Source organism: Styela clava, chromosome 5 (genome assembly GCF_964204865.1).
Source record: "Styela clava chromosome 5, kaStyClav1.hap1.2, whole genome shotgun sequence".
NCBI lineage: Eukaryota > Metazoa > Chordata > Ascidiacea > Stolidobranchia > Styelidae > Styela > Styela clava.
The window spans coordinates 14237468-14465233 of NC_135254.1; the positions used below are offsets into that span (position 1 = coordinate 14237468).

General features: G+C 34.8%; 23 protein-coding genes across 39 annotated transcripts; 11 read left to right on the top strand and 12 right to left on the bottom strand.

Moving 5' to 3' along the window:
• Positions 1 to 4295: 4295 nt before the first annotated feature.
• On the bottom strand, positions 4296 to 32473 carry LOC120344501 (uncharacterized). 10 transcript variants are annotated; one of them, XM_039413749.2, is made up of 37 exons: positions 32259 to 32473; positions 30380 to 30532; positions 29592 to 29735; positions 28918 to 29064; positions 28683 to 28835; positions 28501 to 28578; positions 27655 to 27804; positions 27425 to 27577; positions 26028 to 26177; positions 25733 to 25771; positions 25083 to 25250; positions 24186 to 24347; positions 22915 to 23073; positions 22042 to 22197; positions 20167 to 20316; positions 19148 to 19291; positions 18262 to 18399; positions 18028 to 18186; positions 17414 to 17560; positions 16755 to 16916; positions 15895 to 16059; positions 14972 to 15136; positions 14476 to 14631; positions 13888 to 14046; positions 13646 to 13807; positions 13061 to 13213; positions 11923 to 12084; positions 11234 to 11422; positions 10549 to 10689; positions 10203 to 10376; positions 9698 to 9846; positions 9004 to 9106; positions 8636 to 8757; positions 8074 to 8275; positions 7068 to 7212; positions 6339 to 6471; positions 4296 to 5645 (listed from the first exon to the last, which is right to left on the bottom strand). In XM_039413749.2, exons 1-37 carry the CDS (start codon positions 32311 to 32313, stop codon positions 5481 to 5483), a joined length of 5412 nt encoding a protein of 1803 aa, XP_039269683.2. In that variant the 5' UTR covers positions 32314 to 32473; the 3' UTR covers positions 4296 to 5480. The 10 variants fall into 10 exon arrangements, with proteins under 10 accessions (XP_039269683.2, XP_077968998.1, XP_077968999.1 ...); XM_078112872.1 differs by having other exon boundaries at positions 25083 to 25265; XM_078112873.1 differs by lacking the exon at positions 28501 to 28578 and having other exon boundaries at positions 25083 to 25265; positions 32259 to 32472.
• Positions 32474 to 38707: 6234 nt separating this feature from the next.
• Positions 38708 to 50719, top strand: LOC120344589 (NACHT, LRR and PYD domains-containing protein 14-like). The gene is made up of 12 exons (XM_039413885.2): positions 38708 to 38974; positions 39290 to 39340; positions 41927 to 42004; positions 43185 to 44576; positions 44954 to 45270; positions 46994 to 47164; positions 47595 to 47765; positions 48828 to 48998; positions 49136 to 49306; positions 49503 to 49673; positions 49745 to 49906; positions 50256 to 50719. The coding sequence occupies exons 1-12, from the start codon at positions 38893 to 38895 to the stop codon at positions 50289 to 50291; spliced, it is 2973 nt and encodes a 990-aa protein (XP_039269819.2). The 5' UTR covers positions 38708 to 38892; the 3' UTR covers positions 50292 to 50719.
• A 2018-nt stretch (positions 50720 to 52737) lies between these two features.
• LOC120345184 (superkiller complex protein 2-like) lies at positions 52738 to 87474 on the bottom strand. The gene is made up of 28 exons (XM_039414613.2): positions 86479 to 87474; positions 85060 to 85285; positions 84497 to 84569; positions 84243 to 84414; positions 83486 to 83551; positions 83357 to 83413; positions 68681 to 68778; positions 68168 to 68304; positions 67367 to 67457; positions 66966 to 67056; positions 64350 to 64551; positions 63797 to 63881; positions 62952 to 63135; positions 62361 to 62524; positions 61818 to 62030; positions 61151 to 61261; positions 60384 to 60495; positions 59960 to 60036; positions 59157 to 59336; positions 58387 to 58487; positions 57276 to 57417; positions 56815 to 56964; positions 56220 to 56332; positions 55636 to 55849; positions 54951 to 55061; positions 54294 to 54515; positions 53476 to 53656; positions 52738 to 53072 (listed from the first exon to the last, which is right to left on the bottom strand). The coding sequence occupies exons 1-28, from the start codon at positions 86480 to 86482 to the stop codon at positions 52912 to 52914; spliced, it is 3738 nt and encodes a 1245-aa protein (XP_039270547.2). The 5' UTR covers positions 86483 to 87474; the 3' UTR covers positions 52738 to 52911.
• LOC144411646 (iris-like) lies at positions 71369 to 75186 on the top strand. The gene is made up of 8 exons (XM_078113063.1): positions 71369 to 71594; positions 72030 to 72155; positions 72503 to 72685; positions 73147 to 73291; positions 73843 to 74005; positions 74142 to 74278; positions 74436 to 74565; positions 74657 to 75186. Exons 1-8 carry the CDS (start codon positions 71395 to 71397, stop codon positions 74803 to 74805), a joined length of 1233 nt encoding a protein of 410 aa, XP_077969189.1. The 5' UTR covers positions 71369 to 71394; the 3' UTR covers positions 74806 to 75186.
• Positions 78113 to 82363, top strand: LOC120345185 (serpin B6-like). The gene is made up of 8 exons (XM_039414614.2): positions 78113 to 78619; positions 79069 to 79188; positions 79769 to 79951; positions 80341 to 80494; positions 80708 to 80864; positions 81117 to 81256; positions 81331 to 81457; positions 81875 to 82363. Exons 1-8 carry the CDS (start codon positions 78363 to 78365, stop codon positions 82027 to 82029), a joined length of 1293 nt encoding a protein of 430 aa, XP_039270548.2. The 5' UTR covers positions 78113 to 78362; the 3' UTR covers positions 82030 to 82363.
• A 145-nt stretch (positions 87475 to 87619) lies between the features above and the next one.
• Positions 87620 to 90377, bottom strand: LOC120345186 (enhancer of rudimentary homolog). Its single transcript, XM_039414617.2, has 2 exons — positions 90172 to 90377; positions 87620 to 88265 (listed from the first exon to the last, which is right to left on the bottom strand). The coding sequence occupies exons 1-2, from the start codon at positions 90260 to 90262 to the stop codon at positions 88048 to 88050; spliced, it is 309 nt and encodes a 102-aa protein (XP_039270551.1). The 5' UTR covers positions 90263 to 90377; the 3' UTR covers positions 87620 to 88047.
• Positions 90378 to 92432: 2055 nt separating this feature from the next.
• LOC120344133 (alpha-1,3-mannosyl-glycoprotein 2-beta-N-acetylglucosaminyltransferase-like) lies at positions 92433 to 99225 on the bottom strand. Of its 5 annotated transcripts, none has more exons than XM_039413220.2 (9): positions 99047 to 99225; positions 98375 to 98450; positions 97715 to 97839; positions 97307 to 97474; positions 96446 to 96550; positions 95592 to 95831; positions 94838 to 94978; positions 94315 to 94427; positions 92433 to 93763 (listed from the first exon to the last, which is right to left on the bottom strand). In XM_039413220.2, exons 1-9 carry the CDS (start codon positions 99209 to 99211, stop codon positions 93493 to 93495), a joined length of 1404 nt encoding a protein of 467 aa, XP_039269154.2. In that variant the 5' UTR covers positions 99212 to 99225; the 3' UTR covers positions 92433 to 93492. The 5 variants fall into 5 exon arrangements, with proteins under 5 accessions (XP_039269154.2, XP_077968657.1, XP_077968656.1 ...); XM_078112531.1 differs by having other exon boundaries at positions 98372 to 98450; XM_078112530.1 differs by having other exon boundaries at positions 98372 to 98513.
• Positions 99226 to 99241: 16 nt separating this feature from the next.
• LOC120344132 (U3 small nucleolar RNA-associated protein 4 homolog) lies at positions 99242 to 102090 on the bottom strand. Its single transcript, XM_039413216.2, has one exon. It carries the CDS (start codon positions 102056 to 102058, stop codon positions 99899 to 99901), a length of 2160 nt encoding a protein of 719 aa, XP_039269150.2. The 5' UTR covers positions 102059 to 102090; the 3' UTR covers positions 99242 to 99898.
• Positions 102091 to 106802: 4712 nt separating this feature from the next.
• Positions 106803 to 107745, top strand: LOC120344958 (mitochondrial import inner membrane translocase subunit Tim9-like). Its single transcript, XM_039414306.2, has one exon. It carries the CDS (start codon positions 106853 to 106855, stop codon positions 107138 to 107140), a length of 288 nt encoding a protein of 95 aa, XP_039270240.1. The 5' UTR covers positions 106803 to 106852; the 3' UTR covers positions 107141 to 107745.
• Positions 107746 to 107875: 130 nt separating this feature from the next.
• On the top strand, positions 107876 to 113423 carry LOC120344957 (nondiscriminating glutamyl-tRNA synthetase EARS2, mitochondrial-like). The gene is made up of 12 exons (XM_039414305.2): positions 107876 to 108019; positions 108477 to 108542; positions 108652 to 108829; positions 109152 to 109259; positions 110143 to 110328; positions 110678 to 110873; positions 111371 to 111547; positions 111915 to 112030; positions 112198 to 112300; positions 112629 to 112750; positions 113024 to 113159; positions 113236 to 113423. Exons 1-12 carry the CDS (start codon positions 107887 to 107889, stop codon positions 113347 to 113349), a joined length of 1635 nt encoding a protein of 544 aa, XP_039270239.2. The 5' UTR covers positions 107876 to 107886; the 3' UTR covers positions 113350 to 113423.
• A 790-nt stretch (positions 113424 to 114213) lies between these two features.
• Positions 114214 to 118516, bottom strand: LOC120344848 (RAB6-interacting golgin-like). Of its 2 annotated transcripts, XM_078112419.1 has the most exons (7): positions 118374 to 118516; positions 117851 to 118202; positions 117698 to 117776; positions 117395 to 117496; positions 116249 to 116389; positions 115277 to 115403; positions 114214 to 114873 (listed from the first exon to the last, which is right to left on the bottom strand). In XM_078112419.1, the coding sequence occupies exons 2-7, from the start codon at positions 118170 to 118172 to the stop codon at positions 114634 to 114636; spliced, it is 1011 nt and encodes a 336-aa protein (XP_077968545.1). In that variant the 5' UTR covers positions 118173 to 118202; positions 118374 to 118516; the 3' UTR covers positions 114214 to 114633. The 2 variants fall into 2 exon arrangements, with proteins under 2 accessions (XP_077968545.1, XP_077968544.1); XM_078112418.1 differs by lacking the exon at positions 118374 to 118516 and having other exon boundaries at positions 117851 to 118344.
• Positions 118517 to 120362: 1846 nt separating this feature from the next.
• On the top strand, positions 120363 to 122132 carry LOC120344284 (uncharacterized). Its single transcript, XM_039413418.2, has 4 exons — positions 120363 to 120696; positions 121096 to 121421; positions 121496 to 121552; positions 121629 to 122132. Exons 1-4 carry the CDS (start codon positions 120504 to 120506, stop codon positions 122058 to 122060), a joined length of 1008 nt encoding a protein of 335 aa, XP_039269352.2. The 5' UTR covers positions 120363 to 120503; the 3' UTR covers positions 122061 to 122132.
• A 2886-nt stretch (positions 122133 to 125018) lies between these two features.
• On the bottom strand, positions 125019 to 142139 carry LOC120344846 (DNA repair protein REV1-like). Of its 2 annotated transcripts, none has more exons than XM_078113040.1 (21): positions 138046 to 142139; positions 137089 to 137303; positions 136676 to 136787; positions 135810 to 135917; positions 135292 to 135380; positions 134879 to 135017; positions 134175 to 134267; positions 133563 to 133694; positions 132790 to 133004; positions 132121 to 132264; positions 131602 to 131738; positions 131073 to 131180; positions 130350 to 130512; positions 129876 to 129943; positions 128918 to 129042; positions 128370 to 128431; positions 127513 to 127685; positions 126536 to 126695; positions 126096 to 126377; positions 125552 to 125723; positions 125019 to 125316 (listed from the first exon to the last, which is right to left on the bottom strand). In XM_078113040.1, exons 1-21 carry the CDS (start codon positions 138399 to 138401, stop codon positions 125088 to 125090), a joined length of 3282 nt encoding a protein of 1093 aa, XP_077969166.1. In that variant the 5' UTR covers positions 138402 to 142139; the 3' UTR covers positions 125019 to 125087. The 2 variants fall into 2 exon arrangements, with proteins under 2 accessions (XP_077969166.1, XP_077969165.1); XM_078113039.1 differs by having other exon boundaries at positions 129876 to 129946.
• Positions 142135 to 142461, bottom strand: LOC120344844 (mitochondrial pyruvate carrier 2-like). The gene has a single exon (XM_039414160.2). It carries the CDS (start codon positions 142459 to 142461, stop codon positions 142135 to 142137), a length of 327 nt encoding a protein of 108 aa, XP_039270094.2.
• Positions 142462 to 142553: 92 nt separating this feature from the next.
• LOC120345046 (sorting nexin-12-like) lies at positions 142554 to 145709 on the bottom strand. The gene has a single exon (XM_039414422.2). The coding sequence runs from the start codon at positions 145588 to 145590 to the stop codon at positions 145093 to 145095; it is 498 nt and encodes a 165-aa protein (XP_039270356.1). The 5' UTR covers positions 145591 to 145709; the 3' UTR covers positions 142554 to 145092.
• Positions 145710 to 147130: 1421 nt separating this feature from the next.
• LOC120344686 (sperm flagellar protein 2-like) lies at positions 147131 to 154134 on the top strand. The gene is made up of 2 exons (XM_039413987.2): positions 147131 to 152305; positions 152851 to 154134. Exons 1-2 carry the CDS (start codon positions 147183 to 147185, stop codon positions 153116 to 153118), a joined length of 5391 nt encoding a protein of 1796 aa, XP_039269921.2. The 5' UTR covers positions 147131 to 147182; the 3' UTR covers positions 153119 to 154134.
• A 292-nt stretch (positions 154135 to 154426) lies between these two features.
• On the bottom strand, positions 154427 to 159415 carry LOC120344690 (protein SET-like). The gene is made up of 8 exons (XM_039413992.2): positions 159125 to 159415; positions 157719 to 157839; positions 157172 to 157358; positions 156620 to 156733; positions 156234 to 156307; positions 156053 to 156153; positions 155389 to 155510; positions 154427 to 154750 (listed from the first exon to the last, which is right to left on the bottom strand). Exons 1-8 carry the CDS (start codon positions 159192 to 159194, stop codon positions 154739 to 154741), a joined length of 801 nt encoding a protein of 266 aa, XP_039269926.1. The 5' UTR covers positions 159195 to 159415; the 3' UTR covers positions 154427 to 154738.
• Positions 159416 to 159606: 191 nt separating this feature from the next.
• LOC120344689 (cytoplasmic dynein 2 intermediate chain 2-like) lies at positions 159607 to 168087 on the top strand. The gene is made up of 11 exons (XM_039413991.2): positions 159607 to 159811; positions 161178 to 161348; positions 162075 to 162208; positions 162839 to 162941; positions 163415 to 163542; positions 164263 to 164383; positions 165012 to 165137; positions 165735 to 165927; positions 166290 to 166375; positions 166731 to 166919; positions 167692 to 168087. The coding sequence occupies exons 1-11, from the start codon at positions 159723 to 159725 to the stop codon at positions 167876 to 167878; spliced, it is 1527 nt and encodes a 508-aa protein (XP_039269925.2). The 5' UTR covers positions 159607 to 159722; the 3' UTR covers positions 167879 to 168087.
• Positions 168088 to 168691: 604 nt separating this feature from the next.
• Positions 168692 to 183993, bottom strand: LOC120344687 (sulfhydryl oxidase 1-like). Its single transcript, XM_039413989.2, has 15 exons — positions 183681 to 183993; positions 183092 to 183186; positions 182798 to 182898; positions 180841 to 180889; positions 180294 to 180405; positions 178886 to 178979; positions 178413 to 178573; positions 175828 to 175965; positions 175301 to 175430; positions 174817 to 174939; positions 174373 to 174511; positions 173403 to 173577; positions 172143 to 172350; positions 170819 to 170944; positions 168692 to 170134 (listed from the first exon to the last, which is right to left on the bottom strand). The coding sequence occupies exons 1-15, from the start codon at positions 183848 to 183850 to the stop codon at positions 169847 to 169849; spliced, it is 2109 nt and encodes a 702-aa protein (XP_039269923.2). The 5' UTR covers positions 183851 to 183993; the 3' UTR covers positions 168692 to 169846.
• Positions 183994 to 184216: 223 nt separating this feature from the next.
• Positions 184217 to 190737, top strand: LOC120344688 (DDB1- and CUL4-associated factor 17-like). The gene is made up of 10 exons (XM_039413990.2): positions 184217 to 184794; positions 185112 to 185296; positions 185652 to 185766; positions 186318 to 186713; positions 187241 to 187438; positions 187772 to 187894; positions 188281 to 188425; positions 188799 to 189068; positions 189457 to 189642; positions 190472 to 190737. The coding sequence occupies exons 1-10, from the start codon at positions 184630 to 184632 to the stop codon at positions 190660 to 190662; spliced, it is 1974 nt and encodes a 657-aa protein (XP_039269924.2). The 5' UTR covers positions 184217 to 184629; the 3' UTR covers positions 190663 to 190737.
• A 298-nt stretch (positions 190738 to 191035) lies between these two features.
• Positions 191036 to 195241, bottom strand: LOC120344399 (ubiquitin-like modifier-activating enzyme 6). The gene has a single exon (XM_039413606.2). It carries the CDS (start codon positions 195189 to 195191, stop codon positions 192036 to 192038), a length of 3156 nt encoding a protein of 1051 aa, XP_039269540.2. The 5' UTR covers positions 195192 to 195241; the 3' UTR covers positions 191036 to 192035.
• Positions 195242 to 202040: 6799 nt separating this feature from the next.
• Positions 202041 to 212912, top strand: LOC144422824 (parafibromin-like). 2 transcript variants are annotated; one of them, XM_078112680.1, is made up of 5 exons: positions 202041 to 202268; positions 205368 to 205543; positions 208854 to 209026; positions 210695 to 210867; positions 211692 to 212912. In XM_078112680.1, the coding sequence occupies exons 1-4, from the start codon at positions 202138 to 202140 to the stop codon at positions 210848 to 210850; spliced, it is 636 nt and encodes a 211-aa protein (XP_077968806.1). In that variant the 5' UTR covers positions 202041 to 202137; the 3' UTR covers positions 210851 to 210867; positions 211692 to 212912. The 2 variants fall into 2 exon arrangements, with proteins under 2 accessions (XP_077968806.1, XP_077968805.1); XM_078112679.1 differs by having other exon boundaries at positions 202042 to 202268; positions 210695 to 210860.
• A 2734-nt stretch (positions 212913 to 215646) lies between these two features.
• On the top strand, positions 215647 to 225606 carry LOC120344252 (parafibromin-like). The gene is made up of 11 exons (XM_039413371.2): positions 215647 to 215847; positions 217958 to 218133; positions 218499 to 218671; positions 219372 to 219546; positions 220649 to 220911; positions 221499 to 221639; positions 222197 to 222388; positions 222844 to 222986; positions 223524 to 223624; positions 224249 to 224390; positions 224794 to 225606. The coding sequence occupies exons 1-11, from the start codon at positions 215717 to 215719 to the stop codon at positions 224828 to 224830; spliced, it is 1674 nt and encodes a 557-aa protein (XP_039269305.1). The 5' UTR covers positions 215647 to 215716; the 3' UTR covers positions 224831 to 225606.
• Positions 225607 to 227766: the final 2160 nt, after the last annotated feature.

The window sequence follows — 227766 nt, forward strand, 5'->3', positions numbered from 1 at the left end:
GCTAATAGGATTTTCCTATTTCCTGTCCAAGTAAATGTTATTATTCAACTCTAACATAAAAAATTATCCATCAGACACCCAAATAAACATATCATATAGAAAATACAACAATTTATGCTTATGTTTACCACCTATGTAAACCAAATATTTTCAAATCATTATAGACTTTATGTGTAGGTTATCCACTATTCCTTCATTGAGAAGATCTTGTCTATCAACATCAGACATTAATTTAATAACGCCCAAAATCTTACATTTTAAAATAGCACGTATATCACATTGCATCTGATATATATTGTCATATTTTACTTTATTCCTATATTCCCATATAGCTGACTTTCCACAATGGGTTATTAACAGTTTAGCATCACTTTGAAAATTATTAGAAATAATTTTCTCCCCATTCCATTCTATGTTACTCCATTCCCAAAAGTCGATTACCCACTCACAATTACAAAATAAGTGCATACATGTTTCCTCATATCTATTACACAATACACATAATCCATTTTCATTGTTAAACCAATGTTTCAACTTAACACCCGTTGGTAACCCATTATGAGAAATTTTCCAGCTCAAGATTTTATACTTGTTAGGTATTTTGCATTTCCAAATATTCATCCAATTAATTGGTATATTCAAATTATATTTTTGTGCTACATGAATGTCATGTCGTGTAGCAATTTCTCTAATTTTCATACTTTTTAGTAAGTTACTTATTTTTTTTGTAGTTAATTCTTCAGAACCAACATATCTATAAATTTCAGGTCTATTTTCCTCTATATTATGGTTATTTGCTAAGATCTCTTTCCAATTCAAAGGTAATCTGTTCCAAACTTGTTGACTTTCAGGGGAAAATTTATTTAAATAATATTGTCTTCTTCGGCTATCCCTAATTTGAGTAATGGAGTATATCCTACTTGCCAATGTATAAGGAGTATTATTTAAAATATCTGCCACCGAAATGACCTTTGCTTGGATCCATTTAGTTGAGAAATGAAAATTTTGATCAGGAATTAAAGGATTATACCACAATATTTCATTTTTAACCTCATTTGCATATAATGGATGACTTCTTTCTAGTTGAATATCTTTGAATGAGTTAATTATAGAAGTATAGAAAGTTGGGATTGCTGTTATTTTTTCAAATCTTACATTTAAATACAAGCATTCTAATTTATCATGAGTCAAGATATGAAATAACTAGCTCCCTGGCTCCATGGCCTATTCTCTTGATTGAGTAATTTAAATATCCATTTGATCTGAATGGCCTTTAATTGACTTCTGAGGTCCATCATATTTAGACCACCAGATGTAAAACTACCAGATACAATTTGTCTACCCACTAACTGGGGTTTATTGTGCCAAATGAATTTCTAAATGATGGATTCTAATTTTTTAATAAATGTTTCAGGCATAATTTCATAGTTAGCAATGTGCCACACTTTGGATAACATTAATGCTTTCAATATTAGACATTTTCCTATCATAGTTAAATTCCTACCCTGCCACAAATTTATTACACTTTGTATAGAATTAGTTATTTTTATCCAGTTTTTATCTCGTGATATGATACTATTTCCTATGAATGTTCCTAAAATTTTTAGTTCCTGTGTGATTTGGATACCTTTATATGTAGATCCTATATTCCAATGTTTAGCTGACCCGCACAACATGATATTACACTTAGAAATGTTTATTTTCAACCCTGTAGCTTTTTCAAAAATTTTCATCAAATCCAATACTGCATCTAATGATCTTAAATTTTCTACTGTTACTATGGTGTCGTCAGCAAATCCCATATATACTTCCCTTGTTCCTGTGCAATTTTTAAAACCTTCAATTCTACTATTACACCTGATATTGCAGGCTAATAGTTCAGCCATTATTAAATATAATAGAGGCGCAAGTGGACAACCTTGTCTTAACTCCACACGCTCCACATAAAATTCCTTTGACATGAAACCATTTGTTATAATTTTTGCCCTTGTGTTATTAAGAAGAGTATAAACCCATTTTATGAAAAAGTTTCCAAATTTTAGTTTTTTTAATAATTTGAATAAGGTATACCGTACCTACTACAACAAAAGAATTTAAACCAAAGGGCATTTAAAGTCGGCAGCGCTGCCGCCTGAGCGAAAACTAAGAAGAAACCACAACAAACAAAAAATCGATTTCGTTCCGCATGAATAAATTGAAGGGATTTACATGTCGGATAAAATTTAAAATTTCGGGATCGAGATTAGAAATGTTTAAAAAGCATGCATCTTTTTGGGTACTCTAGATTCTAGAAGTATGTGTCCAGAAGTATGAGTCAGTCACTTGGCTAGTCACCGTCACCGAACTCGTAATAGAAATAAAAAAATAAGGAAAATTGAAATAAAATTATGGCCTAGCCCCAACCAGGTACACATACATACTTTTTGTAATATTGGCAAGTTTAAGAACTAAAAAATTGAGGCGACTTTGATTTCATCAGTGAAGGAGAGCTGGGAGCCGAGATTGCTTTCTCATTGGATTTACTTTCTCTTTTTTATGCACGTTACTTCTTTAATTGCTCACGCTTATTTTGCCTGATTATTGACGATGCCTTTTGTAGGTTTTGCTAGACCAGTGTTTCCCAACCCGAGTCCGCGGTCTCAAATGAGTCCGCGGAGCGTTTGAATGAGTCCGCAGCGAGCCAGAAATTCACTGCGGACTGCAAAAGTTTTTGCTAAACTTAATTATCAGCCAAGTTACGATTTAAGTTAGAATTGACATAAAACATAAAAGGCAAGTTTATTCACATAACAATATTCGAGACAATAATTACTGGTTAAGGAGTAGGACTGGACATATATATATATATATTCGAGTACTCAACTATCAGAATAGCAATTTACTATTCGAAAATTTGGTAACAGGTGACGCGTCGCCTGATCAAACGATTGGATTTCACAACTCACTTGCGGATTTCCGACGAAAACACGAGTCTGCACACGCTTCGATAGATATCTTAGTGGTGTTTCTCGCGAGTTCGAACAACGAGGAATAAAAAAAAGAATGAAAAGCGGCAATACAAAATACTAAAAATAAAACAGAGAACACCATAAGTTTTGTTTTATGATGGTCCGCAACCGAATGAAAACGCTTCTTTAGACATTGCAAAACGCAAAATTTCGAGTGCTACTCAGTGGTGGGATTCAAATTTATTGTCAGGCGGTTCCATCACAAAAGTCATATTTTTCGGCCGGTTCTGTTACATGTTTTTTTTAGTAAGGCTTACCGGTTCGCTGATTTCATAAAATTCCGTGAGACGGTTCTATAGAACCGGTGCGAATCGGTTGCGCCATAAGTGTTGTACGAACAGCTCAGATTTGTAGAATTCACAAAAATACGAATCAAAACAAAATATAATCGGGCACTACCACGCGTTGCTTTCATTTCATCAACACAACTGCAGATTAAAATCATCACAATTAAATTAATAGTGAAGCAAGGCGATGAATTTTTATTTTTTAATTTACTAATATACTTTAAATATATTTTTAATAAGTGCTAAATCAAGTTGTACTTTCTGGAACTTTATAGCAGATAGTAGGATTTTTCTAACGGCGATAACAAATTCGCAAGATTGCAAAAAATATATATCAAAACTAAATATAATCGGGCAATAGTATTCTCACATTATTATGTTCACAGATTGCCGTGGCATTTTGAAGAAGTAATGCTTTCATCATGTCGCAAGTCGACGCAATCGTGAGTTACCATGAACACAATTAAATTAAAATAGAAAGATATTTTGAATTGTCGTCGTTGTTATGGATTGAATATTGTGCGACGGAAACGGCCATTATACACTAAAAAAGTCGGCTCTTTTAACGAGCACGTAATTGCTTTAACTGCTCCTTCACACAGAGTACGGTTGCAATAAACGCACCTTGAGTCCGCAAAGGTTTTCGCCGGTGAGAAAGTAGTCCGCGACCAAAAAAGGTTGGGAAACGCTATGCTAGACCGTAAATTTTTTGCCTGGTTTGTGACTCTTATACGCTCTTGTTTTTCCTTCCTTCTATCACCTGACTTTTCATGCAGCTCTCATCCGCTCCCATTGCCCCTCCGTAATGCTACCCGAAAATTTCCCCTCCTTAACACCACGATGGCTTTCCCCAGCCGTTGCCTTCCATCCCTCGACTGTGCGCTTTTGGTCTCTAGTCTGAAGACTGCTAATTTTTCATTCTGAATAATCACAATCTCCACGCAGACGCAGATAACAATAAATTGGCGAGACCTAAAAGTACATGAAAAGTCACAAAACGTTTTTGCCTTTATCTGTACTGAATTTATTAAATAATATACGCAATAGCATCCAAAGCATTCTTACGCCAATACATTAGCGCACTTGATGTATCTAGTGCCCAAGGATAGAAACTTCATATCCACCCCGAGGGAGAGTAAAGCCGGTTCAGATTCCTCATGCGGCAAACATAGTGGCCTACATTTGAATAAAAAAAATACATTCACCGAAAATATATTCAATATTTTGAATGCAAAAATGCTCTCCAACGAAACTGCACGATATTAATTGAACATATGTGAAATCAACAAATTCGTGGATACAAGGCAAAAACAAACTCAGCATTAGATCATTTAATAATTAAAGCAAATTCTTCAAATTGTCTGGAGAAAATTTTTCTGTTACAAGCTGGAGCTTGATGAACACTTATTTATTTGCTGACACATGCATTTTTAGATGTTTCCCGTCGACGCTTTTTTTTTGGTTACTGGCACCGCCTTCAAAAATAAATTTTTCTAGAGTGATTAGCTGAGTTTAGGTCCATTTTTTGACAACTTTATGCTCAAAAATATTCATCTCATGTAAATTAATGGACAGTTGTGTGGAGCACATATCGAACTAATTTCATTTAGAGCGCTTTGGAAGCAATTACAAGCCATGTAATAAACAGTATAAAATACCGAGGAGTAAATCCTGGGGAAAACACAAATAAAGTTTTGACTAGTCTTGATAAAAAATACCAAAGTTACGTTGTTCCAGAACATGCTTTCTTTATTAAATTCAAGGCAAACATGCTGCAATGAAAAGGTAGTCTATTTTGACAGCTAGACCTTCTAGGAACACCATTGTAAAGCAAAACGTTCAACTTAAATTTTTAAATTATCCAATTCAAAGTATGATCAGGCAAAAAAATAAGCCTAGATAATAAAATATCAAATACAAAGACATTAAAATGGAAACAATATAGGTTACTGATTCAATAGAATCTTAATTACACAATATACATGTTAAATTGCCCATATACATCGGATAGAATAGTTGAGTCAGGTCTAAACTTGAAAATAACTGGAATCATAAGACCGTGGTTTTGCTATGAATGAAAACGTGACCCGACCAAAGAAGATTCTTTGATAAACAGCAGTCGGGAAGCGTAAATAAAACATAGTTCGACATTGGCCCTTATTTGGTTGAAGATAATCTGCGTTTTTCAAGCGTATTTGTTGAGAGTTCCGACAATCCAATGCATAAGTACAGACGTATCCGCGTATAGTCCAGGGTATGGAATACCGTCTTCATCCTTATTGGCACAGCCCCATCCCCAACTGATTATACCAAGCTGAACAAAGCATTTGTCGCCATCTTTGTTTGTGACCTAAAATTTATAACAAATTGTCATTGAATTTCTCCGAAGATTATATTTTCAATAAATAAACAAGAGAGTAATTCTCAAATATATGGACACGAAAGCCAAAACAAAGTGGTATCAAATCTTTTTCACTTACAGTACCAGTATTCTGACCACTACATTACTGAGATGTTATCACGGAACCACGCAGGTGCGCAATTTTTCATTTTGATGACGTACAATACACAGAAAAACGAATTCCATACAGGGCACAGGAATAAAAGGAATGGCCCTCTAGCGACAACAACAAGCCTTAACCACTGAAATTTTCAAAGAAATAAATCCTGTTGTTAAAGAGTAAAGCGACACCAGCAACATAATAACAAACCATCACAGTGTCAGTAAAATACCAGCCAGATGTTTAGAGAATTGTAGCAGATGTCATATGGAACTGTTACACGATGTCATATAAATCTGTTCCAATGAATTGAAATAAAAATTCTGGGTGAAATAGCGGGCCCATAGGACTGCTTTAGCATTACATAGAATAAATGAAAAAAATGGAAATTATAGTCTTTTAGCGACGTTTTCCACCTTCACACTCTGAAAATCTGAAATCCAATAATCCAGTAATTGCCAAAAGCGATTTTTCACAAAAAAAACAATGATTTCTCAAAACGATCCATATGAACACTTCATGTTCTTTAGATTTGTACATACCTGTCTTACTAATGGTCCACCGCTGTCACCCTGACACGCATCCCTGCTCGTAGAGTTACCAGTGCATAACATTCTGCTTGTAAATCGAGCGGATTTATATTGCTCTTTTATGCGTTTAACACCACTTACACAACTGAAAGTAAATAAATCAAATAGAATTTAAACCAACGTTTCTACAATAGACGATACTCCCGTAGTGTGTGTACCCGGTTAGGGTTAGGGCATAATGTTATTCCGATTTTCAATATTTTAGTTATATTACGAGTTCGGGAATGGAGAGCCCAATCGACAACGTCTTCATGAATATAGCATTATTTATATAATTATATAGTTGAAAATTGTTTATAAATATAATGATCATTTTAAGCATCATTCACAATCTTGGAATTCTTAAACATTCTCATTTTCCTAAATTTTGTGGGAAGTTTTAGTAATTTCTGTACGAACAAGGCTCCGTACACAGCCGTACTCGGAGCGAAAATCGTATAGATATCAATCTTTCTGTATCGGTCTGTTACAACCCGGCTGAAATGGTGGACGTTGGCTTGAACTGTTGAACGGTTCTGCATTGGTTACTCAATTTATGATTTAGACGGGAAAAGTAATACCATAATCTGAATTCTTTTTTTCAATCCAATTTAAACCTTATTATTTGCACAGCTCTGATATGCCCTTTTCTATATTTGTAAAAATAGCTTCTGATATTGAAATATTGAACATAAAACTTACTCGTCAGATTTAAGAAGTTTTAATAAACTCTGCTGCAACGATTCAGGGAAATCGAATATTTGGCTCAGCATAGTATTTGGTGTTGTGTCTCCGAATCCCGTTATTACCACGCCGTCTTCTTCCTCCACAGACTTGATTTTCCTACCTGGGATAAAAAAGTTTAAACATAAAGTAAGATAACTCGTTAGATGTTTTTATGGTTGAAATGGGTTGCTACAATAGTCATGTTTCAGCACATGATTATGTGGTTTAACATCGTGTTAAAGGTACGAAACGCGCCTGCCTTCTGATTACCTTCCGCGGAATCGCAGGTTAGGATCCCTTGATGGTAATTGGGTACGGTATGACTACTAGACTCTCTCTCGGACCATTAGTAAAAAGATTCCGGTTCTGACACTCGACTCCGGGTTGACAAAATGTTGACTCCGTGGCATCCGGTTAAAAGAAATTTTGACTATGCTTCCAGCTCTGAACTCAAAAATTTGATCAATTTTGATACCAAAATTGTTGGCGTATGCATGCCTCCTTTCATTGTCTATTGAAAATGCTTAGTCAGACTAATGCTCTTCAAGTTCCTGTTGATAAGTTTGAGGTAGATTATCGCCATTTAAAATTCAAAATTCCGACTCCGTCTCAGACTCACTTATATCAATAAAATATTTGTGGGCTCAGTTGCCCAGAGTTTGAAGCAGTGAGACTTAACCATGGTCACATCATTTGCGTTAAAATCCCATAGCCACAACTTTACTCAGCAGGGTGTAATAAATTGGGTAGACAATGTCGAAGCAACAGGAAAAGTTCAAGTCCTCCTAAACCATAGTCGCTTCTTACAAAGCGGTGGCTTCTTGTGCATAGCCTCGTTAAATGAAATCATAATCATAATCGTAATCATAAATCATATATTTTCAGTTTTATGTGGAATCCAGTGAAGATTCGTCTTGAAACAAGATTGATACTGCCAGTCTGCCAGGTAAACAAACAAAACGTTACAATTTTTTCTACATACCATATTTAATGCAACGAGTTTGATCGAAGGAATAAGATGGAATTCCATTTTCAATTTTGGAATCTTCTTCTATATCGCAAGCACTTATACAAGGCAATGCAACAGGTCTAACATATTGACTGAATGTTATTTCACCATGTGTTGCGTCTTCGTCCACAACGAAAACATCATCAGCTATCTTCAGCCGTTTTCCTACTTTAATCTGAACAAAAATTTGTATAGCGTTCTTTCTTAAGCAATTTGACACACATTCTAAGTTAGAGGTCTTCGGTTTAAGCCCAAGTCCACTCGACTTGACTTGAACTCAGGTACTTTTTCTAAAAACAGGAAGAATTCGAGCCATATTCTATTCATATTTGCTCATTTTATTGTTATTTATGTAATCTACAATGACTTGGACTCGTAATGGGTCTCGAAACAAAAACGACCCGAATCGGCTTGTCACTCGCAACCAAAATGACTCGACTTGCCATCGAAGTTTAAAATTTGCTGTGACTCGAACCCGGGTGGCTCGTGACTCGATTTGAGACTCGCGACTTAGAGTTATACATTGAATACCTACCAGAGCAATATCGTAGTCAAAACTTTTTCTGTCAAATTTTTCATGCTTTGTTGACATCTCAGGCTCAAAGAATTGCACCCAACTTTTGATTTGAGAATTTTTCTTTGGTATCTCGGTGACACCTAAACAATATATGGAAATATTTTGTTCTAAGAAACGCATAACAAATATCCTACAGCAGAGATATAATTCTTGCAAATGGTGAAAACATTGCTGTCGCGCAATGGTGGAAATATAATGGGAATTGTATTAAATCTGAACAAGTTTGCATACTTCTAGCTATATTCTGAAAAGCTAAAACATATCAAACTGAATAAAATAAGATGCGACTCCAACCGTCCAAAATTCAATGGCATTATGTCTCATACCTAGTCCCAATATGATCTTCTTCGTCTCCGCAACAAGATGCGCGGCTGTGAGAATCCATTTCTGATTAATAATCGACGCACCACCCATCAATGAGTCCAAACTCTGAAGAAATATGGAAATGAAACGGCGTATTTGTACTAAAAGATCATTATAATAAGCTCTGAATAATTCTTTTCCCAACAAGTCACTGCTAGTTAAGGAGCTATAAGGCCCGGAAGGAACAGGCTCACCAGGCCTACGAATTCTAGGAAATCAAAATCAAAAGGGGTATGTTACAATAGACGTTACAACACGTTACAATAGAATAAAACGAGAATATCGGTCAGAGACCGAAGACTTATTGATCGAAAGTTAGGGGATCCCCCAGAACAGCTCTCTTACTTCATAGTGACACCTAGTGTCCCGTCACTAATTAATCAATAACTCGCTACTTATACGACATAATTTGCCCAAAATCAATAGTCTTTTGGTCCGAGATAAGATGAATGCACATGCAAAATCTGTAGCAGATTCAATCTCGCTTTCGTGAGATATCGCGTGCATCTAACAGACAAACAGACATACAGACAGACAAATACCAACATACTTACCGACTAAAATCGATAAGTAATAATGAATATGCTATTTACCATACATTCCTAGTTTTGAAAGTTATTGAACGAACTATTCTAAGAATAGATTCAAATGTCTTACTCTATATAATAAGTTCCTCTCATTTCTAAGTACCACAACTTGCCACGGCCATGCGCCAGCTTTTGAAGACTTTCCTCCAATTACACGCTGCAACGAATTTTTTGTTAATATGTTCCCGATGTCGCCAGCTATACCTGGTGTGTTGAATGCTAAAAAATGATAATTAGTAACCATGAGTTATGAGTAGGCCTACCTTACCTTCCTATTAAGAGCATTTCAATGCCTGAGAATGTACCAGCCAAATTGTAACTAAATATGGTGCTCTCTTATTTCGCTTAGATTTCATCCTGAATTATGAAAAAACAGTAGCAAAATGTGGAATAAAATGTCGAGTCTTGGTCCCAAATTGATTAGTAATTGATAATTCTTTCACAAACAAACGAAAACAACAACAACAACTGTCCAGCAAATCAATCTATAGGTCTGCTTCGTGTCTAATAATATTATATAGTCAAGATTGAAATACTGTGACATTGATCTTGATTTAAGATTCAAAACAACTTACAGAAACATTTTGGAGCTAATCCTGTCCATCTTCCATCAGATCTGCATACTCGGCTTTGAACACCGGTCAGAATATAACCAGGATTACATCCATAATCTACCTTGTACCCATATGTTTTATGGCCACTGAGTATGTAACCATTTTCGGGCAAGTTTAGAGGCTCGCATTCAGCATCTGAAGAAAGTAAAAAACGAGGTTCGTTGCTTGCTCAAATACGATTTTTGAAAACGTACCATTATCTCTTGTAAAAATACATCAACCCGATTGAAAACGAGGAACCCTACCCGCCGTTTTCACGCTAATAATCAGGTAATGTGCTTTAAAATTCAATATTTATTATCCTAACCTGGGTTGAAGCATGATTTTCCACACCATCCATCACATAAACATTTATATCCAATTCCTTCACATTGATTATCAGATTCACATTTAGGAGGACAAGTCATACCATTTTCGACTCTCTTCAAATTTCGTCTGCAACTTCGTGCTAAAATACAATTGAATATTGCTTTGACACCAAATGTATATAAATTCGATTCGATCAGAAACTGCTTGCATCATTGGTTTAAAGATCCCCGGGTTTATCTCAAGCCCCAGTAGCTCTCAGCATATCAGTGGTTGCCTGTACAAATCATTGTACTGAGAGAAGCCGGTCCCATGAAAAATATATTTATTTGTGGGCGCTGTGGTCTAGTGGTAAAAGCTTTAGACTCAACTATGATGGCATTGCTGGTTACAATCTCGGGTACAAATTCCATGCCCGTCACCTCGCCTAGTAATAAATGCCCTTAAAATAAAGCATCGTACATATCAGTATCATCTTTTCCATAGCCTTGTTCGGAGCTAAGCCTTGTTCGAGGCGAAAGACAAACAAATACGTCGTGGAAAATATCACTGGTATTTTCATTTTCGTCTCAAACAACTTACGCCGCTAAAGCATTAAGCACCAGTATTTTGTAGACCGTTGGCAGCGATTAAGAATTACAGGAATATGAGATAAAAATTGGCTATATGATATTTGAATTTCTTACCTGCACAGTATGGAGCTGGACCAGACCATCTGCCTTGTTTCATACATATAATCTTGTTGTCACCCTTCGTTTCATATCCAATATCACATTCAAATGTTATTTCGGTACCAAGTGGATGAGGATATTCGTTCGTTGCAGTCATATCGCTGTTAAATGGACGAAAAACCTTCTGACAAGTAACCGTTGGATCTGTAATTATAGAAATAAATATTTAAATTTTTAAAATGATATAAACATATTAAAAATGTGACTGTTTCCCAATATAAGCTAACGCCGTTTGTTCAATAAAAAATGTTTTTGAAATGCATAAAAATTTTAATATCAGAGGAAGTTGGGGCACGCAAACTGTAACCACCGTGTAGCGAATCTAGGCTCAACCAAACCAATGTGCTTTTGATCTTTGGAAATAGATAATATATTTTCACATGGGCATAAGTTACTGCTTATCTAAACAGAGCATGATTCAGAGAATTATGTACTTAATATTAGGAATGGATATGTAGTTTCAATTGTCACTTAAATGCCTCCTCTGTACAAGGCTGTTTCTTGCGAGGTTATATACTCATCGAGTTTCACTTTTAGGCAGTTAAAATATGTACTGATAATAAAGTGCTACTATGCATAAAACAGATGTGGTCCGTCTACCCTTGGATATCCTATTTACAAAATTCTTTTTGCGTTATTCTCACCGAATGCACAGTCTGGTCTTTTACATTCTGCTACATCTAGATGTGGTCCATCGCATTTTGTCACTTCCATCGCTCCATCGGCACATTTTCTTGTTCGAGTCTTTGTTCCTGTTCCGCATGTAACCGAACATGCGCCGAAAAGTTCCCAATCTGACCACTTGCCTGTTGAAAAATTCAAAATATTATTTACGCAATAATGAATGTAGTTGGGTAGGTTAGGAATTTTATATTTATATCGGGGGCGAGGAAAGCCGATAAGACGACTCAATTAAATGGCAAATCACGGCTCCTCGTCCTGTTATCAGTTCATGTCGGATATGGGGTTAGTTAGCCAGTTGTTTCAGATGCGTGGACATGAAGTCGTAATCGATCAGCGGTTACGCGAACCACCCCTCACGACGGCGAGGAGTCCAGCAATCCCCTCGCACATAATTAGCTCCCACGGGTCTCCAACCTGCGAATTCGTGCCAGATGGAAAGCGCATACCTTACGATTTGCACGATGCGCCAAACGCCGAACCAGACGAACATAGAAACGAAATATTCGAAAACGAAATGAAATTAATTAACCAGTGTTTTGTTGTCATTATTTAGCAACAAAAATTGAAACTGAAATACAAGCATCTGTTATTTTTTTTATTAAGTACATTCAAGATTACAAGTATCAATGTACTCTTGTATGATATATTTTTGTTCCACCTCTAAGACTAAGTGAATGATTTTAAACTTAATCGATGTTTCTCCGACTCGTATTACCCAAAGTAAAATATTTCAGAATATCCAACCAGTTCAAATATTGATAGATAAGTTCAGCCTAGTATATCGCAGCTCTTTCTGGACTAATTCATGATTACTGAAACTGAACTGAAATTACTATAAAAACTAAATCACCAATGAGGTATTTGATTTATAGTGAAACTGACAAATAGCTAGCAAAATGGGCAATAACGAGTTAATGTTTACAACCGTGCCTAAAAATCTGTCCGAGTGAAAAAAAATGTTTATGAGCGGATAAAATTCCACTGTTGTGTCACTTTTAACATCTCACTGACAAGCCAATCTTACAGACAGAATCAAACGAATGCTTGGAGAAATGTTACACAAAAACAAAGAATCAATTTAAAAATGGAGGCACCCACATTCTGGTTTCTCGCATCTTCTATGTTGCGTCCTTCTTCCAACGCATCCACCTTTACCAACTTCACCGCCGATGCAAGTTCTTGTACGACGACTTATACCGGATCCACAGGGTACAGGACAATCCTCCCATTTTTGCCAGTCACTCCATCTACCTGTAATATCCAACGATATATCTCAATCGAATAATTCATTGAACGACGATTGTAATTTCCATGCATCGAACCCACAAAATACGGTAGAGACTGACTTATCATTAGTGCTTGTCTATAGCCTTATTCAAAGCAAACCAACCTACGAAAATGTGTCACATTCGTAAAACTGTACATGAAGATTGTCTTGGACATTTTCTTCGTATGCTGATAGTTAAACTGCAATTCATATAAGTGTGTCGTCATAAAGAGAACACTCTGGTTTGTCGCACACAACAGTTACATACGTCAATGGTAACAACATTGAAATTTTTTTCATAAAATCCCTGCTCACAAACGGTGCCAGTTTGAGAAACGTTTTCGCCACTGACTGACTCAGTTGTCCTACACGAACCTATCGATTAAGTACATATATGACACTCATGCATACAGAACCTTTTGTGTTGCATGGGGTTTCGTTACAAATCCTTGCTTGTTCTGGATCTCCTTGACATTCTCCAGGTTTTGAGCAGGTTCTTGACCTTGCTTGTGTACCAGAACCACAGGACACGGGACATGCGCTCCAGTCAGACCAAGGCATCCAAGTAGCTTGGGGTTCTAAGACATAAGTGGGCTATAAGTTTGAATACATTACAAGGTGAATATAAAGAAAAAATATGTAAGGCCCTATAACTGACCCGTGTCGCACTCCATATCATTGCACATTTGCGATTCTTGGCCTCCTTCCTTGCATCCTTCATCACCAATACTTCCACCTTCACATTTCCTTATTCTCAAAGATAGCCCGATACCACACGAAGCAGAACATATACTCCAATCACTCCAATCTCCCCAACCTATAGAAAATGGTGTAAAAGAAACGCTTAAAGATTTAGGGTTTTTGTTCTGAATTTAACGCGACGATAACACGTCAAACTGAAAGATTCAAACCATTTTTATACAACGCTGGAAAGATCGGAATTTTTCGGTTTGACATTAACTACAAACTCCGCCCTGAGTGGGACTCGTACACAAGATTTTTACCTGCGAGGTACCATCGTTAAGTCTAACGATTTAACCACTAGGCCATTGCAATTGTTTTTTGCGTCACTTGTCAATTGCGGTTGAACCATTATATCTCTGCTTCCAAATTATTATTTTTTTGTTTAATTCTGGTTGCTTGTACAGAGCGTTGTTCTGAACGAAACGCGTGAATAAACGTCTTATATATAAACTGCCAAGTGGAAAGAGAGTGAGTAGAAAATTTAAAAAAAACTATGACTCACTTGCTGCACCGTTACAATCATCTTCTTCACAAATCTCTGAGTCTTTAGCTTTCCCTTCACAATTGTCTCCTCCATCACATACTCGAGTCCGTGATATTGTTCCTATACCACAGGTCACAGAACAAGTAGACCAATTTAACCAGTTGTTCCACGTTCCTAAAACAAGTGCTTTATTTATTTATAGTCATAAAACTTCATGAAAAACGACTAATAACCAAGTAAAGTTGTATTCAGATGTAAGGTTGCAGTCACATCTCATTTCCCATTTCGAAGATGGAAACCTAGCAGCAAATTATTTAAACTATTTTGCCGTTGGGTGATTCGAACCTAATGTCCTCTTTCTCACCCACAGTGTAATAAATTGAGTGGGAAATGCCAAATCAAAATTCCGATTCTTCTAAAAATGATAGCTTTTTACATTATAAGTCTTCATTCAGAGTGAATCTACTTTGACATGTTTTAATTCATCTTTCCTTTTTATTAGTAAAAAGCTTACCCATCGTTAAACATTTATTCGTGTTGCATTCATCCGTCTGTTGATCTTCACCAAAGCATCCTGGGTTGCCAACCTTTCCGCCCAAACATTCTCTACTCCTGGATTTGCTTCCTCCCCCACAAGTAACAGAACATTTACTCCAGGTGGTCCATCTCGACCATTTAGCTATAAAAATGATTAAATATTATTGATATGACATAAAATATTTATTCTATTTTACTCAAATCTAAAAATATGATTCCAAAGACATTACAACATACTATATAGTTAGATATTAAATACATAGAAAAATATTTAATAGACTCGATGTAATGTAATAACAAATAACAAAAGAGCAATGCCAAATACACGGGCATAAAGGCCAAAATAAATGTTGCAAAATTCCATCAAAGTTTTAAATAGATATTACTTAAAAATGTGACATGAAGATGTGTCCAAGAAATATTGAAACCAGCAAAATTTTGAATTGAAATATCGGTTCCGGTAGTACTCGAAAAAAAATTATATAAAATAAAAACAATAGCTTTCTAGCGATTATCAATTACAGAAATGGAAAATTTGTTAGTCGATTAGTTGCCTTGAAATTTTCTTCACAACAACAATAACAACTAGAACAGAACAACAATTTAGCCAATTTATAATTCCACTTAGGGTCCAAAAATGCCCAAAATACCATCACTATGTCTATATTCATCACATTACCATTGCAAGAATTTCTACCATTTAAACTTTGATAACTCAGCACATCCAAGACAATGATATGTATTAAGACCAAATAGGACAAAAGCAGGTAATTAAGTTAAGGAATTAATATCCTACCTTTATCCTCGATTAAAAAGAGGAAAACCTTTAAATAGATACTGCTAAGACAAAGCCACAAATAACATTGTACTTATATATATATGTTTATATATGTGACTTACCATCAACTCTACAAGCAGGTCTGAAGCAATTTTTTATAGCTTCATTATCTCCCCTGCAACCTGTGTCACCAATATTTCCATCGATACAGATTCTTTCTCTTGTTGTCTCTCCTCGACCACATGATACTGAACACGTTGTCCAGGTTGACCATTTGCTCCATAATGCTGCGTTAAATACAAGTTCGAACAATTTATTCCAAAACTTTTCTAACACCTCTAAGATAATTTGAAAGATTTAATTAACACTTGAACCTTTGTTTGAGAATGATTGTACCCAAAAGTTTCAAAAATTTAAGACGCTTTTCACAAAAATGATGTTCTACCTAGAATATGTTCCAAATGACCTAGGTTTTTTTGGGGCTACTCTGTCTTTATGACTTCATCTACAGATCTAACAATAGAATACAAGCTAGAGACAAGCGCTTTCGGCATAACTAAATTGAATTTTCTTTTTGTTTATGCGGTATGACCTATCTGTTATTCTATTGTATACTCAAAACCAATTAGAGGTAAATTCTGCGCAGTTTATTACACTTTGTTTGTATTTTTTTTTGCGTGTATGACACATAGACACATTTATCACTATACACAATTCTGAAACCCGAACAGACGGTTTATCCTTTCTCCATCGTGTTTTAGGCTTTATTTTATCCCGCAAAGTAAGATTGACAATTTAGCACTTTTATATCTCCTATTAAATCGCTACCTTTTGCGAACACAATTCCCAAGAAAGCGACATTTTACGGTAATGTAATTTACCGGGAAAGGACTTCTGCGCGAATGTAGTATAGAATTAATTAATAGTGTAAATGTTTGGTAAATAATCAGTAAGAATAAAGTAAAAGAGTAAAGTAAAGTACCTCGTTTACATGGTGGTCCGTCACATACATCTTTCATTATTAAACTTCCCAGGCAGCCAGGTTGCCATTGCCTCCCATCTATACAAGTTCTGGTACGACTCCTTTCACCATTACCACAGGTCGTACTGCATTCACCCCAATCACCCCACTCTGACCATTTGGCTGAAAGACAGTGGAGAAATATTTATTAGTATGTATCATAGTCAGATATTTTCATGATCATGTAATGAATTGTTCTTGTTGTATGTCTTAGTCCAATGCACGTCTCAAATGGTGCAACAGACGAACACAATGATGAGTTAAAACTTGCGTCAACATGACGTTTAATGCGACTTCTAATCGTATTTTCGATATGACGTTTTTTCGTGCCGTTTTCGAATTAGCCTCAAAACACGAAGCCATCGATATGGAAGTTTCATTATAATTCGACATAAACAGAATCTTTTTATTTCGGCATTGCCTACCCAGTTTAATAAAACCCACTTTTAAGGGATTATTTTAGTTTTAGGCCTAATTAAGAACTCCAAAAAAGAATTCATCCAATTCGGTCTAAAATTTTCGAATTTGAGTCACTGTCTTTCTGCTACAAAAATTAATTTTCTGTATAAAAATTAAACTGTCTAATCTTTGTATCCGTATAATTAATAATAAATACAAACCCTTGATACAATCTACAGTATTGCATTCTGAAGTTTCCTTCTCGTCTCCATCACATTCTCCTTGGGCACATTTTCTACTTCTCGAGATTTCACCGGTGCCACAACTGACTGTACATTTACTCCAGTCACCCCATGGGCCCCAGATACCTATAAAATATAATTCCCGTAAAACGTTTCACTTATTCTCGATTGTATATATTTATATGTGGTATTTTGAACTTTCCGAACTTATCCCTCTAAAAAAATCATTTTCAGTCGTCAAATCTGTCGGTTAGCTCATTGCTATGTAAAGCAACGTTGCCAAATTATCTTGTGGGCGTATACGTAACAGTGTTGGGCATGCCCGAGTCACTGACTCAACTTGAGTCATACTCAAGTTACCATATATTAAAAACTCGAATTGTCATGTCAAGTAAATGACTCGGACTCGTCATCGACCAACCACCAGTAGGCAGAACCCAGTGTTTGACTTGACTTTGGACACGGACTCGAGGCTCGTATGGCCCGTGACTCGACTCGCGACTCGAGCGTTGGGGACTTATACCCATTCGAGTATCATACTTTGCCATATAATCGAATATTTAAAAATATACGATGTTTTCAATCACATTTACCTGCAGAGCACGATTGAGTGTTACATCTTTTGTAACCATAGTTATCGCCTTGACAGTTTTTCGACGGTGTTGGTTCTCTACATCTTCTTAATCTGTAATCAAATCCGCCTCCACATGATTTATGGCATCCGTTCCAATTTGCCCAGTCTTCCCATCCAGCTGTTACATAGACGGTAAGTTGTTACGATGTCTCAAGTATACCGCTAAAGTGGATTTATTGATAAAATGACTTACAACCACACTTTTCCATGTCGCATGTTGTTTCTTGTTCTTCCTCACATGATCCTACTTTACAAAATCGTTTTCTTTTGGATATCCCAGATCCGCATGTTACGCTACAGGGACCCCATGGTTCCCATTCCTTGTAATCGGCTGAACAAAATTAGAAGAAAAAAAAATTCGATTGAGTTCCAAAAACTATGTGGTTTTAATAGTGTCTCGTAATAACGACAGCTAACAAACAATTATCAGCAAAATAATACTTTGCGGGGCAAAGGTTCTTTTTCATTATTCCAGTGTGTAAGCAGGTCGTGAAACTGACACCAAGTACAGTTTATATTCAAGTCACAAATTTATCGCAAAATGACAAACATATTTATTCTTATGCAATAAAAGGTAATGTAAAATCGTTCCTGAGGCCTAGTAATTTACAGCAATATCCTATTTTAAACTACCAATGCACCGACCAAATGCTTTTTTTATTTGAGAGTTAAAATTTTATTGTGGTCCTTTAAGTTTTAAGAATTGCACATTTAATCCGATGACTTTCGGCATTGCCTGCGCAATATATCATTCCCCTGGTGGAAGAGTGGGAATCAAATTTGAACTTGGGTTTTTATCCTGCGACACTATCATAATCAAAACTGGCTGCCACTCCCACCAAGAGAAAGTATTGAAGATTAATTATAAATAGAACAACTTTCCAAAGATATTCTTATTGCTTTAACTATATTATAGCTATCTACCTTTTATGTCCAAATATTATACATCTAAATTCTAATTTCTCAGGCTAGTGAAGGTAATCACTGAAGTAAGACCTCCATGGACGTTAAGACTGTGCTTGTTAAAGGATGTGTGAGCTTTGTTCAATGAATTATAAGTATTTTTATTATATACGTACGTGGACAAGCCTCTATTCTACATGTCTTTGAGGACGTCTGTTCGCATGTTCCAACATTGCAATATCGTTTTCTTATTGAAAATCCAAATCCACACGTTTTGCTACATTCACCCCATTCCTGCCAAGGCCCGTACTTTTCCCCGACTGTGAAAAATAAGAACCTTGACAAACATTTCAAATAATAAAGATGCCATGCTGTTTGCCGGGCAGTGTTGGTGAGACTCGAGTCATTGACTTGAGTCTTGACTTTCTCACAGACTAAGTTGAATGACTAAGGAATGACTAGAGTTATCTAAATGTAATGACTCTAGTCATTGACTTGCTTCACCATTCATCAAACACTAGAAGTGACTCGAGTCAACTGAATGAAATAGCTAAGTCATCGCCTTAATTTACCATTTATCAAAGACTAGAAGTGACTCGAGTCATCCTAATTAACTTAATTAACCATTTATCAAAGACTAGAAGTGACTCGAGTCATCTAAATGAAATAACTCGGGCTCGTCATCAAGTAACCCCTAGTGATACTTAATCAGTGAACGAATCAACCACGGACAATATTTTGTAAGTTCAAAGTTGATTAAAGTTCAATAACCATGATCACGAATTGATTTTGTATTGATAACAACGTAGCTAAAGGGGCGAAAAATAGTCAATATTTATTCTATGACTTCATAACGATTATCCAATTATTTCTTTCTGAATATTGTCATGTCTTCGTTGGAGAGGGTATCGTGCTAACGATACAAAAACAATCTAGAAACTCATACTCGTGGTTTAGAAAATCAACAGATTATCTGTGAATTTCGAGGGAATCATAATATATATTTAGGGACACTAAAGCTGGTTCTCCATATCCCAGTCTGTTTACCTGTTTTGTCAACTCGTAAATACGTGAGATAGTGGAAAATGAAATGAAAAATTTGAATGAATTCGAGTTATGAATTAGGACAGGCTATATCTAATAATAAAGACAAAAAAATTATTAGTCGTATATATATTTTCAATATTTGTCTCACGGTTAGTTTCGCAATCTTCCATTTTACAAGAGCTTGATTCTGTGTCTCTGCACGATCCTATTTTACAAAAACGAACTCTGGATCTAACTCCTGTGTCACATGTCACGCTGCATCCAGACCAAGGCATCCAATCAGCGTATTTGTCTGGGTCTGCAGAAATAAATCAACGGAAATGAGTAGTATAATCAGAATGTCTAATTTCGCCAAAAGTAATTAAGTTATTGTCTAGTTTGAAAACTTGCTTTTTTAAAGACAAGCGTGATTGAATATAAAGTAGGACACCTGATACTCGTAGTATATTCGAATGAAAGTCAAAATGCTGTCCATGCATCGGAAATGAATACCTGGCTAACAATTCCCATAATTGACGAGATAAAGGAAAACTTTATGTTATGAAAACCGGCAAATTACACAAATTTTATATGTATAAAAATCTGTTAAAGTTTCGAATGAAAAAGTAATAGTGATCTTCATTTATAAGTATAGCAAAACTATGAGTTAAATGAAAACAATTATAATTCAATTCTTCATTTATACCCCATATACAGTCGCAAGGTGGGCATGCTTCGATCGATCTCCATTTTAGCGCGCCTAAACACCAAGATAGGTGAGATAATTGTAAATGCTATGAAAAATGTGCAATTATTATTTGCTTGGTACCAGAGCAGCCAATTTATTTTTAAAGTAGTTTACTAAGATCGTGTTTTCAAAACTAAAAATTTTATAAAAATAGTCGAAAATCATTCATATAAATTTATTATCATGAGAAATATGACATATTATTTCAAAAAAATATTAATAAATATAAATTGAAAGCGCACTAAAATTATAAAAAAAACTTTCGGTTTTCAGATTCTAAGTATACGCATTTTTATTTTATTCCAGATAGTCAGACCGTTGCGTCATTTAATACTCGACCGTGTTTGTGTTCAAAACGGGCCTTACCTCGATCATATCTATTTTTGATAAAATAAAATTAGAAGTGAACAATTTTTAATTTATTCAAACTTTTATTTTGAATGAAAGCCTATCAAATTAATAGGCAGAATATTCATAATAAGATCACTTGAACTAAAAAAAAAAAAATTGAACACGAAGTGGAAATATTAATTGTTTAACTAAATAATTTTTGAAGTTGTTATTGGGATTGTTGTTATTAAGGGAAAATAGCTTATTTCCGCGACTACGAATCGATTCTGAAGAGAAGGCTAGTACATCAACTTTTTTTAAATTTTAAATTTTTGAGGGCCAACAGAGCCCGATATTTTACCACACATTTTGCTGTTTTATATTAATGCATGGGAATGCTGTTTTGACGCTCGTGGTATTAGGTATAGGCAAGTCCACCGCTTTCCCGACCTTCCCGACAATGAGCTAGCACCGTAGCGAAAGCGGTGGACGATTTGGAGCATTTTAATGATAGATTTTTGTGTAAATTTAGCATTAGGCTGTATATTGCTGGTCAATCAGCCGTGATTCTTAAACTCTCATGATCTAAGCTGCCTATCTGCAGACTTTAAACACTGTCCACTTACAAAAAAATACCTGGTTTTGCATTTAACGCGTTTCCTACAGTTATTTTATGCGCTCAAAATGCCAACACACGAAAGCTAAATGTACCAAAGTCAAAGAATAAAACAAATTACAGTTAATTCATTTTAAATTAATGTAATTATTGTGAATGGTTTGTAGTGAGGATTACGATTGTGGCCCCAGAGCACCGCTCCGTGGCCCGTTTGGGGGCAAAATTTCCATTCGCTAAATCCTACAAAGAACCTTCGTGTTCAGATATCGAGCTCTAATACTTTGATTATTGAATTTTAAAGAAACTCGAAGAACATTCTGCTTTTTTAAATGCATCAGCATAACACACACCTTCATCCAAACATCGTCGTATATTACAATATGTAAGTTGTTCTTGAACGCTCGATCCTTCCGGATATGACCTTGATCGTTTCATTTCTCCGGCACCGCATGTTGCGCTGCATGCTGACCAAGGACTCCATTCACCTTGTTTCGGAGAAGCCACCGCTATATGAGAATGAAAGCATGACATGCTAAATCAATCAATCAAAAATGTCATGCATATTGGAAGCAACGATCCAATGATGGATTTGATCAGAAACGTGAAGCTATGTAATGAATTTTTAAAAGATGACGGTGTCGCGACAGACTATAATAAAAATAATCCTAAGCTGTTTTTATTGAATTGAAAGCTCATCATTTTATTATCCGTGGAAAACCAGTACAGCGGTCAAATATCCGTTTAAATTGTTTACGAAAATGTCAAACAAATTAAGTTATATATCATTAGAAAATTTCTGGAATTTGTATAATTTTAAATATGGCAGTGAAGGCTTGATGTGCGTTTGTCAATCAACGTTTGAAACTTTTACACTACAATGAAATATATTCTAGATATCTTAGTAAGTCCAAACGCAGGCCAACATTTACAAAAATTCCTACAGATCTTTTGTACAAAGCCCCCACCAAAAAAAGCATCCCCGCCAACGCCAAAATAAAAAAAAAATAAATTATCCAGTTAGGGTTAAGAATGCAGATTGTGCTGGAAATTTAAATTTCCAAGTCATTCCTAACACTAACTCCAACCTCCATTGGATAGTTAACGAGGCGAGGGTGTTTTTTTCTAATCTCACATTCTTGGCAGGGACTTTGCACATAAGATCCCAATATACTTTCTAACATATATGTGGAGGGTGAAGTATTATATTTTGGATATACACGTACGCTTTTCTGTAACAGTGCAACTTGGTTGTCTGCATGTTCTTGTGTTAACTTCGACACAACCGCCTACTTTACAACGTCGTCGTCTTGTTTCTTTGCCTGATCCACATGTGACGTCACACGCTGACCAATCTTCCCATGAATGAAATTGTTTATCGTCAGCTGAGAATAATTTTTTACATAAAATTGAGTTTTTTTGTTTAATCTTAATTTATCAATTGTTATTTTTTTCATTCTAATCAAAAAGCGCGATCAAGGAAGGCCATGTAAAAATATCACAGATTCTGAATATCACACTACTCTTGGGCAATAATAGACGTTTTGCTGTGATTTTGTCACGGTGTATTTACATAGATAGTCTATACCAGGGGTGGGCAAAGTTTTTGAACCAGGGGGAAAAGTTACATTTCATGAATAATATTTACAGTGTTACAAAGCGAAGGTGGAAAACAATAAGCCCCGTGCCAAAACTAAATTTACCCGCAATCTCAACAAATTCCTCGAGCTATTTTAGCTGAAACATCAATTTTTTCACATTTTTTTCAATTTGGTTGATAGTTTGGTTGGCTAATAGGTAAGATCTATTTCAGGATTTAATCGAATGAGGAAAATAGCAGACGGAGTGAAAGTCGCAAGGTCAGCAATGGCGGTATTATTAAAACACACGCTTTCGTAATTAATCCTTGAATATAGGAAAGATCGAGTCGTCGAATTAATTTTGTCTCTCTATCATTACGCAATGTCTCAAAAATGCAAACCTAAGACTAATAAACAACGGTGTTTACATTTTTATAAGTCTGCTTTTTTTCTAATTATATTTTAGAAATTGTTTTTAGATTTGTATGAGCATGTTTTTATTTTTCGATGAAACTTCGAAAAATAGTTAAACCCCCGACCAGCACCAAATTGGATGACTACTCCCGCAGGCTGGCGCCCGAACGGCTGTGCTAAAAAGGTGTCACTCAACAGTCAAATATCAACTATGAGTGTAGCTTACGTTTGTGCCACTTGTAATATAGCCTACAACCTCTTGAATTTAAAAAAGTGTGGTTGTTCGGAGAAAAATCTTTTTTTGTACCTGGAGATACCACGCTACCAACTGTATTTTATGGAATTATCGTATTCTGATGGAAAATACTTACTACCACTATCCTGCGACTTAGATTATTTCTACATTATTTCATTCCTAATTTAGGGTACTTCTAAATTGCACCAGTTTGAATTAATAAATTAAATTACTGGCGCTTGTGACCTGCCATTTATGTAATACTTACGTCCAGCACAAACCCTTTCCCGACAAGACTTCTCTGCCTTTTCAACACAGCCTCCCAATCTACATCGACGTTGTCTGGTTTGTTTTCCTATTCCACAAGTAGCACTGCAAGGAGTCCATTCTTCCCATGACAAAAACTTGCCAGTAATTGGTTTCGGGTCAGCTGTGAATGATAAATAGCAAGTTCATATATTCGTGGTAGACCAGGCTTCGTAGCACAGCCGATAAAAGGATCTATCCCAAAGGGAACTTCTCTGTCATTCAATGTAGATTCGGCATGGAATTAGTATACTAGTTATTAGTGCAAGCGTACGGATCTGTGTAAAAAGAGTTTTGGGTTTTAGACAATTTATCTACGAGCCTTTGTTATTGAGATTTTGAACTAAAATGAAAATCCTTTGATCTTCATGTAGACTACCACAACTTCAGAGTGTTTTGAAAAACCATTTATTGTTAGGTTACTAAATTCTAATTGTGACTAATATAGCGATAGGACGAGGTTGGTACATCTTAAAACTTGCTTTCTCGGAAAAGTTTACTAAGCGCTCTCCGTGATCTACTGCCTACAGGTATCAATAGTATGACGTCTTGTATATATAAATTGTGTATTGAAAACAAATATATGTGTCGGTACGCAGGCACGATTGGTACGTAAAAGTTTTTGAAGTATGATATACTTTGCATTAAGTAATTATTACTAACTTGGTGTTACAGCGATTTTTTTCGTAAGAACTTTTCTCCTCTCATCATTGCAGTTATTTTTGTTTAATATGATACACGGGCGGGTTAGCCAATGCGCATATTCAGAATTTTGTTGCTTGGATGTAGTATCAATTTCAAATAATAATTCTCTTACTGAACAATACATCTTTTTGTTTCAACAACATAGCACACTTACGTTCAGCTAAACAACTTTTGCGGCATGATCTTTCTGCTATTTCGACACAACCTCCGACTTTACATTGTCGTCTTCTAGTTTCTTTCCCAGTTCCGCACGTAACGCTACATTTTGACCAATCTCCCCAATTATGGAATGGATCATCAGGTTTAGTTGTTGGTCCAGAGGCTATTAAATCAACAACTATTTTCTTTCAAACTCCCACAAAATGAATAAAGGCACGAGAACAATGCTCAAATACATAATATATATGGACACGGAGATTCAATGAATATGCAACTTGCGATGAAAATTTTGAAAGCTTCAAAGCAAAACTACAAATCAAGATACCACCGGTGCTGGTAAGATTACAGCTGAGCTGGGAGTGTCGGCTTTATCTAAAAAATACCGAACTGGCTTGAAGTTGTGGCACTGCCACGCGAGAGCGCAATATGCTTAGCGCGTGCAAATTCTGAGAGAAATATCGAGCTTCATGTGACTCAGAATAATTTTGAAATAGTTATATCATTCTAGACTGGAGGCATCAACCATCTTTAAGTACCAAAAACGATTGGTTCATTGGATTTTCGGAAAACAAATGTTACCCCTTTTATTTCTTATGTAGTTACTAGGAACTTTCAAATAAATTCATGCGCAAAGCAATTACTTACCTAATTCGTTCAGAACATGGCTACGACCACTTAGTAGGCCTATAAAGTAAAATTCAAAAAACTACTGGAGTGAAAATGATTTATATAAAAAGTACAAGAGAGCGATGCTCAAATATATGGACACGGAATAGGTATCAATCTACCACAGTAGTATACCGGTACCGTGCCACCACCAAATATCCACTCACGCAGAACCGCAATTATTTTAATCTGATGACGTCGTCGCACACGAAAAACGAACGCCATAGAGGGAAAAAAATTGTTTGAATTAAAAAAACAGTATTAAAAAACGTACCACCACATTTGACCGGATTACAAGATTGACTCTGTGTTTGAACACATCTAAGAGGACGGGTACATTGACGTTCTCGGACCCTCACACCCCAACCACACGTTGTACTGCAAGGACCCCATTTCTTCCATGGTTGATAAACAGGATTCCTTCCTGTAAAATAAAAGGTGACGTTTTATCGTATACTTAGTTAGTTTTTTCTTCTCTCAATTGGCTACATTTGCTGCACATAATCTCTGTCACACCCGATGCCCTTTTCGATGATAAATGTTTGTTTCACTAGAAAGTGACTGTGAACTGATACAAATTTCTATTAATTGTGCTGTGAAATATCATTCGGTGTTTAGTACTTGTGAAAAATAGATGTGACATGTAATATTTTTATTACAAATAGGGATAAAACTACTAAAACAATCGAAGATGTTTGCTTGTTTCTCTAATAGAAAGGCAGTTTTTTCTTCATTTCAGATATAGGGTTTTTTCTGTATTTGTATGAGTACTTTAAATAAATTTTCGTGTTGTATTTTAACCCCTAATATATATTGCATATTTACAGTTGTTGGTGGTAACTTGGAATTTAAATTACACGCTGTCAAAGTTACATCGCAAACTATATTCAAGAAAAACTAATGTTTTGGAAGGTTCAATGTTAATTTTTATGCTATGAAACCAATCTGCAAAAATGTGTTTGGATAATTATTGTCTGCAGTAATATACTGTCGCACTTCGTATAACTCAGAAATATAAACGGAGTTCAACTTAAGTAAAACAAACGTCTTCCCTGACTGAATTTGGAACCGGCTTGACAAAATATAACGCGAACCAATTCTCATGAGTAGGCCTATAGTATGAGTATATATATGACAGTGATTTGAACCTTTTACATCTATGACATTTATTTTAACATCAATGTTGCAAGTGAAGTGTGAATAACCATTTTCGTTACAATGTCTCCTTATTGCACCCATTCCACATATAAAGTACAGAAACAATGCCATTTCACAGAAATATAATCAGTCACACTGAGACGGCAACTTATTAATTAAGATTTCATCTGTGACTGTGCATTTTGAAAGTACATTAATATATGCATTCTTTTTGGAATAACAACCGCGTTCATTAATCGTTATTATGCTTGGGTTACAGACATCTGAAACACGCAAGGTTCCTAACGTGATCAATTAGCATCTCTGTACACAAACCAACTTGTGATTATGTATACGTTCAATTGTTTTGTTCAAAACGAGACTGTTTTGCCACAGGAATGTAGCATATGATCTGGTTTGAACACAGTTTCCAAATAAAGTAACTTAAAACTAAAATGTGGTTTCTGACAAATCTCGGAGCCACTATAAATTACATAATTAAAACTAATTATAAGGTAAAAGAACAGGCTTTACTTTTTCCTGTACACTTAGATGCAAAACAAGTTTTTGTCATGATTTGTTCACATTTTCCAACATTACATCGTCTTATGCGCTTCCTTTCCCCGGGGCCACACGTTGCGCTGCAGGGAGCCCAGGGTTGCCATTGTTTGTATTCCGACAATATCCCTGAGTTAAAATGGAAACAAACGCTTTCGAGAGAGGAAGTATTTTGCATTGAATAAAAGGACATCAGATCAACAAACCAGTTCCAACACATTGCGGCTTTACGCAGCGTTGCGTTTGTGTTTGCTCACACACACCAACTCTACATCTTCTGATACGCTTTCTGGTTCCAAATCCACAAGTCACACTGCAGGGGAGCCATGCTTGCCACTTCCCGGGGACAATTTTAGCTGTGAATGTATTTGAGGAAGGTACCGATCCATCAATAATAACATGTCAATTAAGTATTTGACAAACACATGCCACCATACGTCAGTAGACAGTTGAGACATTCCTGAGACGATTTAAGTTGACAAGAGGGTCGCAGAAAAAGTTATAGCTCTTCGTAACCAAAATTCTCTTATCAGACCACCACCAAACCACCAAAAGCGTCAGAACTGTTAGAAATTTGCTTTGCAGAGGTTTTTGTACAAAACCGTTTTCAGAAGCAAGAAGCAGAAGCAGTTTAAATCATTTACAATGAAGTTGGATAACCACGAGTTTGTACATTTCTAGTATAATGGGTTTCCATTCAATACGAGGTCATTAACGGATTCACGCATACCAGAAATAAAAACATCAGAACTTCACAACTTGAACATGCAATTGACTTAATTCGCATTAAGTCCGAAAGAATAAAAACAAGTGGCGAAAGTAGTAATTATGCCAGGTTAATCAGGTCACATTGAATCAAAACGTTTGTTCAGCAATGTAAAGCCATGTCGCAAGATAATTCTAAAAAGGTTGAATTATCGCGCTTATTAGTGCTATTCCTCAATTCTTTATGTTATTATTTACACGCATCTCTCGAACAGCCAGCCAACTCTTTACTGATATACCGATATCCAGATGCGCTGTTACACGCCATGCTATTCATTAAGCTGTACCTGGGAATAGAGCTGGCGGTGACAAGCTTCCGTCAGTTAATATTTGTTGCAGAACTTGGTTCAGAGGCACCGGTGTTTCTGATTATGCAAAACTCCAAATTTAATCCATTTGCGATTAAATTGGGTTAACACATTTTAAAGGGATCAATGAATCAGACACCCTCGTGCCGGATTCTACTCACTTTGTCCTCTACACGGTTTCGCCCTACATGATCCTATTTCAGTTTCACGACAATTTGAATATTTGCAACGACGAATTCGTTTTCTCGTTCCAGATCCACAAGTAGCACTGCATTTTGACCACCTCTGCCAATTTTTATACTCCACTGCAGATTCTTTGTATAAAATTGCTGGCGTGAGTTTCGTGTATGACTAGTACAAATACTGTATATCCGGAGATATATCAAAGTTACATACCCTCATCCGTTTTACAAGAGAATAAATAACACGTTTTTGTTTGTTTTTGTTGGCATGGTTGATCATCCGGACATTTCCGCACTCTTGTAGCTATTCCTTGCCCACATGTCGTACTACAAGAAGACCATTCAGGCCATAGATGCGTGTCTGAACATGATGGAAAACTTACGGAAGCTGTATTTGTGGTCAATCGAATAAATAAACCAAGAATCGTCATGTCAACAAAAGAGTATTCAGATTATGATGTAACTTCCATTTCGTCTTATCCATAAGGATTAATATATAATGTGTGTAATCGTTTTGGTGAGTCATAAAAGCGTTATTAAAAACTAATACGTTTATACCTGAACATTGACATGCGACTTTAATTATATATTTTCAAAACCAGAAAATTTGACTTATTTCAAACGGAAACTGGACCGGCGCGCCCTAATGTCAACAGACGACAAATTTCAATTTTCGATTTGCACAAGGTGAGCTAGTGTATTCATTTCGTGTACATATGTTATTAGTCATATAAACATATACCTATATTTATCATGATCAACAGTCTGTCTCTGTAACTAAGCTGGCGGATTAATTAAACTAATAAGACAGGGCGGTTTTGATTTGTGAATTCCTCAAATTTCCGAAGGAAGTAAAAATCCTATGAGACGTCATAAACGTAACCTTACCACTAATCCCTTCACACAGCCTCAGCTGACAAACTTGACTTTCATTGTGAACGCATGTTCCGTTACTGCATCGACGTTTGCGTTCCTGTATTCCTTTTCCACAAGTTTTACTGCATCTACTCCAAGGCTCCCAAGAGTCAAATTCTTATACATGGTATATGAAACATATTTTACATAAACCTATTTGAAGGTTTCCGCGTTTAGAAAAGCACGGTCAATTTTCTTCGAAGGTTGCGCAAAGCCCAACATATCCAACACTATAACACTTTTCAACAGCATATATGTGGAAATATAAAATTTACGATACGAAATTTACAAAAATAAGTGAAAATCTTTTATGCAGAATATATATCGCCGGTATGCCGGTTGTCCACTGTTTTACACAAATTATTTTGATGTGAACATCCCATGATTGTTATATTAGTAAAAAAGTGCAGATTTTCTTATTTTATGCCACACGGACAATGCAGTTCATAAAATATATATTTTTTTTCAATCTGACAATGCGTATCTGTGAGCTTCATCTATTTTAAGCATGTCGGAAAGTGGTAATACGTTTTAATGACCTGTTGGAACGATATAATTTAAAGTCAGTCGCGTTACTTGTTTGGACACAAGTTCAATTAAAAAAACCTATTATTTCATTTTGAAATAATGATAGATTATTAGTTGAACACCATATTCTAATCAGCTAAATTAAAAATATATCTTTAACAAATTTTCTGCACAAATGAAGCCGAGTAGCTACCTTCACTAATAAGCGCTAGCTTACATGCAGCATCACTTGCCTGATCCTCCAGCGCCCGGACATATTTTAATTTGGCACCCTCTGGTTTCTTTTTGCGTACATCTTCCGTTTGCACATTCTCTGGTTCGTTCTTGTATTCCATTTCCACATGTTGCACTGCATTCAGTCCATTCTTGCCACGGCTTCATCTCCTCTAAAATTAAAATATGAATAAAATGAAAATAAATTTTCTGTAAAATTACATAATTAATCTGGCAACTATGGACGAGCCAGTAGTTGTTATTCGTCTAAAATCAATAGATATTCCCAGCTAGAGATGAAGTGGAATCTCTATTTTGATGCAGTTTGTATATTTAAAATAATTCCTTTGTTCCAAAATTTGAAGCCTCGGCTTAATCAAGGTTAATACTCCTGGGCGATAAAGATATTTTAAGAATGTACTATATTGGGCGAGAGCTACATAAAATATGTGTTAAAATACGTAAATGATTTCAAATCTGGATTATTGAGGCGGGACCAATGACAAATGACAAAAGCGTGAATCGTAATTAAAACTTTATTGAAATTGTCAAAGCTTGTCCGCAATTAATAAACAAAATGATATTCTTAATCTTGCGGCAACTAAACATGATTTGTCATTGTTTAATTTAATCTTATAATATACAAAACGAACTTCCGCTATTCGTTTCGATTCGTGTGATTCGTTTCGTGCGTGATTCATAGACCACAATTCTAAGGATTCCGAATTCAACATCAGCTTTTTTATTATTAAATATTTAGAATACTTCATGCCAATTGCCAGATAAACTAATTTTAATTGGCACATTCTAAGATAGAAATTGCTGGCGTACAAAAGTATCCATGATGCCAAAACCTCTTATTGGGCACGAAATGGGTCCTTTTTAAAAACTTGTTGTACTTCAGGGTTGTTGTTGTTGTTGAGAGAAAAATCGCTTTTCTATGCAATTACGTGGCCAATCTATTTTGAGTACTTGAAGGGGGAAGAAGAGGTCGGAAGATTTTTTTTTAAGGCTCAATATGTAACTTTAATTCCCACGCCACCAACAACGTCAGGGTAGTCCGCAATGTTTTCGACAAAACCAATGCTCAGTTAAAGCATTATTGACGACGATATGATTGCCTACGGTGGTAAGAATCGTTTTGATTGAAAGTATTGAAATGTGAACAGATTTCTTTGAAGTTGCATGAGATATTATTATAGTTCGGTTAATCATTTGTGTTTATGTGACGTGACTAGATTATCTGTAAAGATAAATTTAAAAAATACCATGAATATGGAATCTGCTATAGAATCAAGGACTAAAAATTATTGAAAAAAGTGTATCAGTGGCCTCTGAATCTGTTAAATCATTGTAGGGGGGGGGGGGGGGGGGGGGGGGGGGGGGGGGGGCTAATAATGTTTACGAATATATATTATAATAATAATAACATGATTCAAGCTATTTTGTGGCAATTTTTTCCAACTATTACTTTATAGTAGAATGACTCAAATTCGTTACATTTTGGCTAAGTTACCTAGACAAAATCGAGGATTGTTGGTATAAAAACTAATCGATAATAATATGTTTACAGGTAAGAAAGGTTGACATGCCCGTACAAAATTGAATTCATTGACTTCTCGGGATTTATTTTTTATTATTCTTATTCTGTATGAAAAAATTGAATCCATCGGTATAAATTGCGATTGTATCCATTCTGTGCACGGAATTTCATTCAAATGTATCGTACATTATTACATTAAAATTGCCGGAAACCTGGTTTTAGCTAATTTTGTATGTTATTTTATATATCATAATAAAAAATCTCTCGCAAATGCGACTTGTTATTGTAAGAATTCGTCCCTGTCATTCTTGACGTGACAAAAAGCTGTCCAGATAATAATAATTAAAACTACTTACGTGATTCCACTCCGAGTATAAAGAAAAGTAATAAAAATCCTTTTATATAATCCATTTCGTTTTATTTGCAATCAACTCATCAAATAATGTGATTTTGAGCAATCCGAAAAGTTTTTACCATTAGATATGTATCCTTCCCATCAATATAAAATATTATCTAACGATAAAATTCTTAAGTGTGACGAAGCGAGTTCATTGAATAGCGAAACATTGTCATGGACGTATTTAGCACATCACACTTTGACAAGATTAAGAACGTATAAAAGCCTGCAGGCAAATCTAATGCGAAGTAATTTGTGAAATTTTTAATTTGAAAAATAAACAATTAAACTGAGCGATAGTTCCCACAATTGCTGTCTACCCACAAAAACGTCATGTATTGTATGTTGAAATTGAAACAACATACATTCACAATTTTTATTCATACAAGAAACACAAGAACATTATTAATAAAATTATAGTTGATATTCCACTAAGGTCTTTTATATCCACTTTGAAACCAATCGTCTGTCTCTAAAAAAGTATACCAATTGGCTTTTCTGGAAGATGCCATTTACAGATGAAGGCTTTGTTTTTCATCAGTTTTCCTATTTAAATTACCAGTGTAAACTGTTTATTTCTTGATTGCTATAGTGAATATTTTAAAGATAATAAAATATAGAAATCCAGAATGCGAACGACTATGCTGAAAAAAGTTCAACTCAATGCGGAAAATAAATGTAGAAAATAGATTGTGTAAGGATAGTTTGTTTCATAAGTTTGGTTAAAAAGGACAAGTTATTTTGATCGTTTGTTTCATGTTTACATCAAACTAAGCATTCCTTTCACTTGAATCGAATATATATAAGATAACACTTTAGGGTTATTTTTCAATAACACATATTGTGCGATATTTAAAATATATTAGAGCTGTGTGGTGGCATTTCCAACGAAACATATGAAAAACGGCAATCCGGTGGTACGGATTGATTTTCATCTGCCAAACCTACGTCACATGAATCGTAAATACAAGTAAATATTTATATTTTGTACACCATTCAATCCCGCAACATTCATTCATCTCGAAAGGATCAATTATTTGGAAATAATATCGTCGTTTATATGCAAAAAATCATTATTTAACATAGCCCATAAACCTCATCTGACACTTTGATATTATGTAAAATGTTTGAATATAAAAGAAACATGGCGGGATCTAAACATGAAACTAGTTATAAAATAATTATTATTACGTGAGTAAGCTGAATAGTGATGATTCATACTTGACTAGCATTGTTGTAGGTATATAAAGTTTTCTCATTTTTCTATGATCGAAGTAGTTAATGTCACAATGATTGAGCACAAATTATAACAAATTTATTGTAAGTGCATGTTAAGACGTTATCTTTGATGATCTCATGCAGGGCTTCCCAAACTAGGGGGCGCGGCCCCACAAGGGGACGCAAAACGAATTTTTGGGGCCGCAAAGAGAACACCAATTTTACACAAAGTACTATATCTATTGCACTTTTTCAGACTCTTGATTTGAAATACAATTATTTAAACAAGTGTACAAAAAAATCTCATGATTCCGAGTGAATACATCATCTTACCGTGACAGTGTCTCCAATTTTTTTCAAAATCGGGGGTTATTTTGGGGAAATGTCTTTTATTTTCATTTTTTAGTAATTACGTGAATTTTAAATATACAAAACACGAAAACCGATTTCCATTTACTTATAATGACACGTTTTTATTTAAAATAACTGCTAAACAGATTAACCATTAAAGAGGAGTAGAAAAGATTTCCTGCTATCGACTGGTTCAAAAATTTGCGCCATTGAGTAAGTTTCATGTTAATTAAGTGGAGGGCTAGGTCGCATTTTCTTATTTTTGGGGAAACACGGTAGAATCAACGCGCTTGCATAACAATGCCTATACCCGGCCTATACTGATCGTAAACCCGATTTGATTGCACAACGATGCCGGCCTCAATCGTTATGCCAGCGGTTTCCGAAGGCGCTTTGCTGAGTGCGCTTCGAAAATTAAGAGATTTGTGTTAAAAATCAACTATTATATGATTGAATATTTTATTTATTCTAAGGGTTTTATTGCTCCTCGTCATTTTATATGATGTAAAATATGAATCAATAATTTCATTTCACCGCTCTATGTTGTTCACTTTCTGTTACGTATGGTCTATTGTTACGTAACAGTAGAGGTAAACACTACTTGCTGCAACATGAGGATTTTTTTAGCTTCCTAAAGAGGAACATGGCATAGATAGGTTAACCTTTCGCCTTTATTCTTTAGGCCTACTACATGTTTATAAACTTTAAAATGCATAAAGTACCCATTGACGTTGATAAAATTGCGTTTTATCCCTGATGATTTGGCGCTTTATGATCTTTTGATCTTTTGGATGATCAGCTGCTTTATGCTAAATTTGATCCTTGAAAGTGAATAACAAAGCCTGATAAGAACCGTGCCGCCGGTGGCCAGACATTGTAATTCATTATCATTGAGGTCTTCAATCGACAAACATTGAGCCAGGTTTGACTTGCTGAATAATTAATCGGAGTAAAAGTAAATTTGTTTTTGTTATCGAGTAGACCTACTAAAATTTGAGAATTGACTGTGTCAATAAAATATTTCGAACTGTTTAGCAATATTAACGTGAATAGGGGCCGCAAAAATTTTCAATATTTCAAAAGGCGCCGCGAGAGGTTAACAAGTAACAAAGCCTGATAAGAACCGTGCCGCCGGTGGCCAGACATCGTAATTCATTATCATTGAGGTCTTCAATCGACAACATTGAGCCACGGTTTGACTTGCTGCAAAACATTCGCAACTCATCACACTGAATAATTAATCGGAGTAAAAGTGAATTTGTTTTTGTTATCGAGTAGACCTACTAAAAGTTGAGAATTGACTGTGTCAATAAAATATTTCGAACTGTTTAGCATTAGTAACGTGAATAGGGGCCGCAAAAAATTTTAATATTTCAAAAGGCGCCGCGAGCTCAAAAGTTTGGGAAGCCCGAACTAATGAAATATGGAACTACCGTATCGGCTGATATATTGGTGCTGTTACAAGTCTACACATGCGATTGCTTTTACGAACGAATTGAAAAGTAAGTGGAGGTAGTAAAGGTATAGATGGGGGAAAGCACAAAACCCCAGGCCAAGTCATTTGCAACATATTCTGGAGAAAACATAACTGTGCAAAGATTACTGAAACTTTTGGGTACAATCGTACACAGGCGGAAGTACAAATATTTTTTATTTACATACAAGTAGGTAAAAAATGTGGGAGTCTGTTTATGGGAATCACCCTGTATTACAGGATGGGCAAAATACAAGATTTTTCGCTCGGAATTCAGAACCTGAAGGTACGTTCCCGGTCCCGCACTTTGCCTTTTGCAGGTTTTATGAATTACACTAGTATACAAAATGATTTAACTTGTGATAATCATCGAATATGTTTTCTGATTCAAAGTTTAATAGGATTACATGCTCAGCGTATTTTATAACTACTAACTATTAGATGATTACTAAGGTTCTTACGAATTATACCACATATTTATTTTTACTTACAAAAGATTCCCGTCCGATAACGACCTAATCGAAAACACAGTCTAACATCGTTTTTAAAAAAAGCCCGTCTTTGTGATAAACAAGGATTGTTTGTCTTGCTGTAGCACTAATAAACGTATACTGGTTTCAGTCTATAGATAAATGGCTGGATCATGTAATTTCATTGAAGTTATACTATTGGTTGACAGTTTTCAAATTTGAATCACAGTTTTTGATGTGATACGATCTATGGTTAATAATACTTTAAAATTGCCAATAAAAAATGCTAAAGACTGAACAGTGAATACTCGGGGAAAGTGGTAAAATATCGAAAAATAATATAGTTGACGTCACTGGGTTTAAAGCATGAATTGATTTGTATTTCTGTGGAATAAATAATAATTAGTTATTTGGTTTAATTTTTTAGTTTTATAACAAAATTGTTTCTTAGATAAAACCATAAATCAATAGAATATATTGCTTCACCATACAGTTATGACGTACCAAAACATGCAATTTGAAAGGTTTTATGAACAATAATTTACAGATTTTATCTTTCATTCACAATAAATAGTGTGGATTTATGTGATGGTGTGCGGTGTTACGAACAGTAATCATTTTATATCTCGGTATTGAAGTTGGTTATTTGAATAATTTTATTATATATATGTAGCCATTTTTAAAAATAACCTCTCTTTAGAATAATTTTAAACAAAATATAGAATAGCGTTAACCTGCTGCAAGTCATTTTTAACGAAATAATAAATCTTCACAAATGACCATTTTCAAACATCGAATAGTTTTTCTGGATATCATATTACAATCAATCACCATTCCAGCTGGCCGTTTCTTGAAATCTACAAATCTTTGCAAATTTAAGATGTTAGTTGGTTCGAAGTTTTGAATCCTCCAAATGAACGTTTATTATAAAATGTCAAATATAGGAGTCATTTAACCACTACAAATCTAAAAAAAAACATTATAACGGCGGTGGAGCATCGGAGTAGTGTGATGTGAACAAGAGATCAGTAGAAAAATGTACTCTTTTCTAAAATGTGACAACAATTGGTCATATAAGTAATGAAATTAATAGATCATTACGGAATCTTCATTAGATTAGAATCATTTAATCAGGATCTTCCCCATCAACAAGGATGGCGTCAAATGTATTGTTGAGATCATCAGCTATTTATATATGCATGAAAATGTAACGGAGAGAATAAATTTAATAAAGAGTAGAACATATTTGCAACCTATGATGAACCTGACAAGTCCTCCTACCTAACAACTAACCCCGAGTCGAGTCAAGCTAGCGTTTGGTAATGTACGTCACAGGTGACGTAACCATCTCTATCGTAAGAGTTACAGATATATATATAAGTTTATAGTTGCATTTCGACATAAGACAGCACAAAACATACCATACATTAGAAACGATTTAATTCAATACCACGAAAATGACAGCCAGATTAATAAACACTCCACAAAGCAGAAAGGTCTTGGGAAGCAGAATGCCTTAAAATATCGAAGACAAGACAAAGAAAATATTTCAGATCTTACAATCCAATCATTTTCATCATAAAAAATATCAGTATACAAGCTGTGCAAGTCTGGGAGACTGCCTAAGAGTATTATAATGAGAGAATGTATAATAGATTTAATTTCCATGATTGCATAAATCCATATATGGATATTTTCAATTATAGTTTTAATACCTTACGGCAAAAATAGCCATTGTTGAACTAAAATAAAATATTGGTTCATCGTCAAATATAACTCAGCACGGGAAAACCCAATCAAAAAATGTAGCAGACGAAGCTTGGTTTATATATATCGCTGACCTCTTCATATTTATATTTAGAAGGTTATCGCGAAAGTGAAAGTGATCACAATATCAACAACGATGAGATTGCTAAGTTTACGCGGACCGCGATCATTGTACATTTTCATGAGTCATTAATTAAACGAGTCGATTCGACTGGGTCAATTTTAAATCGATAAAAGTTGGATAACTATTCAAAATAGCGAAGATATTGAAGTTAATGTTGAATATTCACACACGAGCTGTTTTATCGTAATCTCAAACACAAAGAATGTTCACAAAGCCATACACGGTTTGTTCTTCAATATAAGGATAGGATTTACATCTTTAGGCCCGGCGAACCACGGCCTATCGTCCGTTGTTTACCAGTCCATGTCGGGTATGAGATGTGTTAGCCAGTTATTTGTTTTCGGAAGGATGGACTTGGTGGTGGAGGAAGCCGTAACCGACCAGCGGTTACGTCAACTACCCTGCGGCGGCGAGGAGTCCAGCAACCCTCTTGCACATAACTATCCCCGCATGGGATTAGAACTGCGAACCCACGCAGGGCAATCAGAGATGCGGTGGCGAGCGTTTTCCTAACGCTTAGCACGATGCGCCACACCGCCGAGCGATGCTCAAATGTATGGACACAAAAACCAAAACGGAATGGTACGGGTATGCAATCTGACACAGTAGACTACCGGTACCGCAGTTTTCATGACTTCGCCCGACCACCAGAACTAACGCGAAGGAGGCACCGCCACAATTTTGATGGTGATTTTAATTTTGATGGTGTCATTACATTACACAAAAAACGAATACCATAGAGCCCACAGAAATTTTTGAAATAAGTAAAAGAAGTGAGCGAAAGTGAAAAAAAATCTTTATCCCCTGAAAATTTAAAACAATTGTTCCAGTAGTTAATGAGAAAAGCGATTTTTTTTTCTAATGGTTTTACCTGTTAAACCACATTGGATCTTCAGTTTCTTCCACTTGTTGATATTTTGGTCGGAATACTCAAATTGTCAATATTTGAAACTAAATACATACGAAACGAAGCTAAAATTGCCTTACCTTGAGTGAGTTTTGCCGTGGATTCAGCGATATCAACTCGCGTCACTCGGTAAACAAAGCTTCGTCTCAACCGTTCAAATAAATCAACATATCGCACTATATACCATATGTCCTGCGATAATCGCGTTGGGTGGGTATCAGTTGTGTATTCTCGATATAGTGAGACAGAATGACTTAAGCAACCAAGAACACTCCATAAGCTATGGCGTCTTTGTACGGAGTTTTGGGAAGTCTCGGTGTATTCATCCGAAGTTTTCTTGGACTAGAAGTACCAAATGATGCAGGTATATTTTATTATACAAATTAAAAATGACTACACATTACAGACACTCGAAATTGATGTTATGATAATATTTTTGAAATTCCTATAAAAACATTTCTAGAAATTGTTTTTGAGCATACCGAGAGTGTTTCTTTTGCTTGAATTGTCCCGTATATGAATTAAATTCGACACAACTGGAGTATTTCTGTCGCTACTTTTAAGCGGTCACATCAATAATAGCATTATTTTGTTTATAAAGGCAAACTAGATGTTGTTATTTGAAACAAAATATAAGCTTGAGAGAGTATCAGATTAGCGAAAATTTGTTCAATTTTAGGAGATTTGGCAAGAGCACCGGATGAAGGTCATCTCATTGATAATGCGAATGGTGAGATTATATTTTTATCAGTATTTTGCATTGTTCACGAGTCTCCGACCCTTTAGCGAACTTTGTATCGTAACTATTTTTTTTCTACACGTAATGAAGTAGGTGTGAGGTAAAACTGCAATGAATCTGAAAATGGTTCTAAAAGATTGAGGTATATCAATGCGATATATTTTTTCATTCGTTTCCTGTGAATAATGTGGGCATCTTTGGAATTTATCAAATGATATGGCGGTATCTCTATATATATATATATATATATATATATATATATATATATATTATTTAACCTATCACTTTACACCAACAAAAGATCAATGCTCATTTTATGGACAAAACTGTCACACTTGGCAAGGCCTTAGCACCAAGTTCGCTGATTGGCGGACAAGTGTAACACAATGAAATGTTCACGAATGCGATAAAATACGGTTCCAAAAAATAAAAATGAAGCCAAATTGTTGTTCCAAAACCGGGTCCCGGTTAGAAGTTGAAAAATAAATGAAAGTACCATAATTGCCTGCCATTAATCTATTACCATGAATTGTATTCGAGTTGTAATTTCATAAAGTGAGATTTAATTTCTAGAAAAATTTTCTTCTTATTTTCGATGTTGAGCGATGGCCATGTTTCTGATTTCATATATTAAATTAAATATTCAGTGAATATTTCTATACTTTTCTATTTCAAGTCCAGATTTTATTTCCGGCGGCTGTCGGTGTTAAATTTCATTTCGGGTTTTCTAAAATATTTGATATAGTTTGTAGAACATACACACATTTTTATCGTGGAAATTGTCTAAATTCTTTTATTATTACAACCTCGGCCAAATATAAAACCACTTAGTGTGCTTGCCACAACAACGGTCACTTTAAAAGACCTAATTATGGGCTCGAATTGGTAAGAGGTAAATGAGATTACATTTAATTAATTCAGCTTAATACTTTATGACCATTATTTCATTGTATACTTGGTAAAATTCTGACGAAAGCCGCAATAAACAATCTCGAACGCTATACGTGATTTGTCACATTTGTTGTCTCGTGTCGCAATGCGCCTTTCCTTAGAATCTGACCACAAGAACACAAGAGAATAATGACTAATCGGGGCATGAAATTTACACACCGATAAGTATTTCTGCGACCACAAAACACAATCGTTAACAATAGTCCAGTTGTGCAATACTTGTTACAAAAAAAATAAATGTTATTCCCGAACGAGGTCCATTCTTGAAAATCTCTATTCTGGTATTTCGAGTACGAACACCGAATGTTTGATAACTTTGCATCACACATATTGGTATAATACGTTAACGAAACTGATTATTCGTGCAAAAATATTTTTAGAAATTAATACCACAAATGGTTTTCGCGCCGATAGCATTAACGTTAATTCCAAGCCAAGCAATTTTTTTATTTCCGGCCTACTCATAAAATTTAAATAATCACATATACATATAAATAAATGAATAATGCGAAAAGCAAACAAAAATCAAACATTGAATTAAATAGAACATTCAAATTTGGTCGTAAAATATATCAAATACCGTTTTCAATATCTCGCCATCTGTTGGCATTGGGTTGTCTTCTGTTCCAATATTTGAATAACCTTCTTGAACAGTTGAAACAATATTTATTTGAGTAAAGTATTAGGAGAAAATATAAATATTTTTTAATAGAAATTGTATATTATCAAATCGTAAATAAATATGCAGTACCTCCTAGTCGTACCATACCTAGTAGCAATAATAAAATCCTATAGCAACACAGACAACAGTCGAAGTGCAGCGTTTTTTTTAATATTTTCAACGGAAATGCAGTGATCTCATTTGATCATGGTGATGTCAAAAACATTGATATCAATAATAAAGCTATGTTTTGAATTTAGTTCTAAATTCGGAAATTTCATTTATTCCAACATTACATTATAACTTATTCGGCACAAATTGATATACCATTGATTGTTTACTAAATTGTTGTTCGTTTTGGAGTTTTTGGTGAAGTGAAAATCCGCTTTTCCCGGCAACTAATGGATCAATAAATTGCAAAAACTAGTCCCTAGAAAGTGATTACTTTTATTTTTAATTTTTTTTCCCGAGCCCTACTGGGCATCATATTTTGCCCCAAATCTTGCTGGTTTTCGCATTATATATACGGCAAACCTTCATATGACATCTGAAAAAATAATATTTAACTGGAATATGTTGGTATTGCGGAGGCTTCATTAGACATTTGCATCCAACAACATTTGCTTATTCCTAAAATAAACATTAGAAGGTGAATTCCGTATATTGTTTAGATTGAAATTGAATTATAATAGCCCGAAAATCTATATACACGCGGCCTAGAAATCACCGACTTTTTCCAATAGGGGATATTTAATTTTCATACATTCAATCATTATATATATAATATTTAATTATTTATAGGCCGGAAACTTATGTCGATAGAAATTCATGTTTTTGAGCATTAGAAAATTAAAATTTGCCTATAGAGTAGACAAAACAAAACAACGGTCTATATCTACTCTGGAGGATATTTTAAAACTTTTGTTTCTAGGTTTTTTATTTTGAGTCCTGTGTTTTTATTTTAGTCCTCAATATACATGGTAATGTGGGGAAAATTAACATCACAAACGGCGTTCAAGGATACACTGGAGAGACATATACAGGTAAAAGAAATTCACATACCTTTTTAAAGATATTCAAATTTTGAATATCTTTTGTTGTTTTACTGAATATGTAATAATTGCAATATTGCCATTTTTCACTTGTAGTGAAAACAAGCAAATAAATCTTATTTTTCTGCCAAAAGCATTTAAATTCACGTGTTTTATATTTGACAATTTATAAAAGCTATCCAGAAACTGTTCCTTGCTAGGATTGCCATGAAAAGAACCCTCGGTCGCGAGCGTGGCGTCGCCGACATGTTTTCAAATGGAAACAACAAACAGTTTCCTCACCCTTAATTTACGCCAAACAGACTCCGGGCAGATTAATATTTAGAATACTCCACATGGGGTAAATACACAATATATATGTTTGGTATTATCATGAATCACATCGTATGTCATTACAACGTAAAAATACAAATAAATTTGCTGCCATATTTCGACAATTGTGGTCGATCGTTAGCCCTAAAAGCAGTTGAATTAGACTTGACGACGCCATCTGCAAAATACACAAAACCATGAACATGATTGCGGGGAAATATATTGCTGACTGATCGAATTTCTTAATGTGTCACCATTGAATATGTATTGTGTCTCCTAATATGGTCACCATACCCTGCTTGAACTGATTTACTAGAACTAGATTAACGTTTCAAATGTCAAATTATTGGAAATCAATAATCGCAGGTTATTCGCCGCGAATGACCAATATGTATTATTTGATAAATATTTTCTTACTTGGGCGTAAGTTCATAATAAATCAGTTCGAGAAAATGACGCTCATCCATTTCATGCGTGTAAATTTATAGATATATATGTAAGCCTACATAGGTCACAGATATTAAACGATTGTATTCTCGAGTAATATCAACCTCTATTCTTAATGTTGCACTGATTATATATTTGAATTAGTGTGACAAATCCACTGTTGTACCGGATGATGAGTATTTAGAATGAATATTTTGATGTTCGCCAGTGCAACAAACATGTTGAAAACAAGATGCAATGTAAAATGTTATTTGTGAAATTTATTCTATAAAATGTCCATAAAATGACATGTTTGCAATAACAAACAATGGTACAATTAAATAAAATGATGTACGGTATATAATAGTTGTATCAAAACTTAATTTATGTGCATAAACATAAACTATATTATTATTCCATCGTTTGTATTAAGATGACTCAAGAGCCGACGATGCGACAGTTGCAAAATGGCTGGAAGAAGCCAATGCCAAAACAATGGCGGAAGTACAGAATGACGTGACCGTTCTTTTCCCGTTTTTGGCAGAACCTAAAATTCAGGAAACTCCACAGCTTGTAGAATTTGACTATTATCACGGATGTGGATCACTTATTAAACCCGAGTACACCCCAGATATGAGCTTCGGTACAAAAACTCCTCGACAGATTATTGGTCATCAAGTTTTGCTAGAAAAAATTCATTCTGGTGTAGGATGCGAAAACACGCGACACGTAATGTTGCTAGGATCCGCTGGTGCGGGTAAAACCACTCTCGTGAAGCGTTACGCAAAAATTGTTCTCTCGAACCAAGTAGGAAGATTGAAAGACGTAAAACTTGTCATATACATGGAATTCAAAAATCTATGCTCCGATGAAAGAATCACGCCACGTGAAGTTTTTATGGATCATCTTTTTCCGCACCTGGATGACCATGAAAAAAGGGCTGCGTTTAACTGGATGAAAAAGAATTCAAAATACATACTCTTTGCAATAGATGGATTCGACCAAGCTACATGGAGCCTTGGGGGTTATCATCAACGTATAGGATATGAAAGCCGAGCAGAAATGGCCACAATAATATACAACCTCTTCAATGGGCATTTGTTTCCTAATGCATGGTTACTTACTTCATCTCGAGATCATGCGATACAGGAACTGGAAGGAAGTATTCGACCAAACAAAACTATTCAGTTGGCAGGATTATCCAAACAATCGGTTGAAAATCTCGTCAAGGAATACGGTGGTCCAAAAGGAGACTTAATTTGGCAAACACTCTCGTCAATGAAATCAGGCATACTTTCATTCTGCACCATACCGGTATTCCTTGTTTTTGCAACTTCGGCGATTTATGAACAAGACGAAGCTTCTTTTCGTACAGACACATTCTCTGGAATTATGCTGAAAGTTCTACTCAACCTCATTCATTCCCAACATGCCTATAAGAGCAACACAATAAGCATACTAAGAAAATTACAGCGGATGGCATTCAAAGGCATGCGCGCGGGGAAAGTGTTATTCCGCATCAATGATCTGGAAAAAGTTGCATTGAGATACGAAGACGTCCAGGATCTAGTAGTCACAGTTCCCTCTCAATCCAAGAGCAAAATATCACATAGATTCGTCGAAGGCAGCAATGTCATATTCTTTTGTCACCAGTCTGTGCAAGAAACGCTGGCAGCACTGCACGTGTGTCAAATGGGTCCACAAGCATTTGAAGAATTTGTCCATCATGATATGAACAAACCACGTTGGTCAATTGTTCGTTTACTAGTTTTCGGTTCAATTTTGCATCCAGAAACGTCGGCACTCCGACAAGAAATATGCGCAGGTGGGTTGTAGGGGGAATAAACACTTATGACAAAAGTTGGAGCATGGATTCATTTGGCAAAATCGTTACTCAAAAGCAAAAACACGTGATCAATATTAATGGACTGTTTATTTTTAAGTTTACTCAAGGTTGATTCCTGAGAAAGCAGCCACTAATAACGTGTAACAGCGTATTGTCCCCAAAAAGAAGTTTTCACTTTTCATATCGTACTCAATTTATTTAACCGTTAGTAAGTTTCGTTTCTAAACTTTCAAACTTGGGACCATGACACTCTCATGAATAACCGAAAATCACTCAATCGGATCCTCGTAATAGATTGAGTGTGAGAGACCTAATAATACAAAATTCACTCAATTGTCAAATATTTATATTTTTAGAGAATGAGGGCCTGTGTGCGTATGCAGCGCGCCAGAGACGAGATGTTTTGTTAAAAAATTTACAAAGCACCAAAACCGTTGATTTAAATATGCTGGCGGTTTTGCATGAAGCCGGCGAAGGTGCTAACGAGGCTATTGAAACATGTGTTGGCAACATAAACCTCAATTCTGTTCCACTTACTCTGAGCAATATGCACCTTTTAGCATCCGTTACCCTTCGTCGCTTAGTCATTCAAGAATTAAGTTTTCATGATTGCGGACTCCACACAGAGCTATTGGACAATCTGATGACAGCTTTGCTGGGATCTCAGATAAAGGTGAGAACATATGGCTCTTTGAAATTTGTGCGAATTAAAGATCACAGATAGGACTGGCAAATATTTAGAATCGACGAGAAAGAATACGTTAAACAACGATGCCATTGCGTGTTAATCGTAGTAATGCGGACGCGAAGCCAGTCAGCTTCTTGCTTTCGTTAAATTTGTATTCTTGAAAATTTACAGTTATTTTCTTGAACAAGTTTGCTCAAATCAAAGTCCCGTGACCACACCTATATATAAATGAAGTACTAAAGCTGCAATGTCAACTGAATAGCAACTATATATACATAAGCTATCTTTTATATACAGGGTGATCAGGCTAAGTGTAGACAAATGTTTATTAAGATATCTTCAATATAAATGTAAGAGAGAAAAAAATCATTTTGAAGAAAATAGCAGTATAAAAATAAAAATTTGAATTTATGTTATTTTTCGATATATTTTCGCTTTGCCTTCACTACACACTCCGATCTGATTGGAACTTGACTGCACGAGGCACGTATGGTTTCTTCTGAAATTATGTCCCAACAAGTCATCAATCTATACATTAATTAGAGCAGTTGTTCTCAACCTGTGTTACGCACACCACTAGGGATACACGGGAGCTTTTCAAGTGGTACGAAAGTAGCTTTGAATTATTGCAACAATTAACTTTTGTATTCGCGAAACGGCGTTTATAGCGCTGCCAGTTCTTGTCTTTTAGAGATCGCTCTCGCCCGTTACTGTCCACCTTAAACGAAACGGGCGTGTTGTTGACATTTTGCGCGTTACTTGACAATACATCTTATCATAAAAATTATCCGAAACCTCCTACGGACAAACATTGATCAGTGCTAGCCGCTATCACGAACGCTCCCTTCTTTGCCGATTTATTAATGCAGGCGCATTGTGACCGTTCCGTTTTTGGTGGACAGTAACGGCGAGGGCGATCTCTAAAGACAGGATTGGTAGCGCTATTAACGCTGTTCAGCGAATACAAAAGTTAATTGTTGAAATAATTCAAAGCTGCTTGCGTACCACTAGTGGTGCACGTACCTCTGGTTGAGAACAACTGCTCTAAACAAAGCATAGATTGATGACTTGTTGGGACAAAATTTCAGAAGAAACCATACGTGCCTCGTACAGTCAAGTTCCAAACAGACCGAGGCGAGTAGTGAAGTCAAAGGGCGGATAGATCAAAAAATAACAATGAATTCTATTATTTATCTTTATACTGCTATTTTCTGCAAAATAATTCTTTTTTTTACATTCATATTGTAGAAACCGTGTTTCCCCGAAAATAAGACCTAGCCTGAATTTTAAGAATGATTTTAATATAAGCCCTCCCCTTAAAATGGGACCTAGTCAATAGCGCAATTCTATTTTTGCCCTAGTCGCTAGCAAGAAATCTGTCCTACACGTTTTAAATGATCAATCTAAAACGCGTGAGAGAGGAAAACGTGTTATTTAAGTAAATGGATATCGGTTTTCATATTTTGTATACTTGGAAATTCCGTAATTCTCTACTTTGTAATTTTGATTTTGATAAATTAAAATAAAAGACATCCCCCGAAAATAGGCCCTAGTGTTATTTTTCGGAAGCAAATTGAAATAAGACCCAGTCGTATTTTCGGGTAAACACGGTATTTTAATAAACATTTGTCTACACTTGGTCTGATCACCCTGTATATGAGTTGTATAAAATTGTACATATATATATTCTTTATTTGTATATTTGCAGATCTACAAACTAGACATGGGTGGCAACGAATATTTAACAAAATCTGGTTTTCGTTCGCTGGGTACAATTTTAAAACAATGTTGCGTTGAATATCTCAGTCTGGAAGATTGCAATTTGAACGCAGAAAAAATCCAAGCAATTGTTGAACAAATGAGTGATAAAGGAGAAGCGGTAAGCAGAAAAAATTATCCAAAATATTTCAATAAAAAGTCGGAGGTGTCCTAAAATCAAAATTGTATGTTTTCTTCATTTCTCAAAGCCGTTTTTTCAAATTTCGCTACGTTGCGTTTATACCCCCCGAGATTATTTCGGTCCCTTACAACCTGTTGTTGACACAAGTGGAGGCTTCGGTAAAGTATTGTTTGGAACAGTATGCAACAGAAAATAAAATCTGCGACATTGAAAATGTTGACGTAATTTGTAGTAATATCGGGTTAATTTGAGAGTGAGTCACAGGTGTTTTCCAAAACATTTCCATTTGAAATTTCAAAAAGGTAATTGAATAAATCCTAAATTTGCTTGTGGTATAAAATATTAAATACAATAAATTTTCTTTAACCTAAAACTTATATTTTATCTTTGTAATATGAATTATTCGCAGTTGGTTTCGCTAAACGTTTGTTGGAATCAACACATGGATTTTAAAGGGTACGTTGAACTCGGCAACTTCATTAAAAAGTGCAAAGTGACAAGCATATTTATGCGCCGATGTGATATGGTAGCAAGAGAGCTAGTCGGACTGGCTTTGTCATTAAAGGATTCAGGGTGTGTGGTAGGTATTTCCAATATTATGAAAATATTTTCTAGTTGTAAATAGGCATGAGTCATATATAGCAATAAAAATAATATATTGGAATCAAAACAATAAACACTGTCACACTTTCTTCGTGCGTCATTCGAACTAAGCATGTGGCTCTTGATCAAATATTAAGTCATACATAATAACATTTCCTAACGTGCGAGTTGTTTTGGCAGAATTATTGGGTGGCACTCTTGGTTACAAAGACACTAGTTTTTTTTTATTTTTTATATTGGGATGCTTTGTGTGTCCCGGTTTATTGACATCTGGGTTAGGGTAATTTCGTTTGAAATCCACAATTCTGACACATCCACATAAGTGAGATGTAAAAAAAATATACAATAATTTTTAAATTGAAAGAAAACTCGCTGTGTTTATATGTGTCACAGAGATCATTATATATTTTATTTGCTAAGATACTATCAGATTGGGCATCCGCCGATTTTCATTTGAAATCCACAATTCTGACACATCCACATAAGTGGGATGTAAAAAAATATAAAATAATTTTTAAATTGAAAGTAAAATCTCTGTTTTTATATGTGTCACAGAGAGTCGTCATATATATTATTTGCTAAGATATTATCAGATTGGGCATCCGCCGATAAGACTGTTTATATTTGAGTCTGATTTATGTGGGTAATTTTCATTTTGAACTTCGTTGCTATTTGTTTTTGTATACAATCTTCAGATTTTTATTCAACGTGTATATTAATTACATATTCTTTGTGAACGCCACTCATCCCAATGAAGCGATACATAGTGTGGAATGGCGAGCTTTGGCACGAGTCTATTCTCGTCATTGGTGTGAATTATAATTTATACCAAACTAATTTTATCATTGTTCGCATTTGCCCAAAGTCAGGTAGAGTTCAAACAAGAATTACCCTCACTTCTTTGTGCCTAATAGACTGGTTTAGTTTCGGAGCACACTTCTGGCTACAAAAAAGTGTTACAATTAAAGTATTTATTGGGCCAGGTTAATGATTTAAGTTTTCAGAACACGGAAATCAAAAATTTTCATTTTCTTCTTAGCTCAAAGTACTAGATGTCAGTGAAAACTATACGTTGGATGCGGATTGCTGCAGAACTGTTGGAGAGATTGTAAGCAGACACCATGTTCATGCGTTACTAATGGACGACTGTGGTTTGACTTGGAAAGAAGCACACGGATTGGAAAGGTCACTCACACGCAATCGAGCACAGGTATATGTCCACTGTTGTCGTTAATCTGAATTCAGAAATGACCACACACTGGAGTTAGATAGGTGGCTTCCTTTTTGACAATGCAGCTTTTGTAGTCGGCAAAACTCAGTTTTAAAATATTCTTTTCCAATTAACAGCTCAACATTTTAAAACTGAACGTCAACAAAGCTCTTGATTATCGTGCTTTATCTTCTGTTGGAACAATTCTTACGATCTCCCGCGTTCGAGAATTACATCTCAGACATTGCGAACTCACTCCTGCTGATTTGCAAGGACTCTTACGGTCCATGAATATTGGTGACCAAAAAGTAAGTGCTGCAATAGAATACTCTTTCTAGTCAACTTGTCATAAAGAAGAGGACATTAGTGACGGGGGAACATGTAAAATGCCATTTAGGACTATTGAATCCATCTTGCAATGAAGATTACTATAAAAATGATAGTAATATCTTTAGGAGGATATTCTACACAGTAAAGGTTAATTGAAGTCAATTTTTATTGCAGCTTGTTATACTGGACATTGGATGGAATTGGTCACTTGGTGAGGAAGGATGTCGCATTATTGGCGAAATACTTTCTAAAGCCAGAGTGGAACATCTTGTTATGGATAACTGCGAAATTTCGTCACGTCAGTTATGTGCTTTCCGACAGGCAATTCAGTACAGATACACAGAGGTATTTATTTTCCTCACGTTCAAACTAAAAAATTGTTTTTTATACAGTGCTGATTTTTTATTAAATTGCAGATGAAGACGTTGGATCTTTCATACAATCGATTGCGCCGAGAACATATAGACGAATTTCTATGCTTCCTTGACAAGATTGCGGACAAATTAAAACTAAGCGCATGCAAAGTTGAAGATGGTGATTGGCACACCTTTGCCGATATTTTGTCTTCGACAAATGAGGTTAGTCAGTTGACAATATCAGATTTAAAATTTACTACATTGTAAATATTACCCTCAAACCGATATTCTAGAAAGAAGTAAGTGCTGTTTGGTAACGCCTTGTTAAAATCTAATCAAAAAATTATTTTTATCTCTTTTTTTTTTATCCGCACTCAGCATAGTAATCGGCTTCCTCGATCGACATCTTTGCAATGAAAATGCCCACGGCAACTGACCCCGGATCGCTCCATTTTTATCACTTAAATCTTCTAAACGGTCATAACTTATACGCAAAGGATTGTTGTAAAAGACTGACTCTCCTCCACGCCATGTGGCCATTAAAATAACATTTATATATTATTCTTTTCAGGATCTTGATATTGACTGGAGTCAAGACGGTATGTAACAAAATTGAATATAGCTATGCATTGCTGACAAAATATAACCACGTGTTCCAGGATCTGCGTGGACTAAATAACCGACAAGAAGACACGATCGGCGAAGCTGAATAGCCATAGTCCATTCAGTGCATGCGATCCGTGTGTTTGCACGATCTTCAAATTTGAATACATTTTCTGCTCCACCATCTCAGATTCTGATGCAATATTTTATTGTTTTTTTTTGTTCGTTTTATCATTACTCGATTTTGCAAAATATATCAAAATTTTCTTATAAACGGCGCACCCTGATGGCTTACCAGAAGCAAGTTCCTAGCTTTAACGGTGCTCAAAACTGAGTTACCGTAGCTTTTGAATTCGTAGACGAGCAAAGCTATTTTTCTTCGTGAAGAGGCTACACTGTGTGGTCTTGAAACGTTTGTGAAATTGTGTTGAAACTTGAATTGCAATACATAATAGTGTATGCGGTTCTGCTCCACATGTATGCAGGTTGCTACTTAACAATATCATGTTTACCAGCAAATGTTTTTCTTCAACAAATATGTTACATGTCGGTATGTAGGAGGCGCAGTTTGAAATCACACTTTTACAGTAAACTAATATTGGCGTTATATGGTGATTCAGGAGCCCCGCGGTAAACGGAAAGCGAGTGTATTACAGGTCCGGATGCTAAATGAAGGAATTCAACGCCCTAAATGTACATAGACAATCCTTTTATATATTTTTTAAGCCACCGCAACATGAAATGTAGACAAGTGCTGGAAGTTACATTTTTAAAATTGCAAACTTACCATTCATCACGAATTCCCGAGGTTGCCTGTTCTTCCTTCCAATAAGTATACCTATATTCCCATCATATTCCGCCATAGGCCTACGTTCAAGTTGATCCGGAAATTTTCGCATAGTACTGCTTATTTCATGTACAAATAGCAGCTATTAGTTTCATACTCTATTCCTCTCATCGAAAACTAACCCAACCAGTCTACTTTACACCTGTGTGGAAGAGATAGTTAGCGCCGGGCAAAGAAACAGAAATAGCGGTGATTGCCGGAAACACGAGAACGACCAACCGTTGCCAGTTCACATTACTAACGCCGCGAAATATCCCTTAATCAGTTTAGCTACTGAACGTTGGAAGTCATAAGTATAACACCAACGCGTCTCAGGAAGTTTATCAGTGTGATGTAAAACGATTACGTACCACTAGTACCCCCAGATAGATATTTTGTCAATATCAGAGTTTTAGGTTGCCCAATTGCAGTAGCCTTAAAACACAGTAATAAGAAATGTGTTTGAATAAATTCGCAAAAATCGTAATAGCAACAAATTCAATATTTTTTATGACTATTGAAAATGACTCCATCAATTAAAATGAATTGAATGTGCATTCCATCTCCCTATTATCAAATCACCAACTTCAAGTGACCATAAAATAAGTATATGTAAATATATATACGCTTTGCAAGTGACCAGATACCTGGCAGAATAGAGCGTGCGCACGGTGACGTAACAATGAAAAATTTAGCAGCGCTCAAGCATTGGTCACTCGGACGGTGACGTAACAATGAGATCTTCCCGGGGAGGAGGAAACCCATCTTAATCATGTTGCGAATCACGGCCTTGCGTTCGGTTACCGGTCCATGCCGGGCAAGGGAGTAGCGGATTTAACCCAATGGTTCTAATCTCGTCTCATTGACCCCTCCCTCATCCCATTTGGACACTCTTCACTACCCCTCACTAACATAAAAAAAAATCAGTTTTCGTTTGCTGTTTAATCATTAGCTGGTGATTGCACTCTAGCTTTTAAATATGTATTAGAATACTAATAAATGAGTCAAATACAAAATAGTAGTAAACTTTCTCTCTGGGAAAAAGGTTGGTAACCAGTGGCCGGTATTCGATGCATGGCTTGATTACGTTTCCACAATATAAGAAAACCAAATAACATGGTCGTTATTTCGTCATCGGAAGATTCAAATTTAGTTATGGGGATCTACGATAGTAAAAACGGCCGCTAGTTCCTAATTTCAGCAGCTTGAACATTTTTAAACCAAGTGGTTTTGGGGAGAAGTAGAAATATAGAAATCCGATCTCCTAAACAGGGCTATCGAATAAAGTCGTAATTTCGACGGAGTCAAAATTCATTTCGTGTCAGACCTTATGATTTATAACAGTAATAATCAAAGTAAATATTTACGACAGAAGTTGATCATGCATTCTCAACAGACAAAACAGCAAACTCCGAAGCTTTTGATGTAAATAATGGGGTTTTTCGAAGCTGGTGTTCCTCCGACTTGGCGTCCAGAGCTAGATCAACACACAGCTGTTTTTTTTAAAGACTCCTAACTCCATAGTCCTGTTCTTGAAGACTATAAAAAAAACTCTTTATTAATAATACTCAGATGACTTGTTTTCATATAAAGGCAATCTATATAAATTCCAGCAGAAAAATGATGCTATTTTGGTATTTATTTATTTACTATTATTCTAGATAAAGTAATAAATATACATAGAAAGGAAAAATAGAATTTGACAGAATGATTTCTCTGGATTGCAACAAAAACCACAATACTACATCATATCATGATCATTTCGTAGCTCTGACAACTCCATTTCAAATCATCAGATTCATTGTGTGTACAAACTGGCAGCAAATACAATATCTCGCTTAATCAACTCTGAACATTTTTCCATTTTTTGATATAAACCTGGATCGCCAATAACCCGAGCTGCATTCCTAATATCTCTACACGTTTCATTCAGTCTTTGAATTGTGCGCACAATAACACCTGCAATTAGATAGAATGTTAATGGTAGAGTCCGACACAATATTTATCAATGGAATTGGTAAGTAGAAAACTGGTAGGTTGATATTCACAGTAACGCAACTTCTAGTTCTTCTACTTGATACGCCTCTGCTGCGAAGGATAAAGCAATTTAATATAATACATAAACCAAAGGTATCATCCTTACATAGCTTTTTACATTACTCGAAATCAGTCATGAACAAACTGAATGGACTCCATCTGGTTGGTAGTTAAAAAAATGTTAACAATAAACATAGCAAGTGCTATACATAATACATATATATGAAACTATTTAAACAAAAAACTTGTGATTTTCAATTCATTCCAGATAAACTGTAAAACATGCTCGACTGGTTAGGACAATAGAAATGAAGTAGAGAAATACCTTCTTGTACTTCTGTGAAGTTTGTAATTTCTTGGAATGAAGTTCCTTTTGCCCACTCATAAACGACCAATGTTAAACCAAATTTAAGTTCAGAAACAAAATCTTCTGTAGGTTGACGAATACCACAATGTCGTTGAACTTCTCCAATTTCAGTAGCAATTTGTATTATTTTATTCATCCCCTAGGATACACATTAATTCTATATTGTACAACTCAGTTACAGTTCAACCTACGAACTTCAGAATATAGATAAGATAGGATTTCACATTTATCCTATAAGACGACTAAATTGTAAAGCTAACCATGTCCTCTCGTCCGATTACCAGTCCATGTCGGGTATGGGAATAGTCGACCAGTTTTTATTTCAGATGTGAACCACCCTACAACGACGAGGAGTTCAGCAATCCTCTCGCATATAATTATCCCTCACGAAGATTCGAACCCGCGAAAATACAGTAAAATACAGAAGGTCAAAGTGGGGTTTCTACAGCGATGTCGGCCATGGCTTGCAAAGCGTAACTGTTTGAAATGCCACAGATTGCGTGGAAATCGCTATATAATATATTTGAATAGTCAATAGAATGCAGACAAAGCATAGGATACCCTTTTTTCTACCAAACATAGTCTCCCTTTTCCCAGTTGTTATTAAATCACATGAAAATATAAAAACGAGTAGCTCAATTATGGCCATATTTTTTTGACCATTTAGTAAAAACCGGTTGCATTTCAAACTACATGGATATCAACATCCATCTTTTACATTGCACATCAAATTAGGAGCTATTTTATACAAAACAATTGAATACTACAAAACTTACTTTTTCAAGACAAGGAGGTACAACAATTTCAGATAAGTTCATTTTTTTTTGGAATACAGCACTTGAGAGCAGTGCAACAATTTCTTCTGGTTCCAATGGGGAAAGAACGTTCTCAAATACAAGTTCAGTCAGTACGAGCTCATGACTTGAAATTTCACACGCAACTCGACCTTTTAATTGAACAGCTTCTCTCTCATCAATGTATCGGAGTTCCTTAAGAACCTGAAATAAAAAAACAATAAATTCGAGGTGAAACTGAGGTTTGGATTGAATTTTTGTCTTTATATTCAATATGAAATTTAGGAATAAAATCAACAAAAGTGGAAACTGACGGTACAATTGAGATGAGCTGAGTCAGTGTATAACAAATGAGGCTCTCAGCCTCCTGGGGGGCCATGAAGCAGTTCTCTGGTTGCAACAGGAAAAAGCCTCCACAAGGTAATAGCCTCCTTTCGCAATGCCTCCTTTCGCAATGACAACCCGAATTTTAAAGTAAATTCACTGATTTTTTTGATACTTCGACCATTATGCATTTCTCTTACTTTGAAACATGTTCAAAGCGAATCAAGATATTTTTACTGAAAAGCCGAAAGCGCAGAGGGCTTGTTGATAGTCCATTGAAGGGAGCACAAGAGACCTTAGTAATCACTTATTTACCTGTACTCTGTCCTGATATTCGGGCAATAAATGAAGACTTTCATCTGACAACAGATATTTTAAATTGTCGAGTTCTTTCTTAACTTTCATATATTCTTCTACTTCAGAAAGCTAAAAAAATAAAATGAGAAAAAAAATTACTTTCATGAAAAAGATTTGCGTGGATAGGTAAAAAAGAATATGGGAAATGAGAAATGCCACTAAGACCTATTATTGTAATCCACCTATGTATGTATTGACAACATATTTCTTAGTCCTATAAATCCAACTATGTCTCTCCACTCACTCCACCTTAATCAGGATAATGAAATCTGAAATAAGTGATGCCAAGTAAAAAGATTACAGTTGAAAAAAGATTTTAAAAATCAGAGTACACGTTGCAGCACACAGGTTGTTGATCGGTTAAAGATTAAATGAAAATTCTAAACAGAGTTCATATGTGTGGGGGAAGAATGACGAGTTCAGAAATATGCCAAGCAAGGAATGTATCAAAAAAGATTGAGAACCACAGATTCATACTCAGTGAAGTCCTAATAAAGTAGTTGTATGTCTTAATGCTTGTTCTGCTGAAAAGTGTAAGAAAAAAACTAATCGAAATAAAAAATATAGTACATTTTTCAGGTAACAATACTGACACCAGTAGTTAGTTCTGATAGGATTTAAAATGTATACCAAATAGACTTACAATTGAGTTGAATCTTCCACTATCTACACAACTAAAACCAGTTTGAATCACGTTTTCCAAGTATTCGATTCTGCTCAAATCTTCCACAAGTTCAAGTCTTTTTATATCGAAATCTCTTCTTGGATCGAGTGATGACAATCCGTTAGGATTGTTTTCAATTAATCGTAGAAGTTCTTGAGTGGTAACACTGGTAGATTGGCTTGGTGGATCATCTCTGGAGAATAATATTGAGATTAAAAATAATCAAAAGTAAAATTTTTCAAGAGCAACAAAAGATTAATGTTTCATTTCACATGATGAACGACTCAAAATTTGACCAGCGGCAACTGATACCTAAAATATATAAAGATCTATCTAGATGGAAGAAAGAAATCCTTCGGATTTGGCGTTGCTTGCCCAATTTATTACATCTTGATTAAGGTGGTGGGGCATGGCATGGGATCTGAGCCTGAGACATGCAATGCCAACACAGTTAAGACTAACGCTTTAACTACTAGGTAGTTAGCATAATCTACCTTCAAAGGTATTGCTAACCAATCAATACCCTAAATATTTGTATAATGAAATATTGGGAGTAAAATTACCTAAATCTAGGTATTTGTCTCTTCGTATAATCATCAATTATTCTATCAGCTTTGATATCAAGCTTACATGTTGTTAGATAAGAGATATCTTCGGCATGAATTGTCACAATTTCCTGTAAAATTAAATTAAATTCTTTTTTCAAATAACAAACTATAAAGGAAGGAAGTGTAAATTAATAGCTAATATGCATTAAACTATATTTCATAGAAATGTACACTTTTGGCAATGTTTGTATTTTTCAGAGTTAGTTCAAATGAGAGATCTTAATAATATAATTAGCCTCAAAACAACTTCTCATTCATGAAATGGTCAATAGACTTTGTGACTATCTAGTTGTGCAATGTATTGCTAGTTTACCAAACTACGAAACTTCCAAACAACCTGAGGCCGGTCTTTCCAGAATATATATTTGACCATGCAGATAAATATCAGTGCCAGTGCCTCTAATTAAGATTAAAAAGTCAAGAAATTAAGAAGAACAAATCATGGTAAAATCACCCCCCCCCCCCCAAATGAAATAAAAAACTTTTAAATTTGCAGCTAAAGAAATAATTTTCTAGGCAACACAAAAGTGTCATCCAGCAAACGACATACCTGTCCTACGGAAATTTCCGGTCGAAACAATGATTTTTGTAAAATAGATTGTGGTGATAATTTATGTTCGCCAGTATCTTCTTTTTCAATTTCAGATTTTTCACAAAGTACAAGAACCAAAAACTTTTTGTCTTTACCCGAGGTATCAATCTGTCAAACAATGTAGATGATTCGATTACAGACAAGATTAAGATTTATATCAAAGACAATACCTTGTTGCCATTAAAGGGGTTGAACACCATATAAATGTGGAGGGTGTGGGAAATATTTTCGATCTAATAAAATTCTTTTCATTCACACCCATTGCACGAACAAGGAAATTAAAATTGAAGGAAATGAAAAACTGCTGCTTTGTTAGAAATATTATCCATAAAAAAAAGTTTGCAAATGACAATGTGATTTGAATAAATTTCTACACCACAGAGCAGTAATTAATTGAAAATGAAAAAAGGGTGACCAACCTTCAACGAAACAGCCAAATGTTGCTTATATTTTTCAGTATCTAGTACAAGCACTCTTCCTGGTTGAAGATTTTTCAATCCAGCAGAAGACAAATATAATTCATTTTGTAGACGTTCACGGAGTTCTAGTAATTCTATACAACTGAAATGGATAATATTGTTATTTAGTTATTTACATAATATAAATTCAAAACAAATTTAAAAAACTGAAAAATAAAAATAAATGAAGTTTTATTAAATTATACTCAAAATTCAATGCCTGGCCAGATTACCGTAGCTCATTTTCAAACACATACAGTGGTGGGCTTACTGATATATTCGCAAGGCAGAAAGGAAATACATTTTCTGTTATAACAGAAGTTAAAAATTCTTTTGATTACTACTAAAATCAGCAAAGAAAAAATGATAAAATTTTCTCTTGATTTTGGTACATCTGGTTGCCAAAAAATTTCCAACAAAAACTACAGAATGATCGAATAAACAAGCATATGATTGCTTGTTGTTATGCCGGACAGTGCTAACAACAATATCTTCAAAATGTACAGTAGGGCAGGACCGTGATGTTGGAGAGTCGGAGATCTACATTTACCATGTTTTCACTAGAGTTGGAACTCTGAATTTGTCAGAGTCCGGCGTTGAAATTGCAAACTTTAAATGGTGATAAAATAAGTGAAACATCCTGCTAAAACTAAAAAAACATTAATTTCACCGATTTTTCATTATCAAAATGACCAGCCATTACAATTGAGATAAAATCTTGAAAATAAAAATATACAGTTTTTCACTCTTTAGATTAAACTATGCCAGTTTTCGATGTCAGCAAAGAAAAAATGATATAAATTTTCTTTTGATTTTGGTACATCTGGTTGTCAAAAAATTTCCAACAAAAACTACAGAATGATCGAATAAACAAGCATATGATTGCTTGTTGTTATGCCGGTTTAATATAACTCCCGGAGGATCAGTAGTTGTATTCATATCTTTATTGGCTGCTTTTTCCAAGACACTGTGGAGTGCGGTTCATTTAATTCAGCATACTATCATAAACAGACTATATTATTATAATCCCATATCCATGAAAATTTATAACTAAAAATGTTATGGTATTCACCTGTCATAATATTCACCAAAGTCCGTTTCCTTGATAACATCAGCTATCTCTTGCTTGCTTTTAATGATTGAAATAAGTTCTTTCAGTCTTTTTTCTTGCTCCTGAAAATTGAATGATGAAAGTATATTTATCATTATTTGTCTTGGTTCTCAGCAAAACCTCACATTGTGAATGAACCATCTGGGTTATTAAAAAATACAAGCTCCAACTTTTCTTTATAATTTTTCACATGACATATTTATATGCATTTTGCTCCAAACAAGACTCAGCACAAACCGCCACTGATAGATAAGGAGCTACTAAAGTTTGGAATGAGTTTACAATTCGGCATTGCCTGACCAATTTATTACATCATATGTGAGGCGATCGGTATGATATTTGAACCCGAGCTTTTAACCTGTGAATGCGATACATAGTACATCATAGTTCAGTCTAACTTGTTAACCAACAGGCCAACTCGCCCACAAAGTGGATTTTCATATGACAGTAGGGACCAGATTTAGGTAATAATATAAAATAAAATATTGGAGACATAGGATAGACAATACAGAGTCAGAAAATTGCACTAATATTGTACATCAGTATCAATTTAAAGTGAAAATGACAAAAATCAAAATGATAAGAACTAAATTTCAATGATTCAGTGATTCATATATTAGCACAATCGCTAATCACAATACACAACCAATTAAATGATATCAAATAACTAATGAAATTAAACGATAAAGTATACCTACAGAACTGCATAACTACAGAAAAACAAAAACCACCTTTGAATCTTTTCTGGAATGAAATTCCGCAAAACTTCTTTTCATCATATCTTGCACTCTTAATTCCTCAACTCTGAGTAGGTTGAGAATCATTCCATATGTAAGGCGAAATTGAGATTCAAGCTTAGTCGGACGACCCAACATCATCTTATGAAGATCAGATATCTCAGGTACATCACCCTAATAAATGCAAAAATATAATTTTATATAACATTAAATACAAATATACTCTCCACTAATGCTTACTGTGACAATTGTCTTCAGTAGCCTCATTTCAAAAATCGTGAATACGAAATTATGGATGGCAACTGTTAACTTGGCCTGCCTGATGGGTTTTTCTCTTGTTCACAGGAAAGTAGGCAGCATTACAGCCCTATTACAACAGTGCTTACAACAGTGCTAACAACAATATCTTCAAAATGTACAGTAGGGCAGGACTGTGATGTTGGAGAGTCGGAGATCTACGTTTAACATGTTTTCACTAGAGTTGGAACTCTGAATTCGCCAGAGTCCGGCGTTGAAATTGCAAACTTTAAATGGTGATAAAATAAATGAAACATCCTGCTAAGACTAAAAAAAACTCAATTTTACAGAGTATCTCTAAAAGTCTATTAAAGTAAGCTTGCATAAATCAAAGTTTTCATTATCAAAATGACCAGGAATTACAATTGAGATGAAATCTTTAAAATATACCGTTATTTACTCTTTCGATATAACTTGGCCTGTTTTCTATGCCATGACATCTTTGAACATTATATATATATAAAGCAAGCTTTACCAATATCTGTCTGCCCTATTATTACCTTGCATAATATTATAACAGTTCCTGTTGTGTCTTTGCCGCGTCTACCAGCCCTGCCTGCCATTTGAATGTACTCACCTGAATACATAATGTATTATCGTACATAATCAAATTAACATTATATAAACATGTCCGTAAATTTTATCAAATTTAAAGAATCAATTCAAGTATTTCAAACAGACCATTGGTCACCGTGACAACTAAATCTGCCGATAAAATGAAATTATTAGTTTCTATATTGAAGTATGTAAGTAATTGTATAATTCACATACTATTACCAATTATTTTATGGCCACATCTCTTGGACCTAGGCTCTTAAATATAAAGCTCCATTTTAGATTGCATATACTACATTCATTAGGAAATTAACATTAAGCATAGTGTAGCTTAAGTCTAGTTTTCTACAATCTATTCTAGCAACTTACCAGCATGCAATTCTCTCATACAAGTTCCATCGTGCTTCCTAATACTATCAAAAACAACAGTACGAGCAGGCATATTCACTCCCATTGCAAAAGTTTCAGTTGCAAATAAAAGCTGAATGAAAGGGAAGAAAAATAACCATATATTATTGAAACCTTGAAAGTAAGATCTAAATTTAGAAACAAGCCTTAAAATAAATGATTCGTATTATCTAAAACAGTGGTTCTCAAATGTTTTATTCAATGCCGTCCTTACAAAGACTCTCAAAAATCGAGCCGTGCCCCTGCTCTTCTATAAAATTACCTAGTATTAAATTTAACAGGCTTCCATTAATTATTGTATGTGTCACATTCGATAATAAAAGCCAGCTAACAAGAGCAAAGGAAACATGCATTACAACCAAACAATAAAAAAAAAGCAAGCTCCTTAATTTTCAACTTAGTGAAAGCCTTTAATCGAGAAACCATGAACAAGAATTCAAATTGCTAAGAAATGAATTGGGATCAGAGATGTTCAATACAGATCAACAAATACATTAAAAATTGCATATATTCCATATAGTTTATTCCAGATTTTTGGAAGAATCTTCAATATTTAAAATTTGTCATCTTCAGCATGTGAAATTTGATAATCAGGCGAAAAATAAACTTAGTTTAACTGCTAATACTTCTTCTAATCAGGCTGTATTACAGAAGTATTCCATCATTTATTTAACAAAGACACCTACTCATTTGAAAACGAGAAAACGTAAGCATATGAAACCACTTACTTTAACTAGTCCCCTTGTGAAAAGCATCTCAATAACTTCTTTTAGAATAGGTAAAATTCCACTGTGATGAACTCCTATACCACGCTGTAGTAATCCAGACATATGAGTAACCTGCAAATAAATTTCTAGTTAGGCATTTTTTAAATCGTTCATAATTAAAACAGAAATTTTTTTTAAAAAATATTGCTTGTACAGGGTCTCGTTCGAAGTGAAAGGAATGAATAAGCGCTGTACAAAATATAAAAAATACTACACAATTTGAGACAAAAGTATAACATTATCCAGAAATTTAACGAGTAAAGTGATTCCTAAATATGTCAATTTAATGCCCTCACAACAGAAACTTCGGTGAGGGTAATTATGACAGAGAAATTGCTGATCTGGTGGCTTCAACTCAAAAGAGCTAAACTTGACAACATTGATTCGAAAAAACGGCGAAAAAGTGTATTTTTCCATTATAAACCCCTTGTAGGTTTTTAATGAAATGCTTTGGTGAATATTGCCTAAAAGTATTAAACCAACTTGAACCTATAACTTTGTGATAGTTACAAATACAATCCTATCAAAATTTCCACATTTGTCCTTTCCTCTTGATATTGTCGAACAAACATAATGCTAATACAACCAATTGATTTCAACTACAGATAGAAACTTTTCAATCCCATACCTGAGGTAGCTTCCTGTCGCTACCTTTTAATTTCTGTACACATTTATTAAAAAATATGTGAATTTCACTTTTCTCTGCAGAAGATGTTAAATCAAGCGATGTAAGCATAGATGCATTGTCGTCGCATCTTTTCCGAGAAAAAGTGAATGCAACAACTGGTAATTGTTCTTTCTTCCGTAGACGTTCAACAATCGACAACCATACACCCTTGTCCTAAATAAGATGTAGTATCACGTCACTTAACTATAATTATGAGAAATAGGAGAAAATTTAATTGCAGACTTGATAATCAAATTGGTAAAGTGATGTAATGAAAGAGAATTGATTTTACACCTATTTTTATCAAGACAAAAAGTCTGCAGTGGTTCACAAACTTTATCCAAAACTTTTCTCCCGGATGAGCATTGGATTCGAACTCAAGTTTTAAACCTACAAAGCATTCAGAATTTTATCTAATGCTTTTACCACAAGGCCACTGCAATCACTTTTTCGGATTGCCTAGTACAATAGGAATATTCTTTAAATAAAGAGAATATTTTATACTGATCCAGGGGTTGCTCCTTTTCCACTTTTTGCCCCAAATGATTTCTGATGTTTGCTTGTTCTTTCCTTCTTAGCATCGATTGCTTTTGTATAACCAGTGGTTTGAAAATTTCTATTGTGATCCAGTAAAAGAAACAACTCATTGCTCGTCTTATTGCTGTTTCCTAAAATGAGATGGATAAATATCGTTTAACTATCTCGCAAGAGCTAACAGATAAAATTTTGAAGATATTTATGAAAAGATCTGTAAATATGCGAGCGTGAAATATATTTGATGAAGAATTTATTAGATGACACCTATTTGCACATTTTGCTCTGGACAACGCTCTGTGCAAGTAGGCACTGATACCAATCGATACACTACCAACTACCATTGTGCTAAGTGTTAGGAATACGCTTGCCATCACACTTCTGATTACCCGGTTGTGCAAGAGAATTGCTGGACTCCTCAATGTTACAGGGCGGCTTTCCCCACCATAAAACAGTCTTAGTTTGCCAAATGATTGAGATGTCTTATAAGCTTTCCTCTCCCCGAGATAAACATGAAATTCTCATCCTTTCCATCGTATTTAAGACCAAGAGACTACTTACCAGTATACAAGAAATGTTCCAGGGGTACTGGTCTTTTCAATGTACTGATAACATGGATTTTTTTCTTCTTAGTCCGTCCTACCCAGTTGGCAAATTCCAAAGTGTTTGGCACTGTTGCACTCAGTAGAATTACATTGCAATGTTCAGGCAGCATAATCAGAACTTCTTCCCAAACCACACCCCTCTGTAGCCAATAAACAAAATTTTCACATTCGTGTATTCGAATTACCAGTGCGCATTTGTAGGTTTTCATAAAAACAAAAGTACAATGGGACAATATTCAGAATCAATAACTGAAACTTCCTAAGCTGCCCACAAAAATCTCTCTTCTAAATAGTATTTTGTTATGAATACATTTTTGAGTTAAATATGGGTCATTTTCGGGGCGAAATTATTAAATTGATGAAAATCAGTTCAGAATACCCATAAAGAAGGCATATACCAGTCATTATTTATTAAATGTATAGCTTCAAATTTTAAGGCATTTAAATAATTATTGTTGTTTAGTTACACGTTTTGTTCATATTTTGGTTATTTTTGGAAAGTGTAAGAACAAAATAAAATAATTACCATCGTTCATGTGGCATAAAAAGTTTCGGTACTCAAACAAATAGGTAGTCGAACACCAATCCTGAACGATCTATGTTCAACTACCGAGGTATTACTGTAGCTATTTTTGAAAAGACCAAGGTATTTTTTTATTCTGCATTATCTACCCAATATATTGACCCTGGTGGGAACGTACTGAACCTAAGAACGTTGACCCGCGAAGCCAATATAGTTGAGTCCAAATCTCTAACCACTAGGCCTTCTCACCACATTTTCAAGCTAAGCAAGTCACCAACCTCTGCATCATTAATGTAGTGAACTTCATCAAATATAACCCATTCCAAGTCTCTGATAACTTCAGAACCGTTGTACAACATAGACCTGGCACGGAAATATAAACTTTAATCCACTACAAACTCAGACATAGTACAAATTGGCAGCACAAATGTTCGGAAAGTTGCTGCCTTCACAGGCTACCGCAGGGAGAGAAACACCACACCCATTGAAATTTAAATAAATGCTGAAAATATTGAAAAATAGCAAAAAATCTCTAATGGTAAAAACGCCACTATTCACAATAACCCAAAAACCACAAAAAATGCAAATTCATTCTCTGTTGGACACATTCTCCATGAGAGTTAATGCCAGTATTGTTATGTTTATGCCACTTTTAAGTTTTCCAGCGTGGAATAGCTTTGAAATAGCACTAAGGTCATTAATAAAGCATGTTAACTAAGAACAATTGCTTTTTGAACTTGTTTTGGGCACGAAACCAGATTACTTCATTATTAGTAAATGGTAAAATATTTTTGATAACAATGGCAATAAAACCCTGTCAAGTGAACATACCTCAATATCTCAGTTGTCATAATTAAACAAAATCCTTCTGGATGAAGTTGTACATCACCAGTCAGCAATCCTACATTGTCAAATGTAGTTTTGAAATCTCTGTATTTCTGATTAGAAAGAGCTTTTATTGGAGAGGTATAGACCACTCTAGTCATATGCTTCTTAGCAAGAGCAATAGCGTATTCTGCAACAACAGTTTTTCCTGAAAAAGAATTTCGGAATGTTGAATTTCAAGTTGCTGGATAACATACAATGTACATACCATACATCCTGGCAAAAAAGCCAAGTTTAAAACACAAAAAAAAGGTTGTTGAACTAAGGGGTCGGCTTATACGTGCATAACTCTGATCACACTGAAAATTCCGCTTATATGCGCATAACTCTGTTCGCACTCAAACGAAATGACATTATGCTAACAGCTATAACTCGAACCATGCTAAGAGTTAAGAGCGTACGATTTGTAGGGTTGGCTTATATACTATACATACAATGTATTCTTGGCTATTTTTATAAGAAAATTTGCTCAAAGTAAGGTTACAAACACTCACTGAGAAACACTTATCAGTGATCGAAGCTTTGGGTGACCATGAAAGTGCCAAAGGCTACAGACACTAAGAAGAATCGTCGTGTGGAATTGCTCATTGGTAAATTCAGACAGACGCAAGACTTGGTACAGTTCATGTAAATTTCATCAAGAAAATAGCTATGGGGCAGTTATTATTAATTCTACATACTGAAGCTCTTGGATAAAACTTTCGAGTATATTTTTTTTCCGTTTGGTAGTAACACTGACAATAAACAGGTGAGAGCTAGATGTTGAATGGCAGAAAAATATGATTATTTGATTGCTCTCACAAAAAGATTCTCGAAGTGGTAGCAACACATTTTTGTGGTTGTGCAAGAAATATATACGCTATGCATGATAAGCAAAAAATGTCTTAAATGCCCTTAAGATATAATAAAAAAGAAAGCCATATATGGACAAACATATACGAACTAATGGGATGGCAAGAGGGATGATTCCAGAGCAGGCACATATGAGTAATAAATACCGTATTTGCTCGTTTTGTAGCCCAGGCCCATATTTTTTTAACCAAACTCACCAACCAGGCCCCTATTCAAACCGGCCCTTATTCAAGAACGGGCGCTTGTTATTTTTAAAGTAAAATTGCGACACCCTATCAATATTGAAACGACGCACTTGGGCGTCGCGACGCTCAGTTTGGGAACCATGGTGTTACGTAATCAATGCTATCTGTCATGTAATTGAACGCCTAAGGCGTGAGTGTTATCTACCAGCGCTTAAAATTCAACAGCGTTGTGACATAAGCGCTTCTTATTTCCTATTATTCTCTACCACTGAAAAATCAGCTTTTACATCTGGCGGGTATTCAAGCACCGGCCCTTATTCATTTTTATGTTCTGTTCACACGGGCGGCTATTCAAACGGGCTCTTAATCAAGATCGGGCGGTAAAACGAGCATATACGGTAATTGCCTTTCTATGACTTAAAATTAGAAAAAATGTTGTACAGAACCGGGCGACTCATCTTCAAAAAGGCCCATTGAAAATTGCTGTCAAAAGCCTAAAAAGACCTGATACCATAAAAGTACAATGTATTGTCTAAAAATAGATAGTGAGGCAAAAAAATTTCACGCATTTTGAATTTTTAAAAAATGTTGGAGTTTTTTTAAATTTACCCTATACAAGACTGTTTCCAGACCTACTTTTTGTATTTTTAAATTTTCTGATTATTGATATTATAATAAAAAAATACGTGTTCCAATGAACTAATTTGGTTTATTAAGAAAAATACGCCCATGGGGATTGTATTTTCACGTTTACAAGTTTGGGAAACATTGGTGTATAAAAAAAGGTTAGAAAAGACTTTCTTGTTTGATAACGACATAAACAAGTTATATGACCACGCAATGTTCAAGACAAGGTATGAAAATAGCAAAATTCAAAAACAAATCCTTGCCTAGGGCATAACAACAAAACACGAAAGATAATTAATAAGCAACAGATTACGCCCAACTCGTCTAGTCTCGATGAAAATTAACTATGCACTAGCATAATTCCGACTAGATCAAATATAGCCGTTTCAAAGATATAGTATACAATGATACTTTTATAGGTGGTTTTTTTCTAAACCAAGATACTTCGTTGTATGAACAAGATTGCCAGCGGTGTTGCTTTTTTTATTTATAGACAAGCACTTCTTTCGATATTAAAAATAGAAACAGTGTGTCTGTCTAATAAGCAATTCCTTTCCTAATTTAGATACCGGTAACACAAATTACGGAAAAATTTCTTGTTAAGGTGTGTAGGTGGTAATATTGTGAATATTGAGAAAAATACTCCGAAGTAAGCAATTTTAAATAAAAATTTGGATTACAACTAAACAAATGAATTGTATAATCTGAAAATTGTATTGTGTTTAAATATATAGTTAAATGAACAACAATTTTTTTTATAAAATATATTATGTTCATATTACTCAATAAGATAACACAGCATGTTCACTGAATCGCTAGCATATTAGAATAATCATTTTTGTACTAACCAAACTATATACACATAATCTAAATTTAAATTAGAAAAAAAATAAATTACCAGCAGATGTATGAGCAGCAACAAATACACTTTGATGATTTTCCAAGTAAACAATAGCTTGTTTCTGAAATGTGTCTAATTCAAATGGATACTGAAATACAAAATATAAAGTAAAGTAAACGTTAACCTTATAAGGTACTAAAGTAACTTTTAGTTTTCTACTGTACAAAAATATAAAAAAATGTCCTGAATGCCAGTGCAAAAGAAGGTGTTTTCTAACCAACAATTGTATCATCTTTTTCAAGCTGATATTCGAAAAATCTATAAATATTTCTAGTACAATCAAATGAACAGCCACAATTACATAAACAACAAAGGCTTAAAAAATATGAGTGCAACCAGGAAAAAGGTTAGGGTTAAAAACAACTTAGAGTAATTTAAAAACACTTGATACTAATTACCTTGTGAGCCATGTTTGAAGCAATCTTAGACCATTCTGAGACTGGTTTACTGATATCAACATTGACAGCCCATTCCTCAACTGGAGAAATCCTAATAATGAAGGAGGAACAGCGAAACATAGTTAAGGCAACCATAAAAAATACAAACAACAATCATAATAGAGGGCAGGAAAGGATTCACATATTTATCCCAGGGAGATGAAAGTTGATACGTCAGCTTAACATGGCGAACCATGGCTTCTGTTCCGGTTACTATTCCATGTCGGGTATGGTATTAGATAGTTATCTGCTTTCGGTAGCATGGACTTGATGGTGGAGGAAGCCGTAATCAACCAGTGCTTACGTGAACCACCCTAAGACGGCAAGGAGTCCAGCAATCCTCTCGCACATAACCATCCCCACATGGGATTCGAACCTGGAACCTGCACAGAGGTGCGGTGGCGAGCATCTTCTTAACGCTTAGCACGATGAGCCATACCAAATATGAGCAATATCAGGACATCAGCATAAAAATGATATCACGAAGACAATAGACAGGCAATATCTGTAATTGTCATATTTTTAATGCTCATTTATGCCTTTCACTCCAAATAAGGACAGGAAAAGCAAATATATAATATCCAAAAATATGTAAGGGGGCCACTATTTTTGTAATTGCCTTTCTAATCTAGTACACCCAGGGTGACGGGGTGAGCATGGGATTCTAGCCGAGATTTGAAACCTATGATGCAAACACGGGTCATTCAAACACTTCTTTAATACTTCTAACAGGTAACCAATGATGTCGACACAATTTCTTACATTGCCAAAGTATTTTCTGTAGATTCCTCATGACTAACCAACTTTTTATTTTCATCGTTTGAATCTTTTTTTAATATATCTTCCAGAGAATTACTGCGCACAAGGGTAATTTCATCTTTTTGTTTTTCTTCAATTTTCTAAAGTAAAAATACAAAAGTTACGACCAGCAGTTAAGTAGACCCCTTTATGACAGCAAGAATTTCTGCAATCCCTTTCAAATGATTATTGCCCGCAAGATTTAAACCGGCAAGTGCGATCATAATGCTTAGCATGATGCGCTAAATGCATAGCAGATGACAAGAAAAAAAATCATTGGCTCACTGCATCATCCTCAAAATATACTAATAATAGTAAAAATTTGGGAGCTCCAGAAGTATTTGCACCAAGATGGCGCACAACCTCAACATAGTATGTGTACCAGGTTAGGGTTCAGGTTGTGTGCCATCTTGGTGCACATACTTCGGGAGCGCCAAAATTTGTCATTATGTACTTTATCAAACTTTCAATATTTACTTCGTTATTGGTGTCAACATCATCCAATATCCAGCCATGATTATCTACATCTTGTATCAGATCAGTAATATTCAAAGTTTGTGAATCTGTTGTTGAACCTATTAAAACATAAAACGGATATATTCTATAAATGTTTGAAAACATTTTTCCGTTTTCTAAAAATAAAATCGTGAAATACCAAAAAGATAAGATAATAGTATTAACCAAGTTTTTTTGAACATACGTATATACAGCAGCAATAAATACCGGCATTATTACATCACTAAGACCATTGTTCAAAAATAAAAAATTTGAGAAAAGAACAATTTTTTATTACTTTAACACTTATATGTTAACTCTCTTTTTTAAATGAATATCACTATACTCATAGATTATAATAATTGATGATTAATACAAATAGGCAAATAAGTGTGTGAACGTGATCAATGTAATATTAGTCTGAAACTTGAATCAAGTCTGTAACTAGCCTCAGGTGTTCTTACATAAAATTTCAATGATGATACTGTTACTTTATTTGTATCATTCGTAAACAAGCATTTGAGATGTAGGCTCAAAATATCGTTGATATTATTGGGCCTTTTTCGTTTCGTCATAACTAACCATACTAGTGAAAGTCGTGAGAAGAGCATCATCTTTAAAGTGATGTGTATTATTGTCAAGCGATACCATCAAAAAAGTATATTTTTGACATTTGAAAAGTTGTATATCATGAGTTTGAAGGGATGAATCAGATCACAGCAGGCAAAGACAAATTGGTACAAAAACATCATTCTTAATTGCCATATATGACTCTGTTCACGATGTTGAAAAAAAAAAACGCAACAGTGATTAAAATGTCATTCCTATTGTCACACGCATTGCAACTTCTTAAATAGTTTCGACCAAAGTCATTTATTGCCATAAACTGACCTTGGCTTAAGTGAAACTGAAAGGATATAGTCATATCAAAACCATGACAGTCGTCAGAGCTTAAGAATGATTCGTAATTTTCAATGCAAATTCCTTACCACAATTAAACTATACAAATCAATTAGCATCTTAAGTAATGCAAATAAAAATCATTTAAGTATCTTAATAATATAAAGTGTAAACTAGAAAGGTATATAAATTGAACAACAGTTTATCAAAGACTTGTTTGAGTGACAAAGTTTGTTTTGAGTGTTAAATACATGGCATGGAGATAATGTAAAAAATTTTAGACAGAAAAGTATAAAAATTGTATATAGATGAAAACAAAGTTAGAATAGCTTTATAGTTAGTTCAACTAACTTGCCAAAGAACTGAATATGTGCAATGCTGATATATTTAACAAAACAACTAAAAGATGCAAGTCAATCCAGCAATCTTTGGACAATTTCCAAAATTCAATGTGAAATGCCTTAGTGTCACTGCGTAAATGTTTGAAAATGTACACAGTTCTATTGAAAATGATTTTAAATTTTTAGCTCCATATGTTATACCAAATTATGATAGAAATTTGTCATTATATAACTTTCACTTATAACATCCTTGCAAATGTTAAAAATATATTACGGAAGGAGCAGTCTTAAACTCAACCCCATCATAGCATATTGCATCAGAGCAAGAAAGTATTCATTGACATACAGGCTTATATCCTGCAATTCAAATTCAATAAGGTCACCTATTCAAGATTTACTAATATTAACCTTATATTAAACCAGTATGGCTATCGTAATGTTATTTTCGCAATAGAAAAAGGGCAAAAAATTGAATGAGTTGCAAAGTTCCATCAGTCATACAAAATGTAGAAATTAAAGAAAATAAATTGCAGTTTAAAATTGAACTAGCATAGGAAATTAGTTTGCTGTAGCAAGTAGAGTTGATATAAAAAGTTCATCAATATGAACAAATTGATAGTAATTGGGTAAGTATGCAATCTAAAGCATGCCACAGCAAATTTATTAACTTGGTTTAATAAGACGCAGTATAATGGTCTAATTTGTTTGTATTTCTCAAAATATATAACATAACTCACCAAATTTCAAAACTTTGATTTATTATTTTGCTGATTTAATAGTTTAGGACTTAATATTAAAAATGTTAGGCCCAAATGTCTCTTTGAAAATTTTCTCCCAAATAAAGAAGTATTCAGGCCGTGAGAAAGCAAAGGCCGGAAGTAGTTGAAATATTGAAGCAAGATGGAATTCGGAACCGAGTGGAAAAGCATATCCTGAATATTCAAAAGTTGGCATTTGCCATTTTGATTCTTTCCTGTTTTCGATTTCGAAGAACAGCTTTTTTCTACATGTACATCATCAGCAGCATTTTCTCCATATTTAGTGAACAAACATTTTAGTTTCGTCAAATCAGTATTTTCAAGTTCAAGAGTAGAAATATAAAGCGACTTTATCAGTATTAATCAGATATTCAAGACAAGTGATACAATGATGAAGAGGCAGTTAATAGTAAAAAGCAAGTTTCTTCTTTGAAACTGTATTGTATGTATTAATGCAATGGTTTTCAACCTATTCTTGTGAGTCAACGTTTTTAGGACATACTAAAGCGGAAACACTAAACTATTTGTATTTAGCAAGTTCAATTTTGACAAAAGATTAAGCACTGGAATCTGCATAGTTATGACTATTATATTTATTTTTCATACAAGATATTTATATGACTTCTTTTTTGAACTGGGCTAGAAAGTTATTATTAATCAATAGCATTCTCAAATCTTATATATTTGTTTCAGAACAATGAAGTTACTCGTATTAGTAGTGTGTGCGTTGAGCGCATTAGATGCTTGTTATGCCAAATCTAAATCTAACGTTCGAGCTATTGATGACTTTTCCATGAGTTTACGGGAATTTTCAGGATCAATGTTACATGCAATCGAACAGAAGAGAATAGACGATAAAGCTGATGAAGGAGGCAACATATTCTTCTCAGCAAACAGGTCAATAAAATATGTATATGTTTAAGATACTTCCATGTCAGAAAAAAGGTTATTACAATGTATCCTATTTCGTATAAAAAAATAGCTTTTCACAACTATTTTCATCTTTAAAAACAATCTGCTGAGCACCAGAGGGACTCCAAGAAAACAAACCTACATAATATTGATAAACAATAATTTTTTTTAAATGACGGTAACTGACTTTGGACATAGAATAATGTGTTTTCTTGACGTATAATATAATAAAATGTATAAAATACAGAATTGATATAGACAGGAGTTGTGTATTAGTGTATATACTAGAATTTCATTATCATCTCGGAGACTTCGAGTCTATTTCGTATTATACCAGAGTAATTGATGGTAAATGTATTTCAATTTGTGGCTAATATGTTCTAATTGTTTCTGTGACCCCCCCAACTACTTTCATTTCAGCATTGCTCATACTCTTGGAATGATAATGGCAGGAGCAGGAGGAAATACACACCAGCAAATCATGACAGCTTTGATGATAAGTAGCAAACAAAAATACTCTTCATTCAACATCAACAACTTATTCAAGTAACTACAACTTAATAATATTTCAATTTAATCGTAAGAATAAAATGCATTAATTTTTTTAGGCCATCATAAAGCAATATTTTTATTGAAAGTATATTTTCGCACCAAGATGATCTCTGCAGATTCAATACAATAAGAAATATTCTACATATCGAAATCTGTAACTGGGAACTATGTGAATATTGCTTACCGGTAATTCACATGCAGTTTTTGCAAAAAATTTCACCTCACTCATGGACATAAAACTCTGATGTAATTCAGAGTAAGGCCACTATTCCTTTGCTGCTACAACAGATTTAGATTTTCAACTTCAATTGATACAAATTGACAATTTGATTTATATTCAGAAAAATCTTCAATAAAGTGTTCAATGAAAGCAGAGTTGTAGATATAAAGAGTCTTATGGCAAATGCATTATTTCTGCAACAGTCATACCCTATAAATACCAATTATACCAACACACTTGATATATTTTATGATACTGAATTGCAATGGGTGGAATTTTCTCAGAATGTGGAAACAGCAACTGTGTAAGTATGCTATTTTTAGTCTATATGAAATCAACTAACAAATAATCTGTGTTAGGGTTATGGCCAGAACAGACCCAAAACAACACAAATAATTGGTTTTCATAGAATCCATCTCCATGCATCCGAAACAAATAACCGACTAACTAATCCTATACCCGACATGGATTGGTTAACCGGATGAAAGACCGTGGATAGGCATATGATTAGGCCGTCTCTCACTCTTTTCCTTCCCCCGAGTAAATATGTACATAAATGTAAGGAATCCATGGGCAGGGGGTATATTACCTTGGTTAAGACAGACAGTCCCCAAACTCGTAATTAAACTAAAATAATGATAATCGGAATAAAATTATGGCCTAACCCTAACCTGGTACACATACTACGGGAGTACCAATATTTGTAATTGTATTTTTGCTGTTATTTATTTGTTTTTATTCATGCCATAAAATGTTTTATTTCAGTATTAATGGTTGGGTCAATCACAAAACAGACGGATTCATTACTGATATCATAAAACCAACCGATCTTGACAACATGGTTCGGCTCGTTCTTGTCAATGCTATTTTTTTCAAAGCAGAATGGCAGAATGAAATGAAACCCGTGGGGGTAAGTTTCCATAAGAGGTTAGCCTAACTTACTACATATGATCAAACAGTGTTAAGCAGTGATATGTAGAAGGAAAATATATGTAAGTAACTAATACGCATGATGATTGCATAAATAGTAATGTGTAACATGAAGGTTTTTAGACTAATAATGGCAGACAATAATCCAGATTTACATCCATTTATTTCCTCAGCACTTGTTCCTAAAAAAATTCCGAACAAAATGTGATATAATCATATGCCATTTTCGATTGTCTAAGAAAAACAAATGTCGCATTGGACATATTTTTAAACACAAAACATAATAAATAAAATAATATTAAAATGTGAAATATTTATTTCTGATGGACAAAATCCTACTTTATTCCTCTTTCATTGAAAGGGACAGGGTGTTCCACCCCTAACCCATAACTTACTCATCGCAAATACACCATAAAGAGTATTATACTTCATTCAGGCAGAGTTGCAGTTTCAAACTTCCTAATGTACCTTTATATTGAAAATTTTGTGACAACAAAGTTTACATAGCTGACAATATATTTATTTTCCAAGGACAAAACCTTCAATGGCACGAATGGAGAAGAAATTGTGGAATTCATTGGACTGGGCTCTTATGAAGTATCTTATCGATATGAACGAAATGCAACAAAAATTGCAATTCCATACAAGGATAAATCAGCATATCTTGTAATACTGTTACCAAAGGACGAGACAGGTGACAAATTTTAGAAATGCTGAATGATGACAATTAAAAAAAAGTGTACACGGTTGCCGGAACACTTTTTACGCTTGAACACTTGCATAAAATATGAATTCAAATTGAGTGATCAGTTTACTATCTACCAATTTAGCAATGAAGCAATATTCAGAAAGACAAAAACTCATCAATTTTGCACGCGACCTACCTAATCTGGAGAGTTGGACCAAAACCAAAGCAAATTTCAGCATGCCAAAGTTCGAAATAAAGCAAGAATTAGACCTTAAAGACGTAAGTTGAATCATTTTTGCATCAGAACACATTACAATTTGCAAGCCAATTGATTACTTTGTAATTCGTTAAGGCATGATAAAACAAGTTAAAGATTACTGTCCTGAATGTCTTGCAACCCTAATAACAGAAATCCTACTTGTACAATGCATTTCAGCTTTTCACTTCTCACATGGGGATACATGATCTCTTCTCTAGCAAAGCAGATCTTTCTGGCATATCAGATGTTGAAGATCTCTATGTATCATCATTCACACATAAGGCAAGAGTGAAAGTAGATGAGGAAGGTACATGCTAAAAATTACAAAATATCAGCAGAGCACTGTGTACTTCCCGCTTTGTTTAGAACAATAAATTGAAATTATTTGTAATTTACAGGAACTATTGCAGCAGCAGCTTCAGCCGTTGGTATTTCAGCAAGATCTTCAGGAGGTGCGCAAGTCATAACAATTGATAAGCCTTTCATTTTCGCAATATACCGCGAACGTCAGGCTATCTTCTTCGGAAAATTAAACAGAATTGGATAGGTTCACAAGGAATTAATCTGCACCAACCATGTACCATAAAACTTTTTGAACCAAAGTATACCAGCACGTTCATCTGAAGCTCATCCCAATAGTTCAGTCAAATGATCAGCTGTAGAAATTCGAAGCTACTTCTTTTTTTTTCAGAAGTAACATGCTGCAACTCAATGTCACAATATAATACATTTTGAAACAACAGGACAAACTTGATAATTGAACGCATTGATAATTGACAAAAGTTGACTATATTTTTAACATGTCTAGTTATTATTAGAGTGTATTATTAGAACTGAATGATCTATTTACAGAACAATCTTGATTTTATTTACTGAATAAATTGTACCATTACTCATATGATAAACCATGTCCTGAATGCTTATTTGCTTTACTCAAGAGGAAAATTTAAAAAAAAAACATGTCCTGAATGCTTATTTGTTTTACTCAAGAGGAAAATTTTAAAAAAAAAGACTTCAATATATAGGAATGTTGCATGCCCAGGTACAGAAGATATGAAATTGAATTGCCCAGTGTTTTATGGTTGATCATTTTAAAGTTTTTTACGCACCTTTAGTTGTGACAATTTGAGGTTGTCTAATATACCATAGGTCAGACAGACAGTGTGTTAACGAACACTTATGTCAACTGTAGATAGACATGATGAAGTCTTCAGTTAATTAATGCATGGAACTTAATTTTGTAATTACTTTATTCATTACCGGTTACACTAATATAACATCTTTTTGTTTTTGTGTTTTACTTCACATATCATTTACAATCTATCAAGTAACATTGCATTAAAATATTGAATATTCAATTTAGCATGTACTTCTAAAACCCGTTTGTTTATATGTGATGCATTTACTACTATAGTACTGTTCTCAATCCATTTTTTTGTATGTAATTGATCAAGCAAGAATGCGTATATATCATTAATTTTTTTGTTGATTTAATTTTGATAACAGAATTCCCTTTTTCTGCATTATTTTTACCCGGAGGCTAAATCAGTTACCGTAATAATTTCCCTGATGTGCATGCTATTAAAACATTTTCTGTTTTTCAGATTGACCTTATGCCTAACTCTTTATATTAATAACTAAAAACTATTTGGATTGTATGAAAAATCATAGCACGAAGAAGATGAATAATCAATTTATGTTTCACTTCATATCCTTAACGGTAACAAACTAATAAAATGCACTAACCAGCAAGGGACATTGGGAGACTTTGGTAATAATATAATCTTATATTGCTGATGCAGTAATTATAATCTCAAAAAACGTACTCCCTAAGTATGTGAACCAAGATGGCGGACACTGGAACGTAGTATGTGTACCAGGTTAGGGTTAGGCCATAATTTCAGATACAAATACTACAGGAGTCACTTGGCTAGTCCCCGAACTAAAATTGGAATAAAATTATGGCCTAACCCTAACCTGGTACACATACTATCTTCCGATGTTCGCCATCTTGGTTTACATACTTCGGGAGAACCAAAAAACTGCTAGTAAATATTTAAGTCTGAAGAGAATTACCACGTAACAACTTTTTCACTTTTAGTGCCATGACATAAAGTAGTAATAACAAGCGTAAATCTCTCAGTAGACCTACTTGAAGTAAACTTTCAAACTGAGTAAGACGTAAGAAAAAATCTTAAATCCTATTACGTAAATATATGCATATGACAGACAAATAGTGAATAGTAAAGGTAAGATTCAATTAAACCAGGCCTGCACAACTCAAATTACTACGAGGGCCGCAACTATAAATCTGAAGGCCCGGCAGCCCGCAAACTTTGCTACGTACATATTTCACAAGATGAACTACAAACCAAAATGATATTGTGAAACAGTTAAATTAAATGAAACACTTCCATAACTGCGGAGGTTAAAAATATGAAGAATCCTATTTTCTTGAGTAAAAACAAGGTACAGTATTTTTGCATATGAGATGGCAAATATGTATTTAGTGGTTCATCTACTTTTGAAACCCACCCTTCATTTTCAATATTTCTTTTTTATTAGAATTAGGTATTGCGTGTTGCAGTATAAACTGACTGCAGGAAAATTTCGGAGTAGCGGCGCGCTTGCGTAACAATGCCGCCTTTGATTGTTGGACCCGCGAAGTGGCGTGTTTCCAAATCCCCCGCGGGCCGCACAGAAGTATCTAGCGGGTCGTATGCTGTGCAGGCCTGAATTAAACGAAGTTAGATTATGCATTACGACATTGCTATAAATTTGAGTAATATAAACCTCTAGTACACAAGCAAATTTCAGATGTATGTACACTAGGGCTGGGAATGGTTAACCGGTTAATCGATTAGCCAATTTCAGATGGTTAACGGTTACGATTTATTTTAACCGTTAACTGACATCTCAGGTACAAAGCATCTTTATAATGTACAATTTCTTCAAAAATGATTACGTCATCGCAAATTTATCTCCTGTGCCGTTTAATTCAAAAGAAAATCGTCTATTCAATGCGCGAAGTTGATGTTGTTTTTCCTTATGATATATCTCAAAATAGAATTTGCACATCAAACACTGAAAATTTGTCACATAAATGACATTTAATAACGGAATCGGGATTTACTAAATTATGCCATATGTCTGAAGCACACTGCATATCTCTTGCAGCAGAGCGATAGCGAAACTATCTCGATTAGTGAATATTTAGTTGAGATCACACAAAATGGCTTTGTAACCATTGTGACGTAATAAGCTAAAATCATAAATTATTACGTCAAACGGCACGCTGCGTTTAACTGGTTAATTTTACCCGGTTAACGGTTAAAGTGTTGTCCCTAAAATTCCCAGCCCTGGTACACCCCAGGTACACCATTTTCATTATAATTTTAATAGTAGGATATAACCCCATAAAGCAATCATCTTTCATCAAATTTTAACCACCATATAATGTGATATAGGGACCAGTACGGTCGTCAAAATGACCATATAGTTACAAACTACAACAAAATTACACCCAACACAGTGAATAAAATTCATGGAAATATTTGACCCTACATCCTGCCCTGTCTAGTGAAATAAAGTAACAGTATTGACTAATGAAACTCAATAGAGAAATTGTTCGGAGAATTTTGATTGATTTGATTCATAAAAAATTCAAAAATCGAATAAATCATTAAAATGGGCTTTTATTAACTTTGAGCAAAGTTAGCAATGAATCTGAAAGGATCTGCCATTGATGCAAATCAATAAAACAACATTCTCAACCAAAAAATTATGAAGTGATGCATGCTTATATTTATATACAATTTTGTACAAAATCATTTACAATTCGAAAATTCACACACAAGATTCGATTTTTTGAAAAGTCTGTATCGTATAACTGGCATATTACGGTAGTTTAAAATTATATATAGAAAATTGGTAGTTATAATGTCAATACTGTACACAGTTTATCTATATTACACACTGACACCATGAAAAAAGATATGCAGTTTTAAAAATATAAACAAATTCATTTTTAACAGCAAAGTTCTATATAGATCAGATTTTACAGATTTGAGCAGATTGAAAGGTTAAACAATATTCTGACTGAAAATGTTTGAAAAGCTTTACCTATTGCTGTTGATCAAAACTTTGCTGCTCGTTGTGGCACACTGTCAAGAACAACAGCAACAAGAAGTTGATGATGATGGATTTTACACGTTGATAATACCGCCAAATAAAGACGACTTCCCCACTGAAGATGATATCAGTAAATTTCAACAAAGTCTTCGTCAATTTTCAGGGGCACTGTTCTCCAAGGTGATTAAACAAACAAAAAAATCACAAAATATATTCTTCTCTCCAACAAGGTGAGTGAACTATTTTACAAGATTTACTTTTGCACGCAATACTGTATTTCTCATTGATTACCTGGTTGAAATCCCCAGAGCAGTGGTTCCCAATTCTTTTCAATGCTTTCTCCCTCTGCCTGTTTCAGATAGATCTCTTTTCTCCTCTCTCACTATGTATAAAAACTCTGTTCTTTGCACATCCTGCTCCTAAATCTAAGAAGACTATCATAACAGTTATTAACATAAATTCCTTAGATATAGCGTAAGACGGAAAGCAAATTGTGAATATGTTCCTTAATTTTGAGGGGAAAGTTAGTGTGTAAATCCGCCATTCAATATTCGAAAAATAGAATACAAAGTTTTGGTCTGCCTTCTAATGCTCATACACTCTGGGTACTGGTATGGAAAGTCCTTTAATCAATACAATGAATTATGAAGATGATAATCAAAATTCTTACTATCAACAGTATTTCTCACGGATTAGCAATGGTCAACTCTGGTGCAAAGGGAAATACATCTGAAGAAATAAAACGGGTAATGCGTGTTGGTCGGTCTACACCGAATTCCGAAATAAATGCCTTATTCAGGTAAGATTCAAAAATAAGTAATAGTATTAAAAAATTTACCATTTTATTGGCTCACAATTTACTATGAAATATCCGAGAATTGAAATATTTTTCAACACAGCCAAAACAGAAGCTTCATGATATCACTGAAAAGATTAGAATGCATACGAACACTGATAATTTATTTTCAAACCTTTCGATTTTCATTTGATTGGCTTGTCTGATCGAAATTGAGGCGCTTGTTTATCTAAGTTTATCGCAGGAGCCTGATATTTAAAAATAGTTTTGTGTAAAAGGTGAATTTGAACATGTTGTATGTGTCTATACTACACAGCGCATATAAATAATACATGGATTATATAGGATCTCGAGAACTACATACATTTATGAGCTAATTCCTTTTATCTCTATGTCATAATGCTCTATCTGAGGTCCTTTTTAATGGTGGAGCACAAGCATCAATCACATATCCTTGAGTGATAAAGTGTATCTATGAGACAACTCCGGCACATCAAGTGTTTTTTAGACACTGACCCAAATTTTGTGGAAGACATGTACAATTTATCAACTAGTTGAGCAAAATATATTTTTCTTTATCTAGAAATGTTACTAGTGACAAATTTGGAGACGGGAAAAATGACAAAGTGGTGACAATAATGGCATCGAGAAGCTATTTTCAATCCAGTTACAAGGTTTATAGAAATTACACCGATGTACTCGAAGAAAGTTTTTATTCTGGAATGGACAAAATTGATTTTAGCAAAAGTGGTCCTGCTGCAAAGAAGTAAGTTAAAAAGCCTCATCGTTGTCCTAGTAGTAATAGTATAGTGGTGTTTGAGAATGGTAAACCTATCAACTTCTCTGGTCATTTTGAGACCCACTTAGACAAACACTGCTTTATATTTCTTATATATTGACTGATTGTGGGCAAAATCTTACTCTCTGAAATTCCCATGAAAACTTCAAAAGAGAGTACAGTTACTAATATTTCGATTCTATATGAAACAATTTTTGCTGTAAGCAATTGGTGAATAATCAACATGGTGGCATATTTTCTCAAATGTGGACAGAACAATGAACCATGGAGTCCAGAGAAAATTTGACAACCGCAATCCATACTTTCACTTCTTGTCCAATAACCTTACCTTAATAAATATTCATCTCGTTTTTCAGGGTAAACCAGTGGGTGGAGGATCAGACTGAAGGTTTAATAAAGAACTTAATATCTCCAGACCTATTCACCCCACTGACTAGATTTGTACTTGTGAATGCCCTGTATTTTAAAGCATCCTGGTCGTCTCCTTTTATGCAATACCCAGATAAAAAGGTAAGTTCAAGAAATCACATAAGAGAAGATTAAAACAAAGAAATCAACTCCACAAGTTATTATAGTACAACGAAATAAAGGAGCATGTAGTCTAGATGTTTCATTTCACGCTGAATATGTACACTTGCACTTGTGTCTAATAGCGGCCCAAAAAGTATAAGCACAAGATACTTGCAAATTGACCAATTATTTTTATTTCTTACATATCTCTAGAAGTTCAAAACACCATCCGGTCCAGTTGAAGTACCATATCTTAAAAGCCACAGAGGCAGGTACAAAATGAATGTAGAAGTTGACCACATGTCAGTTGCGATACCATACAAAGACGAAGAAACATACTTTATAATAATGATGCCAAAGTCTGAAGAAGGTAAAAGTTTTCTTAACTCAAGTATCGCATGCTATATGCATCGTAACCAGTCTATATGAATGATATATTAATATTTACATCAAGAAATTCGACTCACAAATAACTCTAGGAATATGCACAGCTTCTGATCACCCATTACCCATGCATAATGTGTGAGAATTCCATTTCCCCTAGTATGAAAGTGTTATCCTATCACAATGAAATGATGGCATATTTTAAAAATGGCAATAACAATTCTGTTACTTTCTACAGCGATGAAAAATATTTCCACTCAAGGAAAATTGGAGAGTTATTTCAGAAGCCTAAAGAAGAAACTGGAGGATTGGAAAGTGAGGCAAATGAATTTGTATATGCCAGAATTCACAGTGGAGAAAAAAATGGATGTAAAAAAGGTATTTATATTTATTTCTACAACTTTTTTGAATATGGATCTATGGGTATAACACTTGCTTTCTTATTTACTTAGATCCTTAAAACAATGGGATGCAGAAGCCTTTTCAGCAGTGAAGATGCAGACTTAAGTGGAATATCAAAGGAATTTGTATATGTTACTGACTTTGTCCATAAAGCCAGAGTGACTGTTAACAAAGATGGTAAATATATATTTGATAGATTATTCAAGAAGATTAATAATAAACCAATGTTTGATTCCAAATGTGTGACATTTTCTACAATCAACTAGGTTCATGTCTCCCAAACTTTTTTGCCCAGGTAACACACTTTAAAACAATAAATCAATTTGTGATAGGTCTCAATTCAGTTTAATCGAAAGTGTTCAACATATGGGATTGCTGGGATGAACACAGACTATCACAGTTTGGAAAACTGTGTAGTCTGTAGTAGGCAAAGTAGTCTGAGCATATTTTTAAATGCCTCAGGGCCAGGTAACAAAACTCTTGAAATTCCAAAACAAAAACTATGAAGATAATAAAGTTGTGATATCAATATCAAGGAATTATTTGTGCAGAAGTTTTTCAGTGTTTATTTGGTACTATTATTATGTTTTTCAGGTACTGAAGCTGCAGCTGCTTCTGGAATTATAGGGGGAGCCAGGTCATTGTATATTGCACAAGATGTTGTCATAAACAAACCATTCATATACGCAATATACGAAAAAGGAAACATATTATTTTTAGGAAGAATGGTGAACCCATCAGTAAAATAGGATCTTGAGCACACTGAACAATATGTATTAGTTTGGGTGTTCATTTTATTGTTTTTCTCATATAATTTGGTAAATTTTGAATCCGTTATTAAATCCTATTAAAATTGTTGATAATACAGATGCTTAGTTTCAGTGTGGAATATATTTTTTCTTTAAAAAATATCCTATTATATTGACATTAGTAATAATTAACGGTACTCATACCGGGGTACCGAGGTATATCAAATTTGCATTACTACCTTCGTTAAAACTTGCATTCATATAAATTCTTTGCAAAGTAGTAAAATACAACATAAGTGAATTAATATACAATTTGTGATGACTAGTGTGAATCGAGTTATAGCCAGATTAGAAATGAATCCATCTTTCAGAATTGTATATTTTGTGCCTAGAAATATCACCAAGCTTCCTCAAACTTTTTTGCTTTTTCTTGAAAGTACTCTAAGCTAACAAGCTAACGAAATCTGGAAGCAGAAACTTATGACACTCACATCAAATACTCAATCTATACGACAATAAATATGAGTGTCAATGCCAAAATCTTCCTTCTGAATGTATTAAGAATTGACAATCCTAAAATCCTGCAAAATGGCAATTCAGTTAATCTTTATAATTTAAAATCCTATGCCATTGAGAAAATTTCTTAGATCTGGATTAAAACAAACATTCTGCTGAAATCTAAGTTTCCTCATACTGCCACAGATTGATGAATCATAATAATATTGTAGCCATTGATTTAGTTTAGAATGAAAAGCGATTAATTAATACAAGTACATGAAACAACAATAAATTTCCACAGTGCAGAAATAAGAGAGCACAATATAATCCAATTCCAATAGCAACAGTGGTAGAAGTTTCTATCCTCAAGGCTTATGAAACAAAGCCTAGTATTCATTGTCCACTTCACAGTTATCACTCACCAAAACATTTCAGGAAATAATGCGAATCTTTATTTTATCAATATCAAGCTATTATGAATTTCTATCAGTGCTAGCAATGGCATTAATCAACTTCCATAGCTGTTATGTATATTGTAGAAAATTTAAGCAGGCTGTATCCTGATAAAAACCTTATTTTCCCAATTCAAGTTGGTTGCATTACTTGCATATACTTTTGACATCTAAATCATTTCTATCATTGTACCACTATTTCCAAAAATCTAATCTGAGCTAGCTTAGAATAATAATTAAAGTTTTGAGTGTATGTCATAAATACTTTGATGGGGCAAATCTGCTATTTTCGTTTTGAGGATCAAGAGTTTGTTAAAATCTGTTGCATTGAGTCAGCCTCATTTTAAACCTAATATATTATAAAAAAAATTGATTACCTCCATGTTTTCCGAAATTTACTCCACTTTCAAATCCTGGTGGACAAGTCAAAAAGTCTAAAATCGAAAAATAGGAAATTTACTTCATCATTCAAATAGCAGCGAGGCATCTAGAAAAAACAATGGTACCTTCTTCGAAGTCTACTTCAGAAGGACCATCTCTCATCATCGTCGACAGGGCTTCTTCCATTCCACCTATAAACATATTCTGAATAAACTCATCGCTATTTCCAATACAACTAGCAAAGCAAAACTGCAAGATATCGATTCCTTCAATCCCATTTTTGTAGCTGACAGGCATTTTTGTTTTAAGTTTGAGGGAAATAAATGAGAAATGGATGAATGATGGATTAGTTAGGCTAATTACAAAATATGAATTTTAATATGAAAAATTCAGAATACATGAACATGATTGAAGTTGGAAAAGCAGGCCAATAGTCACGGCTCACGGGAGCTATTTTGCTATCAGGAAAGTCTCGATCACCTACAAGCCTACTTAACAGTTATCCAAGTGCAGCAATAACAAAAGAAATCTGAGAGATTTCTTTGAATAACCAAAAAAAGTCATTGATTCAAATATCATAAAAGTGTGATTTTTGGTTTCCTAAAAAGATATAATACTCCAGGGTGGGGGTGGCCAACACAATATTGTGTAAACTTGGTTTCGATAAAAGCAAGAGGATGGGGACACAGTCTATGATATTTTAGGATTAAACTTTAGTACTCATTCATTTTTATGTGCACCTTTAATATCAGTCGGTCAATCAAAAAATATTACAACTATTTTAGTCAATCTCAATCAAAAACAAGTTGGCCACACCTGTTCTAGAGAGATGATTGTTACGAGAGAAGAAGGTTTAAAAGTAAAACTCAGAATGAATCATACCTGGCCAAAAAGGATAATTCGTTGAACTACCCCTTGTAGCTTCCGAAGGAGGTCCAGGTGCCCTAAGCATTGACCATGAATTTTTTGATGTCATGTTTGCAGAATTTTCTAATGCATCAATTCTTTCTTCGAAATAACCAAGCAATTCTCCAGAAGTTGGATTTCTTTCAACCTGTCGAAAATCTCATATTATACTCTTGCCAATTCCTGTCTTTGTTGCATCAAATTATAATATTAGTAATAAGCTTTTTTACCTGAAGTGATGTATTGACAGGACATACATTCATACTGTAGAGTGACTCAATATCAACATCTGGATCCCAGATTCTGAAATTGTTGAATTAGAAATGAATATTCATTTGAGCAGCATTGGGCACTTTTTAACCAGACTTCTAACTCTAAGTTTCCAATATGAACTGGCAACACGTTATTGCACCACTGCGACAACCTAATATAAGTTAGTCCAGGGTTTCCCAAACATTTTGGTTCAGCTTATGGCTTTATCTGAAGATCCTGAGAGTACATAACAACCTGTTTAACTTTTCTAAAACTTCCATGACTGGAATGAATACTCACGGATGTTCTATTTAATTCAACCTAAAAGCATTACAGCCTTTATTTTCAAAATTCGACATGTGATTTCCTTAGCAGATTGCCAAATGTGTTACCTTTTCTATGCTACCATATTCGTATTTCATGCATAGGCTATACAGATATGCCACTGGTGAACATAATTTCTACTTGATTGAAGTAATGAATGGAAAGGAGATGATTTACAGTCATGCTACAAATAAACCTTCATATCATTATGTCTCACCTTTGTGTTTTCCTAAAATCATGAATGTCGAGCCTCTCTGGATCTTCAAGAAACCTTGCTTGAACTTCATCCAACAAGGAAGGATAAACAGGTGGAAGACCAGCAGGAAACAAAGTAGATGGATGAAAGATTTCATTGGAATGTTCATCCTTGATAAAAGTGACCTGTCCAGAATTGGGAGTTTCAAGAATTGCAAACTTGTATTCCAAAGAATTTTTGTCCATTTCTAAATATAATAACAATTTTACTCTTATAGTGTGAAATATTATATGAACTATGTTCAAAGGTTATTGTCAATGATGATATCTAAGAAAATAAGTCAGGGGTGATAGCGCATTGTGCTAAACATTTGAAAAACTCTTGCCATTGTAACACTAATCACTTTACGTTGTTACACACGTTTACTTTCAAGAAATGATGAGCATTGAGTTCTTATGCCCCAAGATTCTGGGATATCTTTACTTCTAGGCCAAAGCTGCTGTTTAGGATCCACTATAACAATTGGAATGTTATTTGGTTGAGTCATAACAGTTATTATTATAATTCTGTAATTAGTATCAGCGGTGTTTCACAGTTTTCCAATGAATAAAAGCATTTTAAATAGAGGGCTTAGTTATCCAACATCTTGTTCACATACCATCGCATTTAACCTTCTCCAGATCTTTTTCAATCAATGAAAATGGTTAAAGTAGTAGGATATGATTCTACATCAATCGAAATAGAGAAAACTGTGGGCCGATAACTCAGCTTGTTTCACTTAGTTATGTAAAGGTCTGCTATAGCAGAAGTGGGCAATTGTTTTGGCTCGCGGGCGATCATGGTCACATAAGTCATCAGAGGGTCGAATTCAATGAGGCGACATGGGCGACACAAAAATTCGTCACAGGCCGCAAGTTGCCCAACCTCGGGCTTTGCGATGAAATGACAGTATGAAGGAATCTACTTTCGGACTATCATTTGGGGGCATATGACAGAACAGCGCATATGTTTGTGTATCTTGTGCTTTAAGCACCAACCATTAGGGCCCAACCTAATGACATTAATGTATACTTTCGGACTTTGAGATTTTGCTTTTCAAAGTCCATCATACCAGAAATTAGTAATGCCTAACTACCCAGAATTATCGTATTTTTTTATACTTCGAAAATGGTCAATATTCGTCAGCGTTTCTGAGGTAGAATGAGGCCAAACCTTTTTATCCAACATATACCGATATTTTGCAATTGCAAAAATGCCAATGGGTCCCAGTTATCGTACACCAATATGCCCTTTACTCAATCTTGTTCGTTTATTATTATCTCAAGATCATCTTAATTTACAGATTCACTATTCAGCTAGTACACTTGTTCTAATATGCAGATATTTTTATTACTGCTTATAACTTATATCAAAGAGTAAAATATAATACAATAAACTTACCCATCTCGAATCATGCACTGAAAGCAGCATCCAACTCTTCAACAATTAAAAAGTTGTAACATTTGTCCACATTCATTTCATAGTTAAATCCTTTCACCAAACTAAGTCAACGCTTGATGCGTGTCGACCACATCCCACACCCCGCCCACCAAGAGCCGGCCTCAGCCATTTTGCAAATTGCGGATACAATGCCAATAAAATGGTTACAAAAATCCATCTTTGTTGTGACGGAAAAGCGTAATTATTCCTGAATTCAGTGGTGTATCATTTTCCTTCCCTTCTATCTGCATGTTTAAACGTTAGGTAACCATAATCAAACACACACGCAAAACAAACGCATCGGAGATTCCACGACTCCCATCGATCTTGCTAAATGGCCAATTGGAAGTTTTTTAAAAAAGTGTCTCACTGAGCACACTTTTGAGTCTATACTGCTAATATTTTGACCGAAACAAATTTTAAAAACGTCTTCTCAAGATAGTCACGGGGGTAACGAGCCCATCGGCCAACAATATCAATTTGAAAAGGTTGGCAATCTATGTATAAATTTACTCCCATTGGAAGAACTTACACCAGTGAAACCATATTTCATCTAAAATCGACTCCTCCCTAATCAACTGGTGCGAACATGGTGGGAGCATCGCTCCCTCCAGTCCATATCGAATAAACGTTAATTATTATCATCTATTTATGTTTTTTTCTGGTTGACAAATATTAAATTTCTCTCTCCACAGCAGGCCTATATCTACCAAACAAATCAAGTTATTTCCCAAACTGGTTAATGAAAAGCCCAATTATGGTGAACATTTCAAATATTGATCAGAGCATAGAGCCTGAAAATAGGTTGCTGAACTCTGGTGCAACTCAGATATTTGTAGGCACAATTCTCTCTGGTCAAGCTCAAATGGATTATCTGCACATGCAAATCTTTGACCAAACTTTAGTCCTTATTATCAGTTGCAATGACGTCATATACAACATCGATTTGACAGTATACAGGAGATTTCATAGCTAGTTTTCATGACATCTCATTAAATGGCCACCACATTGAGAATTGCACTACTGCAATTGATATTCTGTGAAACTCCAAATTTCTAACATTTCTCCCAACTGAAACGCATTATACAAATAAAAACGAACAAACATTTCAAATTGCTATTTACATATCAAATAACATTGCTTCCCAAACTAATTCTTCACGATGACAGCTATAAGAAATCAAAGACGATACCAACAATTAAAAACCATTGACACTACTTACACAAAGGAGATGCTTGCCTATCTTGTGTTAAAAGATAAAACAATCACAAAAATTACATTTGAGATTGAAGGACGTTCATTGGTAAGAGAAATCAAATACAGATATTGAAATTCAACTCCGTAAAGTGGTCAATAAAATTGCAAACTACATTCAATAATGTGTTATACCAGTCAATTCAAGCCTGTCAAAACAAAAGTCAATGACGGCAATCTTCAATCAAACTAAAACTAGAAATGGGTATCTATTTCTCAAGCATGATTGAAGATAGATCGTTCCATAATTCATGCCTAGTATCTTCGCTCCAATATTTATGTCTTGCCAGCTTGTTTCCGAAGGAGAATGTAGATTTTTTCTTTGATCCACTCTTTGTTGAATGGTGCGTATGTCTGGGTAGATTTTTGAAATACTAGGCAACAGAGATCAGCAAGTTCATCGATGAAATCAAACAGTTGACTGATGTCGTAAGTAATTGAAGGGCAATTGGGATTGATTCGCTTGAGATGTTCTTCATAGATCTTGCACACACCTAGAAATGTAAAATTATTTCAAAATAAAAATATTTTTGGAAAAACACATGCTAACATATTAGTACTATGTGATTGATATTTTCAATCTGTTTTATGTGAGTGAAATACACGCATACAAAAATGGACAGGTAACTGAAGTGTAGATTTCCAGCGTAATGCTTTCACCTTTGATATTGAGTAATTAATTTTATATTCTCACATTTATCCTGTGTTAACAGTAAACACATATCAGTATATAGTAACAAACCATATTTAAACGAACAAGTTTTTAATTTGAATTTTGGGTTAAATCTAGTTCAATTATAATAATTTTCCCATTATAAGCTGATATGAAAAAGTTATCTATATATTTTACAATTTATTCATCAAGGACATGCTATGAAAAATTAAAATGAATTCACATATTTGACCAGACATTTGGTTCAATAAAACAAACTCTATTTGTCTCTGGGAAGAGATCGTCTGGCATAACTGTAGTATGTAACTGTAGATGTGTCAGATCGCGCCATGCCTGTCTCAATAATACTTTTAAACCATAGCGACGTGCGCCGGCCAGCGTATGACCAAAATTGCAGTATTGTACTAAAAACTCTCAATTGCTATTTTTTTTTTTGGAGGTTATATTATTTTTTCTAAGGAAGGAATCCAATGGTGTAATTTTTTTGGTCTGCGCTTTCTATTCGTTCACTGCACAGTGGCTGTTCGTGCCAAAATGAAAGCCCAGACAGTCTAGTAAAAGAGGGGTTTGCACTCACTGGTATAATTGATGTCTTTTAATGTGGGGGCTATTCTCGACCGTCATACTGGTTTTTTTTTTTTAAATTAAATTCTCTTCTTAAAACATTAGTTTCCTAGATGTTTTGTCCTTTCTTGATGTATCGCTGTGTTTTTTTATTTAAATATCAATGTTCATTATATATGAACATTATAAAGACGAGAAACAATTATTACAATTCTTAAGTACTGGTATTTAGGCATAAAATTGATATGGCGTTCTGGAAATTGTCGAAATGCACCGGAAACTATTTTTGAGATTTCTAATACTGATAGGCCTACTTAATTCAAAGCATGAAACCATCAAGCACCATTTTCAGAAAATATTTGCTGTCTTATATGAATTATAAGCACAGTAGTTCGTATTGTATTCTGATCTGTGACTCCTGGACATCAATTGGACTTTGTATTGGGGCATTTATATAGGATAGGATTTACATATTTATCCCGGGGGGGGGGGGGGGAGGAAAGCCGATAAGATGGCTTATCAATATGGCGAACCACGGCCTCTCGTCCGGTTACCATTCCAAGTCGGGTATGGGATTAGTTTTATTGTTTGTTTTCGGAAGCATGGACTTGGTGGTGGAGGAAGCCGTAACCGACCAGCGGTTACGTGAACCACCCAACGACGGCGAGGAGTCCAGCAATCCTCTCGCACATAACCATCTCTGCATGGGATTCGAACCTGCGAACCCACGCAGAGTAATTAGAGGTGCGGTGGTGAGCGTATTCCTAACGCTTAGCCCGTTGAGCCACACCGCCGCGCAATTTGGGGCATTTATATTGGGGTCTCGTGTAGTTCCATACCTAACGTAGTTATGGCGTAGTCAGATGGCAGTTAGGATTGACATATCGAAAAATTGTTACCGGTATGCTACGCTCACTAGAAGTATGTTAGGTACGGTAGTACCGGTACGAAACTACATGAGACCCTTATACCGGTATTGTTGGTAGTCATGGTTTTTAAGCATATTAGCATTCAATAAACAGACACAATACAATAAAACAATTGATAATAACGACTCGTTACGAATTATTGAAACTGACAATGTATGCAGGTCACATTACGGTACCGTACCACATTCAGACATTATGTACTGATATGATATGTACTGATATTAGGATACTCACCCTCCATGCATTCATTCACCGATTCGTAGTCTGAATATGTCCGCCCCTCAGGCTTTTTCGTTGGCTGAACAAGAAGTATTGTGTGAGACATTTTAAATTTTCTAAAATCTGCTACGAGGAGAACAAAACCGCCTATTCCAGTATTCGCACGCAAGGAATCGACAGCAGCAGAACCCAGTCACCAGTCAGATAAGCAAGCGCCGTTTTGTCAGATTATCATATTTCAGACAAACCTAAACTACCGAATTTCATACAAATGTGTTCCGTGCGCGATGTATTTGCCCCGTAACTATGGATGTTTTCCCGAGCATCGATTTCCCTGTTATTTCCGTAACAATTACCAATCAGCAAAGAGTCAACAATGACGTAACAATTGCAATTTATGCCGCCGCTCAGACATTTCTTTCGACTAGACTAGACATATATATTCAAGCGTAGTTGTAAACATCGCCTCTTTTTAGTATAGTTCCAAAAAATATTTGTGAATCAAAAATAATTATTTAGGATAGAATAGGATTTACATATTTATCCCGGGGGAGAGGAAAGCCGATAAGACGGCTTATCCATATGGCGAACTACGGCCTCTCGTCCGGTTACCATTCCAAGTCGGGTATGGGATTAGTTATATTGTCTTTTTTCAGAAGCATGGACTTGGATAGAATGGATGGACTTGAAAGCATGGATATTTGTTATTATGTCTTCCCAACGACTAACATACCGTCTTTCAGGATCTTTAGTTTTATCAAAAATTGATATCGCAAGGTAGCAGTACATGTAAGCGGCACGTGGTTCAATCCCCGTTGACCCTATGTCTAATGGGATCCTATAGATAGTCCAATGATTTTCGCCATTTTGTGCGTGCAAACTAGATCACATCTTCACAATTTTGTCCCAAGTTGCTGAAAAGAACTGACAGCTAATTGAAAAAAGTCTTCGCCTTTCTCTATTTTGTCTTTATTTGGAAAGGGTCCTGTTTTGAGACAATTGAACACCTCAAAGAAGCATACAAAATTAGGTCTGGATGATCAATGTATAAATGATAATGCTGTTCTGGATTTCCAGCTATATCTTCAAATAAGTCCAAAAATAATAACATATCCCATACCAGTGTTAACATCAATGACGATTTTATTTCATTGGTTGTAAATATTGATGATTGTCACTGTGTTAATACTGGGTTAAGACTGGGTCTTATTTCAATCTTTCTCCGAAAAATAACACTAGGGCTTATTTTCATTTTCAAAAACAAAATTACAAAGTAGAGAACTACGGGATTTTCAAGTATACAAAACATGAAAACCGATATCCATTAAATCATAAATATAGCGTTTTTATTCAAAATAACTGCAAAACATAGATTATTAATCATTTTAAACGTGTAAGCGAGATGTCTTGCTATCGACTAGGTCAAAAAAAAAATTGCGTCATTGACTAGGTCTTATTTTAAGAGTCGGGCTTATATTAAAATCGTTTTTAAAATTCGGACTGGGTCTTATTTTCGGGGAAGTTCAGTAGTTCACGCTTGCAACAATCATGCTTTAAAACCAAGCAGGGGCGGTACGATTCAGCCTCCTACTCTTAATTTGTGATTTACCGCATAAATCTTTGACGAATGTTTTCTTTGGCATGTAAAATTTTGAATAGGATAAAGATAAACTGTTCAACTTTATCAACGGTTCAACCATCTTGAACAATCAAGATTAAACTAACAAACCTTGTACAATATATCACAAGAGCAGCTAGTTGGTCAAGGCAAACGAAGAGCATTTAAACACTGCGGAATTTGAACAAAATCGGCACAATGCTCGAATTACATGCTCACTTATTTGAAAACCCAAAGCGTCCTTGTGGTTCCATTTCCATTCCTGCCAATATTCCTATCGGGCGAACATTTTTATTAACAAATGGCGATTAAAGAGTTTTCAAGGCAGTGTTCCGTGGGAGACATTACAAAATACGCACAATCAAAAAACTTGAAGAGGTACTGTCCTAATCTCACTGCTGCAAAAGACTTAATTATGTAGATTGCACAATATATTTCAAAAGCACATTGGTAAAACTTTGGGTAGTCCTTGATCAAGATATCTTTTAAATTGCTGAATTGAGAATTATCGGCGATTTGTACAAATACAATCAGAATAAGTACTGGTCTCTAAAAATTTGATCAGATATTAACGATGCCTTGTAACAGTTGCAACTTGGCAAAAGGAGATTTGTAGATAGAATGTACATTAATCATTATATAGAAAAATTTAATAAGATTTTGTTTCTAGCGCATTTATTGATCATATTATAGCAGAGTGGCAAATGAAAATGAATATATTATCTGAGGCGACAGAAGCCTATGCCTAACATAAGTATGATCACTTTCAAAATATATCAACCACCAATTCAATGAAAATGATGAAGAAAAAATTACGTTCAATTACCGGTAGGTTTTCCTCAATAAAAACTGTTCTGGAACTGGGAGAGAATAACTGAACCAACAGGCCTGTGTTGAACAGATGATACCCAATTAACAATGTGTGTTGATTTGAAATTCATGTTGCACATTTTACATTTCATAAATCATATAATATCAACATTCAAAAATATGTCTTAAACAGTGCATGTATATGATTATCGATAATACGCAGATAATAAAAATTTCCTCACTTCACACCTTGATAAAATTAACTTCTTCACTCAGTAATACAGAGATGCCATAAAAAGTAGAAGCAAAGATGGATATAATTTTGAATTCTGTCGGAATATTTCATACAAAATCGAGGTCTTCTATACCATTTCTATATACGAAGACAAATGTATTTATATCTTCAAGAGTACTTTCGTTGGCACATTTTAAAACAGTAAAAATAAAGCACACCAAATAAAGCATAAGCCATTTGATACATTTCTACCTTTGGCGTGACCCAAAATGAATATTTTGATTGCACATAACACTATTCAATACGGTTTCACAATCTCTCGAAGACGTTCAAATTCTAAGTAAAGAGTATGTTATATAGACACGATTTGGGGGGGGGTCGGTAGGTGTTTTTAGGTATGACCGAATTGCCCCTAGGGATTGTCACAAAATGACTTGCAACTACGACCTTTGCTCTTGAATATTATTCTCCTAATTGTGCTTAATATAAATAATTCAGGAAATTTTTTATTTCAAAATGGTAGAAAATCGCATGGCAAACAATCAAATCGCAACGCATGACAATGGCTAAAACATTCCCACTCGGATAATTCGGCATTTAAAATTTGAGTATTATTGCAACTGATACTGCATACATGAAACAATGTTGACCAATACCACTCAAACGCTAAAAATCATGACCAGCTTTCAACATAACCAGTCCAATCTACAGGAGGAGCAAGATAAACTCTTCTACCTCTGAAAATAGTGGTTACAATACCCATATATGCTGTCCTTGGCACCCCTTTTTTAAAATCGGACATAAGTCCAAGCTCCTTAGCAAAAGCTTTAAAAGTATGTGACATTGTGTATTCAATTCGAACTTCACGAGAGTCTGGATCTTTATTTTCTTTAAGATCGCTGATTCGAAACAGTGGAAGGTTGTATACTTTATCTTTGAAAGATCTTGAAATATAAAAAAAAAGAAATGCAAGTCTACTAATCATGAATAAAGAGAGGAAAAACTCTAAAATGAGGTAGGAAATTATTGTCAAAACACATGATTTAGAATCGTGTAGAAAAAGAGTTTTTTTTGTGAGCTATTAGTCAAGTATAACATCACACCAGTTGGGAATTATATACAGATTAATATTCAATTCGGAGAAACCGCATATATCTAAATGCACAAAAAAAAACAAAGCCTGACCACTTAGACAACGAATTAGCGTAAGTATATGGCTTCTGCATGTCAGAATATTGTTGCATGTTAGATTTTAATTGATGCCATTTCGGCAGAGGGTAGAACAGTACAGCTTTTAAATTATTTCACAAATATAATATAAAGATTAGTCGGAATGTTATCAGACAAGCAAATATAAAACACATCTCCCTAACCGTTGGTTGGTAATTACTAATAGAGCGGCTTGACAAAACATTACTTACTATCTTATACATTCATAATTAATATAAAATAGAACCTTTGAGCTTGAATAGACTTCAATAAGGTAAAAACATACTTATCATAATTATCTTTAACGAGGTACGAGAGATCTTTTGTCGACCAGTCGACTGGAAATTCATTTAACTTGATATATTTCAAGTGAGTATCAAAGAACTGTCCAGCACTGACCTGTACAAACATAAAGCTCAATTTACTCACAATGGAAATAAAATAAATGAATAATGAATAGGATCTTATTAGTAGAACAATACTGGCTTATAGGTACTTACAAACACAAACTTATAAATAAACAAGGAAGCAATATTAAAATATATGGACACAAAGGCTAAATGACCTCATTGCTGTATGAATGTCCGCGAAATTCCAACAATAACTTAAAAGTATTGAACTGAATGATATATGAAGGTGTGCCCATTAACTATAAAAATCAGCAAAAATTGGGGCAAAACATAAAGACCCAAAGGACCCAAAAAAATACAATAAACAGTAGCGTTTTAGAACTATAATAACAACCTTAAAATAACAACCACACCAATTTAGCAAAAGACCCATGAGTTCAATATGCATTTGATAATTACCCCTTTTCTTCCAAATGTTGAAGTTCTTGATACCTCAGGCCTTATGCACGATCTTCCTTTCCTTTGTTCAGGTTCTCTCATCCAGTCATCCCAAAATGCCTGTGGCCATTTGGAAACCAATTCTTCTTCCCATAGACTTCTCTGAATATATAATATTTTGATTTTAATAAAATATAAAGCCATACTGTCCTTAACAGAGGCCTTTTTAGTGACCTTAATAAATTCAAAATTAGTATCAAAGTATATCACAAGATTCATATTTTTAAAAATACGACTCTTATGAGTCAAATATGACTCAGAAACAGAACCCGCGCAAACTTTCACTGATATCTCACAGTATGTAAAGAGCTAATATTTTTGAAAGGACTGAATTTTTCCGGTTCTGCATTGCCTAGCAAATTTAGTACACCCTGGGTCAGGTGTTGGGCATAGGTGTTGAGCCCAAGACGTGTAACCTGTGATGCCAGAAAATGCTAATGTTTAACCCCAGGACATCTGTATTCCACAGTAAAAAAAATGATTATCATCGGCATCACAGTGAGTGACCATGAAAATCATCTTTGGCAGAGTCAACAATGTACCAACAAGTCTAGCAAAATCTGAAATCATAAACTATTTTTATAAACTTTTTAAAATTCCTTCTATATTATGTGTAGAAAGAGTTGAAGCAAACCTGAATCGGAAAGATGATACAATTACCCTCTCAAGCTAAATGTTTTCATCGATGACATTCATTCTCAATCAAGCCACTTACTTTTAAAAGCCAACCCAATCCAGGGAAAAAATCTGTTCTATATAATAGTTCTGCTCCTTTTTCTGTTGCATCAACTTGTGACGTTTTACCATTATCATTCCATGCAGATGCGCACCATAATGTTTGATCCTTTTTCATAAGTTCATGCATTTCTTTAAAATAAGACAAAAAATCTGGAGCAATTTCGATGTCATCTTCTAATATTATAATTGAATCAGCAGATGGAAAATGGTGAAAAGCCTGTTTAAAATAAAACATTAAAGAAATTTTATACGCCGCTCATTCGTGCCGTCATGCTCAGAACAGAGGCCCTGTACAAGAACCCATTGATATCTGATGATATGTAGGGAGTTACTATCTTTGTAAAGATTGGTCATTTTGACTACCCAATTTTAATTGGGTGAGGTGGTGGACACAGGATTGAAATCTCACTAGCTGGTTGTAGTAAATATGCGTAGATTTGATTTCAAGTTGTCAATAAATGATTGAATGAGAGTTTGATTTTAGAAGTAACATGAGTTTACATCAGATAGAAACTTTAAGTCTTAGGGTCATTGTCACTCATATTTATCCATTTCACTGTTGTTCTACCATGGCTCTGAGTTTCGGACTCAGATTGTCTAACTCAAACGACCAGAAGCATGGCTTGAGACTCGAGATGGTAGTGACTCGAATTGGGACTCGAACTCAAATTTGCAGAGACTTTATTGACTCGGATGATCTATAACTGGACTTGACTCTTGAATTAGAGAGTTGTATCTGACACTATTAACTACCAGGCCATTGTGTCTAGGTGAGTACTTCATAAAATAAGACAATTTCGACTGAGGTGAAGTAAAAGTTTAATAAATCACCTGGTTTATAGCAAATTTGTAATGTGAAGCAATTTTATAATATCCAACCAGATTGCTTTTCACTCCCTGAGGCACAGGTTCAGGATCGTGTTTTACAAATGTTATCTGAATAGAGAAATAAATATTATAATCACACTATACTAATATTGCTTAATATTTAAAAACATGAAAATGCTTTCCTATTTATTAAAGCTCAAAAATCGGACCTCCTGAAGTATGCGCACCAAGATAGCGCACATCCTGAACTCAGGTTGTGTACAAGGTTAGGGTTCAGGTTGTGCGTCATCTTGGTGCGCATACTTCAGGAGTACCCAAAAATCATATCAACACATAAATGACCAAAGGTAAATTCGAAAAAATATTTCAAATATATTCTAAAATGGTTTACATTTAACAGGGAAACCGGAAGAAATCCTTCTGAATATATTCAGTCTCTGTTTATGTATATGTAATCAAGTCCAAGCATCTAGAACAAATAACTGTCTACCTAATCTCATATCTGACATAGACTGTGAACCGAGCAAGAGACTTGGTTGCCCTATGATTGAACAGTCTTATCGACTTTACTTTCTGCCAGGATAATTATGTAAATCCTATATGCACGTAAGAGGTCAGATAAACCGTTGTTTATGTACCGGTATGGATTCCCTATTGTTTACAGTGTCGAAAGTTGAAAGAAGTCCATTTTTGTATGACCACCTGATATCAAATTTTCCATTAATATTTTAGAAGAAAATATTCCAAAAATTAAGAGTTCACTATATCAAAGATAATGTACTTTAAATTGATTTTAATGGGACAGCCCTGGTCTAACATTATTCATATTTATATCTGACTAGATTACTTCATAAATTTTTTTACCTTGTCTCCATACCCATTCAAGACATCTGCTGTTGCTTTATCACCACAATCTTGACTGACAATAATAGGAAAGTTATCGACTTGAGATCCCCGAACAGAAAATAGTTTGTCCAGGCAACGAGAGACTGAAGGACGATTGCATGCAGTAATCATAATTGGAATCATAAACTAGAAAATACATTTTATTAGATTATTTGAGATATGAATCAAAGTGATAGAACGTCCAAAATTACGAATTCCATGCAAGCATTATTGCCACTGAGACTCGATGGGACTAAATATATACAATATATTTCACAATATATTTTCACTTCCTCATGTTGAAGTAAGTTTTACAAATTTGAAAATTGCCTATTTCAAACAACATGAAATACATGAGAATATTTCATTTTGAAGATGTAGTTATACCTCATCATTATCATCTTTGACGTTCTGAATTTTCTCCGCTACATTTTCTTGAATATCAGGGGGTTCCGTTTTCAGAGTGGAAGTTGTTTTGATTAGCGTGGGGTGAGGTGCTAAGATTTCTTGATCTGAAATAAGTTTTGAAATTTGAGTATCATAAATTTTTGTGGTTGTGATGACCAAGGGATTAACTAGGATGTAGGATTTACATATTTATCCATGAAAGGGAGAAAGCAGAAAGCTTAATTATATGGCGAGCCACGGCCTCTCATCTGGTTACCAGCTCATGTCAGGCAAGAGATCAGTTCGCCAGTTCTTTGTTTCAGATGCATGGACTTCATAGTGGAAAAAAGCGGAAAGGAGCCCAGCAACTATATCGCACATAATTTTCCCCCACAGGATTCAAAACTGTGAATCCCCTCAAGGTAATCAGAGGTGCAGTGGCAAGCATATTCCTAACGCTTAGCACTAGCCGATGATGGTTAAAATAGTGGGTTCAAATACCATGCCCATCACCTCACCAGAAAGATTCCAGCTTTCCAAATTATAGCAGCCTTTTACTTAGCATTAGTTACATAACACTAATGGTTTGTAACATAACATCACTTGGCAAGTGAAAATTCATAGGCCTACAAACTGTATGCCTACGTTTCATGTTACCTAGACTAATTTGTTTCGCTTCTAATGCATTCTGTGCCGATACTTCTGATCTCATCTTGTCAAGTAAGATGTTTTTGTGCTGCAAAATACCAACTTTCAATTTTTCCAATAATACTTGATTATCATGGACCAAATTGGTAAGCTGCCAAGAGAAAGAAGTCTGTGAATATAAACTCAATAAGATAAAATTCAACAGAAATGTTTTTCATTTGAATTCGAACACATCCAGAAGTGCTGCATGACTACAATGACATGAGTTGTAATAAAATAGATAGGCAATGCTTAATGGGAAAATTCTGGTCCTTTAAAATAAACTAGGTCTTCACATATCATTGGGCAGTTGTGTAGAGTCTGGTTTAAAGCATAGGGCACCGCAACTCTTGAGGCCGGCCCTGAAGCTAGGTAGAAAGAAATTGAACAGAGATTGATTTTGTGGCAAAAACACCCAATAACACCTGGATCCCCGTTTTTATATAAAAATTTATTGGTCCGAGTTGGAACACAGGGGTTCAACTCGTTGGAATTTAGATGAAAATTGATTTATATCGTTTGCTGCTATAAATATATATTTATTTCTCCTACGATAAAATCATAAGGCTTACAAGTAAGCAAGTGAAAACAAAATCCTGACCATGACAAAACATAATTTTGAATAGTAATACAAAAAATATAAACCTTCATAATCTTTTCTTTTACTTTCAGCTTTTCTTTTACATCGGACAGCCCAGCCCGAGATAAATTTTGTACTCGTCCCACTCCAACAAAGTAAAAGAGCAGCCAGAGTGATATGATTGCAAAACACACAAAAACCAGGTAACTTCGTATTGAAACAATCCTCATGATTTTATTTTAGTATGGTAATTTTCTAGATCTAAAAAAAAATTTCGCAGTTGATGGTGCTGATATGACCAACCATACAGCTCAAAATATTTACCAGTGAAAGAACTCCATTGACATTTCTATTGCATAATGGTATAATACACAACAGTTTAGATATAGAGCATACCAATAATGCCACATCACAAGAGAAAATGATGATTTCAAATATTATCAATCACAAATAGGATTTTTTGAACAGCACCACGGATGAAAATTCAAATTGTTAAGGATAAATCAAATACAGTTTCATTTATGCAATGTCAAAAATAGTATTCTATTCCGTTAATCTATATGATGTTTTTCAAGTTCTCTTAATACTCAAAGCAGATTGAAATTCGTAACAAATATCACAAATTTTAATACCTTCCAATTGAAAGTTTTACGGAAATAGAGAGCGTTTTGGCCAAAATACAATATCGAAAAATTTTATATCTCAAAACAATGGATAAGACTTTGTAAGTTGTGACCAGTCCAATAATAAAAATGTAAGCATAAGACAAATGGTCAATGCTACTATAGGCCTATAAAACGATTTTTTTAACAACACAAATTAAAGTTTCGAGTCTATTATCTATTCCGTTTAATAGATTTATCCAAGATTTCAAGTTGTCCAGGTCAACTGCATGATGACAACGATTCTTGCACAGATTATGTTCCAAATTTTTTTTGATACAGAGTAGGTGGTAAATTATCAAAAATATCATGCCATGGTCTTTCAAGAACAAAAATAGATGAACCACCATCAATGAACGAAGCATGCAACAACTGTTCAAACTTGTCACAGCATTTGACTGGATTTTCCAACATTTTTCTCCTATTTCTGAGTTCAGCTGCATATTCTTTGCTTTGCTCAACGGCATTTTCTGATCTTTCCTTTTCATGAGAAATGATCTTTTTCAAAATACCAGACGAAGTATTCAGGAAGTATAAAGCCTTTTGAGAAGACAAAAGGATAATATCAGGAGCATCCGCGTTGAACGAAATATTTATTATCGGAGATGTATTCCATTTTCCAAGCTTTTTCGGCCTTTTGGTATATTTGCACGGAAACTCAATTAAATTGAGTGAAACAGAATTTGCTTCTCTGGACCATTTTGTGTATGATTTCATGTCAGCATCATATTCTATTACAGCATGATTCTGGTATGCAACTATAAGTTTGGTAGAGGATGGTTTAAAAGAAATGGCAGTAGGTGAGCTATCTTGACTGGGCAACGTGCATCGAATCTCTGGTTTTTCTAAGTCATAGATTTTGATATTATCATTCAAATCTACAGCTGCAAAGAGTTCATTGGTGGCACTAAATAACACAGCGGGTACATTAAGGATACTATCGGTTTCATTTTTGAATACGTGAGCTACGTGAACGTGGCCATCAGGTTCTAGTTTTATGACAAATATTTTACCGTTCGATGCTGAAGTTATCAAATATTCAGAGGCTGGAGTGAATGCAATCGCTAATGCAGATTTAATCCACATAATAGGAATTTTATTTAGAGATATTTCAGAAGGTGTTTCTTTTCCCCATTGTAGCCTGAAAAGCCTAAATGATGATTGAGATGAATATGCAACCCAATGGCCGCATTTTGAGATGGCAGAACATGTGATATCATCAAATTGACTTGCAGGCATTTTTATTTGAAGAACAATGGCTGGATCCTGTTCTAAATCAATTTTTTCTCCAGCTTCACCATTCACCCGACGTGGAGTTGCAATTCTCCATATATCCAAATGTTTTGGATACTGGAACAAAACCAATCTTGGGTTTTCAGCTATATGAACAACGCTTTTATGGGGAAAATCAACCATTCTTTTAATTTTAGTAAAGTCCCCTTTTTTGATATTGCAAAGCAAAATATTAGTATCCACACCTCCCGATACTAAATAATTTCCTACGATTGCGAGTGCACGGACATCATGAGTATGTTTTTGCAAGGTTGCACCTAGAACCCAAGAGTCTACAGTTGTTGCTGAAGACGGATCATCTTCGCCCACCATTGCAGATGAACAATTAATAGCTAAAACTCGTGAATCAACACCAGATGCATAAACAACTTTTTCATCATGAGAAACACAGAGGGACAAAACATCAGCACGATGATTTTGAAATGACTTCAGTAATGTAGTATTTTTGCAATTCCAAAAATTTACTTTACCAGTTGAATCGCCGCTCACAATCGTATTGTTACTTAAAATCTTGACAGCCCATACGATCGTGTTTTTACTTCTAGAACTTTCCAAGTTTATTCTCTGCATAGCATGACCGCTTTTGTAACTCCAGATTCTTATAACACCCACAGATCCAGAGACTAAGACATCATTGTCTGGATGAAAAGCACAGGAGAGAATCCTCCCCTCTTGCTTATCAAATGATTTTTCAAATGACAAACTGTTTTTCTCACAATTGTAGATTTTTAAACTTCCATCTTCACAGCCAGCTGCAATGACTCCTTTTTTATTTCCTACAGCAAGGCACCAAACAGCTCCACCATAACTATCTTCTGTTCGCTTGATAGTTCCTTTTACTAAATCATATTCACTGATTATTCCTTGTAGTTCTGCAGAAAATAGTCTACCATTATACCATGCAATATCTTCTAAATGACGAGTAGAAGATGCTGGAATAACCATATACTTATAAAAACCAGTCTTCGTACATCTGATGAGGTCGATAGCTCCATTTTCTCTCCCAACTGCTAACAATTTTTGTGAAGCAGTACCTTCAGACGATTCATAACTAGCGATGCATTGTATAGTGCATGGAGTGTACTCGAACAACTGGCATCGATGAACAGCAAATTCACCCATTTATATAGACTTAATTCTAACTGAAACATAAGGAATGGGATAAGAATTATAAATTATAAACAAAAATACCTACGGTAATAATAAACTAAGCATATAATTTATGCGTTCATGTATATCCAATCCATCTATATTTCAGTGGGGCACAATTCTCTGATTCTAAGATGTCGCAAAATTTGGTTACCTATTTGTGTCTGAAACGAGAGCGTCTGGCACAACGGCAGATGCGTCAGATCGCACTAAGCTTGTCTCAGTAATAATTTAAATCAATACCAATATGAGTCTGCCGTCAAGTGACCAAAACGCTACAGTAAAATTTTTTTCCTCCTGTAAATTAGATTATGGAATCCTATGGTGACGTTTTTAGACTGCGCTTTTTTTTAGTTTATTGCGCAGTGCCAGATTGCAGTTTTGCAAGTGCAGTTTCAAGTATTTTGAGGCGTCTAGAGCTGCCGCAAAACCATGGCGGGATTTCCAAACCATGGCCGCTATGACCAAACCTACGGCCCTGACTTTTTAGCTGCCACAAACCAATAGCGGGCTGCCGTTGTTACGGCAGCAAATCGAATACCACCAATTTTGCTGCCGTTACCACGGCATGTCGGCTGTAAAAGCAGGGCTGCCCCTTATGGAGATAAATATTGGGTAAGTTGGAACGCTTTTCTTATGAATACAGTTTTGATGTATTTGGGGTTAGGTTTAAGTAAATATAATTCTGCATGATAAACTAAAATATTGTACATGACTTTGTAAATATACCGGTAATCGTGCGATAAAACCATGGCAAGAGACGCCGCGGTACGTTCGTGGCAGGAGCTGTCATGAAGTGCTGAAGTGGTAAGAACTGCGCCTCCCAGCCTCCCGTTTTGAGTCCATATGAAGGCCGACTCCAGGGGTCGGCAACCTTTTGTCGCCCGCGGGCCAAAATTAAGGGTTGCAGCTGCAAGTCATTGGCGCACCGGACATATTTCTATAAAGTTGAAAACCGAACGAATGATACTTTTTATAGTAAAAATCAAGCAGTGATACATCTCTCGAATAGAATATAGATTTTATTTCCTCTTTGCATTGCATCTCAAAAAGTTCCATTTGAATATTTTCAGCGCCATGGAACCCTTTGCGCTTAGCATCAACATTTCTGCGTTTTGTTGCCATTTGTCTAATTACAATTAAATTATAGTTAAACGAGTAATTGTGAATTTTATACTCGTTAGATTATAATATAATTTAGTCTACACGTGTCTCACAATGAATTCTGTTACTCAAAGAATAATCGTCAAAACAGCTGTTTTGTTACTATAATTCAGTGACCAGTCGCGGATTATACTACTCCGTAGGTTGCCGACCCCTGGCCTACACCAGTACACTGTCTCGTAAAGGAGGGAGGGGTTTGCACTCACTGTTATTATTGATGTCTTTTAATGTGGGGGCGTGGGGGCTATTCTTGGAATCAGAGAACTGTATTTGATAGTGTTGAAATTATCACAACAGCATACAGTCAATCAATTATTAATTAAGTAGTATAATATGTAATTTAAAAAAAAACGTATTAATAGATTAATATTATGTGTATAATTCTTCATAATTTTTCTGTCTGGCATTATTTAGTTCCCTTCCAGCTGAATACTGGAATATTTCTTTCAATAAAATCAAAAACTAATCAAAATATTCACGATTCATATATAACTTGCGTGACTGACAAATTTAGATTCTATTTCACACACGGCAATACGCATAGTTCATTTCCAGCAATACTACTTACGGTTTCATTTTACTGTTGAAAATCCCTCTCAATTTTCACTGGAAACATACTGACATACGACAATACAATCTCTTACCATGCTGATTTGCCAAACAGTCGTTGAGTTACACAGTGACATGCAAGCTCATCGATGGAAATAAGACTGGCAAAATTAGGAATACGCTAAATATGAAAATCTTTTCCTTACTCGCCGCGCTGACTTGCTTCATCGCGGGTCCGCTGTGTAGCACAGCTCATTAGGAACAGCGGGTTGCGTTTACAAACAGCAAGGACGCATGGAATGGCGCATTATCAACGAGGTCGCATTAGGCTGACACACTATTAAGTTCATCCATAACAACAATTCATTCATCCATATTACTATTATTGGTAATGGATAGGATTTACACATTTATCCCGGGGAAGAGGAAAGCCGATAATTTATAAAAAATCGTTCCATATAGAATTATTAGATTGAATAGGCTTACGGCTATTGTATAAGATCGGTTTCATTCCATCTTCTGATAAGGAGCTTCACGACTTACCCGTAGCCTTTGCCCGTAGCAAAGCTCTAAACAAGTTTTGTCGCTTGATTGTGACATCGCCCAAACTTGATGAGACGTAGAATTACACTGCTGATATATTTTGCCGAGTACTTTTTTGATTTAAGGAACAGCGCATTGGGAACAATTCTGACAATTCATTCCCCCATTTTAATACACTGTTTTCGTGGTATATATATATGACTTGATTTTTATTTGAGTAATCTGTACCAGGCTCTGAACGAGCAGTCGCTGGTATGCAGACAACTATTGTGCCTCCTGTGAAGAAAAAAAATCTTTCATTTAGCTTAGGACTTATAAAATTGAATACAGCTGTCGGACAAGAATATTATCATCTTCTAATCGCGTGTTCAATAACTTCTCTTCGAACAAGGCTCTATCACAAACAAGGAGGTACTATGTTATAAGAAGAATCCAATTTTTTCAATTTATATATTTCATCGGTGTCAGCCTTGGTGACCTTACCGGTCTTGTATACTGGCCCTCACAAATAATGATAACCAATTATTACTGAATTATTATTTTTTTGTTTCTGTTGCTTCAAATGTTTCAAGTGTTGACATTATTTGGGAAATAAAATCTCTATCCATATGAACATATTTGTCATGTGAGAAGAATAGTATCACACTTTTTATGAAATTCTTTTGAAGAACAAGAAGTTTTTTCTTTTTTGTGGTTTTATTTATTTGATGAACAAAAGGACCGCGCCATTGAGCAAGAATATTACCCCATCTTCCTTTTAATTTATTGTAATTAATTGATTGTAACGGTGTGATAACTATGACAATGACTAAAATAGTGGATACGGCAACATTAACTGAGGACAATATAGTGTGTCATAATATCTTGAAAATCTAGTCCGAGCAACATAGGCAAAGACATACTTACATTTTTGTGAAATGACAGTATTCATATATATATATGATGATCATATCCGTATATACTATTGTTTAATTTAATTATCGCCATAACCAGTGGCGTAACAAGACTCTCGTTCCCCAATATGCCATTACGTGAATATTTAAAAACGTTGCGCATGGGAATTGTCATATCTTGTTACATTACAAATTCTTATTTAATCTTAATTCTTATTTAAGTAAAATGTATAGTAATAGCATTTGTAGCATCCGCTGACAGTTGAATATCAATTCCATATATTCTTCTTCATGCTACCTCATGTCCGTTTCGTGACTCCTTGTTGGTATTTCTTCAGTGCTGGTTCATTGCTATCAAAACAAACGAATACGGATTACAGAGTTCGAGGATACAAAACTTCATATAGGATGTAAAACATACAAAGTTAACAAATATGGAAATCCGATCCTAAGATAACTATTCTGAGTTATTCGAAAGTCTTGTTACACACTGAAACAAATAACTCAATTTTTTTTTGTTAATTCGAAAATCTCTGCGGCAAGTCTGATGATCTTTCACGGCACACTAGTGTATAGAACCGTAAATATATACTACTAGATAGAACCACTGATTATCACGATAACCCGCTTTTGTTTTTAGATGTTAGATGCGCAGCACTTGGAGATATTAGCTAGCTAGCGTCTTGCTGATGTCTGATATCGACCTTGGCGTGCAGCCATGTGGGGGCACTATAGATCAGAGCGCGGCGAATTTCATCTTGTGGAGAAGCATGATGTAGCTTAGCGTTGCAGTGTGCGTAGTAGTAGGATGTTGGTATGGTCCTTGTTTTGTATGTGACGCTATTTTAATTTGCATCCACTTTATTTTAAATACGGTACATAGTTTTTTGTTTTCTCTATTTAAATCCCATTTCCCGCAATATATATATCAATAGTAGAGTAAAAATCCAAATAAATATGAAATTCATACCATTACCATGATGTCAGTAATTTACGGTAATATAAACCATATATGTCCAAAAATGAGTTAATCCACGTATTTAAAATAAAATTATTCGATTCCAAAATAATGATACGAAAATTCCGTTTGGCATTAGAACTTATTTGGCAAAAAAAAAATAATAATTTGCATCTACAAAAACCGCATGCTGCAGACAAGGTACAGATATACATGGTAAATTTATGTAATATAAGTTACCCGTCATATACATGCACCAGGCCAGGGGTATTTTATGTAATTAGGCCTATTGCCCAAATTACCATACGTTACGTTGATTTGGCTGTTTGTGTCGACACACCATCAACTTCATTGTCAATTTTTGTATTTGTAACTCACGTTTTTTACATGAAACGCCTCAGGAGGCTTTTACTGCTGCTCATTGAGTTTCTTTTTACTATTTATAAATATATAATTTGTGTTACTTTTGGTGAACGAGCATGTGCATTGCGTATTATAAACTTTGTTCTCTAGTTTTCCGAGCATATTTGTTTTGTTTGTTACAGCCATTGCCCCACTATACAGCTATACGGCTTATCCGCCTAACCCCTATTTTTATTTTCTTACTCAGATTTATGTATTGGTGCAACTGTAGTGCAGTGCATTAGAGTAAACGAAACAATGGCTGGGGTTCAGGGCATGTCTCAACTGGTTGGACCAGATCAAATGAAACAACTTAAGGAATTTTTAAACACATACAACAAAATAACTGAACAATGTTTTGCGGACTGTGTCAATGATTTTGGCAGTAGGAATGTTTTGTCAAAAGAAAGCACATGTATTTCAAACTGTTTGCAGAAGTATTTGAAAACAACTTCACGTATTGGACAAAGATTTGAGGAACATTTTATAGAGCAAAATGAAGCACTCGCTGCACAAGCAGGGTTTCTAAAGAAGCCTGGCACATGATTATAGCATATATATTGCTGTTTAAATTTCAAATGTGTTAATACATTAATATGAGGTTTTAAATATAGGAAAATGACTAGCGATCGGAATAGGAAATTGTATGTGATTGGATTGAATAAAAATATAATTTTTATGAAATAATTTAAAACATTTTGGGACTAAAGTTTTCTGTTTTATATTGGTATATTTTGAGAGTATATTTCTTGAATTATACATTCATCATCAACACTATTGTTGACACTATTGTGTTCCTCTATTGATATCATGGTTGATTAGTTAAATTGTATTTCAAACAAATCTTTCAAAGTGTCAATGCTATCTGGAGAGAAACTTTTGTGACTTCACTGTGCTCTTCTCAATTGATCAGCTAAGCTGAGTAGCAGTCGTGCTAACAAATGTGGGAATTGCAAATTAAGTATCTATTGTTCTAATTGCTACAATCCATATGAAGTTCCACATCCATGAAATGTATTATGACATTTGTGTTAGATTAGAATGCATAAGGGAGAAAATTTATATACAAAATGTTGCATTCTTGTTGACGTTGATTTTGTGTGTGTCATATTTTGGAGTAACATGTTATATAAATAGGATTTAAACATAGTTACCTACAAAACATTAATTACTTATTTTAGGATTTTGACTTTCTTTCAACCCATTATACTGTGTTAGAAATTATCCAGCTGATTCACAATGCCTTCATCGTTCTGATTGGTTTTCAATTTTTTCAGAATGTTTTATTTGTCATGTTTTACAAATCTTGGCTTCTAAATATCTGTAATCATAGATTTACATGCAAAACTTATCAACGATGTCGTAGATTTTCTATTTCATCTCACCTCTGGAATGTCCGTGTTAGATTTGCACCCTCACCAACAGGTTTCTTTATTTTTAATTGATTTAATATGAACATTACAGTAGATGAATGATGTTTTAGTGATGTTGTGGGTGACTGGAGAGGCAAAAGCTATCGAAAAAATATATGATTATGGTGGCATATTATCTATTAATAAATAACCAACCAAGTCGAGACTTAGCCTGGCGGTGGGCGCCTCGTAGCATGCATTAGGATTATGATTGCCGTTGCAACTTTGAGCCCTGTGCAGGTTTGCAATTTCGATCCCTATGTGGTATAATTATGTGAGAGAGGATTGCTTGACTCCGTAGGGTGGTTCACATGACCGCTGGTCAATTCAATGCATCTGAAACAAAAAATAGTTGCCATTAAGCCATCGGCTTTCCTCTTCTCGAGATTAATATGAAAATCCTATCCCACTCAATATTGTATATATAAATTGTATATCAATATTGTATTATATAAATAATTATTATTCAGGTTTTCTGCATATCGGTGGACTGAGAACTGCTTTACTCAATTACTTATTTGTGAAATCCCAAAAAGGTGAATATTTCTTAGCAATATCTTAATGATTCACCATGTTGTAAATACTAAATAGTAATACTATTTATCACTGAACTAATTGTAAATCATATCTTTAACATTTTTCTAGGTGGTGGTCAGTTTATCATCAGGATTGAAGATACTGATCAATCAAGAATTGTGCCTGGTGTCGTAGAAAATTTATTAAATCAATTAAAATGGGCTGGAATAACACCAGATGAAGGACCAGGAATTGGGGGAGACTTCGGACCTTATGTACAAAGTGAAAGATTGGATATATATGAAAAGTATGTTATGCTAAGCTGAACATTTACTTTAATTGGCGACTACTGTGCTTCAAACAAATTATAATATTTTGATTCATAACAATGCACAATTTCCAGACCGGTTTACCAGTCTTTCAAAAGTTTTGTTGAAAATGATTTGGTTTTCCATCTTCAAATGCATTCATTGCCCATGACATGTTTATGAGGAATTTCATGAATATGAAATTTTCCCTATATCGGTCTTCATCTATAGTCAAGTTATATAGAAAATATCTTAGTAAATAATTACTATGTAACAGTTTTCATAATTGAAATTTTCTAATCTTTTCTTTCCAACATTCAGGTACGCAAATCAACTTTTAGACAATGGAATTGCGTATAAATGTTTTTGCAGTGAAAGAAGATTGGAGATATTGAGAAGGGATCAAATGCAGAGAAAAGAACGTAGTCGGTAGTTGTATATTTATTTTAACATTAAATGTAATGGTATATAGCAGGGGTGGCCAACCTGCTTTTGACTGCGATCGACTATAATCTTCAAAATAGCTGGCGATCGACTGATCGGTAATTAGGTCATAAACAATAAGGAATGAATACTGGATACACAGATAACTGCACACACGCATACAAAAATTTCACCACTGCCATTAAGCTTGGCTCTGCGGCCGCATTCTCAATGAAATTGTCACAAAAATTTGCATTTTTTGTATTCCATTCAATTTGATTATGTAATTGAACCCGGAGTAAATGTTTCATCATATTTTTTAAATTTATTCAAATCATACAATTCTGATCTAGGGCCTGTCTAATTTTTAGTCGTAAGTGTTTCCATTCCCCTCAAAAAAACCTTGAAAAGTACCCATGTATTATGTAAACAGCAAATATTGAATATTCTAAAATCATAAATATTACATGATTGCTCAAACTTGAGTGTGAGTGTCTAATTTCAAGTCCGATTCTTTGCTCACTTGGAATTAGAAAAAAAATGGGCATTCTGATGCCCCTGCTACCGTTGCAAATAAAAATTTATCACACTACTTTTGGATTGAGGCAATAACTTTCGCACAGTGCAGAAATTGTTGTAGGATTGTTTGTCAGTCAAGTACTGACAAACAGTGCATGTACAGTACTGTATTATTCAGGCGTTTTTTTTTAACTGTTTTTTTTTCGGGGGGTATGTTATTATTAAATTTACTCAACATCAGACGCGATCGACTACTCGAGACGTGGCGATCGACGTGTTGGCCACCCCTGGCATATGGGTATAAACACACTTTTATGCTGTTCAACTTTTTAAGGATTTTTTCATGGCATAATATTTTTTGACTTTTCAGATATGACAACAGGTGTAGAAATTTGTCAGAATCCGAGATTGAAGAAAAGCTAGATCTTGGAATGCCTTATGTCTTGCGTCTGAAGCTTCAGAATGATATTAGATCTTTTGAGGATATATTAAATGGTGAGATAAAGCACGATGTTGCCAGTATTGAAGGGGATCCTGTAATATACAAATCAGACAGGTAATTTGTTTACATTTAGTGAAACCTTACTGATATCAGGATGGGATAGGATAGCATTTAGTCCAGCAATCCTCTCACACATAACTATCCTTGCATGGGATTCGAGCAAACCCACGCAGGGTAATCAGAGGGGCAGTAGTGAGCGTATTCCCATCGTTCAGCACGATGCATCGGCAGGCCATATTACTTATTTGATCTGGAGTCCGAGAAAAGTGATTTAATGTGCTAGGCCCCAGAATCTTTCTGGTTTGGCATTGCAAACCCAATAAATTGCACACTGAGTAAGGTGGGCGGCACAGGGTTGTAACCTACGATGGATGCCATTACAAGGTGACCCATTCACATTTAGGTATCCAACATATCATCTGGCAAACATTGTTGATGATCATTTGATGAAAATAACCCATGTATTACGGGGCCAAGAATGGATGATGTCAACTGTGAAACATGTAATGCTATATGAAGCATTCGGTTGGAAACCACCACAATATGCACATCTTCCATTGCTTTTGAATGAAGACGGCAGGAAATTGTCTAAAAGGCAGGTAGGTAGGTGGGTTGATTGATGATATTAGGGATGTGGAGAAAATTTGCAATCGGGTCCTGACTTTTGCCTAAAAATTTTATCTCTTTGACTTAGGGTCAGGAAAAATTTTGATTTCGACACTGGGTTGTAAAAAATTTCGGCTTCACATTCTGACGAAATCAAATTTTGATAACAAAAAATTTTCTTATGCAAGCTGTCTTTCATAGACTTTTTATTACAATTAGTAAAGTTGATATGTTTTGAGTTTGTCTAATATTTCGACATTTTTTACTACTGTTAAAAGTCTGCTATTCTGACTTTGAGAAGTTCAAAATTTCGACTATAACCTGCCAAACTCAGACTCCATAGCTCTGAGCGTTGCAACAAATTATCTGATCAAAAATACTAGAATATTTAATTTGATTTTACTGATAATGTTCATAGGACTTGATCCAGAAATCAATTTTTTACATGTCTTGTACAAATTGAAGGATTAAACATTGTTAAAATTCACAGGGTGATGTGTATGTGGAGCAATATCGTGAGGGTGGATACCATGCCGCATCGATTTTAAATTTTTTAGCTCATTATGGTGCTGGATTCACAGAAAGTTCTGGAATAATATTCGGTGATGAAGTTGCAACTCCAACGAAAGTTTTAGATATAATGGCAAAAGAATTTTCAATGGAAAAGGTTTGACATCATTGTGTAGTCCTTAAAATATCCTGGCTGATTATATCGACTTGGTTTTGATATTGAAGAATTAAATTCTTATCTGGCCTTATTTTCTTATGTAATTAACAACAATTCCAGAAATTGTTTGACAAACGAATAGACGAGATGTTAATTTTGCAATTACTTGAGCTCTGATCATAAATTCTTCCCAAATTGTAGCAAAATAAGGAAATGTCATTTTTTACTCTATAAATTTTAAAACTTCTATGATTTCAATGCAAAAATAGTAATTTAATAATCTGCTGTTATATTCTCTAATTAATTTATTTTTTCAACTTGTATAAAAAATGTAACAAAAAAGATGACAATGATATTATTTTGTTAGGTCGGAGTGAATAATTCAATTGTAAGTTTCTCAAAGCTTGGTGAATACAACTCAACAATTTTAAAGCATTTACTGTCAGATGAAAGAAGCATAAATTGTATGATAGAAGAATTAAGGTAGATGGACTGTTGTTACAGAAAACTTCAAAGTCATGTCTTTGATAATCTTAGTGGGTTAGTGCTTACAGTTCTAATTGCAAACAAATATCTTGGTAGTTTTGTTGTGGATGACCCGTGTTATAATTTGAACTTTATCTTCAACCGCTCTTTTTCTTTGTTTGAAGGAAGTATGTTTTGGAGAAGTATGGAGAAAGCAATATATTGAATAAAATGTCTAATGATGAGCAAAAAAATGAATATATCGATAGAGTTCTCTCAATCAGAAAGGTATTACTTCGCTTATCACTGTCAGGTTCATTTTTATTTTGCAGAATTATTCTGTATGCACTCCATTTATCATACAAGTTGGGATTGTTTCATGTGCCATACTCAGCCATAGCTTAGATCAAGTTTTTGAAAATAGATCCTATCGGTCTAAATAACTATGACTCTTACGATGAAGAATAAATTTCTTTTCGCTGACGCATTATACACATTTATAGTGTTAAATATAATGTGAATGGTCTTCAAACTCATTGAAATTAGTATACTCTGAAGTAGGTTTTCCTTGAAATTCTCAATGACAACAGTCGAAAGCACATATATTTTCATGTAGAATCACATAACAGTTCTCAAGGATTTAATCAGTGAAGAATATAATTATGTTTGGATTCGTCCTTCTATTCCACACGAGGAAATTCAAGAAGATATGATGAAATTTGTTCTAAATATTTGCAGGTGATTTTTATTACATTTTATTGTTTTTGAACGATCTCTTTTCTCATCCATGTATAAACATCTTGATTTTATTGAAATTTGGTCAAAATTCTATGAAAACATTGATAAATTTAAGGTGAGATAAACAGGCTTGTTAATATGGCATTTATCATTTAACTTCTACTGAGCTTTTTTCTTGCTTCACTTAATTATTCATTTTTATAGATATGACACAATGTTTTCATAAAAGCATGTCTATAGCTAAAGTTAATCATTTGCGTTTTCAAATTTCAGTTTTCTAGAAGACATTAATGTTGACGGTTTATCTAAAGAAGTGATCACTCCAAGGATTCGTGATATTCAGGCTAAGGCGAAGTTGAAAATTGCTCCCGCCATGACATTGTTAAGATATTTATTAAGTGGACGGAAAGTAAGTTTATATTTCTATTAGCCATATGACCGAACTTTTCAATCTTCTAATGGAGAACATTTTGCTTTAATTTCAGCAAGGACCTGCAGTTGCAGAAATTATTTGCATTCTTGGAAAAACGGAATCCGTAGCACGATTGAAGAAGATACAACAGTTTCATAATAAATCACCGTCACTGGCAAAAATGTGACAACAACATCTCCTTTTTCTTATCAAAATTCTATTCCATTATGCATTTTTTACTATAAAAAGTACAAACCCAGAGGTTGCATTTTTATATTGAACTTACTAGAAACATAAGGGTGATGTGATAGTTAAATTCAGTTGGATCTTGGCCTACAAATGTACATGGCTATACATGATTTAGTCTTGCTGGTAGTGAAGAAATTTCAATGGTGTGATTGTGAAGTAATATTCATTCAATATGATAGCTGAAATCTGTAGTATAGAAAGTAGTTAGACCCCAGACATCCACTTTGTTGTAGTCATGTGGATGAGGTTAAATTGCAATGTTATAAATGTGAGTGACATAGACATCTCGGTGATATATTTGTACGAGTCCCCTTGTCCGTATATTGACTTTTGTGGATATGGGACAGATCAGCCATTCAAGGTTTCACTGGGTTCGGAAAAAGTAGTGTAGGTAGCAAGTATGTGTGAGCAGCTGTCATAATGGGTGCAAATGGTTATCACAGCTTACCACTAGCTTGTGAAGGACTGATACTAGAACAGGCCCATGAGAGTTGTTTATCTGATATGAAGTTAGAAGTGAGCAGCAGACTGTGTGTGTTTCCATGAGGCATGGTTAACACACTATCAGATACTTTCAAAGCAAACACCGTTCCTGCTCATTCACATTGAAGAAATCACACAAGGACTTCTCTTCCCACATACGTGTTTGTACTTAAATTATTATTTAGAGATCAAATCACAAAACATTATGGCACTACATGGTATAACTGCCTGAGTATGGATTTCTTAATGGACTGAATCTGAGTTTATATATCTATGCATATCCACAAACTAGGCCTAATATGCCACTGAAAAAAGTACATCAAAGTGTAATATATTTATTAAGGCACCATAATATTGCGTATAAATAATTTAACATAGAAAAGTACTATGATTTTTTACTCAGTGCAATTTCAGTATTGCAATGGGCTGATAAAATTTAAAAGCAAAACATAACCACCAACCTAAATAAACAAAAATAAATAAATATGACCACAAAACTTATTTTCCTGATAAATTCACTATATAAACAATAATTGCACAGTGCAATTGACTTATACGACATACAGAAAAAAGAAATATCAATAACAAATGGTTGCTACAAATTTTTAAGTCCCAGGTCCAATTGCAGTATAAATGTATTTGCTCTAATGATACATAATATGATAATTGCTTTGCAGGCACTTGTCCGATCGAACAGATTGCTAGCTATGATTCCCGCTTAAAAGAAGTCCACTGTAATCTATTTTATTTCATCAGCTTCTTTGGGTTTAACTTCAATATTATCATTTGTTTCATTCACACCTGAACTTTGTGTTAAATCTGGTGATGAATTGCTGGGTTCAACTTCAACATCTTTATTATTATCGGCAGTCGATTCTGTTGAAACCTTTGAATCAGTTTGAGAACTTTCAGCTTCTACAGCTATTTCTTCAGACTCGTCCAATTCCAGCTTCTGCATTAATTCTTCCAACTTGTTAGCCTGTTATATGAGCAAAATAGAGATTAATAGTATGAAAAAGGTGGGTAGTTCCAGTTGGCACTGCAGGCTATGCTTACAAATACTCCATCGCACCCTGCAAAGGTTCGAATCTCATGGATATAATTATGCGCAAGAGGATCGCTGGACTCCCAGCCATGGTCAGGTGGTTCACGTAACTTCTGGCTGGTTACGGCTTACTACTCAAGTCCATGCATCTTAAAATAATAAATGATTTTTTATCCCCAAACCTTACATGGACTAGTAACGGGAGAAGCCGTGTTTCGTCTTATGATTGAGCAGTATTATCAGCTTTCTATTCTCCCGGGGTGGTCAAATCATTTCTCCTATCCTTTGGTCAAATCATAATCAATCTATCATATATTGAAGCATAGTTCAGCCTTACCTTCCTTTCCTCATTTAATTGTATTAAATGGAATAGATGTTCTGTCAATTCTTCTTTCATTTGTGTTGCCTTGTGAAGATTCATTTTTGCACTTATGTATTCCGCTTCTGCTTTATCAAAGCGTTTTCTGAAAATATACAGTTATAACTTATATTTAAAAACGCCAATCAGCTGTTTGGTAACACAGGAATCCTTAAAAATTAAACTTGAACATAGTTTGTGACAACCCTTATGTCCATTCATCAAGAAGCAGGAAGTGATTAGGAGGAATTATATGTGCACTGTTTATGATGGACTTGTCATAAAGACAATGATGACTTTATTACTTATCGATCTTGATCGGTAAGTATGTTAATAGGTATTTGTCTGTTAGATACATGCGATATCTCACGCAAGCGAGGTTGAATCTGCTCCAAATTTTGCATGTTCATTCATCATATCACAAACCAGAAGCCTATTGATTTTGGATTATGTCGTATAACAAGAGAGTCATTAATTAATTAGTGATGAAGAGATCTAGATTTTTGAAAAGCGAGAGAACGTGAATGACCTAGATTTTTGAAGCAAGAGTGTGCATGTGCTGAGTGTGTGTGCGATGCGCAAGTTTCCATCAAAAAAGTTTCCACGCTATTGAGTCAGAGCGCAGGGCACACGCCGCTGGATCGATAAGTCAGCGGTCTCTGATCGCTATCTCCTTTACATATTGTTAGAGATTATCAAGTGGCAGCAACTGTGAGGATGAAAATAACCTCGAGATTTTGCCCGCCTTTGTTAGTAGAATATTACCAAATATACTACAGGACATTTGAAGCAATTACAACTTGCATGACATATCAGAAATAGTAGAGTAGAAGCAACAAAAGGATGTCTGGAAACATAGGAAGTGTAAATGAGGTCGAAAGAAACTTTACAGTTCACCCTAAATTAACATACATTATCATGTATAATTAAAAATATAATACCATAACTTACTGTGCATGATTATAATCTACGCAAGCTTCATCAATTCTATCTCTAAGAAGTGAAACATCATAATTCAACATGCCATCAAGCTTTGTAAGTTCGGCTTGTATTTTGACAAGTTTTGTTGATTCTGCAAACGCTCTCTTTTTTCTGTAAAATTAAAATGACTTGATGTATCAAAGTTTTATCAAATAAGGATTAGCAAAAATCTTGCAAATGATAATGTAATCTAATACCAGTCTTAATTCTAAAATCTATTCCATTTCAAGTTGAAAAAAATTTGAACATGTATTAAGCTATGAGAAGAAATGTAATGAAGTTGTTACAAAAACCAGTTTGATATAAGCTGGTTACATATGCTGATGATATCATGCAGTTGCCACTTCTGAAACAACGATCATTTTAGACCAGTGATTCTCAAACTTTTTGGGACGCGCCCCCTTTTGAGAATTTCTCAAGTCTCGCGCCCCACCTCTAAAATAACAGATAGTTGAGGCGAAATGATGTTTCATTCAAAAAACATATTAATAATATGTGGATGGGACATAAATATCCAAAGTAAAGAAATGTAAATAGCCTATTCAAAACAAGGCGGGCAAGATCAAATCTAACAAATAGTTTAATTTTTAATTAGCTCCACGCCACCTCAAAAAACTGTCTACGCCCCCCTTGTGAGGGTGCGCCCCACCGTTTGAGAACCACTGCTTCAGACAATGATATGGATAGAATCATTATCTTTTTTTTTTTTGGTTCTAATTCATTATATATAATAGACAACCAATTGGCAGGTAGAAACCATGGCGCTAGGTGAGACCATTTATAAATACTATATACGTATATACCTAAAGTTAAAATAGCCACTTATTACAGTTTTTTTATGAGGAGGTTTCAGACCTTTGAGGCGGCACTGAGAAGCAGTCGAACATCTATTTCTTAGAAAGTCTTTCATTACATTCAGGACATGGGGTTAAACTGAAGATCTTAAACCAACTACACCAAAATAGTTAGGCTGATGCCTGATGGTGTTAATTAAGGAATTTGTATGGGTTCAAAGATTTGAAGCATTTCAATGAAACATATTTATGTATATTAAGAGCTATGAAGAATAATATATGCATATTATATACAGACATTTACATCAATATATATACGAACCTCTCTGCAATTGCTTTCGTTAGCATTGTCTTCTTCCTTTTATTTTTCTCCTCCATTTGTTTTTGTCTCTGTTGGATGTCTTCAAGTTTGATTTTCTCTTTTCTGGAAGGTATGAATAAAAAAAATTATAATAAAATATAATCCATGGCTAATCAGATAATTGTTGTTACAAACCAAGGATATTGCATTCAGTAAATGTGAGCAAGAAGCAAACTGTAAACCACATCTTGCCCAAATTGATTAAAAACAAAATTTTAGGTTAGGTATGTCAGGTCACATGAAAATAGGCTATAATATGCTTACTCTTTGATGACTTCAGCATCTTCTAAAATTTCAGGCTCTTCGCTTTCAACTGTGTCATTAGCACTTTTATCTGTAGATTCTAAATTAATAGGAACATTTGGTCAGAGAGACAACTAACAGTAATAAAATTCATCAAACCTCAAGAGAAAATACCTATTGGTGGAGTGCATGTCTTCCCATGTAATGGTGTATTATCAGTAGGAGTTGTGACTTTTGATGGTAGGTTTTTCTTGGAGGATTCTTCATTAGCAGCTTGTGATAGCATTGCTTCCGAGGGTACATCACCATGTTCCTTTTGGACTCGAGGAGTAGTTTTAGAGCTTTGCCTTTTTTGAACCTTTTGGCCCAAGATAGATCCTTGTTTCGCTTTGGCACCGCCAGTTAAGGGTTTAGCAACTTTGGCACCAGCTGAGCGATTTCCATCGCTTTTCATTCTTCGTAAATCAGCGTCAGTAAATCCCACCCAGTCACTCATTTTTAGATTTTATGTTCTTTAGAAAACTTCCTGCAAAGTTTATTTTGGATATTTACTGTTAGCGATATTCATTCATATCCTTCCTAATGTGTGTTTCTAACTTGTAAGTAAAAAAGTTGGGGTCTCGTGTAGTTTCGTACCCAACGTACTTCTAGTAGGCGTAGCACAACAATTTTTTGACATGCCAATCCTAACCCTCACCTGACTACGCCATCCAAAAATTACGTCACTATGTAGTCACAATTACGTCATAGAGCTTGCCAAATACTCCTACGATCGCCCGAAATGGCATCGGCGCCGCCGATATTAAGAACTGACTGACGTCAGCGATCTCTCTCCTATCGGGATCGTTGCGACGAGAAAACGAGAGAAATGGCTGTTCGATTTCGGGTTCTCGTCTGCGCGTCTTGGATGACAGTTCGCATAGTTTGAAGGGCTCTATTACGTCACTGTGATGTCGTAGTGACGTAATTTTGGGATGGTGTGGTCAGGTGGGGGTTAGGATTGACACATGAAAAAATTGTTATGCTACTGCCTACTAGAAGTACGTTAGGTACGAAACTACATGAGACCCACATAAGATAACATGAGCAGCTGCAAATTCCTTTCCAGTACTAGGAATTCAGCCCAAGAATCACATTTAAATGCACTTGCTAGTATATATTTAGTTCACATGATTCCGTGATTTCTGAGTCTTTGTGGAATGAAACTACTGTAACCTGATAACTTTTTCAGTTACACGGAGTTGAACCATGGAGGGAATTTCATTATACTAGTTGGTAAAACCAATGAACGAATCAAATTTGATTTTTTTTATATATAAACCTTAATCAGGACTAGACTAGAAACATAGATCTAGATTCTTTTAATTTATGATCATTTTATTAATTTTTCCAGCCCTCTATAACGCATTGTGCAAACATTGGCCTTCATTCACGTATACATGTTGCTTCTTGAGCATTATTTGCCAAACAAAGCACTCAAATAACATTGCTAAACTAGCAAGAACTGTTTTTGAATTATTCAATGTTTTGGGCCAATGGGCATGCACCATCACAGTTGAAACACGAAGAACATTCTGCTCGATCTGGTGTATTAAAGGAAGAAATATTAACATACTTTAGTATTGCTGTATTGCAAGTAGGGCTGGGCGTTTCGAAACAATGTTTCGAAACGTTTCGAAACACTGATATGTCGAAACGGCGGCGTTTCGACCTTCGAAACGGATATTATGACGTCATAGCAAATGCAACCTGTAATTAGTGACCAATTCGAATTTAATATCCGAATTTATTCGAATATCGTGACTCTCAAATATCGTTTTCAGTGTTTATAAGAATATTAAATATCGCGCAAACGTCCAAGCGCCGCCGTCCACGTTTTGATCTGGCCGCTGCTTTGTCATTGAGCAGAAACATTCGTGGAATTATCATTATCGTTTTATCTTTCGAATTAGCATCCAGTGATATCCTTTTGTGGATTTAATTGTGGAAAATAGATGTCATTATACATTAAATTCCATGGGTAATAATGGTATCATATTTCACTGTTTATAACAAACGTGTGTTTCGTTTCGTTTCGAAGGCAAAATTTCGTTTCGATTTCGAAACACCAGTGTTTCGAAAATGCCCAGCCCTAATTGCAAGCGAGCATCTTGCGCTGATTACATATTCAGACCAATGATATTCAAAATATTACTCTTAACTATATATTGGTTTTATTTCGACTCTATAATCAGCACAGACGTTGAAATAATTAATAAAAATAATTAAACAATGATTATGAAATCCAGGCCCCTCACTAATGTAAAAATGTGAGATTTATGAAAAACACCTTGCCATGTGCCGCAGAGTGCGATCACCACGTTGTAAGTACATTGGGTTCGCCAACTCTGATATCGCTATTCAGCAGTGGATTTCATCAATGAACGGCAACTGTGGGCAAAAAAATATTCGATTTGTTTAGTGACTAGCATGATCCAGTCTAGGTAAGAGATAACACGCCGCGGGGAGATAAAAGTTTACACCTCGTGTGCCCAGAGGCTCGAGACGCAAAAGCTCAAATACGTCACAGCGATATGGATTTTTTCTTTCGCGCGTCGTTCTTTATCTTTCTTTATTACGTCAGGAACTAGACAGGAAAAAAGGTCGTCGTCACGTGAACCAGCAAACCAACCAATCAGCATTGGTTATTTTACAACGGCGATAAACGACATTCTGTTGTTTCGACGCCCTTCTTTGAGGTGTCCTCGTGGCGACTGTATTCTGGATTTAGGAATTGTAAATATTTCATTAGAAAAGTTTGAGGCGAGTGTATATCTATATATCTGTTATGTCTAGAACAAAGTTGGTGAAGTTAGGGCCTCAGCGGTCTCAATTAAACTGCCGAAACCGCAGGCAAGCGAAAGTGCAGAATACTAAAAAGCGTAAGAAGCGCATAGTGGTTCCGTGTAAGGGCGCCACATGGGAAAACCTGAATCCCGAAAAGATGATTGTTATACGAGAAGAAGATAAAAAATATTTCGGTAAAGAATGGGTCGAATTTTATTACATTTTTGATATTTGAATATTTTATTAATGTATTATTGTCTGATCTTGCTGTTTTGTTGACTGGTTCAGTACAGCAGTATTTCCAATCTTCCAGCAATACTGCTTATGTAATATTTTGAATTCTAATGCTGGCATATATGACTTCATTCATGAAATAGGACTTCTGTCGTGATATGTTCTCTTATCATTTGCTCTTTCATCCTTAATCCTATTGCATGCTTTTTGCAATGATAATTCCAAGACATAATATACGAACCGTCAGACAGTGGTTTAATCAAATTGTTCTAAATGCAATTGCCATATTTTTTAAAATTATTTACTTTCTCCTATCGTCCTAAATTGTATATTTTGTTCTGTTTCTCTATGCATAACAGGTTTAAGTGGGATTGGTTTTAGACCAACTGGTTATATTGATATTGATTATGAAGTGGCTAAATATCACCAGAAGCTTGTATGCTCTGGAAGTAGAGTCAATGCTGCTATACTTAGTAATAAGGCTGTGGAACTGTGTTTAAAAGCGGGTTTGCCACTGACTTTGTATAATGCAACGTCAGGATGGATACAGTATTTCCTAAAAAGATGTGCTTGTGTTAGAGCACATTTGCAGCAGTTACGGTCAAATGAGGCCTCATTCACTGAAGACGAAGAAACTGTCCAGACACTAGAAACCCCGCTTTGTAAATGCTCCAAACCTAATATTGTAAGTAAAAATGTCTATTTTGTGGGATGTCCAATCGTGTTCCCATATTCTAATAATAATCTCTTCATTTTTAGGTTCCGCAACAGCCTGCATCACTTCTCAATCTTTTTGCAACACCTGCTTCTCCAGAGGTGGGTACCAGATCGAAAACTACCGCATAACATTTTTTTTATTTTTATTATATTTAAAATATAACTCTTGTTCTAGCCTACACGCTGCCGGAATTGTTCCAACGACGATCTGTCATCAGACTCCGGAGTGTCTTCCATGTCTACCTCAACCACTGGTGCAAGTTTTACAGATGCTGCTGCTTCATCAGTTGAATGTGCCAAATTATTCATTCCAGAAAGTGAAGTCAAATTATATCCGGATGATTGTGGATTAGTTCGCACAGACACAGCAGTTTTTCGTAATCCACGGACAAGATTACATAATATTCCACGCACTGACTCTTTTGGGCCAAAAAGGCTTCGTTATGATTATTTTTTACCAGAGTACTGTTTTCCAGAACTGTTGCCCTCCGGGGAAGTGAAAAATTTTGTTGAAAATTTTAATCAATCATCCATTGATCAAAACTATGACGTTGATAATGAATCATATTCTAATTTATTTGATTTGTTACAAAGTGAATTTTCATGACATTTATTGTTTACATTTACTTCGGATTTTATTGTTTCACTGTGATTATATTTACTTTGCCAAGTGCTTTCACATTTGTCTATTTAGTTTGAAGAAAGTGTGGTTGGTTTGTGGGAAAGCAATCACCATTTATGGAAATATTGGATGAGAGTTTGAATAACAAATTTTTTGTTATTAGGTCCGTAATACTTTTACACTAAGTAAATATGTAGAAGTTATGCAACATTCAACATGAATAGAGACGAACAGGGTAGACTTTGACTGCAGGACAAACTTGTTCCATTTGGTGACAATTTGGTATCGTTTAGTCATTTACATGCTCATTTTTTATATCCATGGGTTAGCCGTTACGCTATTGAGAGGGCTGTAAACAAGCCCAAACTAGTAAGTTTATTACAGCGTTAGCAAAAAACTGAAATCTGGTAAAGGCTTTTTTTTTTTTTTTGCCAAATTTAAATCCATAGCCAAATCGGATTTATGAAAATGATAGTTTTGGTTTATCCAAATATATTATTATGTCAATTTAATTGCATGAATCCCAATTTCCAAATAATTTAGGTGTTATGTATACAATACATGATAGATAAATGATCACAAATATCAAATAATCCAGATACATTTACCCATATTAGTTCAAATATCCAATTTGAATTGTGTCCACATTCATGAAATGTAATCCAGTGACCATTGTGCATACATTTTTTTTCAGTAGTTATACCATATATATTATAAATTTAACCGATATTATCATTTAATATGGAAAACAAAAATAATTAAAGAATTAGACAAATAATCATAAAAACGCCCATCATGCTATTAGGCGTTTTCCAGATTCTCGGTCCATGCAAACTTTTTTTTTTTTTTTTCTTGGAAATAACATTTTATTAGAGAGTCTGTGATTGCAGAAACGATAGTTGCAGGTGTTAGGAAAAAATATTAAAACATGTTTGACATGAAATAATACATTATACACCCACAATGTTATATGATATATCATAATTTTCATTACAACCCAACAAACATACACATTTTTTTTTTTTTGACTGAATTATTTCAATGTATATAAATTTCAGATAAGTATGAAAACTATAACTACCATATTCAAAGCATTACTGATTTTCCTAAAAGAATTTCATCTTATAATATTTCCTCTTTTACAAATTCATTCATAATTCTTAAAGATCCTATCATCACACATTTAAACATAGTTCTAAGTATGGACTGATATGTTTCCGATTCTTGAAATATTAAGCCATTTCTAAAATTCCAAATCGCTGCTTTACCACAAGCGATAATTAGATTCAGTGATTTAGTTTCAACATCTTGAGTAAAAATATTATGCTGTGTATAACTTGTTAAATTTAGCCATTTCCAAAAGGATTTTATATAAGAACAGTTGAAAAATAAATGAATACAATTTTCAATGACTCTATTACAAAAGACGCAATTGCCATTTGGTAAAGGCTTAAGTAAAAAAACGATTTGAAGCATGTGATGGAGAAAGTACGCAGGAGCAGTCGAATAAGGTGATGGACATGGATTAGCATTACATACGGCCCGAATTCAAAACCGATTCAGTCGATTAATCAATTGTCTTCTGTTGCCTACCTTTCGTTAATGGAGTGTATCCCAAGTGCTTCGTAGACCATTCCAATCGTCTGCCACCATTTTTCCATTTAAATGGGCACGTGCACCAGCACGTTTTAAATCTTTTTTAGATTTTGCCCACTTTCCTGATTTTCCGTACATTTGTTTGTTTTGCCCTGTATTGTCTATTTGTTTTGTTGTAACGGAAAATCGAAATAAACACTTACTTACTTACTTTCCCAGGCTTAATCACCCCTCATCAGCGGATGGCTTTCCAGATGCACCGCTGACATCACTTCGAAAACTTGTTTCGAAATGATGCTTTATGAGAAAAAAAAAATTGTTCCTCCCCATAAATTTTATACAATATGCCATTCTTTAGGGATAAATTGCTTATTTCGCACAATATTTATAAACACTTAGAAAAAGACTAAAAATTACTACGGTAATTAGAAAATTCTTTAAATTGAATTTACATCGGCGGAAAACCCTTCTGAATTTGAAAGCAGACGCCAACCTAAAATATTCAAATCGATTGAGTTATATAACATTATATAAGATAAGAATGTTCTCGAGTACATATTTATCGCCGCACAAACGTGTATAAGGGTGGATTTCGTGTATTTAAAGGGGAAGGAGAAGGAGAGAACCTCGTCTGTATCAATGTCATCTCATAACTAACTAATACGATAACTATATACACCAACAAATATAAATAAATATTTGTTATAATTCCACTGTTTGTAAAATTTAAACATCGTCCTGGAAGCGTTTTAATTTGTTACCGATTTCTTGTTAGAAGATCGTTATCACTTCCGCCTGATAACATTAACAAAACCTTATTTTTTGCGCATTTTCACCTGCAACTGTATACTTTTGCGGTCATTTGAACCCATATCCGTCGTTGCAAACGAACGAGTGTGCGCAGTAGCCTACGTAGGTGCAAATGCACTGTAACCAGTAGTTTAGTTTTTAACCATGATGGGAAGCATTCTTGACCTACAAATTACAAGGCTCGACTACGTGGCGCATCGCGCTAAACGTTAGGAACACACTTGGCATTGCACATTCGATTATCTTACGCAGGTTCAATCCAGTAGCCTGCACATGAGGATCAGTGGCCCTCATCGCCTGTAGGGTGCTTCCCCTCGTCGGTTACGGCTTTCTCAAAGTTCATGAATCTGGAACTAATACTTGGCCAACCAATCCAATTGACTATGATTAAACCATCCTATACCTTTCCTTTCCAGAATAATTTGAAAGCTCCAACCTGATTGACCAACATCAATTGTATTTACTGTTAAAAGATCATTCAGGTATATTGTTCTGAGCTAAGCTAAAAAAAGAAGTGATGCAGTACACACATACAAACACTATCAGAGATTATTTTCTCATTTATAATAAAAAAATTGCACCAATTTATAAATATAAATAATACATTCAGCACAGTGTCGGCAATCTCAATTCTCCCCCTCTATATGATTTTCTAATTTCATATTGAACTTCATCGCATGCTTTTTTGTATGCTTTCATCCATTCCAGTCTTGGTTCGGCGGCGGCATCATTCGAAAATGTTTTCATAATCACAGTCAGTCTTCTATGAAAACTTTGAAGAGTCAATTGAACTTTCTCCAAGTCTCTGGTATCAGTGGCAGTTCTGACGAGGAAACTGGATCAAAAGGAATTTCATTATATTCATGATACAGAAGGAAAAGCACTGCAATTCGATGGGCTTTTTAGAGAGATAGTGCTGATTAAAAATATATTCATATGGAATTCAAAACTAAGCAAAAAAATCAGGATTCAGGTTTTACTAGGAAAAAAATATTTCAGAGTACTGTTTGACATATTACAATTTACTTTTCACACAATTTTTAATCTGTAAATATCAGTAATTTCCTCACCTTATGAAATCATTAACATCACAATCTAATGGTCCTGTTTCTCCATATGAACGAATCCATTCTGTTAAAACTTGACGAATCTCTTGTATTTCGAAAGCACCACCTAAAACTGGTAAATGATTTTCAGTTTCCTCAGGCAACACTTCGATAGATTGGTGTTCTTTTTTTGTTTCTGAAAAAGACTTGAGTGAGCAAATAGGAAATTTCGACGAAACGCGAATAAAGAAAGATAAATTATATTGCTAAATATAGCTTTGCCATATGATTACTGTTCTGTGTCAGAAATAGTTAGCCAATTTATTGCATTCTAATGCATACATGTATTGCAAAAAGTTGAAACTAACTAGCCGTTATGTTAACCATCACCCAAATAGTTATCAATCTCCCAACATACAGTCATCTGCCATTGATTCCAAGCTGTGTCATCCATGGTATTAATAGTGTGTTTCTAACACATAGCACAATGACCATAACCATCATGCCAGTTACTACCGTAATAAATAAACAGAAAAGAATCAACAAAAAATTGCCAAACAACAAGCACCTGTAATTTCGTCCTCATCAGAGTCAGGAATCTCAATATAATTCTGTTCTTCTTGAATTGTCACGAGTCTCCTTTTCACTTTGGCAGCTGCAGGGGTATTTTTCCCCATTATGTTGTGCATTGGGGAAGTTTTAGGAGACTTTTTCATGAGATTACTCTTATTTGGACTGTATGTAACAGGAAACATATCTGTAATTAATTTGTTGGGACTGGTGTCTGAATTACGTACTTTCTGTGCAGATGGTTTTGAAGTACTTGTCTTTGTAATATTAGTTTTCACTCCTGAATAAAATAAAAAGCTTCTGTTAGGCTCGAGAAAAAATAGAAAAATGTAGTAGTCAATGCCAAATTTGAAACATTTAGGTCCGTGTGACCACCAAAACCTTACACGAAAAGATTCTGTCACGACACTTAAATTCCTATTTGATATAAAATCCTACCTTTTCGCCCCTTCACTATCCTGTGTTTTTGGGGTTGCTTTTTTACACCGCCTAACTTTCCACCCCCACAGAATAAAACATTGGGTGCTGGTGCTCCAGTAACAGGCATTTCAGAGACAACAGGCTCTACTGACGCATTGCTATCATTCGAATTTTCATTCTGAAGTAAAAATGCAATTCTGGCGGTTGACTTTTCAAATAGAGATGTCACCATCAAAAAGTGTGGATGAAAAATGTACTTGATTTATTCAGCCATATTTGCATTCAAGAGAAAAAATAAATGAAAGAACAAAAATTGGCTCGCTGGTTGGCACATATTGCCAAGCACTAAGAATACACTAGCCATCGGAGCTAAGTTTACCCTGCGCAATTAGCAGTTTGGGATTCTTTCAGGAATAATAATGGATTGCTGGTCTCCTCTTGTTGTAAGGTGGTTCAGGTAACTGGTCGGTCATGGCTTCCTCCACTATCAAGTCCATGCATCTGAAACAAGTAACTAGTTACCTATTCCCATACCCGATATGGATTGGCAACTGAATGATAGGCTGTGGTTCGCAATATGATTAGGCTATCTGATCGGCTTTCCTTCCCATGAAAATATGTCGCTCCAAAAGTATGGGTACCGATATGGAGGAAACTTATTTTGTTCATCTATTTTACATCAAGTTGTGTGAAAGGACTGGAACATATGAGCAGAAGGATATGGAGGGAACTTATACTGATATGGAGGGAACTTATTTTGTTCGTCTATTTTGCATCAAGTTGTGTGAAATGGACTGGAACACATACTACAGGAGTACCGAAAATCCTATCCTCACGATCTATATTAGTAAGAATGAACATTTTTGTAATAACCAGATCTCAATAGGGTATTTATCGAACTAAACAACCAAAAAGGGAACAGACATACTTAAACAATACAATGTTCAAGAACAAAGCTATTCCAAGGTTTGTTTGATTTGCATATACTAACTTACAATTAAAAAATTTCTTTCTAAAGCTTGACGCTGTTGCGCAAAATTATTTTCTACTTCCTTCCTGAGGTCGGGGGGTAGAGCTTCAAGGAAACTAGAGTTCAACTTCATTTCCTCATTCGAATCAAGAGCACTAGGTTCTGAAATAGGTGGTTGGTTTTGCTGAAGAAAATCACCTGAATAAAAGATAGTTGACAGTATAAGGACAAATTGTCGAAATTAACCCATATGTGCCCAACATCGCTACAACAGACACATAAAAAATTTTGACACTAAAAAATAGTATAGGTAGTATACATTATATTATGGAAGAAATTGATAGGTCCAGACTCAAGAGTTCTCAACCAGGGGGAAAACCTGTCTACATACAACTAAATTTTACTTTTGAAATTTGCCAAGGGGAGAATGATAAGATTAAAGGTTGATACCCACTGGTTCAGTAATATTACTTTCAATCTTGGCTGAGGTTGACCAAACGAGTGGTATCTCAGACATTATAGTGTAAAAATGGAATTATTGAAAAAAATGGAACTAATAACTGTTATGTTATAATTGCATTCAATTGCTATGCACTACATACAGATAGGTAATTACCTACCTAACTAAAGCCATGCCAGACATGGACTGGTAATCGGATAAGAGAACATGGTTCGCCATATGATTAGGTTGTCATATTGTCTTTATTTTCCCCGGGTTAAATATGTTAATCCTGTCCTATCCTAAAGCATGGTCTTCGATAACAGTATGGAAGGTACATACAAATAGCTCGAAAACCTCTTTGGTTTCGACACTAGACTCCATGCTCCGAGTGAACACCAGAGTAATATAGCAAGAAATTTATTAAATGAAAACAGGGATACCTGATGTCGAAGGCCTATTTTGGTTATCCATATTATCAGACTCGACATTTTTAATATCGGACCTGAAAATAATATAAATAAAAAATTTTGAAACTACGAAAAACACACATAAGCAGATTCCTGTATTATAAAAAAACAACACATAGATAATCAGGGCAAACTATCTACCTTTCAATATGGAAGAAAAATTGTTGTTAAATGTTAATATAGGAAACAATGGGGTGATAGCAAAAAATAATAATCAATAACCTTTGTAATTAACCCAGTAAAAACTTGAGGATCAGGCAGTGGTTTCTTTCACAAGAGCAAAACAAAATTTCGAAGATAAAATTGAATTGTCAAAACATCACTATATATAATTTATCATACATCATTCCCTTTACGATGAAATAAGTTATTTTGAATCGTTGAAAGCTGATATCCATGATGATGACTAATACTCAATGCATTTACTGGATAGAAATTTAGAATGACAATGAAATAACAGAAATGTAGTCAATAAAGTTAGCAAGGCTTGAATTAAAAAAATAAACAAAACATTTACGTACTTCCTCTTAATAAACTTTTTCAAAAATGCAGCTGATGTTGATTCTGAAGTTGATAAATTTGCAGAATCAGCAGATTGTAATTGTGTTATTTGAATACCAATGCCTCGCAGATCGGAAACATTCAGCTGCCATAGAAAATGAGCCATATTGAGTGATTATTGCCTTTCAGAATTTTATGTTGCACAGATCAACTGTAGAAGAATGACTCAATAGAATAGATTCATTGGAAGTTCAAAAGCTTCATGACTCTGTGCAAATGGAGACTCCAACTTCAGGGCTTCTACATGCCAAGTCTTGTCAGGTGCGCCACGTAATGGCTTGAAAAACTACTGCTTTGAAAAGTTTTTAGATGTACCAAATTTGAAATGTTGGCTTTCAAAGAAGAAATAGCAATGCGCATTACTGAATCGAAATATTTATCTGTTAAAAGATTCTGTGAATAAAAACGATGATTTGGGCTTACTTTAATATAAACGCGAGTTATTGGAATGTATCATAAATTCAATTACTTTTTACCAAACCATTCGCGCGCCATGTTAAATTCTATGTTGTGGCATATTGGGCACTCACGCGCCATGTTCAATTTTATGTCGTGGCATATTGGGCATACGTACCATGTGTTGTATACCCCTGGACTGAAAACCAGACGAGAGACTGTGGTTTGTTATATGAATAGGCTGACATATCGTCATTCATCCCTTGGGATAAATATGGATTGCTTACACTATTCCTATTTATCTCAAGGCCTAATCCAAAAATGTAACAAATTGGCTAGATTATATAGATAACATACAAGGAATCGCATATCAAAAAAATTCATAAATGAATAATGATAATTTACTTCAAATCAGAAGAAAGAGCTTCATTGAAAGCAAAATTGACAAAATTATGCCTAATTAAATATACATAAATATGTAAACCTCATAAGCAAACACAAAAGCATTTTTAAATCATTAACCTGCAATGAACTCAGTATTGACCATGCTGCTTCATTGATTGCCGCACAATCTTCTTCATATGGGTCACCTGTTATTTGTTCATGATTATTTCAAAGAGTCGAAATATACTAAACTGAAGTACTGTTAAGTAGAATGACATGAAATGTTTTGGTATTTTTTGTCACCAACTTTGTCCTGATAACAATATACCGGTACATTATCACAATGTGTTGTGTGTTCATGTTTAAATTTATTCAACTCGTGTTTTGTTATTCCTCCTTTAATAGCTATGATTAATTATTTATAGTTAGCTTTTTTTAGTTCACTTGGTCTCATTTTTTTCATCCATCATTTGGTTCTTATTCGCTGCTCAGTTTTATACTTGGTATTCAGCTAAAATTGAGTATATTAAAGTAAATAAGAGTAGTCTGTTTGTGCTGATCTATTGAGTTCCCCTTACCACATAAAACAGCCAAGAAGAAATTCCATGTTACCTCTGACATGCCTCAAGAGTATAGGAGAACTTCTAGACCATGAATCGCAAACACCATGACCACCAAATTTCACAGATTCCTGTGGTGCATCAGAACGTCGTACCATCAGTTTGAGAGTGATTCTACGCCCCCTCATTCCAGCAGATTTCAATCTATTTGTCACCTAAATACAGATTTAATAGAATTCATGAATTTATGTCCTAAGGCAAAAAAAAAGAAAATTGAAAGTGATGGATTCATATTAGGAAAATTAAACACGAAATAACATCCAGGAATAAAATTTTGATAAAAGAGTCACACATGATCTTGTGACCAGTACTTAGTAAATACCAATCATGGGGACCTGTTTTGAAATCATAATTGCTCAGGCTAGAGTTTCGAAGCCTCAGTATATTCAAACTGTGGCTCCAGGTCCGGTTTCATAGTCTTTGAAATTTTTTGGTTGACAACTGCCATGAAATATCAGCGCAATGAAGTTTTGTAAAAACAGGAAACTCTTCCCATAAGTAATGGTGTTAAATTTCTAATGCCTAACTATAGTTACAGATCTCGGATTCATTTTCCATGCCTACCATCCAGCACAAAGTCTAATAAATTGAGTAAACTATTGTATGCTAAATCAACAAAGAAATCTGTTCAAAAACATTGAATTCTCATGTGTATGAAGCTAGCTGTTGGACTGTTGTTAAAGAAGCTAAATTTATTTAGTGAAGAATTATGAACCTCTTGTGATAAATTATGAAGAAATGTTTTCGCTTCTTCATTCCCGGAAAGTCTAATTCCATAATTGACTTCAGCTGATACAGACTTTCTTTCCTTTTCAATTTGAACCTATATATTGAAAAAATAAATTTTCTATATCTTTGTATAAACATGACCAGAATCGAATTCAAGCTGGCCTGAGCTGTGTAGACAGAGTTTAGCATGTTTACACTTGAGCCTGTGTCAAATTTCAAACTCGCCAGAATTGGCATCCAAGGAATTCCCTAGCAGACTTTCAGAGGTGATAACTGAAAAAACATCCCACTAAAACTTAATAATCATTTTTTTTCAACTACGTTTTCTTAACAGTCTAGCAACGAAAGTTTGCATACACCAAAGGTTTTGTTATCAAAATTTTATTTTCTCAGACTTCAAAGTTGGAAAGTATTTGAGTTGAATTACTGAGAAATTTCAGTGAACATATACTACTGTTATATTACAGTTTAGATTGTGGACAATCATTTTTTAGTAGTGACCAAATTATTTATACTTCTTTCTTGTCGATTCCACAACTCATATCATGCAGTTTTTGTCCGGTTTTGCCACCAAATTCTTTTTGAAGATCAATTATTGGATGATTCTGTAAATCACCACATGTTGATAGACCCATGTCCTGAAGTCTTGAAGCTAAAAGGAACGAAGGGGTTAAAACAGGAGTGGGCAAGGTTTTGGGACCAGGGGCCAAAAAATTTTCTCACCTAGACTGGCGGGCCATGTAAGTGTGACTTAAAAAGTGACATTTTATGAACAATATTTACAGTGTTACAAAAGCAAAAGTGGAAAGCAGTAAGCTTCGTGCCAAAACTAAATTTAATTGCAATCTCAACCAATTCTTTGAGCTATTTTTGAGCCTAAACATCAAAATTTGGTTTTAGTTCGATCTTGGCCGCATCAGGCGGGCCAGATTGAAGTACCCAACGGGCCGGATTTGGCTCGCGTAGTTTGCCCATGTCAGGGTTAGAACAAAGAAAGCTGAGCTTTAAAGTTTATTTTGCTTCTATTTTGTTACCTGTAGATCTTCCTACACCAGGTAAATCCTTCACGGGCAAATTTTTCATAAATTCTTTTGCTTCACATTGGGTGACGACAAACTGCCCATCCGGTTTTGCTCGTCGAGTAGCCATCCTAGCTAATGCTATATTTGGTCCCACTCCTGAATTCAAAAGTACATTTAAGAATGACCAACTCAATATTGGATGATTCAACATTTGATAACTTTGTGCACAAATTCTAAGAAAACATCCCTGAATGGTATACCAGTATAAAACTAATATGTTGACTGTGAAATAAATGAGATTATACTATAGATGTCTTGTTTTATCAGTACTTTTCACACACGGCCTAGTAGATTAAGCGCCAAGCGTTTGGAATACACTAACCCAGGCACCTAATTATCCTGTTCAGTTTCGCAGGTCCATACCTGTGTGGGAAAATTATGTGAAAGAGGATTGCTGGATTCCTTAGGGTGGTTAAAGTAACCGCTGGTCAATTACAGCTTCCTTCACTGGACTGGTAACCGGATGAGGTAATGAGGTTCATCATATGATGACACAGTCTTATAGACTTTCCTCTCCCAGATTAAATAGGAAAAATTATACTTTTAGTGGAGAACTTGTTGAAGAAAAAAAAATTGAGTGAAAGTCTGAAAAATAGCTGCTGTAAAATTCTTATATAATACCTGTAGAAGCGTTACATTTTGTTGCTTCTTTCACATCGCTTCTAATGAAAGATGCAACTTTCAATGGTGTCAGTCCAGTTTCTCTGACAATTTTTGTAATATCAACAAGAGCTTCATCACAACTAACAGCTTCTATATGCCGAGTGTACGTGGCAAGTGTGCTATACAGTTGATCTGATGTACGCCGATATGACTCAAAATCATATGGAATCACTCTGAATTTGAGAATTGGTATTTTCAAAAATCAATTTGATATAAGAAGATGACAAATGAAAATAATAATCCCACAATGCATACTGGCACCTAAAATCCTATTTAACTACATTTAAGCTAAAAAAAACATGCTTGCCGTATGCATGATTACAAGCAAACTAAGTAACAGTGGACTAGCAGAAAATAAAAATATACATTTTTAAAATAATGCTCATTTGAAGCTTTTGCTCTGAACAAGGCGTGAAGAGGCTGTGAAGAGGTTGACTAGTATTTACGGAGCCCCACAATAAATTTATAAAAATATAAACAAAAAAACAACACATTGTTACTAAGAGATTGATGACCCTGAGTAAACTAAAATTACTCAATTTAATGACTCTGATGTATTTTCTGCTTTGTATTTAAAAACTGTTAAGTCTAGTGTTTTAACCACTAGGCCAGGGCCATCGAATCCACATATGACCTTTTAACACATGAAAGTTACATTCGAAATATTTGAGATCACAAAACTTGTTTGCAGAATCCCAGAATACCTAAATACTTTATTTTGCAAGGTGTACCTTAATTCTGGACAGAGTTGTTTAGCTTTACCCATGAACATTCCATTTTTCACACCAGCAGTGCGTGCTTCATAACTACAACTCGCAATTTCTGAGGAGGAGTAACCAGGGCCAAATGATGATGGAGGTACTCTGTAAAATGGAGCATTATTGAAATTGACAGTGCTGTGGGGTCGGAGATGTATTTTCGATCTCCCCAGAGACAGGTCAAAATTTTGAATCCCCAAGAGTCGGAATTGCAGACTTTCAACGGTGATAAAATAGTAAAATTACTTACCAAAACTCAAAAAGCATCAATTTTTTGTTTGTAAAGGGGTTCTTAATAACGTTTTAATAAAGGCTTGAATATGGCAAAGTCTTCATAATCAACAATTGATTTTCTCAGAGTTTGGAGCTGGACAAAATAAAAATTGATTACAACCCAAATTCAGAGTCAAAACTTTTCTTAACCAGGATTGAGAGATCCAAGCTGAATTTTTTTTTAATCTGGAGTCTGAGGTCGATTGTAAAATTCCTCCGACTCCACAGCCATAGTAAAAAATAGCATAGATGATTCATTCGTTCCGTTAGTTAGATCAGTTTGAATGAACATTATTAATTTGTAAATCTCACTTTGTTCGATCTGAAGATTCATCACTGCTAAATTGTCCAAATTTCTTTTCATAATATTCCTTTTCATACTCAGAATTCGTATCTGGTCGCTCACTGTAAAAAGAGAAATCAACAACTGTGAAATGAAATACAACTCTCAGTTAGTCTTCGTAATTTGAATTTTTACAAGAAATAATAAAACAAACTGATATTTTAAAACACTAATTTAACAAGCTTGTGTGTAGGATTATCTATTTTTCTGATATTCTGTAAATAACAACATTTCAATTATATTTTTACTCAGTAAGCGTTAGCCTAACTGTTTTGGTACAGCAGGATACCAATCTCTGATTCAAATCACCTGCCTATATATCACCCAGGGTGTAATAAATCGGGTAGGCAATGCCAAACTCAAAAAACCTGGTCAATAGTAAAATAGTAGCTCCTTACATATCTTGGACCTCCGTAAGTATGCGCACCAAGATGGCGCACAACCTGAACTCAGGTTGTGTACCAGATTAGGGTTCAGGTTAGGCGACATCTTGGTGCGCATACTTCAGGAGTACCCATACCTTTATTGTGAAGGGACTTGTTTGGAGAAAAGAGCATGAATAAGCGCCATAAATCTAGTAAGAAGCCAGATAATAATGTCATTATACGCCATATTATATGCCATTGCCCATTATACATACATTTGACATTTGAGATAAATTACATTGAGATACCTAGTGATTCCAGCACCAGTTGAGTGGGTAACTGCAACAGGCAATCCACGTAATTCGGGACGAGAGATGAGACCAACAGACACAAAGAAACAATCCATATCTATATGCATCACTACACGGTTAAAATTTGCACTGTTACCTGTTATCAGAATATACATAATAAAATTCAAATCTTGGATCTGTTGTAGTTTACATCATTTGAAATAGAATTCCAATGAAATTCATAATAAAAATTGTTTTCACATTTCCACATTTCATTCATTTTTCAGGTTCATAGCAAAATATAATAGGCACCAGTTATTAAATTTTGATTAAATCGAAAAATCAAAAATTTGTCACTAAAATTTCTGACATTAAAAAAATTTGACATAAAAGATCTAAATTATGCATTAGCATGAGAAAAGGTCACAAACCAATTGCTCCCTCAATTTTAGCCACTCCCAGCAGTTTTTCATAACCAGACAGTGGCAATTCTTTCAGTGATTCTTTAGTCTGAAGAGACCTGTGAAAATACATGTTTGAATCTGAAATCAAAACAGTATGATATATTATAGTTTGTATCAAAGTTGTTGGACATTCCATTAGGATAATTATTTTAAATGGAAGGATTTTTCAAAATTTGAAATACCTTACATTATACCATAATTTTAAATTTGACTGGCATAAATTATTTAATAAAAGAGTACTGATTCATTTTGGTATGTTTCTGTTTCTCCCTTAGGCATCTAGAAAGGAATCCTAATGACAGCACAAATGCATATACATGATACTACAACAAAAGTTTTACTGAGGAATGACAGCTCAGACAAATTTTGCATGTTGAAAATGGTCCTGAGATCCTGAGAAGTTAATTATTGTCTGCAAGGTAGCTGAGCTAACTATACCTATTATTAGAAATATATAGGTTTCAAAAAATTAAACTGTAACAAACCTCACATATTCAGTAAGCTCCATTTTCCATGTTGACAAAAAATGAAGTCGAGAATGAGAATAAAACTCGGATAAAAAATTGGAATCTGTTGTTGGGCAGATGGTTCGACTGAAATTTAATTTAAAATTATTAACTGCTTTGTCTTTTATGTTATTAAATTATACTAAAGCCAATTGCGCAAATATGTTTTTCAACTGTACAAGAACAATCTATACTTAAATAGTCAAAGTTCTGTGCTAATATAAGTAAAAAAAATTGAAGAAAGTGGCTGTGTTTAAAGAATAAAAGAGGGTTCGAAACAGCCATTTAACGTAATTCTGGTCCCCGATAAATTTTATGCAGGGCTGTGTCGGAGTTTGGCATTTTGCGCTGGAGTCCAATGGGAACTAGAATTGGATTTTCAATCTGCTCGACTCGAGGGTCGGAGATAAATTTTGAATTCTCAAGAGTCGGAATTTCATACTTTCAGTGATGATAAAAGACAAAATTTTCTTTAAAGAAACTTAAAAGGCACCAAGATTACTAAGCATTCTCGACTTTCCATTAAAGGTGGCTTGTATACACTGATGCTTTTGATTTTATCTGACTTGAAGCTGGAGTCTAAATTTATTATGATCAGGAGTCGGGTCAAATTTCACCCTAACCCAGAGTCGGGAGTCAATTTAAATTTTCCTCGAATCCACAGCCCCGGTAATATGAATTGAGTAGGTCAACTTTCATTTTATATAGTGAGTTACAATCGAAAAAGCATAACACCACCATTAGAATAAATCACTCATATAAACCTGAACATTATGTGTATTTTTATTGTTATTCCTCATTGCACAAAAAAGAGAATTGCATTTTAATGTGGCTAAGTAACAAACCCTCCAGACTTTGGTGTTATCGGAGCTTTATTTTCATCATTGGAAGACTCTCCGATCTTTGTTCTCTGCCCAGTGCCATCGATCAAAGTTTCGTTAGATTGTGTTTCGAATACTGTGTTAAAGAGAATCTTTGTCACTTAAGCAAGCTTGAAGCAATTTTAATTTTGGTTATAAAAGAGTACAGTAGAAACTTTGATCACACAAGTAGAATCATTCAATATTATATATGCTACATGAAATACAAAAGACAATTATTACTTTGGCAATTCTTTTAATATGCCGACTCAATGGGTCATATTGCCTGCTAAATTTTACAACAGGAAGCACTTGAAGAGACCAAAATATCCTTTACTTAAGATTGACCTCAATGTAAAATGTGGTGCATATACTTTTGTAACGAAAGAATAATCAACCTGATTCATTTGATGGTATTTTTTCCAAAATGCTGGTAATTCTATTCTGTAATCCATTGTCTAATGGAACAACTAGATATTTTTCAATAGGTAGAAGTTCCTTAGCTGCTAAACAATCTGTGATCCATTGTGGTTTGACAACTTTTTGATTCGGTTTTAATTCTTTCCTTTTTGCATGAGGTAGATTAGATGCAATAACATGTGTAGTTTTATACCTGGAAAATAAAGTCAAATAATGTTCAGTTATTAACATTATCAACTTACCATGATGCACAAAAATGACCTACATTCTAACTGTTGTTTTAATTCTTAGATGAATACAGACGAAAGGTCACAATTATTTTACTTGTTTTATGCAAAATGCAATCAGCAAGACAATAATTAAAACATACCGGTACATAGGGCAAGATTTTTAATTTAGAATCATGAAAATTTGTAAACTTGACCATACCTAAATTTTGATTTCAGTAATAACAGATTTTTTTATATTGATTTACAGGGCTGGAGAGCCAATGACGTTTTGTTGGAGGTCGAGCTTAGTGTACCATAATAGATAGAGCTCCCAAAAATTTGAGTGTGTCCAGCTCCTAACCATCTACCATAATTCCTTTTTCACATTTAAAATTTTCTAATATTTCATACAAATATTAAAATCTATCCCCTTGAGATTAATTTAATGAATTCAATTTCTAATATTAATTCAGAAGATTCAAGGTAAATTTGTACATTTGAGTTTATTTACGATTTACGCTAACGTTTCGTGGTAGTGATAATACCAAAAAACCCTAAATGACTACCCGGGACCCAGTCGTGAAGTTAAAAAAATGAAATGACTATTGTGATTTCAAACCAGCTCCCCAATCACAAAACAAAAAAATTTTGTTTTGAAAAATTTCTCACAATGACTTATACCTTTTTATCATTTATGAATAAAACATCGAAATACTGAAGAGTTACCTCGAATAGTACACATGAAATTTTCCTCCATGTTTTGACATGATTACTTTCAGTTCATCAACACTTGGTGTCGTCCAACCAGTGACATAAATTGAAACACCACGAAAAATTGATGACAATTGACGCCCTGCAATCGCATTCTCATCAAATTGTTGCTCCAGTTTACGATATTTTGCAACCATATAACCACCAATACTATCCCATTCTGATTCTGTAGTGTTGCCTGGCTTAATCCTAAATTCATTACGAGACATGGCTATCAAATCAGCGTTTATTTCAATCAAAGTAACGAATGTATACAACTGAATATAAAATACTGAAAAAAAAAAATATAAGCACAGTGCTTTTTGGCACATCACTAAAAAATCATCATCAAAAAGACCCAAAACCACTAAGGTAGCAAGTATGAACTAGGGCTGGCCTTAGGACACTTCTCCCGCAGATATCCATATTGTATATTGCTCTGCAGTAGTTAAGGTCGGCTCTGGTACCAACATAACATCAATTTGACATTAACATAATCGAATTCACGCTCATAAGATCACACTTTAATCAAATTAAGGAATAGCATCATATACCGGCAGTTGTGTTGTCTCACAACTCAATTATACATAAATTATGAATTTAGAAAGTATGATGCATTGTATGATGCATGCATTATACAGTCACTATAAATCAATTAAATTAAAACATGATTGCAATAAAAATGAAAGATTAGTTGAAACATGACAAAATGTATCATATGACAATTGATCAGCAATGATTGACGGCAAGTCGTAAGGCCCGTAACCCATAATAATTCAGAGCAATGATTATATAAATTAACTTATATGTAAAAAAAGTTGAGAACAGTGGTATTAGCCTAGACATTTTCTGAAAATAAACTATTTTGATAAATTTTACAGTTTCTCCAGTTCCAGTGCTTTGGGCATTGAGAGAATACACAATATCCCTAACAGATTATTCCAACAGAACACTAACAACAATTTCCGGAGAAGACTCAATTGATTTTAAATTTTCCATCTCCGATGTATTTAACAAACCATGAGATTCCTTCATATGTTCACCTAATTCTGATTCATGAGCAATATATACATCACAAAAAGGACAATGAAATGATATTTTGCTATTAGGTGAACATTCATTATTGTTATTTTCATGGGTGAACGTGATCCTCTTTTTATTATTTGTACCTGTTTTATTACCATGCTTGTTTCTCATATGCCTTCGTAAATTAGTTTTTCTATTTACTTTCAAATCACACAGCGGACATTGAAACGGTTTTGCACCAGAGTGTATAAGAAAATGGCGTTCTAAATCTGTCTTCAAATTGAATGTTTTTTCACATACACTGCAACGATAGTGTACTGTTTTTAAGCCGTTTGATGACAAACTAATATCTTTGAAAATAACCAAGGAATCTTTGCCTAACTCCATTGTCTCTTGTTTATGATTAAGAAGATTGTGCTCTCGGAATTCCTTTTTACGTTCAAATGTTATATCACATTCTTTGCATTCGAAGCCTTTGTTTTTCAATTTTTTATTTCTCACTTCATAATGTTTTTGCAGAAATTTTTTATGGCTATACATGCCAAATTCTGTATAATATTCATCTTTCTGCTTTTCAGTATGTTCCAACATATGACAAGCTAATTCAATAGTACTTGTAAACTTTTTTTCGCAGTCAACACATCGTAATATTTTCAATAGACCACTGCTTTTATCTTCTAAATTTTTACCAATAGTTTTATCCATGAAATATGAATTATCGAAAGACTACCAAGTACCAACTGATAAATATATTACACACATAAATATTTCGTCAAAGCTAGCCTAGTAACTGGAAGAAAACAAATTTCGAATAAATAGAATCATTTCAGCAAAAACAGCTTCTTCTCTTCATGCATTTAGTCTAATACAAATCTTAAACATGTCTTTGCTCATATTACATTACATGTATGTTTATTGAAAAACAATAATAGGCTACAGTAATAGAATACAGTAATACACACAGTATATGCATGAGAAAAATGAGACACTCTTCTACAATATTTCGACAGCCTCTGATATATATATATATATATATATATATATATATATATCGATATTATAAAACTTGTGTATCTTTAAAATGTTACAATAGAAATGACAACAAAAAGTTAATGTAGACACAAATAGAAGTATTGTCAGCATATTTGGATTACAAATATTAGAGTTGGTACATACCAGGAAACTTTATTTTCAAATCATATAATATTAAAAAATGATTTTTGATATCGTACTATCTACGGAGCGCACTTAATTCAGACTGGTGGCTAATTTCAAGACAAAAAAGGACAGTTTTTCAAACAATTTTCATACAAAATATTCATTGCGAAATTCCTGTTATTAGAAGATTTACAATACAGAATATTTGAGACTTGAATGAACTCGTCATCTGAATCAAATACAGATTTCAGAAAAAAAAAAGAGTTACAGTATATTGATAGTTGATATTGATGAGATTACTACTAATTCTTGCCCCAAAACAGTAATTAATTCAGTGAAAGATGCATATTTTGCCTCTCAATTAAAATATCACAAGTTTTTCGTGAGCACACCAGTCAGAATCAGGTTTAGCTAGTTAGTATTATTGCAGAAGCATGAATAACCAGTAGCGAAGAAAAAGGAGTTTTAGTAGTTCACAGATTTAGGGCAATATAAGCTTGGAACTTCTCCGACTATAACCCACAATGAGTAAAACAGTGACCACCAGATCAAAAACACTGGAACAGATTTTGCTCTGTATCAACATTTCAAAGGTGATAAACAGAGGGAGACATTTTAATGATTGTCTTCAATGACTGAGGAAATTCCAACTCATTGAGTACAAAAGAACTGTATCTCAGATGAAATGAGGACTCACGATCATTTTTATTTCAAGGTATTCTTGTACTTGTTTGTGAGCTTACTAAATTGAATTATTTTATTATAAAAAACAGTACAGGAATATCCAGAGCGTTGCTTAGAATGCCACTTATGATGATAGCGAAAAAAAATGATTTACATCCCAATTTTAAGGTTAAATTCTCTAACTATATAAAGTTTTTATATTGTCGTTGTCGACTAAAAATAACAAGGTAGTTGTTTTAACCCAGCAATGAATAATATGATAAGAATGCAAAAGACCTAAATAATTTTGCTACAAAATTTTGTATTAAACGAGTTTAATAAAACATTGTAAATAGTACCGGTATATAACATTTGTTGATAAAATAGCAGCTTAAATACAACAAACCTGACAAGAAATCAGGTTGAACTAAGATTTAAAATAATTTTTTCAAAATAAAGTTTTCTAATACCAAGTGTCATTTTTTTTTACAGTGTCTCTTTAGAAGTTTTGCTAGGAATATATAAATAAACATGGATAGAGATAATGTTAATTTCAAATTCCTATGTTGTAAAATATATACTTTTAAATTACTATTATAAAGGGCCCGAATAAAACACCAGTAAATATTCAATAAAAAAGCAAACTTTCAAAATTCCTATTAGCATGTGTACATAGCAGATAACTTTTAAACACACAAAACAAACAACCGGATTGCAGTTGCAGTCATGATAAACAGCAGACTTGACTGCTGCTTTTTAATCCGCCTCAGTATTATATTATACAATCCTCCTAAGAAAAAAATGATTCAAAGATTTGATTAAATGATGCCAAAAACAGAATACGTTCTCAAATATTCCTATTGGAATATGCTTTAACGTTACTGCATAGTCCTGAAGCATGACCTTCATAAATCATAATGCACAAATGTTCGGACAAATACGAATTTGATGTTTTTTTCACAGTTGAAGAAAGTGAATTGAATAGTATTACATGTTTTCTAATTTAATTAGTTTAAATTAATATGAATATTCTATTCAATATGGAACTTTTTCCAAATGATTATACACTGCGAATTTCAGATTTCAATTTGTAGAAATGCACAGAACTAAAGTTATCATAGCTGTATAACAAAACTGGTGGTATTGATAATTATTAACACATAATGCAAAAATATATAGGTGAGTATAAGGTTTTATATTCGTTTTGCTCCGACTAAATTACTCTTCCTTTACTGATTCATCTTGTTCTTTTAAGCTTTGTCTGTATTTTACAACTCTGTAAACTTGTGATGTACCAGTAATTCCGAGCCCGACATTTACAGAAAAAAGAAGCCAGTTCTTAGGAATAATAACCAATGAATATCTCGACCATATGAATCCTGTAGCCATTAATGAAACTGATTGGTTAAGACTTAGTTTATCTGGGGGCCTAAAATAGTCAGATAGTCCAGCGATAACGAGTGCCCATTTAAATCCTGGAGCCCAGAAATGTATTGTTTTTAATCCAGCAGGGTGGTTCCATCGTTCTTTCATTTTTGCAGACATTCTACTTTGCAGTCTGTTGTCCAGTCGAACCAATGCATGGCGTATACTCATATTTTTATCAACGCCTTATATAAAAGTATCATAGATAATAATCTTAATAATAACAATTTAATCAGTCATTAGTTAACGGCATGAAATAGAATTACAAAGATATATATATATATTATATATAATAATACACTATAGATTTGTTAAATGACTGGTGAGAGAAGCCGGGATACCAAATTGCAACATCAATACAAAGGATGCTGATCATAAAAATGGGAATCCAGAGATATCTTGAGTCAATATGGGTATAACCAAATGATAAATGAAATATTTTATTTTAATAGGAACAGTATGATGATATGAGAATAATGGGGCTATTTCAGACTTTCAAACTAAGTCAATTTTATGAATGGAATTTATATTATATCGTCTAGTGAAGCTGTCAAATTTATGTTTTATTAAGTAAATTTTGTTTCAGCGTAATATAGCACCACACTTGCATATGTACCTTAAAATAGGTTGGGATGATAACATGAACAAGATGCGTTTATTCTGTCCATTGAGAAAGCCTATTTGGTTAAGATGGGTCAATCTATCATGACAGAATTCTAATTTCATATGCAGCTGTGGGACTGTATTACACTAAGCTACAAAATTTGATGCAAATATTCTATTTTTCAAATTCTGAATACATTTAAAAAATTTGGAAAATATGAGTATAAAGAATTAAAAAAAAATTGTTATCAATGAAAAATTGGAGCCATTTTGGCAATTTAAAACATGGGTCATAACCATAAAGAAAAAAAATGCAATCAGGTAGGAATAGAGAAACCAAAAAATCACTATGATTAGCCTTCTAAGAAACATACGATACAAGCGAAGCGAAATTTGAACATATTCGGAGCATGCTTTTAGTCATTTAAATATTTACTGAGATTCAGGAAAACTACTTTGCTTATGTTGAAGTTTGGGAAAACGAGTAGAAGCATTTATTATTTGGAATAAAATTCTGCTCTTATTGCTCTGGAGGTCCTGAATGAAGCACATGAAAGCTCCTTTGTATGTCAAGTCAAAAATTAATCTGGGATTACTGAAATCTGTGGGTTCAAATATAAATAGTTTGGCATACGACAACTCAACACAAAATCTTGCTCGGTGAATTTCTTTTTTTAAATTCATGTGAAACGCAAAGTCAGTTTTGGCTCACTTGTTCAAAAGCTCGACACAATTGAAGTCCTAAAACACGGTGCATAAAATGCTCATTTCAAATTATGGTCCATTCAAGCCTCTTACGAAGAAACCGCATAAAATTGAAATATTATACAAATTATTATGTTTATCAAATGCAGACAAGACAAAATATATGACAATAATTGCAATTCTATGGACAGAACCCAAATCCCAAAATTCTGTGATGCCGTTTGAATAGATAACAGATATGTAATTTTTATAACAAATACTGAGTCCAAATAAATTGAGTCAATTTGTAAAACTAATTTCTCTGTTCAAAACTTGTATAATTTTTAACCATAGACCAAAACTTATTATCACAATTCTTTATCAAAATTTACCACATTTCAACATATCAATATTTAAATAATAACAATAAACAATAGCAGAAATTGAAAATGTAATAAGTTGAATGGAAGCACGAGTCTCCCTTTATGAAGTATTAGCACATATTAATATTTGAGAACACCAATGAATATGCATGTGTATGAACTATGAAAAAACAACTGGTATCTTGTTATCAGCTGGGGGAGAGTTTCTTTTTACATATTGAAACTTTTTCTATTTCAAAATGTGGTTAAATGAACTGAAAATATTCTTAGAACAGGGGCTATTAATATAGACATTTTTTTCGAATAATGAAATAGGACAGTGTCTAGGTCAACAATGGCCAAATCCTATATTTTACGCCAAACCAAATTCCAGACAAAACAAATCAGGAGATACATGGTAACAGCTGTTTGTTTTCAATCAAAAATCGAATACAGATTATTGACAACTCCTTTAAATACATTTACAACATTAAAGAATCATTTTAGTAATTTAAAATAAATCATCGGGACCAAAATCATTATACACTGTGTTATTTTATCTCATATTGCACATGAATGACATAATTACAATTTTTTCCATGTTGTGATTTTCTTCGTTAAACATAAAGCTAAAATACTCAATACCTTTGATTGATGAGCAGATTTATATTAAATACCGAAACCTGAAATTCTGTTATTTATTAATGATGAAAAACGATCATCACCGGTAATATATTCCATGTATCCGAATCTTTTAATATTGTTTGAAGGAGGCTTTTGAAGTTTTATACCAAATTGTTCTTAAATTTATTTTAGCTATGGTGAATTCACGAATATTCATGGAATATGAAGTATTTATAGAGATCCGGAATATCACTGCAGTAAAGTAATAGTATATTCAAACAGATAATTAATTGTTCGTTTAATCAGATTCAGAGATTATACACAAAAAATATCGAGATTTGACTATTTTCGCAATCACAGGGGCAATGGGAATCATACACACGATCACAAAGCAAGTTTGATGATAATCGACCTGCCAAGTAGGCTATGAAGTTTGCCTAATAAGATTGTCCGAATCACTGTACGAGTACATCTTCATTCAAGCATTTCGTACCTTCCCTGGCACATAATTTTTATCAATGGTTTCATTCTGTAGAAACATATGGAGGCAAATTTCATTTTGCGCCAAAGGATGTCCTGCTACTTTGTTAATGAATGATTCCAACTTCTTCCTTCGATCTTCAATAAAATCTTCTTCGAACAAACCTTCGTCGCTTCTAAATGGTAAAAGTCGTTTCAAGGCTTTTCCAGGAAGAGGTGGCACCACAATTTTGCTATCTCTTTCTAATTCTGAACGTAACCACTCAAAATCACTGTATCTTCGACGAACTGTCGAGTCTTTAACCTTGAAAACCGGTAAATTCGTCTTCATTTTTACTTCATAATCAGTGTATTGGCTCTTTGGCCAACCGCCACCTATATGTGTCTCCGGATTCAGCACTTCTATTTCAAGAAAATTAGCAGGTAGACTGTAAGCATCGCTAAGATCTTGACGCGGGGCATCCAACCTTTTCGTGTTTAAATCATCCGTGGCCATTCTATTGTTAGTCTAAATATTACACACGTGAAAACCCGCGAACTGGTCTTAAAATCCCTAGAAAAAAAGACAGTTTTAAGGATTGACCGTGCGATAGCAAGCAAATAAAAGTGAGAGCACCGTCTGTGGTGAGAAGTGAAGAGTTAACGCGACTCTCTATCGCCCTGCGGAAGACCATCGCTTGGATGATTCCTGTTACCATGGTGCTAGACGACAACTGAGATATTTTTTGACCAGGTAGAACCGATTTTTAGATATTTATCCATGTTTCTATTATATACCGGTATATCCTAATTTAATAACAGTTACATACGTAGAAGATCATTCATAAATAGGAGTTATTATCGTGTAATTGGAAAATAATGTCGCAGGGGGAGATTGAATTGCATTTAACGTTATGTCTGTACTACCGGTACAGGTATGTCTCGATTAAAGTTTGGGCAACTTTTCTGCCGGTGTCTTTTGAATACTTCATACCATCGAGGAGTTCAAAATTAATTATCCATCTTAACTGATAATGCGATATGTAATATGGTGTCCCGTTATATATGACCCCACACAAGTAACAGATGTCTCATCAATAATTTTTTAAATGGCTTTCATAAATTTACAGTTGAGTTTGATATTAATACTCTCCATGACTTCTAAATAACTTTACCTTGCTGTTATTATTGATCTATTTTTTTTCAAGTTGAACCATTACAAAACAGTTTACTGGTAATTATGAGACGTTGCTTTCCGACCAAATGTTAAATATTTGTCCACGTCCTCAATCAAAACTTACTTCTGAAAACTAAGGCAGCACTTATCCTCTCATTTTCAGTCAATCAATAACTTTAAACATGTTAGCCACCTTTGTACTAAACTGTCATCAGGCTCGGCGGTGTGGCACATCGTGCTAAGCGTTAGGAATACGCTCGCCACCGCATCTCTGGTTACTCTTTGTGGGTTCGAATCCCATGCGGGGATGATCATGTGCGAGAGGATTGCTGTCATGTCCGAAAGGATTGCTGGACTCCTCACGCCGTAGGGTGGTTCACGGTCACGCTGGTAGATTACGGCTTCCTTGACCATCAAGTCCATGCTTCCGAAAACAAATAACTGGCTAACTAATCCCATACCCGACCTGGACTGGTAACCGGATGAGGGGCCTTGGTTTGCCATATGATTAAGCTATCTTATGGGCTTACTTCTCCCCCAGGATAAAATGTAAATCCTATCCTATATTCATTGTAAATGTTTTTGTCCATGTTTAGCATTTTCTCTCTATTGCTTGCCTTATATATATTTCTGGAAAATTAAAATAATGTTTTTGCAATGTAGTGATGTCTTTAAGACCTCATTCATTATTTATTAGATTGCATCAAATTAAAGCTAATTTTTTTGTGCATTGTGTAATAAGTGCTTAAAAAAATAAAGTAATTTAAATGCTCATGATATGTATGCCAAAACTTATCTAACTTCCTGCTGTAAGATTTACAGTGTCTAACAATTTTACTACCGTAAAATTTATAAGTTATCTTTCTTTTATCTAATTCAGAAATCATTTAATAATTCGGTATGTGACAGCAAGCTTCAAAAACAAAATAACAATGACTGAAATATTATGCAACTGGTTGAATAATGATGTGAAACTTTCAAAAAAGATTGACAAAAGCAACATCGCTCGGGACTTCTCGACTGGGTATTTGTTTGGTGAAATCTTCAATCATTTTCTTCTTCAAGATGATTTTGGATCATTTTCTGCGGGGCAGTCATCGAACGCAAAGCTTAATAACTTCATACAGCTGGAACCAACGTTTAACTTGTTGGAAATCCCATTCGATGCCAATATTGCTTATGATGTTATGACACAAAAGTATGGGGTCGCTACAAGACTTCTTTATCAAATGTTTATTAGTTTGCAAAGAAAAGAGAAAAATAATCTAACTGGTGCTGCGATGCAAACAATGCGACCATCAGCTCCTGTTAAATTAGAAATGATTGAAAGTGGATTATATAAAGAACGACTCAAAACACTTATTCCGAGAGAAAGTGATTTGACTTTGCATCAAGTATCATCTAAATTCGAACGGAAAAGAAATGAAAATGAGAAGAGAGCAATTGCCCAAAAATATAAGCAACACATGGAGTATGAAGCTATTAAACAAGAGCAACGTAAAATGGCTTTGGAAAAATCACGACTATCTCGATTGCAACAAACTGAGCTGTTAGCAAAAATACAAGCAGCTACAGTTCATATTCCTAAGCCACCTCCTTCCAAAACACTACAAGCAATAAAACACCGACAAGAAGTAAGAAGAAAAAGAGAAGCTGAGTCAACACACTTTTCTATCAGAAGCTTTGAAGACAACCTAAAAAAGTTGGTTGCTCCTGCTGCAGCAGCGCAATCTGGTGATGCAATTGATGAAGAGATTGTAGGAGGATCTGGTGGATTCGAATATCTTGATAGAATCAAGACTCGGCTTTCTGAAGAACGTTCGGCAAGAGAAGAACGTGCAAAACGGCGACGAAAAGTTCTTGTGGATCAAATGAAAGCCCATCATGCACAAGAGGAAGCGCATAGGCAGGAGCAAATTGTTCAAAGGCTCATGCGCCAGTCACAAATGGAACGACGTGTTGCTGTGCAGTTAATGCAAGTACGTTCAGAGAAAGATAACATCAGGAAAAATCGTATTTTCCGAGAAAAGCAATATGAGGAAAGAAGATTAAAAGATTTTCAAGATGCTTTAGATTTGGAGGCAAAACTGGCCAAACTTGCTAGAGAGGAATATGAGGAAAATGCTGCACAAGAGAAAGAATTGCATAATAGAAACATGGCAAGGAAAAGACAAGAGCGTTATAAAAAACATTATGATGTCTGTAAGAACATTTTGTCTGGTATAATTGATTTTTCAAGTAAAATCATAGAGTATCGAGACCTAACAGAGAAGAAAGTCCCGGAAAAGTTGGTTAGAGAATGGAAAGAGCTTTTTCTTGAAGGACAACCAATATATGAAGAACAAGAAGATACTAGAGATGCTGAAGTTCAAGCCAGGAGAGAGGAAATTCTCAATGCACAAGATTTTGCTGAGTATAAAAACATGCTTGGAGAGTGGAAACCTGATGAGGCAGCAGATTTTCAAAATCCTCCAGCAAGTAAAATTCTTGGTCACATTCTACATCGAATGTTTAATATGGTCCATCCACCAGAGGCTCCTCCTCCAGCACCAAAGTTCCCTGACTTTCCCATTCAAGCTGCGATTGTGGGAAAAATGTTTGCTGGAAAATCAAGTATTTTGGAGCAACTTGAAAGAACTCATAACATTGCTCATCTCAGTGTTGACAAGCTGTTGTCTTCTGCAATTGAAGCTTTCCGAGCAAAAGAGCTTGAACCTGTTTCTTTGGATGCAGTGGAATCAGTACCAGCTACTGTTAATGTTGAACCACCAACCCCGCGTACTGGAGAAAATCGTGGAAGTCTTGAAGTGGATGAAAATTTGAAAGATTCAGGAGTGGAGAAAGAAAACAAAGAGAAAGGATTAAGTGAAAGGGCAAAGCTGGGTGAAAAAGCTTCAAAATATTTAGAAGTTGGAGAAGCAGTTCCAGATTCCGTATTAGTGGATGTAATAGCAAATGAAATTCATAATATTCCTGAAGGAAGAGGTTGGATCTTAGATGGTTTTCCAACCAATGTTCAGCAAGCTGTTCTTCTGGAAAAAGCCATTACTGGAAATGATGTTTCACCTGTAGCTGCCCCAATCAAAAAGAAGTTGTCAAAAACATCCAGTTTAGTATCAGACCCAAAACCTACACCACAGGCCATTATCGGCACAACTGCTTTAGATGTTGTCCTGATATTAGATGTAAGTGATGAAATGGTACTGAAAAGAGCACTTGGTCGCACTTATGAAAGAAAGGAAGATCAAATGTTCCATGAAGAATTTTCTCCTGCACCTTTAGGTTCCAGAACTGGAATAGGAAATGCCGAAAAAGTTGTTTCGGTGGAAGATAAAGCATTTGACAAAGATCAAGTTCAACATCGGATAATGACATTCCATGATAACTGGAAAAAATTAGAAGGATTTTATTCAAAGTTATCGATGATACAACATGTTGATGGAGAACAAGCCAAAACATTGACATATGAAGATGCAGAAAAGGCTCTGTTTCAGACCCTAGAAAAAGTAAAAAATAAGGGTAAAGAAGAACCTCCTATTGAAAAAGACGAAATAGAAGAAGAGCCAAAAGAGGAACCTACTCCAAAAGCAGAACCACCTGAAGGTTCTCGGGCTTCATCTCCAACAAGTAAAACATCAAAAGCACCTAGTCCATCTGGATCAAGAAAAGGTAAATCTCCAAAAGAGAGAGGTAAAAGTGCAGAGAAAGGTGGCAAGTCAAGAAGTAGATCGGGATCTCGTAAAGGATCTGCTAAGAGCAAGAAGTCAAGATCTAGAACACCAACTCCTACTCCTCAGCCTGAAGAGGTGCAAGGACCACCACCACCAAAACCAGGAGAACCAGACTGGATTTATGTGGACGAGCTTTTACCAATGGAATGTGCACGGATCGCAGTACCTATGTGGGATAATACCGAGTCGACTTTCAAAAATACATGCATGCATATTTTCCATCAGATTAGAGTTGAAAGAGAAGGTATTATTCGTTATATATATCAGTCAAGAAGTGATTTCAGACAGCATTTACGCCGTCCTGATCCGAAGCAGGCATTTGTAGATGCATGGCAAAAAGACTTCAACGAGATCCCTGATGATATTCGTGAAGACGAAGAGACAAAGGCAGAAATGCATCAACGACTTTATGATTTACGTGAGAGACTCTGGGATATCTGTGACACCAAAAAGGAGGAAGCAGAGGCTGAAAGAGCAGAATTAATGAGGGATGGGTGGTTGGAAGATCATTTGGGTCTCCTTATCAACCAATACTTATCTTTGATGCAAACTGAAATTGATCGCTTCCAGTCCACAAATAGATTGTTGAAAGATTATTACACAGGAATGCAGAAAAAAATCCCCAATGAAGATGCAACAAGTGATGTAAGACTTCCATTAGTAGAACTTGATGTAGACGAGCCTGTAAACCCAACACCTAGCAATGAGACAATGGGAAGTGATGGACAACCTCCACAAGAATCTCATTCAGAGACTAAAAAGAATAAGAAAGGGAAAGAAGAAGAAGCTGAAGCAGTAAGTGGTGAAGGCCACATAAAGATACCACTGATTCAAAGAGGTGCAACTTTTAGTCTTCAGGCGGATGAAGGAGGCAAAGGAAAGAAAGGAAAAGGCCCAGATCCTGGAACCGATACTCAATTGGGAGAAGGAGATTTAGAAGAAAAAACTATTGTAGATGGCTACAATGCTGCAGTTAACTACTTGGCGAATCTGGTTCAAGCTGATATTGCGGCAAAAGAAGCCGAAATAGAAGAAGAGCGCAGACTCAAAGAAGAGGAAGAGAAGGCAAAAATGGCTCAAAATGCTCCTGCTGACAAAAAAGGTGGTGGCAAGAAAAAAAGTGCAAAGGGCAAGAAGGGGGCTAAAAGCAAATCACCTACTCCAACACCGCCTACACCTGTCAATGAAATGAGTGAAGAAGACAAAAGGAAACTAGAGATTGCTTCTAATATGAGAGAAGAATATATTGCGTCCTTGAAAGAAGAAGAAAATAGGATTAAATGTAATTTGATGTTGATCAGATACAGAGCTATTTTAACTCTTTCTGAACTCAAGGAAGCAATGTCAACTTCTTATGCTGAAATGTTGGAATGGCTTGGTGCTAGATATCTCGCGGAAATGAAATCTATAGAGCAGCTTACAGATGCCGGACAGCATGCAATTGAAGGTGGAATCAAGCTGAAATATCAAGTCTGTCTCAACCAGGATGAATTTGTCATTAATTTGGAATTGAGGGTTGCCAGAACACCAAGTCCACCTCCTGTTCCCGCACCTATTGAGATACCAATGCCAGAGACATTTACAGTTGTACAATTAACTCATTTGTTGCATCAATTCCGCAAGGTATCTCCTACTGGCACTATTGCCAACAAATCTTTCACTGAATTGTTATCAGATTCTGCACTTTTAACATATGGATTGGATGCGCTCCCAGAGTCTTGGCTCACTGTTACGTATACTCAACTGGTAGAATTGTGTAATTTAATTTCACCAGAGTGCGAGTATGTAGATTGGAGGAAATTTTTACTTATTGTGTCAAAACCCTGGACTGTACCAACCATTGAAAACCTATTATCAGCTCAATCTGCATTTCAGAGTGTTGATGTAGCAGAAAATGGCTGGATAACAGAGGATCAATACACGCAAGTAAAAACATGGTTGTGCGACGCTTTTCAAGATGAGGAAGCAAATGAGATGACCTATCCTAGAATGAAAAACCTTCATCAGTTTTTCTTTCTCATGTTCGCAGATTGGGAGCAAAGTCCTCCACGACTTGACTATGTGAACATGTTGATGTACTTTGCAATGGATCTTGATGCTGTACAAGGATATATGCGTGCGCTTAGCGTTGCATCGAATCAACTCTTCCCTAAAGTGTATAAGACGGTGAATCCACCATCTGCTTCATCGAAAACTGCAGAAACAGAAGACGGCGTTTCTGAAAATCTTCCTGTGAGCAACATCTGTGTCACAGCAGAAGCAGTTCCAAAGCCGCTTATTTCCGTTCAAGCATGGTGGCTAGTGATGCATCACGGATCTTCCAGGTAGGGATATCCATATGAAAATTGGGACCTCCCGAAGTGTCCGCACCAAGATGGCGCACAACCTGAACTCAGATCGTGTACCAGGTTAGGGTTCAGCGACATCTTGGTGCGCATACTTCAGGAGTACTGAAAATTGTTTGATTAAATACCATATTTTGCAGAAAATTTTAATATGTGCCAAATTTTTAGTTTGTAATTCTGAAATATCTTACTATTCACTACGAAAATTGAAAAATTTGGACACAAAAAAAGTGATTTGATCATCTGAAGTCTCAAAAAAAGTCTTTTTTTTGTTTTTGTAAATGCTGCATATTCACCTCTTCCGCTCTGAACAACTCCATATACAAGCAGCCTCTGATATCTATTGATATTTAAGGAGCTGCTGTTTTGGAAAGACCAAAATCTTTCTGGTTCAGCTTGCCAAATTTATTACAACTTGAGCATGAGCATGGGATTTGAACCCAAAATGGGTAACAAACTTGTTTTTCATCAAATATCTCAATTCCATTTTTTTTAACATTATTTTTAAACATCCTTACTTCCAGGTTATCAGATTCTCATCGTTTTTCAATCACCGATGATCCGGATGATAAGTTTTCCTTGCAACGACTACAATCAGTATACACATCTCTTGATGCAGAGAATTTTGCTCCACAGACGCTCCAACTTCTTCTACAGCATCCTTTGATACAGGACGCTATCCTGTCAACAAATAGATACAGACTACCAGATATTAGCTCTATATTTGATAAAAGTTCGGTACAAATCGTTGATGGTGAAGATGCTCAATCTGTTCAAGCTAGTATTGGATAATTAACTGATTTTGTGTTCTATATTTTTTCAACATCAAGCTTTCTCGATCAACTAAATAAACAACAATGGGTGTATAATTAATGGTGTAAAAATCTGTGTGCATTTTCTTTGTAGTATTCATAAATTCCCATTACAATTAAATTTGTTATAAAGTCAGTTCACAATACATTTTAACCTGGTTTGTTTTTATCAGCATTCATTTCAGTTTTCTGACCTCATTTAATACACCTGTAGGGGCCAACAAACTATAGACGGTATCGATAAATTTCCTTTGCAATTCAAATTTTTTTGGACTTCATGAACACCCTACATATATCTTAATTAAAATATAACATATGATAACCCATGATTTTAAAATAATATTTGCTAAGTTTTTACATTTTAAAAACAACCCATGGCTTCTGTTCAAGTGTAAACGAGTTTGTTCCTCAGTTTTGTAAATATCCATTGTTTTTTAATGTTCTTTAAATTTAATATTAATTCTATGCTCGAGACTGTGATCCCGACTAGTTCACAACAGCAAAGTATTTAGGTGTTGTACAACTTCTCTTTGAGTTTTGGAAATCCGGATTTTTCCCGTTTGGCATACTGCCTGCCACCTAGAATCACATTAGGTGAGGGCATGAGCAATCGTCATTCAAACGTTTACATGCTAGCAACTGGGCTATCACAATTTTCATCATTGACGTAATGTCACAAGCATTAGTTTGAAATTCTCCATTGTACTCCCGATTATTCATTTCTCATGATGAATCTTAATCAGTATATTAGCCAGTTATAATGAGCAAACAAAATATCATCAAATAGGCACATTGTAATACAACTCTTCCTTCGTATTATTTTACCCACTACAGAGTACAAATATCAGGTTTAACCTCCTAGCAAAATTTGGTTGAGAAAATTTTTTGGTATTCAAATTTACTGCAATGTTTATTATGAAACTTTAGTGATGAGTTTTGCTGCAAAAACTTGGGTTTTTTTGCGAGATTTAAAAATATATATTTTTTGAAATTTCAGCATTTGCTCTTTTGTCTTGAGATATTGATAGCATATAACAGTGAATATCTATCACCCATTCTGAACATTACTTCCACAGTCCTCACATCACTGGATTACTTATGAATCAAAGACTTTATGTCAAAGTAACTACTGTAGGGAACACCAGTGCTGGCATTCAGGGGTTCACACAAACCTAATCTTGTTTTCAGAACTACAAGTGAATCACGGTTTTCTGAAATAAGGTAACTTGTTGATATCTCCCAACTGCATTCTGTCTGAACAACCCTTACAAAAAGCAGCACAGGTAGATACCATAAATGAGCCAACCGCACATTCGAATTGTATTGACATTGCTATCATTGGCTGAACAAAGTGAAAAAAATCGAAAACATTTTCGATTACAGCACATCGCTTATTACAAAGTGTTGAAACAGTTTTGAATACAGTAAACCAGGATTGAACACCATGGGCAATGAACGAGGCCGTTACAGACTAAATGGGCAGTAAAGAATATGACAAAAAAATTGGTAGTTGTAGTAGCAAAAGAGTTTGTTCCTCAACTGATTTCTTTCAGTCGTTCAGGTGATAAATGAAAAAAGACCATCAGGTTTGAGAATTCTTTCAGTCTTCCTCCTGTTAAAAATTGTAATCAATTGTAAATTAATTTGGCCTTTATAAATTTCTTCCAATAAATATAGAAAAAAATTAGTTGATCAGTAATGATGCATACTTCAGGTAACTGCAGTATATTATGTCCTGTTTCATTACTTTTAAAATAATTTTTGATGAGTGTCCAATTTTCAATATTATTAGAAATGAAAGTTCGGCTGTTTGGTCAACATTGGCCAATTCTCAAGAACCAGGGTTTTTCAAACTGGGCCCTTGTCCCCGTCAACATTGGCCAATTCTCAAGAACCATGGTTTTTTAAACTGGGCCCTTGTCCACACAAGAGGAACAGTTCTCAACTGATGGAAGCCTGTTCGAAGCCAAACTGTGTATTTGAAGAAGAGCATGCTATTGAATGTTGAGAGTCTCTGGAAGAGGGGGCAACGAATTATGATAGTTTGAGACCACTGAGCTAGTAAAAAAAAATTTTTTATCCAATAACTTGAAAATTAAAATAAAGGAACCTCTTTAATGGAAAAAACGTTTGTCGTTAAGATGATGAAGTTTACATGTTTATTTGAAGAAAACGATTACAAGTAGCAAAAATTTTGAATATGTACATTTGCAAGCGAAAGATAATAACTGATGTGAATTTCATACTCACTTCCTCATCACCTTCTCCCTCCTCTCCTTCCTCATCCTCCTCCTCGAATCCTTCCTCTTCTTCTTCCTCCTCCTCAATATCATCTAAACCATCATCGTCGTCGTCATCATCTTCATCAACACCTGGAAACAAGACGAGACGTTTTTACAATTTCACTCCAGACAAGGCCTGCTCAAGCTGACTATTCTTATTTAAATTCACACCCTAGAAGGTGGGCTAGAGATTGGAATTAGAGGTTTTCACTGAACTCACACCGGAAATCAAACCCACCCACAATTGAATGATATAAAAATAAACACAGTATTACAATAAGAAGGGACTACATTTAGGGTTGTAATAGCGACAAAAATACCAGCTGCAAGCCATTAATCTATTATATATATATATATATAATAAATATGACTATAATGAAGAATCTATAACATATTAGGAATTGTTGTCAAGATCCAGGATTGCGATGGCAAATAGGACCACAAATTTTACTTGTATTTCATTTTTTTAATGTATACAAAAGTTTTAATAATAAATTCAAATAATATAGGCAGAAAGTCAATAAGTTGAGATTCCCTAAATAATATCATTGTAGCGCCTAATACAAATAAGTGCGCAATAATTGATCAACATGTTAGGACTAAAGAGAAAATCGGACTGAAATTTTTCATACCTTCTGGCGCAAGATAATAATGAAGTGGATTCGGCCAAATATCATCTTTTATGACTTCACCCAACTCATCAGCACCGCAGTCTCCAGAATCACTGAACCAACTAGAAAAAAATAATTACAATGAAGTTATTTAACGAGTTGAATCAATGCAAAAAAAATAAGAGAAGATATCTTAACTCACCTAAAAAAACTTTCTAATTCTTCGTGTTTCCTCTTTCCTTTAGCTGAGTTTTCACCAATTTTTTCTGTTAAATTCTAAAAATGAGCAGACCAGAATTAGAAGACGATGCAAACAATTTGTCCCAGATTGTTTAAGTCCTATGACAACGCATATCCTATTTTAAGAACAGCAGCCGCATAACCAACACTCTCCACTTTTAGTTAAAGGCTCAGAGATTAATTTCACTCATTTCACACTAATCAAGGCCATATAAAATGAGTCACTTCTATGTGAGCAGCTACTTTTTTTGAAAGGATATGGTAGTTACAGTCAAACATATAAATCATGCCTTGGTTAGCATATTATAATATTTCAGGATTTGTGGCCAAAATCTGTAAAATTCATACTTTTCCTTCTTTCCAATTAATTGTTGTTGAACTTGACGATGGTTCACCTGATTCACTGAGTCTGAATTCTTTTGTTATGACATCATTATCAAAATATGGATTATCAGAAAAATGCTGAAAAATACATTCATATATCTTAGAGGAGTGTTAATGATTACCACTAGAAGCATACTTCTTACATATCGATGAATATTGCCCATCCGACTAAATCAGACTTCTTTTTTTCATGAAGCGTGTTTCCATGACAAGAGATACTTTGTCAGACCAGAACAGCAAACTTGTTTCCCTATAGTCATTATTTCAACAAAAAGACGAAATGCAATGACGCATGATAACCTTGGATACTAATATTATGAAGACACGACAGAGGACTAGGATTTGCTGGGACTGACCATATAAGGAATGCGGGTATAAGGTCCATAAAAGGAATGCGGGTGCATCCTAGTTCGCCAGAGTGAATACGAAACAGATCAATCAATTTTATCAAAATATTATTCAGCCATTCTCCACTGTTATCAGTTAAAAAATAGGCATACTGAATCATAAGCTCACAAAACTGATTGTGTATCCGGTCTTGATTTCGTTGCACTCTTGAACTTCGACCTTTGTCAGATAATGAAGAGCATCTTCATCTTCTTCATTCAGCAGTGCTGATATTTGTGGATGGTTGACAAATGTTGTGACCCAGAAGTTGGGGATGGAAGTAATAAGTTCTGACCTCTTCAAATAATGTGGCCACCTAATTATAATTGAAAAGAAACGAAAGATTGAGTCATTTTGATGACCCATTTTCAAAAGTCTACAAGGGAAAATATAAAAAGTATTTTCTTTAGTGCCAAGTCAAATACAGATAGTGTTTATAAACAAATAGATAGGTAGAATTGGATTAACATTTAACTAACATACACTCCTGCCTGCACAATTTAATGTGTATAAAAAATCTGAAAAATTCTTCGTACTTAATAATTGAAAATGAGAAGTAAATATCATACCAATTTTCAGAAACATAAAAGCTTCTTGCATATCAGCGGTAAATTGGGAGTTCAGTTATGTATTCGTTTACAAAGCAACAAATATGAATAATTACAAATCTCATTACTTTAGTTTGTTGTATTTTTTTTCAACTTGTAAAATTTCCTCGCTTGATTGTTCATTTAATCGGTCTACTTCATTTTGCACTTCATCTATTTTTTCTATAGCATCTTGTATTTTCTTGTCTTCTGAAAATAGCAATGAAAAACAATTTGAAAAACTTCAAATAAGGAAGGTCTAAATATAATTAATATAGCATAATGGCAGAAGAGGGCAGCAAAACTTCAAAGATGTAACAGAACTTTAATCAAAAAAAAAGACATGGTTACAGAGTCTGAAAAAATTTACAACAGACCCCAACTCAAAATAATTTTTAAAAAATTTTTCAACTCAAAAGCAGACTTTAGATAAATTTTGACTCCCGACTCTCGGAAGGAAAAAATTCTAACTTAGATTCTCAGAGTGAAGAAATTTTGACTCAAACTCTCGGAAGCAGAAAATTTAAACTTAGATTCTCAGAGTGAAGAAATTTTGACTCAGACTCTCGGAAGACAAAAATTTAAACTTAGATTCTCAGAGTGAAGAAATTTCAGACTCTCGGAAGCAGAAAATTTAAATTTAGATTCTCATAGTGGAGAAATTTTGACTCAGACTCTCGGAAGCAGAAAATTTAAACTTAGATTCTCAGAGTGAAGAAAGTTTGACTCAGACTCTCGGAAGCAGAAAATGTAAACTTAGAATATCAGAGTGAGGAAATTTGGCTCAGATTCTAGGAAGCAGGAAATTTAAACCTAGATTCGCAGAGAGAAAAAATTTTGACTCCAACCTTCGGGAGGAAAAAAATTTCAACTCTTGACTTCCAGATGGAAAAATTTTTGACTAATCCAAGGATTGAAAAATTTTTGACTCGTTAATTTAAACTCAAACTAATTAATTTGAAAAGTTTTGACTCCAATCAGAGTTTAAAATTTTTTTGGTTTGATACGGAGTTTAAAATTTAAGACTGGATTCAGAATTAAAATTTTTTTGACTTGATTCAATGTTAAAAAATATGTGATAAAACTGACAAATACAATATGGATATATATATATACACGGATACAAGTTTTAGCTACACAAATGTTTTTCAGTAATTTAAATCTGGCGGGATTTAAAAAAATTACTACATTTAAAATCTACTGCCGCGAGATGTCGCACTCCCCTTTTGGATTTTACACACACACACAAATGCGCGCACGTGAACGCTTCCAAAAGCGGCCGATTGAATATATCATCAATTACTACAACCGTATTATAACTAGCGATATGTGTATTAAGTTTTGGAATGTACACTGTAACAAACATCAAGAATAGCTATTAATTTACTTTGGAATTTGTATCCATAAATCAACTTCTTGTCGCCACAAAAAAGTCTACTAAAATAAACGGGATCGGCGATACTATTTATCAAATCAACTTTTAAAAGTAAAATACCTGGTTCAAGGTCGCCTTTTCCGTTCTCGCCTTCAATTTTGGCTTTCTTCGCTTGAGTTTTTGCAGACATGATTGAAATATAATATACAAAAATTACACCTACTAAAACGTAAATCACTTTACTAAAGCACAAAGCCGGCCCCGCGTCAACCCGTGCTCTTCGATCGAGACTAGTAAAACACACGCCGTCTAAGAACTCGCTATACACTTGTCGCTTCTCTTAGATATTTATCCCCAATAAAACGAACGGTACATCGCGTTTTACGCACAGTCTGTTCCTCGTGGCTTTATTTATTGCGCGTTGTTCGACTAAACAACAATTTCACGAATATTTAGAATATGAATCGCTCTCGTCTGCTCGTTTTCTCACGACCGTTTCCTTTTCACCATGATTGGGCTGTACCTTCGCAGAGTGGGAAAATGAGGTATTTTGATTGGTCATTGAGCCGTCAATCAAAACTCTTTTTCCATCTGGTGAATGAGCGCGTTCGTTGTGGGAAAACGAGACGAGGTTTATCAGAGTGCGCGATGTGCATACGCCGTGAATATAGGGTGAAGTTCTTTATTTTTTCAAACATCTGATAAACACGTCAAGACAATGTTTTCTGATGATTATAGGCCAGGGATTACCATCAAATCGTCATGGAAAAGCCACAGAAAACAAAGAGAAAATGGATCTCAAACCAGGTTTGTCTAATTTCATATAAATGCGGTCGATGATCCTACGCTTCGCTGGACTTCGTATCAGCATTACCAGCTGACCGTGGCCATGTTGTTGCTAAGCGATACTGCACGCTGGTCTAAATTTGATGCTTTTCTTTTTGCATCAATATAATATCAATAAACAAAGAAACGATTCTAATGGACTTGATTAATTTAATATGTATAACTTAATTTCGTCGACTACAGGGAGTCCTCGACTTACGACGCAGTTCCGTTCCTGAGACTTGGTGTAACCCAAATTTCAGTGTAAGTCGGAACATTATACTGTACAGTGGTACAGTGCATGAATTACTCTATACACATCGTACTGTATTGTAAAGTATGGTACTGTACACTAATAAAATGTACAAATAATACAAATAAGAACTTTATTAGAAAAACAGAAAACAATCCACATCACGTGAATAAAAGCAAACCTTGATTCAGATTCAGATAATTTATTTTCGTCGTGCAAGAAACATTATGAACAACACAAGCATAGTAAATCAAGGCGTGTTTGTAACCTCGATACATCGTAAGTCGCGACCGTCGTAACCCGAGGACTCCCTGTATTGCACTATCAGACTCTGGTATACTCACGTGAAACTTTAATGACTCCATATCATTTATAACCTTTTCACATACTGTATATAATTTTCTAATGATCCGTACAAATAATAAAAATATCAAATTTTCTTCCATACCACTTCCAATGTGTAATGATTAATAAATATAATATGCTATGTTTTGAACTCGAAAGAGTTTGACTGGTATAATACATAATCTTTCTCTACGCAGCAGTGAGTGCTTAATCATAGCCTAGTTCAGAGCTATAGTATAAAACAACAGGTCTCATGTAGTTTCGTACCTAACGTACTTCTAGTGGACGTAGCATAACAAATTTTTCATGTGTCAATCCTCACCCCACCTGACTACGCCATCCAAAAATTACGTTACAGTGATGTAATAGAGCCATTCAAACTATACGAACTGTCATCCTAGGCGCGCCATCCAACTGGAAATTGAACAGCCTTTTCTCTCGTTTTGTCGTCGCAACGATCCCGATAGGAGAGAGATCGCTGACGTTAGTCAGTTTTTTATCGTCGGCGCCGATGCCATTTCGGGCGATCGTACGAGTATTTGGCAAGCTCTATGACTTGATTGTAGTGGCATAATTTTTGGATGGCGTAGTCAGGTGGGGGTTAGGATTAGCATGTCAAAAATTTGTTATGCTACGCCTACTAGAAGTACGTTAAGTACAAAACTACACAGGACCCTAAAACAACTCAAATGAATACAAAAAATGGAATAGCACAATTTTTTTATAACATTTTGAACCACCCTATTTCAGTGAAGTTCTTACATATGAAGTAGACATCCAGACTGTGGAACCACAAGATGCAGAATGTCAAACTGTACCTGCAAGTGAAATTTTGGAGAAATCATTAGCACTTGGAAACCAAAATGTGAATGAAACTACTCTTGTAGCATTTCTGTCTTCTGTGGAACCTATGATTTCCAAGTAAATACTGCTGTTAAGTTTACTTAAAATGGCGCGGAAACTTGTCAAATTTTAGGGGTATTTGTATAAAATGGAAAGTTTTTATTTTAGATATATATTCATACTTTTCTGGCATATGTGGAATAATATGTGACTCGGGTCACTAAGTGTAAGACTATATGAACAGAAATTCAATTTATTTTGTTTGAATGAAATATGTTGCATAATCTTATCCTGAGTTCTGCGCCATGTACAGAGTTAAATAAGTAAGGCATACCAATTAAAAATTTATAGTATAAAGAAGGTGGCTCTAAGATACCTATACTGCCTATAATATATCATCAAATCCAATTTACCTACCTACAGACAGTGCTCGGAAGACTCATGATATTGATTTGAACTTGAGTTATGTTTTTCAAAAACGTGACTCAGATTTGACTATCCATTATAGGTAGGCTACTTGACTTGTGATTCGAAACATCAACGACTCAACACTTAGGACTTCAAAATTTGTTGGGACTCGAACTTAACTCGAGACTACCCTTGACTTGGACTCGAGGTTCAGCTACTTGTGCTACTCAGAAGCATTGCGATTCCAGAAGCTGTTCGTCCATATAAGATCTTTTTGCAAAAGTACTGCTTCCACTCCAGAGTACAGCTACATAAGGCTTGTAGTATGTAGAGTGAATGAATGAATAGAATCTATTTAGTGTCTCTCAAGATATTCAATTCAATTATTATTTTCAGGCAATTGATCAAAAATTCAACATTTAACGTTTTTGAAGAAGCAAATTGGGGTTCAGATTTTGAATCAAGCGATACTTCTATGAATTGTGAATATTCGTTACAAGAAACCACTGTGAAAAATGAAACTAAAAATGGTATGCTCATAATATATTTTTTGTTTGACACTTATTCACTTCGAACAAGGCCACTGTTATCTAACGATATGTGAGGGGCTTCTGTATTTGGAAGGAATGGAATCTTTCCGATTCGGCATTGCCTACCTTATTTACTCAAGTTGAAATGGTGGGTAAAGGATTTTAATCTGAGATGTGTAACCTGCGATGTCAACACAGTTCATACTAACGCTCTAATTGCTAGGACAGCGCACCACCGCTAGTTCTGTTTAAAAGGGGAATTAGCGCAGTGGTGGGATTCAGCCGGTTTGCACCGGTTCTATAGAATATATATGTGTGAAATATTTTGTGCACTTATGCCACAGCAGCAGTATCTTGTTTTCCATATATGGAAATGATTAAGTGCAAAAGGATTTCTGAAATTTTTATCATTACTGAGTAGTTCACATTGTTCACATAGCTGATGGTTGGATACAACCTAACTATTCCAATATGAAAATGGGACAAGTAAAAAATGAAATGCCTAGGTCCCAATATTTTCAATCTGTCGTATCGACTTTTCTCTTCCCCCAGGATAAATTTAAAAAATCATATTCTATTAAAAAAATAATATTTTTTCCTATCAACTCCTATTTCTTGAATTCCTTTCAGATGAAAGCACATTGGAGGTTACTTGTTTATCATGGAGCAGCAGTGGTGCATCGATTGCTGTTGCATATGGGAGCATGAAACATATGGCATGGGGCCAGACAAGGTAATATATCTTGCACAGGTAGCATTGTTAATAGGCCTTTGCGATCACTAGTATGATATATTCACTGATGTATATCTGCTATACCATTCCAATGGTTTCCTCACTCCTTGGTGCTCAGAGTTGTATTTTTGTGTGTAACGGATTGGATTCCTTGACGTTAACATTTTCTAATATCTAATATTCAACTTTTTTCTGTGTCAATTAGACCTAACCATGGGTGTCGCTGCTTGATAGACAGTGTTGGTTTTTGTGTCTCCTTCCCACCCTGAAATGCCATTTTTAATGTTTTTTCTGTATTTTGTTTCGTACAGAATGTATTTTCTGATGGTGAAAAAATAAACTACTGTTTATAAATACTAAAGTCTAGTAATATATGTGCACTTATCTCTAGTAATTTCATATTTTATATGAAAATATATCCTATTGCTGGTTTCGGATCATAGTATTTTCTATGACCCAATTTTTATCTTCAGATCATATCTCTGTGTTTGGAATCTTGACCGCTCAAGATTAGACCAATTCAAGTGTGACCAGAAGCTGGAGACAGAGAGCAGTTTACAAGCTGTCGCTTTCCATACTACAAATCCAGCTCTAATTGCAGGTAATTGCATATTTATACACCTTTTGCCCTTAACGAGGCTCTACACAAGCAGCCACTGTTGTTCAAAGAGCTACATTTTTTGAAAGGTCGGATGGACATAGCCTATCCTAGGATGGTCCAAGGTTTTGGGGTTCGCGGGCCACAAAATTATTTTGGCATTGGTCGCGGGCCACAATAGTACCAAGGTAAACAGTGCAATACAAAACAAGTACTTCTATTGTGTAAACACATAGTTATCACATAGGCATTGCCAACCTAGGCTAATGAAATTCGCATCAGATGTTTAGTTTTCTATTGTGCCTTTATTGTTAGCATATATTTCGGACCAAAATGATAGAAATCCAGGTAACAATAGACTGCCCATCACATCTTCAACTTTGCTAGTTACTTCAGCTAGCCATCATACTAGTCAATTCAGTCACAGTAGTGATATAACAACAATATGTCAAACGATTTTTCTGATTTACTTTATGAGAAGCAATTCAAAATGCGATATTCTGATTACTCTCCGAATGCGGCGCGGGCCAGGATAATGAAGTGGCGGGCCACATGTGGCTCGCGGGCCTGGGTTTGGACCACCCTGGCCTATCCAATTTATTACAACCAGGGTGAGTGAGGTGGGGGCATGGGGTGATATCATAGGTAAATATTGCAATATTGAATGGGACTTATCTGTGCAGTTCAAAAGAAAAACCTAGAAAATATCTTTTTATGCTGCAGCTGGATTGTTTTCTGGAGTTATTCTGTTATGGGATATATCGAAAGACGAAGTTGTTTACAGTTCCGAAAGCCATGATGACCCTGTGACATCAGTTTCATGGCTGCAACCACAATCACGCAAGTAAGGCTTTTTGTGAAACTCAAATTTGGCCATGAGTCCCCTATTTGTGCGCATGTCTTAATGATAAGTTATGTTTTTTCTTACTCAAAACATAACATCAAATACTATTTAACTGCTATGTTTCATTTGGACTGGTCATACGAAAGTATTACACGACACAGTGAAGGTAATACAACAGGATCAGTATTCGTAAACTATTCCCATTGAGGAATTATTGGCAGAAACAATTCATTCCAAGTGCTTACAAATTACAATTCTAATCCAATTTTATTCTCCCGAGTCCCGAAGTATCAGGTTAGGGTTAGGCCATGATTTTATTCCGATTTTCCTTATTTTAGTTCTATTACGAGTTCGGGGACTGTCTGTGTTAGCCGCATGAATATCCCCGTGGCCATGGGTTTCAGTTCTTTTACACAATTTGATGTAAAATTATTGAACAAAATTAATTACCTCCATATTGGTACACATACTTCTGGAGCGCCTTTTATTCAATACACATTTATTACCTAGAAAATATGGAAAACCACTTCAAGGTCCCTTGTTGAATTCATTACCTGGGAAAAATGGTTTTATATTATAATTCATGTAGAAACCCTATTTTAATTTTTCAATACCATGTTATTAACAGATATATTGACTTGCTATCAGCAAGTACTGATGGGAAGTTAATCACATGGAAACAGAAAATAAGTCAAAGTGAAAAACCACTGACTATTGCCAAGAAGTTTCAGATTAAAGCAAGTAGTGTGAGAAGGTGAGGCTTTCTATTACAAGCAATACAAATTGTCAATGGCAACTTACATGTTTGACTAAAATTACAAGACTTTTTTGCATTCAGATTATTTGAAGTATGGCAAAATTCTGCTGTTATTTCATTATTATGATAAGTTTTCTCGCAATCATATGCAAATAAGCTGTCTATTAGCATCCACTTGGTTGTAGGATTTTACTAGTAAAGTTGGAAAAGCAGGCCCATATTCTATAAGTTCGTCTTATCTGCACTCGCTGTTCCTAGTTCAGTGTTTGAATGACTCTAATATGGAATTTGAACATAATCATTGTAGCATAGTTGTCACATTGCTAGAAATAGCCAGGATTTTCAGAAGGCGGGTTTCAAGAATGAGAATCGAAAACTTCTGTGCGATGGTTTCTAAAACAGGAGCGCAATTACACCACTCGTTAAAATAGCCATGCCCCTACGAGTGGGTATCCATCTCATTCAGAGCACGATAAAATATTCAGGCATTTCAAACCGAAAAAATACGGCTATTACAGGCTTGATAGTCCATCATCCCAATGTTGTGTTTTTTGGACATTTCAATAAATTTTATTTTTATAATTCATTTTCAAGCACTACCGGTGCACGGGGAACTGGTTCTGTTGGTATTACTTGTTGTGCAATAGCAGTATCTGTGAAAGATGGAATCGAATATACAGTCGGAGATGAAAGAACGTTAATCGCAGGATGTGAGAACGGTGCAATCGTCAAATGTGTCATTGATGAAAATAGTTATGAAGATGATCCTGTAAAATTTTCATACAAAGTAAATAATCTAAATATTTGAATCATTCAGAACGTAACTGTTTATCACTATGGGCGAAGGGCCAACACCTAAAATGATATTGACACTGAGGGCCGAACCATCGAAAAAATTCGACTCTGGGTTGCAAAAAATTGGTTTGACTGGATTTAGAAAAAAAGGCTCCAGCTCAGAAATCTAGTTTTGATCACGAAAACTTCTTTACCGAACTATAAAAAACTTTCAGGAAAATTGATGTTTTTTAAATTGTAGTAGGAAAACTAACATATTACAACGAATTATTTCATCTCAGCATAATAGAATTTTAAATGAGCTTCATAAATATTTGAATATTCAATCAATATTGCTTATTAATCTTGTTACAGGGGCACCTTGGTCCAGTATATTCAGTAGATTGGTCACCATTTCACAGGAATGTATTCTTGACTTGTTCAACTGATCAGAGATGCAGGTACAATAACATAGGAAAATTGTATTTTTATTTATGTGTTTCAATCCATGGCATGGATCCATAATTTCATCGTATGTATTTTTTATAAATCAATTTTGTGGCATTCACAGTGAAGAAACTTGACAACCTAACAATGCTTGAACTATAAATTTGTTTCTCTGGTATCATAATATAAGTGTCTTTGTCTGGATTTGTTTAGAATTTGGCATCTTGATATTTTTTTGTTTGGTGTATTATTGACTGTTTAAAATTGTCGAATGAGATCGAACCATATTGTTGGGAATGATATCGCAAACCATACATTGCTGATAAAAAATGCATTTCAATATCATACAATAAACAATAATTTTGGCAGATTTTACCACGCTCTACATGCATCACCTTTATGTGAAGTGACTCCCTACTCAGGATCTGATCAATACTTATATTCTGTCAAATGGTCTCCTGTTCGTGCTTTGACATTGTTCTCTGTTGGAGGATCTGGTTTTCTTACGGCTTATGATGCAAATATTCAATATGTTATCAATTCTGTGGAAAGCGAAGGGTAAGTGTTTTGTTGTTGTTTCATGCTCGAAAGAATTTGTTGACAGTAATGCCATTTAGTGGCACAAATTATCGCAACTTTTGGAAACAAACTTAGTAGCCTTCTTGTGATTAAAACTAGGCGTGTGCAAGATACAAATAACTGGATGAAACCGCGGGACACACTTTTAGGATCGGATTTACATGTTTATCCCGGAGGAGAGAAAAGCCGATAAGACTGCTACTGTTCATAGGCTTTCTAGTAGTTGCAGACACAGATCTTGTGACATGCGTTGTTCACTTTGCACAAGCTCAGATATGGGCATTGCATTGCATGCTAGATTAAATTAAAAACTCGTTTCATGGGCCAGAATGATGCTTTTCTACTGGCCGCTGGTTGCACACCCCTGGTTTTAACCATCTTTAAGCACTAAAAATTTGAAACGATCGGTTTATTTTCATCCATCGATATGTTCCTAGAACTGTTAAGCATAACAATCTATATGTAAACTTCATGTCCAATTATAGGTTGTCCTTCCAAATTTGTTATAGGGTTACAAAGTCAGATAATCAGATTCATATCAAACATGAATGATATTCAGTATATGTTTTTTTTTATTAATTCAAAAACTTCATTTAATTTTCAATGAAATTTCCTAGAATATCAATCGGCTTCAAAATTTAAGTTCTTTGTTCACAAAGAGTCTCAATTAATATTCTTACCCTGATAAATTTTAGTAAACGCAACAGTCTGATGACAGTTAATCAGAGTGAAAATTTATATCCATTTTTAGTGAAAATGGCAAGAAATGTCGCATCAACTGTGTTGAAGCAAACCAAAAACGAGCCCAATATGTTGCAACTGGTAACGTCGATGGTATTGTTCATGTCTGGCAGCTTGGTTCTAAATTCGCATCACCTGATGCAGATGAAAACAACAAACTAAAAGAATTGGCTGAGAAAGCAATGTTGGATGATTAATATTTATTGCAGCAAACAGAGTAGCCTTTGACTTCGGAATGTAGCAATCTTCAACACCTATCTTGTAAAGCACTACTAGCATATGTAACTTCAAAACTGAACTGTCTCTTCTAGCATTTTGCAAGGCCATCATAATAATTCATTTAGTCTGATACTAAGCGAAAGTGTCCAGTCTCAGACCAAAATGCAAGCACTCCTCTGTTCTCTCTTCGTTTATGCTTTTCGTGATTCTGTAGGTGCAAGCACTCCTCTGTTCTCTCTTCGTTTATGCTTTTCGTGATTCTGTAGGTGCTATTCGTACAATATGTATGGTATTGCATGCGGAAACTGTTGCACTTTTAATAAATGTGTATTTTTATAAATAAAATTTATGATCCAGCAAATATCAGATCTGTTACAATGTAAGGTTTAGAGAGAAATTATCTATCAAGAACTAATGACAATAACATTTGTTATGGTGTGAACGAGCGACCAAAACTAGATAAAACACCTGGCGTGCTCTGCATTGCAGGAGATTTTAGATTTTTCGCAAAGTATATCTCTCAAACTGGTGCCATTAGCGATAAGACTATATTAATTTGAAGTCATTTACCTGATTTGTTATTATATTCTTTCACTTTACTGACTTCATTATTAGCAAATACTGGTGTATGAAATAACTGGCAGAAAAAGTATTAGGCATAATATGGGAGTGTTTTAAGAGGGGGCATCAGATAATGAAAGTTTGAAAACCAGCTTTAGTCTTAGATATAATATACTAAGTAGTGAAAGTCACCGTGATCCACCCTTTCAATAATACAAGAACTTCATCAATGTTATATACTTATTTATATTCAGGTAAATGTAGAAATGACACAGCGAGATTGCTTGAGAGCTGAAAATGAAATACAAAATCTTGAGCAGATACCTTGATATTCTTTCTGGAAATTACAATCCTCAAACATCGAGGTCCTTCCAATGCAAAATATACACACAGTTATCGTTACAAAATTGCTTCCAACATTTGGAAAACAGCAGCTTCAAAAACCAAAGTAGTGACAAATAAAAATTGGACAGTTCAAAAAGAAAATGCAATAACGCCACCGAAACTTAGCTTCAAAATTTTAAGAAAAAGAAAAAATAACATGTACTGCAATGGATTCGCAATTACACCATTGAGAATTGCATTCAACAATATATACTCTGTAAAATAAAAGAGAATCGGCAAATAAAGATAATACAAAATAAAGGAATAAGTTCTCAAGTAGGAGCGACAGGATGTTGCAATACAGAAAAGTAAACTTTTTTTGAGCGCTTTGGCGATATTATACAAAACAGTACCCTTTGATGTACATTGCACATGGGAACGACCATACAACATAATAGATAAGGCACATTACATTTTGTGCAAATAATTTTACAATAGAAAAATTGGCAGTTAGACGAGGCAACATATTTCAAAGCAGTTGGTTGTATTTTATTTTCCACATTCTGCTACAAATGTCATGGATGGGAGCTATCTACCATATACATTATACATATATTTTAAGTTTGCCACCTCAATATTTCAAGGATACATTTGCAATATTTTAAGGAAAGAAAAATTTGACTAAAAGAGCAGCATAATTTTGGTCAGTAAAGATTGCTTGATATAATATTACTGCCTTTGTTTTGGACATAGAGATTCCGCAGTAAGATGGCAGTATCTACTAAAATGAATGAACTTTCTTACTACAAGTTGCCTAGGCCCAATGTTTCACCCCGTCGGACTAGCGTTTGTGATAACTTGAGACTCCTCTACACTGGGCTACTTAACGATCTCCATATGACTACCAATTTTAAATATTGCTATCTAGGTATTTACATTATTCTACTATGCAATGCGACTCTTACAGAATTGTAAAAAAAATACAACTATATTCATAGCATTTTGGCCCAAGAAGAAACCTTATAATATGGCAAAATATATCTCTCATTATGCTCATGTTCTCAAACTTTGCAATACCTTGCCATTTGGCGTCGCCTCATATAAATGTATAATAAGGATACTGCTATAACAGACGTTCCCCATAAGACAATACATAAACTTTTTTCAAAGTACGTGAATCCAGCATTGAGGTTTGTATTATGCCAGCCCTTTTGGAATATAATGTCCCTTTCAGCCATTCTGTCACCACCGAACTCTATCAAAACATCCATAGGATGTTCTTTATTTTTTGCTTGTAAAAGTTCTTTAACAAGATGAGGATGGCCTTGTCCTGCTCCTCCATTCTTTATCTAAACAAAAATATCGAATTTTCACACTCTCACTCTGAATAGGCCTTTAACATGAATACAGAGAGACCTATAGTTTTGATAGGACCAAAGTCTGTGTTTGACATTGTCTCCCCAATTTAGGTAAGGTGATACGGTACGCACAGGGTTCAATGACAAAATTTTAAACCTGTCAGCCTAGATGGAATATTCTAAACCAGTGGACGGCAAACGAGCATTTTTAGTGGGCCTGCAATTAATTTCAATTATGACAGTGATGAACAAAAAAATTCTATAAATCCAACATTACATTTTCTGCCAAATGGTTTTTATATTTATATTGAACGATCATATATTACGTTCATTTGAACTAAAAGAAATTAAATACCCCTCAACAAATTTATTATGTGGTTAATTTAAAATATCCAACGAAATTGTTGGGCCTTGAAAACTTTACAACTACGCCAATAAATCAACATTTATGTCTTCAGGATCAAAATCACTACTTTCAAAGACCACTATTTACCGGTATATGAATTCAAAAACAATCATTTTCAATATTTTGAGCATTTCATAATCAATTTACTCAAGATCTTCAATGCTTCACAAGCTTCATTATAATTGAAGAAGTAATACATACAATTCATTATAATCGCATGCTAGTTTGCACACAATTTATTCAAGCATTATTCAATTGAAAACACTCACATCATAATTTTTATCATCTTCAGTATCAAAATCATGATCTTCAAGTTTAGCACGAATCTCTCCTGCATAATATTCATCAACAAAATCTTTCCCATCATCCCAATGAATATCAGAAGGAGACCGTCCCTACAGAAATGAAATATTATACCAGACTAAACGGTGCTCCCGAAGTATGCGAACCAAGATGGCGGACATCGGAACGTAACATGGGTAACAGGTTAGGGTTAGGCGATAATTTTTTTCCAATTTTCCTTATTTTAGTCCTATTATCAGTTCGAAGACTAGCCAAGAGCCTCCCGTAGTATTTATACCTAAAATTATGGCCTAACCCTAACCTAGTACACATATTACATTCCGATGTCCGCCATTTTGGTACGCATACTTCGAAGCCCCGACTAAACTCCTGAGCTACAGTGACCCATACAAACACAGAACCCAGGTCATTTGTAACATAGAGCAGTCGTTCCCAACCTTTTATGGCCCGGAGCCTTCTATGCCACTCATGACCCCCTGTTTATCATTCCAGTAGTTGTTATAGTATGATTTTGAATGGTCGATTCCCAATCCTATTATGGTCAAACAATTCATTTTCAACAAAAAACACCCTGTGAAATAACCTTATCAAGCAATGGAACTAGGAAGAACGTGGAGTTTTCTTGTGAAGGGAAAAGTAAAATCTGTTTTGCGTCTAGCATTATGGCGCCCCTCCAAATGCTCTGTGGCCGACTTGCTGGGTCACAGGCCCATGGTCGGGAACCGCTGTTCTGGGAACATCAGTGAAACTTGAACTTTTGTGCAAAGTATACTAGATTACTGAAGCTTTTGGGTACAACATACACAAAGAGAAGTTCAATTGGTAAATAAATTTGATTTCTTGGTTCAGTCTATTTTTTTGTACTCTGAGTTGACAAATTAGTAATTTGCTTCCAAATTACGAGGACACTAATATTTGATGAATGATGTCGCAAACTTCTTCAATTGTATGTTGAGAATGCTTTATCAACCTTCATTGAGTTTCTATCTGAAAATTGGACTTCAAATATTAGTCTGAAATTCAGACTCCGACAGCTAAGTCAAAAAGTTAATTGTCTGTTGAGAATGCCTTGTCAAGTTGTTTTTGAGTCTCGTGGAAATTTAGACTTCCATCATCATAACTGAAAGTCGGATATTCAGACTATGCAGAAGTCGAAATTTCATACTCATAGCAAACCAATTGCTATTAACACTGAAATAGGTGATGACCATGATTGACCAATAGAGTGGCGAAATCTCAAACCTGTGAAAATATTACTGTTTTTTATACTTGTGTTACATACTGCCTTACCTTATTTTGAATGATTGGCTTTTCAGCGATAAGTTTGGTATTCAAAAATTCACTTGAAACTTGCGAAGCACTGTATCTCTGTACAAGATACTCAAATACTTTATCTCTGTTCCAATCTCCGTCTGAATTTTGACAATCATGGCAAAATTCCACAGGAGGAAATTGTACTTTCTGTATATTCGGATCTTCTGATATTGCTCCATGTAGTCTGAGAATCAAGCGAAAAAATGTTTTTATTACTGCATGAGCAAATATTTTAGGCATATTCCCAGACTCAAATCAAACGAGGATGAAGCATTTGAAAAGAGTTGCTGGAGACTATGTTGAAAATAGTGGCTCACAGTGGTGTCTTCCTCCTGCAACTGGGTCAGGATTAAACATTAGGATAACAGCACTGGTTAGCTATTAAATACCGTACTTCAACTTACAAAAACAAACAAATTTTCTCTGATAATGTATAAAAACAAAATTTCATTTTCTAAAACTTTCATCTTTTCAGGGTATTGCCAATTTGAGGTTACGACAATTCCAAAACTTACATTTATAGGCGCAGTGGCCGTTTAGTGGTTTAGATTAGAGCATTAGACTTAACTATGGTGGAATCGCAGATGATTATTTTCTGTTCAAATCCTATACCCACCATCTTGACCAGGGTGTAATAAATTGAAGAGGCTAAGCTAAATTGTAGTAACCCCTTACCTAGGAGTAACTGCTTGTGCAGAGCCTTGTTCAGTGTGGAAAGCTTATAAATATGTAAATAAATAAAAAAAATTGTTACACAGCATCATTTTCCAATAACTAAAACGGGTCTCCCAAAGTAAGCACCCACAAGTACTTCTGGTTAGCCTGGCTCAACAATTTCTGCATATGTCATTCCTAACCACCTGACTACGTCATTTGAAAATCACACCACTGTGGCTCTGCAGGCCCTCCAAAGTATATGGATGGTCGTCTAAAACGTGCAGACGATCATCCAAAATTGAGCAAACTATTTCTCTCATTTTGTCGTAACAATACTGATAAGAGAGAGATTGCTGGGGTTAGTGAGGCCATTATAGTCGGTTATACTTTGGCAAGTGATGTCGTAGTGATGTAATTTTTGGACGACATAGTCAGGTGAGGGTTAGGAATATTATATGCAAAAAAAGTTATGCTACATCCACTAGGAGTACTTGTGGGCGCGTACTTAGGGAAACCTACTAAAGCGGTGTACCTATTATGAATTATTCAATTTCCATGCAATAAATAAACAAAACTCGCCTCTTGTTTACTTTATTGTGAAGTTCCCACAACCACAGTACAACATCTTTATTTGATGTTAGACCGTCTTCATAAGGACTATCAATAATTTCTTTTATAAAATTTTTCCTACATTCAACACAACTGAAAAAATTGGTGATGTATGCTTCCATGGCTCTTGGTACAGACTCCGTATCTGAATGAAGTAAAAAGATTAATATGACAGTCATACAAGCGGGCAAGATGGCCCAGTGGTTGAAATGTCATAAACAGTTTGACAAACGATATATGTTACCGCTTACCTACTTGTGTAAAAAATCACAAAAGTTAAAACATATACTGAAGAGTTGTCGTCAATTTTGTATAAAATCGCTGATTATGATTACAGTGAATACTCCCAATATCTTACAGAGAAACTGGGTATCAGATCATAAGAACCAATAAATAGGTCAGAAGCAATAAACATACATACAAATAACATGTACAAAATTTAATCAGAATAAACAAAGCATAAAGCATATTCACTGAAAAACAACCAATATCTATACGTAATGTGGAGGATTCATGTCGAAGACCAGTGTTTCCCAATCCCAAGGGCGGCGTTATGTTATTTTCAGGGTGGGAATACATAAGTATTACTTTGTATTCTATTTTGTTTTAATACCATTATTTACTTATTTAATAATATGGAAATACATATTTATGGATACATTATTATATCTACTCAAGCTGTACAAAAGACAGAGTGCAATAGTGGAGTCTTATTAATGACCAATTCATGAGTTTTCACGAGGGAGGAATAAAAAAATCCAAAATAAGCAAAAGGATGAATTTGTTGAAAAAGGTTGAGAATCACTGTTCTAGATTGTCCGAATACATCAGCATTTTTGTCCGTTGGAGCAAATAGCAAGTTTTTTACCTCACAAAAATAGAGTTAATTTTTCATCAAGTCATGCAACAATAAAACTATCTATTATCAACTATAACTAACCTTGTTCATCAGCATTATATGATGCAACAGTTAAAGAATGAAATAAAGTCCACAATGAGCAAGGATATCCACGTAATCCTGGTTTACTCGGAGCACAACCAACCCATCTCTGATCTAATTGGGGAAGAAAACTGTCATCCTGTGAAGAAATGAAAATAAGTAAAAATAAGTGCAATTCCTTAGGCATAATGGATATGATATAGAAAAGCCAATGTAGATGAACAAAAAACTTTTAATTTAAACTCCATAATTTTGAAATCATTTTGAATGACTAATAGACGTTCACTCTGAAAAAGGCCCGTTTGGCATTGCTTACCAATATTATCACACCATGGGTGAGGTAGAGGGCATTGAATTTTAAACCCCAAATTCTAACCTGCGATGTCATCATAATTAAGTTCCGCAGGCCATTGTGCCAGACTTACTTTAAAAGTTGAACCTTACCTCAACAATTTCCATTCTTTGTTGCCATTCTCTGTGATAGACCTTCTCTTTGCCAGCAAGCCATGATATTAGTTTAACGAGAAAATTTTTGGTTGTTTCTTGCATCGGAATGTGTTCGGATAGCTAACAATTAAAAAAATTTTCTTCATAAGTCAAATGTTGTCTTGGACCTTCATAATCCGTGGCCCACTTCCAAACACTCGCAACAATTATGGCACCCTGCTCTTTTATAAGAATACCTAGTTCTTCTTTTAACTCATTTCTATCAGTTATTTTATATACCACGTTTAGTAATGAAAAGCCAACAAACAAAATCGAAAGAATAAATGGACTAAAGTCAAAGAATTGAACAAATAAAGCCCCATTCACTTCAAATTATTAAAGTAGTCGTCATGAATGGCGATAAGTGAATTCTATTGCTCATGGCCCCCAAGTACCGCTCCATGGCCCAGTTTTGAGCTAGATGTTTACACTTACTACTTACTAAAGCTATAGTTCCGACAAAACTTTTAGTTGCATCTAATGTTTCATCTTCTAGTACTTTCAGTAATCCAATTTCGATTGTGAGAGCGTAACGTAGACCAGATTCAATATCAGCAATATAAACTTTACTCCTAAAAATAGTTTGATTTAACTAATTCAAATTAAAATAAAACATATGAAATTTAAGTAAAAATATTCAATATATCATCATAATAGTGGCATCATTATCTTTAATCACAAATGTAAAGTCCTATGCAAGTACATCTGAGTGTGATTAGGCAAGCATCACTAGTTTATAATTCATTAAATATTAAAAACTACTGGGAACAGAATGTGCAGATCTTGGTTAGTATGAAAGGTTTCAAAAGAAGCGACAGGGGATATGTATTGCAAAAGGTTAGGAACCACTGAATTACAGTATATCCCCTATGTTTTGTTTATCCCCTATTATCAAAAAATTGTATCAGTACAATGTTCACAATAAATACGATAATTACCGTATATTCAATTCGTTCCTAATATTCTCACCTATCAACAGTTTTCCAATCTACGTAACTTCCTCTGTCTTTTTCAACAGGGAGATCTTGTTTAGGAAGGATTTTTGGGTCACCAACACCAGGTAAGTTTCTTAATTTATATGTGTAAAAACTTCTTCTTCGAAGCTCCCTGAAAAAAATAATTTAAACAGATCATCATCAAACAAATTAATTCCTGTCGGCGGATAGGGAATAGTGCTAAGCATTACAAATACGCTGGCCATCAAATCCCCCAGGGGACAATTATATTTGAGAGAATAACTAGACTTCTCGTCAAAGCTTACAGTTCTGCAACTTACTAGAATAGCAATAAAATATATTTACTGGTACTTTGGAATGTTATGCTTAATTGTGTGTAACTAATTCACAAAGCACATCTTATTTCTTCATTATAGTATTGATTTAAAAATTGCTTCACTTGATTGTGTAACAAAGCATGTCAATTATTGTAGTGTATGAAATATGTTTTTATCATTTTATTAACTTGACTCAAAGATTCAAAACAAGGTCAAAACACTCAATTAGTGATAGAAAGGTCTTATGAGCAATATATTATGTTCCAAAAGTGAAATGTATTCAAAGTCAAATTCGATGAAGAAATATAATATGACCATTGATGACTTGCATTGATATTACCAACCTACCCACACAATATCAATTAATAGAAGTGATAGTTTTCTCATATTACTTTTTCAATATGCTGAACACTTTTAAGCAATAGTTACGAAAAATAATATTGAATTCTTCATATATGTTCAAGTTTCGAAAACCTTCGATTATTGGTTGAAATCATGACATAATAAAATATGGATATTGCAGTATAAGCAGATCCTTGATCATCAATTTAGATCTGACATGGGCAAACTACGGCCCGCGGGCCAAATTCGGACCGTTTGATAATTTAATCTGGCCCGCTGAGGCCGCCACAACCAAACTAAAACCAAATTTTGATATTTTAGCTAAAAAATAACTCAAGGAATTTGTTGAAATTGTGTTTGAATTTAATTTCGACACGGGGCTTATTGTTTTCTACATGTGCTTTTGTAACACTGTAAGTATTGTTTGTAAAATGTAACTTTTACGTCACACTTACATGGCCCACCAGGGTAGATGGGCAAAATTTCTGGACCCCAGTCAAAATTCTTGCTCACCCCTGATTTAGATATTTGAACAATCTCTTAATAAGAGTTGAAGTACAACGAAATAAAGACTTTATGAGTTAGTAATAAAATGAGCTTTTTGTTATTTTGTATTATAAGTTTTCAGGATATGAGGTGAATAATGTTCAATGATATCTTCCAATCTTGCGTCTATAGAGACAAGCAGACAAAAAACTTGACTTGATATGAGTGAATGAAATACCAGGAAAATCTCATGTTTGTAAGGTAAATATATTTTGGACAAAAAGACATTAATATTTTTAAGTGGAAATTAAAGAAACCAATGAATGATACATGATATATAGGGCTTTCACCCAAAAAGGTTAATCATGAAAAAGTTGTTTTGAGAAAATGAGAAATACATATATTTTGGATTATTGAACTTGTGTAACTCTTTACTGAAATTTCACATTTTACTGAATGGTGAGTATTGCATCCCACTAAGGTTAGGTACCAATACACCAATGAGCACCTTTTTCCCTATTTCTTTATAATATTTTTAAATAAATATTTTTTTGACATTTAATATTCGCATTTTTGTCTTGAAATCCTCTACATAATTTAGTCAATTATATATGAGGTGTTCCCACCATCGTTTTTAATAATACTCAAGACGAGTGGTCGCAAAAGTGACTGAGAGAACATAATCTTTTCGGTTCCCCATAATATTGCATACCAAATTTAATACACCCTGATTTAGGTGATACATATGAGGTTTTAACTGTAATGCCAACCTAGATTTCAACATTACTACAGTTGAGAAGAATTACTACAATGAGAACTTTCATAAAATGAATTCAAAGATAATATATAGACTGTTCAAGATCAATAAATAACAGGATAGAGCATGACACAGACACAAATGTAAATAAGAATGGTAGCTAATGACTTGTCAGTTAAACATAATGTATTATCAAATTAACGGCATATCATTTGTTTGAAATGTTTAAGGCAAACATAATAGAAGACACAGTAAATTTCAAACCATATTGAGACTTACGAACAGTACCGTCAACAAAGCGGACACTATTGTGGGGTGACCTCAAATAACAGAATTCATAAATTTCCTAATTACTCCTACGAAAATATTGCGCAACGTATCCTAGATTACTGAAACATTTAAATACAATTATACACGAACAGAAGTTCCAGTGTTCAATTGTTAAATAAATTTCCTATATTTTCATAGAAATAATTAAGAAATTTATGAATTCTGTTATCTGAGGTCCCCCTACAATATTATTCGTTTTGTTGACGTTTGTAAGTCACTCAGGTTCTGATTTTTGTTCACAGAGTAAATGCAGAGAAGAGAAATAATGCTATTGAAGGGTTTCACGGTGATTCAAGGCTTTGAGCATAATCCTTCATTTTTAAAAAGACCTCTTAATATCTCTTCTATAATAATAAAAAAACGTACACAGTGATCTCCTGTGCTTTTCCATCTTTTGACATCAAGATAACAGTCGGAAATTCATTTATCGTTACTCCAGTATTGTCCGTTAATGCTTTAACAGCAATGGAATCAGAAATTACTCTTCTAGCGGATATATTCTTGCAAGATGAAATGTCGAGAATAACCTAACATAAAGCAAAAATAATAAATTTGAAATAAAAAATAAAGAGTGTCACTTTAAAATTTTGTTTTATTCCGATTTTTTCCGTTCTATTACGAGTTCGGGGACTGTCTGTGTTAGCCAAGTGAATATACCCCCTACCCCTAGGCTTCAGTTTCTTTACACAACTTGATGTGAAGTAGGCGAACAAATTTAGTTACCTCCATATTGGTACACACACTTATGGAGCCCAAATTTTGTTCCCAAAAGTCAAATTCTTCACAGGTTTAAAAACACCCACTTAGACCCACTACCCACCCAATAAATTCAATTTCACCTCTTTGCCTATAGATGATGACTCTTCTTCTATAATGACTGCAAGATAGTGTGGAGTTGACTTGGATTTTAAAAACTGGTTGATGTCTTCAAACCTTCAATAAAGAAAAGAATTAACATTAGAAACTGGTACCAGGTCACTAACACGAATACAATGATTTTGATTGGAACTATGAATAATGTACATGGTGTTTCATGAAGTCCTGTTACAATTTCAATTTTTTATGAAGTCAGTTCTCAATATATCTTAAATCGGTTTGTTTAATTTTAATCAGCTTTTATTCCAAGTTTGTTACACCCATACATGCCCACCATCAGTTGTTGCATTGAGCACATGTAAAGTTAACGTATGACTTCATGAACACCTTGTATTATGTTAAATATACCAGAAAAGATATAGAAATAGATATATATTATTGGACATGTATAAATAAACTAATTTTATTGTGTTGAAGAATTCCATGCTAAGATGCTTCCTACATTATAAAATATCCAAATATCCGGAAAATACAACGTTACAATTTCTATGCCAGAGACCTCACGAATAAAATAAAGAACAAGAAGGAAAATTGTGAAAAAATTGAATGAAAAAATAATGTCAATTAATCACTATAGAATTTCCATCCTGTCATTGTATGGTAATCATAAATTTTAGTTTTAATTAGTAGTCAATAAACATGTGTCTGTATGTTACCATATGTTTCCTTTCAATGAGTTCTAGTCAAAAAGCTGACTACAATTAGTTAACTAATAATATAATTTCTACAACTCAGATAAGTGGAATTGAGATATCATAGCAAGACAAAATATAGCAATAGGATATTCTAATTGATTGTGAATGTATCAAACGTATAACGTATTAGCATATTTTCCAGCTGATAACCACAGTATGATTGCTACTAAATTTTCAAAAAGAATGCAGACAAATAGCAGCTGGCAGTAAAAAGTCAAATTACAATAGTTGTGTTTGGAAGAGTTAGGTATCGAATACAATATAGAATATATCAACCCAGATATGAAGGTAACACAAATTATACACAATTAACACAATTATGCAAAAAAATAGCCAGACCCCTGAAGAAATATGTAAATAAGTCGCCCAAAAGTCGCCTAAAAATATGAACCCAGAAAATCAAGTAAAAAATCGGATCCAGAAAATAGTCTTACTATTCCGAAAATATGGTACTCAAAAGTTTCAATTTCTTTTAAAACTTCAAAACCACTATTATAGTTTTATGTCCCGCTTCCGCAACTGCATTTGGGCTGATGTTCATGGTAGTGTTCATACAAAAAAACATCAATGGCTATGGAGCCGGAGCTCAGCTAAGTAGAAAGAAATGGAGCATTGTAGCATTGTGTTAGTATTGCATGACTTTTGCTGTCAAATATACAAACATATAATTTCTTACGATGCAAAGTCAAATGTTGGCTTGGGTATTCCTTCCAGACTCCATGTCACATTGTCAAGATACTTCTCGATATTGTGCACAGAAATGTTCCGAAGATTTTCAATAGATCTTGCTAGAAACAAAAAATATGAAAGCCCATATCAAACTTGTAATCTAATTTCAACATAATATAATAATGAATGCAATGTAGTGCATTTGAGGCAACTCATGTACATGGGAAGCATAACACCAGTCGTGAATACATTTTCTTAAGGGAATAAAAATTTTTCCAGTCAATAGATCATAAATTAAATCAGTCTTGAAATTGATTCGGTTAAAATTTAAACTGAAATTCAAAATAAAAAGTACAGTTCATCTTCACTTTGTTCTTAAGGATGCAATATAATCAAAATGAATGATATTTGATTGATTGTTTTCTATTGTTAAGCGGAAAATTATTAAACAGTATGACTATTGATGAAGACTCAATGCACTGTCTGTTACTATTAAAATATAGAGCAGCTATGACTTTAATACCAAATATACACTAAATAAAAGTGTAACATACCATCAATCACTTCTCCAGAAATACCTTTATTCGAGTGTGGATGAAAAATCTAATATAAAATAAAACAAAACTAAATTATTTATAAAACATAGATTTAATTTATATGGATTTAGTAAATAAGATGAATGGATGAATAAAGATGATACTAGTCTTCATTCCACTAGCAAACAAATTGTAAAAAATATCAATCGATTCAGTAAATAAAATATTACTGCAATGTGTTTCTATTCTCTGAAAAATGATGTATTTGAGACCTAAACCATATATAATCTTTTGTGCATTTAACTCAGAAAGGCTTATAGTGAAAACTCATTTTTAAGTTTGAGATACTCTTGCCAAATAAAGTAGAATTATACTAAAAATGTTGCGATATATACTAAAATACCAGCTAATGGTAAGTTTGCTATATTAAATTTTTTTTTTCATTAAGGAGTGCTCAAAGCAAAGCTCTGAATGGGAGTAATCTCTGAGTGAAGTTACAAGCGAATACTAATGTGAAGAGTTGATGATGAAAAAAATAGAAAAACTATGACGGAACCGTTACAAGAATCAGAAGAATGCAGTTTTCTATGCTTTAGAAAGAACTCGATTATAGTCCCATTTCCCAACACTGGAATTCCAATATATCAATGGTTGGATAATCTACAAAGTACAAACCCCACAACACAAAACACGAATGCACCCATGTATAGAATGATATATGAATAACATGCATGCTAATGAAAAATAACACCACAAAAGTAAACTGGAACATATTGCTCATGTTTTACTAATAAACCACCAGTTTTGTCTACTAAATACCCTGGTAACAGGCAAATCATGTATTAGAAGTGGTTCATCAGAACATCGTAGAATTTTTTCATCATTTAAAGAAGTTATGTTTGCATCACATTGCATAACACCAGGTCTAAGGCACTGACTCCATCCTTTTCAATAAAATAAATTTGATTTGACTGAAATTTAAAAGCGACAAGTAAACCTAATTTGTAGATGGATTAGGCATTAAGTACATGCTAGCTACTGCATCGTATCACTTGTATAATGGATGCCCTGATCTTGTGAGTAAAGTACAGCTGGACTATTTGTCACTATATGGTTATAATGCATTGAAATAACAACTTAACAAATGATCCCAAAACTGACAAAAACTTGTGAAAAGACGAAAAACAATGAATTATTATAAGATTAGTGAAGACAGCTTTCATCTCCCGCAAGAAAAATATAAAATCCAGCTCGATAAAAATTAGAAATATTATATTAAGTGCAAGATTTTCAGGCATTCGTTGCATGATTTTCAAAAATATTTACCAGTTAATTATCACAAGTATCAACAGGAAAACTAAATCAAAGTAAAAAAAAAATAAGATAAGCCACATAAAAACCTCGTACAACGGAAATCAGAATGAGTGACAAAGTGAAATGGTGACACAAGCCAGAATAACAAAATGCGATATGTATCAATAATTGGATTTCTTCGAAGAAAACAAATTATCTTTCATGATTTGAATTGCAAATCCTTAATCCATTTTGATTTCCTAACTTTAACAAATATCATGAATCATATTAAAATAATAACTTATGTATAGGATAAAATTGATCTAGGAATGAATTTCCAGAGGGATTTGAAAATTACTGATGTAGAAGTTCTAACTTTACCCAAAATATGCAAAAAATAAAGCATTCTAAGTTAACCATCAAAATTTAAAAATCCAACAATTAATAATCACAAACATATATAAAACTGCTGTGTTTTATGTGAAATTTAAACAATTGAATCCACCATGAAAAATGTGACAGACGAAAATCGGAGCATGCTGTGAAGTATAGCAGTCAAGTTGTTCATGGAAGTTGGGGGACACAAATCACAAAAAGTATTAGCTGAGGACAATTATTAAGAAAAAATCAAAAGTGCCAATGAAATTATTAACCAAAGCAGGTCATGCATGCCAACACATACCCTCATTTCAGGGTAACCTCTGATTTCCATTTTGAGACATAATTTTCGATTATCTTCATCTGGGCAGTCTAAAACTCCAATACGAATTATATTCTGCCATTCTGAATAAATTTATTTTCAAATTACATCAGGAGTGAGCATGCAGAATGCACAAAAAATATTTATGATCAAATTGAACTAGTTTTTTAATATAAAATACATATGAATTTTGATGTACCTCTAAAAGTTATAAAATTGTAATTTAGTGTTCACTTTGGACAACATTTTATTTTGTTATATCTTTACACATTTTACCTGCAATATCTTTTGCAAATGCCTTGAAAGTTGGAGCAAATTCTTGACAGTGACCACACCACGATGAATAAAATTCAATTATCCAAATATAAGGACTGTAAAAAATAGTATGAGAAAAATAGGATTTTCAGAGTTTGAATCAAAAATAACATGAAAGAAAAATGAAATGAGTTGAACTTGAAATTCCATGAATATACAATATATAAACGAGAACAGATACAGATGTGGTTGTCCTTTATATACTTTATTAGCATAAAGTTTGAAATATTCCATAAAAAAACATTTTTTATTACACCGAAACTTTACAGGTTCTGACATCACACCAACTATTCAAAATTCAACATCTTGAAGCTGAAACATCTTTTTGGTCGGGTGAATAAAATAGTTAGTTATTCATTACATGATTATGCCAAGTCAAAACTAGTTCGTGAATAGTCAAAATAGATGTAACAGCAAGAGGTAAGTTTCTTATTCTGTCACTTTTTTTTACATAATTGTTGTATGAAATATAGATATATATAATTTTTTTTTATGAAAAAATTAACAGAAAAGCCGATTTCACACTACTGCATAACAATGGTTAATATACCTGTCAAAAACAGTTTCTTCAAAACTTGATGCCGTCAATATTGTCACATTATCTTCAGTTCCATACAAGCCAACGGCTGCGGGTTGAACTGCTTTAAACGCCGCCAAGTCGATCCCCCAAAACAAGACGAACACAAATAATGTCGGGTATTTGAACAAATAATAATCCATATTATAGTTATTTCTGTTTTTTCAGTTCCATCAACTATGTCTTGACTTAGTTATACATTTCTACCGGTCTACACTGATTATTTAATTAGCCCAAAAGTGGTAAAGTATATAAAAGATCTAGATAAACATTCAAAAATATGATTACATAACTCAAATGAAATTTGAATGATACTTTTTTAGTGTCAGAATAATTTTTAGTATGGTAAGTTATAATTCAACCAACCAATCAATTTTATTAACTAATTAAAACATTTTATCTCAACTAATGTCAATATCTGAATATATTAAGTCAAGAAAAAACTTTTCGTTGAACATCCCTATCAGTACAGCAGTAGGCTATCACTGTATCGGTGACAAGTGTATCTTTCTGATTAGCCATCATTACAGAAACAAACAAAAAAAATAGATGCTCGGGGCTACATCCACGGCGCAAAAACTCACGCAACTAACTGACTGGCAGTCCTAGAAAATTTATAACCTATGTATGAAAATAGTATCTGAGCGGCTGTACAAATTTCAGCCGTTACATCATCGTTAAATTACTGCTGATTGGTCAATATTACGGTAGAAAACAAGGAAGTCGATACTCGAGGAAACAGGGGAAACACCCAGCCCAATGTTCGAAATTTGAGTGCGAAATTTGGAATGTTTGTTGTTAGCTATTTGGCGATTTTACTCGACTGTCGAATTTTGGTGGTTCTGTGTACGTTTCCCGCAATTTAAGCGTGACTCTGAGTGATATATTTGTCAAAACAACGTTTGCGTAAGTTTTTAAAAAGATGGCAGAATATCGGCCAGTGAACATTATACAAATGTTGGAGAGGCGACAGCTTGGACTGCCTTTAAAAGAGAAAGGAAGATGCGTTCGACATTCACGCAATAACTACAGATGCGACTTCGATCTTCTGAAGACTTTGTTATGTGATCGGGAATTATATCTGGAGGTAACTATTTTGCATTTCTGTATTTTGGAGTTCCTTCCTTCCCTTTTAATCTTATCTGGGGCGATGACGCTGCGATGCATGGAATACGGTACCGTACTAGATTCAGAAATTAAAAAGACATAGCCATATAAATTTTTTATGTTGGAAATAGAGAACCAATAATTGTATGATTTATTTACTGAGGTTGAACGGGACTTTCTGTAGCTGTAATTAAAACAAACACTAATTAATTATACATTTCACTTTTGTGCCCAACTGAATGATTAGGGCTATTGAGTTGTTTGATATAAAAGCTAACATTTTAATTATTTTTCAAGGTAATTGCATGTCGAAAAGTATCCAGATCAAAAGAACCATCATTTTGTCACAACCGTTTGTTTACAAATAATTATTGCTCATGGTTCAACCTGTGCACAAGTCCGACAGCTGGGCCGTTTTTGATGAAATCCAATATATTTTCTAAAGATATGCCACCGACTCAAATTTCTTCATCATCAAATGGGTAGGCTAGCTTTGACTGCTTGTAGTCTTTGTAGAATATTCATTCACTTACGTCCTGTCCTACCTTTTTGCTTCGGGTCGATCAAAATTTTGTACCCTGCTATTGACGCAAAATAACATATAATTTTGCAAATTTTTTTCTAGTTTTTTTGCCAAATTAACTCTTTGTTTTTTGAAATATATAATTTTGACATTTCTAGTTCCATTAGGTACAAAATTTGACTCCCTTAAAAATATGACTCTGACTCCGACATAAGTACCTGGGAAACGACTCTCGACCCGTTTTTAATTCCTTGGTTCAAATAACTTTTATTAATTTGATAGATATTGATCATCTGTAAACCTTTCTTATCCAGGCCAAAAATTGTTGATGCAGTCACTGTGAACCCACCTAATGGTTGCATGCCACTGCCAAATTCTCAACATCTACCATGCATACTTTTACTCGGAAAGAATGGTTGGTTATATCAGGTTAGTTTAGAATTCCTATCACATTTTGTCTTCTAATTTCCACGGCAATTTTAGAATATGCACTCGGCTCAGTTACAGCTTTTTCCAAAATCAAGTTCATGTCCCTGAAACAACTATCTGGTTAACTAATCCTGCACCGTCTTATCGACTTTTCTCCTTTCTCCCAGGATAAATATGTGGATCCTATCCTACTTTATATTTTTACTTGCATATAATTATAAAAAAAATTAAACTTCATAAAAAAAAATCCTTTTATAAGAATTGATGTTGGGCAACAAAATCATACTTTGTTATTGTTAAGATTGCGCAATGTGCAGCCAGGTTACCGACCTAAATAGGTTAACACATTGCAGCTTGAAAACCTCACGTTCAAACCACAGAATTAGATATTTTATGATTCAGACCAACGCATTTAGAAAATGCACATAAATTACATTCTTAATAATACTGAATTGGGCAATATTAAATTTCACAGAGGTTTATGATATGTCGCAAACCTTAATATAAGTGATTGAATTAATAGATAATTTGATTGTTATATTTATTTCCAGTATTGTTTGAAAGATGCTGCTCTTCTGAATAAAATCTACATTCATACCAATGTATTTTCTGATGAATTGGTTGAATCATCATGTTCTATTGAACAGACATATGAAAATCAAAATTCACCAACAGAACGGACGAGACAAATTGTTTCCTCACTGAATATTACATATAAATACATAACACTTAATGGTGCAGAGGGCAGAGTGCTCGTTCGTAGTGGCACTGTTGTTCAAAATGGCTATGCGTATTCTGCTTATCTCCTTTTGGCTCTTTTTCCTTTGAAAATCGTCAGTCATTTTGTAACGAAGGCAATAAACCCAAATCTAAAAGCCGAGCTTTGGACTGATATATTTGTCATAACTGCGATCAAAGGATCATCTGTCACTTTATACGGTTTTAAGGTGAGTTTTATTCAACATTTTGGGAATCTTTCTGAGATGAGATATAGTTAGTGAAAATATGGTGTGTAATTTCTATCCACAAAATAAATCTGAAACAATTTTGGTATTATGTGCCTTTCACATGGAAGATGTTGTCTGCACCAGAAGTAGCCTATTAGAATTTTGTTACCAACCTTTTTTGTTAAAGTCTTCTTTTCACCTATTATAAAACTATTCATGCTCCATCACCATGCATTAAAATTCCGTTTCTGTCTGGTGTTTAATCATCAGTGGATCGTTAGCTGGTGATATTAGCACAGTAGAATTCCCTCCCCGATTGAGAAACACGTTCCTAGACCCAAAATTGCAATGCCAAACGGGATTTTCGAATTGAGATTTTAGAATCGAATCGTTATATTTTGAATATTTATTCAAATCCCATTCCCCCAATATATACGAATAGTATCATAAAACTATTTACTGAACTCTATAGTGATCTGTGATGTCTAGCAAAAAAGTTAGGTCCACTACATTTACAATTTCTACAGGACATCGAAAAGTTGTATCATATAAATGCATCTCCTGTTTATATTGGGAAGAAAGTTTTTTGTCAGCGATCACCTAATCATAATGAAATGCAGATGGTCGAAATTGGTGATACTGATATTGGTATTCCTTACACAACTGAACTGATAGATCTCAACAAGTTTGAAGAATACTCAAGTATAGAATTGTTCCATACAAAGGTATTCTACACTTTTGTTTTCACCTATCTGTAGTAATGTACATCATCGAAACAAGGAAGAGGCCAGATGTTGAATTTTTTATGAAACATAAACTGTGGTATTCACACCATGGACGTAAAGCTTAGGCTTAGAGTAAAAAAAGTTGTGTGTTGTGGGTTTACTGCAAGGATTTCTGCCAACAGGCTAAAGTCATGTGTTGATTCCTGATCCAATGCAGTTTTTATATTTCTTGATGTTGTTGATGCATTTTTGATTACGGTAGTTTTATATAACTTTTGGTAGCTTTTCTGATCAACTTTTTTCATCTAATATTAAAAACTGAATCATTTTAAGGCATTGAAGCATATATTTCGTGTTGGTGGAGTGCCGTATCACTACATAGTTCCAGTTGACAACAGTTGCACTTCATGGTCTCTTCGAAGTATTTTAGATAAAAAGGAAATTGCTAAGTTTCATGTGAGTAGTCTTCGAAACACTGTTCACTGGTCGGTTACGACCTTCTCCACCATTAAGTCTACTTAACAAAAAACTGACTAATCCCATACCCAACATGGACTGGTAGCCGGACGATAAATTGGAGCTTGCCATATGATAGGCTGTTTTGTCAGCTTCCATATTCCCGGGGATAATTATGATAACTTATCCTCATGCTTGTTGGTTTTGTGAAATAAAGGATAGAAAACTAGAAATTTGAGTGCCAAGATTCTAAGGCTTTCAATTTCAAATTTCCTCCATATCATTCTTCTATCGTAGCCAATACTATTTGATTTTTGTGGTGGAAATTTAATTGTTGTTATTTCAACTTTTCTAATCTATGTTACTTTCAAACATTCAACATATAGGTGGATGAAAAATGGGATAAAAGCCATGTTGCTGGAGTTGATTTCCATTCAGATGAGAGTGGACGATTACTGTTGGTTAATAATAATACAGTAACTGTTTATAAAATTGAGGAAGAAAGGCATGCTAAGCAACGGATGGCTATTTGTAAGTTCTGTTGTCATTTCCTGGGGTACTTGTATCATATGTGTGGACTTGTATTGGTGTCTGTGTGTGATTACCTTTATCTAGCGAATTTTAGATAATGTGTCAATTGAGCCTATTTAGGCAGTGGTGGGATGAGTGGCTACGTCATATGATCTCCAGTGAGCGATACCAGCTTTAATTCTGTGTGACCTCCCCTTTCCATTAAAATTGTGTTTCATTTTTCTTAGTTATGTTTGCTATTTTTTGATGTCTGGAAAAAATAAACCCCAAATTGGACTGCCTGTACTTATAATAAAATTTTCCTCTTGCTTTTCCCTTCAAACTTGATGTACTATGTTTCCCTACTGAAGTGATATAATTACTGATTTTGAAGGTTCGCCAGACAGAACAGTATACTCGCATCGACAACAACAGAAATGCAGTCCAACTCAGTTACTCAACACAAGCTCAATATCTGAACCGGATTTTCAATTACGAGTTATTGGATCTCCTTGTAAACACACAGTAGCGAATGTCAAAAGACAGAAACTTTCAAAACACAAAACAACAAAATGTTATGAAATAGACGTATCTCATAAAAAGTCCGCAGATATACCCGAAGAAACAGAAAAGTGGATATATCCATCACAAACACCGAATTTAGGTAAATACGTACATTACACATTATGCGCTGTATTTGGGTAGTCTCTATCTATAACTATTTCCTGTTCTAGGAATATGAAATTTTTAAAATTGAAATGCTTTGATTTGTTGTTTATTCCGGAAAGTTTCCGGTTCTTGCAACTATATCAGCTCCTAGCCAAAGATGGCCACTTGTCCAGTGCAAAAAGCATAGAAATACACTTGGATGCTCCCTCCCGTAGTATGTGAACCAAGATGGCGGACACCGGAACATAGTATGTGTACAAACTTAGGGTTAGGCTACATTTGACATGAGGAATAAACTATTTATTCCTCATGATTCAGGTCTACATTTGACAATAAACCAAATTCAAATGAATAAATCTAATTTTCTTTTTTATATGTGACAGAAAATGGTCAGTCTTCTTATGGTCGGACACTCCGACAAACCAGACGCTTTGTTGGTTACAATCAAACTGAATCTGTGATTGGCATACAGTGCGTCTCATATGAAGATGAGTTGGATGTTCTAGCTGTACTTCATTTCAGAGGAATCACAAGCAGTGAATATTACAGTTTTGGAAACAAACACTATGGTGCGTATGTGATTAAATATGAAGTATACACTGTGAATAAATCCATCCATTCACTGTGGAGTTTCCATGTGAGCTAGCTAGCTCCAAGCAAAGTCACATTTGCTGGTACTCTGAAGTATGTGTACCAGATTAGGGTTAGGTTATAATTTCATTACAATTTTCCTTATTTTAGTTCTATTACGAGTTTGGAGACTAGCCAAGCGACCCGTATTATTTGTACCTAAAATTACCTGTCTACCATCTTGGTACGCATACTTGGCCCATTTGTTCACTCAATGGTAAAGTAAACTCACTTCAAAGTATGTCACTAGTGATCAATGAAATTTCATGAAAAGCTATCAAGAATTATACTGGTAAAGATTTCAACATAACTAGAGTTTTCAATGAAAAAAGTTACTCTGGCAGTATATTAATGACAACTCATATGTTAGGCTGGGGAGAGAGAGCTATATTGTTTTAGTGAAGCTGGAGACAAGTTACCTGAAATGTTAGTAGTTCAGCTTCTAACCTTCTAATTATTTTTTCGCATTCAGATTTTTCTATTAGTCCATACACTTAGTGAAATCCATCGGCATATAATGTTTATTATTCATTTAAAAATTTAGTATCTAATGTTAATTTGAAATTTTTACCTTTCATATTTATTGCGTATGGTTATAAAGCCTATGATAAGCCATTTTGATTTGAAACCAAATGTTATCAACAGTATCTGTTAAAAGCACTGGGTGTACCCTACCAGCAAAATGGGAATATATGAATTTTGTGTGTGTGGAAAACTAGCGACGCAATTCAAATATGTGTGCAATTATTATGAATATTTCGATTGCAGATCTGGTGGTCTCATTGTATGACAATGCTACTGGTGCTAGAATAAACACTGTTACTTTGGAACAAGATCTTGTGCCAAGTGATAACTGCGAAGCAAGTATTATTTTGGACGAGGATACTGTGATATACACAAGGACTGAAATGAATGACACTTCAAACTATAAAATTATGAGGTTTTGTCGGAAATATTGAATTATTTTTTATAATATTATGAATTCACTGTGATCATTTTTAATAAAACGGACGTATGAAGGCGTTGCTCCGTAATTATCTGGGCGACAATTGCTTCGTGGTATATTTGATGTTTCGGTTAGCGATTTGAATATGGACTCCAAAAGAGTTACCGTAATGGGGACTGGAAACGTTTAGGTGAATTTTAAATAAAGCGGTGTAGATTAGGACAAAAGTGACCCATTTTCTATTGGACCATGGGAGGAACGAACATAGCACGTTGATGAGAAGAATATCCTCTCTCCCCTGAGAAGATTATCCTAATAATAGTGAGTCAAGTCAACTATTCCAACAGACAATCCCACTGCAGATGACACTCATTTAAATATACATGTACATTCTCAGACTTGTGCAAACAATCATAAAATGCACATTATTTATTCAACAATTGTTCAACGCATAATTCACTTTTTGATAAATGCTGAATTGGACAAAAAATAATCAGCTGGTAATTGGAAAACGTGTCAAGTCGAAATAAAAATTCTTGAACTTGATATAAGCATACAAAAAAATAATTTTATAATCGTGACTTATAAACATGGATGATAAATGCAAATACATCTAATACGAGCCATGATAAACACAAGTACAGTGATCGATTTGCATGACAGCAAGTATAAATTAACACAAATAACTGCAATGAAGACACTGGACAGCAAGAACAATTATATGAATAACAGATTTATCATAGGATCTGCTAAAGTTCACCACACATTAATCCCAGGATGTGATGTCATCAAGCCAAATCCATATAGAGCTTGGCTGTTTATTTGAACTTGCATATGTTTCATTTCACAATAAGGTGGCTACTTATCCACAATCTTTCAGTAGCTAAGAGTTATTCAATCAACATTTGTATTATTGGGAATGATAATTTTTTCATATTGCATTCTCAAAAACCACTACAGTTGACCATACAAATATTGGACCAATTTGTATATATTCAAATGAGGCAAATCAATTTTGACCACCAATACATACACCAAAGGCAATCGGCAGTCTAATTTAAAATCATGGTTTTGATCCTTCTTTGAAGTCACTAATATCGATTATCAAATATTGTAAATCAGTATTTTTCTTTATGCAAAATTACATGGATTACCAAAACTTCTGTGTGTATGAAAAAACTATAAAGAAGTCAATTAAATCTTTTAAATATCACTGGTGTTTACAGTCTATAATATAACAATGACACTAATCGACGAGTATAATATTAAAACAATTATACTATTAAAAAACAACATTTGAAAATCATACGATATATATATAGTGCAGAATAGAATAGCTTGAATTGTGGGACACAAAAATTGCAATAACACTCAACAGAATGGAAATTAGAAATAGTATCTAATCGGTGGGCATGACAAATCATCTGAATCATCACTCGGATTTTCAAATGTTGCCGTCAGATCAACATACAGTGTATTTTTGTCTCCAATTTTAATGAGCTTTGTCATAAGGTGATCCAATCTTTTTGAATGACCAGGCATGATTGGTATATAAATCATTCTTGAGCCATGTACAACTGCTGAAATTGTGAGATTATATTTCTCATGAAAATGCTGTATGAAATCTTTTAGTTTGAAATCCTTGTTGCCACGAATCTCCCATCGATCCCAAACACTGAAGGAGAGATCTTTAGTTAATTTTGTTTTTTGAGCAGCAGCTGGTTCACTGAATAACACAAGCGGTAATGCAAGGTTTAAAAAGCAATTACGATATTTAGACAATTCTGTTTCAATATTTGAAGCACAATTTGACCAGTTCGTTCCATTTTTTTCATTATTAATGAGCTGTATTACCAATTGCAGAAACTGTATGGTCGCAAAACCTGAAACGGCAGTAGTGGTGGTAGATATAGCAGGTATGATTCGACCTGCTATTCGCTTTATTTCAAGACGATCCACATTTTCAATGCCATACATTTTAGCTCTTAGATTGGCAGCAGAAGAAATGAAATCAATATGGTGGTTCGAATCATCATCTTTTTCAAAATCTTCTGGGTATAACTTGAAAGTGAAATCACTACGTGTTTTAGCAGTAAGCATAAGCTTTTGACTTAAATCTTCGGGTGAATCTTCATCTGTCTTAGTTGGTGCTGGGGCTTTTTCATCAACTACAACTTCCTTTGTACTTGGTACCCAATCAGGCACCACTGTTTTTTCAATAGCATCGGCAATGCTCTTGGCAATCTCTTCTTGACTAATGGGACGTTGCACACGATATATAGCAGCAATTAATGATGCTGTACTAATGACGAACTGCATATGGAATGGGTCTTCGAGATTGAAGATAATCGGGGTAGGTGGACGTTTAGGTAATGACCAGAAAGGTGATCCATCCTGCAGCATAGTATCCAATGGAAAGGCTTTTAATAAATCTTTTGCTTTGTGATTAAACAACTTCTCAAACTTTCGTCTTGCATAAACGACACAATCAAACCAAGTTGTTGGTGCTTCAGATAGAAGTCTTAAGGTGACAGAGGCATCTCTTAAATTATTTCCTGACATTAAATACTTGTTGACCAATTCTATGATGTTATCTTTGTTTCCGTTTTCACGTACTTGACACCCTTCCCAAAAATTGTTGTACGTCATTGGTTTTTGTTTAAACATGACTTCAAATTTGTCTCTCGCCCATTGTATTGTATGCTGAATGTTTGAGGGGAATGATTTCAACGTACAAAAAGGAAATTCAACATCTGCTGGATCCTGCTGTGATCCATAACTTTCCGTTACAAAAGGGGTTATGATTTGCACATGACCTTTCGGTCCCATCGTCCCAGATTCCAATAAAGGACGTTGATTTGCAACACATCTTGTATCCATGTACCTTCTTGCTGCCACATTATCCAAAGCGTTGACTACGATATCCTGACTTTCAAAAAAAGCATCATTAAATACATTTTCTGAATCGGGTTGAACTTTGTATTGCAAAGGCTCAATTTTTATGTCAGGATTTATTTCCTTCACTGACAAAGAGGCTGCAGAGCTTTTGGATTGTCCTACATGGCGACTATGAAATAGAAATTGACGATTCAAGTTTGACTTTTCAATGACGTCATTGTCTGTAATCACAGCTTTCCCATTTTCAGTTGAAACTCCCAACAAAGCAAAGTTTTTTAACATTTCACAGCCAATTGCTCCACATCCAACCATAAATATGTTTAACTTCGCTAAACGTGCTTCCACTGTTTCACCCAAACATGCTTTCACATCACTTAAATCATCTGATTCCTGCATTTGTTCGGGTGTGAGATGAAGATTAAAAGCCAGCTCAGTTGCATCTAAATACAACCATTGCTTTAATGGGGTGTATTTACCAGTTAAAGCCTTCAAAACCTCTTGTGCTGCAATACCACCAATCGCAGTTGCGAGAGGCGATAATGCTCCTCTACAAGTAAAAGAAAGTAATTGAACAACTTTCTTGGCATTTTCATCATTTGGAATATCAATTTGAAACTGATTCACTGTATTGGTGAATAATGTAAACAATGCTTCAGCATCATTTTTGTTCCATAGCTTTGGTAAATTACCATTGGATTCTACAAATGAGTTAAGAGCTGAGAAAGCTGCATGGGAAATAGCAGGGTTATCCATCTTCCCAAAATCCGTCAACAATATGTCAGGCTTTAAGAGTTGTTCATCTAAAGATTGATGGGATATCGTAGATTTTTTAGTTTTTTCTTTTACCAAACCACCACCTTTGTACTGTGAATAATCACTTGTATCCCCAATTGTGAATTTATATGGTGACACGACCCGTACTTCTCGAGTTTGTCCATTTAGTTCCACCATTCCTTCAACTTCAGAAAAAGAAACACTGTCACCATCTTCCAATCCATGTAACTGATCCTCTAAGCACGTTACAGTGCCTTCACTGTTTCTAGTAATATCTCCCACAAACATTTCCTTCAAAGTTTCTCCTCTCGAATCAAGAATCTCGAAATTTTTCCCAAAGTTGCAGAACAATGATGAAAATACACCATAAACATTGCAACTTACAAATTTTAACTGACCCATCAAATTACAACTCAATTTATCGAGATACTTTTGATGAGGCAGACTACGTTGGGTTGCGATTATGCAATCAATATTTTCGAGAAATTTTGTAAACTCTTTGTGAGAATCAGCATCACCCAATGCAGCATTTTCAATATGAACATCCGAAGTTGAAACTTCGACTTGGACGTAAGGATTAAGTTCTGCAAGGCGTGGCACACAAGCTTCTGCTCTCGTTTTCTTATTTTGCAAATCCGACTGACTGACATAAAAATTGTTTCTGATATCCCGTTTTGTAACAAGTGAACTATCGGCCACATACAATTTCCCTATTCCAGTGAGAACCAAATTTTTTGCAACTTCTACGCCAAGACAATCACATCCTAATAAAAGTACATTTGCTGATGCCATTCTCTTCATTGCATTATCACCTAACATATAGCGTTGCCTGCTATATAACGAGTCATCAATTTCCATTTTGTCAGCCATAATTACCAAAAGGAGCTATTAAATACTGTAAAACAATTTTAATGAGCTTGAAGCATCTATTTTATTTCTTTAGTTAGGAAATTAGACTTGGTTCATTAAATGAATTTGGAAATCAATGATATCATGAAGAATAAATTTGAAAATCCACCCTTCAATTTTTTTTATATTATTTACGAAATGTTTTTAAGAACTAAAATTGCTTTGTTTGATCATGATATTCTATCACGAAAACTTGAATCAATAAGCTGTTAAACATCCATCCATAACATTTGAAATAAAAATTTATTCCAAGATCAGAAGATAGAATTTCTAACTAGGTATTCATATTAGTAAGAGTCAGAGAATAAAACGAGCAATAAGTTTCACAGTAAATTATGCAATGAATGGTTTTCAATGCATTTCCGTTTTCATTATTTGAGTAAACACAAATATTTAGATTTCAAATGTACAAAATATCAGTCAACAATAGTAAAAAATTATAAAAGCATTTTGGTATTTGTATCTACAGGTATATGTAATAACATATTAGGAAACCCACTTTTCAAATAGCAAAGAAATCATTCTTTCGATAAAACATATGGCGCTCCTGGTCATTTTGAATAAAAACAGTATTTCATTGTATTATGTGTTAATCTAATGCCCGATATCTGGATATAGTCAATATTTTTTATGTTTTACTTGTTTGTTGCTTATATTCCAGTATTTGTTTAATAACGATTGAAAAAATACAGAATATGTTATTTGTTTGATATTCTAAATCAGTTTATTAACATTTCAATATCGAGACTGCTACACTTGAATTTTTACCTTATTACTGTACTGTATTATGTATTGAGCCATACCAGCATACTGCCATAAAACTGATAAAGGTTAAAGACGCTCCGGATGCGCAGAAACTCAACTTAAACAGTTCTATTTTCCTTTCTTTCTTAAGTAGAAATTGTTTTAATTCAGTAATTTGTCTAATTCAGTAGTTAGACTCAGCTATATTTATGGCCTCTGCACCATGATAAAAAAAATACTAGATTACAAAGCATACGCTGAGATATTGAAAGTTACTGTACCGTACCTGTCTGCCTGTACAGTTCTGCCGTTGGCTGCGTAATTTATTTATTTGAAAGATTTGACTTTTCATTGTTTTCACACGGGGGTAAAATTCCTGTTCGATGAAAATATAGCCTACCAATCCAAGAAATCAAAGAAACAGTCGTCCAAAGTGACGTCGCCAGCAAAAGCGGAACAAGTCTATCTATCTATCAAGTCTGGTCGGGAGCATACGCTTTGGTAGGGAGTGGCCTATGGCATGGGTGGGCAATTACTTTCCAGAGTGGGCCGAATGCGGATAATAGACTTGGTTACTGGGCCGATATGATCGATGATGATATCGATATGATCAAAATCAATTAATGGGACTTCATTAAAGGGGTTGGCAAATTACGGCAGCTGCACAGAGAAAGTTGATAGAAAGAGATTCTCAACAGGTCGTGCGGAATACTTGCGAGATGTAATTCACCGGAATATAGTTTGCCGATTTTCACGTTTTAAATACCCACGTCATGCTGAAGAAAACAATGACCGATTTTAAATTTATTTTGCTCACCGAGTATGCGCAATCGCTCCTCCCTCCCCTATGGATTTTTTGCCCATTGTGTTATGCGTTTCGCGGCATTTAGGAAAACACGAAAAAATTTGCAGGCCCAAATGCTGATATATCGGGAGCTAGAGTTTCTGAATGACATAAATAATTTGGATCGATGGTTTTGTACATTATATTCAGTACTGATGATCCGTGAGGACTTACGTTATTTACTTTAGCCGACGATCCGTTATTTCATCGATATTTTAAACGGAAATTTATATCCATAAAAACAATATTCATAATTTCAGCAGGCACAAGTGGTCCGGATGAAACACTCCAGTAGGCCGGTTCCGGCCCGCGGGCCGTAATTTGCTCACCTCTAGCCTATGGTGTAATATAATATCAGCAGTGCACAAAAGTCCGAAACGACGGAAAAGGTTGATACTGAAATGAGGCAAAAAATTAAATGCCTGAAAATTGAGAGAGAGAAGGGAGGTTCATGCTTCTGCCTAGTTTTATCAACTGCCATTTGTTTAAAATGAAAATCTTTTTTGAACTCATCTGTCCTTCTACTTTTTGAAGCTGAAAATGACGCTAATTGTTCATTATTTCTTGCATCGCTTTGTTTATAAAAGCTGTAGAACAGTGGTTCTCAACCGGGGGCCGAAGGCCCTCAAAGGGGCCACGAAGCAGCTCAATTGGGGCCATGGCACAAGGATAAAAACTGATCATAACGCAACTTCGTTTGCATCCTCTCCTTTTAAAATAAAATTCTCCGTTCAGGCTTTCAACGCAGTTACATTGCCTAAATAGGTCATTTTGCGATCACAGGATGTGTTCACTTTCTTGTGCGTGAATTGTCTACTCTAATATAAATGGAATTTGGAATCTTCTAATCAAAATAGTCCGCCGGTAGCAGGGTTGCCATATTGGCTTTTTTAACCGCATTTTTGGCTTTTTTCAAACACGTTTGGCGTCTGAATTTCCGTTTGGCTTTTTTAAGTCTCTTGGAGTGTCTATTATTAAAATCATATGAAATACAATATTTAGTGTGTAACAATAGCCTATTGCTCAGCTACATAACATTTGGACTTCCCCGAGTATCGATCGAATTTATATACGCCACTACGGTATTGAAGGGAGTTCACTCATCCTCATATCATGGCGTCATATTTGAGTGGTCGTCATCAATGTGCTCAGAATGGCGAAATTGTCCCTGAAATGCGCTTCATCAAATGCGGAGTTCCAAAGGTTTCACAATTTAGGCCGCGAGCCGAGGCCCTGAAAAACGCCTAGAAAGTAAGTTTCGTAGCGCACATCAGGTATAACTACCTGGAAATGATTTTAAAATGTTCCTTAAAAATTTAGTAACAAATATTGCCTTGTTCCCACTTCCAAAAATTGCACGTTTTACGGAAAAGACGCTTTCACTACAAGAAATATGTGCTACGATCTGTCCTATATTCTCTACATTTTCGGCAATGAACAATGACTTCTGCATGACGTAACAATCGAATCGAATCAGCTGTTAGCGAGCGGGTGAATATTAGTTATTACTGCTCGACCTTGCGTTGGGTTGGGCAGCCTTTCCATAGCGCTGTTTAGTTTTTATTGGACACGTAGTGGACATAGCGATCGTTCCAATATTATTTTGTTGTTGTTCTTTGTGTCCTTGTTCTTTGACACGTTTTGAAGAAATCGCTTTTCTCTTCGAATACTGGACCAATGGTTTTGAAATTTTCAGTGGTTGAAGACAATAATTTTCTCCAGAAGGCTCTTACTTTTTTTTCATCGTCATCAAAATTATTCCCACTGGGTAGCGCTACGTGTCCATATATTTGAAAATAGCTCTCTTGTTAGTTAAGTTATGCTGAGACGTTGTTGAAAAATGTATAAGTAAGTTATTAAACACTTGTAGCTCCTTACCACGGATATGGGCCGTGAGACGAAGTCTTGAAAACGTCCAGAAATGAGTTTGTAGCGCACATCTGGTAAATAAATAAATTCTTCAGTTTTGTTTGAAAATGAACTTCAGCTTGTTCCCCAATCCTGATGCGAAATTGAATATTAGAGGTTCCCGGAAATTCAATAACCATAAGTTTACAACACATACATGAGAACCGACGACTAACGATAAGAACTTCCCCGTCATTGTCACAGCATTCTTTTGCAGACAAAATCAAACGCTGCGTTGTTTGCCCGCGGCGTAAAGAAGCACTCCAGGTGTCGTCGTATTTTATTGTTTCCCGGATACGAGATGAAATACACGACTGCACAGACGCTCCATCCATTAGCCTTGACTGCAATGCGCCGTATAATACATCCACGTGATAGAATATTGTGGAGAAAAAATGAAAACTCACCATCTTCTAGCAGACGCTTTAGACCTGCCGCCTCCCTCACAGAGCGTTCGTCCCAAACCGGAGAGCTCTGAATGCCATTGAAACACTCAATGAGCTCAGACCTAATTTCGGACACGCCCTGCACCACGCGTGATTGGAAGTTCTAACGTGTTGGTGCACAAGCTGGGAGACGGCGGCTACATATCTGGCGAAGGAGGTCAGAGCGCTTCGGCGAAACGGGAAAAAAATGAAAAAAACCCGAAACATTTGCAAAAAATATACGGACGAGAGGGGTATCAAGACACATATTTTTAATAACGAGGTTAAATTGGTGTGCATAACAATGTAAAAAATGCGCATGAGGAAAATCTTCTTTTATATAAACTTGAACACCATGTTTCGACCCACTCATGACTGCCGCGCCGTCTTAAGTTTGAGCAGTTGTCTCGTCAGACTGAATCGAAAGGAACTGGCAATTCTCAATTTCCAGAGCCAAATGTTGTAAATAAATTTTATACATTGAGTCGATCAAATCATTTTGGATATCCTCAGATGTTCCTTTCGAAACAGTTGCGGCATCAAGATGATCTCTCAATACTGTATCTAGGGATGCGGTGTTTTCCACCATATCCAAAAATACCCCTATTAGAAGAGCCAGCCCGTTCATCGTGCCCACGGAGGGACAGCTCGTGACAACAAATGAACTTCAAAACATCTATCAATCGACGGAGAACATGGCGGTTTTTCTCGACGTTTTGGTTGTGCCGACGAATAGAAACCGCGCGTCCTTCATCCAACTGTGCTGCAATATTAACATTTCCGAATGTTCGGTATTTTACTGCATTGTCCAGATGCTCCATAGAAGATTGATGATCCCTGGCACGCTCGGAAAGATGTTTAAGATCTCTAAAACCAAATTTACACCAACGTGAGTCACGGGCGGTAGCAAAAAGTAGGCAATAAAAACAAAAAAGTGCATTTTTGTCCTCGCTGTAACACAACCATTCGTGTTTTTTATACCAAGTTTCTGCGCAGAATGTACGCCGACGCGTTCCTCCGTCATGGGATTGTTCCAGTGAACAATTTTTTGGTTGATAAGGCCTAGGACGTTGTACCTCTAATTTTTGTTCCAGCGGCAGCTGCGAAAACGGAGTGCGAAGTAGTGCATCAACCTTATTCATTATGAGGTCTGAGGCTAAGAAATGCGAAGCCGGAAAGAAATGAGGAGCTCAAAAGGAATGTGGAAAATCGAAAGCAAATGGACTAAAGGTCTCTAACTGATTCAAATAGCGAAACAAGCGACAAAAACGAAGGCGAGGAAACTATCAACTCTTAAAGCAACCAACAAACGAGAAGGAATGCGTGAATATGTCAACACGTTGTTGTAAGAAACGTCGGCATTGTGTCGTCATAATTTCGGGGCTAGCCCCGATGATTTAGTAAAAGAAACAGAAAACAAACGAGACAAACGCGGCGAGTGGAAGATAAAAGAGAGAATACGATATACAATGAGCAACCGGGGCAAAATCGGCGTCGCCCCGTCGACGTTCGGCGAAGGCTTTGCGAGCGAAAAATGAACCATGTCGGGAGAATATGGCTAGTGTAGACAGTCTGTGCAACCGATATTGTGGTATTTTTAGGATAGGATAGGATTTACATATTTATCCCGGGGGAGAGGAAAGCCGATAAGACGGCTTATCCATATGGCGAACCACGGCCTCTCGTCCGGTTACCATTCCAAGTCGGGTATGGGATTAGATTTACTGTATTGTTTGTTTTCGGAAGCATGGACTTGGTGGTGGAGGAAGCCGTAACCGACCAGCGGTTACGTGAACCACCCAACGACGGCGAGGAGTCCAGCAATCCTCTCGCACATAACCATCCCTGCATGGGATTCGAACCTGCGAACCCACGCAGAGTAGTTAGAGGTGCGGTGGCGAGCGTATTCCTAACGCTTAGCCCGTTGAGCCATACCGCCGCGCGGAATCATTTTTCGAATATTTTTTATTATACCAAAAAAACAACCGGGGCATTGCCCCGGTTGGCTCTATTGACGCGCCGCCACTGCATTAGTCTTTTTTTCAGTTTACGTGGTTAGGTATTTGAACAAAGGCAATATTATTTCTAGAAACAGGACTGAAACTGAAAGATAAATGGCCAAGGCTCGAGGCCTATACCTTAAAGCGATTTCCCGTCATTCCCGCTTCTTGTGAAATTCCCGCTTTCTAGTGAAATTTTCCGTAGTTCCCGTTATTCCCGTAGTTCCTGCATTTTAGTTTTGGCAATTTCCCGTCGTTCCCGCATTTTGGTGCATTTCCCGTTTCCCGCATTTTAGGGTTGCCCATCCAAGACGCGTAAACGAGCACCCGAAATCGAACAGTTATTTCTCTCGTTTTCTCGTCGCAACGATTCCAATAGGAGAGAGATCGATAACGTCAGTCAGTTCTTTATAGTCGGCGCCAATGCCATTTCGGGTGACTGTACGTATATTTGGCAAGCTCTATGACGTGATTGTGATGTCGTAGTGACGTAATTTTTGGATGGCGTAGGATTGACATATCAAAAAATTGTTATGCTACACCCACTAGAAGTACGTTAGGTATGAAACTACACGTGACCCAAATTTTGCGTCCGGGAACAATTTAAAAACCGGAATTTTACTGCATCTGCAATCGTACTGTGCACACTGCTAATAAAGAGCATTGTTATTTCGTACCGGGCGCATATTTTTTACTACGAGGTCATGAACTGTCCGGAATTTTGCTTTTTCAAATATTGCGACCCTGCGGTAGTTACCATACCGGTATGGTTTCACGCACAACACTGCTATTAACAGCATAATGCAGTAATGAAGTTCTGTTTTCGTTTGTAAGATTTGTAGTAACATTTATTTTCAATTTGTTAGAGAGAATTATCATAAATCATATCATAAAAACTGATAATTATAGAATTATTAAACAATATTTATCATATGTAAAATACCAGAATTAGTAAATTCTTTTGCTTTGGACACTCAACTGTCAAAATGGCAGATGCTCTCAGCATTCTACGAGAATACAATATGGCGAAGAAGAAGATTGAAGAACGTGATGGCTATATCACTTTCGGAGACTTCTCATGGCCCAAAAATATAAAAACTAATTATCCAATTTGGGGGTGAGTGACTACTTACTGATTTTTCATTTCTTATTGTTCTGGAAGGTACCGTAAAAGCAGGTAACTTCGGATGATTTCACTATATTATGAACAATTTCTCCGCCGTTTATTGTTCAATTGAAGCCAAACTTGGAATATAATACATTGAAGCCTTTCTCCTCGCGATAAACTCGGTTTCATATCAATCAATACTTTTTTTCATTCAAATTATTGACTTTATTTGCCTGCCGATCTGTATTCCAAATGTTTATAACTTCGGATGGCCACTTTTCGCTTTGCGTCACTTCGTCGTGAGAGAGAAATGTCTGCGTGATCAGTGACGCGTGATAACGTCGCTGCGTAGAACTTACGACGCCGTGATTCGTTTTGCGTGTCGCACACTGACGTTCATCTATGACGGCCGTTTTTGTGATTATTAATTCTTCCGGGTCGGCGGACATCAAAGTTTTATATATCTGGTGTACCCGTGTGTTTACATCGGCAACAGCTCTTGAAGACAAGAAGGACTGATTTCAAAACCCAAATTAATTTTGTTCTGATTTAATCTTACGTGTTGGCTTTGATCTTACTTATCACCGTTTGTATACTATTAATCGTTCGAGTTTAAAGCGAACGGTGATATTATTATCGTCGCCGAGATGGAGATATTTATTAAGACGATGATTGATGTTGTTATGCTTTGCACCCGCGATTGTGCGAATACTGAATTTTTATTTATAATAATGATTGAATAAATCGGCCGTTATGCATTTATACTTGTCATAAGGCTTTTGGTCCTGATAGCGGGTCGGACACTAATTATAACTATTTCCCTCAAGTTTTAACTTTTTTTTTGAACAAAACAATACCTCAACGGTTATTATAGCTAAAACCGTTACCGACTAATTCACAATTTTATCTGCGGAATTTGCGAACTCAGCACTTTACTCGACGATTTTGACAGTGTCGCGCCATAATTATTACCGCTAAATGCTTCAAAATACAACGCATGTAATAATTTTGCCCAGCCCTATTCCTGACGTTTCGCAAAACTAAACCATTTATCTCTTGACTATTCTTAATTTCATGAAAGTGCTATATCTTGCTATTATGATCGTTTCAATACGAAACAAAAATGAGACAACATGGGACAAATGAAAATAAAAAACGGACGAATAAAATAAGTCGTAAAGGTAAAAATGGAAAACAATTTTTAATACAAAACAAAAATGAAACGAATGAAAATAATAAAAAAGAAAAATGGATGATGAATTACGGTAGGTAGTAAAAGTAAAAAAAATGAAAGTGGACAACAATATGGAACAGTGTAGCTTGTGGCCGTGTTGATAATTCAGATATAATGTATTCACAGGCAGATAGACATGAAACGGATAAAAACGCCAAAAACCTCCAATCTCCTGCTGTGTGCACCTGTGCAGAGTTTCATGCTCACCTGTGCAACATTCTACTCTTAATATATTATCATCGCCGATCGTAAAACCTTGTCATTGTGATAGTATAGATACGCGTATCTGGCTGTTCATCAGCCTTACGTATCAACAACATCTATACGGTCGAAGAATGCCGAAATGTTAACACACAAATTTAATGTGCATTAATCGGATTCACAATAAATAAACAGCATATGACCGGGGCTATAATTAAGTTTTTGTAGGATTTGGTGACGAGGATCAGGTAGGAGTTTTCACTTTATATTTAACTACACGTGGCGCCACATAGTCTGGCGTTCAAATGTCGCAGCGAGTTACGCACGAGCTACGCAATGTGACGTCGGCCTTAAATGGAGCGAAATTGAATCACGTTGTTGACGTCACGTTCAGCGTAAGCACCGTAACGTCGATATTTTAACGAAATTTTTAAATCAAAATAATATATTTTACTTGAATCTCGTACGACATCTCGTGATCACTGTAATTTTCCTTGTACATTGTGTATGCCCTCTAGCGATTGACGGTCTTTTAGTGAAGTTAGCGTCGATAGAAGTCGCTATTTTAGCCGCTCAAAAGCGAGGTGTCAATTTTTGGCAAAAAGGTGATTTTTTGTGTCAAAAAATAAATCCTATTAGGCGACTGAATATGATAAGAGATTAAGATATATAAGGACTCTTTATAGAAACTGCCAGAAGCAGAATATGACGTAATTTAGTCGAGATATAAACGATTGAAAATTTCATCCGAAGTTATAAACCATCCGAAGTTACCTGCGTTTACGGTATTTTTCAAAGTATATCTAGATATTAGCTACCGGTACATCAGTACATTGTAATGGTTAATTAACTTCTGAAGTTTCATTTTTAGTGTTTTTCATTTCTGTCTGGATTTTCTGATTAAAAGAATATTTATTTCAATTTTTGAACTCTGAAAATTGTTGCTAATATTGTATTAGGAAATATAATTTATCAATTCATAATGTTAAATTCCATAATGCCTACATTTATTGTAGCTAAAAACTAAATTATATATTTTTCTAAATTGTTTTATCATGAATTTCTTTTTTCAACCTTCAATATTTTTTGTTTTTACGGGAGGGTTTCGTGCAGTGGTGCGATTCAGCCGGTTCGAACTTAGGTTCTATGGAACAGTCTCATGGAATTTTATGAGCTCAGCGAACTGGTTAGCATTACTGAAAAAAAAAAACATGACTTTTTGTAACAAAGCCGGCTAAAAAATATGATTTTTGTGATAGAACCGGCTGACAAAAAATTTGAATCCCAGCACTGGTTCCATGTAATATTGCGATGAATTGCATCATTTTTTCCCATATTTCATTGATCTGCGCCAATGAAATAACTAACGCTTTTATTAAGCATAATATGTTTTTTATACTAATATGGAATAAGTAGCCGTAAAATATAAATATTTTAAAGAATTTCTACTATTCGCTCTTAGAAATTACAATTTTCAATGTGAAATGCCTTATTTCACTCACGGTCTCATTGTTTTAAAGGTATAGGTAATTTTCAGTGAGGTATGCTGTAATGCCAATCAGAGTACGGATAGTCAATTGTCATATATTAGTTTTGTATAGTTTAATTCTTATTTTGTACTCTATTTGCAATACAGGAATTTTTAAAACCTCTCATTATCTATGATTTTTCAGTACTGGTAAGAATGGAAATGCAAAAGAATATTACACTTTGGATACAATCCTCTTTTTTCTAAAGAATATTAAATTGACACATCCCCTGTATATAAGTCAAGCTGCTGCAGAGGATATTCCTGCTGTCAGAAGACCAGACAGAAAAGATCTTCGCAGATACATGGATGGAGAAATATGTAATTGTTAGAGCTTGACCGATATATCAGCCTGATATTGCATGTTTGCCGATATCTCATATCGGCATTACCTGGGCAAGCGCCGGGCTTCTTGCTTGAACGACTCTTGCCCCTCGCATAACTGGTTTCTCAGTATTTCTCTCGCTGTCATTTTGCGACATTAAAAAGGTGTCTCTCCTAATTCCCGGTGACATATTATGATTAGCCATTTCATGCATGGTTATAATTGAAAAGGTATTATCTGGAGTAACATATGAAATGAGGTTTTCGAGAGAGAATATGCATGTTCTATGAATATAATCGATTTGAAGCTGTTGAGTTGTAATTAGGGATGGGCAATGTAGAATAATTTACTATTCTAGAATATTCTAGAATAGTTAAATCGAATCCAGAATACCGAATCCTATTCTATTTTCATTGGGAATTTCCACATTGCTGGATTTAGATGTTAAAAAATTGCAATGTATTACTTACTATAAATGTATTATCTATTTGGAAATGACCTGAACATTGGATTTCATTTGATACTAAACAGGCAGTTTCCAGGACAATAAAATTTAGGAATATTACAATATTTTTTGCCATCAATTGTTCCAAATGTATGTAATCCCTAAATCTAATAAATACTGATATGCTAAACTAAGACACGCTTTACACACTTTAATAGTAAGCGGTTAAATACAAAATAGACATGAAACGGCGTTAAATCATTATTAATGTAAGTCTGTCGAGTGTACTAAAACATACCCGCTGAGAATTAATTAGATGCAGAACCAGCGTGTGGCCACCGCAACCTATGCGCCTTTGTAAAATATTAAATTTAACCACTATCAATTAAAATCAACCTCTTATTCTGTGCGAGCAAGACACGTTAAACCAAGTTCCCGTAAACGCGATTTCGTACTTAGTTATTAGGTAATAACGTCTAAAGACGAACTCATTTTCTATGATTATCGTTACAAATCATTATCTACCCAGACTTGGCCCTACTAAAATTCAATACGTCACTATCTTCGCCAGATGCGGCAACTATTTTCAAAATTCATCGTCGTCTAAAATACTACAGACTTTCGATCAAACGTGCTTCTATCTTGAACGATAGAAATGTTATCATTAATCATTATCTACCCAGACTTAGCCCTACTCAAATTCAATACGTCACTATCTTCGCCAGATGCGGCAACTTCTTTCAAAATTTATCGGCGACTAAAATACTACGGACACTCGATCAAACGTGCGTCTATCTTGAACGATAGAAACGGACCGAAAAATATGTAATGTTTTGAGAGTGAAATTTAAATGTGACAGATGTTCGCGTTTTGCGATATAACTTTGTATTTCGGAAAATGGTATAATAAAATTATTAGTAAATAATATTTGATCGCAAGCAATGTTATAACATTTAACGCCTGGCTTTTGGTTTACGTGCATCATTTTTTTGGAAAACTCGTAGGTCGCGAAAAATCATTCATTTAAAATGAAGCAAAGCACGTCTGTTAACAATCAAAGATTGTTGCATTCAGATTATCGGAATATCACCAGTGAGTCGGCACAAATAACGCTAGCTAGATAGCAAAGAAGGAAAACGCAAAAATGGTGCAATAACGAGTCTTCGCCGTGAGGTTATATTACCGACTTCTTGTCCTGAATATGCCGATTGAAATTACAGTGTTTGATGTTTACCGATTTACGGGTTCTTTGCGAGCAGAGCAGCAAGTTTAATTAAACGAGAGAGATTTGCACGTGAGAAAAACGCTCGTCTATAATTGATAAATTAGAAACCCGAAATACAAAAATTGACGAATGGCGCCGGAAAGGCGGAAACCGAATCCTGTTATCGGATCGCGTTGGATTCGAATACTTTGGGATTCGAATCCTCCGGATTCGGTATTCTATATTGCCCATCCCTAGTTGTAATGACAAAATCATGCTACAGGTAACTCAAAGCTGAAATTGATGAGGGGATCGTTACGAAGGCAAAAAAAACTTCATTTCAAAGGACCTTGTATTATCTATCTATTACCATGACAAATAATTGCACTCAAGGATTTTGATGGCTGTTGTACAGTCAGTAACAATACATTTATCAAATAATAATGCCATCAAAGTAGTTCCGAATTTGTAACATCCCTAAATGCAATTTTGAATTTCTCGGGCAACGGTTTTATCGATATTATTACTTATCGATTTTAATCGGTAAGTATGTTGATAGGTATTCGTCTGTTTGTCTGTTAGATGCACACGATATCTCACGAAAGCGAGATTGAATCTGCTCTAGATTTTGCATGTGCATTCATCATATGTTGGACCAGAAGCCTATTGATTTTGGATGAATTATGTTGTATAATTAGCGAGTTATTGATTAATAAGTGATGGGACACAAGGTGTCACTATTGAGTAAGAGCGCTGTTTTGGGGGATCCCCCAACTTTCGATCGATAAGTCTTCGGTCTCTGACCGATATTCTCGTTGGTTGTTTTCATCTTGCTGAGAATTACACAAAAAAAACCTGAATCCATTATAATTGACTAAATAAGGTAATAAGAGACAATTTTCAACTCTGAACACTCTGTTTTCGAACCCTAGGTAATTTTGGAGACCTTCAAGTTTTGTAACTAGTCCATGTCGGTATGGGGTCTGCTTTTATAACTCTAGAAACTTTGTTATGCAGAATATTAGCAGTAGTTTGAATGTAATATTACATTATTATCGCATGCCAGATTAACAAGTTCTTGTTCCTAGAAAGGAAAGATTAATATTAATGTTATGGGAAGTGTTACAAAAAAACATTTGTTCAAGCATTAACTGGAGTTAGTTGAATAAAAGTATGACTGCAATGATAATAATTATCAAAATGAAACTACTGACTCAAGAGGTACTAAATGCCCATTTTGTAGCTCACAATATGATTTATATTAATATTGGCATATCGGTTATCTGCCTCTAGTTGGCCGATATATCAGTATCGGTGCCAAAAAGTGATATCGGTCGAGCTCTAGTAATTGGTATTTTTTTATATTATCTATTGGTTAGGGTTTTTTCTTAGGAATATCCATACATAGCAATTCAATCTTTGCTGCTGGCGTTAGTCAAAATTATTCGAATCGTCTAAATACGAAGATTGATTACGGTCGGTAAAACCTTTCTGATATGATCAAGTCGTCTTATCGACATTCCGCACCCTCGATTAACTGTAATTCTTATTCTATTATGGGATGTCACCACTTTAATATATCTATATGAATAACATAATTTTGTTAATAATCAGTTTCAAACTTCTTTATATAACTATACTCTCTGGTTATTTCTAGCTACATCAAAAAATATCGATAAAAGTGCACCTTTGGAAACCACAATGCAGAGACCGAGCAAAGTAAAACGACCAGTTGCAAGTAGCGGTGGTGCGACGGATGATGGGTCAGGCCACGAACCTAGAGCAAAGCGTGTAAGAACAGAAGACACAATTAAAAAAATAAGAGATAGGGTATGTTTTCACAGCGTATTTGCATTACAGTGCGGTTTTCTTATTTACTCATAACTTTACTAATGCTCATGATTTACTGTGAACTGATTTATTGGGAAGTACGTACTAAGTATGAATGTTCAAAAAATGATAAAGAACCTTAACCCTTTCCATGCGATTTTTATTTAATAATCGTATTTGCTACGCCGAATTTATGCATTTGTACCCCTCACAACTAATCGATCGACTAACGAAAAACTAATGATCCTCTGCTGCCCAGTGACGGCTCGTTGGAAAGCTTATTTAAAGAGCTTGCAATTGGCGATTAAAAAAAGTTTTTTCAAAAGTGGTGGTCTGAGTCACAAATCGGATAGAAAAAAGGCATTTTTTTTTTAGGGAGTTGAAACTTCAAACTGTGATAAAAAATAGAAATATTCGCTAAATCCTTTACTGTTACCGCTTCGTGGTTGGCAAACAATAGCATAATATTGCTGTAGCAATTTCGTGATCTAACTCAAAATACTTTGGTAGATGGAAGGGATAATATGTCTTCTATTACCACCCAAAAAACACCGAAATTTGCATAAATTTCAAAAACACTCCCTCGTTCTGCCGCAAATAAAATTCCCGTCGTAAACGAAAGCGAGATTTACCGTCGCTTATGTTAATCTCGAAGAAGACTTCTTATCAATAAACTAAAACCCGGAAAAACTAGACCAACAGTTTGCGACCGATTGCTAAATAAAACAGTGGAGTACATCAACGTACCCGCCGCAATCCATCGACTTTTGTCGTTGGTACGTATACGTGCCCACCGCACGGAAAGGGTTAAAATGTAATGTAAAAAAAATCAAGCCTTCGAACTTAAATAGAATGTCCAATTCTGACCAAATTTGATTCGAAAAATATGTGATTATTCGCAATTTACTCTCGATCCCAATCTCTAAAAACGATGATGGCTCCCAAATTGAACTCCAGGTTGACAAAAAATTGCTCTCTCTCATTGGCAAAGATTGATATAAATCAGGGGTGCGCAATTACTTACTTGACCGGGCTGGTATCAGATAACAAACTCAATAGTAATGTATGAATAAACACAAACAGTTTATTTACAAATAACTAGCATATCAGCTAATGTACAAAAAAACAGTTAGTGTACCAAGTAGTGCACAATGATTGATGGGACTGATGTAGCCTACTGCTGCATGTGTTCAAAAGCTACCGGTAGTATAAATAAGGCTCAGAGCAGCTTAAGCTGATTCTAACTATGGCTTGTAGATGTGAATCTGTTAGACAAGATCTGTTTTTTCTATTGTTAATCTTCATATATCGGAATAATAATTCAGATGGGTAAATTTGAGGTGTATGTGGCTCATTTTGCACATCATATTCAGTTGTGGATAATCCGCAGGGAATTGTTATATCTATTTTAGTTGCCGATTTGTTATTTTCACCAATATTTTTGATTGAAATTCATATTCATAAAAACAATAGTCGTAATTTCGGCAGGCACAAGTAAGAAGGATGAAACACTTCATTGGATCGGATCCGGCCGTGGGTCGTATTTTGCCCATCCTCGATATAAATTCACTGGGAGATCTTGTTCTTTCTTTTGTCAACAATGCCATTTACAAAGGCTAACAGTATCAAATGCGTTTGACTGATCTTGATTATAATTCTTCTGTACAGCAAAGACTTGTTGAAAAACTTGAAGCAAGAGGTAGTGACAAAACTGTAACTACAGAACAAATTAAGTCTCTTACCGACGTGATATCAGTGGAAAAAATTGCTGCAATCAAAGCTAAAATTATGATGAGGAAAAGAAACTATCATTCAAGTCAGTGAACTAGAAGAGGTATTTGGTTAGTTTATTTATCTTTAAATTACAACGCCTTTAGTTTATTGGGACTTGTTTTGGATAAAAAATTTTGTATGATATTGAATAGTTGTATATCAGTATTTTACCTCAAATCCTCTTTGTTGACGTATGCAGTTATTAATTGCACTTGATTCATACCGATAGCTTATTGCTATTAGTTATCTTTATTGTAATTCATGAATCAGTTAGTCATACTTTGTTATGTTAGCAGTTGAGGCATTATAGGCAGCTGTGATGTCATCGCAGGTTACACAACTAACATTGTATTACTGCTCTGCTCTACATTATTGATCTGATCTACACTTTTTCTTTAAATTCTAGTCTTATTTGTAGTTTTTGTTTGTGAAATAGGCGCTTCATGGCTGTATTTTTTGTTTCATTATATTATACAAATATGTTATACTTCAACAATACCTGGGTCATGTGCTAGAGCATTATCTACTTTTGTCTAGCTATTGATAATGTAAACGGATTTTCAGTGGAAACCTTGATAAAGTTGGCGATATGTGAAAAAGATTCATTTCTCCTCAACTTTTTTCTATTCTTTTTTGTATGCCGTATTTATGCACCATTTGCACTAAACAAGGCTATACACAATGAGCCACTACTAAATAAGGGACAACTATAGTTAGAAACGGCCTGAATTTTTATGGTTTGTCATCGTCTAACTAATTTTGTACACCTAAGATTTTAACCTGCAATGCGATGCCATGGTTAAGTCTAACACTTTAACCACTAGGCCAGCGCGCCACCAAAAACAACATACCATTTTCAATCTGCATGATCAAATATACATTGAATTTTCAGGAGTCACAGCTCAAGATGGAGGATTTGCAGAAAAACCAGAATCTTTTGACTTGACGTCTGAAATTGTATCAAGGGAAAGAAGATGAAGAAGGTCAGGCCATAAATCCAGGTACAAATAATACGGGAGTCACTTGGCTAGTCCCCGAACTTGTGATTGAACTGAAATAAAGACAATTTGGATAAAATTATGGCCTAGCCTGGTACACATATTACGTTCCAGTGTCCGCCATCTTTTTTCACATATAGCTCCCTTTGATAGCTCCCAGATTTGCATGCAGTGATGCTAGAACGACTGTTCAGGAGCGATTCAAGTTACGGTAAATACTTCAAGGGTGAAAAGATTAAAATAAATACTTGATCTCAGAGAAGTCATACGTGTACCTTCTTGCATGAAGCAATTTCAAACTAAGAGCAAATGAAGAAATTGAATATGGATTTATGCATAAAATATCCAAGTTATATAATATTATTCCTTTATTTGAATTATTTTCACAGAATCACAGTGTTATACTTTTTTAGGTTTCTGGAGCCGTGCTTCCGTTTCAAATCTTCCTTACAGTTACACTTTCTCATTCTTTAAAGGCGTTGAAATTCGGTTAAAAATTTAAAAATTACGATTTCAAATTCTAGCATTTCATTAGGCTATATATATATATCGACTTGGTCAATTGATTATTTGATTATACAATAATTTTGATTTTGGATAATTTTTATTTTTTGTACTTAAGCGACGGATTTTAAAATCATTCGTTTTGATTGGCTGTCTAATACTGAACTTACAAATAGCACGCCTACTGCTTTCAAATTTTTTTCTTGAACACTGTTTCCCTCCACCATCTTTCTCACAAAGACTTCTTGTGATTGTTACGCTTTCATTTTTTGTGTTTTTTCTTTATAGCCTCTTTCGAGTTGTGGTAAAATTTGGCAGAGAATATGGTTTATTACACACTTAAGGAGTTATTTGTAAGCACAAACATTTCGATTTAATTTTGGCAAAAATATTGCAGCCTACTTCAGGGGTCTCTAACACGCAGCCCTGAAAGCAATTTTTTGCGGCCTGCGCCGTCGTTGAGATTTTTCCAGAAAAAAACTAAAATAGGACAATGTCAACTATGAGTTTTATCGTATTCATATTTATTCTATTGTAATAATTAAATGGTTAATTCAATAATTTTCATTTCGTTTTTATTATGACGAAATAAATAAGTTTCGGTCAGATCATTGAAGTGTGTATTTATGAATGATTAATTCTGCATATGCGCAGTTAACGCAAAACTAGATTAAGACCAACATTTTTAATAAAGTAGTAAACCCATAGGCAATTTCTAATAAGCGTAAATGTTCGGAAGAGCACAGAATAATTTAAGAGAATTGGGAGAATCTGTATTTTGTGTGAAATTATAACAAGGTTCGGTGTCTCATCTGTTGTGCAATTATTGCTGTTTGAAAATAATACAACATTCGACGACTATACGGCTCATTACACAGGGAAAAATACCATGTGTATACTGGAACAATTCGTCACGAAAAGGTACGGCAATTAAAATTTTCACTGATGAAACAGAAATTTTTTCTCTACAAACAAAACGTGTGAAGATTCGGTGAAAGTTTGCTTTGCCATAAGTGAGATGATTGCGAAATCGTCTCGTCCTTTGGTTGAAGGAAATCGGCCTTTTGCATACGACTATAGCAAACCAACACAATATAAGCCCAACGTCGAGTCTCTCGGCGCTACAAACAAAATATCCAGTAGGACTACAAGTAATGAATATGCTTCATGTCTGGTTTGGTGTAAGATTCAAGTGTAATTTCAACAAATATCTTCAGATTTCTTTCGTATATCAATTTTGGGACCTCCTGAAGTATGCGCACGAAGATGGCGCACAACCTGAACTCAGGTTAGTGTTCAGGTTATGCGACATTTTCACCATTTTCTGATTCTTATATATCAGAGAGAGAGTGATGCCTAACGCTTAGTACGATGCGCCACACCATCGAGATCTCTTGTTATGCTTCGTAGTAGGCTACATTAACTCAGGGACCAAATGTATTATATAAAAGCACGCCACGGTTTTTATTAAGATAGTGGGAGAGACAAGGATAACAGAATATATTCGTAAGATATTGTAGCGTTATGACGATCAAGTTGGCAATAATATTGTCACGGTAGAAGTTGTTGCTACAGTGGTTGAAGATGAATCAGAAGACTCAAGGGTTCCGGATTGGTTGTTTATTGTATGGCAACTTCGCAATATAAACTTAACAAAAGAACGCAACCGACCTCCAGCACGACGGTCGGAGAAGGAAAGCGGAAGACACAGTTTTTCTCCTAATTATGTGTAATGAGTGGTCGGAGTCCAAATCCGACAAAACAAGGGTCAACATAACTGTTTATAAACACAAAATATATATACCACTGATATACACACACAATATCTATATGCTCATTGACATATGCTTCCTCCACCACCAAGTCCATGCTTCCGAAAACAAACAATACAGTAAAAACTAATCCCATACCAGACTTGGAATGGTAACCGGACGAGAGGCCGTGGTTCGCCATATGGATAAGCCGTCTTATCGGCTTTCCTCTCCCCCGGGATAAATATGTAAATCCTATCCTAAATCCTATCCTATATGTTAATTGTGTGCTGTGTGTATTGATACTGAGGTAGGTATTTGAATATATTAGTTATAAATGGTGTGAGCAAGGACAAAAGAATTTTTTCCACAGGATTCCTTCAGAATGTGAGATTTATCATAATCAGTCGATAATGGCGATGTAGCCTGAAAAACAAGAAAACAATCTGCGAGTAGGTGTTTAAATGAATGATTATCTGGAAACATGGTGTCCTCTTATTTATTTAGAGATGAATGAAAATGTTACCACCGGATTCTGTGTTCAACCTGTTCACTGCACTGTATTTCCAAAAAATATGCAATTATTGTTTTGTGGCAATGCCAATAAATCTCTCTCCCAGCTGCAAAGAGTATGTTGGCTCAAAGCGTATATATATAATGGACCTTTCCCCAACCTTTGACCCCCGACAAATTCTTCCTATACTTTACCAAAATTTTCGGGGCTATTTTAAGAGTGCTTTTGCGAAATGCCGCTTGTAAAATGGGGTATGTGTTTCGAACCAGCATTATGATTCATCGCATACAATAATCTGTATTTTTAAAAGTACCGGTAGAGAATTTTAGCCCAGTCTATCACAGCTATTTCTACACTAATATTTCATTACTGCAATTGAATTGAAACTCCCAGGAAGAAGAGTGATCATTGAATTATCTGATTTATATTTAAGTTTCCGAAACACAACTGAAAACTAGCGAATAGAGTTCAGAAACACGAAAACGAGGTAATGTTCACGACCACGTTTGAAAATCTGTCTGAGCGGATGCTAAGAGGGAACATTGTTACGTCACTTTTTGAATCTTGCTGATTAGCCAATGTCCCGAAGTAAAGAAGGAAGTCGATGCTTGGGAAAAGGTCCATACTGGCTGGGTTTCCTCTGTTTTGCATACCGGTAGCCGTCTCCAAGTTTTTTGCGGTATCTCACATTGCTGTCTTGGCTTGTTATTATTAATGCGGTTTTTACCGGTATCTCACATTGCTGTCTTGGCTTGTTATTATTAATGCGGTTTTGTTAAAGTGAATATAGTCACTTTGGTTTTGTTAGAAACGGACATCTGCCAGAATGTACGGTACCGGTCTACCTGAAGTGTTGCTGCGCGAGTGCAAAGTGACTATCGTATCGACTGGACCTAAACACAGAAACAGGATCGGTCGTTGCTGTTTTGCGAGCTTTTTTGTGGTACCGGTACCGTACTTTTCTGGTTTACACTAGTTCAGTAATTACAGAATTAGATACCGCAGTAGACTACGGTACCGTTACCGGTAGGTTTTCACAAATAATAAAGTACGGTACTGTTTGCACTTGTAAGACTTGTAGTAACTTTTATGTCAATTTGTTAGAGAGTTTAGTTAGTTACGGTAACTGTTTAATTAGTTAACTGTCAAAATGGCGGATGCACTCAGCCTTCTACGAGAGTACAATATGGCGAAGAAGAAGATTGAAGAACATGATGGCTATATCACGTTCGGAGACTTCTCATGGCCCAAAAATATAAAAACTAATTATCCAATTTGGGGGTGAGTGACTTGTTTATGATTTTTCAATATTCTGCATAATAAATTTCAAAATGCTTGATTGATTAGTTTAATTTTGTATTTTATTAATCTCTAATGTTAAAATTCCATGTACATTTATTGGAGCTCGAAACTATATTATATATACTTATAAATTGTTGTTCATGAATTTCTTTTTTCAATTCCTTTTCAATTATTTTATTTTCACGAGAGTGTTTAATGGTGTATTGCAGGGGTCGGCAACCTTTTGAACTCCGCGTGCCATTTTATGAATAATGAGCACCTTCGCGTGCCAAACATTTTTATGTGTTTGGTTTGCATAATCAACTACCTGATTTGAATAGTCGGAATCGGCTCAATTATTATTATTTATCGCCTCAAAATCCCTGCGGCTTTTTCGACGGATAATATATAATGATTTTTCTGTTGTGCAAAGCAATCAATCCATGACCGATACGGCCATATTTATAATGTCATGCTATATTATAATTTACTCGTATTCAATTTAACCTGCAGTTGCGTCGACAATATAAACGCATTCGCATCACTACCCTAAAATACCACATCAATCCGCGGACATAAAAATGTGTGGTAAACTTCCTGGTTATATCTAGTTTTGATCCGTATTTTACCAATTTTGCGAATTCGACAAATCTGAGCTGTACTTGCAAAAATGACTCCGTTCTATCGCAATGCTGCCACTCAGATTTTGTTTTTGATGATGAAACCGTTAGAAAAATCCCTAAATCTGCTATAAAAGCTCACAGAGTAAAATTTATTTTGGTACAATAAAAATTGATTGAATATACTTTAATTAATTATCTTATATCTCAACACGACTCGATCGGGAAAAAGTCACGTTTCCAACCTTATAATATGAAATGTATAATATTAACACGAAAATTCCCGACGGCAATTTAAAGTAATTGATAAAAAGGTAAATCCGCGCAACATTTAACCGTGTTTCTATTCTAATGGCCGCTCAAACTTATGTGTGCAATAGGCACACGAAATTTTACAATGCCTAAAGAAGCAGTTTTAATCTGTCACGGGCCTCGTACAACAAATTATTTACGGTTCTATTTTTAGTATTTTATATTGCCGCTTTTCAATAAAAAAATTTGCGTCGCTGCTCCACTCCTTTTAGACTTAAAGCAACTCGCTGCCGATTATTGTATAATAACTCTCAGCCAATTCACAATTCTGGGCGAATACAAAAATAAAATAGTTATTATCGTTGACGTGAAATACTTTTTGTGATTCTGGGAGAATAAACACCGACTTAAAAGTGTTTACGGTCAGAATAACACGTCACGCTGACAAAAATAATTGGCGATTTTAGCAAAAAGCTGTACGAATCGCCCAAAAGTATGAATTGATGAAATAATATTCAATATTTCACGATTATCAAAGGGCAAAAAGTAACCCAACAATAGTATAAAAAGTTGCTAGTAGGTGAACGAGTAGTTTCAGGTAGCGAAGCGTTTCTGAAGTAGCCAAATCTGGCACCGCTGCACCGCATATGCTTATCTACACTGAATTCCCGTACAGATTTAGGCCTCTGATCCATCGCTTTTCCGAAAGTAACGAAAAGTGGCAACAATTTCGGCAGTTTAACATCACATGTTTTTTCAAAGGATTTGTCGAATTGTTAATTTTTGTTCAAATGTAGAATTTTGGTCGAACTACTAAAATAAATATCTGATCTGCATCAAATCACTTGGCGTGCAATGAGAAATCCTCTCACGTGCCAGGGGTTGCCGACCCCTGGTGTATTGCTTGCATCATTCATTTCCATACTTCATTGATCTGCATAACTGACGCTTTTAGGCATATGTTTTTTATACTCATATAGAATAAGTAGCCGTAAAATATGAATATATTATGAAGAATGTCTACTATTTCTTCTAAAAATGACATTTATTCACATGATTGTCTCATTATTTTAATAGCATTGTTAATTTTTAGTAAGAAAAGTATGCTTCAATTATTGCATATCAGAGTGGGGATAGCTATTTATCATATATTAGTTGTGTATTATTAAATTCTCATTTTGTATTCTATTGGCAATATACAAATTCTCAAAATTTCTCATTATTTTCTGCCTTATCAGAACTGGTAAGGATGGAAATGCAAAGGAATATTACACTTTGGACTCAATCCTCTTTCTTCTGAAGAATATTAAATTGTCACATCCCCTGTACGTACGTCATGCTGCTGCAGAAGATATTCCTGTTGTCCGAAGACCAGACAGAAAAGATCTTCTCAGTTACCTGGATGGAGAAATTTGTAATTGTTATTTTTTCACATTATCTATCGGTTTGAAAAAAAAAAATTCCAGGAATATTCATACATAACAATTCAATTTTTGCTGCTAGTCAAAATTATTTAAATCGTCTTAATTCGTAGATTGATTACGCTCAGTAAAACCTTTGGTTCTGATATGAATAAGCCATCTTATCGACTTTCCTCACTCTGGGATAGATGTGATAATTCTATGCTTTTACATTATGGGATGTTACAATGTTAATATATCTATTATGAATAATCTAACATTCATTAAGATCTGAGACATCCTCAATGCTTAAAAAACCTAATTTTGTTATTATTCATCTCAAAACTTCTTTATAACTATACTCTCTGGTTATTTCTAGCTACATCAAATAATATCGATAAAAGTGCACCTTTGGAAATCACAATGCAGAGACCGAGCAAAGTAAAACGACCAGTTGCAAGTAGCGCTGGTACGACGGATGATGGGTCAAGTCAAGAACCCGGAGCGAAGCGTGCAAGAACAGAAGACGCAACTAAAATAATAAGAGATAGGGTATGTTTTCACAGCGTATTTCATTAACTTCCTTATTTACTCATTACTTTGCTATTTACTGTAAACCGACTTACTGGGACCAACTGAGATTTCGTGCTATGAAAATTAAAAATGATAATGGACCTCATTTAAATGTGACAGAGAATGAAGTCTTTAAAACTTACATAAAATGTCCAGATCTATCTACTAAACAAATTTGGGTCTGTTTCAATAATATTTGAAAAATCCATGTTAAAAAAATTTGGTTGAAGTCGATTTGCACTCATTTAGTGAATCAATTTTATAATATCTTAAATAGATATGAATTGTGAATCGTTGATTAATTATATATCCCGCTTGTCAACAGAACTGTGTAAAATGTACACCTGAACCCCACAAAATGAAACAAAGGTTCCCTCTTAATAAGGCTCTTAGTTGACAAAAATTTGATTCCTGTTTCTGACAACCAAATTTTAGTGATAAAGACTTATCCACAGAAATATGCAAGCCTGCTTTAATTGTCTGTATAAAAAATACTTTGACTTTTCATTATCACCAATAAAAATCTAAAATTGGACTCCAACTGACTCGACTTTCTTGCTCGGGCAAAGATTGATATAGATGGACAGGCAGATTTTGTTGTTACTTTTGTCAACAATGCCGTTTACAAAGGCTAACAATATCAAATTTGACTGATCTTGAATCAAATTTTTTTATACAGCAAAGACTTGTTGAGAGGCTTGAAGCAAGAGGTAGTGACAAAACTGTAACAACAGAACAAATTAAATCTCTTTCCGACACAATATCAGTAGAAAAAATTGCTGCAATCAAAGCTAAAATTATGGCGAGAAAAAGAAAAACTATCAGACAAGTCGGTGAACCAGAAGAGGAGTTTGGTTAGTTTATTTCTCTATGATGCTTTAAATTACGACGCCTTTGGTTTATTGGGGCTTCTTTTGGAAATATTAAAATCTTTATTTTTGTATGACAGGCCCATTGAATATTAGTATATCAGTATTTTTACTCAAATCTTCATTGTTGCTGTATCCTGTATGTAGTTATGAATAGTACTTGATTCACATCAATTACTTATTGCTAATAGTTGACTTCATTGTGATTCATGAATCAGTTAGTCATACTTTGTTTTTGTCAGCGGTTAAGGCATTATAATTAGCTGTGATGGCATCGTAGGTTACACATTCAGATTCAAAGCCCATGCTACCAACTCAACCAATGTATAATAAATTAGGCAAGCAATGCCGAACTGGAAAGATTAGTAGCGTTTAATAAAATTTAAAGATATCAGTGGGAGCTTGTACAGGCCCTTTTTCAGGGTGAAAGTTTATATTAGGCGTTGTATGAAAAATTGGCATTTTGCCTTACTGCTCTTTATTATTGGCTTACACTTCTTTCTTTAAATTCTTTTTCTAATGATATTTGTAGTTTTTTGTGAAATAGGCACTCTTGTTTCTATTTAGCTGTATATTTTGAATTTTTCACAAATGTGGTATTACACTCCTAATTGACCTGAGTCATTTGCTTGAACGTTATCTAGCTATGGGATCTGATAATAGTAGACTATATTCCAGTGAAAGCCCTGACAAAATTTGCAATAGGTAAATATTCATTTCTCCAGTTGCATAGAATAATCAATTATATTTTAAAATAAATATATTTAGGAACGGTTAACGAAGTATACCTCAACTTTTTTCTCTTCTTTTTTGTATGCCATATTTATACACCTTCTACTCTGAACGAGGCTATGCACAAAGAGGCACTGCTTGGTAAGGGGCGACTATAGTTTGAAAGGGCCGCACGCAATCTTTATGGTTCGTTATTGCCTACCCAATTTATTACGCTCTGGGATATGAACCCGATATTTTACCCCAACTAAAAGTCATGATAGTTAAAAATGCTTGAACCACTAGGCCACAGCACCCATCACAAACAACATGAAATTCTCGAACTGCATGATCAAATATACATTGAATTTTTCAGGAGTCCAAGCGCCGGATGGAGGATTTGCAGACGAACCAGAATCTTTTGACTTGACGTCTGAAATAGTATCCAGAGAAAGAAGATGGAGAACAAGATCGACTGTGTTACAAAGTGCTGGAAAAGATTTCAGCAAAAACGTTTTTTCTATTTTGTCATCAATTAAAGCTCGAGAAGAAGGAAGATCAGCAAATGACAGAGAAACAAGTGTCAATAATGTTTCATCTTCATCAAATTCACAAAGCTCATCAAGGCAGGCAGCTGCTGTGAGTTTTTTTCCATGTTCAGTTTTTTAAAAAAAAAAGTGGTTTCAAGTATTAAATCAAATTTTAATATGCGTTTCTTTGAGTTCAGAAAATTTTTATTTTGTTCAATGAAGGGAAATTTGAAAATTTTCTAGATATCGATATTACTTAATAATGAACAATGACTTCATACTTTAATACCATACATCCTCGCATATAAGCCGATTTTGAAACTCAAAAAAAAAATTGCTAACTAAACAAAACTTCTCTTATGCAACCATTTGCTGTGATAGGTGCGTACGACGTGTTACGATTTGTAGGGTCAGCTTATATGCAAATTTTCATAAATTTATAGTTTTAGTGCCGTTTTTAGGGTGTCGGCTTATATGCGAGGGTATATAGTGATTGCAAATGTGAATTAATTCATTTAGTTTACTTATTACATGACTTAGCATCATGTTTTATCCCCTGATTTAGAAGATTTTGAACAAAACAACAAAGAACTACTGGTAGATTATTATTCTAAATCTAACTTTGGGTTCTATAAATGCCAATCTGCTAGATATTATAATGTACTTGCAATTATCTAAGATGCACAATATTTACAGGCATTGAGAAAGCCAAGTGCACCTGCGCCTGGATACAGCAGATATGATCAAGAACGGTTCAGGGGTGGAAAAGAAGAAACTTTGGGATTCAGGATTGATACTATGGGTTCCTATCACGACATGAGTTTAAAATCTGTAATGGTGGGTACATGATTTATATTCTATCAAATACTCGGCTGTTTTTATGTTATCTGGTTAAAATTTGGACTTGTAACGAATTGAGTCAAGACTCGGCTCAGATTTTATTTAGAGATTTTATGTTAATTTTGGAATTACTAAGCTAATTTACCTGAAGAGTCAACTTGTACTAAACTGTAATTTGTTTCATTCGTGGTCGGTTATAACTGAAATTTTTTCCGAATTCTACCAAGTTATCTATTTTTCAAGTAAGCCTGTCATCGGCTAGACTTGTTTAGTGGTTGTTGATAATTCCTCACATATTACTGTGTTCATGTACTGGATGTTTGATAAGTCAAGATTTTTGCAAAGTGAATTTATATAGGTCATTGGCCCCTACTAGTGTATTAAATAAGGTAAAAAACTTAAACAAAGACTAATTAAAACAAAGATTTAAATTTTAAAGCTTTATTACCGTATTTGCCGGTTAAGATATATTGAAACCTGACATCATAATGAAATTGAAATTGCAGCAAGACTTCATAAACACCCTGTACTGTAAATTCATATTACTTTCACAGGAAGGTGCAGCAGCGAGAAAAAGTACAAGTTCATCGTTGCCTAGAGCGATTTCAAGACCAACTCCTAAACCTGCCACTCAACCTCAAAAACCCCAGAAACGAACGTCTCGAACACCTATTATCGTACTTCCTGCTGCTCTATCATCTCTTATTACATTATATAATGCTAAAGATTTATTACAAGATTTGAAGGTGAATTAATTTTTTCTACAAGAAGTACAATTGAATTGGTTGCCTTTATTAGTGAATAGTGTTACTATATTTGATGAATACAAGAACTCACCGATTGTCAGCATTGCTTACAATTTGTCACAAAGGGGCAGTGATACTCAAACTTTTACGACCCGTGGAACCCATCCAAAGATTTCAAACACTTGTGCCTCCTGCTCTTCTATAGAAATTCATAGTCTTGCTTTCAATGGAATTCCTTCATTTGTTTCATTCAACATTTTCAATAATGAGAAATCCAACAATCGAAAGCAGAGGAATAAATGCATTACGGTCAAAGAATTAAACAAATCAAATTTAATTAACGTAGTCACCGCAAATGGTATTTAGTAGTCCTCTGTGTTCGTGGCCGCAAGAGAAACGCTCTGCGGCCCCCCTAGAGGGCCGATTACTCGATTAAATTTGATGTTTTTTCATAGTATGTGAGTATGGCAGACAAGAAAGCACAAGGCGCAAGACGGGATAATGAAGTGCTAATACAAAGGCAAAAAGACAATGGAGCTCTAACTGTCCCTTACAGAGTTATTGATAATATTTCTAAGTTACAAGGACATGAGGACTGGTTTGTACTTTTTAATATTGTGTATATCATATGTTCTTATCGGTATGTCTCTATACTGTGAGATTGGAAATTGAAACTTATTTTGTGATGAACTTTGGTTTATTGCTATTTAGGACCAATTTCCTACATCCTCGTATAAAGACTATCATTTTGCTGTACTAAACATTCGTAATGAATATGAAATCTGACGTGAAATTTTTTAAACTATGAGTATTGCACCAAATATCTCAATACTCTTGTTATTATGCCCAAGCCAAATGCTCTTGGTATTATGCTTAATCCGACGATCAAGTCAAGTTTATTTTTTCCAACCCGTAATAAAATCAATCTACAATAAAATCGAAATACAAGATAAAAGATGATTGCACAATTTTACTGGGAACCAAAGCTGGTTGTAGGCAATACTTCAAAAAGAAAGCTTTCTGGAGTCTTAAACCCATGAAACTATGAATTTAGGCAGAGAGTATATTATGCTGATTATATTTCAATTGCTGTTTGACATGTCCATGAATATAACTAAATATCTTTTTCTTGTAGGGAGCGTGTTGTGGGAGTGTTTGTACAAGGTCCAGCTTGGCAGTTCAAAGGTTGGCCGTGGTTATTGCAAGATGGTTCCCCTGTTGATATTTTTTCACGAAGTAAGACAATTTGAATTATTTCTAATCACAGTTTCATGCTCTCATGTTCTTTCCTTTGTTAATACAGGATTTTTGTTGTGGAATTTGGCTAGTAAGGGAAATTTTTGATAGGTTTTTTCATGTTGTGATATTGTCAGTTGTTCTCAAACTTTCATGATCCATTGCTCTTTCTAAAGACTTTCAACGCTTGCGGCCCTATGCTCTTCTATATTCAAAAGAATGAATGCTTTGCAGCCAAATGATTAAAATTTAAATTATTATAATCATCGAAATGGTACCGAATGGTGAAGGCATTTGCTTGTGGCCCTCAGAGAACCGCTTCCTGCCCTGGCCTAAAGGGCTGAGTGCCCAGTTTGAAAAACCTGGTGTTGGAGTTCGCCACAAGAGATCTGCGTTAAATGTGTATTGATAAGTTTTGTATTAAAAGTTTATACCCGTCTTTTATTACTTTAATCGGCTATTTATATTGATATAATGATTAATGATGATGTTATATTCATATAAGGATTGAGATATTAAATATCCCATCAATTCCAACAATTTTCTTGAATGCTTCCATTGTTTGTGTAGTTGTATGATTGAGTGGGATTTCTCATACTTTAACACTCTGGTATTGCTTTTTAGTTCAAGCCTTTCACATAAAGTTTTTGGAACAGAGGATGGATACCAATGTTGGAAAATGGAATGTTCATGTTATTAATTTAAGTGAAACTAAGCGTCACATGGACCGAGCAGCATTGTTAAAATTTTGGGAGGTACTTGATAGGTAAGATGCAATGATTTTCTGTTAATTGTCTTGATAGACCACTAGTACTACATTTGTTATCATATTAATGAAATACTCCAGACTTGAGTTACTGCTAGGCAGACTTGACTCGACACTCAAAAGAAAATTTTCTCCAAAATCCTGAAATAGAATAAAAATCTGTGAATTATGATTTAACGTGTAGATTAATGCTGCCAACTACTTGAATCATAATCTCAAAGAAGCAGTGCTGATGTTGAGTTAAAATGTTGTCAATACTAGTTTGTTTCCCAATGTTATGTTCGTTTAACACAAGATGGAAGTCTTAATGTATATATGATTCTTATTTATCCATTTTACTCTTTTTTATAGTATTCAGTTACAAAAGTGTTGTTTAGTATTTCAAACCTTCTTACTGCTTCAGGTATATGATAAAAAATAAGCCTCACTTGCGCTTCTGAGAAGTCTTCATTCGGAAAAATGTAACATTTGAGTGTTTGACAATGGTAGTCATGACAGATGAACTCAAAATCGGGGTACATATTTGCGGGAGAATATACTGCCACCTGACCAGAAGATCGAATTTTGTCTACAAGTGATCATTGAGTTAGTTATGACTGCAGGTAGTTTCAAATTCACCAGTTATTTAAGAATGATTCATGGCTCGGAGAATGGGAAGAATGGAATTTGGAGAAGCAATGAATTATATTGATTGCTGTCGTGTCACAGCATAAACTGTTATTGTATAATCTCTGTTGCACGCCATTTTTTCTATTTTATTCATTACACATATATGTCTAAATTTAATAAATGAAAAGTACATTGTAGTGCAGGATGAATCACCATAAGCATGCTTTATGTTGTATTGTTTTTTCAAGGTTTATTTCAATAGCGTTAAATTCAATAAGTGTGAAACCATCTTAGTTGTGTTATTTTGAGCTTCGCTTACCGCGATATCGACTACTTAATGAGCCAAAACTGCTCACCTTATGAGTCTGGGTATATTTGGCAGTAAAACTTGATGCCTATGTGATATTCCATTAGCCATGTAATGGAGAAGTGTTCAATCTCAACAAAATAAAATATTTAATACTTATGAAGTCTCTATTTTTTAAATGATGTCTCACTGCTTGCATTATGGATCATGTTTTTGTTTTGTATGATTCAACATGCTCTTTTTCTGCAAAATATTTGTAATATTCATGATACGGTTTGAAATAAATACTGTTCAAAATTATTTTGTGGTCATTGCAAAAAACTTTACTCATGTCGTAGATATCAATTAAGAAATAGTTGAGAGAAGGTTGAATATCAATTCAAAGACTAGAATGCACTTCATTGAAATTGGGTGTCTATGGTTTTAGTTATCTGCTGTCCAAATTTGATGGATCGAAAGTAAAGACTTGTGAAATGTGACATGAGAAACATCGTTCATAGTTATTGTTTGGCAACGAAGATTTTTTTATCTCGTATTTTCTCCAATGCAGTCGATATGTTAGAGCAGGATTTTCATAAGAAGGCGGACAACTGTTTTCGTAGTTGTTCGTGCTTGGACTTGTTTCCAAATTTGAATGTACGCCCAATACTCATGATCATTTATCCTCCGAGAAGTTATAGTTTACTGATTGTAATTAAAAATCTGCAATATGTTAAAAATAACGATTAACTATGGTTTTATTCCAATGACAAAAAATATACTAAATAATAATGATGTTTATGAACATTTAAACAAGTTTGTAAGCATAAAAACGAGAAAAAACACAACCATAGTAAGCATAAAAGCAAGTAGCGTTAAAAAAAACATTTTTTCGGGGTCAAAGGTCGGAAAAACATCTACGGGAATATAAAACACAAAATTCGTGATATTCACATGTGCGTTGTTTGTGAGTGCCAAAGTCGTTTTAGAAGAATGGCATCAGCAATTGTGCCAAGAGTCGTGCGAGCTGTGGTGGGAGATTTGATTAAAATTGCTGATAAGACACCAAACTTGAAATCTGTTTCAAAAATTAACATTTCTATGTGCCCGTGGGACAGAAATACGGAATCTACAAAAGAGTTGTGGATGCGAGTATCTGGCGAAGAAGTGCGTGATTCCAATAGAAAATGTACAGTAACCACTAACATGAAACATGATGGATCCGAACCTGTTGTGAACATTGAATTTATGGACGGAGAAAAGTTAATTCTCAAGGGTGAACATTTGAAATGGGAGGAACTTATGTATCATTTTAATGCATTTTGTCACCATAAAGAGCAAGCGATGGTTGACTTGCCTCAAAAGTTGTTTTGATTTTATTGATAAATGCAAAAAGAAAAAAAAAAGATATTCTGAAAAAAAATTGTCTGGCGCGAAATGAAATCCTTGGCAGACACGTTTAGTCAATATGAAATCCACCTAATTTTCAACTAAGAAAGTATATCCAGTGGTGGGATTCAAGCGGTTCGCACCAGTTCTATAGAACCGTCTCACGGAATTGTATGAGATCAGTGAACCGGTTAGCTTTACTGGTTACTGTCAATTTTCTGTTTGTAACAGAACCGGTTGAAAAAAATGACTTGTGATGGAACCGGCTGACAATAATTTGAATCCCACCACTGGGTTATCCCGTGCCAGTTCTATCTGTCTATAGAACCGTCTCACGGAATTGTATGAGATCAGTGATCCGGTTAGCTTTACTGGTTACTGTCAATTCTCTGTTTGTAACAGAACCGGTTGAAAAAAATGACTTGTGATGGAACCGGCTGACAATAATTTGAATCCCACCACTGGGTTATCCCGTGCCAAATAGTGTTTCGTGTGAGACTGAATGTGTTTTTACATCACATTTTTGTTTGGCAATATTTGGGTAACCATATATATTATGTTTATATACAACTTTCCAAGCTTAAAGTTGAATTCTTTTTTATATTTTACCTACCGGTATTTATTGAACATTTCACCTCATGCACAGAAAAGTCGATCTGAGGTAGTCAAATGCTGTGTTAAACCTTTTTTTGCTAGGGTACAATGTGACCAAGTCACTGAAAAACTTTCCAAATATATAGGTATAACTAGTCTGGAGACAGGTTCAAGAGTTTCAAATAGGTATATGACAACAATTTTGTAATCCAGTCAAAGGCTCTAATATTCAAGTATTTCCTATTTATTATAAATTTCATTGTGAATAAAAGGTATAATCTAAGAGATACTTCATAAGGTCCTGAGGTCTAAAAATATTAGATTTTGAACATGTAGTGTTAGGCATTTCTAGCTGTCACCAGTTGGTTTTGGTTGCAATGAAACAATGACATCATAATGATTGATCTCCTATCTTGTGTTAATATGATTTTTCTTTATTGGAAAGAATTTAAGGTGTAATGAAATGTATTCTTTTTGAGGTACATAGAAATATTCTTA

Excerpts from the sequence above, each read along its gene's own strand:
- LOC120344501 (XM_078112872.1), bottom strand. The coding sequence starts at position 32,313 with ATGGATTATATAAAAGGATTTTTATTACTTTTCTTTATACTCGGAGTG. Across the intron at positions 9,107-9,697 it reads AGAGGAACTTATTATATAGA|AGTTTGGACTCATTGATGGG; the intron begins GTAAGACATTTG and ends ATATTTCTTCAG. Across the intron at positions 5,646-6,338 it reads GTGGACCATTAGTAAGACAG|GTCACAAACAAAGATGGCGA; the intron begins GTATGTACAAAT and ends TATAAATTTTAG.
- LOC120344589 (XM_039413885.2), top strand. The coding sequence starts at position 38,893 with ATGGCGTCTTTGTACGGAGTTTTGGGAAGTCTCGGTGTATTCATCCGA. Across the intron at positions 47,165-47,594 it reads TGAGTGATAAAGGAGAAGCG|TTGGTTTCGCTAAACGTTTG; the intron begins GTAAGCAGAAAA and ends AATTATTCGCAG. Across the intron at positions 49,907-50,255 it reads TTTTGTCTTCGACAAATGAG|GATCTTGATATTGACTGGAG; the intron begins GTTAGTCAGTTG and ends TATTCTTTTCAG.
- LOC144411646 (XM_078113063.1), top strand. The coding sequence starts at position 71,395 with ATGAAGTTACTCGTATTAGTAGTGTGTGCGTTGAGCGCATTAGATGCT. Across the intron at positions 73,292-73,842 it reads ATGAAATGAAACCCGTGGGG|GACAAAACCTTCAATGGCAC; the intron begins GTAAGTTTCCAT and ends TTATTTTCCAAG. Across the intron at positions 74,006-74,141 it reads GTTACCAAAGGACGAGACAG|CAATGAAGCAATATTCAGAA; the intron begins GTGACAAATTTT and ends CTACCAATTTAG.
- LOC120345185 (XM_039414614.2), top strand. The coding sequence starts at position 78,363 with ATGTTTGAAAAGCTTTACCTATTGCTGTTGATCAAAACTTTGCTGCTC. Across the intron at positions 79,189-79,768 it reads GAAATAAATGCCTTATTCAG|AAATGTTACTAGTGACAAAT; the intron begins GTAAGATTCAAA and ends TTCTTTATCTAG. Across the intron at positions 80,865-81,116 it reads GATGCCAAAGTCTGAAGAAG|CGATGAAAAATATTTCCACT; the intron begins GTAAAAGTTTTC and ends TACTTTCTACAG.
- LOC120345184 (XM_039414613.2), bottom strand. Across the intron at positions 68,779-83,356 it reads AAATTTCGGAAAACATGGAG|GTTCAACAACAGATTCACAA; the intron begins GTAATCAATTTT and ends ATGTTTTAATAG. Across the intron at positions 64,552-66,965 it reads TGCTGCTCATACATCTGCTG|GAAAAACTGTTGTTGCAGAA; the intron begins GTAATTTATTTT and ends ATTCTTTTTCAG.
- LOC120345186 (XM_039414617.2), bottom strand. The coding sequence starts at position 90,262 with ATGTCTCACACAATACTTCTTGTTCAGCCAACGAAAAAGCCTGAGGGG. Across the intron at positions 88,266-90,171 it reads GGTGAATGAATGCATGGAGG|GTGTGTGCAAGATCTATGAA; the intron begins GTGAGTATCCTA and ends TTACATTTCTAG.
- LOC120344133 (XM_078112529.1), bottom strand. The coding sequence starts at position 99,211 with ATGAGGATTGTTTCAATACGAAGTTACCTGGTTTTTGTGTGTTTTGCA. Across the intron at positions 97,840-98,371 it reads AGCGAAACAAATTAGTCTAG|ATCAAGAAATCTTAGCACCT; the intron begins GTAACATGAAAC and ends AACTTATTTCAG. Across the intron at positions 96,551-97,306 it reads TGAATGGGTATGGAGACAAG|ATAACATTTGTAAAACACGA; the intron begins GTAAAAAAATTT and ends TTCTCTATTCAG.
- LOC120344132 (XM_039413216.2), bottom strand. The coding sequence starts at position 102,058 with ATGGGTGAATTTGCTGTTCATCGATGCCAGTTGTTCGAGTACACTCCA.
- LOC120344958 (XM_039414306.2), top strand. The coding sequence starts at position 106,853 with ATGGCTGGGGTTCAGGGCATGTCTCAACTGGTTGGACCAGATCAAATG.
- LOC120344957 (XM_039414305.2), top strand. The coding sequence starts at position 107,887 with ATGTTTTACAAATCTTGGCTTCTAAATATCTGTAATCATAGATTTACA. Across the intron at positions 109,260-110,142 it reads CAGAGAAAAGAACGTAGTCG|ATATGACAACAGGTGTAGAA; the intron begins GTAGTTGTATAT and ends TTGACTTTTCAG. Across the intron at positions 112,751-113,023 it reads TTTGTTCTAAATATTTGCAG|TTTTCTAGAAGACATTAATG; the intron begins GTGATTTTTATT and ends TTCAAATTTCAG.
- LOC120344848 (XM_078112419.1), bottom strand. The coding sequence starts at position 118,172 with ATGAGTGACTGGGTGGGATTTACTGACGCTGATTTACGAAGAATGAAA. Across the intron at positions 117,777-117,850 it reads GACATGCACTCCACCAATAG|AATCTACAGATAAAAGTGCT; the intron begins GTATTTTCTCTT and ends CTATTAATTTAG. Across the intron at positions 114,874-115,276 it reads AATTAAATGAGGAAAGGAAG|GCTAACAAGTTGGAAGAATT; the intron begins GTAAGGCTGAAC and ends CTCATATAACAG.
- LOC120344284 (XM_039413418.2), top strand. The coding sequence starts at position 120,504 with ATGTCTAGAACAAAGTTGGTGAAGTTAGGGCCTCAGCGGTCTCAATTA. Across the intron at positions 120,697-121,095 it reads AGAAGATAAAAAATATTTCG|GTTTAAGTGGGATTGGTTTT; the intron begins GTAAAGAATGGG and ends TATGCATAACAG. Across the intron at positions 121,553-121,628 it reads CAACACCTGCTTCTCCAGAG|CCTACACGCTGCCGGAATTG; the intron begins GTGGGTACCAGA and ends CTCTTGTTCTAG.
- LOC120344846 (XM_078113039.1), bottom strand. The coding sequence starts at position 138,401 with ATGTGCCAAAAAGCACTGTGCTTATATTTTTTTTTTTCAGTATTTTAT. Across the intron at positions 133,005-133,562 it reads CAACTCTGTCCAGAATTAAG|AGTGATTCCATATGATTTTG; the intron begins GTACACCTTGCA and ends TCTCAAATTCAG. Across the intron at positions 127,686-128,369 it reads AAATAGGCCTTCGACATCAG|GTGATTTTCTTCAGCAAAAC; the intron begins GTATCCCTGTTT and ends TCTTTTATTCAG.
- LOC120344844 (XM_039414160.2), bottom strand. The coding sequence starts at position 142,461 with ATGTCTGCAAAAATGAAAGAACGATGGAACCACCCTGCTGGATTAAAA.
- LOC120345046 (XM_039414422.2), bottom strand. The coding sequence starts at position 145,590 with ATGGCCACGGATGATTTAAACACGAAAAGGTTGGATGCCCCGCGTCAA.
- LOC120344686 (XM_039413987.2), top strand. The coding sequence starts at position 147,183 with ATGACTGAAATATTATGCAACTGGTTGAATAATGATGTGAAACTTTCA. Across the intron at positions 152,306-152,850 it reads ATGCATCACGGATCTTCCAG|GTTATCAGATTCTCATCGTT; the intron begins GTAGGGATATCC and ends CCTTACTTCCAG.
- LOC120344690 (XM_039413992.2), bottom strand. The coding sequence starts at position 159,194 with ATGTCTGCAAAAACTCAAGCGAAGAAAGCCAAAATTGAAGGCGAGAAC. Across the intron at positions 156,154-156,233 it reads GAATTAGAAAGTTTTTTTAG|TTGGTTCAGTGATTCTGGAG; the intron begins GTGAGTTAAGAT and ends ATTTTTTTCTAG. Across the intron at positions 155,511-156,052 it reads TTATTATCTTGCGCCAGAAG|GTGTTGATGAAGATGATGAC; the intron begins GTATGAAAAATT and ends TCTTGTTTCCAG.
- LOC120344689 (XM_039413991.2), top strand. The coding sequence starts at position 159,723 with ATGTTTTCTGATGATTATAGGCCAGGGATTACCATCAAATCGTCATGG. Across the intron at positions 165,138-165,734 it reads AAAGCAAGTAGTGTGAGAAG|CACTACCGGTGCACGGGGAA; the intron begins GTGAGGCTTTCT and ends TTCATTTTCAAG. Across the intron at positions 166,920-167,691 it reads AATTCTGTGGAAAGCGAAGG|TGAAAATGGCAAGAAATGTC; the intron begins GTAAGTGTTTTG and ends ATCCATTTTTAG.
- LOC120344687 (XM_039413989.2), bottom strand. The coding sequence starts at position 183,850 with ATGGATTATTATTTGTTCAAATACCCGACATTATTTGTGTTCGTCTTG. Across the intron at positions 183,187-183,680 it reads GAAGAAACTGTTTTTGACAG|TCCTTATATTTGGATAATTG; the intron begins GTATATTAACCA and ends TATTTTTTACAG. Across the intron at positions 180,890-182,797 it reads GAGGTTACCCTGAAATGAGG|ATTTTTCATCCACACTCGAA; the intron begins GTATGTGTTGGC and ends ATTTTATATTAG.
- LOC120344688 (XM_039413990.2), top strand. The coding sequence starts at position 184,630 with ATGGCAGAATATCGGCCAGTGAACATTATACAAATGTTGGAGAGGCGA. Across the intron at positions 189,069-189,456 it reads ATCACAAACACCGAATTTAG|AAAATGGTCAGTCTTCTTAT; the intron begins GTAAATACGTAC and ends TATATGTGACAG. Across the intron at positions 189,643-190,471 it reads TTTTGGAAACAAACACTATG|ATCTGGTGGTCTCATTGTAT; the intron begins GTGCGTATGTGA and ends TTTCGATTGCAG.
- LOC120344399 (XM_039413606.2), bottom strand. The coding sequence starts at position 195,191 with ATGGCTGACAAAATGGAAATTGATGACTCGTTATATAGCAGGCAACGC.
- LOC144422824 (XM_078112680.1), top strand. The coding sequence starts at position 202,138 with ATGGCAGATGCTCTCAGCATTCTACGAGAATACAATATGGCGAAGAAG. Across the intron at positions 205,544-208,853 it reads ATACATGGATGGAGAAATAT|CTACATCAAAAAATATCGAT; the intron begins GTAATTGTTAGA and ends GGTTATTTCTAG. Across the intron at positions 209,027-210,694 it reads TTAAAAAAATAAGAGATAGG|CAAAGACTTGTTGAAAAACT; the intron begins GTATGTTTTCAC and ends TCTTCTGTACAG.
- LOC120344252 (XM_039413371.2), top strand. The coding sequence starts at position 215,717 with ATGGCGGATGCACTCAGCCTTCTACGAGAGTACAATATGGCGAAGAAG. Across the intron at positions 215,848-217,957 it reads ACTAATTATCCAATTTGGGG|AACTGGTAAGGATGGAAATG; the intron begins GTGAGTGACTTG and ends CTGCCTTATCAG. Across the intron at positions 220,912-221,498 it reads CATCAAGGCAGGCAGCTGCT|GCATTGAGAAAGCCAAGTGC; the intron begins GTGAGTTTTTTT and ends CAATATTTACAG.